General features: G+C 46.3%; 4 protein-coding genes across 10 annotated transcripts; 1 reads left to right on the forward strand and 3 right to left on the reverse strand.

Annotated features, from left to right (window-relative positions):
• Positions 1 to 8,838: 8,838 nt before the first annotated feature.
• mrgbp (MRG/MORF4L binding protein) lies at positions 8,839 to 19,388 on the reverse strand. Of its 2 annotated transcripts, XM_078554800.1 has the most exons (5): positions 19,107 to 19,388; positions 14,411 to 14,532; positions 12,401 to 12,482; positions 11,140 to 11,214; positions 8,839 to 9,551 (listed from the first exon to the last, which is right to left on the reverse strand). In XM_078554800.1, exons 1-5 carry the CDS (start codon positions 19,219 to 19,221, stop codon positions 9,379 to 9,381), a joined length of 567 nt encoding a protein of 188 aa, XP_078410926.1. In that variant the 5' UTR covers positions 19,222 to 19,388; the 3' UTR covers positions 8,839 to 9,378. The 2 variants fall into 2 exon arrangements, with proteins under 2 accessions (XP_078410926.1, XP_078410927.1); XM_078554801.1 differs by lacking the exon at positions 11,140 to 11,214 and having other exon boundaries at positions 19,107 to 19,324.
• A 27,175-nt stretch (positions 19,389 to 46,563) lies between these two features.
• LOC144688351 (elongation factor 1-alpha 2) lies at positions 46,564 to 83,950 on the forward strand. Its single transcript, XM_078554802.1, has 8 exons — positions 46,564 to 46,656; positions 47,431 to 47,617; positions 54,745 to 54,924; positions 56,483 to 56,779; positions 69,148 to 69,298; positions 73,709 to 73,965; positions 78,584 to 78,818; positions 83,607 to 83,950. The coding sequence occupies exons 2-8, from the start codon at positions 47,474 to 47,476 to the stop codon at positions 83,735 to 83,737; spliced, it is 1,395 nt and encodes a 464-aa protein (XP_078410928.1). The 5' UTR covers positions 46,564 to 46,656; positions 47,431 to 47,473; the 3' UTR covers positions 83,738 to 83,950.
• A 1,075-nt stretch (positions 83,951 to 85,025) lies between these two features.
• Positions 85,026 to 230,058, reverse strand: LOC144688352 (DENN domain-containing protein 3-like). Of its 6 annotated transcripts, none has more exons than XM_078554804.1 (25): positions 229,830 to 230,058; positions 175,591 to 175,665; positions 166,708 to 166,851; positions 162,080 to 162,329; positions 151,271 to 151,386; positions 150,398 to 150,540; positions 147,569 to 147,680; positions 144,025 to 144,144; positions 143,221 to 143,439; positions 140,702 to 140,814; positions 137,873 to 138,028; positions 133,760 to 133,856; positions 133,115 to 133,209; positions 131,207 to 131,382; positions 128,698 to 129,219; positions 112,585 to 112,844; positions 110,369 to 110,542; positions 108,108 to 108,237; positions 107,134 to 107,241; positions 104,915 to 105,051; positions 103,054 to 103,214; positions 102,222 to 102,358; positions 98,417 to 98,535; positions 93,181 to 93,318; positions 85,026 to 89,278 (listed from the first exon to the last, which is right to left on the reverse strand). In XM_078554804.1, exons 3-25 carry the CDS (start codon positions 166,825 to 166,827, stop codon positions 89,087 to 89,089), a joined length of 3,795 nt encoding a protein of 1,264 aa, XP_078410930.1. In that variant the 5' UTR covers positions 166,828 to 166,851; positions 175,591 to 175,665; positions 229,830 to 230,058; the 3' UTR covers positions 85,026 to 89,086. The 6 variants fall into 6 exon arrangements, with proteins under 6 accessions (XP_078410930.1, XP_078410929.1, XP_078410931.1 ...); XM_078554803.1 differs by having other exon boundaries at positions 229,708 to 230,058; XM_078554805.1 differs by lacking the exon at positions 229,830 to 230,058 and adding an exon at positions 198,344 to 198,468.
• Positions 230,059 to 249,393: 19,335 nt separating this feature from the next.
• On the reverse strand, positions 249,394 to 260,398 carry LOC144688367 (large ribosomal subunit protein P1-like). The gene is made up of 4 exons (XM_078554837.1): positions 260,380 to 260,398; positions 258,457 to 258,531; positions 252,458 to 252,581; positions 249,394 to 250,761 (listed from the first exon to the last, which is right to left on the reverse strand). The coding sequence occupies exons 2-4, from the start codon at positions 258,508 to 258,510 to the stop codon at positions 250,682 to 250,684; spliced, it is 258 nt and encodes an 85-aa protein (XP_078410963.1). The 5' UTR covers positions 258,511 to 258,531; positions 260,380 to 260,398; the 3' UTR covers positions 249,394 to 250,681.
• Between the last annotated feature and the right edge of the window lie 12,901 nt (positions 260,399 to 273,299).

The raw sequence follows: 273,299 nt of genomic DNA on the forward strand, positions 1-273,299 counted from the left end.
CTATGTCTTTGGACTTTATCTTCCTGATAATAAAAGCCTCTCATAGCACTAAGTTTTACCAGTAACCTTTAGGAGAAATAAACACACTCTTTCTAAATTTCACCTGGCTAGGTGACACATTTCACTCCCTCTTTGAAAACAATCTGCTCTGGTTTATTTAACATTGCAAATGCTCCCTTGACAGCTAGGTTTCTAAAACTTCGCCATGTTTACCCAGTTAACATTTCAAACCTAACTTCTCTTCTTACATCAAAGTGCCCCCGGATAATTCAATTAAGTCTCACACACACACACACACACACATATAGACACATCCCACTATTACTCTATTTTACAATAAATTCCAATAATATTATGAGATTATATCTTCCTGATATCCCCCTCCCTATTGAAAAATGAACCGTCATAATTTAGAAAGGCAGCTTCATTTTTATTAACCCATCTTATACTATCTCCCATACTTATCTATATACTGATGCTATTAAATACCAGATGCACGGATTAACATAACAATATACATATACAAATCCTTCGCGTCAACAGAAATCATTCCAGTTCAGAGTCCAGGTTTTTAAATCTCCAATTTTCCCTGTAAGCATCAAACTCTTTATCAAGCATCTGCGATCAGATTTTTCTGTCCAGCGACATGTATAATCTGTAGATTAAATGGCTGCAGTAATACACTCCATCTGAATAGCCTTGCACTTCTGTCTTGAAATTTGTCCAGAAACTTTAAAAGGATTGTGATCTGTATAAACAGTTATTTCAGACGAATTGTTTGCCACAAATTTCAAAATGCTGCGACGCTAACACCAAACCCAAAGTCTCCTTTTCCATCGTTGAATATCTTCTCTGTTGTGCATTCAACTTCCGTGAAAAATACCCTATCGGTTTTTCAATTCCAGTGTTATCATCTTCTAACAGTCCGGTCCCAATGCCTATATCGCTTGGTCAATGGCCAACTTAAATTGCTTGGCGTAATTGGGTACTGTCAAAACTAGTGTCATAGTTAATACAGTTTTCAAATTGTCAAATACCTTCTGACCCTCCTGTGTCCATTGAAACTTGTTCTTTTTTAATAGTTCAGTCAGTGGAGCAACCAGACTGCTAAAATTTGGTACAAATTTCCGATAAAACCCACTCATGCCCAGAAACCTCCTAACCTCTTGTTTTGTAGTAGGCACGGGGAAATCCATGATAGCCTCAAGTTTCACATCTCTCGGGGCTACCTTAGCATGTCCAACAGCCTGGCCTAGATACATAACTTGCGCTTTTGCATTTTCACTTTTAGCCAAGTTCATCACCAAATTAGCTTCTTGTAAACGAGTAAATAATTCTTCCAGGTATTGTAAATGCTCCTCCCATGTGAGACTGAAAACTATCAAGTCATCAATATAAACAGCCCAATTGCTCAGACCTGCAATTACTTTGTTTGTCCGTCTTTGATATGTCACTGGTGCATTTTTCATACCAAATGGCATGACTTTAAGCCGATATAGTCCATTTGGCATCACAAAAGCCGATATCTCCTTTGCTCTCTCCAATAACGGTACTTGCCAATATCCTTTTAGCAAGTCAATCTTTATGATAAATTTTGATTGTCCCGCTTTCTCAATATAATCCTCCAACCGTGGTATAGGATATGAATCACTTTTAGATAGTATACACAGTCTTTGTTTTCCATCTGGTTTCGGTACCAGTACAATAGGCGAGCTCCAGTTACTGCAACTAGACTCAATGATATTATTTTGAAGCGTGAAATCAATTTATTTTTGTACATGTGATAACTCTGCCAGATTTAATCTATAAGGACGTTGACTTACCGAAGATGCAACTTCTACAGACACATCATTTATAGCTAAATCTGTCCTCCCCAACTTATTTCCACAAATAGCTTTGTGTGACTGCAATAGCTTTTCAAAATCACTGACTCTTGTCTGGAAGGTAATTCAATATTACATTTGAATTTTCAACCCCCTCATTAACCAATTTGATTGGAGGAAAATCAATTTCAGAGTCCTGCACTTCCACCTTTCTCCTCATCTACCACCACTAATACCTCTTTGTTCATCTTCCCTGTCAAAGTACTTTTTAAGCATATTTACATGACACACCCTCTGCTTCTTTCTTCTATCTGGAGTATTTATTAAATCATTTACTTCACTCAATTTCTTTTCAATCCTGTAAGGCCCACTAAACCTTGTCTTTAACGAATTGCCCAGTATTGGTAACAGAACTAGCACTCCCTCTCCAGCAAAATTCCAAGCTGTAGCTTTCATGTTTGCCCCACTTTCATCACTTGCTGTGATATCTTTAAATGTTCCTTAGCCAACTCACATGCTCTGTCGAATTTCTCTCTGAAGTTTGATACGTAATCCAGGGGTAGTTTCTGAATTTTGACCCAGCAATTCCCCATAAATCAATTTCAGTGGTCCACTTACCTCATGACCATAGACTAGTTCGAAAGGACTAAAACCAGTCGATGCATTAGGAGCATCCCTAATAGCAAATAACAAGAATGGAATGCCCCTATCCCAATTCTGTGGATAATCCTGACTGTACGTTCTCATCATAGTTTTTAGAGTTTGATGCCATCTTCCAAAGCCCCTTGTGTCTCAGCATGATAAGCTGTTGACTTAAATTGTTTTATTCCCAAACTGCTCATTACTTCCTTAAACAGCTGTGACACAAAACTTGAATCCTGATCTGATTATATTTCCTTAGGTAAACCATATTTGGTAAAAGATTTAGTTAACTCGTCCACAATCTTCTTTGTTGTAATATTTCTCAAAGATATTGCTTCAGGAAATCTGATAGACACATCCATTATTGTCAGTAAGTACTGATTTCCACTTTTTGTCTTGGTGACACAATCAATCATGACCCTAGTAAAAGGCTCTTCAAACGCTGGAATTGGAATTAAAGGTGCCGGCTTAATCACTGCTTGTGGTTTCCCTATCACCTTACATGTGCGACATGTTCTACAAAATTTGACTATATCCCAATGCAATCCGGGCCAAAAAAATATTTTTTTTTCTTCGCCTGTGTCTTTTTAATTCCTAAATGCTCCCTTATTGGAATTTCATGAACTAGGCTCAGAATCTCATTTTTATGCCCAACCCCAATCTGATGCACCTCCCTCCAGCTTCCATTTGCTGAAACATAACAAGGCCTGAATTTTCTCTTTAAAATATTACCCTTAAGGTAATAACATTCTGGAATACATTTTGCCTCTGTTTCTGAGTAAGCTGCCTGATATAAATACTTTATTTACAAATCTTTTTTCTATAACTCCACCAACTGCCTTGATTTAAACACTTTAGCTGAATTGTCCTCTAGTCTTTTTCCTGAACAATGTTATCAAACACAGTGTCAGCTAATTGGATTTCCACATCTTCTTCTTGCCTTTGAACTGCCTGTCCTTCCTGTTTTTCTTGTTTCAACATATGAGCCTGCGATCTCATTGCCACAATCTGCAAACAATCCAGGGTGCTCTCTGCAACATTTCTGTTGAAGACGCCCCTACAGGCTGCTCAACTACCATAGGCATCACTCACATTTGTGATCCAGCTATATCAGAATAAATTGAACCTCCGCAATGGGCAATTTTTCCACTACTTCAACAATCATCTCACCCATTTTCTACTTACTCTTTAAATTTACCTTCCACAAGGGAATAGGTTTAGCATTGACATGAACCCCACTTATTATCACCTGTTCCTGCAATACTCCCTCTGAACAACAAATACCACTATCCCACAACATTAAGGATTGACTAGCCCCTGTGTCTCTTAAAATTTTAACATCTTTACCTACTCTGCCCTCTACACATGGAAAGACTTTCCCTTCACATACAAAATCTCCAAACATTTCTGCAACCTGCTCCTCAGAATTCTCTTGGGTAAATTGTGAACACATTCCCGCTTCTTTACCTATTACTGATTCTCCCTGTTTTACCTGTACACAAACCACTGGTTTTTCTTGTGTCTGAACCTCAGAACCCACAGTACTCTTACTTCCAGTACTTTTCTGCAACTCTATAATTCCAACAGATTTTCCGTGCAATTTCCAGCACACCAATTTCATACGTCCAACTTTATTACAATAAAAGCACCTCAATTTTCAAATGTCACTTTTACCCTCAGCACCTCCCTTTTTATTCTGAGAAAAAAAACTTCCTGGGGATTTCCACCTTCTCTTCCCTGACTACCCACCTTCCTTTCACCTTTCCACTTTTTATCCTTTTCCGATTTGAAAAGGTGACGAAATAAAGGTTTATCTCTATGAACTAACTCATAATCATCAGCTATCTCTGCTGCTTGCCTTACAGATTCAACTCTCGTTGTACCTCGAGTCCTGACTACCGAAGTAATTGAGCCGTTAAATTCTTCCAAAAGAATTACTTCTCTAAGAGCCACATATGTTGTCTCTATCTTTAATGTCCTTATCTGCCAGTCAAAATTACTTTGTTTTACTTTTTCAAACTCAATATAAGTTTGCCCAAGCTCTTTTCTCATATTCCTAAATTTCTGCCTCAGGAACCAACTCACATGCACTCAAAATAGCCTTTTTTTAAAACCACATCATAGCTCACCGATACCTCTTCTAACAGTAAAGCATAAACCTCGTGCTCTACCCACCAACCTGGATTATAATAACAATGTCCAGTTTTCCTGTGCCATTTCATCTGTTTAGCTATCTTCTCAAATGAAATAAAGAATGCTTCAACATCTCTTTCATCAAACTTTGGAAGAACTTGTACAAATTTTATCATCTCCCCACTGGGTTCTGATCTGGAAATAAGTCCTTCCTCACCTCCTGGCGTCTCTTCTTTAAATTGCCCGCATTTTAAGCTGGGGTTTTCTCTTTCCTCCTTTTCCAACCTCGACATTTCTAATCCCCTTTCTTGTTTTCTTTCTCTCTCCTGCCTTTCTGCCTGTTCCCTTTGAAGTGCTCTTTGTTTTTTTGATGCCTCGAGTTCCATTTTTTTCATTTGCAACTGAACTCGAGCCCATTCTAATGAACCACCCCTTGGAGAACTCGGAGTCTCAGGCATTCCTTCCAATTTCAAATGCTGTACCATACCTTCAATTGTGTCTGATTTCCCCACCCCTGCAGGTAATCCTAATCGTAACTTATCTGTCAATTCCATTAGCTTAGCTTTACTTGCCTTTTGTAAACCAAAGTTATAACTTCAACTTTCAAACAAGTCTGAGCAACTGCCAAAGCCATACCGCAGTCTCACCACTTAAAAAAACAACTCACACCAACTCCTGAATTCAATGTGCTTCTCGTACTCGTAGCCTTAAGTTTCATCAACTTCAACCCAATCAAGGAATTTCAAATATATGCCGCAAAGAGCCCCCAATTTTTGTTATGGCACAGCTGATGGTAAATGCTGAGTTGTTCAAATCCCAAAGGGCAGCTTGAAACAACTGCCATAACTTGTTTTGCAGCTTGTATAAATTTTGAGATACGTGCCCTGAGTGCTGTAGTAATAAGACCACCAAGTCTTATAGGTTTTTATAAAGCTAAATTAAACATTTATTAATAAAACAAATTATTTTTAAATACATACATAGATCTACAAATTACTATGATAACTTCTAATCCCAGTTACACTTTCGTTAAGGCAACAGTAAGACACACAAATTTTAAAAGACCCAGGCAAAGAAACATGATACCCTGAACAATGTCGAATTCAAAGTGAGTTTTCTTAACTTTTCAGTCCTTTGAAGACTGAAGCTTGAGGCATAGATGTTGAAGGCTTTTTCACATTAGAACATAAGAACCAGGAGCAGGAGTAGGCAATTCAGCCCCTCGAGCCTGCCCCACCATTCATTACGATCATGGCTGATCTCATTTCGGCCTCAACTCCAATTTCCCACCCTCTCCCCATAACCTTTCAACCTGTTACTAATTAAAAATCTGTCTATCTCCTCCCTAAATTTATTCAGCGTCCCAGCATCCACTGCACTCTGAGGTAGTGAATTCCACAGATTCACGGCCCTTTGAGAAAAGTAATTCCTCATCTCTGATTTAAATCTAAAACAATGGCCTCTCATTCTAGAATGGCCCACAAGGGGAAACATCCGCTCCACGTCTACTTTGTCTATCCCCTTTAGCATCTTATATGCCTCAATTAGATCTCCTCTCATCCTTCTAAACTCTAGCGAGTATAGGCCTAAACTGCTCAATCTCTCCTCATAAAACAAGCCCCGCATCTCTGGAATCAATCTAGTGAACCTCCTCCATTTGTAAGATCTTAAAATGCCTTCCCTTACACACAATCTTCTCTCCTTTATACATATTTCCCTCTTTGAATGCACATGCCCATTGTTTCACTATGTCTTTGGACTTTAACTTCCTGATAATAAAAGCCTCTCATAGCACAAAAATAAACACACTTTCTAAACTTCATCTGGCTAAGTGACACATTTCACTCCCTCTTTGAAAACAATCTAATCCTGTTTATTTTAAATTGCAAACGTTCCCTTGACACCTATGTTTCTAAACTTCCCTTTGCTTACCCAATTAACATTTCAAACCTAACTTCTCTTCTTACGTCAAAGCACCAGGGTTAATTCAATTAAGTCTCCCACACACACACACACACACACACACACACACCACACACATCCCACTAATACTCTATTTTATAATAAATTCCAATAATATTAGGAGAATTATATCTTACTGAGGCAACATGGACTGAGAGTCAGCCGCCATTCCAAACTCTACAGTGTGATCTGCGTGTGAGCTGGTCCCCTGTGCAAAGCATTTTACAAGGTGGAGAGATGTTATTTCCTCTGGTTTTGTGGGGAGGTGGTGGGGAGGGAATAATGTCAGGGAGCACTTTGTCACACATAGGGTATTGAAATCTGGAACTCTCTCCCCCCAAAAAAGCCGTCAAGGCTGGGGGCATGGGGGGGTGGGGTGGGGGGTTAGGCAAGGGCATTAAAAAGTTTAGGAAGGTGGTGTGTAAATGGAGTTGAAGTGTGTATCTTCCATGATCTAACTGAACGGTAGAACAGACTTGAAGAGCTGAAAGTTCTCCTCCTATTCCTCTAATGGTGTGGCTTGACGATGCTCAGTGTGAGCTGGAGGTAGATCCGGAGACTCAAAAGCTGTGCACTCTGAGGAAGGCTGCTCTACATTGGGTGGTGCCATTGGACAATGGGGCCTGTGTCTTGGCCGATGGTGACGTGATGGCGAAGTGAAAATGGGAAGTCCAAACTTCAATCTTAGTCTCTGCTGAGCTGGTGGATCCATTTCTTGTTGGGCCCTCAATTGGTCTCAGTGCCCTGGATAAGGTTGGGAAATGTTAGCTATAGTTCCTGATCACTGTTCAGTGACATTCCCAAAAACCCCACAAGTGGAAAAGGAATGTTTATGAACTATTCATGGGGCAAGATTGATCTCAACTGCCAGCTGCCTCTCCACAGCTGTACAGTCTGAGATATTCACACTCATGATGTTGCATTCATATTCAAATCTGTTCAAACTTACCTTTAAACCTTCCCCTGAACAAATGTTAGCACAAACATTGCTGCACCTGAAGGCTCTGAAATAGAAATACTTAAAAACACAGGTCCGCATTTTAATAATGTGCCTCTGTATTATCATCCCACAGTGTCCGTGCACACACGCATTCTCACTGTGGGAAGTTAGCTATATGATTTGCGAGATTGTTGACAGCTACCTCCTGTAAGTGAACATCGACCATGACTGACCTGTACCCTGCTGTTATTTCACTGTTGTCTGACAGAGTGTCAAAGGTGCTGTCCGGACACTGTAGTAAGTTTGGATACTCAAAATCATTTGTGCTGATGTTTTCAGGCTTCGCAAGATTATTTTGGATAATGAAACCTGTTTTCTCATTTGGATTTCACTCAACCTGAAGTCCCACCATTGTCAGCTGCCCACTGCAGCTCTATTGGCTGTGTTATTCAATGTCCATCAATAGTGTTTACACTCCTATCCCACACATTGCAATATGAGGTCTGGAAAAGTGATTATAACTGTGAGAAATGGGTTCATATGGATTTCTTTGAAGTTAATTTCTGATTTTTGCCTGCCGAACGAGTTTCTGTTAGAGGGTTGTATTTACCTGTTTCATTTCCAGTGAAATGTTCAGTGGGAAATTTAAAAAGTTGCTAGATGGAGACTTTAGCAGATAAACATCAACTTTCTTTGTTCAAGCACCTTGGGAGGATTAACCACATTAAAGATACTGTATAAATGCAGATTGTTGGTGTCCTAGGGATTTACTCCTCCAAGGAGACATTAGCGTAAGGCAAGTGACAACTCACCTGGAGCAGTCTTGCGCTTTCATAAACATCTTTGAATGAATGGTTTGATCGACAGTGCCTAAGACAATGAATTCTTCAATCTTGTATGCAAGTGTGACAATAAGTATATATAATTACTAAGAACAAGTTATCATTAAAATCATAAAATAGTAGAGCAGACAAGGAGGTCAATCAGCTCATCAAATTTGCTTCATTCTCATGAAAGCCAATAAAATGGTGTGGACCAGATTATCTTGTGGAATAAAAAAAATACTTGTGAACATCCATTCTCTGACACAACAGTGATATTGATATTTTAAAATTTAAACTGGACCTCACATCGAAATAAACAAGTCTGAAATATTTTCATCAAAGAGGGCATCAGCTCCAGACCTAAGTGTTTACAAACTTAAATCACCAGACACAGGATGATACCAATCAGATTAAACAGTTCTCTGATTCAATGAAACACACATTCAGCACCAACTCTGTCCAAGTTTCACACAATATCGGGCTTGTTAAACTTTAGAGAAAAAGTGCAAAAATATATTTTCAATCTGGTTTTAATGTGAAACGCTTTGAAAAAAATGGATCCACAATTATAACATAACTCGGAATAACGAATGAACAAAATAAGGCTAAAATGGAAGACTGCACCCTGTAAGAGTCTATCCCACGATTTAGAAAATTCTGGAAAAAGGGGGCGAAACAGTTCATGACAAGTTAATTTCTGGTCCGAAATTGCAGCCTTAACTTGCCAACGGGATGAAAAGATCACTTGGAGCATCCTGCTAACGTCACATGCTGTAAGTGACAAATCGAATCAATAGGATGAGGGATGAGTGTTCTTACCCAGAAGGCAGTTCAGTCTGCAGTCTTTTTGCAGTCAGTTTGGGTCAGTCTGAATAAACAACTGGCCAGCTACACACGGGCATTTCACAGCTGGTCTGCAGTTGCTATTACCTGTTGCAAAGAGCCACTCTCTCTCCCTCTCTCAGCACATCTGCTGCAGGTTCCAAACGTGCCAATTGTCCACGCCTAGCACCGGCCCCCTCTCCACAATCAGTCGAGATGCTGATCGCCACCACTAAACCCGCCTACGTTTGGCTCCGCTGGGGCTGGACGGGTTACTGTTCACGCTCAGGAGATTTGCAGTGGCTCGGTTCCTTTTCCTCTTGTCGATCACCTCTTTTGTCCCAACCTCGCCGGCAACTGGCACTTTCTCCTTCACCGTCAGCTTTTCAATCACCTTTACGTTACCTGGAGATGCAGGAATCGAAATTGGTCATTGTTAAAGTGAAATGCAATCATCACCACAAGCTGCACAGAAACCCAAACACGGGTAGCAAGATCGCGCTGATGGGTGGTTGGCAGAATTATACTGCAAACAATGGGATCCATTTTACCGAAAACAAAGCCTGGTGTCGCTGCATCAGCATTTCTCAATTTACCAATGCTGCTGCTTTATTATTTTTAACCAATTGTATTTGCACTATGGCCATTTACTGACTTTCTCAATATTTATGCACCCAGATTAATAAACATCAGTCATGGCTCAGTGAGTAGCACACTTAACTCTGAGCTGGAGCTCACTGGTTGAAGTCCTAGTCGAAAGACTTGAGCACAAATCTAGGCCAGCACTCCAGTGCAGTAATGGGGGAGCGCCGCGCTGCCGGAGGGGGCAGTGCTGAGGGAGCACCGCGCTGCCGGAGGGGGCAGTGCTGAGGGAGCGCCGCGCTGCCGGAGGGGGCAGTGCTGAGGGAGCGCCGCGCTGCCGGAGGGGGCAGTGCTGAGGGAGCGCCGCGCTGCTGGAGGGGGCAGTGCGTGGGAGCGCCGCGCTGCCGGAGGGGCAGTGCTGAGGGAGCGCCGCGCTGCTGGAGGGGGCAGTGCTGAGGGAGCGCCGCGCTGCTGGAGGGGCAGTGCCGAGGGAGCTCCGCGCTGCCGGAGGGGCAGTGCCGAGGGAGTGCCGCGCTGCTGGAGAGGGCAGCGCCGAGGGAGCGCCGCGCTGCCGGAGGGGCAGCGCCGAGAGAGTGCTGCACTGCCGGAGGGGGCAGCGCCGAGGGAGCGCCACGCTGCCAGAAGGGGCAGTGCCGAGGGAGCTCCGCGCTGCCGGAGGGGGCAGTGCCGAGGGAGCTCCGCGCTGCCGGAGGGGGCAGTGCTGAGGGAGCGCCGCGCTGCTGGAGGGGGCAGTGCTGAGGGAGTGCCGCGCTGCTGGAGGGGGCAGTGCTGAGGGAGTGCCGCGCTGTCAGAGAAGCAGTGCTGAGGGGAGGGAGAGCTGTAGGAGTGATTCATGAGAGCTCCATTCACGAACATCTGGGAGCCTGTTCCAATTTAATCCTGATTGATAGGAGGGAAGGATCAGTCCTTAGTTACCTGCAGAGGGATGATTGTAAATTGGTTGGAACTACCTTGAATCAGATCCGAATGGGCTTTAATAGAGTGGGAAGAGCATAAACTCTGGCACGGACCAGTTGGGCAGAATGGCCTGTGCCCATGCTGTAAATTCTGTGTAATTCTAGGAATATATTTCAGTAACGTACCTATAATTACCAAAGCAACCACAACATAACTAGTGAAACTGGAACCATCCCCTTAAATACAGGGTCCTCTTTTGGAGTTGTTGAGTCATTTCCCCACCCGGCCCCGCACTCCCAGGTTAAGGCCCTCCCTGGGTTGCAGTTACAATGCTTCTTTGCACCTCTTGCCACTGGGTATTACTGGTATATGAGCCTCATTCTGAGAGTCAGCAGTCCACGACTGTGAGAGCAGACGCTTGGCCTCATCAACATCTCTCCAGTCAGAGCAAACTGAGTAACAGTTCCCAGAGACTGTCCTCCTGAGTACCCACCCTCTTCAGCCGGTGGTTGCTCCAGCAACTCCTCCTTCTGCTCATCCTTCAGTTCTTCCTCTGCACCACTCTTTCCTGTGAAAATTATCAAAATATCACACACCCAACTCTCAAAGCGCATTTCAAAAGTGGAACCAGGACCCTGCACCGGGGAGTGTTTCAACACCGGGGAGTGACCGCTGCCCCCATACTGGGGAGTGACCGCTGCCCCCATACTGGGGAGTGACCGCTGCCCCTGCACTGGGGAGTGACCGCTGCCCACCACCCCCTCCAACACCAGGGAGTGACCAGTACCCCCCACACCAGAGTGACCACTTTGCTTGCAGGATGTGACCGCTAAGCATATATCAGAGGATGACTAGTATCCTTGATCCAGAGAGTGACCACTACCCATGCACCAGTGACCATCTCTGTAGAACTAGATGAGTGACCAGTCCCGCAGAGCCAAAGCCCAGCAGCAGAGTGTGACCGGTATCTGCAGAACAAGAATCCCATGCCAGAGTGTGACCACAACTGGCCCTGCTCAGATGCAGGAACAACTGAGAAAAACAAATTGGACGATGAAAAGATTTAATAATAAACTATTTAAACAAAACTACACTGTTTTAAAAAGTGACAATCTCAGGTCTGGGACTCTGGCCAATTCTCAGAAGGATACACACTGTGATCACTGCGTCCCAGACTAATGATGGGCATTACAGAATGTTCCAAAATACACCCTCTGCAGACAGTGAGATAAGCAATGAGCTAATGGGAGGAAAGGTCTTGTAACAGTCTCTATCACAAAGGGCAAAGTATTTGACAGACTAATGGGACTAAAGGCAGACAAGTCGCCAGCACCTGTTGGCCTACACCCAAGGGTTTTAAAGGAAGTAGCTACAGAGATACGGGAGGCATTGGTCAAAATATTCCAGAACTCACTGGACTCCGGGAGGGTCCCAGCAGATTGGAAAACTGCTAATGTGACCCCCCTGTTCAAGAAGGGAGGGAGACAAAAAAACAGGAAACTATAGGTAATGTATTAGCATGGATTGAGGATTGGTTAGCACACAGAAGACAGAGAGCCGGGATTAATGAGTCTTTTTCAGTTTGGAAAGATGTAACTAGTGGAGTGCCGCAAGGATCAGTCCGAGGGCCTCAATTAACTTGGAGGAGGGGGCAGAGTGTAATGTATCCAAATTTGTTGACAATACAAAAATAGGCGGGAGAGCGACTCTGCCCGCCCACGGGAGAGCGACTTCACTCGATCTCAGCTCCGTACCTTCTTTCACTTCATGAATAATGTCTTCAGGGAGAACAAAATTCCGCTCGCCATTTGGGAAAGGGAGGATTTCAGACTCGTGCTGGAAAACATCAGATAACATTTCAAAATCTGAAGTCAGAAAACAATAGTTAAAACGTCTTTAATGTAGAAAGACTTTGCAAAGTACTTTACAGAAGCGAAAGGCAAAAGATGTTCCTGTGAAGCATCCTGGGCAGTTTTGTTATGTTAACAGTGCTATACAAATGTAAATTGTTGTTGGCTACAGAAGGCAAACAGCTTGGCGTAAAATTACTCTTTGAAAACACCCAATTCCTCCCTCCAAAACTCTCATGGCTCTGACAGCAACAGCAACTTGCATTTATATGGCACCTTTAATGTTGTAAAAGTTTCCCAAGGCATGAAGGGATGTGGGAAGGAAATCCCAGACTGCGGAGTGCGGGTAGCTGAAAGCACAGTCAGTGAGGATGTGACACAGGACAGGGGGGAAGGAGATGGACAGGGGGGAAGGAGATGGACAGGGGGGAAGGAGATGGACAGGGGGGAAGGAGATGGACAGGGGGGAAGGAGATGGACAGGGGGGAAGGAGATGGACAGGGGGGAAGGAGATGGACAGGGGGGGAAGGAGATGGACAGGGGGGGAAGGAGATGGACAGGGGGGGAGGAGATGGACAGGGGGGAAGGAGATGGACAGTGGGGAAGGAGATGGACAGTGGGGAAGGAGATGGACAGGGGGGAAGGAGATGGACAGGGGGGGAAGGAGATGGACAGGGGGGGAGGAGATGGACAGGGGGGAAGGAGATGGACAGGGGGGAAGGAGATGGACAGTGGGGAAGGAGATGGACAGGGGGGAAGGAGATGGACAGGGGGGAAGGAGATGGACAGGGGGGAAGGAGATGGACAGGGGGGAAGGAGATGGACAGGGGGGAAGGAGATGGACAGGGGGGAAGGAGATGGACAGGGGGGAAGGAGATGGACAGGGGGGAAGGAGATGGACAGGGGGGAAGGAGATGGACAGGGGGGAAGGAGATGGACAGGGGGGAAGGAGATGGACAGGGGGGAAGGAGATGGACAGGGGGGAAGGAGATGGACAGGGGGGAAGGAGATGGACAGGGGGAAGGAGATGGACAGGGGGGAAGGAGATGGACAGGAGGGAAGGAGATGGACAGGAGGGAAGGAGATGGACAGGAGGGAGAGATGTTCAAGAGCCTGGACTCAGGGAAATGGAGAATTCTGGGCAGAACGTGCCTCCACCTCCCTCATCCATAGAATTCCCTCCCTAACCCTCTCCTCCTGTAAGACGCTCCTTAAATTCTATCTCTTTGACAAAGTTTTTGGTCACCTGTCCGAATAGCTCCCACTGTGACTCAGTGTCAATTTTTGTTGTGGTGACCTGTGACTGATCTCTTTATCTTGATTAAGGTAATAAACTTTCCCAAGATATAAATGCAAGTTGTTGTTTTCTTTCAATATTTATTCTTTGATGGGGTGTGGGCATCGGTGGCAAGGGCAGCATTTATTGCCCATCCCTAATTGCTCTTGAGGAGGTGGTGGTGAGCTGCCTTCTTGAACCGCTGCAGTCCATGTGGTGTAGGTAGACGAAGGGAGGAAGTGCTGTTATGGAGAGGATGGAGGACCTGGCCTGGCTTGTGGGGTTGGGGTGGATTTTAATTACAAGGGTGATTGTTTTGAATTCAAAAGGCAATTCTTTTAAGATGAAGAACTCAATTCCAGCTCCTCCCCTCTACCATCTGTCACAGAGCAGGGCACATGGCATTAGTTATACTGCTTATCCAGGATAAACACCTACACAGTCTGGATGAGCCAAATGACCTGTTTCTGTGCTCTAATTCCTGCAGAATTATCTGACCCCTCCTGTGCTACACCGCGAAAGATTGATTGTGATCTGATCTATGTTACCATGTGGGTCTAAAGGCTTCTCCATGAGGACAGTGACTCTTCCACTAATCAGGCCCCAAACCAAAAGCACATCTGTGACCAGCTGCATACCAGTGCTTGCATGTCATACATGACATTCAGGTGTTCCCAAACTATTTTAGAGGAGACTTGGCGTCCGATATTCTGACTGAATTTGTCCCGGATACAGATCATGTGGAAGTGTCGATTTACTCCTGGAGAGAGAGAGAGAGACAGAGAAATCTGCAGTTACTCAGCAGTGAACTAAATGAATTAATCTGTTTCTGGTGTTGTCGATGGAGGGAGCAATATTAGCCCAGGGAGAACCCCCCTGCTCAACTTTGAATTGTGCCATGGAATCTTTGCCAACCACCTGAACAGGTGGCAAAGTCTCGGTTTATTTAACGTTGCACTCCCTCAGTGCTGTACAGGAAGTGTCAGCTGAGATTTTGTGCTCGGGGCTCTGCATTGGAGCTCGAAGCCACCACTTTATGACTGAGAAACAAGAATGTCACTGGATGAGCCATGGCTGACAAACTCAATTCGAGATCATCATCACCATTAGTCTCAAACACATCACACTCAGTCATTACACCACCTAACGTATTGAATCAGATAACAAACAGGAGGAGGAGGCCATTCAGATCATTCACTCGATGGGATAGGGATCCAAGGTTCTTCTGTAATGTTAAGATTCATAAACTGATGAAAAGGTCATAGCCCTGGTAAATTAAGTTGCTTTTAAAGCTGCTCTCAACAGTTTGTCTTTATTTCCCCCCCCCTACCCCGCTGATAGGTTAAATTCTCAGGGAGTGTTTGTGTCAAAGAAAACATTTGACCCCATTTCATTCTGGCACACAAAAGGGATTAGCAAAGTGAAAGGGATGAGGGTCAAAGGTGGGGAGGGAGGATGCCAGACCAGGTCAGGCTGTCCAAGTGGTGCTCTGTGCCCATCTGCTAAAACCTCACACCATATGACCATAAGACATAGGAGCAGAAATTAGGCCATTCGGCCCATCGAGTCTGCTCCGCCATTCAATCATGGCTGATAAGTTTCTCAACCCCATTCTCCCGCCTTCTCCCCGTAACCTTTGATCCCCTTACCAATCAAGAACCTATCTATCTCGGTCATAAATACACTCAATGACCTGGCCTCCACAGCCTTCTGTGGCAATGAATTCCATAGATTCACCACTCTCTGGCTAAAGAAGTTTCTCCTCATCTCTGTTCTAAAAGGTCTTCCCTTTACTCTGAGGCTGTGCCCTCGGGTCCTAGTCTCTCCTACTAATGGAAACATCTTCCCCACGTCCACTCTATCCAGGCCTTTCAGTGTTCTGTAAGTTTCAATCAGATCCCCCCTCATCCTTCTAAACTCCATTGAGTATAGACCCAGAGTCCTCAAACGTTCCTCATATGTTAAGCCTTTCATTCCTGGGATCGTTCTCGTGAACCTCCTTTGGACCCTCTCCAGGGCCAGCACATCCTTCCTGAGATACGGGGCCAAAATTGCTCACAATATTCTAAATGTGGTCTGACCAGAGCCTTATAAAGCCTCAGCAGCACATCCCTGCTTTTATATTCTAGTCCTCTCGAAATAAATGCCAACATTGCATTTGCCTTCCTAACTACCGACTCAACCTGCAAGTTAACCTTAAGAGAATCCTGGACTAGGACTCCCAAGTCCCTTTGCACTCCAGATTTCTGAATTCTCTCCCCATTTAGAAAATAGTCTATGTCTCTATTCTACCTACCAAAGTGCATGACCTCACACTTCCCCACGTTGTATTCCATCTGCCACTTCTTTGCCCATTCTCCTAACCTGTCCAAATCCTTCTGCAGCCTCCCCGCCTCCTCAATACTACCTGTCCCTCCACCTATCTTTGTATCATCTGCAAACTTAGCCAGGTTGCCCTCAGTTCCTTCATCTAGATCATTAATGGATAAAGTGAAAAGTTGTAGTCCCAACACTGACCCCTGCAGAACTCCACTTGTCACCGGCCGCCATCCTGAGACCCTTATCCCCACTCTCTGCCTCCTGCCAGACAGCCAATCTTCTATCCATGCTAGTACCTTGCCTCTAACACCATGGGCTCTTATCTTACTGAGCAGCCTCCTATGCGGCACCTTGTCAAAGGCGTTCTGGAAGTCCAAGTAGATAACATCCATTGGCTCTCCTTTGTCTAACCTACTTGTTACCTCCTCAAAGAATTCTAACAGATTTGTCAGGCATGGCCTCCCCTTGATGAAACCATGCTGACTTTGCCCGATTTTACCATGCACTTCCAAGTATTCTGAAATCTCATCCTTAATAATGGACTCTGAAATCTTACCAACGACCGACGTCAGGCTAATCGGCCTGTAATTTCCCGTCTTTTGCCTCACTCCCTTCTTAAACAGGGGGGTTACATTAGCGATTTTCCAGTCCTCTGGGACCCTCCCTGACTCAAGTGATTCCTGAAAGATCACCACTAACGCCTCCACTATCTCTTCAGCTACCTCCTTCAGAATTCTGGGGTGTAATCCATCTGGTCCAGGTGATTTATCCACCTTCAGACCTTTCAGTTTTCCTAGCACCTTCTCCTTGGTAATGGCCACCATACTCACCTCTGCCCCCCGACTCTCTTGAACTTTGGCGATGTTACTCGTGTCTTCCACCGTGAAGACTGACGCAAAGTACCTATTCAGTTCTGCCGCCATTTCTCGCCTCTCAGCCATGGTTGCCTCGTCCTCCCTTTAGTATGCTTCTTCTTCATTGGGATGAATTTTTGCCGTGTCTCCCAAATTACTCCCAGAAACTCCTGCCATTGCTGTTCCACTGTCTTTCCTGCTAGGCTCATCTCCCAGTCAATTCTGGCCAGCTCCTCCCTCATGCCTCTGTAGTTGCCTTTATTCAACTGTAATACCGCTACATCTGATTCCAGCTTTTTCCTCTCAAATTGCAGGGTAAATTCTATCATATTATGGTCACTTCCTCCTAAGGGTTCCTTCACCTTAAGCACCCTTATCAAATCTGCCTCATTACACATCACTAAATCTAGAATTGCCTGTTCCCTAGTGGGCTCCACCACAAGCTGCTCCAAAAAGCCATCTCGTAGACATTCCACAAATTCCTTTTCTTGGGATCCACTACCAACCTGATTTTCCCAGTCTACCTGCATATTGAAATCCCCCATGATCACTGTAACCTTGCCTTTCTTACACGCCTTTTCTATCCCCTGGTGTATCTTGTGTCCCACATCCTGACTACTGTTCAGAGGCCTGTACATAACTCCCATTATGGTTTTTTTTACCTTTGCAGTTCCTCAACTCTACCCACACAGATTCTACATCACCTGACCCTACATCATTTCTTGCTATCGATTTAATTTCATTTCTTACTAACAAAGCAACCCCACCCCCTCTGCCAACCTGCCTATTTTTTCGATAGGATGTATATCCTTGGACATTTAGCTCCCAGTCCTGATCCCCTTGCAGCCATGTCTCCGAGATGCCCACCACATCATACCTGCCAATTTCAATCTGCGCCACAAGCTCATTTACCTTATTTCGTATACTGCGTGCATTCAGATACAACACCTTCAGTCCTGCATTTCCCGTCCCCTTTCTCATTATCGTCCCTTTATCTGATGTGCTTGAAGTTAGATTCCTAGCCCTTTCCAAACACTCTGTCCTATTTTGTGTTCTGGAGACTTTAATAGCCTCTCCTGGGCTCTCCTTTCTTTTCAGTTTTTTCATAATTTTCCATGAAGTTGAATCCACCCCCCACACGCTAACCTGCTGCTTTGTTTCCCATTAGTCATACTTCTTGGAGTTTTACCCTTCCCTCCCCCACCATTTTCTAGTTTAAAGCCCTGTTGACCACCCTATTTACCCTTTTCGCTAGAACACCCATATCTGCAAACTGAGGTCAACATACTTTGCCTCACCAAAATATTAGGGCAGGTTACTGCACCCACAAGCTCAGGCTGCAGAGCCAGGGTCAGGGGGTTAGGCAATAACCTGACTATAATGTTGTTGATACTCCCTTGTAAAGTGTCCAATTAGATGACCATTTCCATTCCAGGGTGACCATGATACATTCATCTGGTATAGATCATCAGAAGGCTGGAATAGGGCAGCAGGGGAGAGGCGGAGGAGACAGAGGGGGTGAGGGGGGGAGATGGGGGGGTCGGGGGGGGAGAGATGGGGGGGTCGGGGGGGGAGAGATGGGGGGGTCGGGGGGGGGGGAGAGATGGGGGGGTCGGGGGGGGGGGGGGAGATGGGGGGGTCGGGGGGGGGGAGATGGGGGGGTCGGGGGGGGGGGGGAGATGGGGGGGTCGGGGGGGGGGGGAGATGGGGGGGTCGGGGGGGGGGAGATGGGGGGGTCGGGGGGGGGGGAGATGGGGGGGTCGGGGGGGGGGGAGATGGGGGGGTCGGGGGGGGGGGAGATGGGGGGGTCGGGGGGGGGGGAGATGGGGGGGTCGGGGGGGGGGGGAGATGGGGGGGTCGGGGGGGGGGGAGATGGGGGGGTCGGGGGGGGGGGGGGAGATGGGGGGGTCGAGGGCGGGGAGATGGGGGGTCGAGGGGGGGGGAGATGGAGGGGCGAGGGGGGGAGATGGGGGGACGGGGACGGGGGGGGGGGGGGGGATGGGGGGGGAGGGGAGACAGGGGTCGGCGCGCGCAGCTCCTGTAGATTCGATCTCCAGACCCCCGGGTGAGGACAATGGGCCGGGGGGAGGGGATGGGCCGAACGGCCACATCCTGCTGGCCCCTGGGGGCGGGGTCTGTCCCTCTCCTCAGTCCGACTCACCCACTGGTTTGTGTCCCAACATCGCGTGGAAAAGGCAAACTTCCACCTCCGGGGTCCAGGACACCGTCTCCTCCTCCCGCTCCTTCTCCACCGGCGGCGCCTGCACCTCGGCCATAACCGCCGCTCCGGCAAGACCCGAGGCCTGAGGCCTACACCCAACAGAAAACAGGCCGTGCCAGGAATCCCAGCGGCCCCCGCGCCTTCCCCTCCTGCCAGGAATCCCAGCGGCCCCCGCGCCTTCCCCTCCTGCCAGGAATCCCAGCGGCCCCCGCGCCTTCCCCTGCCGCCAGGAATCCCAGCGGCCCCCGCGCCTTCCCCTCCTGCCAGGAATCCCAGCGGCCCCCGCGCCTTCCCCGGCCGCCAGGAATCCCATCGGCCCTCGCGCCTTCCCCTCCTGCCAGGAATCCCAGCGGCCCATGCACGGACTGACAGTTCCCCCCGCGACCACCAGGGGGGAGCAGTCACTGAGCGGTCAGTGGGGGTTAAAGGTTACTGAAGGTCACTGACCCAATGTCACAGCCTCTCCCTCCCCCAATTGTTGAATGGAAGCAAATTCAACAATAACTTTGTTCTAGATTTCCACCATCCGCAGTATTTTGCTTTTATCAATAATAACTTCATAGGGCAGCTTGAGTGACCTGCCTAATGACCCCTGCATTTCTCCACATCTCACAGCTGTGCTTTTTCTATTTTTATTCATTTACAGGATGTGGGCTTCACTGGCTGGGCCAGCATTTATTGCCCATCCCTAGTTGCCCTTGAGAAGGTGGTGGTGAGCTGCCTTCTTGAACCGCTGCAGTCCATGTGGTGTAGGTACATCCACAGTGCTGTTAGGGAGGGAGTTCCAGGATTTTGACCCAGTGACAGTGAAGGAACGGTGATATATTTCCAAGTCAGGATGGTGAGTGACTTGGAGGGGAACTTCCAGGTGGTGGTGTTCCCATGTGTCTGCTGCCCTTGTCCTTCTAGATGGTAGTGGTCGTGGGTTTGGAAGGTGCTGCCTAAGGAGCCTTGGTGAATTCCTGCAGTGCATCTTGTAGATGGTACACACACTGCTGCTACTGTGCGTCGGTGGTGGAGGGAGTGAATGTTTGTGGATGTGGTGCCAATCAAGCGGCTGCTTTGTCCTGGATGATGTCGAGCTTCTTGAGCTGCACTCATCCAGGCAAGTGGAGAGTATTCCATCACACTCCTGACTTGTGCCTTGTAGATGGTGGACAGGCTTTGGGGAGTCAGGAGGTGAGTTACTCAGAATCATAGAATTTTAACGGCACAGAAGGGGGCCATTTGGCCTATCGGGTCTGCACCAGCTGTCCAAATGACTATTATGCCCTAGTGCCATTGCCCTGCCTTTTCCCCGTACCCCTCCACATTGTTTCTGTTCAAATAATTATCAACTGTCCTCTTGAATGCCTCGATTGAACCTGCCTCCACTGCACTTCCAGGCAGTGCATCCCAGACCCAAACCACTCGCTGTGTGATTTTGCAAATCACTTTAATTCTATTCGCTCTCGTTCTTGATCTTTTTACGAATGGGAACAGCTTCTCCCTCTCTACTCTGTCTAGCTCCCTCATGATTTTGAACATCTCTTTCAAATCTCCTCTTAGCCTTCATCTCTCCAAGGACAACAACCTCTCCAAACTATCCACATAACTAAAGTTTTTCATCCATGGAACCATTCTTGTAAACCTCTTCTGCACTCTCTCCAATGTGTTCACATCCTTCCTATAATGCGGCGTCCAGAACTGTGCACAATTTTCAGCTGAGGTCCAATGAGTGTCTTATATAAATTCAGCATAACCGCTTTGCTCTTGTACTCTATGTCCTTATTAATAAAGCCCAGTATACTATATGCTTTATCACTGCTCTCTCCACCAGCCTTGCCACCTTCAATGATCTATGCACATATACACCCAGGCCTTTCTGTGCCTGCAACCCCTTCAAAATTTCACCACAGAATTCCAAGCCTCTGACCTGCTCTTGTAGCCACAGTATTTATATGGCTAGTCCAGTTCAGTTTCTGGTCAATGGTAACCCCCAGGATGTTGATAGTGGGGGATTCAGTGATGGTAATGCCATTGAATGTCAAGGGTGATGGTTAGATTCTCTCTTGTTGGATAGGGTCATTGCCTGGCACTTGTGTGGTGCAAATGTTAGAACATAACATAAGAACATAAGAACTAGGAGCAGGAGTAGGCAATTCAGCCCCTCGAGCCTGCCCCGCCATTCAATACGATCATGGCTGATCTCATTTCGGCCTCAACTCCAATTTTCCGCCCTCTTCCCATAACCTTTCAACCCGTTAATAATTAAAAATCTGTCTAACTCCTCCTTAAATTTATTCAGCGTCCCGGCATCCACTGCACTCTGAGGTAGTGAATTCCACAGATTCACCACCCTTTGAGAAAAGTAATTCCTCCTCATCTCTGATTTAAATCTACCACCCCTTAGCCTAAACTATGGCCTCTTGTTCTAGAATGCCCCACAAGGGGAAACATCTGCTCCATGTCTACTTTGTCTATCCCCTTTAGCATCTTATACACCTCAGTTAGATCTCCTCTCATCCTTCTAAACTCTAGTGAGTATAGGCCTAAACTGCTCAATCTCTCCTCATAAGACAAGCCCCGCATCCCTGGAATCAATCTAGTGAACCTCCTCTGAACTGCCTCCAGTGCAACTACATCCTTCCTCAAGTAAGGGGACCAAAACTGTGCACAGTATTCCAGGTGCGGTCTCACCAATGCCTTGTACAGTTGCAACAACACTTCCCTATTTTTATACTCTATTCCTTTAGTTATAAATGCCAAAATTCTATTTGCTTTCCTTATTACCTGCTGTACCTGCATACTAGCTTTCAGCGATTCATGCACGAGGACACCCAGATCCCTCTGCACTGAAACATTCTGAAGTTTCTCTTCAATTAAATAATAAGTCACCTTTTTATTCTTCCGACCAAAATGGATAACCTCACACTTAATTACGTTAAACTCCATCTGCCAAATTTTGGCCCATTCACCTAACCTGTCCATATCCATTTGTAAATTTCTTATTTCCTCATTGCAACTTACTTTCCCACCTATTTTGATGTCATCTGCAAATTTAGCTATAGTACCTTCTATCCCTGAATCCAAGACATTAATATAGATTGTAAATAGTTGGGGCCCAAGGACCGAACCCTGTGGCACCCCAATAGTTACAGATTGCCATCCAGAAAAAGACCCATTTATCCTGATTGTCTGCTTTCTGTTGGTTAGCCAATCCTCTATCCAAGCTAATATATTACCCCTAACTCCGTGTGATCTTATCTTGTGTATTAATCTTTTGTGTGGCACCTTATCAAAGGCCTTCTGGAAGTCCAGATATACTACATCTACAGGATCCCCATTATCTACTTTGCTTGTCACATCTTCAAAGAACTCTAGAAAATTAGTCAAACACGATTTACTCTTCATAAAACCATGCTGACTCTGATGGATTGCATTTTGACTTTCCAAATGCCCCATTACTATTGCCTTAATAATGGATTCTAACAATTTCCCAACGACTGACGTTAAACTAACTGGTCTATAGTTTCCTACTTTCTGCCTTCCCCCTTTTTGAATAAGGGTGTTATATTAGCATTTTTCCAATCCACTGGAACCTTTCCAGAATCCAGGGAATTTTGGAATGTTATAGCCAATGCATCCACTATCTCCGCTGCCACTTCCTTTAAGACCCTGGGATGTAGATCATCAGGTCCTGGGGACTTGTCACCCTTTAATCCCAATAGTTTGCTCAGTACTTTTTCTCTAGTGATGGTGATTATTCTAAGTTCCTCCTTCTCTATACCCTCTGCACGACCTGTTACTATTGGGGTGGTACTAGTGTCCTCCACCGTGAAAACTGAGGCAAAATATTGATTAAACGTCTCTGCCATTTCTGCGTTCCCCACTATTAACTCCCCAGTCTCATCCTCCAAGAGACCAACATTCACTTTAGCTACTCTCTTTCCTTTTATATACTTGTAGAAGCTTTTGCTATCAGTTTTTACATTTTGCGCTAGTTTTCTTTCATAATTTACCTTTGCTTTTTTAATTTTTTTTTAGTAACCCTTTGTTGATGTTTAAAAGTTTCCCAATCTTCCAGCCTGCCACTGACCTTTGCAATCTGGTATGCCTTAGTTGTTGCCTTTAAGTTATCTTTAACTTCCTTGCTTAGCCATGGATGCTTTTTCCCCCTCTTACCATCTTTCTTCCCCTTTGGAATATATTTTACTTGGGAGGAAATGAATATCTCCTTAAATATCTGCCACTGTTCATCAACTGTCCTACCTTGTAGTCTTCCTGCCCAGTCCACGAGGGCCAAATCTGCCCTCATGCCTATGTAGTTACCTTTGTTTAACTCCAGAACACAAGTGTGGGACTCAAGTTTCTCACTCTCAAACAGAACTTGAAATTCTAGCATGCTATGATCACTCTTCCCTAGAGGTTCCTTTACTATGAGATCATTAATTAACCCCAACTCATTACACAAAACCAAATCCAGAATAGCCTGTTCCCTGGTTGGCTCCACAACATATTGCTCCAAGAAACAATTTCTAATACACTCTATGAACTCTCCCTCGAGGCTATCCTTGCCAATTTGATTAGTCCAGTCTATACGCATATTAAAATCATCCATGATTATTGCCGTGCCTTTCTTACATGCTCCCAGTATTTCCTGGTTTATACTGTGCCCTACTGCTGAACTACTGTTTGGGGACCTATAGATTACTCCCACCAGGGACTTCTGTCCCTTGCTATTTCTTATTTCTACCCAGATTGACTCTACATCTTGCTCTCCAGTGCCTATATCATTCCTCACTATAGCACTGATCTCTTCCTTTACTAACAAAGCTACACCACCTCCTTTTCCTTCCTGTCTATCCTTCCGAAACACTGAGTACCCTTGGATATTCAACTCCCAAACCTGTTCTCCCTGTAACCACGTCTCAGTAATCGCCACCAAATCACACCTATTTATCTCTATTTGTGCTGTTAACTCATTAGTTTTATTCCGAATGCTATGCGCATTCAGATACAAAGCCTTTAAGTTTGCCCTATTGTCAATTTTCCCTACTCTTATATGATTCTTTGGTACAATATGGCGTTCACACACTCTGTCCCTTCCTTTCGCTTTTGGGTAACAATCAGCCTCGTCACTAACCTGCACTCTTACCCTCTTCTTAAACTTTGATTTTTTATATTTCCATGCAACTGAACCCTCCCCCCCACTATTTAGTTTAAAGCCCTATCTACAACCCTAGTTATGCGATTCGCCAGGACACTGGTCGCAGCATGATTCAAGTAGGGCCCGTCCGAATGGGATAGCTCCCTCTTTCCCCAGTACTGGTGCCAGTGTCCCATGAACTCGAGCCCATTTCTCCCACACCAATCTTTGAGCCACACATTTACCTCTTTAATCTTATTGACCCTGTGCCAATTAGCTCGTGGCTCAGGTAGTAACCCGGAGATTATTAACTTTTTGGTTCTGCTTTTTAATTTAGCGCCTAGCTGCTCATATTCCCTCAGCAGAATCTCTTTCCTCATTCTACCTATATCATTGGTACCTACGTGGACCACGACAACTGGATCTTTCCCCTCCCACTCCAAGTTCCTCTGCAGCCCAGATGAGATATCCTTAACCCTGGCTCCAGGTAGGCAACACTGCCTTCGGGACTCTCAATCCTGGCTACAGACAACAGGATCTATTCCCCTAACTATACTATCCCCGATTACAACTACATTTCTCTTTTCTCCCCCCACTTGAATGGCTCCCTGTTCAATGGTGCTATGGTCAGTTTGCTCATCCTCCCTGCACAGGGCCTTGTTACTTGCCACTTGTCAGCCCAAGCCTGGATATTGTCCAGGTCTTGCTGCATTTGGACATGGACTGTTCCAGTATCTGAGGAGTTGCGAATGGTGCTGAACATTGTGCAATCGTCAGTGAACATCCCCACTTCTGACCTTATGATGGAAGGAAGGTCATTGATGAAGCAGCTGAAGATGGTTAGGCCAAGGGCACTACTCTGAGGAACTCCTGCAGTGATGTCCTGGGACTGAGATGATTGACCTCCAACAACCACAACCATCTTCCTTTGTGCTAGGTATGACTCCAACCAGAGGAGAGTTTTCCCCCGATTCCCACTGACTCCAGTTTTGCTAGGGCTCCTTGATGCCACACTTGGTCAAATGCTGCCTTGATGTCAAGGGCAGTCACTCTCACCTCACCTCGGGTGTTCAGCTCTTTTGTCCATGTTTGAACCAAGGCTGTAATGAGGTCAGGAGCTGAGTGGCCCTGGCGGAACCCAAACTGGGTGTCAGTGAGCAGGTTGTTGCTAAGCAATTGCCACTTGATAGCACTGTTGATGATCCCTTGCATCGCTTTGCTGATGATTGAGAGTAGACTGATGGGGCGGTAATTGGCTGGGTTGGATTTGTCCTGCTTTTTGTGTACAGGACATACCTGGGCAATTTTCCACATAGTCGGGTAGATGCCAGTGTTGTAGCTGTACTGGAACAGCTTGGCTAGGGGCGCGGCAAGTTCTGGAGCACAAATCTTCAGTACTATTGCCAGAATATTGCCAGGACCCATAGTCTTTGCAGTATCCAGTGCCTTCAGCCGTTTCTTGATAGCAGGTGGAGTGAATCCAATTGGCTGAAGACTGGCATCTGTGATGCTGGGGACCTCCGGAGGATGCCGAGATGGATCACCACTCAGCATTTCTGGCTGAAGATTGTAGCAAATGCTTCAGCCTTATCTTTTACACTGATGTGCTGGGCTCTTCCATCATTGAGGATGGGAATATTTGTGAAGCCTCCTCCTCCAGTGAGTTGTTTAATTGTCCACCACCATTCAAGACTGGATGTGGCAGGACCGCAAAGCTTAGATCTTATCTGTTGATTGTGGGATTGCTTAGCTCTGTCTATCACTTGCTGCTTATGCTGTTTGGCACGCAAGTAGTCCTGTGTTATAGCTTCACCAGGTTGACACCCAATTTTTAGGTATGCCTGGTGGTGCTCCTGGCATGCCCTCCTGCACCCTTCATTGAACCAGGGTTGACCCCCTGGCTTGATGGTAATGGTAGAGTGGGGGATATGCTGGGCCATGAGGTTACAGATTGTGGTTGAGTACAATTCTGCTGCTGCTGATGGCCCACAGCGCCTCATGGATTGGGTTGCTAGATCTATTTAAAATCTATCCCATTTACCACGGTGAAGGGTATCCTCAATGTGAAGACGGAATTCTGTCTCCACAAGATTTTGTGGTGGTCACTCCTATCGATACTGTCATGGACAGATGCATCTGCGGCAGGCAGGTTGGTGAGGACGAGGTCAAGTACGTTTTTCCCTCTTGTTTGTTTCCCTCCAAGTGGTATTGAACATGGAGGTGCTGTGGTCGGTGTTGGGAGGTGTGGCGGGCATGGGGTTGGTATTAGGGGTCTGAGTCAATGTTGACTCCCAGATCAACTCCCTCCCGACTGTATACCACTGTGCCGCCCTCTCTGCTGGGTCTGTCCTGCCAGTGGGACAGGACATACCCAGGGGTGGTGATGGTGGAGTCTGGGACATTATCTGTAAGGTATGATTCTGTTAGGATGACTATGTCAGGCTGTTGCCTAGGTCGATGCCAGGTGGTCCGTCCAGTTTCATTCCTTTTTAGTTTTTAGTGGTTTGATACAACTGAGTAACTTGCTGGGCCATTTCAGAGGGCATTTGAGAGTCAACCACGTTGCTCTGGGTCTGGAGTCACATGTAGGCCAGACCAGGTAAGGATGGCAGATTTACTGAACCAGATGTGGTTTTACAACAATCGACAATGGTTTCATGGTCATCGTTAGACTTATAATTCTAGATTATTTTTGAATTCAAATTCCACCATCTGCAATGGTGAGATTCAAACCTGATTCCCTGGAACATTACCCTGGATCTCTGTAATACTGGTCCAGCGACAATACCACTACACCACTGCCTCCCCTCCCTTTCCTCACCAGTTGCTCCTGGAGCCTCCCATTTCAATTTCAAATTGTCTAACATCATCTTTCTCTTCCTCGCTCTTGATCTACATCCCTCTAATCTTCCTACAGGAAGTTCTCATGCCTTAGAATTTGGCCATTCCAACCTTGTTGCCTTTTCTTGATGATGTTCATGAATGACCTTTTCCCCCTCCACCATCCTGAGAACCTCTTCATTGCTCTTCTGTTCTCTCCATCTGACCCGCTCCAAAGGGAGCTGGATTAATACTGAAAGGGGACAAGTTTGCAAGATTTTGGAGAAAGGGTGGGGAGGGGCGAGATTAATTGAAAATCTTTTCAAACAGCCATCAGAGCCAGATGGGCCCAATGGGTTCCTGTGCTTTAAGATTATGTAATTTAATTAATAATTGTGACAAATCTGGTTCCTCATGGGCAGCTACCCAGAAAGCTGCCAGATTGTTGTTAAAACACAACTAATGCCCTCCAGAGAAGGAAATCTGCCTGGCCCTTACCCAGTCTGAGCCTACAGTCCCAACACAACATGGTTCACTCTTAACTCCGCCCCCTGAAGTGGCCAGGTGAGAAACACAGTGGTTATTATTTGCAGATCTTTGCTTTCTTCCCCAGGAGAATAGCATGAATTAGTGGAAAGATTTGTGAACTGATTTACAGCCTGACTGGCGGTGACGTGAACACGTGTACAGTACTGGTCTCCTTATTTAAGGAAGGATGTCATTGCATTAGAAGCAGTTCAGAGGTTTACTAAATGAATACCAGAAATGGGTGAGCTGTCTTATGAGGAAAGGTTGGACAAATTAGGCTGGAGTTTCGAAGAGTAAGAGGCAACTTGTTTGAAACAAAGAAGATCTTGAGATGTCTTGACAGGGTGGATGTGGAAAGTGTCAGGAAGATATAATCATTTTCGTAATGTTATTGGAATTTGTTGGAAAGCAGAGTAATAGTGGGGTTTGTGTCTGTGTGTGTGACTTAATTGAATTAACACCAGCTGGTCTGAAGACTTTGATTTATCAGAAATTAGGTTTGAAATATTAAATAGGTAAACATGGGGGAAGTTTTATAATGTGAGGTGTGAAGTGAACATTAGCATTTTGAAATAAACTAGACCAGCTTAAATTCAAAGGAGGGGGTGAAATGTTACACCTAGCCAGGAGAAGTTAATAAACAGTGTGTTTGTTTTTTCCCAAAGATTACTGGTAAAATTGGTACTATGATAGATTTTTATTATTAGAGAGGTAAAGTCCAAAGACATAGTGAAACAATGGGAATTTTCATTCAAAGGGGAAAATATGTATAAAGGAGTGAAGGCTGGGTGTAAGGGCAGGCATTGTATGATTTAACAAGTGTGAAAAGCCTCCAGCATCTAAGCCTCAAGGTGCTGTCTACAAGGAACTGAAGCTGAGAAAACTTACTTTGAATTCGACTGTCCAGGGTGTGCGCGTTGCCTGGGTATGCTTTAATGTATGTGTTTTACTGTTGCCTTAACGGAGGTGTAACTGGGGTTAGATTAATTAGGGGATTTAGAAGTTATCATAGTAGTAATTTGTAGATCTAGGTATGTGCTTAAAATCATTTCTTCTAATAATAAAGGTTTAATTTAGTTTTGTAAAAACCTATAAGACTTATAGGCTTGGAGACCTTCGTTTTACTGAAGTCAAAGCCCTGCATCTCGAAATGTATACCAATTGCAAAACAAGTTGTGGCAGTTGTTTCAAGTTTCCCTTTGGGATTTGAGCAGCTCAGCATTTACCATCAGCTGTGCCATAACAAAAAGATGTTTCCTCTTGTGTGAGAATTTAAGACAGAGATGAGGAGAAATTCTTTCCCTCAGAGGGTCGTGTCTTTGGAACTCTCTTCCTCAAAAGGCGGTGGAAGCAGAGCCTTTGAATGTTTTCAAGACAGAGGTAGATAGATTCTTGATAAATAAGGGGGCGACAGGTTATCGGGGGGGTAGGCGGGTGGTTACAGTCAGATCAGCCACGATCTTATTGAATGGCGGAGCAGTCTCAAAGGGCTGAGTGGCCTACTGATGCTCCTGACTCATATGTTTGTATGTTCTAGAGCCAAGACTATCTTTATCCCTGACGATAGCGAAGGTTGGGGGGGGGGGGGGGGGGGAGTTAATTTATTCAGGGAATGAAGGATTTATGGGCTCTCACCATCCACATGAAACGCGATGATGGGGGCGCTCAGACCCATCGCTTTTGAGGATCCCACTGAATGTTAACTCCGAATCCTGAGCCCGACCTCTGCTCTCCACTCACCAGGACAGAGGCTTGACTTGCGCCGAACTGAGGTGGAAATGTTACCACGGAGCCAAAAGCTGGAGCCAGACTACTCAGTTGTAAGCAGGGCAACAGTAACAACAACAACTTATATTTATATGGCGCCTATAATGTAGCAAAAGATCCTAAGGCGTTTCACAGTGCATTATGAAACAGCATTTCAGACTGAGCCACATGAAGAGGTTTCAGGACAAGAGGCCAAAAGTGGTCGGCTCTAAGTAGCGTCTTAAAAGAGGACACAGAGGTGGGAGTTCCGGAGCTTGGGGCCCAGGCCACCAATGGCGGAGCGAGAAACACTGGGGATGCTCAAGAGGCCGGAATTGGATGAGTGTAGAGATCTGGGAGGTTGTAGGACTGGAGGAGATTAAAGAGGTAAAGGGAGGCGAGGCAGTGGAGGGATCTGAAAATGGGGATGAGGTCCACTAGGAATTGGCGACACATGCAAACCTGCTCACAACGAAAAACAAGTGATTCACTCCCTCTGAGTTACAGAAGACTTCTTTGCTGGTAGAGAGAGACGATTGGCTTGACAGTGTCAAGTTTCAAATAGCTGCTTGTCCTGGATACCAGTTGCTCAGTGATCACGTGCGCACAGTAACATGAGGCCCTGACACCAGCCATTCCCCTTAATTCCTGCAACCAGATCTGAGCTGGAGACCAGCCAGCGAGGGAGCTGATGTCTCACAGCAGCACTGTGCAAACCTCTGGCCCCAATGAACCTGTCCTCAGCTTCTCAATCTTACCGCGAGGATGATTTTAAACTGACTCACGTGTGCCAGTTTAATTTGTGGAATCAGACAGCAGAGCAGGAGGCCATTCAGCCCACCCAGCCTGTGCTGGCTCTTTAAGAGAGCTATTTCATTAGTCCCACTCCCTCCCTCCCCCTCCCCCTCCAGCAGCCCTGAAAATTTACTCCCCCTTTTCAAGTACTTATCCACTTCCCTTCCTAACCTGTTCACACCACAGAAAGGTCTCGGCGTGTTTCACACTCGGGTTATCTCAGTCAGCACTGTGGCACCAGTAAATCTGAACACCGGACCTGTGACACAGCAGCATCCCACAAATATCGACGGGACGAATGGTAACCTGTTTATTGGTGTGTTGTTTTAGAGCGTTATGTGGTCCAGGTCAATGAAGAACGTTTTTGCTCTTTTCTCAATTCCATCTCAGATCAGAATCATCCAGGATCTTCCTGGAACCTCCAGTGATTAAATATTAATCCTGAGGCCACTGCTGGGAGGAACTTGGGTGAAAGAAACTGCAGAGGCGTTTAAAAAAAAAAGTGTTCTTTCCTTTGAACATTTATGTTTATTACTGTTGGAGATGGAAAAAGGCTGTTCGACTGGGTGGGGCTGTTGCAGGTCATGTGATTAAACCTTCCAATCAGAGTTGGCAACCCAATTTCCAATGGCATCTGTAACATGAAGAAGAACAGGAAAATTCAAGGGAATTTGTTGACCTCTGGAAGGCTGGTCTCTCTTCTTAAACTAGATTGGTAAGGGGCTGGTGTTATGACCGGGATGGGAGGAGTGTGGGTATTATCCAGCCCCACTACTCCGCAGGCTGTAACATTAATTTAAAAGTTTAATTTTCTCACCAAAATGGCCAATCGTCTATTCCCCCTCCTGCTGTCCAGAATAAGAACCTTCAATCAGGCTCCTTTTAATAAACTCAGAACAATTGTTTATTATAAAATACTACTTTTTAACAAGTACTGATTAACACACAATTGTAATCAGAATGTATAACTATCTATCTCTTCCTAAAGAACCCCCCCAGCACACACACAGTCACACACACAGACAAACAGATAGAGTCTCTCTGCAGCAATGGGCTTTGGAGGATGGGCGTTATAAAATAAAGGATAAAGTCCGTAGGGTCTCGGCGCTGTTGACCTGGAGTTCCCTCGTGTGAGGCCTGGCCGCTGGTCCCGATGGAAGTTCTCACCAACTGGTCTCAGCTTTGCAGGTCCAAACGCAGACCAGTTACACTCAGTTGAGGGCTCACTGGCTACAGGTTGATAGCCACACACAATTTTAGACAAGGTAGAGAGAGGGAGAGAGAGAGAGCCAGTTAGGGTTGCCTTCCATCCTCATCTTTTTCCCAACAAGGCTGCCTTCAAAACCAGCAGGTTCACAATTAATTTTTCTCTCTCTTCCATGTGATTTCCAGCAAGTTACCAACTTTTACCTTTTCAGTTTTTTTCCCCTCATCAATTAAAATGATTGCTGTTCAAAACAAAACAAGCAGATCTTCCTCAAATACCATCGCGGTTCAGGTGATTTCTTGGAAGAGGCCTGCTTGCTGACAAATCCAAGGTGAACATATGACCTTTTTAAAAAAAAAAAAATATCCCAGGCTATCATCATCCAAATGTACAGATCATGCCATGTCCTTCCATCTTGTAAAAGGAAAAAATAATCAGTCTTGAGAGACATGATTCCAACACTGGGAACCTGAGGGCAAATTCAGAGCAGGGAACGGGAGAGATGGAGAATTAGTGAGTGACTCTGAAAGACAGAAGCAGCACAGGTTAAAAAGTGCACAGCACAGGAATTTGGCGGTGTTAAAAGGTGCATACGTAAATGCAACGAGTATAGCAAATAAAGCTGATGAGCTAAAGGCACAGATAGACACATGGCAGCTTGACATCATCACTATAACGGAAATTTGGCTTAAGGATAGGCAAAAATGGGAGAATAACATCCCTGGATATCGAGTTTTCAGGCAGGATAGGGACGGGGATAAAAAGGTGGGGGTGTAGCATTATTGGTTAAAGAAACAATTACTGCTGTGAGAAGGGATGATATACTAAATGAAGCACCAAATAATGGGTAGAACTCAGAAATAAAAAGGGGCAGTCACATTGCTAGGAGTGGACTATAGACCCCCAAATAGGGAAAGGGAGTTAGAAGAGCAAATATGTAGACAGATTTCTGAGTGCAAAAACAATAGGGCAGTAATCGTCGGAGGCTTCAATGAACAGTGTGAAGGACACAGAGGGCACAATATTCCTGAACTGCATTCAAGGGAACTTTTTTAGGCAGTATGTAACAAGCCCAGTGAGAGGGAGCGCAATTCTAGATCTAATCTTAGGGAATGAAGCTGGGCAAGTGGATGAAGTGGCTGTGGGGGACCATTTTGGAGATAGTGACCATAATACCGTTAGATTTATCATCATTAAGAAAAAGGACAAAGATAGAATAAATTGGGGGAAGACAAATTTTACAAAGGTGAGCTGGTGAGAGTGGACTGGATACAGCTACTGGAAGGAAAAACAGTGTCAAATCAGTGGGCATTCAAAAGCGAGATTCTACGGGCACAGTGTAGACATGTCCCCACAAAGAGAAAGGGTGGTACAGCCAAATCTAGAGGCCTCTGGTTACCCAGCAGCACATAGGGTAAGGTACAACAGAAAAAGAGAGCTTATGACGGTCACATAAAGCTTAATGAGCTAAATACTGTAGAAAGCCTAGAGGAGTATAGAAAGTACAGGGGCGAAGCAAAAAAGGAAATTAGGAAAGCAAAGAGAGGATACGAAAAAATATTGGCAGGTAAAATCAAAAAAACCCAAAGATGTTTTCCCAGCACATTAAGAGCAAGAGAATAACTAAGGAAAGGGTAAGGCCTATCAGAGATGTACATGGTAACTCGTGTATTGATGCTGAAGATGTGGGCAGGGTTCTCAATAAGTACTTTGTCTCTGTCTTCACTAAGAGGGATGATGCAGGTATTCTAGTCAAAGAGGAGGAGTGTGAACTATTAGATACAATAAGCATAGTGAGAGAGGGGAAGTACTGGAGGGACTGGCATCCTTGAAGGTGGATAAATCACCAGGGTCGGATGGATTGTATCCCAGGCTGTCGAAGGAAGCCAGGGAGGAAATAGTGGAAGCTCTGAGGATAATTTTCCAATCCTCACTAGCTACAGGCAAGGTACCAAAGGATTGGAGGTCTGCAAATGTTACACCAATATTTAAAAAGGCTGCGAGGGACAAGCCAGAAAATTATAGGCCGGTCAGTCTGACTTCAGTGGTGGGCAAATTATTGAAAGCAATTCTGAGAGACAGGATAGACTGTCACTGGGAAAGGCACAGATCGATCAGGGATAGTTTATTAGGGGAAGATCGTGTCTTACTAACTTAATAGAATTTTTTGAGGAAGTAACAAGGAGGATTGATGAGGGTAGTGCAGTGGATGTTGTCTACATGGATTTCAGTAAGGCATTTGACAAGGTCCCACATGGCAGACTGGTCAGAAGAGTGAGATCCCGTGGGATACAGGGGAAGGTGGTGAGTTGGATCCAAAATTGACTCAGTGACAGGAAACAAAGGGTAATGGTCGATTGATGTTTTTGTGAGTGGAAAGCGGTTTCCAGTGGCGTTCCATCGGGCACAGTGTTGGGGCCCTTGCTGTTTGTTGTATATATTAATGATTTAGACTTAAATGTGGGAGGCAAGATTGGAAAACTTGCAGATGGCACAAAAAATAGCGGTACAGTTGATAATGGAGAGAATAGCTGTTGTCTCCAGAATGATATCAATGGTTTGGTTGAGTGGGTGGAAAAATGGCAGAGATGGATTTCAATCGAGAGAAGTGTGAGATAGTACATTTGGGGAGGGCAAACAAAGCAAGGGAATAGTCAATAAATGGGAGGATACTGAGAGAGGTTGAGGAGGTGAGGGGCCTTGGAGTGCATGTCCACAGGTCCCTGAGGGTGACAGGACAGGTGATAAAGAAAGCATATGGAATGCGTTCCTTTATTGGACGAGGTATTGAATACAAAAGCAGGGATGTAATGATAGAACTGTATAAAATGCTGGTTAGGCCACAGCTGGAATTTTGTGTACAGTTCTGGTCACCATGTTACAGAAAGGACATAATTGCTCTGGAGACAGTACAGAGGAGATTTACAAGAATGTTGCCAGGGCTTGAAAATTGCAGCAATGAGGAGAGATTGGATAGGCTGGGGTTGTTTTCCTTAGAACAGAGGAGGCTGAGGGGTGAGCTAATTGAGGTGTACAAGATTATGAAGGGCCTAGATAGGGTCGACAGGAAAGACTTGTTTTCCCCTAGCTGAGGGGTCAATTACCAGGGGGCACTGATTTAAGGTGATTGGTAGAAGGATTGGAGGGGACATGAGGAAAACATTTTTCACCCAGAGGGTGGTGGGTGTCTGGAATTCACTGCCTTAGTTGGTGGTTGAGGCTGAAATGCTCAACTCATTTAAAAGGTACCTGGACCTGCATCTGAAGCACTGTAAAGATCACGGACCAGGTGCTGGAAAGTGGAATTAAAATGAGCGGCTAGTTTCTTTATCCTCTTTTTACGGCCAGCACAGACATGATGGGCTGAATGGCCTCTTTCTGCACTGTAACTTTTCTATGGTTCTTCTCTGGTTCTTTTAAATTGAGCTGTTAGACCAGTGTGAACATTTGATAGGTAACAGGAGTAGATCGACTGACGGAGAACAATCAGGAGGCGGAGATTTGGAGCTTCAGGTTAGGTCAGGTGGCACAGGCTCCTGGGTAGCATATCCTCAAGGACACAGGAACAGGAGGTATTGGCTCGAGTTTCTTCTGCTTTTCAATAAGATTGTGGCTGATCTGCAACCACCTGCCTTGGCTCCACAGTTTTCTTATACCCTTATCTAGCAAAATCTATCAATCTCAAATTTAAAATTATTAATCGAACCCGTGCTAATTATAGAGAATAGCAGCCCCTGTGTATATTACAGAGAATAGCAGCCCCTGTGTATATTACAGAGAATAGCAGCCCCTGTGTATACTACAGAGAATAGCAGCCCCTGTGTATATTACAGAGAATAGCAGCCCCTGTGTATATTACAGAGAATAGCAGCCCCTGTGTATATTACAGAGAATAGCAGCCCCTGTGTATATTACAGAGAATAGCAGCCCCTGTGTATACTACAGAGAATAGCAGCCCCTGTGTATATTATAGAGAATAGCAGCCCCTGTGTATATTACAGAGAATAGCAGCCCCTGTGTATACTACAGAGAATAGCAGCCCCTGTGTATATTACAGAGAATAGCAGCCCCTGTGTATATTACAGAGAATAGCAGCCCCTGTGTATATTACAGAGAATAGCAGTCCCTGTGTATACTACAGAGAATAGCAGCCCCTGTGTATACTACAGAGAATAGCAGCCCCTGTGTATATTATAGAGAATAGCAGCCCCTGTGTATATTACAGAGAATAAGAGCCCCTGTGTATATTGTAGAGAATAGCAGCCCCTGTGTGTATTATACAGAATAGCAGCCCCTGTGTATACTACAGAGAATAGCAGCCCCTGTGTATACTACAGAGAATAGCAGCCCCTGTGTATATTATAGAGAATAGCAGCCCCTGTGTATATTACAGAGAATAAGAGCCCCTGTGTATATTGTAGAGAATAGCAGCCCCTGTGTGTATTATACAGAATAGCAGCCCCTGTGTATATTACAGAGAATAAGAGCCCCTGTGTATATTATAGAGAATAGCAGCCCCTGTGTGTATTATAGAGAATAGCAGCCCCTGTGTATATTACAGAGAATAGCAGTCCCTTTGTATATTATAGAGAATAGCAGTCCCTGTGTATATTATAGAGAATAGCATTCCCTGTGTATATTGTAGAGCAGAGCAGCACCAGTGAACATTATAGAGAATAGGTGTCCTTATGTTTGTTGTAGAGAATAAGAGCCTTTGTGTATATTATGGAGAATAGCTGCCCCCTGTCTATATTATCCAGGATAGTATAGGAACATAGGTTTTAGGAGCAGGAATAGGCCAGTGAGCCCTTCGAGCCTGCTCCGCCATTCAATAAAAATCATGGCTGATCTGGTTGTGGTCTCAACTCCGCTTCCCTGTCTGACCCCCCCATAACCCTTGACTCCCTTGTTGATCAAAAATCGGTCTAACTCAGCCTTGAACATATTCAATGACCCAACCTCCTCTGCTTTCTGGTGAAGAACAGCCCCTGTATATTATAAACAAGAAACACATCCTGTATATGCTTCATTTAGTAAAACAGATGAAGGAGATTATGTGTCAGCAACACAAAGATTCGATGTATGTTTTCCTGCCTGATTACTATATATAATCCCATAGTGAGCCTCAAGCATTGCTGATTGGTCCATTCTAATCACATGAAGTACAGGCCAATCAGATCCCAACATTGGTGTGTTCTAATCACATGACATTGTGAACCAATCAGATCCACAGAGCTGGCAACTAACATGTTTATTTTTAGGTGTCTATTTTTAAATTGTTTTTTAGTATTAAATCCTTGCAGGTTAAACCTTAATGCCTGGCGTTGGTGTGAGTGTGTTTTGACAATAGAAACATGGAGTCAGGCAGAACAGAAAGAGGCCATTCGATCCATCGCGTCTGTGCTGGCTCTTTGAAAGAATTATCTTTCCACACAGCCCTGCAATTTTATTTCCTTTCCAAGTATTTACCCAATTTCCTTTTGAAAGTTACTATTGAATCATCTTCCATTGCCCTTTCAGGCAGCACATTCCAGATCAGAAAAATCCTCCTCGTCTCTCCCTCTGGTTCTTCCGTTGGCTGTCTTCAACCCGTGTCCTCTGGTCACTGACCTGTTTACCAGTGGAAACATTTTCTCCCTATTTACTCTCTCAAAACCCCTCATCATTTGGAACATTGCTATGAAATCTCCCTTTAAATTTTGCTGCTCTAAGGGGAGATAGAGAGGAACATTTTCCTCTACTGGGGGTGTTGAGGACAAAGGGAAATAATCATAAAGTCAGAGACCGGCCATTCAGGAGAGAGGTTTGGAAACATTTCTTCTGGTAGAAGTGTGGAACCCCCTCCCACAAAAAGCAGGAGATGCTATTGGCCCCTATTTCCTGTAAAATACACAGGAGTTACTATTCTCTGTAAGATATGCGGAGACTATTATTCTCTACACTGTACACAATGGGTTGCTATTCTCTATAGTACACAGAGGGACTTACTCTCTATAATAAACACAGGGGTTGCTATTTTCTATAACATACACAGAGGCTGTTACTCTGTATAATATGGACAGGGATTGTTATGCTCTATAATATAGACATGATCTGCTATTCCTTATCATTTACACATGGGATGCTATTCTTTATAGTATATGTAACAGCTGCTATTCTGTGTAATACACACAGGCACTGCTTTTCTCTATAATAAACACAGGGACTGCTTTTCTCTATAATAAACACAGGGACTGCTTTTCTCTATTTCACTTTTCCATTAAGGCCTTGGGAGTACCTGGGAATGGATTTATTCTCAAACCTTCCTTATTGTCATTGATTACTCCTCATGGTGGATTGAGGTAAACAGATTGCACAGTATCACAGCAGAAACAGTCATCCAATCCCTCAAGAGAATTTATGCAACACGTGACATCCCGGACACCACAGTGCCCAACAATGGGCTGCAGGTTGCTAAAGAGCTGCTCTACAGTTTCACAGATGAATACAGCTTTGTCATGTAACCAGTTCACCTCTCTATCCTCAAGTGAATGGAGAAGCTGAGAGGGGGGGTACAAACCGTCAAAGATTTATTGAAGATAAACGAAGACCTTAATTTAGCTCTCCTGAGTTATCAAACCTCACCACCACAACTCTCACCTTGAGAGTTACTGATGGGTGGGAGATTGAGTACATTTCTAGAACAAAAAGTCAAAACCCAATACCACCGTGAATGACCACAAGAGGGTAAGACAGCCTGGGGAAGGACATAGAAATGACCAGGCTTGGAACTTTAATCACAGGCAGGGAGCATGTGAGTTCCCAGTGCTGAAGCCTGGGGAGAGAGTATGGGTCACAGACCAATAGAAGGAAGTTACAATCATTGAAAAAAGTCTACAACCAAGACTGTACAGGATTGAGACAGACCAGGGTATCATAAGGAGAAACTGCAGCACCCTAACGTGTTTAGAGAGGAAGCCAATCGAAACTTGGGCTAACTACTCAGATCCTGATGCAGAAGAAGAAAGACTGACCACGAGCTCTACAGCCGCCCAGGAGAAGATCACTCACACCGACAGAAGGGAGAGGACAGAATATCATCGATCTCAAAAGAAGATCAGAACGAGATCAGGGAGATTGGTCAAGGCACCTCAGAGACTAACCCTGTGAAGTCTGAGACTTTGGGGGGAGATGTAGGAGGATGTTATTATGATAGGAATAAAGACATGGGGGGTGGGGCAGAGGTGTAGAGTAAAGGGTTAACATCCGAAGCATACATGGCACTGATGTAATAATGATGTCAGATCACATGACTGAAAAGTAAGAGAGATCTGGAAGGAGGAGAAACTCCAACCTCGTGTAGAGGCCCAAATGTGCAAATACTTGCTTTAAATAAAGAGTAATGGTTTTGGGAAACTATAGATTCGAGCAACATTCGTTGGGAGAACAGGCAATCCCCAAAACACCCGCCTAGACCCCAGCCACACCACAAAGCGAGACAGCCCCTTTCTGGCCCGTCTGTCTGTGAATAACTCATCTGAGTGCTGAACACAACTCTATTCTTCATTATTACCAGTTCCAGGATGCGAAAATAAAATACACCACAAAATAAACTTTACAAACCAAATGTAGAATTCAAAGCATACCATATTACATGAAACTGTCAACTAATCGACCTTGTCCATTACCTCAGGGACTACCTTCCATTTGCCTTTTCCTGACTTGCCTGCAAGTGCAATGGTTGCTGTTGACTTTCACTGGGGCACACTGCAGAAAGCCCTCGAACAGCTTAGGGCATAGAGCTTTGTGGAGCACCAGCTTGGCAAGGGCAGCAACAGTCTGAGCTAACAGACAACAGCAAGGGCACTACTGGCACAGAATGCTGTTTTCCTGAGAAAGTACAGGAGGTTAACAATCTACAGAGCCACTGTCACTCTCCTGGGGCAGTGTGTCAATAATCCCAGTAATCTGCTGGAGCACTGGTTTTATTTTTTATTCATTCATGGGATCTGGGGTTGGGCATCGCTGGCTAGGCCAGCATTTATTACCCCTCTGCCCTTGTTCAGAGGGCATTTAAGAGCAAACCACATTGCTGTGGGTCTGGAGTCACATGTGGGCCAGGCCAGGTAAGGACAGCAGATTTCCCTTTCCTAAAGGACATTAGTGATGGGTTTTTACAACAATGGTTTCATGCTCATCATTAGAGTTTTAATTCCAGATTTTTACTGAATTCAAATTCCACTGTCTGCCGTGGTGCGATTGTACCCTGGTCCCCAGAGCATTGCTCTGGGTCTCTGGATTACTAGTCCAGTTACAATACCACTACGCCATTGCCTCCCCTCCAGATTGCTGGACTGCTGGGAGAGCCTGCAAGCACTTGTATCCACGTCTGTGATGACAGCAGCAAGTTGACCTTGCATGATGGGAGTCTGAGTTTCCATGATAGCATCTAGATACTGGGTGACTCCTGCAGGTGCTGCAATGGAAGCTGAGACATTGGCCATTTGATGCTACATTATGGTTAGGTCCACAAATGTGCGAATGGAGTTGTCTAGCATTTCCAGACTGGAAAGGATGGGCTCCAAGCACTGCACAAAGCCCTGCACAAAATTGGTTTCTGGCTCTTCCATGCTCCGTGACATTGTATGCAGGCTTTCTGGTAGACTTGCCAATGCACCAAGCAGTTTTATGTGCGTAGTCACCAGTCTTCTGCTGTAAAGTCCTCATCTGAGTCCTCTGCAGCAGAACTCCCGTGAGATCTCTCCCTCCTGTGAGCTGACACCTGTGCTAACCTCACCCCCAGCCCTGGCTACAGGCCACTCTTACCCAGTGGCTCACATTGTGCACATTCCACTCTCTAAATCACTCGCTGCTTCAGTATCTGAGCTGATGGCTGCGAGTGTGAAATCAAGTGAGTGTTTTGTCATCATCATCATATTTTTGCTCTCCCAACTGCCTGAACACGTAGTTTTTGTACATCTGAAAGGAGAGAGTTTAGAGGGTAGGGTTGTGTTGAGTGCAGTGAGGGAAAGGGGAGGTGCATGCTCACACCCTCCGTGGCTTGTAAACGAGAGGAGATTGGGGAATGGGGATGTGAAAAGGATTGGGTATGAGGGGACTATCAACATTTATCATTTCAGCCCCACCGCTGGCCTCAGCCTCAGCAATGGCCCATCCATAAGGGAAAGCACCACCTCCCATGGACCTGTGCCTGTCCCCTGTCAGTTAGCATCTGTTGCCTCTTGCGTGTCACCTTTCCCTGGCAGAGAGAGGCAGGAGTGTTAGTGAGTGTGCTGCAATATGTTTGAGTGATGTGACTGTCCTGGTTGAATACCTGGTTATGAGTGCAAGGTTTGAGAAATGAGCGTGCGACCTGCAGCAGTGCTAAGTGTGTGAGGGTGAGGTGAAGCATATGGATGTTAGGTTTGATCCTGCTTGACAGAGATTGGTGGTAGTTGAGTGAGAGGGGTGCGGTGCATTGAGCAGTGTGTGAGGCTAGTTGTGCAGTTGGTTGGAAAGTCTTGCTACAACTGTACAGGCCATTAGTGAGGCTGCACCTAGAATGCTGAGTACAGTTTTAGTCACCTTATTTAAGGAGGGATATGCTTGCATTGCAGGCAGCTCAGAGAAGGTTCACTAAGTTCACTAAGTTTATTCCTGGAATTAAGGGATTATCTTATGAGGAAAGGTTGGGCAGTTTGGGCCTATACTCATTGGAGTTTGGAAGAATGAGAGGTGATCTTATTGAAACATATAAGATTCTGAGGGGGCGTAGATGAGAAGGGGAGTGGATGTTTCCCCTCGTGGGGGAATCTAAGACTAGGGGACTCAGTTTAAAAAGAAGGGGTCTCCCATTTAAGATAGAGATGAGGAATTTCCTCTCCCAGACGGTTGCGAATCTTTTCAATCAGCCGCGATCTCACTGAATGGCGGAACAGGGTCAAAGGGCTGAATGGCCTATTCCTGCTCCTATTTCCTATGTTCTTATTCGTGGGTGCTGCTGGTTCCTACTATATATATATATATATATATATATATATATATACAGCTTTGGTTATTCACTATAATATACACAGACATTGTTATTCCCTATAATAAACGCATGGATTGTTATTCTTGATGATATACACAGGGGTTGTTATTCTCTATAATAAACATTACAAACATACGAATTAGAAGCAGGAGTAGCCACTCAGCCCTTCGAGCCTGCTCCGCCATTCAATAAGATCATGGTTGATCTGATTTTAACCTTAACTTCACATTCCTGCCTACCCCCGGTAACCTTTCACCCCCTTGCTTATCAAGAATCCATCTACCTCTGCCTCAAAGATATTCAAGGGCTCTCTCTGCCTCAACCACCACTTGAGGAAGGGAGTTCCAAAGTCTCATAACCCTCTGAGAGAAAAAGTTTTACCTCGTCTCTGTCCTAAATGGGCAACCTCTTATTTTGAAACAGTGACCCTGAGTTCTAGATTCTCCCACAAGAGGAAACATCCTTTCCACATCCACCTTGTAAAGACTCCTCAGGATCTTATATTTGTTTCAATCAAGTCACCTCTTACTCTTCTAAACTCCAGCAGATACAAGCCTAGCTTGTCCAGCCTTTCCTCAAAAGACAACCCACCCATCTGAGGCATTCAAGAGGGCATTAGATGATTATTTAAATAGACACAATGTGCAAGGTTACGGGTGAAAGGCAGGAGAATGCAATTGAGTCATAATGCTGGTTCGGAGAGCTGGTGCAGACCCGATGGGCTGAATGGCCTCCTTCTTTACCGTTACAATTCTGTGTTTCTGTGAGATATCAATCTAGTAAACATTTTCTGAACTGCTTCTCATGTGTTTACATCTTTCCTTAAATAAGGAGACCAATACTGGACACAGTACTCCAGATGTGTTCTCACCAGTGTCCTGTACAACTGAAGCATAACCTCCCTACTCTTGTATTCAATTCCCTTCACAATAAATGACAACATTCTATTCTATTGCTGTACCTGCCCACTAGCATGTTATGATTCATGCACTAGGACACCCAGATCCCTCTGAATCTCAGAGCTCTGCAACCTTTCACCGTTTAGATAATATGCCTCTTTTTTATTCATCCTGCCAAAATGGACAATTTCACATTTTCCCACATTATACACCATTTGCCAGATCTTTGCCCACTCACCTAACCTATCTATATCTTTTTGTAGCCTCCTTATGTCCTCTTCACAACTCACTTTCCCATCTATCTTTATGTCACCAGCAAACTTAGCAAGCATCCCACCGGTCCCTTCATCAAAATCATTTATATAAAATATGAAGAGCTGAGGTCCCAGCACTGACCCCTGTGATACACCACTCGTCACATCCTGCCAACCAGAAAATGAACCATTTATGCTTACCCTCTGTTTCCTGTGAGCAAGCCAATCTTCTATCCGTGCCAATATATTACCCCCTACACCATAAGCTTTCATTTTCTGCAATAACTTTTGATTAGGCATTAATCAAATGTCTTCGTAAATCTAAGTACAGTACACCCACCGATTCCCTTTTATGCACAGCACCTGTTACTCCTTCAAAAAATTCCAATAAATTGGTTAAACATAATTTCTCTTTCACAAAACCATGTTGACTCTGCCTGATTACCTTGAATTTATCTAAGTGCCCTGTTATAACGTCTTATAATTGCTTCTAACATTTTCCCTGTGACAGATTTGAAGCTAACTAGCCTATAGTTTCCTGCTTTCTGTCTCCTTCCCTTTTTGAATAAAGGAATTACATTAGTTATTTTCCAATCTAATAGAACCTTTCCTAAATGTAGTGAATTTTGGAAAATTAAAACCAACGCATCAACTATCTCACTAGCCACTTATTTTAAGATCCTAGGATGAAATCCATCAGGACCTGGGGATTTGTCAGCCCCGCAGTTCCAACAATTTGCTCAGTACCACTTCCCTGGTGATTGAAGTTTTCTTGAGTTCCTCCCTCCCAATTTCTGATTTACACCTATTTCTGGGATGTTACTTGTATCCTCTGTAGTGAAAACCAATGCAGAATATCTGTTCAATTCACTTGCCATCTCCTTATTTTCCATCATTAACTTCCCAGACTCACTTTCTGTAGAACCAATGCTCGCTTTAACTATTTTCTTTTTTAAATATCTATCGAAAATTTTACTATCTGTCTTTATATTTCTAGCTAGCTTTCTCTCATACTCTAATTTTTACCACCTTATTAATCTTTTAGCCATTCTTTGCTCTTTTTAATATTCTGTCCAATCTTCTGACTTGCCACCCATCTCTGTTTTATCTTTAAGTTTGACACTATCTTTAACTATTTTACTTAACCACGGATGGTGGTTTTTCTTTTTCATTGGAATGTATCTATTCTGTGTATTCTAAAACATCCCCTTAAATGTCTGCCACTGCATCTCTATTGACTTATCCCTTAACCTAATTTGCCAGTTCACTTTCACTGGTTCTGCTTTCATGCCCTCATAATTGCCTTTATTTAAGTTTAAAATGCTAGTCTTGGACACACTCTTCTCTCCCTCAAACTCAATCATATTATGATCGCTGTTACCCAAGGACGCCTTCACTTTGAGGTCATTAATTAACCCTATCTCATTGCACAATACCAGGTTTAGTAAAGCCTGCTCCCTGGTTGGCTCCAGAGTGTGCTGATCTAAGAAATTATCCTGAAAACATTCCATGAATTTGCCATCTATGCTACTTTTGCCCATCTGGTTGTTCCAGTTTATATGTAGATTAAAATCCCCCATGATAATCGCCATACCTTTCTGACAAGCTCTCACTATTTCTTCTTTGATACCCAGTCCTACCATGTGATGACTGTTAGGGGGCCTGTACACCGCTCCCACATGCAACTTCTTGCCTTTATCGGTCCTCATCTCTACCCAAACCGCTTCTATATCCTGGTTTCCTGAACTTAGGTCATCCCTCTCTATTGTGTTAATGCCATCTTTAATTAACAGAGCCTTTCGTAACTTCCTATCCTTCCTAAAAGTCACATTCTCTTCAATATCCTTGTCCCAATCTATGCCATCCTGCAGCCATGTCTCTGTGATGGCAATAGCAATAAGATTGTACTCATTTATCTCTTTTTGCACCATCTGTTTTGTTTCGAATACGTGCATTCAGATATAGAGTCTTAAGTTTTGTCTTCTTTTATTATTTTTGTAAACTCTAGCCTTATCTGTTGATTTACTTTTAGACTTGTACTCTCTGTCCCTTCTGTCATGGTCTGTTTATCATTTCCCAAATTAATACCTTCCTCTCTTACCTTGTCTCTCCTCTTTGATATACCACATCTTTCCACATTTGAACCCTTGCTGCCATTATTTAATTTAAAGCCCTTTCCACTTCCCTAGTTATGCAATTCACTAGGACACTCGTCCCAGCACAGTTCAGATGTAGACTGTCCCAATGGAACAGCCCCCAATTTCCCCAGTACTGGTGCCAGAGCCCCACAAACTGGAACCCACTTCTCCCACGCCAGTCTTTGAGACATGCATTCATCCATCTAATCTTATTTGCCCTACGCCAATCTGCATATGGCTCAGGTAATAATCCAGAGATTATTACATTTGAGGTTCTGTTTCTTAATTTGGTGCCAATCTCTTCATACTGACGACGTAGAGCCTTATCCCTTGTCCTGCCTATTTCCTTGGCACCTACATGGACCACGACAACTGGATCCTCCCCCTCCCACTGCAAGTTCTTCTCCAGTCCCAAGCAGATGTCCCAAAATTTGGCACTGGGTAGGCAACACAGCTGTCTGGGCTCTCGCTCGTTGCTGCAGAGAACAGTGTCAATCCCCCTCTCTATAGTGCCCCTACTACCACTACATTCCTGTTTGCTCCCTCTGCTTGAATGGCTTCCTGTACTATGGTGCCATGGCCAGTCTGCTCATCTCACCTTGCAGACCTCACCACACAGGTTGTAAGCCTGAATCCTGATTGACAATTGCAAAGCCTGAGGCTCCTCCACTACTGTCTGCTTGGTCCCTTTACCTGCCTCACTGACAGTCAAATCCTCCTGTCCCTCACTGCTGACCAAAACAGACGACCCTATTCTAAGAGGTGTGACTGTCTTCTGGAACAAAGTATCCAGATATTTCTCTCACTCCCTTATGTTGTGCAGTGTCTGCAGTTTGGCTTCCAGATCAATAATCCCGATCCGGAATTCCTCTAGGTGCTCACACTTCCTGCAGATGTGTTCGTCCTGGATCGCCTTGGCATCCAAAAGCTCCCACATTCCACAGCTGCAACATAACACCTGTCCTGCCATTGTTACTTAGGTTATTTAGTTAACTTAATTTAATTAGTAAATAATTAACTTAGAATAATTCCTATGTATACCACACCTCCTTCCCCCATGCATTGAATTCCCACATGAACCTAATTGACTACTCACTAGGTCTCCTGTCTCCTCGGAAGCCCCTTACTGAGCTTGCTATTCTCTACAACATACACAGGAGCTGATGTTCTCTACAATATGCAAATTGGCTGCTCTTCCCTGTTACATCCCTGTTACATACACAGAGGCAGCTATTCCTCCGAGTGTACACAGGGGCTGCCATCCCCGGTATTGTACACAGGGGCTGCCATCCCTGGTATTGTACACAGGGGTTGCTATCCCCTGTATTATACACATGGACTGCTGTCTCCTGTAATGTACACAGGGGCTGCCCTCCCCGGTATTGTACACAGGGGTTGCTATCCCCTGTATTATACACATGGGCTGCTGTCTCCTGTAATGTACACAGGGGCTGCCCTCCCCAGTTTTGTACATAGGGGTTGCTGGCCCCTGTAATGGACACAGGAGCTGCTATTGTCTGTAATATATACAGACACTGCTATTCTTTATAATATACACAATGGCTGTTAATCTCTATAATACAGACAGTGACAATATATACAATCTAGGAGCTGTCATTCTGTACAATATATACAGGGGTTGCTATTTGGTACAATATTTACTATGTGCCTTCTCCCTCTTTTGCCTCTGGCTTCTTTCCTCCTCCCCTATCCTATCTCTCTCCTCACCTCTTATTTTTCCTCATTCACCTTTCTCTCCCTCCTGCCTCTTTCTCTATCCATCCCCCCCCCTCTCTCTCTCCCTCTCTCTCTCTCTCTCTGCAGTGTGTCCTTTACCGCATTGCTGTAGGAGGGGAGGAGTGGGGGGAGTCTGCATTGCGCAGCGCCAACTCCATCCAGACACCGCCCTCCAGCCGCAATAAAAAGCAGCGAGAGGCAGCTCTGCTTCCCGGCAGCGGCGCAGGTAAGAGAGGGGAGAGGGAGCCGGGGTTACAGCGGCGGGGAGGGAGGGAGGGAGGGAGGGAGAAACCAAGCACAACAACTACACAGGACGCGGGTCAATAAATAGGACCCATTATTACAGAGAGAGGGATAGTGAGAGAGAAGGTGATAGATAGATAAAAGGAAGGAGAGAGAGAGAGAGAGAGGGAATGATAGAGAGAGGATAAGACAGAGGAATAGAGAGACAGAGAATGACAGGGGGAGAGGCAGAGAGAAGGATAGAGACACCGAGGCAGAGAGAGAGGGAGAAGGGCGCAGATACTATAAACCAATGATTAAATCAGCGATTAATACGGGGATGGCCAGCGGCTGGATGTGGAAATGCCGGGGATTTAATAACACTGACTAATTCCAGGCAAGGAAACAAATTTGACAGCAAGACCGAGACAGAGAGAGAGAGACAGAGAGAGAATAGAGAGAGAGAGAGAGAGAGACAGAGGGAATAGAGAGAACATTAATTGTCACTAGCGGGAGGTTCTGGAGTTATATTTAGAACTGGAATCGCCCCTGAAATAAAACCAGCTCCTTTCAAACACTCTCCAGCCCTGGATCGGGGTAGGTTTTATTTAACAGGTATTAATATTCTGTTAGAGTAAAGACTGAGGTCACTTTCTCAAACACTTCGAGGTTGCAAAATGTCACTAGATTTGGCCTGAAATGCTTTAACCTTTTAACCTTCCCCCCGGCCGGGATGATTTTTCTGTTTGATTTGTTCTCTGCTCCTGTTTTGCTGCAGTTTCCTCATCTTCATAGACACCTCCTCCCACTCACCCACCACCATGGGCAAAGAGAAGGTTCACATCAACATCGTGGTGATCGGTCACGTCGACTCCGGCAAGTCCACCACCACCGGACATCTCATCTACAAATGCGGCGGCATCGACAAGAGAACCATCGAAAAATTCGAGAAGGAGGCGGCGGAGGTAACGGAGAAATCCAGCAGCTCAATCCCATCCCAACCCCAGCTCAATCCCATCCCAACCCCAGCTCAATCCCATCCCAACCCCAGCTCAATCCCATCCCAACCCCAGCTCAATCCCATCCCAACCCCCAGCTCAATCCCATCCCAACCCCAGCTCAATCCCATCCCAACCCCAGCTCAATCCCATCCCAACCCCAGCTCAATCCCATCCCAACCCCAGCTCAATCCCATCCTAACCCCAGCTCAATCCCATCCCAACCCCAGCTCAATCCCATCCCAACCCCAGCTCAATCCCAACCCAACTCCAGCTCAATCCCAACCCAACCCCAGCTCAATCCCATCCCAACCCCAGCTCAATCCCATCCCAACCCCAGCTCAATCCCTTCACAACCCCAGCTCAATCCCATCCCAACCCCAGCTCAATCCCTTCACAACCCCAGCTCAATCCCATCCCAACCCCAGCTCAATCCCATCGCAACCCCAGCTCAATCCCATCCCAACCCCAGCTCAATCCCAACCCAACCCCAGCTCAATCCCATCCCAACCCCAGCTCAATCCCAACCCAACCCCAGCTCAATCCCATCCCAACCCCAGCTCAATCCCATCCCAACCCCAGCTCAATCCCATCCCAACCCCAGCTCAATCCCATCCCAACCCCAGCTCAATCCCAACCCAACCCCAGCTCAATCCCAACCCAACCCCAGCTCAATCCCTTCACAACCCCAGCTCAATCCCATCCCAACCCCAGCTCAATCCCATCCCAACCCCAGCTCAATCCCATCCCAACCCCAGCTCAATCCCTTCACAACCCCAGCTCAATCCCATCCCAACCCCAGCTCAATCCCATCCCAACCCCAGCTCAATCCCTTCACAACCCCAGCTCAATCCCATCCCAACCCCAGCTCAATCCCATCCCAACCCCAGCTCAATCCCATCCCAACCCCAGCTCAATCCCTTCACAACCCCAGCTCAATCCCATCCCAACCCCAGCTCAATCCCATCCCAACCCCAGCTCAATCCCATCCCAACCCCAGCTCAATCCCATCCCAACCCCAGCTCAATCCCATCCCAACCCCAGCTCAATCCCATCCCAACCCCAGCTCAATCCCATCCCAACCCCAGCTCAATCCCATCCCAACCCCAGCTCAATCCCATCCCAACCCCAGCTCAATCCCATCCCAACCCCAGCAGATCCCCTTCACAACCCCAGCTCGATCCCATCGGAAGCCCAGCTCGATCCCATCGCAACCCCAGCTCGATCCCTTCCCAACCCCAGCTCGATCCCTTCCCAACTCCAGCTCGATCCCATCCCAACCCCAGCTCGATCCCATCGGAAGCCCAGCTCGATCCCATCGGAAGCCCAGCTCGATCCCATCGGAAGCCCAGCTCGATCCCATCGGAAGCCCAGCTCGACCCCATCGGAACCCCAGCTCGACCCCATCGCAACCCCAGCTCGACCCCAACGCAACCCCAGCTCGACCCCAACGCAACCCCAGCTCGACCCCATCGCAACCCCAGCTCGACCCCAACGCAACCCCAGCTCGACCCCAACGCAACCCCAGCTCGACCCCAACGCAACCCCAGCTCGACCCCAACGCAACCCCAGCTCGACCCCAACGCAACCCCAGCTCGATCCCATCGCAACCCCAGCTCGATCCCATCGCAACCCCAGCTCGATCCCATCGCAACCCCAGCTCGATCCCATCGCAACCCCAGCTCGATCCCATCGCAACCCCAGCTCGATCCCATCGCAACCCCAGCTCGATCCCATCGCAACCCCAGCTCGATCCCATCGCAACCCCAGCTCGATCCCATCGCAACCCCAGCTCGATCCCATCGCAACCCCAGCTCGATCCCATCGCAACCCCAGCTCGATCCCATCGCAACCCCAGCTCGATCCCATCGCAACCCCAGCTCGATCCCATCGCAACCCCAGCTCGATCCCATCGCAACCCCATCGCAACCCCAGCAACTTCCGAGCAGATTCCCACCACAACCCAGCACAGATTCCCAGCATGTTCCCAGCAGGGTCCCACCAGCATCCCATACCAAACACATTCCCAGCGTAGCTTCCCAGCAGTCACATTCCCAGTATTTTTCCTGTGTATCTTCCCAACATCGCCTGAGCACAGCCCCAGTCCCAACACATTCCCAGCAGAGTTCCGGTCCCAGCAGAGTTCCGGTCCCAGCAGAGTTCCGGTCCCAGCAGAGTTCCGGTCCCAGCAGAGTTCCGGTCCCAGCATGGTCATAGTGCCAGCCCAGTGTCAGCAGAGTTTCGGCCTTGTACCCCTGAATATAGAATTTTTTGAAGTGTTGAGAAAGTAATTCCCGATTGTTCACAATATATTTATATATTTAAAGGTTTCCTGCCCTGCATTTTATTTTATGAAAAAGGATTTGCTTTCAGATGGAATGCAAACACCATTTAAAAAACATAGTTAGCCATGTGTGCCACAATTTTGTTGCCTGTTTCGCATCAATTCTCCGGGATTGCCCTGAAGTCTCCAGGGATGGAAGATTAATCTTCAGTACACAGCGGAAACTGGCGGGGGGGGAGATATCAGAGGGGGTGCTGACAAACAGCTTGTATTTTTTTTCTCATTTTCTTTATTTATTATAAAATGATTGAAGATGGGCTGTTTGATTGGGTGGGCAGTTAGAATTAGGAAGTTAAGCAATGAAACCTCCAGGAGTCTGTCCAATCAGAATTGCAAACCTGTCTTGTACTGTGTCTGGAACTCCACCCAATCAGCAAACTGGATAGCAACTGATGGCTTTTCTGACTGATCTGATTGGTCACATGGTGTGGTTTGCCATGGAGATGGGCAGACAAGCCAAGACTTGTACACCCGAGATGGAGCCCATTCTTTCAAATGGCTTCCGTGTACAGAACCTTGTTCCTACCATTGTCTCTTTCAGACTTGACCATTCAATGCTGTCCTGGCTGCTCTCCCATCTGTCACTCTCTGAAACTTGCAACAAGACCCTTTCACCCCCTGTGCTTGCTGATCTACGTTGTTTCCCAGTCTGGCCTCACCCCTCCCTATCTCCGTAATCCCTCCAACCCTACAACCGTTTGAGATCTCTACGCTTCTCCTATTCTGGCCTTCAGCATGTTCAAAATTTTAATTGCCATTGGTGGTTGTGCCGTCAGCTGCCTGGGCCTGAAACTCTGCAATTCCCTCCATAAATCTTCCCATCTCTCTACCTCCCTCTCCTCCTGAAAACCGACCTCCCCTCATATCTCCTCGTGTAGTTTGGGGTCAGTTTTTCTTTTGTTTAAGGCCTGACCAATCATAGTGAGTCAGCAAAGAAATGGATCCTGGAATGGGTCACCATGGAAAACAAGGACAACAACAATGTGTATTTATATAGCGCCTGTACCGTGGTAAAGAATCCCAAGACTCACAGAAGCATTATCAACAGCGTCGGTTTCTTTGCTGACTCACTGTGGTTGGTCAGGCCTTCCTCAACCCCTACTCTCCAGACACTTTGAAAATTTTAGTAGTCCAAGTATGATGGCCGGAAGGGTCAAATTAAGTTTAGTTATGAGTCGTATCAGACACTTGCTATTGTTTTTTTAAAGCTGATATTTTCAGGAATTAACTGTGAATGACGGACTTTAAAAGCTATGCCCATCAGATGCATTTGGGGCCTTAATTTCAGAGTGTTTCTCTCTGGCAGAGAATCAGCATTCTGTGCTTATTGCCTTTTCTCTTTCATTTGCTTATTCAATCTTGATATTATTTTAAAAATCCCATGAGCGATTCTTTAGATGCAAAGACCGTCAGGATGTGCGTTGGAAATATTTAGACATGACACAGAACACGCTAGAAGCTGAGAGACACCCACTGCTATCTCGCTGTCACTGTCCAAGGCTGAACCGCTCTGTTCGTAACCTTGGTGTCACATTTGGTCCTCACCTGAGCTTCTGACCACCTGTCTGTTTCAGCCCCGTGACTGCCTACTTCTACCTCTGTCCCGTCACTTTTTTCTGTTTCTGCCTCAGCTCATCTGCTGTTGAAACCTCACCCACGCCTTTGTTATCCCCAGGCTTGAGTATTCCAGTGCGCTGCAGCCTGGACTCCCGGCTTCCCACTATATAAACTGCAGCTTATTGAAAATTCTCCTGCCCTTGTCCCAGCTCACAATACGTTCCCTTCACACTGTCCCTGTGCCCCCTGACCTTCGCCTGCTCTAATATTCACTCTCAGCCGTGTGGTCATGCACAACGCTACGAAATAAATATTCAAGGCATGTCGATTTGGCTCTGGTGCAGAAACATTTCGATTTTAAAATTCTTTCAAATATCTCTATGGCTTCACTGCTCCCTCTCTTTGTAACTTCCCTCCCATGACCCTCTGACATTGCTACCATACCCCGTTAATGGGAAAGTAATCCAGGATCCTGGAGTCATGATCCAGAAATATGAGTTCAAATCCTGCCAGTCGGGAAATTTAAATTTTGCTAACTAAATAAAGGTGGAATAAAATGCTAGTCTTAGTAATGGTGATCATGAAGCTAATGGATTATCGTAAACGCACATTTGATTTGCCAAAATCCTTTAGAGAAGGAAATCTGCCGTCCTTATCCAGCAATGTAGTTGACTCTTAACTGCTCTCTGAAGTGGTCTAGCAAACCACTCAGTGGTATTCAAGAAGATGGCTCAGCACCATCTTTAAGGGCAAATAGGAATGGGCAGTAAATGCCAGTTTGTTTTATTACTGTTGCTATCAGGGAGTAGGGTGCCAACCCTCCAGGATTGCCCTGGAGTCTCTAGGAATTAAAGGTCCTGCTGTGAGGGATCCAGGAGAGAAAAAAAATCAGAGGGATATTAAAATAAATGAGTGCATCTTTTATCGTTTTCTTTGAATATTTACATTTATTGCTTACTGGGGATGAAGAAAAGGTTTGCATGACTAGGTGGCATGGTTAGAGGTGAGAGTTCATGTGATGAAATCTCCAGGAATGCACCCAACCAGAGTTGTCAACCCTATCAGGGAGCCATGGGAGTTTTGGAGGGAGGAATTGGAGTTTTTCCAAGAGTCATTGTCTCCTGTAGCCAACAGCAACAAATTGCATTTATAAATCACCTTTAATGTACGAAAATATCCCAGGGCGTTTCACAGGACTGGAATCACGCAAAAAAATTAACATTGAGACATAACTCAGGGCTGGTTAGGAAAGACGAATGCATTTCACCATTGGTCATTGCATATTGACTGTACTTATTGAAAAGAAAAATAAAGACTTAGATTTATCTAGCACCTTTCACAACCTCAGGATGTTCTAAAGCACACTGCAACAGTGTAGTCACAGTTGACAAAGAGAAAACACCAATTTTCACACAAGGTCCCATAAACAGCAATGATAACAACCAGATAATAATCCGTTTTAGTGATGTTGGTTGAGGGATAAATATTGCCCTCAGGACACTGAGAACTCCCCTGCTTTTCTTCAAAATATTGCCACAGGATATTTTTTAAACCCTGCAGCCAGGACCTTAGTTTAATATCTCATTAGAAAGGTAGCACCTTTGACAGTGCAGCACTCCCTCAGTACCACACCGCCAGCCTAAATATATGCCTGGAGTGGGACTCAAACCCACAAACCTTCCGATTCAGAGACCAGAGTGCTACCCAATGACCAATAGTAACAAGAGATTGGTAAGGTTGGGTCAATGTGTGATGCTGAAATACACCCTAGGTGTGTATCTTGCCAGAAATTGATCCATGGGAAGCTTGAATTTTCAATGATTCTAGATGCTGGAATTGGAGATTGTGAAAATTGCTCAAATTATTATAGACCTGGTGCCATTCACACTCTGTGTTGGACAAGGATTGCTCAAGATGGGGAATATCCCTTCAGAGAGTTGGATTCTGACATGTTCTATTGAAGGACCCATTTGTCAGAGGGAAATATTCAAAGTGATTAATGGTATAAGTGGAATCCACACTATTCTCTGGTTATGGCAGAGATGCTGAAAGGATTTCAGGTTATTAGCTAACTATATCTAACGCACTTGAACGTAGGGACAGGATGTGGCCATTTAGCCCCTCGGGTCTTGTTAAAGAGATCACTGCTAACCTGCAACCTAACTCTGCCTTTGCTCCATCTCGCTTAATATCTTTGGTTCACAAAAATCTATCAATCATCAATTTAAAATTAATAATTGATCCAGGAAATTGATAAATTTCCATTTGCAGAAACAAGTTCCAAACTTCTTCCACCCTTTGTGTGTTAAAGTGTTTCCTAACTTCACTCCTGAAAGGTCTGGGTCTAACTTTTAGACTATGGTCTCTATCCTAGACTCCCCAACCAGGAGAAACAGTTTCTCTCTATTGATCCATTTTGTCCCCTTAATGCCTTGAAAACTTTGATTAAATCACCCCTTAACCTACATTTAACACAGGGAAAGAGCATGTGACCTTTGCGTAGCATCAGGAGCTAGTTGCATTGAGTTGAGGTGTGGATGCTTGTGAGGGGAAAGGTTGGGAGTGAATGGTCCATTCTGCACTGTAGGAGTGAGAGAGTCTGTAGTAGAATCGATTTGAACTCTGGTACACTGAGGGACTGTTTTGACAAGATTGGACACAACATTGTGACTGATGACTTGGATCAGCAGAGTGGGCAGTAGGACCTACAGTCCTAGTGTCACCATCAAACCCAGAAGCAGTTGATTCGAAGGGAAACCAATTAATGGCTCCGTTCCACTTCAACAATCACTTTATTTCATCTGCAATGTGTGGCCCAAATGGGCAGCAGCAACAGATTGTGCAAAGGGAATTGGAGTAACACTTGAAACAGAAAGAAATGCATGGCTATGGGGAAAGAGTAGAGGAGTGGGACTAATTGGATAGCTCTTTGAAAGAGCTGGCACAGACACAATAGGCCAAATGGCCTCCTTCTGTGTTGTATGATTCTACATTAACAGTGTTTTGTTGAACTTTAATAATCTATTAAATACTTCTCTTCTATTCAGCAGATTGGTTATCCACACACAGTTCTAAAAGATGGCAATTTTGTTATAGATTCTTAACAGATTAATGATGCTCCTAAGAATACAATAGTCTGTAATCGTTACAGAGCATTCACATTGAAAATCGTCTCATCTCTCTCCTTGCTCAGATGGGTAAAGGTTCCTTCAAGTATGCCTGGGTCCTGGACAAACTGAAGGCTGAACGAGAGCGAGGGATCACCATCGACATCTCTCTGTGGAAGTTTGAGACACCAAAGTACTACATCACCATCATTGATGCTCCTGGACACAGGGACTTCATTAAGAACATGATCACTGGAACCTCTCAGGTCAGTGCGAAGTTTTAGGAGGACAATGTGTATATTTTCAAGCATGGAATGGAGATATTTTATTTCCCTCCTGATTTTCACCCACTCCCAGTAATATTTGTAAATTAGTAGACCATCCCAAGGACCTCCATAGGAGCATAATTGGACAAAAAAGCCAAAGGAGGAGACATTAGGAAAGGTGAATGAAAGCTTAGTCAAAGAGGTCGATTTTAAGGAGCAACTTAAAGGAAGAAGCATAGTAGATAGGAGAAGGTATGGCCAGGAATGGTTGCATGAAGGAAGTAGGGGATGGTAAGAGGTTAGAGTTGGAGGAGCGCAGTGTTTATGGAAGGTTGTGGGTGTAGTTCTAAGGTCAGTAGTAACCTTATGAGCATAACCAAAGTGACTGTTCTCTGTGTACGTGTAGCTAGTGAGTACAAACAGACTAATGGTTCATAGGGGGCTTCACAAACAAGTCTAATTCTATCTTGTGACAGACACATACCCACAGTTCCCTGCAGGCATCACTAATTGCAACTAGGAGTGAACTTTGGCTGACCTTTCTCAATTCCTAACCCAGTGATGCTGCATCCAATTATTGAGCCGTGTTTACTGTATGTGGGTGTAGCAGCATAGTGGTTATGTTACTGGACTAGTTACCTGGAGGCCTAGGCTAGCAGTCCAGTAGAGCTTGAATTCAGACCCCATCGTGGCAGCTTGAGAAGTCCAAATTAGTTTAAAAAAGATCAAAATCTAATAAAAATAGGTCTTGATGGAAGCTGTCAGATTGTTGTGAAGGGAACCCCTACTGGTTCATTAATGTCCTTTAGGGAAGGAAAACTGCCCGGCCTTACCCATTCTGGGTCTTTATGTGACTCCAATCCCACATCAACATGGTTAACTCTTGTTTCCCTTCTAGCCAGAGAATGGTGAGAATGTGGAACTCGCTACCACAGGGAGTGGTTGAGGTGAATAGTATAGAAACATTTAAGGGGAAGCTGGATAAACACATGAGGGAGAAAGGAATAGGAGGAGATGTTGATAGGGTGAGATGAAGAATGAGAGGAGACTAATGTGGAGCATTAACAGCAGCAAAGAAGGTGATATGAGGGCCAAACACCAGAGTGTTAAGCAGTGCTTTAGAGGAACAGAGTGAGATAGTGAGGCAGAAAGGTTTTGGGAGGGAAATGCAGAGCTTAGGGCTCGGGAATCTGAATGCACGGCCACCAATAGTAGGGTGAGGGGAGTGAGGGATGGATAAGAAGCCAGAATTGGAGGAGTGCAGAGACCTCGGAGGGCTGTGGGGCTGGAGGAGAGTACAGAGAGGGAGAGGCAAGGTCATGGAGTGATTTGAAAACAAGAATGAGAATTTTAAAATTTGAGGCAATGATGGGCCAGGAGCTAGTGTGGGTTAGTGAGAGTGCAAAGGTCAGTGGTTAGTGAGCACATGGATCAGGAAGCACAGGGATCAGTGGGCAGAGGGTGCAGGGGTGTGAGGGAATGGTGGTTAGTGAGCACAGGGCTCAGGTAGCATGGGGTGATAATTTTGGTTGATGACTCTGTCTCTCTCTGTGTCCAGGCTGACTGCGCTGTGCTGATTGTGGCTGCTGGTGTTGGTGAATTTGAAGCCGGTATCTCCAAGAACGGTCAGACCCGTGAACATGCGCTCTTGGCCTACACACTGGGTGTGAAGCAGCTCATCGTGGGCATCAACAAAATGGACTCCACCGAGCCCGCTTACAGCGAGAAGCGCTACGATGAAATTGTGAAAGAAGTCAGCGCCTATATTAAAAAGATCGGCTACAATCCAGGCACTGTCCCATTTGTGCCAGTGTCTGGTTGGCATGGCGACAACATGCTTGAGGCCTCACCCAACGTGAGTAAAATTCAGCTGTTACCACGCGGTGTTCACGTTTAGTTTTCTCTCTCACTGGCAGCAAGGCCTGAAACTCCTGATCTGAGTCAAGATATTTTTCCCTAACCTTTTCCTCTCCTGAAGAGGTTGACTTGTGCTGGGCTACGATTCTCTGAGCATCGACTTGTGTTGGTCTAAATTTCCATGATTGTGAACCATGTTGGGCTACAGCTCCAAAGGCACTGTCCCTTTTTGGGACACAGTTCTATGGGCACTGCCCTTTGTTGGGTTGTCCTGCTTATTTATATGTGTGTGAGGGTTCGATGGTGGGATGGGAATGTAAGGCAGACTATTATGGGTTTAGAGTGCATCTGTGTAAACACTTGGAGTGTGGTAAATAAGGTTGGTGAAATGCAGGCACAAATAGCCACATGGGATTATGATGCAATTACAATAACAGACATCTGACTCAACATAGGGGAGGAGTGAACATTTACAAAGTATTTGAGCCATAGAATGGTAACAGCACAGAAAGAGGCCATGCAGATTCTCTGCAAGGGCAATTTAGCTGGTCCCACTCCCCTGCAACCATGCAAATATTTTCTCTTCAGGTGCTTACCCAGTTCCTCACATGGCTGTTGTTTCCTTTGCCATTCACCTTAATCTATGTCCTCCTGGTTCTCATCTCTTCCGCCAATGGGAACAGCTTCTCCCTATCTACTCTGTTTAACACCCTCATGATTTTGAACACCTCTGTCAAATCACCTCTTAATCTCTTCTCTAAGGGGAGCAGTCCCAACTTCTCCAATCTTTCCATGTAACTGAAGTCCCTCATCCTGAGAAACGTTCTTGTAAAGTTGTTCTGCACCCCTTCCAAAGCCTTCACATTCTTCCTAAGGTGGAGTGCCCAGAACTGAACACAACACTCCATTTGAGGCCGAACTGGTTTATAAAAGTTATTCATAACTTTGTTGCTTTTTATACCCTCTGCCTCTATCCACAAAGCCCAGGATCCCGTTTGGCTTATTACTTTCTCAACCTGCCCTGCCACCTTCAATGGGGTTTTGAAAGATGCCATATAAATGTAAATCCTTTATTTAGGAAAGGAAAAATAGGGGGTGGGGTGGCAATATTGATCAAAGACTGGAGAGGGATGATTCATTTATGGTTCAAAGACAGAATCTGTTAGAATTAAGGAATAGGGCAACTATTTAAGCTGCTGGCTGTAAAAACCACCAAATAGTGGGAAAGTGATAGAGGAGTAAATTATAGAAAAGAGTTTTAGTGTAGTGATAATGGGGGACTTCAATTATCCTAATAAGTGTGAAATAATAACAGTGTAAAGGCCAAAGAGGGGAGGAATTTCTGAAATGTGTCCAAGAGAAATTCCCTGATCAGTGGCTTGGGTCTTGCAGCTTCCCCATGGTGGGTTTCCCCATGGTGTGGCCAGAGAAACATTGAAATCTCCGTTCACATTGGTGGGATTGGAAGATCCCGCCATCGTGAGGGGCTGGAAAAAAATTCCGGCCAATGTGTTTCCAGCCCAATAAGGAAGGAAGCAGCGCTGGAGAATGAAGGGAGGCACGTTTCAGTGCAGGAGCATTTGGGGTAACAGTGATCAGAATACTATAGACACATAGGAACAGGAGGAGGCTATTCAGCCCCTCGAGTCTGTTCCAACTTTCAGTGAGATCATGGATGATCCACAACCTAACTCCACATACCTGCCTTTGCCCAATATCCCTTAATGATTAGCAACAATCTAACAATCTCAGATTTGGAATTAACAATAAATCTTACATCAATTGCCATTTGTGGAAGAGAGTTCCAAACTTCTGCCACCTTTTGTAAGTAGAAGTGTTTCCTAATTTCACTTTTGTTTATATTTTAAATCCCCTAGTCCTAAACTCCCCAACCAGTGTCCCATATGTTCCATCAGTTCCCCTTTATATCATGAAACTTGCAATCAAATCCCCTCTTAACCTTCTAAATTCCAGGGAATGCGACCATAGTTTGGGTCATCTCTCTTTGTAATTCAACCCTTGGAATCCAGGTCTCATTCTGGTAAATGTCTGCTGAACTCCCTCCAAGGCTGGTATATCCTTCCTAAGATGTGTTGCACAGAATAGCTCACAGTAACTCCAAGTCTAACTAGGGCTTTGCATACTCATAGCATAACATCCCCCCCTTGTAGTCTAGTACTCCAGGTATATAGGGCCAGCATTTGATTCACCTGGTTCTTTTCTGTATATGTTCAAGACATTTTAATGACCTCTGTACCTGGACACCTCCGCACCTTCCCCCACCCCACCCCCCCCACACCAAGTCTCTTTGGGCCTCCACTGTTTCTAGCTTTTCACCAGTTAGAAAGTCCCCTGTTCTGCCATTTTTTGATCCGAAGTGGATGGCTTCATATTTGCCTAAATTGAAATTCATTTGCCACAGTTTTGCTCATTCATTTAACCTATCATATCTCTTTCTACTTTTATCTTCCATCAACGCTGCTTACCATGCCACCTGTGATTACATCATGCTTAGATTTGGCAACATGGGTTTTTATCCCATCATTTAAGTCATACATCAATACAGTGAATATTTGAGGTTCGAACACAGATCCTTGTGTGGCATCACTAGTTACATCCTTCTGATTAGAGTGCCTGCCCGTTATCTCTACTGTCTGAATCCTGCCTCTCAGCCAATTTCCTAAACAGGTCACTAATTTGCATTCAATTCAATGAATTTTAACTTTAAAAGGTGTTGCTGAGAAAAAGAGATTTTTTTTGTTGAAGCTTTTCGTCTTGCACTCATCAGGACAATTTGCAAGAAAATACCAATGTCAGGGGAACAACATATTTATACTGTACGAGAAGAGAGTGCTGATTGGTTGGCAAGTGGAATATGATTGGTAGAGGAGAATGCACCAGTTGATGGTGACTGGTAGTTAACGGCCAAGTATTGTTTGAAATTTAAACCAGGCAGCTTGACCCTGATTGGTCAAGGCATTGCCCTGTGGAGTGAGCTAGCGATACCTATAAATATGTTACATTAGTAAATACATTAGTATTTTCTCACGAATTGTCCTGATGAGTGCGAGACGGAAAGCTTTGACAAAAAAAGCTGCTTATTTCAGCAATACACAAGCTTTGTACTACCAAACAACTACATGTATTGGATAGGAATGGAAAAGGATGAGGCAAAATCCAATGTGGAAAATATGCATCAAGAGGAGGGTTAATTTCAATAAGTTGGAAAGGGATCTGGTGATGGTGGATTTGAATCAAAGATTGGCAGCTAGAAGAGGAAATGAGCAATGGGAGGCTTTCAAAGAGGAGAACGTTTAGGAACAGACTAAACATATTCGCACAGGGTAGAAAGGTATCCAAAGCTAGAGCTCCCTGGAATGTTAAGGATAGAGAGGTTACAATGAAACAGGAAAAGGCAGCTTACAAATGTCCTGTTCATCATTCAGTAAAGAACCAAGCTAAATACAAAAAATACGGAGAATACAAAGAAGGGAATAGAAGGGCGAAGAGGGCATTTGAGAATAGATTAGCAGACAATGTAAAAGAAAACCAAAGCCTTTTCTAAGACTGGTCAGATGAAGGGTGAGGCCAATTAGGGACCAAAATGGATCTTATGGAGACCTACGGCATTGTGAGGTACTAGAATGAAATGAGTGCTTTGAACCTGGTTCACTAAAGAAGTAGCAGTAACATTTCCTCTTCTAGCTGCCAATCTTTGATTCAGATCCGCCTTCACCAGATCCCTTTCCAATTTATTGAAATTAACCTCTTGTTGCATATTTTCACATTGGATTTTCCCTCATCCTTTCTCCATTCCTATCCAATACCTATAGTTGATTGGTCATACAGAACTTCAGTGTTGCTGAAAAAAGAGACTTTTTTTTGTCAAAGCTTTTTGTCCTGCATTCAGGACAATTCGCAAGAACACCAGTGTTAGGGGAAACAGCATATATATACTGTAGTGACATCAGATAGGACGAAAATAGATAAATTTGAGCTCCTTAAAAGGCTGGAGATGCTCAAAGACGGGATGCATTCTAATTTGCTGAGGGAAGTAAGGGTGGAAATTACAGGGGTCTCGCACAATCTTTCAATCCTTCTTGTCCTCCTTGGATGTGGGAGTGGTGTTAGAGGACTGGAAGATTTTAAATATAACAACCTGGCTTAACAAAAAAAGAGGAGAGGGTAACTAGAGACCAGTCAGGTTAACGTTGTGGTGGGAAAATGTTTAGAGACAATAATCCAGGACAAAACTCATATTTTTTCAAGTGCCAATTAATTACTAAATGAAAGCCAACATGTATTTGCTAAAGGGGAATCGTGATTGACCAATTTTATTGAATTCTTTGATGAAGTAACAGAGAGGGTTGATGTTGTTTACATGGACTTTCAAATGGGGTTTGATGAAGTGCCACATATTAGAGTCTGTTAGTAAAGATTGGAACTGTGCTGATATAAAATTGTCTAAGGGACAGGAAGCAGAGACTTGTGCTGAATGGTTACTTTTCAGGCTGGACTATGCAGTGGTGTTGCAATCACTGCTCTTTTTGTTAAATATTAATGATCTGGACTTGGGTGTACAGGACATAATCTCAAAGTTTGCAGGTGGCACAAAACTCAGGAATATAGTCAGCAATGAGGAGGATAGTAACAAACTTCAGGAGGACATAGAAAGACTGGGGAATGGGCAGACAGATGGCAGATGAAATTTAACACGGAGAAGTATAGTGGAAGCAGAGGATTGATGGTTTGAAAAGGAAATTGGTTGGGTACTAGAAGGAAATAAACTCGCAGGGCTGTGGGGATAGGGTGGGGGAAGGGGACTGACTGGATTTCTCTGCACAGAGCCGGCATGGACTCGATGGGCTGAATGGCCTTCTTTTGTGCCATAATGACTCTGACTCCATGACACTAAAAAGTGTAAAGTGATTAACTCTGATGGGGAGAACGAGTAGCGGCAATACAAACTAAATGGTAAAGTTTGAAAGGGGCCCAGGAACAGAGAGACCTGGGGATGTATGTACACAAATTGCAGGTGACAGGACCTGCTGAAACTGCTGTTAAAAAGGCATTTGGGATCCTAGGCTTTATAAATAGAGGCATGGAATAGAAAAGCAAGGGAATTATGCTAACCCTTTAGAAATACTGATTAGGTCCCAGCTGGAGTTCAATTGTGTTCAATTCTGGGCACCACACATTACAAAGGATGTCAAGGGTCTGAAGAACAAACAGAAGCGATTTACTGGAATGGCTCCAGGGATGAGGAGAGACTTGAAAGTGAGGCTGTTCTCTTTGAAGCACAGAAGGTTAAGGGGAGATTTAATAGTTGAAGAGTTTTGATAAAGTAAATAAGGAGAAACTGTTTTCAGTGGCAGGAGAGTTGGTCACTTTGGTGAGACCACACCTGGAATACTGTGCGCAGTTTTGGTTTCCATATCTAAGGAGGGATATAGTTGCATTGGCGATGGTACAGCGAAGGTTCACCAGACTGGTTCCTGGGATGAGCGGGTTGTCCAATGATGCAAGGCTGGGTAAATTGGGCTTATACTCTCTGGAGTTTAGAAGAATGAGAGGTGATCTCATTGAAACATACAGGATCCTAAAGGGATTTGACAGGATAGATACTGAGAGGTTGTTTCCCCAATTGGATGTAAAATACAGACTGTAGGGATCATGGATATGTGCTCTAATTGGCAGGATGTGACTTGGGATGCTCCCACGGGATCTGTACTGGGACCACAGCTTTTCACTATATCTATGAATGACTTAGATGAATGAAACTGGAGTTGAATATCAAAATTTGCTGACGACACAAAGTTAGGTGGCACAGTAAGTCAAGCAGCATGGGAGCAGAAAATTGCAAAGAGGCACTGACTGATTAAGTGAATAGGCAAGACTGTGGCAGATGGAGTATAATGTAGGAAAGTGAGATATCATCCACTTTGGACCCAAGAAAGAAAGATCAGAATATTTTCTAAATGATCAGAAACTAGGAATTGTGGGTGAACAGAGAGATTGAAGGGTCCAAGCTAGGGAGCAGGTACAAATATAAGGTAAAAGGCTATTGTAATGTCCTTTATCTCAAGGGGGTCTAGAATACAAAGGGGTGGAAGGGATAGGGTTATAAGTGATCTTGTCAGTTCCCATTTAGAGTAATTACATTCGGTTTTGGGCATCACACCTCGAGAAGGATATATTAGCCTTCGTGGGGGAACAGCTAAGATTTACCAGAATGGTACTGAGGCCAAAAGGGTTAAATTATTTGGACAGATTGCATAGACTGGACTTGTATTGCCTTGAGTATAGGAGATTCAGGGGTGATCTGAGCGCGGTGTTCAAAATAGTAATAGGATTTTGATAGGGTCCATGGGGAGAAATTATTTTCTCTGTTGGGGTAATCAAGAATAAAGGGGCATAACAGTAAAACTGGAGCCAGGATGTTCTCAGGAGTGATGCCACTTCTTCACACAAAGGGTAATGGAAATCTGGAACTCTCTCCCCCACCTCAGAAGGTATTGGATGCTTGGGATCAGTTGGGGCTTTCAGGACTGAGATTGCTAGATTCTTGTTGGGTATGGGTATTGAGGGGTATGGAGCAAAGGTGAATAAATGGAGCTGGGCATACAGATCCATTGTGATCTGATTGAATGGTGGAACAGGCTGAATAGCCTCCTCCTGTTCCTAACACTTCACAGCGCAGGAGATGGAAGCTGATATTTTGTGGTGTGTATTTACTCACTGACATGAGGAGTTGCCTCACCCTTGTATTTTTACACATGTAGAGGGTACATCACAAATGGCATGTATATGAAAGAGCTGAGCCAAGTGCCCATAGATGGGATGAAGCATGACCATCTTTATTTTTATCATCCCAGGAATCTCACAAATGTCGTCAGTCATCCCGTGACATCTGAAACCAGCTTTTCCTCTCAGCAGCCTGATCTTCTGACTTAAAAGTTCTCGAACACTAATGGTAGTGGATTAAACAGCAAAGCCAGGACATTACTCAGCCAGCCAGCTTTGTAGTACAACTCAACCCGGCTTGCTGTCCGAAATGGACGCACACTGTCGGGTGGTGGTTGTAAAAAGATGAGGCCTGATAGCTCAGGTGCAACCACAGGGAACGTTCCAGAATCTTGGCTCCCGGGCCAACCTGTCATTCGATCAGTTTCTTTTCTCTGAAAATGTCAGCAGATCCTCCTCTAAAGAAAGACTTGCATTGATATAGTGCCTTTCACGACCTCAACACATCTCAAAACTGCTTTACGGCCGGTAAAGTATTTTTGAAGTGCAGTCACTGTTGTAATGTAGGACACACAGCAGCCAACTTCTGCACAGCAAGCTCCCACAAACAGGGATGAAATAATGACACCGTTTTAGTGATGTAAAGTTGAGGAATAAATATTTGCCAGGACACTGGGGAAAGCTCTCCTGTTTTTCTTGGCAATAGTGCCAATAGGGATGTCCACCTGAGAGGGCCTTGGTTAATGTCTCATCTGAATGATGGCACCTTCAACAGTGCAGCACTCCCTCAGCACTGCACTGGGAGTGTCAGCCATGGTTATGTATTCAAGTGCCTGCTGTGATGCTAAACCATCACCTTCTGACTCCGATGTGAGGGCAGTGCTCACTGACGTGAAGGACTTTGATGGAGTAAATAAGGAGAAGCCAACTGACAGACCGGTAAAGACAAAAATTTAGGCTAATTGGCAAAAAAGGAGGGGAGATGAGGAAGTTTTTTATGCTGTTACGCCCTGGAATAATAGCTCCTCCTGTTCTGTATTATTACTGCCTGAAACAGACAGGTGCTTTAGAAACCTGGCCATTGGCTCCTTTCAAATGATGCTGGTATTAATGGCACGGACTCCCCACCCCATTCTGAGGCAGTTATTGTCTCTTTAAGGCTGTGCGAGTGGGAGAAAATTGTCCCCACTGCCTCGACCCACAGCTGTAGGAGGGAGAGCAAATTTTAAAACCAAAAGCTGCATCCATCTTTGAATTCTGTCACAATATTTTTTTTTTTTACAGAAGAATGAGAATTGACAGGAAAGACCCGTTAGAAACCTCAGTCGGAGGCTGGGTCCGAGCTGGAAAAAGGACTTTGTTGATTTGGAATGAAATGTTCCTGATATTAAATCACCCGGGCTTTAATTAGCTGTGGAAATCATGCTCTTTCTTTCTGCATTGGGAATGGAAGACAGAGTAATTAATTAGAATGCAGTTTCATTCTTGAGCTCAAGCTGATGGTCAGTTACTAGGGCATTGTTGACTGTTGCTGAGTGTCTGCTGTTCACTTGATGTCAGGACTGCGCGAGAGAGAGAGAGAGAGAGAGAGGGAGAGAGAGGGAGAGAGAGGGAGAGAGAGAGAGAGAGAGAGGGAGAGAGAGAGAGAGGGAGAGAGAGAGAGGGAGAGAGAGAGAGGGAGAAGCCATTTTGTGTACACGGAACTTCTCCACACGAGAAAAAGCCTGCTTAAAATGGTCGCTCACACCTGACACCTTTTAATTCCACTGAGTCACCCATCCCCCTCGCATTGCAAAACACGAGGGAAATAAGAGATCGGATTGTGGGTGTCTGATATCAGCCTGTCAGTAAGATATTTCTGTAATGAAAGGAAGGAGCTAAAAGCATCTTGTGGCCTACCCCTGTGTGAAATGGCTAAACAATTAGATCTGATTCCAGATGATTAATGTCACCACTGATCCATTTTTAAACTATCTTGGTTTTCAGTAGGGCATCCAAAATTTTTAGCCGGATACCAAAGAGTCCGGGCTAAATAGATGCTTTCTTGTCTCTAAGTGTGTCTCATGGATAAGGAGAGATCTCACTCAGTATGGGTATTCATTAATTCTTATTTTCAGAAAAATAAACATAAGAAATTGGAGTCTCATCCTGATGGGAAATATTGGCCAGGACCCTAGAGAGAACTCCCCCAGTGCGATTCTTATACTGCGGGATCTTTTTGCATCGACCTGAGAAGACAGACAGGGCCAAAACAAAGGCAAAAAATGCTGGAAAAACTCAGCAGGTCTGACAGCATCTGTGGAGAGAAAGACAGAGTTGACGTTTCAAGTCCGTATGACTCTTCTTCAGAGCTAAGGGGAAATAGAAATGTGGTGAAACATATACTGTTTGTTGGGGGGTGGAACAGGTGGAGCCCGATAGAAGGCCAGCAATAGGTGGAGGCAAAGGAGACATTGCAAAATATATCATAAACAAAAGGTCAAAGGCTTGTTAATAGTGCTGGTGCTGGCTAAGGGAGGTGCTAATGGTGACAGTAAGAGTGGAAAGCAGAATGTGATAATGGCAGGACCAGGGTAAACACCCTGGAAAGTGACAGATGAGCCTAGTGGGGGTGGGTTGGGGGGAGAGGAAGGTGGTGGGAGAAAAGATCAAAAATAGACTAAAAGGTGGGGATAAAACAATGAATAAAAATGGAAATAAATTTAAAAAATAATATTAATGAAAATAAGTGGGGAAAAAAGGGGCGAGGATGGAAGAGAGAGTTCATGGTCTGAAGTTGTTGAACTCAATATTCAGTCCGGAAGGCTGTAAAGTGCCTAATCGGAAGATGAGGTGCTGTTCCCCCAGTTTGCGTTGAGCTTCACTGGAACATCGCAGCAGGCCAAGGATGGACATGTGGGCTCATGCCCTGCTCTCTTGCCCACATGTCCGTCCTTGGCCTGCTGGATTGTTCCAGTGAAGCTCAACGCAAACTGGGGGAACAGCACCTCATCTTCCGACCAGGCACTTTACAGCCTTCCGGACTGAATATTGAGTTCAACAACTTCAGACCATGAACTCTCTCTCCATCCTCGCCCCTTTTTTTCCACTTATTTTCATTAATATTATTTTTTAAATTTATTTCCATTTTTATTCATTGTTTTATCCCCACCTTTTAGTCTATTTTTGATCTTTTCTCCCACCACCTTCCTCTCCCCCCAACCCACCCCCACTAGGCTCATCTGTCACTTTCCGGGGTGTTTACCCTGGTCCTGCCATTATCACATTCTGCTTTCCACTCTTACTGTCACCATTAGCACCTCCTTTAGCCAGCACCAGCACTATTAACATGCCTTTGACCTTTTGTTTATGATATATTTCGCAATCTCTCTTTTGCCTCCACCTATCGCTGGCCCTCTATCCAGCTCCACCTGTTCCACCCCCCAACAAACAGTATATATTTCACCACATTTCTATTTCCCTTTAGCTCTGAAGAAGAGTCATACGGACTCGAAACGTTAACTCTGTCTTTCTCTCCACAGATACTGTCAGACCTGCTGAGTTTTCCCAGCATTTTTTGTTTTTGTTTCATATTTCCAGCATCCACAGTATTTTGCCTTTATCTTAAGACAGACAGGGCCTCAGTTTAGTGGTCTTATCTGAAAGATGCTACTGTCTGACAGTGTAGCACTCCCTTATTACTGCACTGGTCAGCCTGAGCTATGCAGCCAAGGCCTCTAGAGAGGGGGTCTAAATGAACCCACAAACCAAGACAAGCATGCTACTCACTCACCCACAGCAGGTGCACTGTACAGTCCCTCCCTCTGCAAAAATGCAGGTTTCCTGCTTGGTGTCCGGTGTATGTACAGAGTTTTTTTCAATCTCTCAAGGGATGTGGGCGCGCTGGCTAGGCCGCATTTATTTCCCATCCCTAATTGCATTTGAGAAGGTGGTGGTGAGTTGCCACCTTATACCACTGCAGTCCATGTGGTGTAGGTACACCCACAGTGCTGTTAGGGAGGGAGTTCCAGGATTTTGACCCAGCGACAGTGAAGGAACGGCCGATATATTTCCAAGTCAGGATTGTGAGTGACTTTGAGGGGAACTTACAGGTGGTGGTGTTCCCATGCATCTGCTGCCCTTGTCCTTCTAGATGGTGGATGTTGTGGGTTTGGGAGGTGCTGTCAAAGGATCCTTAGTGAGTTTCTGCAGTGCATCTCGTAGATGGTACATACTGCTGCCACTGTGCATCACTGGTGGAGGGAGTGAATGTTGAAGGTGGTGGATGTGGTGCCAATCAAGCGGGCTGCTTTGACCTGGATGGTGTCAAGCTTCTTGAGTGTTGTTGGAACTGCACTCATCCAGACAAGTGGGGAGTATTCCATCACACTCCTGAATTGTGCCTTGTAGATGGTGGACAGGCTTTGGGGAGTTAGTGGGTGAGTTACTCTCTGCAGAATTCCCAGCCTCTGACCTGCTCTTGTAGCCACAGTATCTATATGGCTAGTCCAGTTCAGTTTCTGGTCAATAGTAACCCCCAGGATGTTGATAGTGAGGGATTCAGTGATGGTAATGCCATTGAATGTCAAGGGGTGATAGTTGGATTATTATTGTTGGAGAAGGCCATTGCCTGGCACTTGTGTGGTGCTAATGTTATTTGCCACTTATCAGCCTAAGCCTAAGTCTAGGCCTTGCTGCATATGGGCATGGACTGCTTCGGTATCTGAGGAGTCGTGAATGGTGCTGAACATTGTGCAATCATCAGCGAACATCCCCACTTCTGATCTTATGATGGAAGGAAGGTCATTGATGAAGCAGCTGAAGATGGTTGGGCTGAGGACACTACCCTGAGGAAGTCCTGCAGTGATGTCCTGGAGCTGAGATGATTGACCTCCAACAAACACAACCATCTTCCTTTGTGCTAGGTATGACTCCAACCAGAGAGTTTACCCCCTGATTCCCATTGACTCCAGTTTTGCTAGGGCTCCTTGATGCCACACTCGGTCAAATGCTGCCTTGATGTCAAGGGCAGTCACTCTCACCTCACCTGCTGTCAGCCAAGTTGTTTTTGGGAGGCAAAAATAAGAAAATGTGAATGGGATCATTCCCTCCAATGTAATCTCTAGGACATGGGCATTCAGCCTGGGGGAGTTTGGCGCTGCCTTATCCACTATCAGGCCTCAGATTCTTGACCAAACAGATAATTGAAACACTGAGATTTGTGTCTGGTTTATTCTGCCTCGTTACCTGGTCCCACTTGTAGCAGCAAGAGCGGACACTTAAAAATGGCTCAGTACCAGTGGAAAGTGAGGGGAGGAAATATGAATCCAGTAAATACCCCAGTAAACAGCTGCTGGGGAGATAGTGTGCAAATATTGGATAAGGAGCAGATCAGCCTTGGCTGTGATGCACTTTATGGATGAATAATCATGGACACTCATTGTCTGGGCCAACGTATGAGGGATGGCCATTTGAGCACAGTGAGAGAGCAGGACTTTAGGAGAGCAGGGGAGGGAGAGTCAGAAGATTGCAGCCAATGGTTACTTAGAAGGCCTGGTGAGGGATAGAACACATTTAGAAGAGATTGTGGTCAGAAATGAGCATCAAGTATTGCTATAATTCTTTTGTCTTGACCCCTGATAGATGCCATGGTTCAAAGGTTGGAAGGTCGAACGCAAGGAGGGCAACGCCAGTGGGGTGACACTGCTGGAAGCTCTGGATACTATTCTGCCCCCCACTCGTCCCATCAACAAAGCTCTGCGTCTGCCCCTTCAGGATGTTTACAAGATTGGAGGTAAGCAGCCAGTTTAGGAGCAGGGACAGCAACTCCGGGAGCAGGGGTTTGTGTGTTGGGCGATCTGGGGCCAGGTTTTCGCAGAGTCGGGAGTGGTGATTGGGACCAAGAAAGGAAAGGAGGGAGACAGAAACCAGGAAACGACAGGCCAGTTAGCCTAACATCTGTCATAGGGATAGTGCTAGAATCCATTATTAAGGAGTTTTTTTGCAGGATATCTAGACAATCACAATTTGAGCAGGCAAAACCAACATGTCATTGTGGAAGGGAAATTGTATTTAACTAATTTATTTGAATTTTTTGAGGAATTAAGAAGTAATGTAGATGAAGGGGAACCTGTAGATGTGGTGTACTTGGATTTCCAGAAGGTATTTGATAAGGTGCCACATCAAAGCTTACTACACAATTTAAGATTATATGGTGTAAGGGATAAGATATTAACATGAATAAAGGATTGGTTAGGTGACAGGAAGCAGAGAGTAGGGACAAATGGGTCTTTTTCAGATAGGCAAGCTGTAACAAGTGGAGTTCCACAGGGATCAGTGCTGGGGCCTCAACAATTTACGGTCTATATAAATGATTTGGATGAAGGAGGTAAATGTACGCTAGCTAAATTTGCTGATGACACCAAGACAGGTAGAAAGTAAGTTGTGAAGAGGAGGTAGAGAATCTACGAAGGGATATAGGCAGGTTAAGTGAGTGAGCAAAAATTTGGCAGATGGAATACAATGTGGGAAAATGTGAACTTGTCCAATAGAAAAGCAGTACACTATTTAAACGGAGAGAGATTGCAGAACTCAGTGGTACAGAGCGATCTGGGTGCCCTGGTACATGAATCACAAAAAGTTAGTATCCAGGTGCAGCAAGTGATTAGGAAGGCAAATGGAATATTGGAATTATTGCAAGGGAAATGGAATATAAAAGTAGGGAAGCTTTACTGCGGCTGTACAGGGCCTTGGTGAGACCACATGTGGAGTACTGTGTAGTTTTGGTTTCCTTATTTGAAAAATATATAATTTCTTTGGAAGCAGTTCAGAGAAGGTTCACTCGATTCACTCCTGGGATGAGGAGCTTATCTTATGAAGAAAGGTTCAACAGGTTGGGCCTATACCCATTGGAGTTTAGGAGAATGAGAGATGATCTTATTGAAACATATAAATCCTGAGGGGATTTGATAGGGTGGATACCAGGAGGATGTTTCCTCTTGTGGGGGAGACTAGAACCAGGGGACACAGTTTAAGAATAAGAGGTTTACTGTTTAAGACAGAAATGAGGAGAATATTTTTCTCAGTGTCGTTAGTCTGTAGAAATCCCTTCCCCAGAAAGTAGTAGAGGCTGGATCATTAAATTTATTCAAGACAGAGTTAGACAGATTTTTGCTAGGCAAGAGCGTCAAGGGTTATGGGGGCCAGACAGGAAAGTGGAGTTGAGACCACAACCAGATCTTATCGAATGGCGGAGCAGGCTGGAGGGGCTGAATGGCCTTCTCCTGCTCCTCAGTCCTATGTTCCTCTGACCAGGATTCGGATGTCACACCCCCATTTCCAGCCAAAATGATTTTTGCTAGTGGGGGAAAGGGGGGTGGGGTGTGATTTCCCAAATCTGGTGATCCATTTAAGATTAGTTGAGAGTTGAAACGGATCTCATTTTGGCTTTTGCAAGGTCCTGAACCTGCAGTGTGGGAGTTATAAATTGAAGGAGTAGATGTGAAAGCTCTTGAAAGGCAAATAAGGTTTGTATAACTGTCATGATCTGAAGTTTAAATGCCCTGCTCTTTAAACTTAAAAAAACAACAGGCAAAAAACAGGCTAAAGCTATCTGTGAGAGTTTAACAAAAACCCTCTGCTGGACTGTTTTGATTGTCAGGCCATATGGTGTATGTGAGAAAAAAACAATACCAACTGTTTCTGCAATTTCAATGGAGTTTTTTATTCACATTCCCTCAAGGGCTATTTCATGGCTTTGAGTTTCAAAAGCTACAATTATCTCAGCTGGGGGTGGGTCTGAGTTCACAGTTTGATAGCTTAAAGAGGCTAGTAAAGGATTAGCTGCCTTTGATGTGGTTAGTGAAATAGATATTTGTCTGTTTTATAAGGGATTAACCACTTGTGATTTAAAAGCTTTCAATATGTTTTGTGAATGGAAGTTTTTTTCCACTATCTAGCATGTAGGAGTGAGAGCTGTATTAGATTGTTAGACATTTATTTTTTACTCCTCCACAAATCTCCTCAGGTCTGCCCATGGTGGATACTGGGTGAGTGGCTATGGAGGGTGGGAGTGGGCATGGGGAGTGGTGAGGGCTAGAGTGACTATGGTGTGGGCATGGGAAGTGGTGAGGTATAGAGTGGCTATGGTGTGGGCATGGGGAGTGGTGAGGAATAGAGTGACTGTGGAGTGGAAATGGGAAGTGGAGAGGTATAGAGTGGCTATGGTGTGGGCATGGGGAGTGGTGAGGAATAGAGTGACTGTGGAGTGGGAATGGGAAGTGGTAAGGTATAGAGTGGCTATGGTGTGGGCATGGGGAGTGGTGAGGGTTAGAGTGGCTGTGGAGTGAGCATGGGGAGTGGTGAGGGTTAGAGTGCTTAGCAACTTCTAAAACAACTGGGACAAAGTTGCAGAGAAATGAGACACACCTTCTAAACTTCTTGCCTTAGCACTTGCCCATGGTTGCCTACCTGCCACTTCCGGTGTCAATGGGCTCGACACCATCCTGCACCCACCCCTCCCCGGACCGGAAATTGTGCGTATCGGGGACACTTTTTACTGAGGTGGGCCTGGCGAATTGGGAAATGTCCCAACTTGAGCTAGCTGCCTCGGTAGTCAAAATCCAGCCTCTGGTTCACTCTTCAAGACGCCCTAGAGGAGAGGGAGAAGGAAACTGCAGTGTCTGAAATGTCTGGAGTTCTAGAGCCCAGACCACTGACTGCACTCAGGATTAGGGAGTGGGATTCAGGGATAGCACAGTCTCACAATCGGCTTTCCAGAATGCAGTTGTGCATTAACAAGGATCTTGAAAAGGACCTTGCATTTATATAGCACCTTTCACAACCTCAGCACATCACATAGTGTTTTACAACCAATGAAGTACTTTTGGAAGTGTAGTCACTGCTGTTATGTCAGAGACCCTGTAGTCAGTGTGAACAATAAGCTCCCATAAACAGCAAGGTGATAATGATCAGATAATCTGTTCCTGTGATGTAGATTTAGGAATAAATATTGGCCATTATACCAAGGAGAGCTCCCCTGTTCTTCTTCAAAAATGGCTGTGGGATCTTTTACCTGAGAGAGTAGGTGGGGCCTTGGTTTAATATGTAATCTGAAAGAGGGCACCTCTGACAGTGTGGCACTCCCTCAGTACTGGACTGCAACTGTCAGCCCTGCCAGCAACAGCCACATCCCAAGAATGAATCAAATAAAAATATAATTTCACCTGTGTGGGTTTCTCAATAACTGGACTTGTTGGAATAATGGTATTGTGAACAGACTGACAGGCCAAGGAGCCTTTCTTTGTGTCTTCCTCATCTTCCTTCAATAGTCTAAACTATTGAGATTGGGCTGAAATGTAAATGGAAATTGAATTACATAATGGGTTTAACACCATCAGTTATACTTGGATCCACTGTGGGAGTGAGCTACACTCCCCCAGTCTCCTCTCCCAACCTGGACTCAGTGAACTGATCTCATCGTGGGGCAGAGATTAGGTCTATGGGCTCAGGTGAGGAGGACTAGCTCAGTCCCTTTGTTCTGGATCATGACTGGGTGATCCTCACTGGAAAGTGTTCCATGGCTGAACATCAGGCATGGGGTGGGCAAGCAAAAACAAGCTTTGACTGTGATGTCCCCCATGGAGGAATAGCCAGCCATTCCTGTGGCTCATGTGTTGAGAGGAATGAACAACTGTGGGTTGTGGTGCTGGAGAAATGCACATCCAGGGGCTACATTCACATGACCTGAGAGAAACTAAGCCCCCAACCCTGAGCCCCCTCCCAACCCTGAGCCCCCTCCCAACCCTGAGCCCCCTCCCAACCCTGAGCCCCCTCCCAACCCTGAGCCCCCTCCCAACCTTGAGCACCGCCTATCGAGAGCTAACTGCCTATCACAGAGACCCGCCCATCATAGAGACACCCACCCCCCTGGCAACTGTAGACACACCCCGCTCCCATCAAGGAGCCCCACCCACAAGGTGGAGCCTCCCCCAATAGGAGTCCGTGCACTGAGCCTCCAAACACTGTGCCCTAAACGCTGATCCTAACCCTAAACATAACTGTCATCCAACCCGCCACCTAACCCTATCCATAACCCTATTCCTAACCAGAACTCTAACCCTAATCTTCATCCTCATTCTTTTCTTCTGTAAAGTTGGCATTATGTGCGCAGTGACGTTATTGGGCATTTGCGGTTTGTTGGCAGGCATTGGTACAGTTCCTGTTGGCCGTGTGGAGACGGGTGTGCTGAAACCAGGCATGGTGGTGACCTTTGCCCCAGTCAACATCACAACAGAGGTGAAGTCAGTGGAGATGCACCACGAGGCCTTGTCTGAGGCCATGCCTGGTGACAACGTGGGCTTCAATGTGAAGAACGTGTCAGTTAAGGATGTTCGCCGTGGCAACGTATGTGGAGACAGCAAGAACGACCCACCGATGGAGGCATGCACCTTCACCGCCCAGGTGGGTACACTGAGAGCAGAGATCCTTCACCGCGCGCGCGGCTGGTCTGGGGAACAAGGTTAGGCAGGGTCACTGAGACAGGGGCGCATGGTGGAACCAACTCTCATTCCTCACTGGGGTCAGTGAGCAGTGGCCAGAGAGGAGAGGTCAGCAGCAGGTGTAAGGGAGCCATCTTGGCCAATTTTAGAGCATGTTGGGGAGACCGGAAGGGAAATGAACCAATAAACCCAGGAAAGAAAGGGGAATCTCTGAATCTACCCCAATTCTTTCTCAAAAAAACACAGCTTACATTTTATTCTACAGTCAACCCTACAGCAGAGAGAAGGACAAACTCATTCTAATAGTGCAGTAAGCTACACTGTCCTTTCACACTCTGGGACAGTGGGTCACTCACTGTCCTTTCACACTCTGGGACAGTGGGTCACTCACTGTCCTTTCACACTCTGGGACAGTGGGTCACTCACTGTCCTTTCACACTCTGGTGTGTTTCTGGGTGAGGGAATAATAAATCAAATTCCAATGAATGAAAAGTGTGAGTTGGTGGATTTGGTAGGAGGAGTAAGGAGGCCATATAATCCTTGGATAAACAGACAGCCGCTGGGGTTCATTTCTACAGGGGCAGAATTAAAAAGCAGAGAAATTATGTTAAACTAGTACCTAACCTCACACAGAGTACTGTGCACAATTCAGATCTCATTATAAAATGGATTACACTAAAATGGACTTGAAAATAACTTGGAAAGAAGAAAATGCTATTTTACTTTCTATAGGCCTTATTATAAGCTTATTATAAAAGCAGATAGAAGCATTGGAGAAAGTAGAAAACAAAATGATCTGAATGATACCAGAACTGGGAGACTATGGCTATAAGGAAATTTTGAAGAGCCTGGGGACTTTTCTCAAGGAAAGAGAGGGCTAAGGATTTCCAAATGGAGGCCTTTACATTTATAAAAGTGCTCAAAAAGACAGACACAAAGGCGTGCTTCCTGGTGTTGGGCGTGTCCGGTGATGTGGGCGGACAATATGGCGAGATCGGTTTCACAACGGCGTGAAACCAGTTGGTGACTGTCCACTCAGCCTGCCCAGGGCAGGGCCACGTTCTCCACCATCGGATGTCGGGAACCTCGTTGAAGATATCAGCATATTATTATAAGGCCAGCCCGCCAGACTCATCCCACCCCCACTGGATCATCCGCCCACATCGGCGGGAAAACACGCCGGTGTAGAACACGTCTCGACAGGTGTGACGTGCGGAAGTCAGGACTTAACCGCCAGGGCCTGGCTCACATCGCGGACATCCAAGAAGCAGAAGATGCTGGAATCCAACAGCAACAGCACACCGGAGGAACGTCCATGACATGCTGGGTGGATCCTCATGGACATGCCTCTGCTGAGAAGCAGCGCACGTAGGGTGGAAAGCCACCGTTCATGCTCACAACGGATGATGGTCGAGGGGGTGGGAGAGGAAGGTCTAGGATCGGCTGGAGGAGGAAAAGGTGTCGGAGGGGATGAGGTTGGGAGCAGAGGAGTTAAGGTGTCGGGGGTGGGGTTGGGGAATGAAGGTGTTGGGGGGAGGTTGGGAGTGGGGGGGGTGGGAAGAAGCATGGGGAAGGAGAGGGCAACGGGGAAGAAGAAGGCAACTGGGGAGGTGGGGTGTAAGGTGTAAGGGAAGGAGTGCAGAGAGGGGATAGAGTTTCAGGGGGTGGGGAGGAAAGAGTGCGGAAAGGGGAGGGAGTCTGGGGGAGGAAAGAGTACAGAGAGGGGAGGGAGTCTGGGGGAGGAATGAATTGGGAAGGGGGCAGGAGTAAAGTTGTTGGAAGAAATAGGGGGGCCTGAGGGGGAAGGAGTGAGGCTGGAGGAAGGAGTGAGGCTGGAGGAAGGAGTGAGGCTGGAGGAAGGAGTGAGGCTGGAGGAACTAAGTTGGTGGGAGGGAGGAGCGACTAAATGGGGGAAGGGGTGCGAAGCGGGGGGTTGGGGTTCAGAGCAGGGTAGGAGCCCGGAAGGGTGTAGGGGTCCGGAGGGGGGATGTGCAGGTGAACATGCAAGGGAGGGGTCTGATAGGTCCAGATCTACCTCCTGGGGAGTGAACTGAGGGTGGCCATGGTATGAAGGAATGGTGAGAGTGACCGAGGGCAGAGTGAGGGGGTAGGGTGGAGGGTGAGAGTTTGACGGTGTCGGTAGAAGGGGCAGTGAGGGTGGTTGGTGGGGACTCGGAGGCAGATGTGGACCCTGGGGGTGGGAAGGAGGAGGTCAGGGAGGTCAATGTGGACGGGGATGGGGATTTCGGGAAGGAAGGGAATGTGCACGTTCACCTGGACATCCCCAAAGGAAAAGGGTTATGGCTGGTAGGTCACGGAGGGCAGGTGGGAGGTGATGCCGGGGGGTTGACAGTGATGGGGGAGAGGAAATGGGTGACTGGAGGAGGAGGAAAGACGGGGGAGCTGATGAAAAAGCGAATCCAGACCGTGCTGTCCAAATGGAAAGTGAAACGAGAGTCATGGTGGGTGAGACCAGGTGCAGCATGGGAGTGCGGTCAGTGGGTGGAGATACAGGTTAGGCTCAGATGGACAACTGAAAGTGAACCCCAGCAGGCAGCATTGAAAATGCTCAGGACGTTGAGGTGAGTGTGAAACGTGAAGGACCCGTGTGCGTGGGAGAGGCTTACACGAGGCTCCGAAAGGCCCTGCCTCACACACACTCCTCCCTCCAGAATCACTCGTTGACCAGCTGCTCCCTCTGCGGTGACCGAGGACGAGGTTGAGGGGGTCACAGGTAAAGGGGACTCGGAGGGAGAGGACAGCCTCTGAGATTCCTGAGTGGATGACCCGGTGTTGTCCAGCTGCCCCTCCTCCTCCCTTCGAGTGCCCGAAGGCCCCGGCCTGACTCCTTGAGGGGAAGGAGCACCTGGAGGGACGCTGAGAAACCCCGTTTCCCTCTCACGTTGCAACTGCAGGAACTCACCCATGGCTCCCGTGATGGAGTGCGGGTCTGGACCAGGGTCTCCATGGTGTCCGCCATCCTCCCCATGGAGACCTCCATATGTGCGCATGTGGGCACCACTGCAGCAGAGAACTGGTGGATGCACTCTTTCGACTTGTGTGCCTGGGAGCTTCCAACAGCTCTGCATGATGTTCCCTGCCTTTTGCTGACTCTCCACGATGAGTTGGAAGGCTGACTCCAGAGGCTTGTCATCTGACTCGGGCCTCGCAGATGCCTCTTCCCCAGCAGCCCTCCGAGTGCCAGGGAGCTCGGCTGAACCTGCCTCCTCCTGCTGTGGACACGTGTCCGTGAGGTGACCACCAGATTGTGAACCTGAGCCTGCTCTAGATCGAGGTCCCACCGAGGTGTGTGTCTCTGCGCTGGTGGAGGGTGTGGGTAAGCGCTGTGATGGGTCTTCCAGGCTGCTTATTTCCAGCTCTTCAATGGAGGAGGTGTCCTCTTGGCTGGAGGTGAGGATGTGGATGGAGCTGAGGGACTGCCTGGCTGAGGGTGTCAGTCGCTTGGCAGAGCTCCCTGTGAACCAAAGTAGAGATAATGAGTGCATGGCAGCAGAGTCAAAAACAGGAGAGAGACACTCACATCTGCATCGAGAGAGGGATGATGTGGTGCAGGATCCTCACGAGGGTGTTCACCACCGACCTCACTGTCACCACAGGCAGGGTTCACATCCTCACCAGTCAGCGCAATGGCCGCTCCTCAAAGTGAGTAAGGGGCCTAATGTTGGCCACTCCACCCTCCCAGTCTGGGACCTCTCCCTGCTGTTGTGAGCCAGCTTCTCCTGCATGAAAACAGATGGAGAGAGTGTGAGCAGGACCCATGGCGCTGAGTGGAATGTTTGTGTGGTGAGCGGAGACATGGACGGGATGAGGACTCGAGCTCGAGAGGATATGAGCCTGATGGGGATGTGAGGGTGTGTGTGAGAGTTAGTGGTGTTGTCCTTTGAGGTGTGAGATCCCTGTGGATGTGTGATGGGTTTGCAGTAGTCGTGGCTGGATGCACTGAGATGTGCGCCCGTGGCTGGACTTTAAATATGGCGCCTGGTGTGATGAAGCGGCGAGGTGTTGGCGTGGTGGGTGAATGAGAGCCCGCCCACCATGGAAACGACCTGCTTCCCGGGAATGCATAATTAATGCAGCGGGTTTGGGACAATATGGCGTGAAAACCCACTATTGCGGCCGGCAGGTAAAACATCATTTTACCCGCCCGCTACCACACTTAGTGCAAATCTGGAACGATTCTGCCCAAAGAAAACGTTTCTACAATGCAGCACTCAAACAGAATTAGGGATAAATATAAAGCAGCCGATCAAAAATCCAACAGGGAATTCGGAAGAAACTTCTTTACCCAGAGAGTGGTGAGAATATGGAACTCGCAACCACAGGCGAATAATACAGGTAGATTTAAGGGAAAGCTGGATAAGCACATGGGAGAGAAAGGAATAGAAGGATTTGTTGAGAGGGTGAGATGAAGTAGACTGGGAGGAGGCTTGTGTGAAGCAGAAACACCAGCATAGAAATGTTGGGCTGAATGGCCTGTTTCTGTTCTGTACGTTTTGTATAAATTAATTGTGAGTGGAGAGTTCAGCCTCAGCGTTAACAATACCTGTACCTGTCCCCAGGTGATTATCCTGAACCACCCTGGTCAGATCAGTGCTGGTTACTCACCTGTCATTGACTGCCACACTGCCCACATCGCCTGCAAATTTGCAGAGCTGAAGGAAAAGATCGACCGCCGTTCGGGTAAGAAGCTGGAGGACAATCCCAAAACCTTGAAGTCTGGTGATGCCGCCATTGTGGAGATGTCCCCAGGGAAACCAATGTGTGTGGAGAGCTTTTCCAAGTATCCCCCTCTTGGTGAGTATCCATGTGCAGCTATTGAACATCCCAAAGTGCTTTACAGCCATTGAAGTGCTTCTGAAACCCAGTCAATGTCGAAATGTAGGAAACGTGCCTATCAATTTGAGCACAGAAAGCTCCCATAGACAGCAATATGATCATAACCAGATGAACTGTTTGTGATAATGGGACATTGGGAGACACCTTGTGGCTGTAGGATCTTTTACACTGACCTGAAAGGGCAGAAGGGGCGTCAGTTTAATATCTCAACAAAAAGCTGGCACCTCTGACAACACAGCACCCCCACAGTACTGACCTTTCAACAGTGCAGCACTCCCTCAGTACTGACCTTTTAATAGTGCAACACTCCCTCAGTACTGACCCTCCGACAGTGCGGCACTCCCTCAGTACTGACCCTCCGACAGTGCGGCACTCCCTCAGTACTGACCCTCCGACAGTGCGGCACTCCCTCAGTACTGACCCTCCGACAGTGCGGCACTCCCTCAGTACTGACCCTCCGACAGTGCGGCACTCCCTCAGTACTGACCCTCCGACAGTGCGGCACTCCCTCAGTACTGACCCTCCGACAGTGCGGCACTCCCTCAGTACTGACCCTCCGACAGTGCGGCACTCCCTCAGTACTGACCTTTTAACAGTGCAACATTCCCTCAGTACTGACCCTCCGACAGTGCGGGCACTCCCTCAGTACTGACCCTCCGACAGTGCGGCTCTCTCTCAGTACTGACCCTCCGACAGTGCGGCTCTCTCTCAGTACTAACTCTCCGCCAGTTTAGGGCTCTCTCAGTACTGACTGTCTGACAGTGCAGCACCACCTCAGTACTGACCCTCCAACAGTACAGCACTCCCACAGCTCTGATCCTCCAACAGTACAGCACTCCCACAGTACTGACTGTCTGACAGTGCAACACTCCCTCAGTACTGACCCTCCGACAGTGCAGCACTCCCTCAGTACTGATCCTCCGACAGTGCGGGCGCTCCCTCAGTACTGACCCTCCGACAGTGCGGCTCTCTCTCAGTACTGACCCTCCGACAGTGCAGCTCTCTCTCAGTACTAACTCTCCGCCAGTTTAGGGCTCTCTCAGTACTGACTGTCTGACAGTGCAGCACCACCTCAGTACTGACCCTCCGACAGTGCGGCACTCCCTCAGTACTGACCCCTCCGACAGTGCAGCACTCCCTCAGTACTGATCCTCCGACAGTGCGGGCGCTCCCTCAGTACTGACCCTCCGACAGTGCGGCTCTCTCTCAGTACTGACCCTCCGACAGTGCAGCTCTCTCTCAGTACTAACTCTCCGCCAGTTTAGGGCTCTCTCAGTACTGACTGTCTGACAGTGCAGCACCACCTCAGTACTGACCCTCCGACAGTGCGGCACTCCCTCAGTACTGACCCCTCCGACAGTGCGGCACTCCCTCAGTACTGACCCCTCCGACAATGCGGCACTCCCTCAGTATTGACCCTCCGACAGTGCGGCACTCTCTCAGTATTGACCCCTCTGACAGTGCGGCGCTCCCTCAGCTCTGACCCTCCGACAGTGCGGCACTCCCTCAGTACTGACCCTCCGACAGTGCAGCTCTCTCTCAGTACTAACTCTCCGCCAGTTTAGGGCTCTCTCAGTACTGACTGTCTGACAGTGCAGCACCACCTCAGTACTGACCCTCCGACAGTGCGGCACTCCCTCAGTACTGACCCCTCCGACAGTGCGGCACTCCCTCAGTACTGACCCCTCCGACAGTGCGGCACTCCCTCAGTATTGACCCTCCGACAGTGCGGCACTCTCTCAGTATTGACCCCTCTGACAGTGCGGCGCTCCCTCAGCTCTGACCCTCCGACAGTGCGGCACTCCCTCAGTACTGACCCTCCGACAGTGCGGCACTCCCTCAGCTCTGACCCTCCGACAGTGCGGCACTCCCTCAGTACTGACCCTCCGACAGTGCGGCACTCCCTCAGTACTGACCCTCCGACAGTGTGGCACTCCCTCAGTATTGACCCTCCGACAGTGCGGCACTCTCTCAGTATTGACCCCTCCGACAGTGCGGCGCTCCCTCAGCTCTGACCCTCCGACAGTGCGGCGCTCCCTCAGTACTGACCCTCCGACAGTGCGGCACTCCCTCAGCTCTGACCCTCCGACAGTGCGGCACTCCCTCAGTACTGACCCTCCGACAGTGCGGCACTCCCTCAGTACTGACCCTCCGACAGTGCGGCACTCCCTCAGTATTGACCCTCCGACAGTGCGGCACTCCCTCAGTATTGACCCTCCGACAGTGCGGCACTCCCTCAGTACTGACCCCTCCGACAGTGCGGCACTCCCTCAGTACTGACCCCTCCGACAGTGCGGCACTCCCTCAGTATTGACCCTCCGACAGTGCGGCACTCTCTCAGTATTGACCCCTCCGACAGTGCGGCGCTCCCTCAGCTCTGACCCTCCGACAGTGCGGCACTCCCTCAGCTCTGACCCTCCGACAGTGCAGTGCTCCCTCAGCTCTGACCCTCCGACAGTGCGGCGCTCCCTCAGTACTGACCCTCCGACAGTGCGGCACTCCCTCAGTACTGACCCTCCGACAGTGCGGCACTCCCTCAGCTCTGACCCTCCGACAGTGCGGCACTCCCTCAGTACTGACCCTCCGACAGTGCGGCACTCCCTCAGTACTGACCCTCCGACAGTGCGGCACTCCCTCAGTACTGACCTTTTAACAGTGCAACATTCCCTCAGTACTGACCCTCCGACAGTGCGGGCACTCCCTCAGTACTGACCCTCCGACAGTGCGGCTCTCTCTCAGTACTGACCCTCCGACAGTGCGGCTCTCTCTCAGTACTAACTCTCCGCCAGTTTAGGGCTCTCTCAGTACTGACTGTCTGACAGTGCAGCACCACCTCAGTACTGACCCTCCAACAGTACAGCACTCCCACAGCTCTGATCCTCCAACAGTACAGCACTCCCACAGTACTGACTGTCTGACAGTGCAACACTCCCTCAGTACTGACCCTCCGACAGTGCAGCACTCCCTCAGTACTGATCCTCCGACAGTGCGGGCGCTCCCTCAGTACTGACCCTCCGACAGTGCGGCTCTCTCTCAGTACTGACCCTCCGACAGTGCAGCTCTCTCTCAGTACTAACTCTCCGCCAGTTTAGGGCTCTCTCAGTACTGACTGTCTGACAGTGCAGCACCACCTCAGTACTGACCCTCCGACAGTGCGGCACTCCCTCAGTACTGACCCCTCCGACAGTGCAGCACTCCCTCAGTACTGATCCTCCGACAGTGCGGGCGCTCCCTCAGTACTGACCCTCCGACAGTGCGGCTCTCTCTCAGTACTGACCCTCCGACAGTGCAGCTCTCTCTCAGTACTAACTCTCCGCCAGTTTAGGGCTCTCTCAGTACTGACTGTCTGACAGTGCAGCACCACCTCAGTACTGACCCTCCGACAGTGCGGCACTCCCTCAGTACTGACCCCTCCGACAGTGCGGCACTCCCTCAGTACTGACCCCTCCGACAATGCGGCACTCCCTCAGTATTGACCCTCCGACAGTGCGGCACTCTCTCAGTATTGACCCCTCTGACAGTGCGGCGCTCCCTCAGCTCTGACCCTCCGACAGTGCGGCACTCCCTCAGTACTGACCCTCCGACAGTGCAGCTCTCTCTCAGTACTAACTCTCCGCCAGTTTAGGGCTCTCTCAGTACTGACTGTCTGACAGTGCAGCACCACCTCAGTACTGACCCTCCGACAGTGCGGCACTCCCTCAGTACTGACCCCTCCGACAGTGCGGCACTCCCTCAGTACTGACCCCTCCGACAGTGCGGCACTCCCTCAGTATTGACCCTCCGACAGTGCGGCACTCTCTCAGTATTGACCCCTCTGACAGTGCGGCGCTCCCTCAGCTCTGACCCTCCGACAGTGCGGCACTCCCTCAGTACTGACCCTCCGACAGTGCGGCACTCCCTCAGCTCTGACCCTCCGACAGTGCGGCACTCCCTCAGTACTGACCCTCCGACAGTGCGGCACTCCCTCAGTACTGACCCTCCGACAGTGTGGCACTCCCTCAGTATTGACCCTCCGACAGTGCGGCACTCTCTCAGTATTGACCCCTCCGACAGTGCGGCGCTCCCTCAGCTCTGACCCTCCGACAGTGCGGCGCTCCCTCAGTACTGACCCTCCGACAGTGCGGCACTCCCTCAGCTCTGACCCTCCGACAGTGCGGCACTCCCTCAGTACTGACCCTCCGACAGTGCGGCACTCCCTCAGTACTGACCCTCCGACAGTGCGGCACTCCCTCAGTATTGACCCTCCGACAGTGCGGCACTCCCTCAGTATTGACCCTCCGACAGTGCGGCACTCCCTCAGTACTGACCCCTCCGACAGTGCGGCACTCCCTCAGTACTGACCCCTCCGACAGTGCGGCACTCCCTCAGTATTGACCCTCCGACAGTGCGGCACTCTCTCAGTATTGACCCCTCCGACAGTGCGGCGCTCCCTCAGCTCTGACCCTCCGACAGTGCGGCACTCCCTCAGCTCTGACCCTCCGACAGTGCAGTGCTCCCTCAGCTCTGACCCTCCGACAGTGCGGCGCTCCCTCAGCTCTGCTTTAGGACTGTCAGCCTGGAAGTTTGTCCTTTGGTCTCCTGGGGCAGGTTGTTGAAGTCTAGACCTTTCGGTGTAAGGGCTGAGAATGCTGTTCACTGAGCTACAGCTGACGTTACTGGAATCGCTGCCCCCACCCCACCAACCCCCTCCCCACCCCCCCCACCAACCCCCTCCTCACTCTGTTTGTCTCAATCTGGTGATTTCAGGACGTTTCGCGGTTCGTGACATGAGGCAGACGGTTGCTGTGGGAGTCATCAAGAACGTGGAGAAGAAAGCTGTTACCGCTGGGAAGGTCACCAAGTCTGCACAGAAAGCTCAGAAAGCTCAGGGCAAATGAATCGGACGCCCCAAAACCACAAAATCAACACCATTCAAAATCCACCTTGCCCCCAAAGGGCATTTCTGTACATCAGCTTGTCAAAGTTCATTGGTGAACGACTGGATGTTAACGATTAAAGTCCAATGGAAATTTTTTAAGAGGAAAAGCATGCGTCAGCATTTGTGAGGTACCCAATTAGTTTTATCAATAAACAGATGCAACCACACAAAATCCGCTGCCTCAGTTGTGTTTTTTTTTGAGAATAGCAACACCTATGGCCACAACAAACCAGGATCGAGGGTTCGATTCATGTTGCTGAACTCATCATCTAGAAAACTTGGGGGTTCAAATCCCACCCTTGCAGTTTGAGAAGTTTGAAATCAGTTTTTAAAAAAAAAAAAATATTCTAGAAATAAAAATCTGGCCTCAGTAAAAGTGACCACGAAACTGGAGGATTGTTGTACGTTCCCAGAGACAAGTGAGAATATGGAACTCGCTACCACAGGGAGTGGTTGAGGTGTTTAAGGGGAAGCTGGATAAACTCATGAGGAGGAAAGGAATAGGAGGATATGTTGATTGTGTGAGATGAATGGCGGGGCGGGGGTGGGGGTTGGGTAGGAGGCGGCTTGATGCCAGCATCAACCATTTGGGCTGAATGGCCTATTTCTGTGCGGTTAATTCAATGTTAAGCTCATGTCGACCCAGACCGGGCAAAGACAGCAGATATCCACTAGGGTTTCTCGAACGGTCCAACAGCTTCAATGATTACTTTTATTGAGACCCTTGTACTAATCCAACTGTTCCGATCCACCAATGGTCACCCAATATGGCAATTGGTCAATTATGGTGGTCACAATACCCCAAATCCCCTGCACCCAGAAACCACTCTATCCATCGCACGGGTTTACAGGAGTGCGTGAGCCAGGACACCCAGTGCACTCTGCGTCGGTCTTGATATCTTTGTGAGTCCAGCTGGAGTGAGACACATGCAGTAAATGTCCTGGTGATTATTCAGGAACTTTTAGAATATTAATTCTGAGAGAGATTCTGGGATAATTGTGGAGGGTTGGCAAGTGAACAGTTTTTCTCTTTGCTCTTTATTGTCGTTGATAAGGTCAGCATTTGTTGCCCATCCCTAATTGCAGAGGGCAGTTAAAAGTCAACCACATTACTGTGTGTCTGGAGTCACATGTAGGCCAGACCGTTTCCACCCCTAAAGGGACATTTGTGAACCAGACAAATTTGTGAACCAGACAGGTTTTTACAACAATTGATGATAGTTTCACGGTCACCACTACAAACTAGCTTTATATTTCAGATCTTTATTATAGTCAGTGTTGGGATTGAGATTATTAATGAGCTATTAAGTATAGATGCTAAATTGGAAGCGGAGAGCATTGACTTGAAGATAGCAAGGTGCCCCATAAGCACACATTCTCAGGCAAGTATAGCTCAGGGTTAGATACAGAGTAAAACTCCCTCTGTACTGTCCCCATCAAACACTCCCAGGACAGGTACAGCTCGGGGTTAGATACAGAGTAAAGCTCCCTCTACACTGTCCCCATCAAACACTCCCAGGACTGGTATAGCTCGGGGTTAGATACAGAGTAAAGCTCCCTCTACACTGTCACCATCAAACACTCCCAGGACAGGTACAGCTCGGGGTTAGATACAGAGTAAAGCTCCCTTTACACTGTCCCCATCAAACACTCCCAGGACAGGTACAGCACGGGGTTAGATACAGAGTAAAGCTCCCTCTACACTGTCACCATCAAACACTCCCAGGACAGGTACAGCACGGGGTTAGATACAGAGTAAATCTCCCTCTACACTGTCCCCATCAAACACTCCCAGGACAGGTACAGCTCGGGGTTAGATACAGAGTAAAGCTCCCTCTACACTGTCCCCATCAAACACTCCCAGGACTGGTATAGCTCGGGGTTAGATACAGAGTAAAGCTCCCTCTACACTGTCACCATCAAACACTCCCAGGACAGGTACAGCTCGGGGTTAGATACAGAGTAAAGCTCCCTTTACACTGTCCCCATCAAACACTCCCAGGACAGGTACAGCTCGGGGTTAGATACAGAGTAAAGCTCCCTCTACACTGTCCCCATCAAACACTCCCAGGACTGGTATAGCTCGGGGTTAGATACAGAGTAAAGCTCCCTCTACACTGTCACCATCAAACACTCCCAGGACAAGTACAGCTCGGGGTTAGATACAGAGTAAAGCTCCCTTTACACTGTCCCCATCAAACACTCCCAGGACAGGTACAGCACGGGGTTAGATACAGAGTAAAGCTCCCCCTACACTGTCACCATCAAACACTCCCAGGACAGGTACAGCACGGGGTTAGATACAGAGTAAATCTCCCTCTACACTGTCCCCATCAAACACTCCCAGGACAGGTACAGCACGGGGTTAGATACAGAGTAAAGCTCCCTCTATGCTGTCCCCATCAAACACTCCCAGGGCAGGTACAGCAGTGTTGTTGTAATATGCCTTTAAGGGACAGCAGCATAACTTCAATGGAAGGGAAGTGTGTCATGCAATCCAGACTTAGTTTCCCTTTTGCTTTTGAGCAGAGCACACCAACCCACAGCTCTGCTGCTGATGTTTTCAAGCTTTCTACCCATGTATAATTGTTCTCATGTGCTTATTCTAAATAAATGAACCCACAACCTGTTTACACAATCCCTTATGAGTGATTGGTATTTACATCAGTATAACAACACAGCAGGGGTTAGATACAGAGTAAATCTCCCTCTACACTGGCCCCATCAAACACTCCCAGGACAGGTACAGCATAGGATTAGATACAGAGTAAAGCTCCCTCTACACTCCCCATCAAACACTCCCAGGGCAGGTACAGCACGGGGTTAGATCCAGTGTAAAGCTCCCTCTACACTGTCCCCATCAAACACTCCCAGGGCAGGTACAGCACGGGGTTAGATACAGAGTAAAGCTCCCTCTACACTGTCCTCATCAAACACTCCCAGGGCAGGTACAGCACGGGGTTAGATCCAGAGTAAAGCTCTCTCTACACTGTCCCCATCAAACACTCCCAGGACAGGTACAGCACGGGGTTAGATACAGAGTAAAGCTCCCTCTACACCGTCCCCATCAAACACTCCCAGGGCAGGTACAGCATGGGGTTAGATACAGAGTAAAGTTCCCTCTACGCTGTCCCCATCAAGCACTCCCAGGGCAGGTACAGCACGAGGTTAGGTACAGAGTAAAGCTCCCTCTACACTGTCCCCATCAAACACTCCCAGGACAGGTACAGCACGGGGTTAGATACAGAGTAAAGCTCCCTCTACACTGTCCCCATCAAACACTCCCAGGACAGGTACAGCACAGGGTTAGATACAGAGTAAAGCTCCCTCTACACTGTCCCCATCAAACACTCCCAGGACAGGTACAGCACGGGGTTAAATACAGAGTAAAGCTCCCTCTACACTGTCTCCATCAAACACTCCCAGGGCAGGTACAGCATGGGGTTAGATACAGAGTAAAGTTCCCTCTACACTGTCCCCATCAAACACTCCCAGGGCAGGTACAGCACGGGGTTAGGTACAGAGTAAAGCTCCCTCTACACTGTCCCCATCAAACACTCCCAGGACAGGTACAGCATGGGGTTAGATACAGAGTAAAGCTCCCTCTACACTGTCCCCATCAAACACTCCCAGGACAGGTACAGCACGGGGTTAGATACAGAGTAAAGCTCCCTCTACACCGTCCCCATCAAACACTCCCCAAGGATGGGTACAGCCCGGTTATACTAGGGTTGACAGCTCTTCAGGACTGACCAGTAACACGCCATATATCGACGGCAGACACAGGTAACTGAAGGGAACGGAGAAGAAAATATTTAACATGAGTATATGTGGTTATTGAAATGTTTTGTCCAGAATATGTAAGGTATTGTTGCACAACGACCCAGAGAGTTATCGGAATACAGGTAGAATGCATTAAAGGAGCAGTTTCCCCTGTACCACAGGGAGAGACGTTTCTCTGGGCCATCGTTTAACCTCTAGTTAAACCACTTTGCACCTCAAATTAGAATATTTTGCAGCACAAAGGCCATTTGGCCCATCCCATCTGTGCTGCCTCCAAAAGAGTTATCCAGTTAAATAGAAGTTGCAACACAGAAAGAGGCCACTTGGCCCAACTCTTCCACAGTCAGTCTTTGCCCCCGCGCAGGCAAACAGCTCCTATCACATTTACCCACCTGTTCCAAAATATTGTCAATCCCTTTCTCCTTCAAAACATACCCCGTCCAATCTAACCTTGGACAATGAGTTCCTCCCCCAGCCAGGCAACCGGAAATAAATCCCATGGTCTCTCAGCTCTCTTTGTGAAGAAGTCATTTTAATCGTCTATCTATGGTCCCTTGTTCTTAACCCCTCAACAGGGAGGAAGGTTCACAAAGAGATAAAGAGTTTGTTTCCCTGTCCTTTACACATGTCCATTACACGCTTCTTTTCGAAATACTTATCCACTTCATTTCGTATGCATAAAGCTCCCAGCTCTCCGTCTGTTATTCCTCAACATCTGTTGCCCTGTATGTAAAATCTCTCATCCTTAATCATATTGAGTGCCTGAAATAAGGAATGCCGTTACATGTTGCCTCCGGGTTTGAGAATGGATCCTTTTTCCTGACGGGCTGTAATTTGAAGATTTCATTCCGATTGTCCTTCAAGCTCCCACTCAGACGCCCGGTCCCATCAAGAGTGTTCAGCAAGGTGAGGATAGAGGAGAAAGCTGGTCAGGGGAGGCAGCAGTGACAGGGAGATGGGACCAGGTAATTCTGGTACTGTTGATCTGTAGAACCATCCACACAGAACCCAGGTTTCGTTGTGCCGTTAAGCCATTGCTTAAATAAGATTAAATACAATGGAATGTTAGATGACTGTTTTTATTCCCAATTGCTTCCCCCTTTGTAATGATCATCCTGATGCTTGGTTCTGGCCACAGGAGAGGTATGGCCACGTATCTCTCCAGGGCTATGAGTCAGTTGACAACCAGGTCCTTTGATCCCATGAGGTATGGTCCAAATTTTCTGAGGGGGTTGGGGTGGGGGGGCGGGGTTGGGGGGTAGTAGGAGGGGCAAAATTGTATGACTGAATAAATCTCCTGTGGGTGGAGGGTGGGGGAGAGCAGGGTGGGTGTGGAAGGATGGTTGCTCACTTACTGTTGCTCCGCCAACCACCCTTCCACACCCGTCAAAAGGAGGGGACAGAGGGAGAAAACAATGAAGCCCATCCAACACTGGCCCAAACCAGTGTGACATAAAAAAAACCATCAAACGCAGCGAGACAGGTGGCTCTGTACCCCTCAGTCAGTCAGACAGTCTGTAAGCCCTCAGTCCACCTTCCAGATAACAACCTTGCTGTCCTGTGTCCCGCTCAGCACGTAGCGATCCTCAGCTGAGCACAAAGCTCCAATAGCACCACAAGGAGCCTCCAATTCTTTCTCCAGCGAATACCTCTCCGAGTTGACAATGTAAATCCGTCCCTTGGTCTGGTCAGTTGTCACTCCCCCTCCGAGCCAGATCTGGGGGTGGGTGGTGGGAAAGACAGAGGTCATGGTTAGTTAGAGTTCCAGCTAGTGGGCAGTGTAGAGAGGCAGCAATGCTCCTTACTGTGGAACAGAGACAGCAGGAAACCACAATAAACACACTGACCACCTTTTATAACATCATGGGCTTGTTTTTGGAGTGTGTGTGTGTGTGTGTAACAGATAGGGTGTTTAATTACAGTAAAATAGTGCAAAAGGAGTGAACCAATGTGCTGCAATATTGCACAGAATAAGAAAAATGCACAAGCTACCTCCTGTTACCTAGAAGGACAAGGACAACAAGCATATGAGATTGCCAACAGCTGCAGATTCCCCTCCAAGTTGCACACCATCCTGACCTGGAGAGGAACCTGCAGGGGGTGGTGGGAATATGAAGTAATGAGTTAGGAGCAGGAGTAGGCCATTTGATTCTTCGAGCATGCTCCATTCCCCATGCTGTCCTTGTAGATTTAGTTCCATGCCAGGATGGTGTGTGACTTGGAGGGGAACTTCCAGGTGGCGGTGTAGGTTTGTAGAGGTTGCAAGTTTGGAAGGTTCTGTCTCAGGACCCCAGATGAGTTCATGCAGTGCATCTTGTGGATGGTACACACTGCTGCTACTCTGCGTTGGTGGTGGAGGGAGCGAATGTTTGTGGAAGGGGTGCCCATCAAGTGGGCTGCTTTGTCCTGGATGGTCTTGAGCTTCTTGAGTGTTGTTGGAGCTGCACTCATCCAGGCAAGTGGAGAGTATTCCATCACACTCCTGGCTTGTGCCTTGTAGATGGTGGACAGTCAGGAGGTGAGTTACTCGCCACAGCATTCCTAGACTCTGACCTGCTCTTGTAGCCACAGTAGTTATATAGCTAGTCCAGTTCAGTTTCTGGTCAATGGTAATTGACCAGAATGTTAATATTGGGGGATTCAGTGATGGTAATGCCATTGAATGTCAAGGGGCAATGGTTGGATTCTCTCTTGTTGGAGATGGTCATTGGCTGACACTTATACAGCATGAATGTTACTTACCACTTGTCAGCCCAAGCCTGGATATTGTCCATGTCTGTTGCTTTTGGAAATGGACTGCTTCTGTGTCTGAGGAGTCATGAATGGTGCTGAACATTGTGCAATCATCATCAAACATCCCCACTTCTGATCTTATGATGGAACGAAGGTCATTGAGGAAGCAGCTGAAGATGGTTGGGCCAAGGACACTACCCTGAGGAACTCCTGCAGTGATGTCCTTGAACTGAGATGATTGACCGCCAACAACCACAACAACCATTCTCTTTGTGCTAGGTATGACCCCAACCAGCGGAGAGTTTTCTCCCGATTCCCATTGACTCCAGTTTTGCTAGGGCTCCTTGTTGCCACACTCGGTCAAATGCTGCCTTGATGTCAAGGGCAGTCACTCTCACCTCACCTCGGGAGTTCAGCTCTTTTGCCCATGTTTGAACCAAGGCTGTAATGAGGTCAGGAGCTGAGTGGCCCTGGTGGAACCCAAAATGGGTGTTGGTGAGCAGGCTATTGCTAAGCAACGGCCGCTTGATAGCACTGTCAATTGACCCCTTCCATTACTTTAATGATGATTGAGGGTAGACTGATGGGGCGGTAATTGGCCGGATTGGATTTGTCCTGATTTGTGTGTATAAGACATACCTGGGCAATTTTCTACATTGCCATGTAGATGCCAGTGTTGCCATTGTACTGGAGCAGCTTGGCTAGGGGCGCGGCAAGTTCTGGAGCACAAGTCTTCAGTACTATTGCTGGGATATTGCCTGGGCCCATAGCCTTTGCAGTATCCAGTGCCTTCAGCCGTTTCTTGATATCATGTGGAATGAATCGAATTGGCTGAAGACTGGCACGCTGATGATGGGGTCACGAGGAGGCCGAGATGGATCATCCGCTTGGCACTTTTGGCTGATGATTGCAGCAAATGATTTAGCCTTAATTTTTGCACTGATGTGCTGGGATCCCCCATCATTGAGGATGGGGATATTTGTGGCGCCTCCTCCTCTAGTGAGTTGTTTAATTGTCCACCACCATTCACGACTGGATGTGGCAGGACAGCTTAGATTTGATTCATTGGTTATGGGATTGCTTAGCTCTGTCTATCACTTGCTGTTTACGTAGTCCTGTGTTATAGCTTCACCAGGTTGATACCTCATTTTTAGGTATGCCTGGTGCTGCTCCTGGCCTGCCCTCCTGCACTCTTCATTGAACCAGTGTTGATCCCCTGGCTTGATGGTAATGGTAGAGTGGGGGATATGCTGGGCCATGAGGTTACAGATTGTGTTCGAGTACAATTCTGCTGCTGCTGATGGCCCACAGCACCTCATGGATGCCCAGTCTTGAGTTGCTAGATCTGTTTGAAATCTATCCCATTTAGCACGGTGGTAGTGCCACACATGATGGAGGGTATCCTCAATGTGAAGGCACAATGGCTGTGCGGTGGTCACTCAGACTGAACTGTCATGGACAGATGCATCTGGAACAGGTAAATTGGTGAGGACACGGTTAAGTATGTCTTTCCCTCTTGTTGGTTCCCTCACCACCTGCTGCAGACCCAGTCTAGCAGCTATGTCCTTTAGGACTTGGCCAGCTCGGTCTGTGGTGGTGCTACCGAGCCAATCAGTGATGGACAGAGAAGTCCCCACCCAGAGTACACTCTGCGCCCTTGCCACCCTCAGTGCTTCTACCAAATGGTGTTCAACACGGAGGAGCACTGATTCATCAGCTGAGGGGGTGTGGTATGTGGTAATCAGCCGGAGATTTTCCTTGCCCATGTTTGACTTCATGGGTCTGGAGTCTATGTTGAGGACTCCCAGGGTAACTCCCTCCCGACTGTATACCAGTATGCCGTCACCTTTGCTGGGTCTGTCCTGCCGGTGGGACAGGACATACCCAGGGATGGTAATTGTGGTATCTGGGATATTATCTGTAAGGTATGATTCTGTGAGAATGACTATGTCAGGCTGTTACTTGACTAGTTTGTGGGACAGCTCTCCCAATTTTAGCACAAGCCCTCAGATGTTAATAAGGAGGACTTTGCAGGGTCGACAGGGCTGGTTTTTGCCATTGTTGTTTCTGGTGCCTAGGTCGATGCTGGGTGGTCTGTCCGGTTTCGTTCCTTCTTGACTTTTCTGTAATGGTTTGATATAACTGAGTGGCTTTCTGGGCCATTTCAGAGGGCAGTTAAGAGACAACCACAAGGGTCTGAAATTAAATTTGATAGTGGTTAGGGTTACAGGTTAGGATGAGGATTAGGTGTTCATTTGGGGTTGATTTTCAGTTTAGGATTAGAATAGGGCTAGAGGAGAATTTACGGTTACAGTTATGATTTGCACCCGAGTTAGTGGTTAGTTTGGTGTTAGAATTAGGGGTTCGTTTTAGGATTAGGGATTAGGTTGTGGGGGTTAGAATTAGTGCTAGAATTTGGGTTAGCAATTAGTTCGGGCTTAGGAGGGTTAGGAGTTCTGGACAGAGTAGATAAGGAGAAATTATTCCCCCTTGTGAAGGGATTGAGAACGAGGTGGCACAGTTTTAAAGTAATTTGCAAAAGAAGCAAAAGCAATGTGAGAAAAACATTTCTCATGCAGCAAGTGGTGAAGGTCTGGAATGCACTGCCTGAGAAGTAGTCGAGGCTGGTTCAATTAAAGCATACAAAAGGGAATGAGGCTGTTATCTGAAAAGGAAGAATGGGCAGAGTTACGGGGAGAAGGTGAGAAAATGGCACTAAGTGAATTGCTCATTCGGAGAGCTGGTGCAGACGTGATGGGCTGAATGGCCTCCTTCTGTGCTGCAAGAATTCTGAGACTCTGGGTTATTCGGGGTTAGTATTTGATTTCGGGTTTAGGGGTTAGTGTTAGATATCTTATCTTGATCTTTACAACGTTATTTGCCTACCTGCTTTTTGACATGAATCATGCATACTATTTCAGTGCAGCCTGGTAGTGGGATTATTTTGATTGGATCGGTGAGATTGTCAGTTTTCCAGATGTATATGTTCGCTTGCTGACTGCAGACCATCCACAGCTCATCTCTCTGCAACACCAAATCAAACCAGTGTTAAACACGAGCCATTCCCCGATGGTTAGGTCATGAATGTGGAAGGGGAAACCAATAAAACCATTCGCTGCCTCGACAATGTCATTGAAATAGGGAGCTGTGAGCAGGGAGCGGGTCAGCTGCAAGGTCCTGTATTTCTGAACCAACTTTCACAACATAGGGCATCCCAAAATACTTTACAAAGAGGGAGTCTCGCATTTTAAGTGCTTTATAGCCAATTACATATTTTTGGAGTGTAATCACTGTTGTAATGTGGTAAACATGACAACTAATTTGAGCACAGCAAGATCCAAAAACAGCAATGTGATAATGATCAGTTAATCTGTTTTGGTGATGCTAAGTTGAGGGATAAATAACGGCCAGGAAGCTGGAACGTAAGCCCCTGCTCTTCTTCAAAATGCGCCATTGGACCTTTTATGTCCACTTGAGAGGGCAGACTGGTCCTCGATTTCTTGTCTCATCCAAAAGATGGCACCTCTGACAGTGTGACACTCCCTCACTACTGACCCCCAACAGTGCAGCACTCCCTCACTACTAACCCCCAACAGTGCAGCACTCCCTCACTACTGACACCCAACAGTGCAGCACTCCCTCACTACTGACCCCCAACAGTGCAGCACTCCTTTGCTACTGACCCCCAACAGTGCAGTGCTCCCTCAGTACTGACCCTCCGACAGTGCAGCGTTCCCTCAGTATTGACCCTCTGACAGTGCAGCGCTCCCTCAGTACTGACCCTCCGACAGTGCAGCGCTCCCTCAGCACTGACCCTCCGACAGTGCAGTCCTCCCTCAGTATTGACCCTCTGACAGTGCAGTGCTCCCTCAGTACTGACCCTTCGACAGTGCAGTGCTCCCTCAGTACTGACCCTCTAACAGTGCAGCGCTCCCTCAGTACTGACCCTCCGACAGTGCAGTGCTCCCTCAGTATTGACCCTTTGACAGTGCAGCGCTCCCAGAAGAACATGAAGTAGAATCAGTCTGGGTGTAAATTAGGAATAGCAAGAGTCAGGAAACACTGGTGGGGGTAGTTTATAGGCCCACTAACAGTAGTTATACCGTTAGGCAGGGCCTCAAACAAGAAATTATTGGAGCTTGTAACAAAGGAAAAGTAATAATTGTGGGGGACTTTAATCTTCATATAGAGTAGGACAATCAACTTGGCAAGACTGGTCTAGAAGATTAATTTGTGGAATGTTTTTGTGACAGTTTCTTAGGCCAATACGTTTGAGAGCTGAATAGGGCTAAAGCTATCTTAGATCTAGTATTGTGGGGTAATGAAGCAGGGTCAATTAGTAATGTCATTGTAAAAGATCCTCTGGGAAATGGTGATTATAATACCATTGAATTCCATGTTAAATTTGAAAGTGACATTCTCCAATTGTAAGGAACCTATCCTTTTATTTCTGTTGGACTGTTGTAAAGAACATATCTTTTTATTTTCTATTGGACTGTGGATTGGAATTACAATGGCTGCAATTGGAAAGACAAGTCCACTGGGGCAGGATGAGAAACATATACAATGTTGCATTCCTGGAACAGTGTGTGCCATGAAAGACAGGATGGTGCCGGAAAGGAGTCCTGGACCAGGGGAGCTGCCTGGCAACAGTGTTATGATTGGCACCTGACCAGGTGACCAGGTTTGTGTGAAAAGCAACGTAGCAGGAATAGATCCTAGCCTGAAAGGAACAAGACCTAAAACCTCTTTCTCCTGCGTGTGAAAAATTCCAGTAATTCCACAGCCGCAGAAAACTCCTGGCCTGCAAAGAGAAAACATCTAAAATCTCTTTTTCTCATATCTCTACAACCTGCTCTCTCTCTCTCTCTCGCTCTCTCTGAGGAAACCCCTGTAAAGAGGAAAAGGGAAAACCACTGTTAGAGACGTTGAAAAGCAAATTCTCAACTAGTGAACTAACAACTGAAAGTGTTTGAAGAACACCTCATGTCATCAACAAAAACTGAAAGGAACTTGGAAGAATCGATCAAAATCAACCCATCGAACCCTGTACTCCGGATTGGTGCTGTTACACTGTTTTATCCCACCCTTAAAATCCATGTTTTGTGTGTTGTGTGTGTATGTAGGGATTTAAGAAAAGGGTAGAGTTTAAGTTATAGTGTTAGAAGTTAGCAGCTCATATTTTTCTTTCTTTCATAGGTATGAGGGGAGAACTGGCTGAGGTTAATTGGGTAAATAACCTGAAAGGTAGGGAAATAAATGAACAACGGGAAACAGTTAAAGAAACAATTCAAAATGTTCGACAAAAATACATTCCATTGAAAAACAAAAATTCAGGCCCATCTGTGGCTCATTCAGGAAGCTAAGGCTAGTATTAGGTTAACAGAAGAGGCTTACAATGTTGTAAAATAACAGTAGCAAGCCTGAGGATTGGGAATGTTAGAAACCAGCAGAGGGCCACCAAGAAGTTGATGAAATAGAAAATGAGAGTAAACTAGCCAGTAATATAAAAACAGATTGTAAGATCTTTTATAAGTATATAAAGAGGAAGAGAGTATCTAAAATAAACACTGGTTCCTTAGAATCAGAGACAGGAGAAATTATCATGGGGCACAAGAAAATGTACAAATATTTTATGAAATATTTTCACGGTAGAAAACACAAGTTTCATACCAGAAATAGACAGCAACCTAGGGGTTAAAAAGAGTGAGGAAATTAATATCGGCAGAGAAAAAGTATTAGAGAAACTTAAGGGACTGAAATCCAACAAATCCCCGGACCTGATGACCTACACCCTCGGGTTCTAAAGGAGAGGGATGGCGGATGTGCTGGCTGTGATTTTCCAAAATCCCTTCAATTTCAGAACAGTCCCATCAGATTGGAAATTGGCAAATGTTACACTGCTGCTCAAGAGTGGGAGAGAGAAAACAGGGAATGACAGGCCAGTTAGCCAAACATCAGTTGTTGGGAAAATACTGGAACCTATTATTAAGGAAATCTTACAATGTACTTAGAAAAAACATAGTATGGTTAGAGCAAGTCAGCATGGTTTTACTAAAGGGAAATCCTGTTTGACAAATTTATTAGAGCTTTTGGATGTAACTAGTAGGGGTAGATAAAGAGGAATCAGTAGATGTAGTATACCTGGATTTCCAAAAGGCTTTCGATAAGGTGCCACACAAAAGGTTAATAGGTAAGATAAGGGCTCATGGAGTTGGGTGTAAAATATTTGACATGGACATAGGACAAAGGAGCAGAAATTAGGCTATTCGGCCCATCGAGTCTGCTCTGCCATTCAATCATGGCTGATAAGTTTCTCAACCCCATTCTTCCGCCTTCTCCCCATAACCTTTGATCCCCTTACCAATCAAGAACCTATCTATCTCAGTCTTAAACACACTCAATGACCTGGCCTCCACAGCCTTCTGTGGCAATGAATTCCATAGATTCACCACTCTCTGGCTAAAGAAGTTTCTCCTCATCTCTGTTCTAAAAGGTCTTCCCTTTACTCTTGAGGCTGTGCCCTCGGGTCCTAGTCTCTCCTACTAATGGAAACATCTTCCCCACGTCCACTCTATCCTCTATTTGCATTGATAAGAGGATTGGTTAACAGACAGGGAGCAGAGAGTGGGCATAAACAAGGCTTTTTCAAGTTGGCAGGCAGTGAATAGTGGAGTGTCGCAAGGATCAGTGCTGAGGCCTTAGCTGTTTACAATCTATATTAATGACATAGATGAAGAGACAGAGAGTAATGTATCTAAGTTTGCTGATGGTGCCAAGCTTGGTGGGAAGGTAAGCTGTAGGGAGGACACAGAGAGGCTGTAAAGAGATATAGACAGGTTAGGTGTGTGGGGAACAAGATGGCAGATGGAGTATAATGCAGGGAAGTGCGAGGTTATTCACTTTGGTCATAAGAATAAAAAGCAGAATATTTTTTTAAAAGGTGAGAAACTTGTAAGTGTGGATGTTCAAAGAATATTGGGTGTACTTGTACAAGGAACACAAAGTTAACATGTAGGTGCAGCAAGCAATTAGGAATGAAAATGGTATGTTGGGCTTTATTGCAAGGGGATTGGAGCACAGGAGTAAAGAAATCTTGCTACAGTTGTACAGGGTTTTGGTGAGACCACATCTGGAAAACCGTGTGCAGTTTTGGTCTCCACATTTAAGAAAGGATATACTTGCACTGGAGGTGGCACAGCGAAGGTTCACTAAATTGGTCCCTGGGATGAGGGGGTTGTTCTATGATTAGAGGCTGGGTAAACTGGGTCTATATTCTCTGGAGTTTAGAATGAGAGGTGATCTCATTGAAACCTACAAAATTCTGAAGGGGCTTGACAGAGAGATTGTTTACCCTGGTCAGGGGATCTAAAACACGGGGCACAGTCTCAGGATAAGGGGCCGATCATGTAGGACAGAGCTGAGGAGAAATAACTTCACCCAAAGGGTTGTGAATCTTTGGAATTCTCTACCCCAGAGGGTTTGTGGATGCTCCATTGTTGAATACATTTAAGGCTGGGATAGACAAATTTTTGATCCCTCAGGAACTCAAGGGATATGGGGAGTGGGTGAGAGTTGGAGCCCAAAATCATTCATGATCATATTGAATGGCGGAGCAGGCTTGACGAGCCATGTGGTTTATTCTTGCTCCTATTGTATGTGTTCTTGTGTTATTTTCCCCTTCAGTATTGAACCCCTGACAGTGCAGCGCTCCCTCAGTACTGACCCTGCAACAGTGCAGCACTTCTTCAGTACTGACCCCATGACAGTGCAGCACTCCCTCAGTACTGACCTCCTGACAGTGCAGTGCTCACATGTTTTGTGTGTGTTTGTGTGTGTGCATGCGTTTGTGTGCATGTGTGAAAGAGTGTACCCCTGACCTCAACTTCTAACCTCCACAACCATCAACCCTTAACCCTCAATTTCAACCCCAGCACTCAACCCTTGACCTCAATACCCGAACACTCAACTCCTAATCCCAACTTCAACCACTTAACCACTGACTCCTAACTCACCATGACCTCAGCCCTCCAATCCCTGACCAAATTGCCCAAACTCAACCCCTAGCCCCTGACAGGTAACCATTCTTTGACCTCAACCTGTGAATTTCGCATTAAGATACCTGAGGGATGATGAGAAAGTAGGTCATGAGGATGGATCCACTGTCGGGACTGGGTGTGATGGTTATCTCATGCATCTGTGTCCCATCCCGGGCCAGGACCAACAGGCTGTACTCAACACCTGTGAATGGACAGCAAGAAGAAAGGAAGGGGAGAGAGAGGGGGAGAAAGAAGATAGAAAGAAAGAAGCGGAGAGGGGGGAGTGAAAGAGGGAATGAGTAGCCAAAAGGAAGAAGAACAGAAAGGGCAAGAGAAAGAAGGAGAGAGAAATGTGAATTGAAGAAGAGAAAAATATAAGAGAGGAAATAATGGAAGAAGTGTGAGAGAAAAGTGAAAATGGGAGAGGAAGATTAAGAAGAGATGGAGAAAGGAAGCTCAAGAGAATAGAAGGAGAAAGAGAAATGTAAGTGGGCAAAACAATGAGGGAGAGTGAGAAGGAGACGGTGAGGAAGAAGAAATGAAAAGCGAAGAGTGAGAGGAGATATCGAAAGAGAAGAGAAAGAAGTAGAGAAGGAATTAAATTGAACATGGTTAATATTATATATTATTATAAACTTTCCCAATGGCTGTGTGAGGAGTTGCATCTCCTCAGATGATATAGACACTGCACCCAGGAGGGACCCAGAGGCATACCAGGTCTACATCTGGGTCTGCATTGATCAAAACCTGTGTGATGGGGAAGAAAAAAAATAACTCTTCAATAGATTCGGTATGTGGGAGGAGAAGATTGAATGGATTGAGGGGTCCTCTTTAAAATCAGTGAAATTTACAGCCGGGTAGGAAGCCTTGGACGATTGTGTCCATAACATAAGAACATAAGAATTAGGAACAGGAGTAGACCATTCAGCCCCTCGGGCCTGCTCTGCCATTCAATAAGATCATGCCTGATCTTTTTGTGTTTCAATTTCCACATTCCCATCAACCCCCGATAACCTTTGATTCCCTTGACTAACAAGAATCTATCTACCTCTGCCTTAAAAATATTCAATGATCCCACCTCCACCACCTTCTGAGCCAGAGAGTTCCAGAGTTGCACGACCCTCAGAGAAACAAATTCTCCTCATCTCTGTCATAAAAGGGCGACCCCTAATTTTAAAACAGAGATGGTTTCCCCCTTGTCCTCACTTATCACCCCACCAGCCTCCGCACTCAAAGGATCATCCTCCGCCATTTCCACCAACTCCAGCATGATGCCACCACCAAACACATCTTCCCTTCACCCCACCCTGGCAGCATTCCGCAGGGATCGTTCCCTCCGGGACACCCTGGTCCACTCCTCCATCACCCCCTACACCTCAACCCCCTCCCATGGCACCTTCCCATACAACCGCAGAAGGTGCAACACCTGCCCCTTTACTTCCCCTCTCCTCACCGTCCAAGGGCCCAAACATTCCTTTCAAGTGAAGCAGCATTTCACTTGCACTTCCCTCAATTTAGTTACTGCATTCGTTGCTCCCAATGTGGTTTCCTCTACATTGGAGAGACCAAACGCAGACTGGGTGACCGCTTTGCAGAACACCTTTGGTCTGTCCACAAGCATGACTCAGACCTCCCAGTCGCTTGCCATTTCAACACTCCACCCTGCTCTCATGCCCACATGTCTGTCCTTGGCCTGCTGCATTGTTCCAGTGAAGCTCAGCACAAACTGGAGGAACAGTACCTCATCTTCCGACGAGGCACTTTACACCCTTCCGGACTGAATATTGAGTTCAACAATTTTAGATCATGAACTCTCTCCTCCACCTCCACCCACTTTCCAACCAACCCCCCCCCTCTTTTTTCCAATAATTTATATAGATTTTTCTTTTCCAACTATTTCCATTATTTTTAAACGTATTTCCATTCATTGTTTTATCTCTACCTTTTAGCCTATTTCGATCCCCTCCCTTCACTCCACCCCACCCCAACTAGGGCTAACTGTACCTTGCTTGTCCCGCTTTCTACCCTTAATTATCACATTCCTTAGATAATATCACCACCTTCAACACCTCTTTGTCCTTTTGTCTATGACATCTTTTGGTTATCTCCACCTATCACTGGCCCTCTATCCAGCTCTACCTGTCCCACCCCCCCCTTAAACCAGCTTATATTTCACCTCTTTTCTATTTTTACTTAGTTCTGTTGAAGAGTCACATGGACTCGAAACGTTAACTGTGTTCCTCTCCGCAGATGCTGCCAGACCTGCTGAGTTTTCCCGGGTATTTTTATTTTTGTTTTGGTTTCATTCCCTGGCTGGAAAGAGATTACGTTTTGTAGGCTGTCAAATAAAAAAGAAACATCTACATTTCTATATCACCTTTCATGACCTCAGGATGCCTCAAACACTATACGACCAATGAACTTTTTTTGAAGTGCAGTCACTGTTGCAATATAGGAAACATGGTACCATACTTGTGCATGGCAAGATCCCACAACCACAGTGGGGTAATGATTAGACAGCCTGTTTTTACGCTGTTGATTAAGGGAGAAATACTGTCCTGGACACCAGGGTGAACTCCCCTGTTCTTCAAAAAATGGCCATGAAATTGTTTACATCTACCTGAGGAGGCAGACCAGGCTTTAGTATAACATCTCACCCAAAAGATAGCACATCTGACAGTGCAGCGCTCCCTCAGTACTCACCCTCTGACATTGCTGCACTCCCTCAGCACTGACCCTCCGACAGTGCGGCGCTCCCTCAGTACTGACCCTCTGATATTGCTGCACTCCCTCAGCACTGACCCTCCGACAGTGCGGCGCTCCCTCAGTACTGACCCTCTGATATTGCTGCACTCCCTCAGCACTGACCCTCCAACAGTGCGGCACTCCCTCAGTACTGACCCTCCAACAGTGCTGCACTTCCTCAGTACTGACCCTCTGACAGTGCTGCACTCCCTCAGTAGTGACCCTCCGACAGTGCAGCACTCCCTCAGTACTGACCCTCCAACAGTGCGGCACTCCCTCAGTACTGACCCTCCGACAGTGCTGCACTCCCTCAGTACTGACCCTCCAACAGTGCAGCACTCCCTCAGTACTGACCCTCTGACAGTGCAGCACACCCTCAGTACTGACCCTCCGACAGTGCAGCACTCCCTCAGTACTGACCCTCTGACAGTGCTGCACTCCCTCAGTACTGACCCTCCGACAGTGCTGCACTCCCTCAGTAGTGACCCTCTGACAGTGCAGCACTCCCTCAGTACTGACCCTCCGACAGTGCTGCACTCCCTCAGTACTGACCCTCCGACAGTGCTGCACTCCCTCAGTACTGCACTGCGAGTGCCACCCTGGATTTTCTGCTGAAGTTTCTTGAATGGGATTTGAATCCAGAACTTTCTAAGATGTGCACGTGTCACCCACGAGCTCTCTGTCAGAGATGCTAGCAAGCAACATGATTCTGAGCTTGTGATCACTGTCCTGTGATGCTGTTGACAGGCATGGATGGAACAAACAGCAGCTATGATGCAAACTAGCTGAATCAGCCTGCGCCCATTCCCTGGCGAAGCTTGCACATGAGGAATACCCACTAGAGGGCACCTATCACCTGTGGAACTGTACCCCAGTAACAGACAGCCTCTTCCAGGGGGAATAGCGATGGGGGGTGCAGGGGGTCTGCAATTGGAGAACCAAACACTTTGTGAAACGCCTAGTTCAGGGCTGTCTCTGTGTTCCTGACATAGTTACAAAACACACTGGATGGAGATGAAACGGCATCGCACACACATTGAGCTTACAGTGGACCTGCTGATAGACCCCTTTCGCCACAGAACCTCTACGTGCCAACTTGGCACAGCCCCCAACATCCCAGAACAAAGGTCGAAACATACTCACAGCACCAGATCAGGTCATGATGGAGGGAAATAGATGTGAGCCTCCAACACTGAGGTAACTGGAACTGACTCTTCATCTCCATCATTTCCGGATCCCAGAGAAGAATGGATCCATCCAGGCTACAGGAGTAGATCTGACTGGGGTTAAAAAGAAAACTGCTCAAGTTCTCCATATATTGCCTGCGTTGAACTGTCTGTTCTTTTCCATTATTAGGGATTCGGTGCTCACCGGAAAGGCCAGCATTCGTTGCCCACCCCTGTTTGCCCTTGGAACTGAGTGACTTACTAGGCCATTTCAGGGGGCAGTTAAGAGTCAGCCACATTGCTGTGGGTCTGGAGTCACATGTAGGCCAGACCAGGTAAGGACGGCAGATTTCCTTCCCTAAAGGACATTAGCGAACCAGGTGGGTTTTTTTACAACAATCTGATAGTTTCATGGTCACCATTACGGAGACTAGATTTATATTCCAGATTTATTTCATTCATTGAATGTAAATTTCCCTCTTGTTGTAGTGGGATTTGAACTCGCTTTCTACTGGACTTTCAGCCCAGGCCCTACTGGATTACTGGCCCTGTGACATCACCACTACACCGCAGCCCTACGCCTCTAGAGATTGTGGATCAGTGAGTGTGTATTGGTAAACGTAGATCAGTGCTTTTCCAGCTCGAGTATTGAATTTTGAGAATGGTGATGGGGTGTTGCTGGACACTTGGACTCTGTGTTGGTGTAACCTTCACGAGAGTGAATGAGGATTCTGAGCTGGACCTTGCAGGTGACCGGCGGTGGGGTGGCAGGGGGGGGTCTGGGAGAGAGTAGGTAGTGTTTGGATCACCTGGTTCTGCCCTCTATCTCCTCCTGTATCATATCCGACACCTGATTACGATGTCCCACCAGCCTCTTGTTGCAGGTCATGTTAAGCGCGTCGATGATGTAAATGGAGGAATCCTCCGATCCCAGCCACACCTGCTCATGCCCGATGCCAATCACACAGTTCTACACCAGGAGAGAAAGAAAGAGGTCACATTAGATTCAGGCACGAAGAATGGGGCTGCTGGTGCTAGGCACTGGACATCGCCTATTTTGGCTTCTATCGAGGCCCAATGATAGGCTCACTGGGTCTTCTGCCCTTCATTCCCTTCACTCAGGTACTGGGTCTGGGCATCTCTAAGGGGTTCTGATGGATTACTGCCAGGCGCAGGGGACAAGAGGGGTAAATTTATGCCTTTGAAAATTTCTAGCATTATTGATAAGTAAGTATTTCGTTTTTCTACCTAATAGAAGTATTTAAATTATGAACGGGTTTTATAGAGTAGGCATAGAGAAAATCTTTCTACTTTGCGGGACACCAAAACCAGAGCCATGAAAATACAATAGTCACTAATAAATCCAATCGAGAATTCAGGAGAAACTTCATTACCCAGAGAGTGGTGAGAGTGTGGAACTTGCTCCCATAGGGAGCGTGAACCTCTGAAGTGAATAGCAGAGATGGATTTAAGGAGTAGCTAGATAAACACATGAGGGAGAAAGGAATAGAAGGATATGGTGAGATGGAGCAGGATGGGAGGAGGCTCATATGGAGTGTACATGTTGGCACAGGCCAGATGGGCCAAATGGCCTGTTTCAGTGCTGTATGGTCAGTGTGATACCTACAATCCTGCGGGAGCTGAAAAAGGCAGGAGTGAGGGAGATTGATGGTTAAACATCAGTCTCCCTCATCAGCGCCTTCCAAAGCCACGACCTCTACCATCTAGAAGGACAAGGGCAGCAGATAGATGGGAACACCACCACCTGGAAGTTCCCCTCCAAGTCACTCGCCATCCTGACTTGGAAATATATCACCGTTCCTTCACTGTCGCTGGGTCAAAATCCTGGAACTCCCTTCCTAACAGCACTGTGGTTGTATCTACACCACATGGACTGCAGCGGTTCTAGAAGGCAGCTCACCACCACCTTCTCAAGGGCAACTAGGGATGGGCAATAAATGCTGGCCCAGCCAGCGAAGCTCACATCACATGAATGAATAAAAAAAAATCCCAGCTTTCTCCTCCCGCCCCACACTCCAGGACTTACGTTTCCGGCCTCTGGACGCTCGGCTATCGGAAAAGCTGGAATTGTTGCCCTTTGAGCAGAGAAAGTTTCAAAGCCATGAAAGGTTTAGATTGAGTGAGTAGAGAGAGTTGGGGGGAGAGCCTGTACCTAATGGGAACAGAATTAGAGTGACTGACGAAAGAACCAGTGGAGACATGAGGAACAGCTTTCTTACATGAAGGGTGAATACAGGTTCAAAGGTGGTCTTCAGAATGGAATTGGATAAATATCTGAAAGGGGGATATAGCAAAAGAATGGGTGGGACTAACTGGATTGTTCTTTGAAAGAGCTATCGCTGACTTGCATGTTTTCCCTCTCTGTTTGATTCTGTGATTCTATCGGAACGAGCACCGATTGTATTCGAGAGTCGGACCTCCAGGATTTTGTGCATTCCTCCTTTGGTTCAAGAGCCCAGGTTTCTCCCTGAGGATGTGTAGCTGTGATGTGCTGCACTGGTGGCTCGACTTCACCCCTCTGACATTGTGAACATGCGTGGCACATAAGAGCGGTTTGAGATTGGGGGTGGGGGGTGGCGGGGGGAGGGGGAGTGGTGGGGGTGCATGGCCTGTGCATTCCCGGGCAGCCGTTGCCACCCACTCACTCACCAGTTTTGAGCGCCCTGCCTGGATGGGTGGCTGCTCCATGATCCAAGTGGCTGCGTTGTACATCATCACCCTCCCATCACTCAACGTACACCAGAGCTTCGGGTGTGTGTCTGCACTCTCACATGGGTCCAGATTACCTGGCAACAGAGAGGTCATATCCTCATCTCTACACCATCAACAAAACAACAAAATCTGCATTTACATAGCACTTTTTAACATGGTAAAACATCCCAAGGCACTTCACAGGAGCATTAGTGAACAAAATTTGACACCAAAGCGCATAAGATGATATTAGGCCAGGTAACCAAACCTTGGTAAAAGAGGTAGGTTTTAAGAGAGGTAGAGAGTTTAGGGAGGGAATTCCAGAGTTTAGGGCCCAGGCAGCTGAAGGAATAGCCACCACTGGCAGAGCGATTAAAATTTAGGGATGCTCAAGAGACCAGGATTAGAGGAGCTCAGGTACCTCGGAGGTTGTGTGACTGGAGGAGGTTACAGAGAGAGGGATGTGTGAGGCCATGGAGGAGTTTGAAAACAAAGGATGAGAATTTTAAAATCAAGATGTTGCTTGACTGGGGAGCCCATGTCAGTCAGGATACGATGCAGAGTTTTGGATGAACTTAGGTTTTTTGGCGAGGATGTTGTGGAATTGAAATCATATCTGAAAGTTGATACAAGCTCAACTCCACTTGAATAAAGTATAACTAAACAGGTAGTGAGGACTGGGATTCTACCCAATGCAGTTGTGTTGGGGAGACTGAGAAAGAGAGAGAGTGTTGGTAAGGTCAGCCCAATGGACCATTTTGGAAGTGCTAACATTGGCCATATCTCTGACTGATTTGTCCTCTTTTACCTTTGTTTAGTTCCACGTCACCCTCTAACTGCAGAGTGTGACAGTGGCGTGTGACAGTGCAACATTATCTTAACCTGGGGAAATACAGTAGTGTGTAGGGATGTCACAGGCAGCCACAAATGTGCCAGTCAGATATCCACAGGACCTGTTCACAGAGAGGAGAATGTGACAGATGGGTCATAGCCCAACTCACTCCACTGTCCAGCTTCCTGATGTTAATTGTTTTAGTGGAGTTTGTGCGGAATCACAGTGAAGAAAAAGATATATGTTACCTCGGAATGGCCCAAGCACTTTACAGCCAATGAAATAACTTCTGAAGTATAATCACTGTTGTAATGTAGGGAAACATATTAATTGATTTCAACTGATTTCTGGTGTGAGGGATAAACATTGGCCAGGAAACAGGTAAGAACCTCCCCTGCCCCTCTCTGTCGTGGGATGTTTCACGTCCTTGGTTTAACATCTCAACTAAAACCTCCGACACCTCCAACAATCCGGCGCTCACCAAGTGCCACCCTTGATAATGCACTCAGTCTGTATAGAGTAGAGCTCGCAGAGCGGGGAAGTGAGGTACAGACCCTTGCCAAGACCCCATCTGGCATAACTGGGGTTCAGTCCTGGGCACCGCACTACAGGAAGGAGAGATTAGCCTGGGGGGGGGGGGGTGGAATGCAGCACAAATTCGCCAGAGTGATACTGGAGCTAAAAGGGTTAAATTGTGAAGCAAAGTTGCATAAATTTGACCTGTTTACCCTTGAGTTTAGAAGGTGGAGCCTTCAAAATGTTTGAACTAATAAAGGAATCTGATAGGGTTGATACAGAGAAACTACTTCCTCTGGTGGGGGAGGGTCCAGCACAAGGGGGCAGAATCTTAAAATGAGAGCCAGGTCATTCAGGGGTGATGTTAGGAAGCACTTCTTCACACAAAGGGGAGTGGAAATCTGGAACCGTCTCCCCCAAAAAGTTGCAGAAGCTGGGGGAAAATTGGAGCTTTCAGGATCAATAGAGTTTTGTTGGGTAAAGGTATTAGGGGATATGGTGCGTAAAATGGAATTAAGGTACAGATAGCCATAGTCAAATTGAATAATGGAACAGGTTCAAGGGGCCGAATGGCTTCCTTCTGTGTCTTTTGTTTCTTTTTAGGGCAGAAGAAGCTGACTGAGCCGAGGACATTCAATGAACTCTACTCCCAAACCTGTCACCTGAGAGAAAACATCTGCACTTACATTTTTGCAAAGGGGATTCTGGCGAGTGAGAGGAATGAGTTTATTAGGGAAGATTAAGCAGGGTCACCTTAGAATGAAAGTGGGAGCAAAGTGGAGGGTTCTGTTCCGGAATGCACCATGAGAAACATGAGTCAGTAACTTACCAGGAACATACAATAGGACATCAACTGCATAGGAAGTAGAATTGGAATCAGAGAGATGAAGGGTGTGCTTCAGGGCATCGGATGTCATCTTTGGTACAGTGGGCGGCTCTGAGGTGGAGAATGAATGGAACTGTTAATAAAGCAGAATATATTGCCTCGTGAACCACTCATCCCCTTCACCCAAACTGTGTCCCTCAACCCTCGGTGTGAAGGAATACTGGAGTGTGGACTTACATTGAGAACCACAGGTGATGTCTAGGTCAGTGATGCTCTCTGTCTCTTTGGACACTGCTTGATGTTGCTGGTCAATAACCTCAAAGTCAACAATTTGGAAACTATCCAGACAGCTCAGACATGTCCTAAATGGTGTCAGCTGGGTTTCAGTGAGAGCCCCTCTTCCCTCTGAGTCAGAGGGTTCATGCCCCAATTCAAATATTTGAGCCCACAAATCAGGCTGAGTACTGAGGGAGTGCTGCACTGCTAGGGGCGCTGTCTTTCACTTGAGACATTAACTGGGCACCCACCTGCATAAAAGATTCCACGACACTGTTCCAAGGAAGATCTGGGGGTTCTCCCCGCTGTGTCCCGAACAATATTTATTTCACAACCAACATCACTAAAACAGATTATCTGGTCATTATCATAATGCTGTTTATGGGATTGTGCTGTGTGCAAACTGGCTGCCACATTTCCTACAAGTACAACAGTGGCCACTCTTCAGAAAGTACCCCATTGGCTGTAAAGTGCTTTGGGAGGGTCACTGGTCATGAAAGGTGCTGACAAACTAACCACTTCAGGCCAATGGTGGGGAAGGAGATGTCGAAATGGTTATGAAAGACGCTACATAAATGGAAGTCATCTGCAGGATTTTCTGGTCTTGCCAGTGGTGGGCATCAACACCTGATAATCCCGGCCATCTTCTTTGTCCTCCCCACCCTTGATTCCCAATTGCAAACAGGCAAGGAGGAGCTTACCTTCTCCGGCAGTTTGATCCAGATATGCGAGCTTGGAGGCGATGCTCATAGGCCGCTGGTGAAGGCTGCACTTTGCCACTGCATTGATGAGTTGGATATTGTTGATCGCCTGTTGAATGTACTGAGGGTCCTGCACAGAGAGTGGGGAGAGTGTGTTGGTGGTGAAGATTCTGGTCAGGCCACAGACCCAGCACTTTCCCCATAAAACCAGTCTCAGTGCCTCCTCATCATTCCCATTTCTACCACTGTTGGGCTCCACCAAGGCTGGGCAGGGAAAGCCACCACCAGGTGTGGTGATGGGGTTACAAAGGCAGGGGAGGGAGTCCCGATCTGTGCTGATTGGTGGCTAATTGACAAGCTCCAGATTGCCTCAATTCCCTTGGGTTAGGGAGACACCCCGATGACAATTACTGGAAGGTGCATGCGTGTGGCTCCTGGGGCTAGTATAGGACCAGGCCTGCGGAGTCACATTCCATTGCCAAATAATGAGTGATATTCCTCTGTTGGGAGTGGAGAGCTTTGGAGAGTGGCTCCCAGCACAGACCAACACAGTCAGAAGGGGAGGAGAGGGAACTGGGGATCAGGTCCAAGTGTGAATCAGAAACTCAAAGCTTTTATTCTGTTCTTCCAAGAGGTTCAGGGGAAACAGACTGGCACTGTCAGCTGGGTTAATATTTTACCATAACATGGGAAGGGGGCAGTTCCTGGGCACAATCACTACCTTAACCAGTAGTTAGTCCCTCTCTCCACGTTGGGAACATTCCCCTCCCCCTTAGAAAATGGAGGCGGTGCAGGGCTGGGGAAAATGGGTCACCCCTTTCCTTTAGGCTCTTGCAGGAATTCTGACTCTGCAGGAAAAGGGTGCTGATGTAATTCCCAAATCAATGCTTGAACAAATTTGGTCGTGAATTTGTGGGGTTTCACCCCCCACAAGTCCAGTGAACACTCAGATCCTAAATCCACCCCCAAGCCTGGTCCGGATGTTGGTTACACTCAGAGTGTATGTGGGTACACGCGTGGGAGTGTGTCTAGTAGATTTGGGGGCAGGTGGGAGGGGCAGGGAGAGGCTGGATGAGGTTTGGGTGAAGTCTTATTATTCCTACAACAATTGGTCTGGAAGTGGTTGAGCTTTTCCATGTGGTGTGTGTCCAAACCCGCTGGTAGTTTGAGAGTGGGGTGGGTGGGCGATGACTGCTGTCGATGGTGGTGTTGTCAAGCCCCTGGGATGGTTCACCTTAGGACACTGGGTTGGCGAAATGGGCTGGAGCAGACACCTCTATCTTCATCGTGGGTCACCTGGTGGAAACTGGGCAGCACAGGGGAGTGCTCACACTCCTAGGGATGGCTATATTCTAGGAGGTTTTATCATGTGATTGGCTACTGTTCTACATCCCCCACATCCACCCCAGGCTCGATAATCGATACAACAATCAATCAATCAATCATGGCGGTCACAATATCCACAACCCTCTGAATGCCAGAAATCACTCTTTGCATTTCATGGATTCTCCAGAGGGCTCCAAAGCAGATAGTGGCAGACACGCTGTTTGTTGTGAGGGTGGGTTTGGAGAGAATAAGGAGAAGAAAAAATGTCCTTTAGATATTCTCCTGGGATTGCTGGCCTGAACTTCCGGAAGATTCATCTTTAATTCCAGGAAATTCTGGGAATATTGGCCACACCCACCATCACCCACCATCCCCCCCAGCTCCTAGCTTTGACAGTGCATCACCAACCAGAAATGGGAATGTGCCTAAAACAAGGCAGAGGCCAGAAATAACAGACCATGCGACCTCAGCCAACACATGAAAACAGAGGGGCAGGAATGGACTATTCGGCCCCTCAAGTCTGCTCCACCATTCAATAAGATCATCGCTGATCTTCTACCTCAACTCCACATTCCCGCACTATCCCCACATCCCTTATAGTCCAAAGATTCGTCGAGATCAGTCTAGAATATACTCAGTGACTAAGTTCTGTGGGGTAGGGAATTCCAAAGAATAACAACCCTCTGAGTGAAGAATTTTCTCGTTATCTCTGTCCTAAACGGCCGATCCCTTATCCTGGGACTGTGCCCCCGTGTTCAGTGGGGTAAACAGCCTCTCAGCATTTGTCCCATCAAGATATCTGAAGAGTTTTATAGGTTTCAATGAGATCACCTCGCATTCTGCTAAAATGCAGAGTATATAACAAGAAATTCACGGATAGAATCTATCCCATCAATTGGGCAGAGATTACAATTCTTACCTCCCTCTAGTCTCACCTTGTGCCTCTCTGCCAGGAACTTCCCCGCACACATCTCTCGGATAATCACCTTCCACAGGTCCCGTTCTGACTTGAGGTTGGCAACAAAGGGCTCCTTCTTGTCCCTGACCTTGATCCTCAGGGCCAGGATCTTCAGTGGAAAGATGGACACCGGTAAACAGGATTCTACCTCCTGGAGGGCCACAAAAGCAGAGTGTCAGACACGTCCAATGAGGAACGTGCGCAGGTGGTGGGAGCGAGTAGTGGAGATTCTTCTTGTGCCACTGGTCTGTGAGCTACCTCTAGACTTGACAGTTCTAGAGCTCTCCTGGCTGGTCTCCCATCTTCTAACATCCATAAATTTGAGCTAATTTAAAATTTGCTGCCCGTGTCCAAATACGCACCAAATCCTATTTACCCATCATCCCCTGTGCTCGTTTTTCCTTACCTTGTTGTTACTAATGCTCCTTCAGACTTGACCATATGCTCTCCTGACTGGTTTTCCATCTTCCACTTTAGAAGCCCACATCAAGTCCCTTTGACCAATTGCCCTCTGAGCTCACTCATCTATATTGGCTCCTGGTCAAGCAACGTCTCAATGTTAAAATCCTCATCCTAGTTTTCGAATCTCGCCATGGCCTCCCCTATTCCTACACCTTGACCTCTCCCAACTCCGCACCCTCCGAGATATCTGCACTACTTCAGTCCTGGCCTCCCTCATTTTAATTTCTCCATTTTTGGTGGCTATGCTTTCAGCTGCTGGACCTCATCCACTGGGATTCCCTCCCTAACCCTCTTTTTCTCTCTACCTCACTTTCATCTCTTAAGATGTTCCTTAAAATCCCCCTATGTCTAAGCTTTTGGCCTTCTGCTGTAAGATCACCTTAAGTGGCTCGGTGTCAAATTTGGTTTTACAATCAACCCCATGAAGCATCTTGGGATGCTTTGTGACATTAAAAGGTACTATATAAATGATTTGTTGCTGTTGAAAGGTGAATTGTGTGTGTGAAGGGGTGCAATATAAACCGTCCTAGCATGGGTTACTCGTGTTTGCAGAAACCCAGTTCAGGCAACAAAGTCTAGTGCTTTTGACAAACCAGTTCGAAAAGGAACAAAACAATAGTCCCTCTGCCTTTTCCAGATGCTACACTCTGCACCTGCACACAGGGAAAGACTGATACGGAGTGTGTCGACAGACTCTGATGGTGACAATTAGGACAGTGGTTTTCACTAGACCAGTCCCCTGGACCCAATGTCCACTCCATCCACCACTGAGGCACAGTGGCAGAGGGGTGTACCATCTACAGGATGCACTTCGGAAACTCACCAAGGATTTTTTGACACCACCTTCCAAACCCGTGACCATTACCACCAAGAAGGACAAGATCAGCAGACATGTGGGAACACCACCACCTGGAAGTTCCCCTCCAAGCCACTCACCATCCTGATTTGGAAATATATCGCCGTTCCTTCACTGACACTGGATCCAATTCCCAACAGCACTGTGGGTGTACCTACACCACGTGGACTGCAATGGTTCAAGAAGGCAGCTCACCACCACCTTCTTGAGGTACAGACGCACATCACTAAAACGTGGGTTAATTAACCTATAAAATGGAATAAGTCAAGCACTGGGGTTCATTTCCAGAAGGATAGAATTGAAAAGCAGAGATGTTATGTATTAATTTTTATCAAACCTTGGCATGACCACAGTTGGAGCACTATGGACAGTTCTGGTCTCCAAATCGTAAAAAGGATATAGATGCAATGGAGAAGGAAGAAAGATTTACAAGGTTAATACCAGAAATGTGAGGTTATATCTATTAGGAAAGGCTGAACATGGTGGAACTCTTGTCCCTGGAATAGAAATTAGGGGTGACTGGGTTGATCTCTATAAGAATATGATAGGATCAATGAAGAGAATATGTTTCCACTTGTGGGGTGAGATCAGAACCAGGTGGGTATAAATATATCATCACTAGTAAATTCAACAGAGATTTCAGGAGAAACTTGTTTACTCAGAGTGGTGAGAATGTGGAACTGACTACCACAGTGGGTAGAAAGATATATTTCCGGGGAAGGTAGAGAAGAACATGAGGGAGAAAGGAATAGAAGAATATATTGATAGGGTGAAAGGAAGCTTTGTAAAATATGGAGCTGAGGTGATGGGGGCAGCAGGTGCTCCAGTGGATATTGGACGTAGGCATTAATTCTTTGATTGTCCTCAAACCCTACCTCGATATCTCGGAAGCGAGCAATCTCCTTGCAGTATGGGTGAGCCTCCATCAGGAGGAACAGGCGCTTCTGACTCATCACCACACGGCCCAGTCCATAGCTGGTCTTCACTGGGTTCGACACCTTTGAGATGCGCTCATTTTCCAGCAGGTTCTTCATTACCTCAGGTGCCAGTGTGATGCTGTCCACCTCCGATTTAATCTCGTTCCAGTGGGAGTAGAGCTCATTGAACATCTTTGGCTCAATCAACTTCTGCTGCCCTGAAAGGAAACAAGTGACAAAGAAAATGTGTTTCAAAGCAGTGTAAGGGACAGGAGGGGGGGGTCATTCAGCCCCTTGAACCAGTTTCACCATCTAGATGGATCCTGGTTGATCTGTATCTTAATCCTAGCTACCTGCCTTTACACCATAGCCTTCAATAACAACAACAGCAACAACTTGCATGTATCTACCACCTTCAACATAGTGAAACTTTTCAAGGTGCTTCACAGGAGCAATTATCAATCAAACTTTGACGCTGAGCCACATAAGGAGAGATTGGGACAAGTGATCAAAAGCTTGGTCAAAGAGGTAGGTTTATGGAGGGAACTCCAGAGTTCAGGATCCAGATAGCTAGAGGCACAGTCACCAATGATGGGGAAATTAAAATGGGAGGTGAGCAAGATGCCAGGATTAGAGGAGCGCAGATATCTTGGAGGCTTGTGAGGTCTTGAGGTTGGAGGAGATGACAGAGATAGGGAGGAGTGAGGCCATGGAGGGATTTGAAAACAAGAATGAGAATTTTAAAATCAAGACGTTGCTTGACTGGCGAGCACAAGGCGTGATAGGGATACAAGTTAAGGCATTGGACAACAGAGTTTTGGAAGCAACGGAAATCTATCACTCTCAATTTTGAAATTTTCAATTGACTCTGAGTATCCAAGATGTTCTCTGAGGAGAGAGTTCCAGATTTTCACTGCCCTTTGTGTGAAGCACTGCTTCTCGATTTCAATCCTGAACGACATGGCTGTAATTGGAAGATTTTACCCCCTTGTTCTGACTCCTCTATCAGAGGGAATACTTATTCTCCGTCTATCCAATCAAATCTTTTATTTTAAACCCCTCAATTCAATCACCCCTTAATTTTCTGACCTCAAAGTATTACAAGTCTATGCAATCTCCTAATTTAACCCTTTTGGCCTGGTATCATTCTGGTGAATCTACACTGAGCCCCCCACCCCCACAAAACCGATATATTCTTTTTGAGGTTCAGTGCCCAGAACTGAACACTTACTGCCGATGGGGTTTGACCAAGGCTCTGACTAACTGAAGCATCACTTCATCCCCTTTGTATTCCAGCCCTCTTCAGATGGAGGCCAACATTTCATTGGCTAGTTTGATTTTATTTTGTACCTGTCCATGGGCTTTTAGTGATTTCTGTAACATTGTTCTTCCAGAGTCTCTCAACATTATTTATGTTTCATTCTGAATGCACTGGGGATAATAATACCACCCTCATCCCAATGGACACAAATTCACAACCAAAGCTTGACAAATTGCACCGAACTCATTTCATCTTGGCCCCATGCCCTGAGCTGCTAACTCTGGACAAGTCAGTGGATGCTAGACTTTCAATCATGGGGTTTCTAATAGTTTCCAGTAGAAGGTTGTGCCCACTGCTGGTTTACACGGGATGGTTGAACAATAGTACAGCCTCTTTCTTACCTACAGCACTTCAACTCTTTTGCCCCTGCCTTTCCGTCATATGTCTTTGTCCCTTAGTTCAGCTGATTGTGGGGTTGGTGTGTGGGTGAGTGTAAAAGCTATATCAACAATAGCACAATTAACAGTAGTGTAAGCTTTGTGTTAGATCTAAATTATGATGAACACTCTCTCATACCTTGAGAGGGAGCTTTACAAGTCCTGTTTATATTATAATCTCTCCATTGCTCCAACAAGATGTGCTCTCCCCAGTCTTGGAACAGAACCTCCAAGACACTAATCTGTGTCCTATTTGCTACGTTGGCCATTTCTGGCCTTTGATTGAATTTGCCAACTTTCTGCCAGGTTAGGTTCTGTTGAACCTGCATCAAACTCATGTTACATTGGCCCCTTGCTCAGAGTTACTGACCCTGAACAAGCCAATGGGTGATAGACTTTCAGTCATGGGGTTGTGTACATAAGGCATTCGATGGTTCCAGATAGCAAATTGTGCTCAAAGCTGATGGATCAACATACCCAGTGGGAAGACTGGGATATTCCCAGCTCTGCTACTGTTGTTTCCCTCCCTCTCTGATCAAAGGAGAGCTGGAATTACCAACATATTCCATAGGATGCAGGAATTGCAATCCTTAGACAGGGGTGAGTTTCCCATTGGAGGATGTTGGTGGGCAGAGACAAACAGAATGAGAGGTGGGGAAGTAACAAAGAATTTTAGGAGTGATGGTACATCAGAGCAGGAGTCGAGTGGATGAAAAGGCTTGGAATAAAACTCAGCAGTCATGATATAGAACTGTAAGCCCAAAAGGTCACAAGCTCAAATCTCAGATTGGCAAGAATCATAAAATGAGAGGCCACTGTTGCCTGTGCCAACTCTCTGCAAGAGCAACTCAGCTTGTCCCACTCTCCCACCTTTTCCCCATAGCCCTGCAAATGTTTTATCCTCAGATAATTATCTAATTTCCCTTTTGAAAACCATGATTGAATCTGCCTCCAGCACACTCTCAGGCACTGCATTCCAGATCCTAACCACACGCTGCACAAAATAATTTTTCCTCATGTTGTCATTGCTTTTTTTGCCAATCACCTTAAATCAGTGTTCCTTGGTTCTTGACCCTTCCACCAATGGAAACAGTTTTTCTCTACATACACTGTCCAGACCCCTCATGATTTTGAGCACCTCTATCAAATCTCCTCTCAACCTTCTCACCTCTAAGGAAAGCAGCCCCAGCCTCTCCAATCTATCCACATAACTAATGCTCCTCATCCCAGGAACCATTCTCATGAATCTTCTCTGCACCTTCTCCAAGGCCTTCACATCCTTTCCTAAAGTGTGGTGGCCGGAACTGGACACAATATTCCAGGGTAATTCTGCGAATCCAGTGATTGTGGAGGCAATGACCACCAAGATGATGGACTGTTGAAAAAATACCCAACTGCTTCAGTGATGCCCTTCAGGGAATGGTCCCAGCCACCCTTATCCAGTCTATGCTGAGGCCTGTCTCCAGTTTCACTATGCTGCTAACCCTCAATGCCCTTAGGACAATTGAGGAATGAGCATTGGATGCAACCTTGCCAGTGCTGCCCTTGTCCAAAGCAAAAGTGAGAGAGAAAAATAAATGGCATTGCTTCTTAATCATGCCTCAAAGCGCAGCAACTTACTTTGCGGTACAGTGACTGTTATGTAGGTGAGTACAGCAGCTATTTTTGTGCACAGAAAGATCCCACAAACAGCACTAATCTGCTATTGGTGGTGTGAATTGAGAGAGCAAATTGTTGACTGGGGACATAGGGAGAAATCCTGTTCTCCTTTCAATAGCCCCAAAGAACCTTTGACACCCACCTGAAGCCTCAAACAGGCAGTGGGAACCTTGGACCATTCAGCATTCCCTTTGGGACTGGATGGTGTGTCGGTATCTGACTGTGTTTCTACAATGACGGTTCCAACCCCAGGATTTTGTGGGTCTTCATGCATGTCAGTGGGTGGGGGGGCTGGTGGGGAGGGAGAGTTGGAAGGCATAGATCAACCTCTTTTCCTGACCGCTCACACTCAAGGTGAATATATGGGCAATATTTCCCTTGATGGTACCAGGCCTGATTTTCTAAGTAACCTTGAAGCAACCCAACCTTGCATTTGGGGCCACAAATAGGCGTCAGGCCCTTTATTAATGGGTGTACGGAGAAGGTTGAATGCCTGGTTCAGGCCTGGATACTGCATGACTGTTGTTATCCAATTTGCCAAACAGTTCACTGACGGCCACCACAGGGCGACTGGTCGAACTGGTTAACAACCGGGAAACAAGAGTTTGTGTGGCTCTGAGCCTGTATGTTTAAACCGAGAACTAAAAGGTGCCTTAAAGAAACTAAGCATCATTGCGAATAATAAAATCACAAGAGGTTCAGCAGGTCTGTGTTTTAAGGAGCTTGCTGAGATTTTATTTTCTTTTAGTCTTTCTCTTCTTGGAATTTTCCTTTTTTGGCGGCCCTGCACAAATTAGAAAAAGAATAGGTTTCGGGTCAGTGTCAGGAAATGAGAATCTGTAACATCTGAAGATCTGACTGGGTTCTGTCCCCAGGGCAGCTCCAAGCTTCTATACGAGCTGTTTACTAATGACGTTTCCCTTCTCTTATGATGTGGGAGGAGGGGGAATCAACACCCAGCGATTCCCACTCTACCCACTCCCCATCACCTGCTGAACCCAATATTCCGAGCTGCTGTTCCAGTCTCCAGGACTGGCTGCTTTGAACCCCACCCTCCCCCCCTGACTCAGTTGGGGGGGGACGTTACTCCTCATCCAGCGGTCACTCCTTCTTGATGCCAGCCCCTTGCTAAGAGACAACGGTGGGGGTTATCCAGGTGTGTGTGGCAGTCTTGAAAAAACAGATCGACACAAATTTAAAAACAGAAAATGCTGGTCTGGCAGCATCTGTGGAGAGAGAAACAGAGTTAACGTTTCAAGTCCAATATGACTTTTTTGAAAGACAAATCTGACTCAAAACATTAACTCTGTTTCACTCTGCGTAGATACTGCCAGGCCTGCTCAGTTGCCCCATCACTTTCTGCTTATATTTCAGATTTCACTTTCATTTTAGTGTTTGACACGAATTAGACTGACACTGCATCCAGTTTCCTCTTCCCTGGTACACCATGTGTCACTGACACACAGGAGTCCATTCCGCTCAACTGTCCCAGGCCAATTTCAACTCCATATTCTGGACTCTGCTTTCTAGGAACAGCATGGAACAGGGCTTGAACCCTCTACCTCCCCTCTACTCAGAGACAGAATGCTACCACTGAGACAGAGGTGTATTGCTTCTACACTGAAAATCAATGGGCCAAATCTTGCTGAATAAATAAGGGTGTGTTGACAAGACTCACCATTACTAATGTACAAATCCTCAAATTCAGGAAATGACGAGATGCACCAAATCCCCAGAACCCGCTGGTCAATTTACACAGCATGGCTGTTTGCTTTGAACAAATAACATCCCTCAGTCTTCCTATTAATTCTAAGAAATTACACATTAATTGTTCATTAAACCTGCCATAGCTTGGTTTGATCAAAGCAAAATCGTGTCTGACTGACCTGTTTTGTGTTCTTTGAGGATGTAATAGGAAGGAGGTAGTGAAGTAGAAATTGTACACGTGCACTTTCAAAAGTTCTTCCTCATAGAATTAGAAGCACATGGAGCTAAAGGAATGGTGGTAACTATGGTAGAACATTGGCACAGGGTTGGAGGACAAGAATACAAGAATAGTAGTGAATAGGTGTTCTGACTGGAGGGAGGTGGTAACCAGTTGGGTCCCTCCCATGTGTCTATAATATCAGGTCTGTGACTTTTCCTGTTTTATAGATTCAGTTTAATGTGGATAAGTGTGAAGTAATGCACTTTGGGAAAAACAACATTAAGAGGCATTATAATCTAAATGGTGCTATATTGAGCGGGGTTTGGGGGTGGGGTGGTGGTCGCAGGGTTGGAGACAGGTGCAATAGAAGGGGAATCTAGAGCTGGAGATTTACAAATCCTTGAAAGTAGCATGGCAGGTTAATAAAGTGGAATATGAAATACCTGATTTTGCAAATAAAGCAGAGTACAAAAACAGGGATGTAATGGTAAACCTTTACAAATGTGCAGGGTGAATGAGTGTGGGACTAGATTGGGTAGCTCTTCCAAAGAACTGGTGCATAATGATGGGCCAAATGGCCTCCTTCTATGCTCTAAGATTCTATGACCCTTTAAGAAAGCTAGCATTGGTGATTGAATGTCAAGTATCCTTTTAAGTAGTAATTGTTGATGCATTGCCAATCAATCTCTGGCCCAGAAAAAGAACAATTTAAACTGTTCAATCTCATGCCTGCACATAATGAATTGTTAGAAAGTAGTAAAATGTCATAAAGTCATGGAGTCAGAGTTTTACAGCACGGGAAGAGGCCCTTCAGCCCGTCATGTCCACACCGGTTATCAAGCCCCGATCTACTCTAATCCCATTTTCCAGCACTTGGCCCATAGCCTTGTATGCTATGGCATTTCAAGTATTCATCTAAATACTTCTTAAATGTTATGAGTGTTCCTGCCTGTACCACCCTTTCAGGGAGTAAGTTCCAGATATTCAGCTCTCTGGCTGAAAATTTTTTTCCTCAAATCCTTTCTAAACTTCCTGCCCCTTACCTTAAATCTATGCCCCCTGGTTATTGACCCCTCCACTAAGGGGAAAAATTTCTTCCTGTCTACCCTATCTATGCCCCTCATAATTTTGTATACCCCTGTCAGGTCCCCCCTCAGCCTGCTCTGCTCTAAGGAAAACAACCCCAGCCTATCTAGTCTCACTTCATAACTGAAACGTTCCAGACCAGGCAACATCCTGGTGAATCTCCTCTGCACCCTCTACAGTGCAATCATATCCTTCCTAAAGTGTGGCAACCAGAACTGCACACAGCACTCCAGATGTGGTCTAACCAATGCTTTATACAGCCCAATCATAGCTTCCCTGCTCTTGTATTCAATACCTTGACAATTATAAAGGCAAGCATCCCATATGCCTTCTTAACCACCTTATCTACCTGTCCTGCTGCCTTCAAGGATCTATGGACATGCACACCAAGGTCCCTCTGATCCTCTGTACTTCCCAGGGTCCTACCATTCACCATATAATCCCTTGCCTTGTTAGACCTCCCAAAATGCATCACTTCACACTTTTCAGGATTAAATTCCATTTGCCACTGTTCTGCTCATCTGACCTGCCCATCTATATTGTCCTGTAATCTAAGGCTATCCTCCTCACTATTTACCACACCACCAATTTTCGTGTCATCTGCGAACTTACTGATCATACCTTCTACATTCATGTCTAGATCATTAATGTACACTACAGACAGCAAGGGACTCCAGCACCAAGCCTTGGGGTACGACACTGGACACAGGCTTCCAAGTCACAAAAACAACCCTTGATCATTACTCTCTGGCCTCCTGCCACTAGGCCAATTTTGGATCCAATTTGCACTGGGTCCCATGGGCTCTTACCTTCTTGACCAGTCTCCCATGCGAGACCTTGTCAAAAGCCTTACTGAAGTCCATGTAGACTACATCAACTGCACTACCCTCATCTACATAGACTCAGGCTTAGACATTTACAACACAGAAGGAGGCCATTCGGCCCATTGTGTCTGCACTGGTCAAAAAAGATCTGACTACACTAATCCCATTTTCCAGCACTTGGCCCATAGCCCTGGAAACTATGGCAACACAAGTGAATATCTAAATACTTCTTAAATGTTACGAGAGTTTCTGGGTCAACCACCCTTTCAGGCAGTGAGTTCCAGATTCCCACAACCATCTGGATGAAAAAAATTCTCCTCAACTCCCCTCTTAGCCTTCTACCTCTTACCTTAAATCTGTACCCCTGGCTATTGAACCCTCTACTAATGGGAAAAAAGCCTTCTCATCCACCCATCTATGCTTCTCATAATCTTATACACCTCTATCAGGTCCTCTTTTAACCTTTGTTGCTCCAAGGAAAACAACCCCAGCCTATCCAATCTTTCCTCATAGCTCAGACCCTCCAGCTCAGGAAGTATCCTGGCAAATCTCCTCTGCACCTTCTCCAGTGCAATCACATCCTTCCTATAATGTGGTTACCAGAACTGCACACAGTATTCCAGTTGTGGCCTAACCAGCATTTTAAACAGTACCAGCATAACCTTCCTGCTATTGTATTCTATGCCTCGGCTAATAAAGGCAAGTATCCCATATGCTTCTTAACCACCTTATCTACCTGTCCTGCTACCTTCAGGGATCTGTGGATATGCACACCAAGGTCCCTCTGATCTTCAGTACTTTCCAGGGTCCTACCATTCACAGTGTAATCCCTTGCCTTGGTAGTCCTCCCCAAGTGCATTACCTCACGCTTTTCCGGGTTGAATTCCATTTGCCACTGCTCTGCCCACCTGACCAGTCCATTGGTATCTTCCTGCAGTTTACGGTTATCCTCCTAACAATTTTCATGTCATCCACAAACATCTTGATCATATCCACTATATTTAAGTCCAAATCAATTATGTACACCACAAATAGCAAGGGGCCCAGCATCAAGCCCCATGGAACCCCTTTGCAAATAGACTTCCAGTCAGAGAAACATCCCTCTACCATCACCCTCTGCTTCCTGTCTCTCAGCCAATTTTGGATCCAATGTGCCACTTTGCCTTGGATCCCTTGGGCTCTCACTTTCTTGACTAGTTTGCCATGAGGGACCATATCCAAAGCCTTGCTAAAGTCCATGTAACTACATCAAATGCATTACACTCATCAACATTCCTGGTTACCTCCACAAAAAATTCAATCAGGTTTGTTAAACGTGACCTTCCCTTAACAAATCCATGCTGACTATCCCTGATTAATCTGTGCCTCTCCAAGTGCCGATATATTGTATCCCTCAGAATTCTTTCTAGTAACTTCTCCACCACTGAGGCTAGACTGACTGGCCTATAATTTCCTGGTCTATCCCTTCCTCCCTTTTTTAATAATTGGGCAATGTTAGCAGTCCTCCAGCACCTCACCTGTGGCCAGAGTGGATTTAAAAATTACTGCCAGGGCCCCTGATATTTCTTCCCTTACCTCCCTCAACAGCCTGGGATACATCTCATCTGGGCCTGTGGATTTATCCACTTTTAAGGCCGCTAAACCCGCTAGTACCTTAATTTCCTCTAATATTTCACCCTGATGTCTATACCTGTGTCATCCTTTTCCATTGTGAAGACCGACGCAAAGTATTCATTGAGGACTGTAACCCCATCTTCCGGGTCCCCACACACAGATTACCTCTATGGTCCCTAATTGGACCGACTCTTTCCCTAGTTATTTTCTTGCTCTTTATATATTTATAAAACCCCTTTGGGTTTTCCTTTATTCTACCCACCAATGCTTTCTCATGCACTCCCTTAGCTTTCCTAATTTCCTTTTTAAGGTCCCCCTGCACTTTACACTCCTCTAGTGACTCTGCTGTATTGAGCCCTCGGTATCTGCCATAAGCTTCTCTTTTTTTCTTAATCCTAACCTTTATGTCCCTTGACATCCAGGGTCTCGGGACTTGGTCCGCCCCCTTTGTCTTTACGGGAATATATTTGCCCTGTACTCTCGCTATTTCCTCCTTGAATACCTCCCACTGCTCAGACACAGTTTTATCTGCAAGTAGCTGCTCCCAGTCCACTTGGGCCAAATCGTATCTCATCTTAAAAAAATTAGCCTTTCCCCAGTTTAGAACTTTTATTCCCTCCCCAACCTTATCCTTTTCCATAACTATCCTAAATCTAACTGAGTTATGGTCACTATCTCCAAAATGCTCCCCTGCTGATACACCTTCCAGCTGCCCTGGCTCATTTCTGAATATTAGGCTCAGAACTGTCCCCTCCCTTGTTGGGCTTTCTACGCACTGGCTAAAAAAGTTCTCCTGGATGCAACTTAAGAATTTTGCTCCTTCCCTACCTTGCACACTAAAACTATCCCAGTCAATATTTCGGTAGTCAAAATCTCTGACTATCGCCACCTTATTAATTTTACGCTTCCCTGAAATTTGATTACATATTTGATCCTCTATCTCTCCCTGACTGTTTGGGGGCCTATAGTTTGCCACACACCTAGGGCAGAATTTTCCATTCAGCATGCGGGTGCATACCTGACACCCTGGAACGTTAAGTGATGCGCGATGATGTTGGGCCTATGTCCTGACGTCATCGCAAAGTCGTGCGATATTTCGTTCAGTGGGCGCGCGCTGGAGTCAGCTGCCCGCCCACTGATAGTTCATAGGTCTATTAAGGCTATTAACCAAGTAATTAACACAAATTTTACGCTGCCCATCCAACCTGATGGTTGGCGGGCAGGCGAAAAGGTCAAGCGGCCTTTTAGTTTTTTTTAGGAAACCTCATCCACCAGCGGGATGAGGTTTCCTAAAGCTTTTACAAATTAAATGAAAACTTTCTTTGAAAAATAAAAACATGTCCCATCTCATGTGATACAGTCACATGAGGGGACATGTTTCATTAAATTTTTAATGTTTTTATTTATTTTTTTAAAAAAGCACTTCAATCTCCCTGAGGCAGCTCCGTGCACATGCATGAAAGAGCGCTGGACTCGACTCTCCCTCTCCTACCGCTCGCACAGGTAGCGTTCAGTGCTACCGCTTGCGATCCATGCAGGGCGGGCTTAAATTGGCTCTGCGCCCACTCCCGCCAAGCCCACCCAACAAATGGAAAATCCTGGCCCTAATCACCTCCTCAAAAAATTCAATCAAATTTGTTCGACATGATCTCCCCCTGACAAACCCATGCTGACTATCCTCGATTAATCTTTGTCTCTCCAAGTGGAGATTAACTCTGTCCCTCAGAATTTTTTCCATAAGCTTCTCTACCACTGATGTTACGCCCACTGGCCTATAGTTCCCTGGTTTATCCCCACCACCCTTCTTGAATAATGGTAGCACATTCACTGTCCTCCGATCCTCTGGCACCTCTCCTGTAGCCAGAGAGGATTTGAAAATTAATGTCAGGGCCCCTGCTATCTCCTCCCTTGTCCCCCACAACAGCCTGGAATACATCTCATCTGGGCCTGGGGATTTTTCCACTTTTAAGCCCGCTAAAACTGCTAATACCTTCTCCCTCTCAATGCTAATTTGTTCAAGTGTATCATAGTCCCCCTCCCTGATTTCTACACCTACATTGTCCTTCTCCATAATGAACACACAGATATAAAGTACTCATTTCAAAACCTCACCTCTGACCTCCGGCTCCTCACATAGATTGTCTCTTTGGTCCCTAAGGGCCCTACTCTTTCCCTGGTTATCCTCTTGCCCCTAATAAACTTATAAAACGCCTTTGGATTTTACCTGCCAGTGTTTTTTCATGCCCCCTCTTCACTCTCCTAATTTCTTTTTTTAAGTAACCTCCTGCACTTTCTATATTCCTCTAGGGATTCTGCTGTTTGGAGCCCTCAGTATCTACCATAAGCTCCCCTTTATTTCCTTATTCAACCCTGTACATTCCTTGATATCCAGAGTTCTCTGGGCTTGTGGGACCCACCCTTCACATTTGTGGGAGCATGTTGGCCCTGCACTCTCTCTATTTTCTTTTTGAATGCCTCCTGTTGCTCTGATGTAGATTTTCCTACAAGTAGCTGTTCCCAGTCCACTCTGGCCAGATCCTGTCTTGTCAAATTAAAATCGGCCTTTCTCCAATTCAGAGCCTTTATTTCCGGTCCATCTTTGTCCTTTTCCATAACTACCTTAAATCTTACTGATTTATCACTATCACCGAAACGCTCCCCCTGCAAAACGCTCCCCCACTGACACTTCTACCATTTGCCCGGCTTCGTTCCCTAAAACTAGGTCCAGCACTGCCCCCTCTTTTGTAGGACTTTATACTTGCTGGCATAAAAAGCTCTTCTGGATAGGTTTTCAGAATTCCGCCCCCTCTAAGCCTTTCACACTTTACCTATTCCAGTTAATATTGGGGAAATTGAAATCCCCTACTATTATTACCCTATTATTTTTACACTTCTCTGAAATTTGTTTACATACCTGCCCTTCTATCTCTCCATCACTGTTTGGGGGGGTCCATAGTGCACTCCCAATGATGCGATTGCCCCCTTTTTGTTTTTAAGTTCTACCCATATGGCCTCATTTGAGGAACCTTCTAAAGGTATCATCCCTCCTTATTGCAGTAATTGACTCCTTCATCAATATTGCGACACCACCTCCTCTTTTACACAACCCTGAAACCCCGCCTTACACCCCACCCCCCCGTCTTGCTTGAAGCATACCCCGGAATATTGAGCTGCCAGTCCTGCCCCTCCCTCAACCATGTCTCCATGATAGCAATGATACCATATCCCCAGGTGTCAGTCAACACCCTCAACTCATCGTCCTTACTCTCAAGACTCCTTGCATTAAAATAAATGCCATCCGGTCTTGCCATGTTCCCTAGTGCCTTGACTTGATTATATGCGCTCGGCCTTATGGACTGACTTGGTTTTTCTTTTATACTTGTCTGTACATCAACCCCTACTATACCCCCACTCCATATACCATCCCCCTGCCAAATTACTTTAAACCCCCAGCAACAGCACTAGCAACCGTTCCCCCCTCCCCACCGCAAGGATGTTGGTCTCATTCTAGTTCAGATGCAACTCATCCGCCTTGTACAGCAATTTCAGCATTTTTCTGCCTCTTCCTTTCTGTCCCTTTCTCTCCTAATCCAGTCTTTCACTCTCTGTATTTCTCTTTCTAGACCTGATTTGACTTGAATTCACCTGACTTCCTTCACCCCTGTTTCTTAATACATTAAATCTCAATGGTTAAGGAGACTAACTGATGTTGCCATTGTTCCTGAGACCCCACATAATTGTAGGCGAGGGCAATGGGGTATCAGCTCACATTTCCAGCAAGTTTCAGCACTGATCACATTCCAACAAAAAAATCCAGCTAACAGTGTGGGTGAGATACTCAAAGATCTGGACCAATAACGAGGGTCTCTGATAGCACCGTGGATAACTCCAGAGGGTTATTGTGTAATCAGACAGCTTCCTCCCAATTCTTTCTCCTCTAGACACTATAATCTTCATTGGGGCTCAGTTCCATGGATGCTGGTCACCCTCCAGTAGTTGACCCCAGTGACCATTCTTCAGCTATGAACGCAGACAACGAATTAGATTTAATGCCACCCGTCACAGTGGGAACACAGTCAGCCAGGCCCAGGCCCACTTAATCGTGGGAGAGGCCTCACGTCGGCCTCCCAGCAGCGAGGGAACCTCCCCCCCAGTTAGTTGGGAGAGCTGAAGGGGCTAACGCGGGATTCCGAGCCAGCGACGGGATGTTAATTAGGATCATTAATGAGCCGATTGACACCCTTCATCCCCGGGCTCACCACAATTTAGTGGTGGCTCAGGGATTAAACGGAAGCCGCACGGGTCTCCCGGACCCTCGGAGAGCCACCCAACATAACCAGCCGGGTTTGCTAGCGGTTTCCCGGGGGGCAGAGGGTGGGCCCCTTGTTATCAGCCACTCTGTGCCCAATCGAGGGACCTGGCATCGGGCAGGTGAGTGGTCGCTGAAAGCCCTCACCTCCAACGCCCCTGCCCCCTTCTCCCGGAAACCTTGTCCCACGACCCCCATCCTGCCCTCACTCACCTGTGGCCAGCGGTCTCGCGATGGTCCTGGGCCCTGTGTGGGTGCAGTGCCGCTGGCAGCCACCACCCCCGCTGGCGCTAATGGCATGAGGAAGCTTCTGGCCTCTGATTGGCCAGCATCTCTTGGTGGGCGGAACCTCTGCAGGGAATCGCAGGGAAGGCCTGGTGGAGGGCAGTTAAGTGACTGAAGGGCAGCTGATTCCGTCGCACCCCGCCCCCTCCAACTCCCACCCACGGAACTGACAGGAGGGGGGTCCCTGCTGGTTCTCCAGCTGATCGGAGAGATGCCCGTCAGCCCAACAAAATCCTGGCCAGTGTGCAGAATTGGACTAAGCTGATAGAAATTTGCAGAACAGAAAGAGGCCATTGATAGCTGTGCTGGTTCTTTGAAGGAACAGTCCATTTTAGTCCCATACACCAGCATGTTCCCCGTAACCTTGCAAAATGTCCTCTTCAAATACGCGTCTTTTGAAAGTCCCTATGCCGTAAGATTCCCTCCCTTCAGGCTAATGCATTCCAGGTCTTATCAACTCTTGGTTCGGATAAATCTCTCCTCATGTCCCCTTTGCGTAGGAAGGATGGACTAGATTCCCTCCTGTTATACTGCACGGCTCTGTGGCTCGATGTGACAGCCCAGCTGGTTAGCACCTTTAGAACACGGCACAGAATTTAGCGACGGTGACGTGGGTTCAGCCCACTGGTGGGAGAGCTGATGGGAAAACCCGTGTCACCCCTCAAAGGGCTGCCCAACACCATTTAAGGCGGAATCAAGTCGGGTGGAAACCCTGCCCCCCGGTGGGGGGGTGGTGCTGGCCAATGGGAAGTTTTCTGGGTGGCCTACAGGAGGCACAGGAGAGCCAGGCCAGGCTGGGAAAATCCCTGAGTCTCCACCAAATCCCAGTGGGCTAAGGGATAATGGCCTTTAATTGGCTCAATATATAGAGCCTAATTAGCCCGCGATTGAGATCCCCCATGTCGGCTCATTTCTGCTGCTGTCTAAATTCCCACCGCTGGGAATGGGCCACAGGCCCTCCCCCATGATTATGTGGGCCCGCCTGCCAATGAGGCAGCTTCGCTGGGCTAATCCCAGCCACTGGGCCTGGTTTGGTGATTATGTAGGTGCTTCAGGAGCTATGGATGGAAGAGAGTCACACCATTGATTCCCAGCTTAAATAAATCCAGAGTTACTCTGAGAGGTTAAATAGCTGCATCCATTCACTTTAGAGCCAGGCTTAGGGCTGGTTTAATAGACACAAATGAAAACGAGACACCAGAATATGTTTCTATCGATTAAAGGTTATATAGAGAGGAGAGAAGGCTAAGAGGAGATTTGATAGAGATGTTCAAAATCATGAGGGGGCTGGACTGGTAGATAGGGAGAAGCTGTTCCCACTCGTAAAAGGATCAAGAACAAGAAGGCACAGATTTGAAGTGATTTACAAAAGAAGCAAATATGACGTGAGAAAAAAAACTTCTTCACACAGCGAGTGGTTCGGGTCTGGGATGCACGGCCTGGAAGTGTGGTGGAGGCAGGTTCAATCGAGGCATTCAAGAGGGCATTAGATGGTTATTTGAATAGAAACAATGTGCAGGGGTACAGAGAAAAGGCAGGGCAATGGCACTAGGTCATAATGCTAATTCGGAGAGCTGGTGCAGACATGATGGGCCAAATGGCCTCCTCCTGCACTGTAACAATTCAGTGAATCTGAGAGACAGGGAGGAGTAAAGGCCATGGAGAGATTTGAAAACAAGGATGAGAATTTTAAAACTAAGGCACTGCCGGACCAGAAGCCAATGTTGCTCAGTGAGCACAGGGAGTGATTGGTAAACAGGATTTATTGCAAGTCAGGCCACAGTCAGCAGAGTTTTGGATGGGCTTGAATTTACAGAGGGTGCAGGAGAGGGTTAGAGTGCTCAATTCGGGAGGTGACAAAGGCATGGGCTAGATTGTTCCATGTCATTATTACTGGATCTCTAGCTCTACACAGACAAATGGGGTTTTCTCTTTATCTCCTCTTCACAATGTCAGTAGAAGTATGGGAGAGATAATGCCAATCTCTGTGGCCATGGGAAGCAATGGTGCTAAACTGAGAGGCCATGAGGTTGGTGGTCTCTTGCAGCTGGCAGAGGCTGGATTAAAACACAGGTTCTGGGGCTCACTAACCCAACCAGGAACAGGAGGAGGCCATTCAGCCCCTTGGCCTGTTACACAGGAACAGGAAGAGGCCATTCAGCCCCTCGGCCTGTTACACAGGAATAGGAAGAGGCCATTTAGCCCCTCGGCCTGTTACACAGGAACAGGAAGAGGCCATTCAGCCCCTCGGCCTGTTACACAGGAACAGGAAGAGGCCATTTAGCCCCTCGGCCTGTTACACAGGAATAGGAAGAGGCCATGCAGCCCCTCAAGCCCATTGAGCTGGCTCTGTCAATGAATTAGATTTTCGTTGACCTGTATCTCAACCACAACTCACAGCCCCATATCCTTCGATGCTCTTACCCAAGTAAGGCCTATTGATTTCAAGGACAATTGCCCCCTAGCATTCACAGATTTTCATAGAGAGAGAGAGAAAGATAGAGAGAGAAAAAGAGAAAGAGAGAAAGAAAGAGAGAGAGAGAGAAAGAGAGAAAAAGAGAGAGAGAAAACAAAGAAAGAGAGAGAGATTAGTACTACCCAGTCGAGCTTATGCCTTGGGTCAGACTGGACTTTCACCAACAGAGCACAAACACACAGCCAGTGCTCACCTCCTGTGAGGATGTCAAACAGCCGGTCAGTGCTGTTGGGATTACTGACTATCCCTGCAGCCTGGATGTGGATTCCAAAATCCTGCTTGTTGAGAGGCATCTTGGGCAGCTCATAGTTCTTTACACTTTCCTCCTGCCTGACTGTGTCCCAGTGTTTCTCCATGATGCCGTAGAAGAGACCCTTTAGCTCCTCAGTCTCCTGTACATTCTGGAGCTGTTCAGGAGACATCGATTCCAGCGTGTGCTTGACCAGATCCCAGGGGAAGAAATTCATGTTAATCTTCTCCAGGTTTTGGAAATCCAGCAGAGCCTGCAGTGACTGTCCCTGGGCAAGACGGACAATCCCACGCAGGTAGAAGCAGACAGCCAGGATCTCGGAGTCATCTGTTCCCGTCTGGTCAATGGCTCTGCTAATCTGGACAATCAGTTTGGTGTAATACAGGGAGACACTGAGAGAATCCAAAGGATCACAGGGGAATGAAGGGAGGTGTAGTGTTCTAAGTGGTGCCTTGACAATTCTTCCTGTCAATGAAGGATAGAGAATTTATAGGAAGACGACAACATTTAATATGCAGTTTGGGGTCCTATAAACTACATTGCGGACCCTGATTGCAATTTGCACAGTCTTTACAGCACAGAAACAGGGCATTTGGCCCAACACACCAATGCTGGTGTTTATGCTCCACATAAGCCTCCCACCCAGCCCTTATTTCATCTCGCCCCATTAACATCCCCTTCTATTCCTTTCTCCCTCATATTTTTATCCAGCTTCTCCTTAAATGTATCTATACGATTCACCTCAGCCTTTCCCTCTGGGAGTGAGTTCCACATTCTCAGGGGAAAGATGTTTCTCCTGAATTCCTGATTGGAATTATCAGTGACAATCTTATATTGATGTTTCTAGTCTTCCACAAGTGGGAACATTTTCTCCATGTCTATCCTATCAGACCCTTCCATAGCCTTCTCTATTCTAGAGAAAGTGCTTCGACCTATACAATCTTTCTTGACAGGTATAAATGATCTTATAGCTTATAAATAGGATAAGGGATGTTTTAAGGTTGATTGAACTCTTAAATAATCACATAGAAATAAAGTGAGTGTAAGTCTAAACAACACTTTTGGTTGCTGTATTTAATTAAGCTTCTCAGCATTTAATTATAATTAACTCAGCCATGATTCACTCCTCCTATTTGTTGGATTTTCATTCAGATAATTATCTACTAGTTTGGCTCAGTAGGCAGCATGCTCACTCCTGAGCCACAAGGTCCTGGGTTCAAATCCCACTCCAGAGACTTGAACCCATAATCTAGGTTGATGTGCCCAGTACTTATACGAAGGGAATGCTGCACTGTCAGAGATGCTGTCTTTTGGATAGGATGTTAATGATCCTTTCTGCCCTCACAGTTGGATGTAAAATATCCGGGAGCGCTACTTCAAAGCTATGCCCAGTGTCCTGGACAATATTCAACCTTTAATCAATACAGTTTTTTATTTACCTCATTTGTGGGAACCTGCTATGTTCTAGGTTCTTGTGTTCTTTTCACACAGGGGACTCTCTCAGAGTCAGGACTGCATTGTGAGGTGGATTACCCCCTTATGTCCCCATACAGGATCATAGGGTCAGGCTGGGGTTGACCTCCAACAACCCCCAGCACTCCCCTCCATCATGACTACTGCCATGATCCTCACTCAGTCTGATAGTTAGTGGGCAAAATTGAAAAATATCACATGGGGGCAGCAGAGACAGCACATTGTACTGTAGATGGAGCTTTACTCGATATTTAACCCCATGCTGTATCTGCCCTGGGAGTGTTTGATGTGGACAGTTTAGAGGGAGCTTTACTCTGTATCTAACCCTGCGCTGTACCTGTCCTGGGAGTGTTTGATGGGGACAGTGTAGAGGAAGCTTTACTCTGTATCTAACCCTGTGCTGTACCTGTCCTGGGAGTGTTTGATGGGGACAGTGTAGAGGGAGCTTTACTCTGTATCTAACCCCGTGCTGTACCTGTCCTGGGAGTGTTTGATGGGGACAGTGTAGAGGAAGCTTTACTCTGTATCTAACCCTGTGCTGTACCTGTCCTGGGAGTGTTTGATGGGGACAGTGTAGAGGGAGCTTTACTCTGTATCTAACCCCGTGCTGTACCTGTCCTGGGAGTGTTTGATGGGGACAGTGTAGAGGAAGCTTTACTCTGTATCTAACCCCATGCTGTACCTGTCCTGGGAGTGTTTGATGGGGACAGTGTAGAGGGAGCTTTACTCTGTATCTAACCCCGTGCTGTACCTGTCCTGGGAGTGTTTGATGGGGACAGTGTAGAGGGAGCTTTACTCTGTATCTAACCCCGTGCTGTACCTGTCCTGGGAGTGTTTGATGGGGACAGTGTAGAGGAAGCTTTACTCTGTATCTAACCCTGTGCTGTACCTGTCCTGGGAGTAATATGCCACTGGCATCGATATTTTAAGAGCATAAGATTGGACTCAAAAATTGAAAGCAGGTGACCTTGTGTATTACCTGGAGTTCTGTTGAATTTGAATGAGTTGCGTGATGATATTGAGTTGGGGGATCCTGTCTCATCGTTTGTGCTCGACATCTGGCGAGACTGAAGTGTTTGATCCTTTCTCTTCCTCAGTGTGTCTGAAGAGAGAGTGGCCGATGAATGAGAGCTCATGGTGTGGTCCCAGCTCAACCTGAAACAATTCAGGCAGGGTATGGTTAGTGGAAGTGATTAAGTTACTGGGCTAATAATCCAGAGAATGTGAATTCATATCCTACTGTGACTATTTTAAAATCTGAAATAAGTTTAAAAAAAACCCTTGAAATAAAAATCTGGTCTCAGTAAAAGTGACCATGAAGCTGTTGTTAAAAACCCACCTGGTTCACTGATGTCCTTTAGGGAAGGAAATCTGCCGTCCTTACCTGGCCTGGGCCTGTATGTGACTCCAGACTTAAAGCAACACGGGTGACTCTGAAGTGGCCAAATGGGACTCTGTTGGATTAAGCCACTCTTGTTGAGGTAGAAAGCCCATCTCTACTTCCTCAAGACAACAATAAAGGGGCAATAAATGCTGGCCTAGTCAGTGATGCCCATCCTGGCAATGAATGAATTCAAACACTAACTTTTTCCAAAAAAAAAGCTCCTTTCCTTCACTGCTTCCCTCCATCTTTCAGTGTTTGTAATTCACTCCCGTGGTGACTGGGTGTCCAGTTCTCAACCTAGGCAGTGGCCATTGTGGGAGCTATCACAGTCACCCAGCCTCACTCACTGCCCAGACACCCACACTTTTCAGCAAAGGAGGCACTGGATCATATCAGAAGTCACAACGTCAACCAATTGTTGCCTTCTCCAGCCAGTGGGCAAAGTGACCAAGCCAGTCATAAAGATGGAGGCCATCTGGTTAAAGCGGAGATTAAATGGGCGGGTAGATTCCTTGATTTGGGCTGAGTGTACATGGACTGTGGGAGGACTGGGTGTCCTTATAAGGTAGACTTCATACTGTTAGCCACAGGCGATTAAATGGGTGGGAAAGTCCATTTTAGCTGGACACAAGTTGCGGAATGAAATTAAATGGGTGGATAAAGTCCCTGTAAGTTCTGCAATGGTCTGTGGAAAGTGAGGGATGGGACTGATGGAGCGAATTAGTTTTAAACACACTGACTAAGCCCAACTTGATGTTAAATCTTGACTCAAAACTGAGAAACAAGACAGTTCTGTACAATGATCACTTCCTCCTTCACTATGGTTCGAACTGATTAATTATTGGAACATCAATGGTGCACAATTCTGAGCTCTGGGTCAGGGTAGCTGTATCTCACTGGGTCATGCTCTCATCTGAGTCAGAAGGTTGTGGGTTTGAGTTTTGCTCCAGAGACTTGGGCCCATAATCCAGACGCACATCCCAGGGCATTATTGAGGGAATGCAGCATTGTTGGAGGTGCTATCTTTCAGATGAGACATTAAATTGATGCCCCATCTGTCTTCTCAAATGGATGTAAATGATCCCATGGGCAATATTTTGAAGAAGAGCAGCGTTCTGGTCAATATTTATCTCTTAACCAACATCACTGAAACAGGTGATCTGGTCATCCTCACATTGCTGGTTGTGGGATCTTGCTGTGCACAAACTGCTGTGTTTCCTACATTACAATAGTTATTACATTTCAAAAATATTTCATTGGCTGTAAGGTTTTTGGGACATCCTGAGGTCAAGAAGGGCGCTATAGAAATGAAGTCATGATACTCATAATGATGCTATGGGATGAGGTCTTGCACACCAGCCTCTTGGAGCTTCTCTGTGCTGTGGCTGGACACACTCCAGCTGATGGAGACAGAGCTCGTTCAATGAATTGGATAATTGTTGAGAGCGGCTGAAATTCCAGTCCTGTTCCCACCACTCCCAATACATTCTCAATGGGTGTTACCTGGTTGAATCAGTCCTCTCCCAGCGGGTGAATGCATCCACTTTCTTATTGAGTCGAGACTTGAGGAAGCAGTGGAAGAGGTCGGTCTTCAGGAACTGTGGAGGACATGAGAAAGAACTTCAACTTCTCTCCAGTCAGCGCAAGCTCTCACAATGTATCAGTGACAATTAACAAAACACATTCCCTCACACACTCACACAGACACATATACACACACACACACACACACCGACACTCAATGACACATACGAACATAGGAAATAGGAACAGGAGTAGACCATTCGGCCCCTTGAGACTGCTCTGTCATACATTAAGATCATGGCTGATCTGTTTGTGTTTTGATTTCCACATTCCCACCTACCCTGATAATCTTTGATTCCCTTGCCTAACAAGAATCTATCTACCTCCGCCTTAAAAATATGCAACGTGCTCCAGGCCTGTGCTCTAGGCCTGTGCTTCTGGCCTGTGCTCTGGCCTGTGCTCTAGGCCTGTGCTCTAGGCCTGTGCTCTAGGCCTGTGCTCTGGCTTGCTTTCCTTGGGGAGTAACAACAACAAACATGGGATTTCAGAGGCTGATGTGCAACGTTACATCGCCATTGTCCTGAGCTGTGCTTCGCTTGGGATAACAGAGATACGGTTACTCACGCTGTTGTAAAAGGGCTGAGAGGCTGGCTGGCGTGAGTCCAGAAACTCCTTCTTGATGAACACACGATGCTTAAGGTTCAAATGTTTGGAGACATCCCTGGGTAGAGAGAACACACATCAGGAAAGTAACCCATGTTCATGGGAAACAGAGGCTGAATAAGGACAAAGTGGGTTTCAGCACCTTGGAGAGTGTTGAAAGTGTAAAACAAAGAAGGACTTGCATTTACATAGCACCTATTCATGACCGTGTGAAGCCTTAAAGTGCTTTACTGTTAGTGAAGTACTTTTGAAGTGTAGCCACTGGTTTAATGCAGGAAACACAGTAGCTAATCCACGCACAAGAAGCTCCCACAAACAACGTGTTAACGACCAAGTAATTTGTTCTGTTGATGTTGACTGAAGGATAAATATTGGGCAGGACACCAGGGATAACTCCCCTGCTCTTCTGAGAGGGTAACTGGCCTTTGTTTACATTCTCATCCTCTGACCATGCAGCACTCCCTCAGCGCTACATTGGGAGCATCAATCTAGGTTGTGGTGCTCAAGTACCTCGAGTGGGATTTGAACCCACAACCTTCCTAGTCAGAGGCAAGACTATAGCCCACTGGCCAATGGCTGACACTGAACCTGCATTAATACCATGGGCGGAATTTTACAGCAGCGGAATTATCCGATCCTGTCGAACTCCATGGATTTAGGATGGCTCAACACATTTTATGGCCCCGTCCCACCCCAAGGGGTCATAAAATACTGGCCCATGTGTCCAACTTTCCAACACTCTCAGGTAAAGTAGAATGGCATCTGTCTAAAATAGGATAATGGGGTTGATTCGTTAAATGGTCTGCATAATTTCCCTTTAATCAAACCCATTGCTGAAACCACCTCTCTCCCTTTCTGTCTCTACCTTTTCCAGCCTTACTAAACCATCTGTTTATTTTCTAGTATTTACTCTGATGAAGGGATCACAAAAGGAATCCCACCGATACTGACTGACTGGACAGGTGTTTCTCACAGTTTGAGCTTTTGATTCAGATTTTCATCATTTACAGTTTCTCATTCTCCCATGGACTCACATTTAGGGTTGTAACAGTCAGAGGCAGTGGGCTCAGTGTACAGGTGAGGCAGTGGGCTCAGTGTACAGGTGAGGCAGCCCAGTCAGTGTACAGGTGAGGCAGTGGGCTCAGTGTACAGGTGAGGCAGTCCAGTCAGTGTACAGGTGAGGCAGCCCAGTCAGTGTACAGGTGAGGCAGTCCAGTCAGTGTACAGGTGAGGCAGTCCAGTCAGTGTACAGGTGAGGCAGTCCAGTCAGTGTACAGGTGAGACAGTCCAGTCAGTGTACAGGTGAGACAGTCCGGTCAGTGTACAGGGGAGGCAGTCCAGTCAGTGTACAGGTGAGGCAGTCCAGTCAGTGTTCAGGTGAGGCAGTCCAGCCAGTGTACAGGTGAGGCAGTCCAGTCAGTGTACAGGTGAGGCAGTCCAGTCAGTGTACAGGTGAGGCAGTGGGCTCAGTGTACAGGTGAGGCAGCCCAGTCAGTGTACAGGTGAGGCAGTCCAGTCAGTGTACAGGTGAGGCAGTCCAGTCAGTGTACAGGTGAGGCAGTCCAGTCAATGTACAGGTGAGGCAGTCCAGTCAATGTACAGGTGAGGCAGTCCAGTCAGTGTACAGGTGAGGCAGTGGGCTCAGTGTACAGGTGAGGCAGTCCAGTCAGTGTACAGGTGAGGCAGTGGGCTCAGTGTACAGGTGAGGCAGTGGGCTCAGTGTACAGGTGAGGCAGTCCAGTCAGTGTACAGGTGAGGCAGTCCAGTCAGTGTACAGGTGAGGCAGTGGGCTCAGTGTACAGGTGAGTCAGTCCAGTCAGTGTACCGGTGAGGCAGTCCAGTCAGTGTACAGGTGAGGCAGTCCAGTCAGTGTACAGGTGAGGCAGTCCAGTCAGTGTACAGGTGAGGCAGTCCAGTCAGTGTACAGGTGAGGCAGTGGGCTCAGTGTACAGGTGAGTCAGTCCAGTCAGTGTACAGGTGAGGCAGTCCAGTCAGTGTACAGGTGAGGCAGTCCAGTCAGTGTACAGGTGAGGCAGTCCAGTCAGTGTACAGGTGAGGCAGTCCGTCAGTGTACAGGTGAGGCAGTCCAGTCAGTGTACAGGTGAGGCAGTCCAGTCAGTGTACAGGTGAGGCAGTGGGCTCAGTGTACAGGTGAGGCAGTCCAGCCAGTGTACAGGTGAGGCAGTCCAGTCAGTGTACAGGTGAGGCAGTCCAGTCAGTGTACAGGTGAGGCAGTCCAGTCAGTGTACAGGTGAGGCAGTCCAGCCAGTGTACAGGTGAGGCAGTCCAGCCAGTGTACAGGTGAGGCAGTGGGCTCAGTGTACAGGTGAGGCAGTCCAGTCAGTGTACAGGTGAGGCAGTGGGCTCAGTGTACAGGTGAGGCAGTCCAGTCAGTGTACAGGTGAGGCATTCCAGTCAGTGTACAGGTGAGGCAGTCCAGTCAGTGTACAGGTGAGGCAGTGGGCTCAGCGTAGAGGTGAGGCAGTGGGCTCAGTGTACAGGTGAGGCAGTCCAGTCAGTGTACAGGTGAGGCAGTCCAGTCAGTGTACAGGTGAGGCAGTCCAGTCAGTGTACAGGTGAGGCAGTCCAGTCAATGTACAGGTGAGGCAGTCCAGTCAGTGTACAGGTGAGGCAGTCCAGTCAGTGTACAGGTGAAGCTGAAGGTTAAGAACACAATTTAATACACAAGAGACCATCTGTGCAACTACCATCATTGTATCATTGGCACTTGCAAGAGTTGACTTTCCAGTTTGCTAGCCAATGTTATTTGGTAGAATGAGCTCACTGGGGCTATGATGTACAGGGGAAGTTGGTCAAGACCAGGACTGAGAGGAAATGATGCTCATAAAGTCATAGAGATCTACAGCACAGAGAAAGGCCCTTTGGCCCATCAAGTCTGCGCCGGTCAAACAAGTACCTAACTATTCTAATCCCATTTTCCAGCACTAGGCCCATAGCCTTGTATGCCATGGCATCGCAAGTGCACATCCAAATACTTCTTCAATGTTATGAGGGTTTCTGCCTCTACCACCCTTTCAGGCAGCGAGTTCCAGATTCCCACCACCCTCTGGATGAAAAAATTCTTCCTCACATCCCCTCTAAACCTCCTGCCCCTTACCTTAAATCTATGCCCCCTGGTTATTGATCCCTCCACCAAGAGGAAAAGTTCCTTCCTGACTACCCTATCTATGCCCCTCATAATTTTATACACCTCAATCATGTCCCCCCTCAATCTCCTCTGCTCCAGGGAAAATAACCCCAGTCTATCCAATCTCTCCTCATAACTAAAACTCTCCAGCCCAGGCAACATCCTGGTAAATCTCCTCTGCACTCTCTCTAGTGCAATCACATCCTTCCTATAATGCGGATTCCAGAACTGCACGCAATACTCTAGCTGTGGCTTAACCAGTGTTTTATACAGTTCCAGCGTAACCTCCCTGCCCTTGTTTTCTATGCCTCGGCTAATAAAGGCAAGTATCCCATATGCTTTCTTAACCACCTTATCTACCTGTCCTGCTACCTTAAGGGACCAGTGGACATGCACACCAAGGTCCCTCTGATCCTTGGTACTTCCCAGGGTCCTACCATTCATCGTGTATTCCCGTGCCTTGTTTGTCCTGCCCAAGTGCATCACCTCACACTTATTTGGATTAAATTCCATTTGCCACTGATCAGCCCATCTGACCAGCCTGTCTATATCCTCCTGTAATCTAAGGCTATCCTCCTCACTATTTACCACCCCACCAATTTTTGTGTCATCCGCAAACCTACTGATCAACCCTCCTACATTCAAATCGAAATTGTTTTCTATCTAGCACAAACAGCAAGGGACCCAACACTGATCCCTGTGGAACCCCACTGGACACAGGCATCCAGTCACAAAAACACCCCTCAACCATCACCCTCTGCTTCCTGCCACTCAGCCAATTCTGGATCCAATTTGCCAAAATTGCCTTGGATCCCATGGGCTCTTACCTTGGTTATCAGTCTCCCATGCTGCCCTCCCTCTTTCCACATCCACCCCCCCCCTGTCGAACATTTGCCCTGGGAGCCTTGAGGAGGCTCTCTGCTGACCTGAGGAGGTTCCCGATGAGCTGCAGGAATATCTGTCGGACCCGTCGGTTCATTTGCTGCCTCTGACAGCGCTTCTTCTCTCGAGCAGCGGCCAGGTTTGTGTGTGAAGCTAGATGGGCTGAAGCCAGTTCGGTGTTTGCCCTAAGCTGCTGAGTGCTGGAACAGAACAGAAGGCAATGAGTGACTGCGGGGCAGAGGTCATGGGGGCTGCTGGCATCACATGCAAATGGACAATAAGCAAGGTACAGGTGTGGGATGTCAGAGTGCAAAGGTCAAGAAAACAATCAGAGGGTAATTGTACACAATTATGTTCAATAAGCCATTAAAGCTCTTTGAAAAGTCTCGTTCTGAATGCAGGAAATGATGTTAAGACAATGGTGGAACACAACATAGGAACAGGAGGAGGCCATTCAGCCCCTCAAGCATGCTGCATCATTCCATTAGATCACACATTTCAAATGGCTCAACTCTATTTACACACTGAAGCAACATTGATCACCTTGTGCATGTCACCTGATTATGATGGAGATGATTTGGCCCTTCCTGTTTCTCTACAAAATAAAAGTCTCCAAACACTTTCTTGAAGGTGATAAACCTTATTTTGCCCCACAATGGCTTGGAATTCCATGAAGTGAGTTAGATTGTGTAGCATAGAAACATGCCATTCTGTCCATGCTGCTGTTTATGCTCCATATGAGCCTCCTCCCACCCAATTCCATCTCACCCATATCCTTCTATTCCTTTCTCTCCCATGTGTTCATCTAACTTCCCCTTAAATGCATCTGTGTGATCCACTTTAGTGACTCTCTATACTAGTAAGTTCCTCATTCTAACCGTAAACCATGAGAAATAGGAGCAGGAGTAGGCCATTCGGCCCATCAAGCCTGCTCTGCCATTCAAACATATCATGGCTGATCATCTACTTCTACTCCATTTTTCACCACTAATCCTATATTCTTTGATGTCATTAGTATCCAGAAATCTATTGATTTCTGTCTTGAACATACTCAATGACTGAGCTTCCACAGTCCTCTGGGGTAGAGAATTCCAAAGATTTACCACCCTCTGAGCGAAGAAATTCATCCTTATCCCAGTCTTAAATGACCTGCCCCTTATTCTGAGACTGTCCCCTGATTCTAGACTCACCAACCAGGGGAAACATCCTATCCACATCTACCCTGTCACACCCAGCAAGAATTATGTAAGTTTAAATGAGATCACTGCTCATTCTTCAAAACTCTAGAGAATACAGGCCCAATTTCCTCAATCGCTCCTCATAAGACAATCCCACTACCCCAGGGATCAGTCTGGTGAACCTCAGTTGCACTCCCTCCATGGCAAGTATACGCTTCATTAGATAAGGTAACCAAAACCGTACACAATACTCCAGGTGCGGTCTCACCAAGGCTCTATACAACTACAAAAGGGCATCTTTACTCCTGTACTCAAATCCCCTTGCAATGAAGCCCAACATACCATTTACCTTTCCTAATTGCTTGCTATACCTGTATGCTAGCTTTTATAGTGACTCATGAACAAGGACACCCAGGTCCCTTTGGACATCAACACTTCCCAATCTCTCACCATTTAAGAAATACTCTGCCTTTCTGTTTTTTCTACCAAAATGAATAATTTCATACTTATTCACATTATATTCCATCCCCATATTCTTGCCCATTCACTTAGCCTGTCTAAATCTGCTTGAAGCCTCCTTGCATCCTCCTCATGACTCAATTTCCAACCTAGTTTTGTGTCATCAGCAAATTTGGAAATATTACATTTGGTCCTCACATTCAAATCATTCATATAGATTGTGAACAGCTGGGGGCCAAGTGCTGATCCTTGTGGTACTCTACTAGTCACAGCCTGACAATCTGAGAATGACCCATTTATTCCTACTACTCTGTTTTCTGTCTGTTAACCAATTCTCAATCCAGACCAGTATATAAACCCCAATCCCATGTCTTCTAATTTTGTTTACTAACTTCCTGTGTGGGACCTCTTGCACCACATCCATTGGTTCTCCACATCTGCTGGTTCTCCTTTATCTATGCTACAAGTAACATCCTCAAAAAAACTCCAGCAGGTTTGTCAAACATGATTTCCCTTTCATAAATCCATGTTGACTCTGCCCAGTCATATCATTATTTTTAAGTGTCCAGTTATCACGTTCTATACAATGGATTCTAACATTTTCCCTACTACTGACCTAACAGGTCTGTAGTTCTCCATTCTCCCTCCCCTCGGAAATAATGGGGTTACATTTGCTTCTTTCCAGTCTGCAGGAACCTTTCCAGAATCTATAGAATTTTGGAAGATTACCACCAATGCATCCACCATCTCCATAGCCACCTCCTTCAACTCTCTGGGATATAGCTCATCAGGTCCAAGGGATTTATTGACCTTCAATCCAATTAATTTTTTGAGCACTACCTCTTTGTTAATACCAATTTCTTTCAGTTTCTCATTTTCACAAGCCCCTTGGTCCCTGAGTATTTCTTGAAGGTTTTCTCTATCTTCCTCCATGAAGACAGGCACAAAAACATTGTTTAGTTTCTCTGCCATTTCCCTATTCTCCTTCATAAATTCCCTTGTTTCCAACTGTAATGGACTCACATTTGTCCTAGCTAGTTCTTTCTTTTTCCCATACCCAAAGAAGCATTTTACAATCTCCCCTGCCCAATTTTATGAAGATCCTTTGGGGTTTTAATGGGGTGACCAAGGCCAACCCTTTGGAAAGAACACACCAATGTACTCCCAGGAGGGGAAGACTCTCTACCAATGGCGCCTCAGGAAGCCACTCTGTTGCAGCTCAGGTGAGCCCCTTACCTGGTTAAGAATTCTTCTACTGCAGCTGTGGGCAGGTGGGGGGTCTCAAGCCCCTTATGTTGTGTGGTCAGGACTGTGCCGTTATCAACGTCCACTAGAACTAACTCTTCCACCTGTAAAAGTGAACATCCAGGGTAAGTGTTTTTGTATTGACACGAAAAACAAGTTCACACTGCACTGATTTCCTCATTCAGGAATCAAGACCTAAAGGCCAGAGGGCTCTGCAGAATGCAAATGGAAAAAATAGGCCAGAAAACGAGGCAGGTTGGGAAAATATGGCCTGGAAATGTCAAGCTCAGGTTTTGAATGGTCAGATTGTCAGAGGAAGAGACACAAAAGGAGCTTCACAGATTCGAGGCTGTGGGGAAGCAACAATGATTCATTGTTGACCCTTCATCGCCCTGAATTGTTAACTCTGTTTCTCTCTAGACATGTTGCCAGATCTGATATGTATTTCCAGCATTTTCTGTTTTTCGTTCAAGTTTCCAGTATTTTGCTTTTGAATGCTCGGTAAGCTTTGATTTCAATTCAATAGAAACAGGACAAGGAGGTCATTCAGCCCTTCAAGTCTGAACGTGATCTGTACCTCAACCCCATTTAGCCATCTTTGCTTGATATCTCCTGATACACTCACCGAAAGGGAAGAAAGAGAAGTGGAGGCAGTGAGAAAGAGAGGAAGGAAGACTGACAGAGAAGGTTTAGAAAGAGATAGAGAAAAATGAGAGTGAGAAAGAAAAGCTAGGAGGGAAAGTAAGAGCCAGAGAGAGAGAGAAAGGGAGAGAGAGAGATTGATAGTCTGAGAGAGATTGATAGTCTGAGAGAAGACTTTATTGGCTGATAAGGTTGATCTTGTCCATCAGCTTGGCTCCCAAGAACTTTGCATAATGCTGGGTAAATGCAGCGACCATCCCTTGGTAACACACCCAGGACTACAACAGGTCCTTGTAGGGATGAGTTTGTCTCACATGCTATAGCGAGGAGGAAATGGATTTCTGGAGTCTCCAACATGGATTTAGAGGTAGGAACAGGACAAGTGTTGATTCTCTCTTTCATTTCTCCAGCTTTTCTGACCATCTCATGCGGCCTGATATTAACCTGGTGTATCTGCTGCTATTGGCACAGGTGGGTGGTTAAAATGACAGTTGGGAAGGGGATGGGGTCCATCACTGGGGAAATCAGGCAGCATTGAGATTAACTATGGGACATGGCGTGGATACCAGCTCTCATATTAAATTACAAGATACCTGCATACACAAAAACTGCAGGCTGGCACGAGGCAGCAGCATTGGCCAGATGGTAACTGGAGTACTGGAGGGACCCTCAAGGAACACTCTGTGGGGCCTCTGACACTGCCATCTTGCCTCTCCCTTCCCCAACCAGCCCCTGCCCTCCCCACCCCGAGCACTCGCCTCTCACAGCTACTCCAGCTCCTGTTCAACAGCTCTGGCATTAATCTCACTGATTTTGGGTGAGAGATGGATGTTAAATATCAAAATTACGCATGGGGGTTAAAATGGCTTCATGCTGATGAGCCCATGGGGATTCTTCCCCCAAAATTTTAAGAATCAAGTAGTAACCGATCACCATGACCAACCACAAGCTATCGCTTCAGGACATGTTGTTAAATGAATAAACAGCACTCCCTGCTGGCAAAGTGACTAAACACACCGCGTGTGGGACTGATTCAACCAACAACAACTTTCACTTATCTCGTGTCTTTAACGTAGTGAAATAACCCGAGGAGCTTCACAGAAATGACTTCAAACAAAATTTGACACAAAGCCACATAAGGAGCTGTAAGGGCAGAAGATCAAAGGTTTGGTCTGGCAAAGAATCGATTTTTTTAAAACACTCACCCCTATTTCCAAATCCTTCCATGGTCTTGTCCCTCCCTATGTCTGCAATCCCCTCCAGCCCCTCAACTCTCTAAGATATCTCCGCCCCTCCTCTCATTCTGACACTTGAGCATCCCCAATTTTAATTGCTCCATCATTGGCAGCCATGTCGGAGGGTCAGTGCTGAGGGAGTGCTGCACTGTCGGAGGGTCAGTGCTGAGGGAGTGCTGCACTGTCGGAGGGTCAGTGCTGAGGGAGTGCTGCACTGTCGGAGGGTCAGTGCTGAGGGAGTGCTGCACTGTCGGAGGGTCAGTGCTGAGGGAGTGCTGCAGTGTTGGAAACATTGCTTTTCAGAGGAGGTATTGAACTGAGATTGGTCTGTTTCGGTGATTTAGATGAAATATACTATGGCATTAATTGAAGTAAAGGAAGGAAGTGGACCCTCCTCTGGTTGACAACTCTTCAATAACTGCTTATTCTTCTGATTGGCTCCAGAATTTACCTGAAAATAATAAAAGGGAGGTCTCCAAGAAGTAATTTGAGTTCCGAGCACCTAGGAACATGTTTCAAATCAGCAAATTACTTTACTGCACTCTGATGTATATCCCCAAACTCCAGGGCTATATAATATTGAGCTTGTTGAGGTTTAGGTTGCTTGAAATGGACAACATTGACAACACTGACCTCATTGATGGTTTCAAAGTGTCTCGAGTGACAGCCCATGAGGAAGACAGTGGGTGCCATCACCAGGTCCAGCATCTGATTGGCCAGCACCGGGATGTAGGGATGTCGCCATTGGAGAGGGTGCAGGTAATGTACAAAGCATTCGGTCACCAGTGTCAGCAGCGGCCAGTTAGTGGAGAAAAAGACCAGTCTTCGCTCTGTCAGGATGTAGGTCAGAATCTGCAGTAGAAGTTATAAAGGTCGTTAACAGGATCGGGGTACTGGTAACTCCAACCCCAACATTCTGTACGCATCATGAAAACCCATTAAAACATCTCACAGCCAATCACAATCTTCGTCTGATAACTCTATAAAGTGCGAAAAAGATTTACCAGGTTGACACCAGAGCTGAGTGGTCAAAATTCTTCGGAAAGACTAAACATCCAGGGAAAACAGAACATGTGGCTGGATAGAGGTCTTTGAATTTATGAAAGGATTTGATAAGGCAGACATAGAGAAGATGTTTCCACTTGTGAGGGTAACTAGAACTAGCTGCTATCAATATAAATCGTCACCAATAAATCCAATTGGGAATTCAGGAGAAACTTCTTGAATGTGGAACTTGCTACTACAGGGAGTCATTGAGGTGAATAGAGTAGATACAGTTAAGGGGGAGATGGATAAACAGGAGGGAGAAAGGGATAGGATGATACACTGATAGGGTGAGATGAAAATGAATGGGAGGAGGCTGATGTGGAGCAGAAACACCAGTGGATCTGTCTGTTTCTGTGCACACGCGCGCACGCATACACATTCTGTAATTACCTGCAGGACGGTTTCTGGTTTGAAGCAAAGGAATGGGACATGTAGGCCAATGTCAATAACTGGACTGTCGATGTCTTCAGGAGGTGAAAGCACAATGCTGAGAGGCCCCAGCTCAAAACACTGATCATCAGTAAGTGGGACAGAACATGAGGAAAGAGTCAGATATCAGTAAGCTACTTCAAAAAGCAATGAAACACAAAGATTAAACATTTTGTTTAATATCCCCGAGTGGCAGGTAGACCAGTAAAATCACAGGGCCTCATGTTGGGATGGTTCTCTGCTGCAGTCCTGCTGTCAGGGCATTCTCCCAGTGGCAAGACCATAGGAGCATAGGAAATAGGAGCAGTAGTAGGCCATTTGGCCCATCGAGCCTGCTCCACCATTCAACTAGGTCATATCTGATCATCTACCTCAACACCACTTGCCTGCACCATCACTAGATGCCTTCATGTCATTAGTCTCCAGGAATCTATCGATTTCTATCTCGAGTATGATCAATTGAGCTTCCACAGCCCTCTGGGGTGGAGAATTCCAAAGATTCACCACCCTCTAAATGAAGAAATTCTTCCTTCTCTCAAGTCTTAAATGGTGTCCCCTGCTTCTAGGCACTTCCAAGCCAGGGCAAACATCCTTCCTGCATCTACCTGTCAAGCTCTATAAGAATTTTGGAGGCTTCAATGACATCACCTCCCATTCTTGTAAGCTCTAGAGAACAAAGGTCCAGTCTCCTCAACCTCTCTCATAGGACAATCCCATCATCGTAGGAATCAGTCTGGTGAATCCCTGTTGCAGCCTGGACATGGACTGATTCAGTACCTGAGGAACTGAAAATAGTGCTGAACATCGTACAATCAGCAGCAAACATCCCCACTTCTGATCTTATGATAGAAAGAAGCAGCTGAGGGTGGTTGGTCCGAGGACACTACCCTGAGGAACTCCTGCAGTGATGTCCTGGAACTGAGATGATTGACCTCCAACAACCACAACCATCTTCCTTTGTGCTAGGTATGTCTCCAACCAGTGGAGAGATTTCCCCCTGATTCCCATTGACTACAGTTTTGCTAGGGCTCCTTGATGCTACACTTGGTCAAATGCTGCCTTGATGTCAAGGGCAGTCACTCTCACCTCACCTTTGAGTTCAGTTCTTTTGTCTATGTTTGAACCAAGGCTGTAAGGAGGTCAGGAGCTGAGTGGCCCTGGGAGAACCCAAACTGGGCGTCAGTGAGCAGGTTATTGCTAAGTGTTGGTTGATAGCACTGTTTATGACCTCTTCCATTACTTTACTGATGATGGAGATTAGGCTGATGGGGCGGCAATTGGCTGGGTTGGATATGTCCTGCTTTTTGTGTACAGGGCATACTTGGGCAATTTTCTACATAGCTGGGTAGATGCCAGTGTTGTAGCTGTACTGGAACAGCTTGGCTAGGGGGAGGCGGCAAGTTCTGGAGCACAAGTTTTCAGTACTATTGCTGGGATATTGTCAGGGCCCATAGCCTTTGCAGTAGCCAGTGCCTTCAGCCATTTCTTGATATCATGTGGAGTGAATCAAATCAGCTGGAGACTGGCATCTGTGATGCTGGGGACCTCCGGAGGATCATCCACTCGGCACTTTTGGCTGTAGATTGTTGCAAAGGCTTCAGCCTTATCTTTTGCACTGATGTGCTGGGCTCCTCCATCATTGAGGATGGGAATATTTGTGGAGCTTCCTCCTCCAGTGAGTTGTTTAATTGTCCAACACCATTCACGGTTGGATGTGGCAGAACTGCAGAGGACTGCAGAGATGGAGTGTATCCGTAATCTGATCCGTTGGTTGTGGTATTGCTTAGCTCTGTCTATCACTTGCTGCTTATGCTGTTTGGCATGCAAGTAGTCCTGTGTTATAGCTTCATCAGGTTGACACCTCATTTTTAGGTGTGCCTGGTGCTGCTCCTGGCATGCCCTCCTGCACTCTTCAATGAACCAGGGTTGATCCCCTGGCTTGATGGTAATGGTAGAGTGGGGGATATGCCAGGCCATGAGGTTACAGATTGTGTTTGAGTACAATTCTGCTGCTGCTGATGGCCCACAGTACCTCATGGATGCCCAGTCTTGAGTTGCTAGATCTGTTCGAAATCTATCCCATTTAGCATGGTGGTAGTGCCACACAACAGGATGGAGGATATCCTCAATGTGAAGGCGGGACTTCGTCTCCACAATGACTGTGTGGTGATCACTCCTACAGATACTCTCATGGACAGATGCATCTGCGACAGGCAAGTTGGTGAGGATGAGGTCAAGTATGTTTTTCCCTCTTGTTGGTTCCCTCACCACCTGCTGCAGACCCAGTCTAGCAGCTATGTCCTTTAGGACTCGGCCAGCTCGGTCAGTAGTGGTGCTACCGAGCCACTCTTGGTGATGGACATTGAAGTCCCCCACCCAGAGTACATTCTGTGCCCTTGCTACTCTCGGTGCTTCCTCTAGGTGGCGTTCAACCTGGAGGAGCACTGATTCATCAGCTGAGGGGGGCAGTACATGATAATCAGCAGGAGGTTTCCTTGCCCATGGCCAGACTTGATGGTGAGGACTCTTAGGGCAACTCCCTCCCGACTGTATACCACTGTGCTGCCACCTCTCCTGGGACTGTCCTGCTGGTGGGACAGGACGTACCCAGGGATGGTGATGGTGGAGTCTGGGACATCAACTGTCAGGTATGATTCTGTAAGAATGACGATGTCAAGCTGTTGCTTGACTAGTCTGTGAGTCAGCTCTCCCAATTTTGGCACAAGCAACCAGATGTTAGTAAGGAGCACTTTGCAGGGTCGACAGGGTTTGTCATTGTTGTTTCCAGTGCCGGGTAGTCCGTTCTGATTCATTTCTTTGTCTTGACCTTTTGGCGGTTTGGTACAACTGAGTGGCTTGCTCGACTATTCCAGTGGGCATGTAGAGTCAACCACATTACTGCGGGTCTGGGGTCACATAGAGGCCAGACCAGGCGAGGACATTGGTGAACCTGATGGATTTTTATGACAATCATTTCATGATCATCTTTAGATTTTTATTGAATTCAAATTCCACCATCAGACTCAGACACACACACACGCGCGCACGCACAGCTATGGAATCACAGTGGTTATATTACTGGACTAATAACCCAGAGACACAGGCTGATGACCTGGGAACATGAGTTGAAATCCCACCATGGTAGCTGGGGAAATTTCAATTCAATTAAATAAATCAGCAATTAAAAATCTCGTCTCAGCAATGGTGACCATGAAGCTGTCACTGATTGTTGTAAAACCTCATCTGGTTCACTAATGTCCTTTCAGGAAGGAAATCTGTCCTTACCTGGTCTGGCCGACATGTGACTCCACACATACTGGTTGACTCTATCTGAAGTAGAGTAGCAAGCCACTCAGTTGTATTCATGAAGGTGGTTCCACACCACCTTCTAAATGGAAAAGGCCTTGCCAGTAACGCCCACACCTCCAGACTGAATAAAACCCATAGCTCCACACAAACACACTCAAACCCTGATGCTGCTGCATTTCTGGAACTGACTTCTTACCAGCTGGAGGGAACCAGGTGGTGGACACGGCACTAGAGCCAACTGGGCAGCAAATTCTTTCACCTTCATCTCAAACTCTCTCTCTCCGCAGGCCTTTAAGTCGAGCAGCAGGCTGAGGGGAAGAAGGTGGAGGGGTTACTGGGAGCCAGGAGCTGCAAAGGCAGTGCAAGCGTCAGGAATGCTAAAGGCCTAGAGCAATTTATGTGACAGATAAACCTACAGCACCTTTACACAGCAAAATATCCCAAAGCATTTTGCAGGTGCGATATTAGACAAAATCGCACATGGAGCAACATAGGGAGATATTATGACAGATGACCAAAAGTTGGGTCAAAGAGATAGGTTTAGGAGTGTCTTAAAAGAGGAGAGAGAGGTAGAGAGGCAGAGAGATTTAGAATGATAGATCATACTCAAGAGACAGAAAGACCTGCTCGCGTTCCGATATTCCATATGAATTGTGCTATGTCTTAAGCTCAAAATAATTTTCTCACATGCACGCACGCAGTGTAAAAACACAGATGCAGAAGATATTTACTGAGCATCTATTGGAAGAGGAAGACATTTTTTTGAAGAAGAACAAGGGAGTTCTCCCTGTTGTCCTGGTCAATGTTTGTCAATGGCTGCAATGTGCCTTGGGATGTCCTCCATTGGTGAATATTTGCCTTCTTTTTCTCTGAGAACTGCCTCAAGTCACATGTCATGAATTATCTCTATTCTCTTAAGATTTGGGCATGGAGGGTTGATCTTATCAAGCTATTTAAAACAATTAAGGGATTTAATAGTGGACAGATAGGGAGAAACTAGCTTCCTTGGTGCAACAAATCTCGAGCAAGGGGACAGGATATTAAAGTTAGAGCTGGAATGTTCAGGAGTGAAATCAGAAAGCATGTCTTCCCACAAAGGATACTGGAATATGAAACTTTCTTTCTGAGATCTTGCTGATTCTGGTTTGAATCCAAAACAGCTGAGTCAAGGTTCCCCTTGGAACATTTTTATACATCTTTGGAGTGTAATTTTGCAGCTTTTTCTCCCATATTGCCCTGCGTTTTTCTGATTTTTCACACTTTTCAGCAGATTTCTGGGCTTGGGGAGTGTGCCTACTCTAATGCATGAGGGGCTGCATTTATGCAGGGCAGCTGGATGAGTCAGTTGGTCTTTTCCTCTCCAACATTTTTCACACGCTCATATAAATAACTCAGGGTTAACATTAGGCATTCTGAAATGAAAGGAGTTTCATTCAGCAAGCTGTTCGTGCTTTTTGAATATGCTGCTGACTTGGCTTGTCACGTGCTTTACAGTTTCCTGTCTGTCCCGGGGGAGAGGATTAACATTCAGAAAGACTTCCAAACAGAGACAATTTAGAAGTTCTCCTGACTTCTGGGGGTTGTGCTGTGAGCCCCTGGCTATCAATGTGATATTGCAATCTATCATGACATTTCCATGTCTTTCTTTATAGCTTTCAATTTGCAACTAATATCTTTGCGATAGTTGTTCATGGGATATCAGGTGAAGTTGTAGTTTGACATACATCTCCAACCTCCCTTTCCTTTCCAAAGTCCTTGACCTTGTGTTCCAGGTTCCTGTCTAACTTTTCTGGAAAAGGTTTCTGCCCCATCGCAGCGCTGTAAAGGCCTTTATCAAATATAAATGATGTCTTCTGTCATAGTAAATCTTCCCTCCTCATCCTTCTCAACCTGTCTCCAGCCTTTGACATTGTTGACCACACCATCCTCCTCCAAAGCCTTTCCACTGTTGTCCATTTGGGTGGGACTGCACTCTGCTGGGTCATCCTTATCTATCCAGTCATAGCCAGAGACCCACCTATAATACCTCCCTTCCCACCTCCACACCATTCTCTCTGGAGGCCCCAACAATCTGTCCTTGACCCCCCTTCCTCTCCACTTGGTGACATCATCAGAAACATGGGGTCAGCTTCCATGTGCACACTGACAACACTCAGCTCTGCCTCGCCACTATTTCTCCCGACCCCTCCACTGCTAATTAGATCCCAAGCCAATGGTGGAGTATGAAACTAGACACTAATACTTCTCTTGATAATACGTTTATTTAAAGCATTACGTATATCTGCCTCTTACCTATTACCCCAGTATCCCAGCAGTCTCTCTTCATTAGTGCTCTAGGTACTTCATTAAATAACACCCTTCAGCTGTGCATCTTAACAATATAACTAACATACCATTAGCATCCACTGCCTTTGCGTTGCCACACTGCATATCCAATATCCAGTCCTGGGTGAGCCACAATTTCCTCCAGTTAAGCATTGGGAAGACCTCCAAAGCTATTTCCTTTAGCCCCAATTCCACTTTTGGATTTTAGTCCAAAGGGAGGACTTACTGATCTACCCCCTGTGCCCCCTGCAGCCTCGTGTTCCTGAAACTCAACAGCAGCTTGAGGGACAGTGCCATCTTTCAATGGGGCACTTTACAGCCTTCCAGACTCAACACTGATTCAACAATTTCGGACCATAACCTCTGCCCCCATTCGTTCTGATGGCAGGTGCTGGTAATGTTTCTGCTGTTGTCATTTACACCTCCAACAAACCCAGCTTTTGTTTTTTTGTCCCATTACCATCTCCTTTTGCCTTGTACCATCAACTCTTCTGCCATTTAACCACCCCTGCCTTCCATCCTATCACAGACCTTCTCTTTTGTTCCTTCCTCCGCTCCCCACTTTCCCTGCCTCTGTTCCATCTCTAACTTTTCCCAGTTCTGATGAAGGGCCATCGACCTGAAACGTTAACTCTGTTTTTCTCTCTCCACATATGCTATGGGCCCTGTTGACAGGGGAATCACACTGTGAGGCTCTTACCAGGAAAGGCAATCTTTCAACACAGTGTAATACGGAAATTTGGTGATGACACAGATTCCATAGGGGACAAAGACCCGGAGAGATTCTACAGGGTGTTTCGCCATCTCCGAGCCTTCTGGAGGAGCCTGATAGAGATCGCTCTCCTGTAAAGGCAAAACCATTACGTCAGGCAGTTGAAGCTAAGCGATGATTTCAGTTCCCCAAAACACTTCCCTCCCCTCCCCACCCCCCCAAACACCGCCACTTTCTGTCTCCTGCTGCTTTACCATGCGACAGAATCCAGTTCACCTCACCCCTTGCACACAGTCTTCATGCACAGTCCTAAACACTGATAATAGGCAATTGCCCCATGGACAGGGGGGAAATTGTCTGTCAAACCCAATCCTGCCCTTAGTGCATCTTAGAAGCAGGGACCACTTCTAGTAGTCTGGAGCAGGAAGCCTGGTTCCTTTCCTCTACCCTAAACCAGGGAAGATAACATCAGCTCCAGGCCGGTTACTAATTTAGAAACACTGGAACGGGGTGGGGGCATTCAGCCCATGAGCATGTTCCACCATTCTATTAGCTTACGGTGGGTCTGGATCTTAACTCCACCCACCCACATTGGATACATATTCCTTAATAGCAGGAAGTGCTATTGAGTTACTTTCTCATAGTTTAAAATACAAATTGAATTGAATAGTGGAACCTGTGACTGGATGACTAACATGGATTTTTTCTGACCATTTTCCAGCATTTGAACTTGTTCCAGAAACTTGCTTTTTGGAACCCCTGCCCCTAATCCCACAGGATAAAACTCAGCTCCAACTCCAGCTCGGCACAGGAAGCATATTGCACAATCAGGAGCAGAGGCCTGTCTTTTAAAATTCTCACCTTTATCTCTCTGTGAATGTGAAGCACCACGCCCTGCTGTCTGTTCCCCAGGAGATCTGTCAGAACCAGGAAATGGAAAGACTCGTCCTGCTCTTCCATTTGAATTTTAAATCCATCTGAGAAGATGCGATGCAAAGAAAGAGAGAGGCAGAGGCACACACACACAGGCAAAGAGATAAAGTGGAGGAGGGCCAGGGGAGGGTGAGACACAGGCAGGGAAAGGGAGGGAGGGGATGAGAAACATATTGACAAGGGAGTGAGGCATAAAGGGAGAGAAATACAGAGATAGAGGGACAGACACATTGATGGTGCGAAAGGGCATCAAGAGAGACAAATGGATACAGAGAGAGAGAGAGAAAGAGACAGAGAGATAGAAAAGGAGATGGAAAGAGAAAGGGCAAGAGGCAGATTGGAAGAAGAGATAGTGAGAATGATAACATAAATATACAAACAGAAGCATAGGGAGTGAGGGAGAGAGAGAGACAGAGAGAGAGAGAGAGATCAAAAGACATTTAGACCAGGGAGTAAAAACAAAAAAAAACAGAAATAGAAAGATCAGGATGGAGAGAGGGACAAAGAGACAGAGAGAGGGAGAGAGAGACACACACACCAAGAGTGACAGATACAGAGAGAAATAGAGATAGAGAGAGAATAAGAGCCAGGTGGGGAGAGAGAGTGAGAGAGAGAGTGAGAGTGAGCGAAAGCGAGAGTGAGCGAGAGAGAGACAGAGAGTGAGAGAGAGAGAGTGAGGAACATCAGGACAGACAGAGAGAGAAACAACAAAAATAAGTCAAAAAATTAAAATCAAATTATGCTGGATCTGATTCTTTGAGAATTTAATCAAAAGAAATGAACAGGCAGCAATAAACACCCAGAACAAAACTGAAAGTCTTGGGAGTAGAAAGGCTGTTAACAACATGTAAAATTCGATGATTGGTCAAAATATCATTAGACAAAGACTCCCTCCCCTGGGGGGAGGTTTGCAGGATGGAGTTGGTGGGGGTGGGGGTGGGGTGGGGGTGGGGTGGGAATGGGGGTGGTGTTGGGTGGGGGGGATGTGGGTGAGGCATGGGGGATCTTTTTCTGTTCTTGTTATTCATGAAATCTATGGGTAATGCCTGTATCTACATTGTTAATTGCACAAGCAATATTGTTTGTATTGAACTCTATTATACAGAAAGGGAATGGTCAACTGCTTAGTGTCTGCATGAAAGATGGAACAAGGGAAACAGTGTCTAAAGGAATAGTAACAGGAGGAGGCCAACCACCCCTTCAAACCTGTCCTTTCATTCTATTAGAACATGACTAATCTGTATCTTAACTCTGTTTACCTGCCTTGGGTTGCATCTCCCCTGATACACTTACCTAACAAATGTCCATTAATCCCAATCTTGAAATTATAAATTGATCCCCCAGTCTCAACCGCTTTGCGGGGAAAAGGGTTTTAGGTTTTCATTTTTAAAGGGCTCCCGAGTCAATTCGACTCAGTGGAAATCCAGGCCCTTTGCTTGAATTTTAAGGTTCTGGCTCTTGTTCTGGGGTCTCCCACCTGAGGAAATTGTTTCTCTCTATCTACCCTGTCGAATGCTTTCACCCAGGAGGTGCTGACATAGTGCTAATGTCACTGGACTAGTAATGCAGAGGGCCAGGCTAGTGGTCTGGGGGACACGGTAATTTCAAATAATAAAATTTAGAATTGAAAGCTAGTCTCAGTAATGATGACCATGAAACTACCAGATTGTCATAAAAACCCATCTGGTTCACTAATGCCTCTTTAGGGGAGGAAATCTGCTGTCCTTAATGGTCTGGCCTACATGTGACTCCAGACCCACAGCAATGTGATTGACTCTTAACTGCCCTCTGACATGGTCTCGCAAGCCACTCAGTTGTACCAAATCTAATAAAAGGAACGACACCGCAAAGACCACTCGGCATTGACCTAGGCACCAGAAACGATAATAGCATGCTCAGCCCTGGGGATCCTGAAAGTCCCCCTTGCTAACATCTGGGGGCTTGTGTCAAAATTGGGAGAGTTATCTCACAGACTCACAGAATCACAGAATCATACATTACAGATCAAGTCCCAGGCACGAACATCACCATCCCTTGATATGTGCTGTCCCACTTACAGGACAGACCCAGCAGAGGTGGTGGCACAGTAATAGTCAGGGATTTTAACCACCCAAATATTAACTGGGATAGTTTAAGTGTGCAAGGTAGGGAGGGAGCAAAATTCTTAAGTTGCATCCAGGAGATCTTTTTCAGCCAGTATGTAGAAAGTCCAACAAGGGAGGGGGCAGTGCTGGACCTAATATTCGGAAATAAGCCTGGGCAGGTGGAAGGCATATCAGTAGGGGAGCATTTTGGAGATAGCGACCATAACTCGGTTAGATTTAGGATAGTTATGGAAAAGGATAAGGTTGGGCTGGGAATAAAAGTTCTAAACTAGGGAAAGGCTAATTTTACCAAGATGAGATACGATTTGGCCCAAGTGGACTGGGAGCAGTTACTTGCAGATAAAACTGTGTCAGAGCAGTGGGAGGCATTCAAGGAGGAAATAGTGAGAGTACAGGGCAAATATGTTCCTGTAAAGACAAAAGGTGGGACCAAGTCTGGAGAATCCTAGATGTCAAGGGACATAAAGGTTAGGATTAAGAAAAAAGAGAAGCTTATGGCAGATACCGAGGGCTCAATACAGCAGAGTCCCTAGAGGAGTATAAAAAGTGCAGGGGGGATTTTTAAAATGAAATTAGGAAAGCTAAGAGAGAATAAAAGAAAACCCAAAGGAGTTTTTTAAACATACAAAGACCAAGAGAATAACTAGGGAAAGAGTAGGGCCAATTAGGGACAATAGAGGTAATGTGCGTGTGGACCCGAAAGACGGGGTTACAGTCCTCAATGAATACTTTGCGTCGGTCTCCACAATGGAAAAGGATGACACAGGTATAGACATCAGGATGGAGGACTGTGAAATATCAGAGGAAATTAACATAGAGAGAGGGGAGGTACTAGCGGGTTTAGCTGCCTTAAAAGTGGATAAATCTCCAGGCCCGGATGAGATGTATCCCGGGCTGTTGAGGGAGGCAAGGGAAGAGATATCAGGGGCCCTGGCAGTAATTTTCAAATCCTCCCTGGCCACAGGTGAGGTGCTGGAGGACTGCTAACATTGTCCCATTATTATAAAAGGGAGGAAGAGATAGACCAGGAAGCTACAGGCCAGTCAGTCTAACCTTGATAGTGGGGAAGTTACTAGAAAGAATTCTGAGGGACAGAACATACCTGCACATGGAGAGACACAGATTAATCAGGAATAGTCAGCATGGATTTGTTAAGGGAAGGTGATGTTTGACAAATTTGATTGAATTTTTTGAGGAGGTAACCAGGAATGTTGATAAGGGTAATGGTCTACATGGACTTTAGCAAGGTCTTTGTTAAGGTCCCTCATTGCAGACTGGTCAAGAAAGTAAGAGCCCATGTGGTCCAAGGCAAAGTGGCACATTGGATCCAAAATTGGCTGAGAGCAGGAAGCAGAGGGTGATGGTAGAGGGATGTTTCTGTGACTGGAAGTCTGTTTCCAGTGGGGTTCCACAGGGCTCGGTGCTGGGGCCCTTGCTGTTTGTGGTGTACATAAGTGATTTGGACTTAAATGTAGGGGGTATGATCAAAATGTTCGTGGATGACACGAAAATTGCTAGGATGGTAAACAGTGAGGGGGATAGATGTAAACTGCAGGAGGATATCAATGGACTGGTCAGGTGGGCAGAACAGTGGCAAATGGAATTCAGCCCGGAAAAGTGTGAGGTAATGCACTTGGGGAGGGCTAACAAGGCAAGGGATTAGACTATGAATGGTAGGACCCTGGAAAGTACTGAAGATCAGACCTTGGTGTGCATATCCACAGATCCCTGAAGATAGCAGGGCAGGTAGATAAGGTGGTTAAGAAGCATATGGGATACTTGTATTCTTTGCCTCGGCTAATTGAGGCATAGAATACAATAGCAGGGAGGTTATGCTGGTACTGTATAAAACCTTGGTGAGGCCACAACTGGAGTACTGCGTGCAGCTCTGGGCACCACATTATAGGAAGGATGTGACTGCACTAGAGAGGGTGCAGGGGCGATTTACCAGGATGCTGCCTGGGCTGGAGGGTCTGAGCTATGAGGAAAGATTGGATAGGCTGGGGTTGTTTTCCTTGGAGCAACAAAGGTTCAGAGGGGATCTGATAGAGGTGTATAAGATTATGAGGGACATAGATAGGGTGGGTAGGAAGACAATTTTTCCATTAGTAGAGGGTTCAATAACCAGGGGCATAGATTTAAGGTAAGAGGTAGAAGACTAAGACGGGAGTTGAGGAGAAAGTTTTTCACCCAGAGGGTGGTAGAGTCTGGACCCCACTGCCTGAAAGGGTGGTTGAGTCAGAAACTCTCGTAACATTTAAGAAGTATTTAGATATTCTCTTGCGTTGCCATAGCCTCCAGGGCTATGGGCCAAGTGCTGGAAAATGGGATTAGTGTCGTCAGATCTTTGTTGACTGGTGTGGATACGATGGACCGAATGGCCTCCTTTGTGCTGCAAACATCTATGAGTCTACAATGGTATACAGTTGGGGGGCAATTGCCCTAGGAATCCTCAACATTAACTCTGGACTCCATGAAGTCTCATGGGATCAGGTCAAACATGGGCAAGGAAACCTACTGCTGATTACCACCTAGTGTCCCCCGCCCGCACCCCTACTCCCCATCCCCCTCAGCTGATGACTCAGTGCTCCTCCATGTTGAACACCACTTGGAAGAAGCACTGAGGGTAGCAAGGGCACAGAATGTGCTCTGGGTGGAGGACTTTAATGTCTATCACCTAGTGTCTCGGTAGCACCACTACAGACCGAGCTGGCCGAGTCCTAAAGGACATAACTGCTAGGCTGAGACTATGGCAGGTGGTGAGGGAACCAACAAGAGGAAAAACATACTGGACCACATCCTCACCAATCTATCTGTTGCAGATGCACCTGTCCATGACAGCATTGGTAAGAGTGACCACCGCACAGTCCTTATGGAGACGAAATCCCATCTTCACATTGTGTTGTGCGGCATGACTATTGTGCTAAAAGGAATAGATTTGAAACAGATCTAGAAACTCAAGACTGGGCATCCACGAGGCACTTTGGGCCATCAGCAGCAGCAGAACACAATTTGTAACCTCATGGCCCGGCATATCCCTCACTCTGCCATACCATCAAGCCATGGATCAACACTGGTTCAATGAAGACTGCAGGAGAGTATGCCAGGAGCAGCACCAGGCAACCTAAAAATGAGGTGTCAACCTGGTGAAGCTACAGTACAGGATTACTTGCGTGCCAAACAATAGAAATAGCATGCGATGGATAGAGCTAAGTGATCCCACAAACAATGGATCAGATCTAAACTCTGCGTCTGGCCACATCCAGATTGAAAGTAGACTGATGAGGCGGTGATTAGCTGGGTTAAATTTGTCCTGCTTTTTGTGTATAGGACATACCCGGGCAATTTCCCATAGCTGGGTAGATGCCAGTGTTGTAGCTGTACTGCAACAGCTTGGCTAGGGGTGCGGCAAGTTCTGAAATGGTGGCAGACAATTAAACAACTCACTGGGAAGAGGAACCTCCACAAATATCCCAATCCTCAATGATGGAGGAGTCCAGCACATCAGTGCAAAAGATAAGGCTAAAGCATTTGCAACAATCTACAGCCAGATGTGCCGAGTGGATGATCCAGCTCGGACTCCTCCGGAGGTCCCCAGCATCACAGATGCTAGTCTTCAGCCAATTCAATTCTCTCCACGTGATATCAAGAAACGGCTGAAGGCACTGGATACTGCAAAGGATATGGGCCCTGACAATATTCCAGCAATAGTACTGAAGAGTTGTGCTCCAAAACTTGCCGTGCCTCTAGCCAAGCTGCTCCAGTACAGCTACAACACTGGCATCTACCAGGCAATGGGGAAAATTGCCCAGGTATGTCCTGTCCACAAAAAGCAGGACAAATCCAACCCGGCCAATTACCGCCCCATCAGTCTACTCTCGGTCATCAGTAAATTGATGGAAGGGGTCATCAACAGTGCAATCAAGCAGCACTTACTCAGCAATAACCTACTCACTGACACCCAGTTTGGGTTCTGCCAGGGCCACTCAGCTCCTGACCTCATTACAGCCTTGGTCCAAACATCCACAAAAGAGCTAAACTCAAGGGTTGAGGTGGGAATGACTGCCCAAGGCACCATTTGACTAAGTGTGACATCAAGAAGCCTTAGCAAAACTGGAGTCAATGGGAATCAGGAGGAAAACTCTGTACTGGTTGGAGTCATACCTAGCACAAGGAAGATGGGTGTTGGAGGTCAATCATCTCAGTCCCAGGACATCACTACTACAGGAGTTCCTCAGGGTAGTGTCCTAGGCCCAAACATCTTCAGCTGCTTCATCAATGACCTTCCTTCCATTATAAGGTCAGAAAAGGGGGTGTTCACTGATGATTGCACAATGTTCAGCACCATTCACGACTCCTCAGATACTGAAGCAGTCCATGTCCAAATGCAGCAAAACCTGGACAATATCCAGGCTTGGGCTAACAAGTGGCAAGTAACATTCGTGCCACACAAATACCAGGCAATGACCATCTCCAACAAGAGAGAATCTAACTATCTCGCCTGGACATTCAATGGCATTACCATCGCCGAATCCCCCACCATCAGTTACCTGGGGGTTACCATTAACCAGAAACTGAACTGGACTAACCATATAAATACTGTGGCTACAAGAGCAAGTCAGAGGCTATGAATCCTGTGACGGGTAACTCACCTCCTGACTCCCCAAAACCTGTCCACCATCTACAAGGCACAAGTCAGGAGTGTGATGGAATACTCTCCACTTGCCTGGATGAGTGCAGCTCCCACAACACTCAAGAAGATGGACACCATCCAGGACAAAGCAGCCGCTTGATTGGCACCCCATCCACAAACATTCACTCCCTCACCACCCACGCACGGTAGCAGCAGTGTGTACCATCTACAAGATGCACTGCAGGAACTCATCAAAGCTCCTTAGACAGCACCTTCCAAACCCACGACCACTACCATCTAGAAGGACAAGGGCAGCAGATAGATGGGAACACCACCACCTGAATGTTCCCCTCCAAGCCACACAGCATCATGACTTGGAAATATATTGCTGCTGCTTCACTGTCACTGGGTGAGCCAAAATCCTGGAACTCCCTCCCTAACGTCTCTGTGAGTGTAACTAAACCACATGGAATGCAGCGGTTCAAGAAGGCAGCTCACCACCACCTCCTCAAGAGCAATTAGGGAAGGGCAATAAATGAGAAGAAAAGAGTTGACGTTTCGAGTCCTCATGACTCATGAGGACTCGAAATGTCAACTCTTTTCTTCTCCGCCGATGCTGCCAGACCTGCTGAGTTTTTCCAGGTAATTCTGTTTTTGTTTTGGATTTCCAGCATCCGCAGTAGTTTTTTGTTTTTAAGCGCAATAAATGCTGGCCCAGTCATCCCATGACCAAATTTTAAAAAAATCATTTTAATCCCCTCGATTAGAGAACCCAGTATTCTCCCATACGCAAGGGAATACTAGCCTAATCTCTCTCTTATTAATTTACTCCTTTAACTCCTGTACCAGTCTGGTGAATCAGTGTTCCTCCCTTTCCAAGGTCAATACATCCCTCCTGAGGTGTGGGGCCCAGAATTGATCAGTTACTCCAGATGGAATTCTGTGAGTATTAAGATCAAAAATTGTCTCGACAGTGGGAGGGAGGGAGGCAGACGGAGAGGGAGGCAGACAGACAGACAGAGAGGGAGGCAGGCAGACGGAGAGGGAGGCAGGCAGACAGAGAGGGAGGCAGGCAGACAGAGAGGGAGGCAGGCAGACAGAGAGGGAGGGAGGCAGGCAGACGGCGAGGGAGGCCGGCAGACGGTGAGGGAGGCAGGCAGACGGTGAGGGAGGCAGGCAGACGGAGAGGGGGGCAGGCAGACAGAGAGGGAGGCAGGCAGACAGAGAGGGAGGGAGGCAGACAGAGAGGGAGGCAGGCAGACAGAGAGGGAGGCAGGCAGACAGAGAGGGAGGCAGGCAGACAGAGAGGGAGGCAGGCAGACAGAGAGGGAGGGAGGCAGACAGAGGGGGGCAGGCAGACAGAGAGGGAGGGAGGCAGACAGAGAGGGAGGCAGGCAGACAGAGAGGGAGGCAGGCAGACAGAGAGAGAGGGAGGCAGACAGAGAGGGAGGCAGGCAGACAGACAGAGGGAGGCAGGCAGACAGAGAGGGAGGCAGGCAGACGGAGAGGGGGCAGGCAGACAGAGAGGGAGGCAGGCAGACAGAGAGGGAGGCAGGCAGACGGCGAGGGAGGCCGGCAGACGGTGAGGGAGGCAGGCAGACGGAGAGGGGGGCAGGCAGACAGAGAGGGAGGCAGGCAGACAGAGAGGGAGGGAGGCAGACAGAGAGGGAGGCAGGCAGACAGAGAGGGAGGCAGGCAGACAGAGAGGGAGGGAGGCAGACAGAGAGGGAGGCAGGCAGACAGACAGAGAGGGAGGCAGGCAGACAGACAGAGAGGGGGCAGGCAGACGGAGAGGGAGGCAGGCAGACAGAGAGGGAGGCAGGCAGACGGAGAGGGAGGGAGGCAGACGGAGAGGGAGGCAGGCAGACGGAGAGGGGGGCAGGCAGACGGAGAGGGAGGCAGGCAGACGGAGAGGGGGGCAGGCAGACAGAGAGGGAGGGAGGCAGACAGAGAGGGAGGCAGGCAGACAGAGAGGGAGGCAGGCAGACAGAGAGAGAGGGAGGCAGACAGAGAGGGAGGCAGGCAGACAGACAGAGGGAGGCAGGCAGACAGAGAGGGAGGCAGGCAGACGGAGAGGGGGCAGGCAGACAGAGAGGGAGGCAGGCAGACAGAGAGGGGGCAGGCAGACAGAGAGGGAGGCAGGCAGACAGAGAGGGGGCAGGCAGACAGAGAGGGAGGCAGGCAGACAGAGAGGGGGCAGGCAGACAGAGAGGGGGCAGGCAGACAGAGAGGGAGGCAGGCAGACAGAGAGAGAGGGAGGCAGAGAGGGAGGCAGGCAGACAGAGAGAGAGGGAGGCAGGCAGACAGAGAGGGAGGCAGACAGAGAGGGGGGCAGGCAGACAGAGAGGGGGCAGGCAGACAGAGAGGGAGGCAGGCAGACAGAGAGGGAGGCAGACAGAGAGGGAGGCAGGCAGACAGAGAGGGAGGCAGACAGAGAGGGAGGCAGACAGAGAGGGAGGCAGACAGAGAGGGAGGCAGGCAGACAGAGAGAGAGGGAGGCAGGCAGACAGAGAGAGAGGGAGGCAGGCAGACAGAGAGCAGGAAGGGAGATTTGTTGTTGTCACCTTGATTGCTGGGTTTCTGAAGCTGCAGGATGGGCTGCAGGGGAAATTTTAACTCTCCTAGTTCAGTGATAACAAGACAGGTGTACCATGGTCCTGATTGAAACAGATCTGAATAAAATCAGGACACGAAGAGCACCCTGGCCACTAGATCTGGTGGGGGAGTTCATCCATGCCCCACAAAGGAAGGTCTGAGTAGATTCAGGTTAGATTTTTGGGCACTGAGGAAATCTAGGGGTTTAGAGATAGGAGGGAAAAATGGAACGAGATAGAAGGTCAGCCCTGATCTTATTGAATAAAGGGGTGGGCTGGTGAGGCTGCAGAGCTCAGTCATGCTCCTATTTCTCATATGCTTGTCTCTGCAGTAGCGAGTGACACATCTCAGCACTCAACACCTACCTGGAGCTAAAATCAGGGCCATGAATGATGAGGACTCAATCATGAGAATCAACAGCAGCCAGACACAGATACACAAGCACTGGCAGACAGCAGGTGCAACTCATGGGGCAACAATGAAATATGATTGCGATGCTCAGCATCCACTCTAAACCAGTACTGACTGTAAAGAGAGCTCTCACTTGAGGCCTACTCCCCGATGGGAGGAGCTGAGTAGAGGTCAGTTATATCTCTCTCTGTTCACTGGCTTTCCATAGCTCCCACGGCCTATTGTGGCTGCGTTTGTGTAGCTCAAATCACCCTTGGTTTGTGCGTCACTTTGGCCTATTCCAGGTGTGTAATAAATTCCCTAACATTGCCACAGGCCACCAGGCAGGATAATCACTAATATTTCTGATCAGACAATCATATTATTCATTGACAATACTTTTCTGCTGTGACTTGAGATCTTCTGGTGATCTCACCACAGTGTTACCAAGACGCACTGCAACATTTCATCAGGGTGAACTTTACTGACACAATAGAAGCCAAAGTGAAGCCAAGGGCTTTGAATATTATTCAGTAGAATCATGGAATGGTACAGCACCCTTCAGCCCATCATGTCCCATCCTGAGTTATCCAATTAGTCCCACTCTTGCTGCTCTTTCCCCATAGCCCTGAAAATTTTTCTGCTTCAACTATTCATTCAATTCCCTTTCGAAAGTTACTGCTGAATGTGATGGGTGCCTTTCCCCTGCTGTGCGGGTCCATTCAAGGCTTCATCCAGGCCTCATAGCAGGGATTGGGATTCCAGTGGTGAGATGTCCACCTCTGTCCTTCCCCACTGCCAGTGGGAAAACTTCCGGCACTGAACAGGATTTCCCAATTGTTCATCAGTCCTGTGAACTGGGGCATGGTTTAATGGTCAAACCTTTCACCCTACCCGCCAACTGGAAACAACGTTAACCCTGAGAAACTGCAGCAACATTCACTGGTCAACAGATGGGCTGACGGTTAAGCCATATCACTTTCATTCAGAGTGGAGATCTCAAAATTATCTCACCTGGGAAACACAGCTCTGGCAGTCCACACAGCTCAATTCCCCTTGGAACGGTGAGGTGCTCCTTAAAAAGTTCCATGTTTCCAAAGAGCTGCCCCGAAGGGAATGTTGGTCCAGTGATCTCCTCGGGCTTTCTTGATGGGCTCTGGCAATGGGTGTGCAGATTTGTTTGAGGCCCAATGAATGGTGGCGCGTGAATGGACAGAACCTCTGGGATGACATCTATTGCGTCAGAGACACCTTTGTGTAGATCCTGTACAAGGCATATCATTAAGGAGCAGAAAACAAATGATGTGGCAATACATGACTCAAGAATTACTCCTCCTTCAGCTGGGTGTTTTGATTCCATTAAGAAAACTACTTCAAGAGACAGTTCAGGACACAGAGCAGAAGAGAAGATGAGGAAAGTCAACAGTCACAATGAGCTGGTTACGAGCTTAATTTTGAAAACTTGTAGGTGCTTGTCAGGAGCTTTGGATCAGGAAGAGAAAGATGAGATTTGAAATCCTGAGAAAGTTCAAAGGCTGAATGTCAGAGAGGATCAAAAGGATGACCAGTTTTCAAAGAGTGTGAGACAGGCACTAGGAGAGGTTCCCCCAGATCTAGGAGAAGCATTTCACTCTCTGATGAAGAGAAGTGTTTGGCAGCGAACAGGAAACCTTTAGTACTGGAGGAAATGTGGAAGTTCCACTTGAGATCAGGGAGAAGTACAGATTGAGGTGGTTATGAGGTCAAGGTTGTCAATAGATGAAGAAAGCTTAAAAGGCTGGAGCTCTAGGATGGACTTTAAGCAGAGGAAGCAGATTTCCATCGGCCCATTGTACAGCATAGAAGAGGCTGAGAGAAAGTGATTTAATCATTGCTCTGCGAGAGGATCAGAGATTGTGAGCACTGACAAGGTGGGTGTGGAGCAAGTTGATGAAACTAGAGTAGAGTTCATCTGAATAAGATAATTTAATACAAAACAATCATGTATAAACTCCACATAAGCCTCCTTCCCCTTCAGCTCACCATATCAGCATTTTCTTCTATTCCTTTCTTCCTCACGTGTTTATCTAGTTTCCCTTTCAATGTATCGATGCTGTTCACCTCAACCATTCCGTGTGATAGTGAGTTCCAATTTCTGCTTAAAGAGGTTTCTCCTGAATTCCCTACTGGATTTATTGGTGGCTATCGCATATTTATGGTCCCTTAGTTCTGGTCATCCCCACAAGTGGAAATATTGTTTCTATGTCTATCCAATCAAAGCCTTTCATAATATTAAAGCCCTCTATCAGGTTACCTCCTTGTGAGCCTTTTCTGTTAAACCTTTCTTTCAGCCAGTTCTGTCCATGCAAAGGAGAAGCAGCCAAGTTTGGCAGTCACCGGCCAGTTGTTCCCACTCAAAGTAACTCTCCTAGCCTGAGGGTTGACTACTTATAATGGAACAAGAGTGGGCCATTCAGCTCCTTGAGGCTGTTCTGCTGTTCAGTTAGATCATAGTTGATCTGTTTCTCAGCTCAGTTCCCAGTCTTTGCTCACTATCCTTTCATTGTCCTATCCAACAAAAATCTACTGACCTCAGTCTTGAAAATTTCAAACAGCCCCCAGTACCCAAAGCTAGTACAACCCACCCTGTTGGCCCAGTATGATCAGCACATCAATAAACACTTATTAAATGCTTGTTTAACATACATCACAATTGTGAAGAGAATGTATACAGAGCTAATTGGGAACATAGAAATACAGGAACAGGAGGAGGCCGTTCAGAGCCTTGGGTCTGTTTTGTCATTCAGTTAGGTCATGGCTGATCTGTACCTCAACTCTTCATACTCATCATTACTCTATATACCTCGATACTTTTAAATCCATCACAAGCCTATCACTCTCAGACTAGGAATACCCCAGATTCACACCTCAGTCAGTAGCTGGTCCTTGCTCAGTTGCTACAATTGGCCTCAGCATTTCTGAGCTAGGCAGGTTGTGGGGGAAAGCAGCTGGGGCTCCTCCACTTGACCACCCACTGGTGCAGCAACCCCTGTCGGTCAGCATGCTCTGTGTGGGCATCAGGAGAGGACAACGTTCTGCAACCTCACCAGATGGCCGACTGTTGACTGACATTAATGGACCATGCTCACAGATATGAAGATGGTCCCATGGGTGAGGGGAGTGAGGACATCAATTCTGCACTACAGTCATTAGGCCAGCAGGGAATGAAGAATTGTTACAGCACAGAAGGCCATTCAGCCCATTGTGTCTGCGCCAACTCTCCAAATAAGCAATTCACTTATTGCCATTCTCCAACCTTCTCCCCGTAACCCTGCACATTCTTCCTTTTCAGATAACAGTCCAATTTGCCTTTGAAAGCCTCAATTGAACCTGCCTCTACCAGACTGTCAGGCAGTGCATTCCAGATCTTAACCATTTGCTGTGTGAAAAAGATATTCCTCATGTCACTTTTAAACTACTTTAAACCCGTGCCATCTCATTCTCAATCCTTTCATGAGTGGGAACAGTTTTTCCCGATCTACTCTGTCCAGACACCTCATGATTTCGAGCATCTCTATCAAATCTCCCCTCAGCCTTCCCTCTAATGGAAAACAATCCCAACTTCTCCAATTTATCTTCATAACTGAAGTCCTTCATCCCTGGAACCATTCTCGTGAATCTTTCCTGCACTCTCTCCAATTTCTTCACATCCTCTGTAAAAGTGGCTGGAATTTTTTGGTTGTCGGGTGTGTGCGATCGATGGGCTGGGACTGGCCGGGAAATGGACCCCTGACCGCGATTTCACACTGGCTGGCCAGTTACCAGCCAGCCAGCGTGAAACACACGCTGAAAAGCTCAGCGCTGCCGGGGTGGGGGTAGGAAGAGGGCGGGTGACGATGTCACTGTGAGCACTGAGAAAAAGCTCGCTGAAGGCAGACAGCTGCCCCAGGGAGCTGCAGAGCTGCAAATAATGAAATAAAGCTGTAAAAAGCTGCAAAAAATGTCCATGCGGCACAATCAAGCACCTAAAAACATACCTCATAAAAATGCTGTCCCCAGATATTTCTTTTTATTTTATTTCCTAATGGAGATTTCATCCCGCCCTTGGATGAGGTTTGATGAAAAATGTAAAGGCTGCCTGGCCGATTCGCCCATCCACCAACCACGGGCCACGAAAAGTCACAGATAATTGCGCCATTAGAGTGGTGCCAAGAGCTGGACACAACTCTCCAGCTGAAGCTGAACTAGTGTCTTGTACAAGTTCAACATGGCCTCCTTGCTCTTGTACTCTATACCCTTATTAATAAAGCTCAGGATACTGTATGCCTTATTAACTGCTCTCTCAACCTTTCCTGCCACCTTCAATGATTTATGCACGTTTTCACCCAGGTCCCTCTGCTTCTGTGCCTGCTTTAGAATTGTGCCCTTTATTTTATATTGTCTCTCTATGTTCTTCCTACCAAAATGAATCAGTTCGCATTTCTCTACATTGAACCTCATCTACCGCTTGTCTACCCGTTCCACCAACTGGTCTATGTCCTTTCGAAGTTCTACACTACCCTCCTCACAGTTCACAACTCTTCTAAGTTTTGTATTATCCGCAAGCTTTGAAATTGTGCCCTGTACACCAGAATCTAGGTCATTAATATATATCAGGAAGAGCAAGGGGCCCAATACCGACCCCTGGGGAACTCCACTACAAATCTTCCTCCAGCCCACAGAACATTCATTAACCGTTACTCCCTGATTCCTGTCACTCAGCCAATCTTGTATCCATGTTGCAACCGTCCCTTTTATTCCATGAGCTATAACTTTGTTCACAAGTCTGTTGTGTGGCACTGTGTCAAATACCTTTTGAAAGCTCATGTACACCACATCAATAGCATTGCCTTCATCAACCCTCTTTGTTACCTCTTCGAAAAACTCCAGGAAGTTACTTAAACATTCCCATGGCAATGACTGTTTCCATTCAATCATTTAAGGCTGGAATTGAGCCTCCATTTGAAACAAAACACTTTTCCCCCTCAAGCATTGATTCATGACCAAGAATTCGACTTGCGGGGTAAGAGTCAGAGTCATTACGAAACAGGAGGCCATTCGGCCCATCAAATCCATGCCAGCTCTCTACAAAGCAAACTAATCAGCCCCATTCCACTGCTCTATTCCTGTAGCCTTGCAAGTTTATTTTCCTCAGGTGCCCATCCAATATCCTTTTGAACCCATTCACCGTCTCTGCTTCCACTACCCTTGTGGGCAGCGAGTTCCAGGTCATCACCACCAACTGTAAAAAAAAGTCCTTCCCCATATTCCCCCTGCTTCTCTTGCTCAAAACCTTAAACCTGTGTCCCCTAGTCCTTGTACTATCAGCCAATGGGAACAGACGAAAGAGATAAGGCTAAAAGCAAAATGCTGCGCATTCTGGAAATCTGAAATAAAAACAGAAAGTACTGGAAAAACTCAGCAGCTCCAGCAGCATCTGTGGAGAGAGAAACAGAGTTAATGTTTTGAGTCTGTATGACTCTTCTTTGGGACTGGAAGAAGAAGGTGTTTGAGTGCAGCCAGGCGGCAGAATGTGTGGCAAGCAGTGTGTCCCAGCAAGGGTTACAGAGGAGGAGAGGAACCTTTCAATAAGCTGGATTGAATGAATAATTATGTACACATACCTGCACCATATCCCGCAGGGTTTTGGGAGAAGCGCCAATAATGAGGCACATCTCCAGCAGCCTGTGACTCCGCAGCCCGACCTCTGCATCTCCTGCTACCAGTTCGCTTGCTTCAGTCATTGTCCTGAATGGTAAGGCCAGTGGCTGGAGAGGGAAAATAAATAAATACTAGTGACACTTCCTCAACAATTCCAGCAACTTCTTCAATTTGGGTACTTTTTCCTCAGGACCAAACGCAACACTTGCATTTAATGTAGGAAAAAGCATTCCAGGTGCTTCCCAGGAGCGTTATGGTTCCAAAAGAAATTGGGCAGAATTTTACTGCCCTGTTGTAGCAGGGGTGGGGCTGGAAAATGTGGCGGGCCATTCAAAACTCCAGTGACTTCTGCAGGATTGGAAGATCCCGCCTGAAGGCACAGCCACCAATGGTGTAGCGAAGGGGAAGGGAGATGTACAAGAGACCAGGATTGGAGCAATGCTGAGATCTCGGAGGGCTGTGGGGCTGGAAGAGATTCTAGAGATAGGAAGGGGTGAGTTAATGGAGGAATTTGATCACAAGGATGAGAATCTTAAAGACCTCGCTGGCCTCGGAGCTAATGTATGTTGGTGAGTGTGGGACTTGGTGCGAGTTAGGATGCGGACAGCAGAGTCTTGGATGAATTCAGTTTTAGGGATGGTGCAAGGTGGAGGGCAGCCAGGACAGCTTTGGGATAATCAAGTCTACAAGTCATCGACATCTTCAGCAGTCCTCGATTCGAGGATGACATCTACTCAGAGCCATGAATTCCTTCCATGTGTCTTCATGTGACTGAACAAGCCCATTCTTGGCCCATAGATCTTTGGGAACATGGGGCAAGATGTCCTAAGAGGTAGTGGGGTCCGGAGTGAAGGATTTGACTCCTTTCCTTTCTTCCTCTGCCTCCACGCTCCTCATCATTAAGGTGTTATGACTCAAAGCGTGATGCAGTTTGATGGACAAGTGGTTGTCATTCAGAACGGTTGGTAGCAAGCTCCTCCTAGTGATTAATGTCAATGCTGCCGTGCTTCAGGGAGAGCTTTGGAGTGTCTTTGAAGAAAAAAGCCTATGGGTAACAAAGGCATGGATGAAGGTTTCAGTAGCAGATGGGCTGAGGTAGAGTGGAAGTAGGTGATGTTATGGAGTTGGAAGTAGTGGGTTTTAGCAATGGAGAGGATATGGGGATAGAAGCTTAGTTTGGGGTCAGATAGGAAGCTGAGATTGTGAAGAGTTTGGTTCAGCCTGGACAGGTACAGCACGGGGTTAGATACAGAGTAAATCTCCCTCTACACTGTCCCCATCAAACTCTCCAAGGGCAGGTACAGCACAGGGTTGGATACAGAGTAAAGATCCCTTTACACTGTCCCCATCAAACTCTCCCAGGGCAGGTACAGCACGGGGTTAGATACAGAGTAAAGCTCGCTCTACACTGTCCCCCATCAAGCACTCCCAGGGCAGGTACAGCACGGGGTTAGATACAGAGTAAAGCTCGCTCTACACTGTCCCCATCAAGCACTCCCAGGGCAGGTACAGCACGGGGTTAGATACAGAGTAAAGCTCCCTCTACACTGTCCCCATCAAGCACTCCCAGGGCAGGTACAGCACGGGGTTAGATACAGAGTAAAGCTCGCTCTACACTGTCTCCATCAAACACTCCCAGGACAGGTACAGCACAGAGTTAGATATGGAGTAAAGCTCCCTCTAGACTGTCCCCATCAAACACTCCCAGGGCAGGTACAGCACAGGGTTAGATGCAGAGTAAAGCTCCCTCTACACTGTCACCATCAAACACTCCCAGGGCAGGTACAGCACGGGGTTAGATACAGAGTAAAGCTCCCTCTGCACGGTCCCCATCAAACACTCCCAGGACAAGTACAGCATGGGGTTAGATACAGAGTAAAGCTCCCTCTACACTGTCCCCATCAAACACTCCCAGGACAGGTACAGCACGGGGTTAGATACAGAGTAAAGCTCCCTCTACACTGTCCCCATCAAACACTCCCAGGACAGGTACAGTACGGGGTTAGATACAGAGTAAAGCTCCCTCTACACTGTCCCCATCAAATACTCCCAGGACAGGTACAGCACGGGGTTAGATACAGAGTAAAGCTCCGTGTAAAGTGCTGCAGAAACCTTTTTTGCTCTATTGGAGTTTTGTCTGGTTTTCTCTGAAGAGTTTGGAGATTAACCCTGAAGGACTATGGCCAGGAACCTACACTTCCTCAGCTCATGGCACAGTATGATCCCATTATCACAAACTACCCCAGTGAACATATCTGCAGACTAATCTGATAGAGTAGAGCATGCAGAGAATATCTTTGCTTTCAGAGGGTGGGGTGCCCTCTAGTACTCTCAACCTACGTCATTTCTGATTGGTTCCCAAATGCCACAACAAACTTAAAGATGTCTCTTGGCCATTCAAATTCCTTGGCCTTTCACACCTCACTACTTGCTCTCACACAGGGACATCCTGACTGACCTCCAGCACAAGCCTCAAACTGTCTCCTTGCCACTGCCTCCTGCTTAATACCCACTGCCTCCTGCTCAATACCAACTGTCTCCTGCTTAATACCCACTGCCTCCTGCTCAATACCCACTGCCTCCTGCTCAATACCCACTGTCTCCTGCTCAATACCCACTGTCTCCTGCTCAATACCCACTGTCTCCTGCTCAATACCCACTGTCTCCTGCTCAATACCTACTGCCTCCTGCTCAATACCCACTGTCTCCTGCTCAATACCCACTGTCTCCTGCTCAATACCTACTGCCTCCTGCTCAATACCAACTGTCTCCTGCTCAATACCCACTGTCTCCTGCTCAATACCCACTGTCTCCTGCTCAATACCCACTGTCTCCTGCTCAATACCCACTGTCTCCTGCTCAATGCCCACTGTCTCCTGCTCAATACCCACTGTCTCCTGCTCAATACCCACTGCCTCCTGCTCAATACTCACTGTCTCCTGCTCAATACCCACTGTCTCCTGCTCAATACCCACTGTCTCCTGCTCAATACCCACTGCCTCCTGCTCAATACCCACTGCCTCCTGCTCAATACCCACTGCCTCCTGCTCAATACCCACTGCCTCCTGCTCAATACCCACTGTCTCCTGCTCAATACCCACTGTCTCCTGCTCAATACCAACTGTCTCCTGCTCAATACCCACTGTCTCCTGCTCAATACCCACTGTCTCCTGCTCAATACCCACTGTCTCCTGCTCAATACCCACTGTCTCCTGCTCAATACCAACTGTCTCCTGCTCAATGCCCACTGTCTCCTGCTTAATACTCACTGTCTCCTGCTCAATACCCACTGCCTCCTGCTCAATACCCACTGCCTCCTGCTCAATACCCACTGTCTCCTGCTCAATACCCACTGCATCCTGCTCAATACCCACTGTCTCCTGCTCAATAACCACTGTCTCCTGCTCAATACTCACTGCCTCCTGCTCAATACCCACTGTCTCCTGCTCAATACCCACTGCCTCCTGCTTAATACCCACTGTCTCCTGCTCAATACCCACTGTCTCCTGCTCAATACCCACTGTCTCTTGCTCAATACCCACTGTCTCCTGCTCAATACCCACTGTCTCCTGCTCAATACCCACTGCCTCCTGCTTAATACCCACTGTCTCCTGCTCAATACCCACTGTGCCTCAATCCTTCTCTCCCCTCATGGCCTGCCCACTATTCACAGCTAGCAACACACCTGTTTCTGTGCCTCTGTGAATACAACATGGCCTTCCTTATGCATGGCTCTTCCAGATGTGTGTACACCATTGGAGGTTCCAATAGAAAGTTTTTGAAAGATTTACTATACCCCAGATTTAATATACTGCGTTTAGCATACCACAGATTTAATATGCTCCAGCAAATGTATTGAAACAAAGTACCAGGAAAATTGGGAACTGACATGAAGAACTGGGCAGCATCAGGGTATTGGAGGTGAAGGCAGTTTGTACGCAATAAAACTGTTGAACTCTTCAAATTCATGATCTTTAAGGGGCAATGAAATCAGAAAATGTAAGAAATGCACCATGGACCCAACAACATCTAGTCAGAGAATACTAGTGGTTAATGTTTGAGTCCTGGTCTGCAGCCAACCTGACCTGCCAGTGATTTATTTCCAATGTTTCCTGTTTTTTTTTCAAAGCTGCCCAGCTGTGTCCGTTTCTTTTATCACCAGTTCTGCCTGGGGCCTAAACTCTGGAATTTCCTCCCTAACGCTCCCTGCCTGTCCCTCTCCTTCTTTAAGCCGTTCCTTTCAACCAGCCTCTCTAACCAAGCTTTTGGTCACCTGTCCTGATATCTACTTGTGTTGCTCGGTGTCAAATTCTGTTTTGTTACACTCCTGTGAAGTCCCGCTGGAAGTTTTACTGTTACAGGCACTCTATAAATGAAAGTAGAATTTGTTGTTCATGCGATTTAAGGGGGTGTGATTGTCGGCATATCCTCAGATTCTCCAGGCTTCTCCTGTGTTCATTGTGGACATTTCCAATTTTCAAGTTCTCAGGGTGTTAGCCTGGAGCACTATATTTAGCAGGCGGCTGAGTTTTCCATGGAGTTCCAAAGTGAAACAAAGCCCCAAACAATTAATATTTCAGAACTGAATGCTGATGAGATCTAGATGATTAAAAAAGTTTCCCAATCTATCTGGGTGGATCCTGGCTCTGTTGTGTCATGTCCTGACTCCTTGTGTTCCTGACTGTACCTGTTCTATCATCCAGCTGGAGATAGGAGTTGGGATATTTGCCGACATAATTGGGAAGACAAGTGTGTTGGCACATGAACCTACCAATTCCTTTAAATATGGAGTCCACAGTCAGGCGGAGTGCTGGGAAATTAAAGGCCCACGACAGTTTACATGAAGAAAATAATCCTTACCCTCTTTAGAAGGCAAGCCTTCAAGGTCAGGGAACTTAAGATAGATCTTGGCAGTGGTATGTTACAGTTCACTCAGGGAGTCCAATTTTCTGTAGCAACAGGCACTTTTTACATACATGTTATAGTTTGGAGCTACTGAAAGTAGAGTCTTCAACATTCTTTCCATCACATGCCTGACCAGGAATCTCTCCCACTCTTACCACCTGCCATTGGCGGGAGTTGGAAGGATTTGAAGGTTGATACACAACTTGTTTGGCCACATTATGAATCACAGAATCGTTACAGTTCTGAAGGAGGCCCTTCAGCCCATCGAACAGATCTTCCTTGGCCACCAAGTCCTGGAGAGGGACTTGACCCTGGAGCTCCTGACTCAGAGGCCAGGATGCTACCTACTGCGCCACAAGACCTCGGAGATAGATCTTGGAGGAATATAGATATATAAATATGACATGCCTTGGCTGGATCTGTATGGACGCCTTTGTTAGGAACGTAGAAACTTGAGTGGGCTAATAAGCTTCTTGAGTTTGTTCCACATGCAGTTAGTTCATGGTCAATCTGCTCCTCTATCTTTGCTCCATATCCCTCATTACCCTTACTCAAAAATCTATCAATCCCAGGCTTTAAATTTTCACTTGAGCCTCAGCTCTTTGGGGAGAAGGGTTCTAGATATTTTTAATTCCTTCATGGGATGCGGGTGATACTGGAAAAGCCAGCATTTGTTGCCTCTACCTAATTGCCCTTGAACTGAGTGTCTTGACACACCATTCCAGAGGATGGTTGAGAGTCAACCACATTACTCTGGGCCTGGAGTCACATGTAGGCCAGACCAGGTAAGGACAGCAGATATAGTGAACCAGATGTGGTTTGACAACAATCGACAATGGTTTCATGGTCATCATTAGACTTATAATTCTAGATTATTTTTGAATTCAAATTCCACCATCTGCAGTGGTGAGATTCAATTCTGGTTTCCCCAGAGCATTACCCTGGATCTCTGCAATACTAGTCCAGCGACATTACCACTACACCACTGCCTCCCCTCCCTTTCCTCATCAGTTGCTCCTGGAGCCTCCCATTTCAATTTCAAATTGTCTAACATCATCTTGCTCTTCCTCGCTCTTGATCTACATCCCTCTAATCTTCATTGGTGAACCAGATGGATTTTTACAACAATCAATGATGGCTTCTTTTGATTTTCTTTTGTGATACTGCTTCTGTGAAGAATTGTTTCTTGTAACTTCCCTTGAATGGTCCAGCTTTTAATTTGAAGGTTATGCCTATTCGGTTTTGGACTCCCTTCCCACTAGAGAGGTCATTTCTCTCTCCCCATGCTATCAACTCCTGTAATTAGTTTAAACACCTCAGAGATTGAGGGAGTGATGGATGCCTCCATAACTGAGAGGTTCAGGGGTAATGACGTGTCTTTATGAGGTGAACTCTTCTGACACGCGTCGCTCAGCTTGGTCAATTAAATGAAAGGAGGGGTTTTCTTGGATAAATCAAGGGTGTATGAGAGGGTGCTTTCACACACCTTCCAGAGGCTTTCTTCACTGTTCCACTTTGTTCTCAGTCTTTATTTGGTGGTCTGGTGTATTGAAAAGTGTGTCTCTGTAAAAGGTGATTGTGCATCCCCGACACAGAGATGTCTGGTTATACGCCTATACAGGCGGGTTACAGGCAACCGCAAATGTAATGTTTAAATTGGCAAGTCTCCTGAGATTTAGGGAGCTGAATTTTGAATCTGGATACATCATAAGGTGGGTTAATCCTGGTACAGAGGGAAATGGATAACAGTTATACAAATGGAGGGTCATCACTCTCACGCCCCACTAACCAAAACTGTTGTCCCTGGAGTAGCGATCAACATCCTGGAGGTTGGTTACCATTGACCAGAAACTGAACTGGACTAGCCATATAAATACTGTGGCCACAAGAGCAGGTCAGGCTGGGAATCCTGTGGCAAGTAACTCACCTCCTGACACCCTAAAGCCTGTCCACCATCTACAAGGCATGAGTCAGGAGTGTGCTGCAATACTCTCCACTTGCCTGGATGAGTGCAGCTCCAACAACACTTAAGAGGCTTGACACCGTCCAGGACTAAGCAGCCCACTTGATTGATACCCCATCCACCACCTTAAACATTCACTCCCTCCACCACCGACACACAGTGGCAGCAGTGTGTACCATTTACAAGATGCACTGCAGCAACTCACCAAGGCACCAGTGCACCTTCCAAACCCACAATTTCTACTATCTAGAAAGACAAGGACAGGAGATTTATGGGAACACCACCACCTGGAAGTTCCCCTTCAAGTCGCTCACCATCCTGACTTGAAAATAGATCGCCATTCCTTCACTGTCACTAGGTCAAAATCTTGGAATTTCCCCCCCTAACAGTGCTGTGGGTGTACCTACACCACATGGACTGCAGTGGTTCAAAATGCAGCTCATCACCATCAAGGGCAATTAGGGATGGGCAACAACATGGGAACATAGGAACAGGAGTAGACCATTTAGCCAATTGAGCCTGCTCCACCATTCAAACAGATCATGGCTGATCATCTACCTCAACATCACTTTATCATACCATCCCCATTACCCTTTGATGTCATTAATATCCAAAAATCTATTAATTTCTGTTTTGAACATGCTCAATGATTGAGTATCCACAGCCCTCTGGGGTAGAGATTTCCAAAGACTCATCATCCTCTGAGTGAAGGAATTCCACCTCATTTCAGTCTTAAATGGCCTGCTCCTTATTCTGAAACTGTCCCCCTGGTTCTAGACTCACCAGCCAGGGGAAACATCCTATCCACATCCTATCTACACACGCTGCAAGAATTTTGTAAGTTTTAATGAGATCACCTCTCAGTCTTCGAAACTCTAGCGAATACTGGCCCAATCTCCTCAATCTCCCCTCATAAACCAATCCTGCTATCCCAGGGATTAGTCTGTTGAACCTTCATTACATTCTGTTTATGGCAAGTATATCCTTTCTTAGATAAGGAGATCAAAACTGTACACAATACTCCAAGTGCAATCTCACCAAGGCTCTGTACACTTGCAGAAAGACATCTTCACTCCTGTACTCAAATCCCCTGTGATGAAGGCCATTTACCTTTCTAATTGCTTGCTGCACCTGTATGCTAGCTTTTAGTGACTCATGAACAAGGACACCCAGGTCCCTTTGGACACCAACACTTCCCAATCTCTCACCATGTAAGCAATACTCTGCCTTTCTGTTTTTTCTAACAAAGTGGATAACTTCATACTTATTCACATTATATTCCATCTGCCATGTTCTTGCCCATTCACTAAGCCTGTCCAAGTCCCCTTGAAGCCTCCTTGCATTTTCCTCACAACTCACATTCCTGCCTAGTTTTGTGTCATCAGCGAATTTGGAAATATTACATTTGGTCCCCAAATCCAAATCATTCATATAGATTGTGAACAGCTGGGGCCCAAGCGCTGATCCTTGTGGTACTCTGTTAGTCACAGCCTGACAATCTGAGAATGACCCATTTATTCCTACTACTCTGTTTTCTGCCTGTTAACCAATTCTCAGTATAAACCAATCCCATGTGCTCTAATTTTGTTTACTAACCTCCTGTGTGGGACCTTATCAAAAGCCTTCTGAAAATCCAAATACACCACATCCACTTGTTCTCCTTTATCTATGCTACAGGTAACATCCTCAAAAAAACTCCAACGGGTTTATCAAACATGATTTCCCTTTCATAAATCCATGTTGACTCTGCCCAATCACCAATCATATTATTTTCAAGTGTATAGTTATCACATCCTTTATAATAGACTCTAACATGGGGAGGTGGTGGTGCAGTGGTACTGTCACAGGACTGGAAATCTAGAGACCCCGGTTAATGCTCTGGGGACCTGGGTTTGAATCCCCCCCAAGGCAGATGGTGGAATTAAAAACCCATCTGGTTCACTAATGCCCTTTAAGGAAGGAAATCTGCCGTCCTTACCTGGCCTATGACCCACAGCAATGTGGTTGACTCTTAAATGCCCTCTGAAAATAAATAGCCAGCGATGCTCACATCCTGTGAACGAATAAAACAAGTTAATAATTCTGTTTTTCTCTCTCCCATAGTGGGGTTACATGTGATGCTTTCCAGTCTGCAGGAGCCTTTCCGGAATCTATAGAATTTTGAAAGATAACAACCAATGCATCCATTATCTCTATAACTACATCTCTGAGACGTAGCTCGTCAGGCCCAGGGGATTTATCAACATTCAATCCAATTAATTTTTTTGAACACTACCTTTTTATTAATACTAATTTCTTTCTGTTTCTCATTTTCACAAGTCCCTTAGTTCCTGAGTATTTCTGGAAGATTTTCCCTATCTTCCTCTGTGAAGACAGACACAAAGCCATTGTTTAGTTTCTCTGCCATTTCCCTATTCTCCAGTGTAAGTTCTCCAGTCTCTGTTGGAGAACAAATGCCGGCCCAGCCAGCAACGCCTACATCCCATGAACAAATATAAAAAAGAATGCAAATGGAGCCAACAACACAGCTCATGACGACAAGGTCCTATCAGTTCTGCTAACTACAGGCAGATATATTCTAATCTCTCCCAATAGACTGGTTACCTGATGCTGTTAACTTGTTCACTATCTAAGGAATCTAAATTAATCTCATTAATTTATACTAAACTCAGACACTGATTTCAATTAAAATTGATACGTAGCAAACAGTAGATGGTGAATTACAACTGAAATGGCAACAGATAGATGGGAACACCACTTGTAATTCCTCTCCAAGTCACTCACCATCCTGACTTGGAAATATATCGCCGTTCCTTCACTGTCACTGGGTCAAAATCCTGGAACTCCCTCCTTAACAGCACTGTGGGTGTACCTACACCACAGGGACTGCAGCGGTTCAAGAAGGCGGCTCACCACCACCTTCTCAAGGGCAACTAGGGATGGGCAATAAATGCTGGCCCAGCCAGCGAAACCCACATCTCATGAATGAATTAAAGAAAATTAATTGTGTTGGTAAGCCCTATTTTCTAATTATAATAGGACTCAATGTTTAAGTTTAGGCAACATTAATCATGATGCTGAAACTCATATTTACACTAATTTTTTTTCCCATGGTTTGGCAAGTATTATTTCATTCAGCCAACAGCTGACTTCGTTGTTGGTTAAAGGGAACACAACTGCAAACCCAAACTGGTTGGTGTAAAGCAGTTTAACAAGGCATACTAGTGTAACATTCACTTCTGGGCATAGATGGGGAGATTTACTCCAGAATGTGCCTTGAGGACGATTTAGGGCATTGGGTCAAGGAGTTGCCTGGTGCTCTACCTGCTATTCACTAGACGGGAAGTCTCCACTGGGTCCGTGGCAGTCATTGGAATGTCAGATGCCATATGGATGCCTGCAGCTCCAGGTGGTTTAGCACCAGTGACCGCCACAGTCAATTCTCCTTAATCTGGACTCTGCCATCACACTGCTCCTGGGGAATAACACTTTCACCTTGGGTTTCCTACCCCTCCATTTCCGGCACTCACTTCTTGCCCCTCCAATACCTGGTTGCTGGTGGATCGAGGTGCTCACTGAGCCTGTTCAAGGGCTTTATGAAATGCCATGCTCAAAATCTGACACTCCCTTTTAATTGCCCCCTTCCCTTTAAGTTTCATTCACAAACAATTCCCCGCCTACCACTCCCAATGCTGCCTTGCACCAGTCCCTAATCTGCATCTGGAACTAGGCAGCTGGACTAATCTTGGAACACTGGGCACAAACAGCCCAGTTCCATCTCAATTTACCTAAGCGCCACAAATAGTCATTCAAGGAGAAGTGGCATCAATAGCCAGAGATCTACACTCAAGTGGCAGCAAGTCAAACAACAACAACAACTTATATTTACATAGCACCTTAAATGTAATGAAATATCCCAAAGAGATTCACAGGAGCATTATAAAACAAAGTAAAGGTTTTAAAAAGTGTCCTAAAGGAGGAGAGTGATATAGGGAGGCACAGAAGTTTAGGGAGGGAATTCCAGAGCTTGTGTCCTAGGCAGCTAAAGGCACGGCTGCCAATGGTGGAGTGATTAAAATCGGGGGTGCTCAAGAGGCCAGAATTAGAGGAGTGCAGGGATCTCGGAGGGTTGTGTGGTTGGAGGAAATTACAGAGACAGGGAAGGGCAAAGCATGGAGGGATTTGAAAACAAGTTTGAGAATTTTCAAATCAAGATGTTGCTTGACTGAGGAGCCAATGTAGGTCAGCAAACACAGGGATGATAGGGATTGGGACTTGCTGTGAGTTAAGACATGGACAACCGGGTTTTTTCAAGTTTACGGAGGGTAGAATGTTGGAGACCAGCCAGGAGTGCATTGGAATATTCAAGCCTGGAGTTAACAAGGAGGGTTTCAGCAGCAGATGAGTTGAGATGAGGCGAATTAAATGATGTCATGGAGGTGGAAATAGGTGGTCTTAGTGATGGCATAAACATGAAGCTCAAAGTTCACCTCAGAGTCAAATGTGATACCCAGTTTGAGAACAGACTGGCTTAACCTCAGACTGTTGCCAGGGGATGGTCAGTTGCTAGGGAACAGAGTTTAGAGCGGGGACCAAAACAATGACTTCAGTCTTTCCAATATTTAATTGCAGAAAATTTCTGCTCATCCAGGACTGGATGTTGGATAAGCAGTCTGATAATTTTATCAGGTGATATGGAGAAGCAAGGGGGGAGGTTGGAGGGGAAGGGAAAGGAAGGAGAGGGTTATCACAGACAATCTGTATCCCTGTTCTCACCCAACGTCCATTACACATACTTTCCACTGGCCAGTAATCAGAGGCAGGAACCCTGACTGATTCTGTTCTTCCTGGTCCTGTACCACATTTGTTGAGGTAACTCACTCAGCACATCCCTGGAATGAACATGGGTATATCTAACCCTGCTTTCATTTGGAGTCCTGTCAGTGAACAGCTTTTGGCTGCTTAATATCTTAATTAATTTGATCACAGAAAGTGGTGTGATTAGCTGCCCTCTGATTGGCTAATTTTATCCTGTGACAACTGGGCTATTGTGTAAGAGGGGAATTTATAAAAGTCAGTTTGCTGGTTAAGAGACCAGTTTGAGTGGAGAGGGAGAGTGCGTGAATTAGCTTCTTTGACAATTTACCCTGGGAGGGGATTAACCTTGAGGTGTACCTGGCCTCTTGTGAAATATGAAGGATTGAGGCACTAAATTGATTGTGTCTGGTCTTATCAAATTTGGAAAAGAAAACAGTTTCTGCTTTGAGGGTTGTGTCGGCATCATAGGCTAATGTCCACATTCTGCCAGAATTTATGAACGTGGTTCACATTGTGATAATGACCAGGTAGACTGTTTTTGTGATGTAGGTTGAGGGATAACAATTGGCCAGAACACCAGGGATAACTCACCTGCTCTCCTTTGAAAATAGTTTAAGTGAATTAAGTGTTGAGGGAGCTAGAATCTGTGATTGTGGAGTGATTCTCTCTTCCCTTACTTACTTTGTGGGGGTCATGATGAGGTCAAGTGCACCTGTGCGCTGGCCCCACGAAGAAATTTTTGGGTGACCCCAGACCAGCTCTCACTGCGGCACAACCTCGTCTCCCAGCAACTAACCCCACCATGCGGGATCATGAGGATCTCACAGGAATGAGCTGGCTCCCGATGCCGGAATGCGATTCCTCGTCACTTCCAAATACTCCCGGGCCGGAACGTGTGGGTAGTCAGCAGGAGCAGTGAATCAGCTTCGAATTCACATCCCAGGTCAAACACCCAAACCAGGAACCAGGCTTAAAATCAGGCCTACAGTGGTCTGGTGTTGAGAAGAGTCAGCTGAAATTCCTCGGAGTTTGAAAGAATGAGAGGTGGGAGGTATTTTATTTATTTATTCTTTCATGGCATTTGGGCATCGCTGGCTGGGCCAGCATTTATTGCCCATCCTTAATTGCCCTCGAGGTGGTGGTGGTGAGCTGCCTTCTTGAACCGCTGCAGTCCCTGTGGTGTAGGTACACCCACAGTGCTGTTAGGGAGGGAGTTCCAGGATTTTGACCTAGCGACAGTGAAGGAACGGCCGATATATTTCCAAGTCAGGATGGTGAGTGACTTGGAGGGGAACTTCCAGGTGGTGGTGTTCCCATCTATCTGCTGCCCTTGTCCAGATGGTAGAGATTTTGGGTTTGGGAGGTGCTTTTGAAGAATCCATGATTAGTTGCTGCAGTGCCCTTGTATATGGTACACACTGCAGCCGCTGTGTGTCGGAGGTGGAGGGAGTAGAGGTTTAAGATGGTGGAAGGGTTAACAGGTGGGATATGCTAATGTATGACATAGATGATGATCAGTCAGTCATGTGGTAGACTCTTGAGAGAGGTTGGAATCATGTCTAGGAGCAATGTGCCTGCTCTCTAACCTGTTTAGATGTAATACTAATAAACAAGTGTTAAGCAGATACCAGAGTTTATCTACAGTCTGCCTAAGAACCAAGTACCACACCTAGAGTCCAAGATAGAAGGACCCAATCCCAGAACATGGTGCCATTCGTGGAAACATTGATGCAAAATAACACATCGGTGTTATCGAAGGAAGCACAGAGTGTAGAAACCTTTGAAAGAAACTAGAGATTGAGGAATTTCAGTGGTGAAGGAGACACACTGGAGAGAGGTAACAATGCCCGTACCTGGTGAGCAGTCCCTGCCCTTGCCCTGCCTGTTTGACTCCCTCGAGGTCCTGAGAGAGGGCAGGAGTGGGAGTTATGGGAATGTCATTTCCTCCAGTACCGAGCAGCAAGAGGCCTTCATGAGAAGGAGCAAAAGCTTCAAATTAGTTCCTTTCTTTATGCAGTAGGTCCAGTGGCAGATGATCTTCTCCTAAGGCAGGGTGTGCAGGAGTCCACCATGGGCTTTGAGTCCATTCTTAAAGCCTTTGGCACTTATTTTAGCCCTAAGTAAAACTTAGTAATTGTGCAAGTATGTTTTAACTAGTGCTTGCAATGACCTGGGGAATCGATTGAATTATTCCTAACTGACCTTTATCACCGAGCTAGTTCTTGTGGATATGGGGCACTGAAGGATGAGCTAATCCATGATCACATAGTCCAGGGGGTGTCCAGGATGACAAACTCTCCAACTTTCTGCAGACCAAAGATGACCTTACTTTAAATCAAGCGATCCAGGATGCGGGGCAGACCGGACTTAGAACGTTTAATCGGGCTGTAATTTGGGGCGACTCCGAAGCTACACACGACTCCATAGATTGAGTGAGTCCATGGGCAGTGGCCCCACCCATAAGAAAGCTGCCAAACCAGGCAGAAGGGCAGGAAACTCCATACCAGCAGCCACTTTGAGATGCTTGTATTGTAGCACAAAAAGCAACAGCATAGAGGCCAAGACTGTCCAGTAGGAGGTGCTGAATGCTCCCAGTGTGGCAAAACTGGACATTTCAAGCATTTCTGCAAATTCAGCAATTTTAATCAAAATCGAAAACCAGAAAGTATTTATGAAACACATTCTATCCAAGAGTCAAGAAAAAGGTCCAGGTGGCATTGACCTTCCAATCAAAGGCTGGATTATTGATCTTAACTGCAGAGAGTGACAGATCGTTGATTCTATGTTCTTCACGATCAGAGTACATCCTTACAGAGTGGTGATGTTGGAATAATTCTGGGAATCCTAGAAAAACCAGATGATGCTCATCACTTGAACAACTCACTGAGCAGAATCATCCTGGATTTGCACTAACTATGGTAGCGGTTGGGAAAAAGAACGTTTTACCCACTGGCTGCAATGGCAGCTTTACATGCCATTGTCCCAATCCCGCCTCATTAATCATGCATTCCTGAGAAATATGCTGTTTCAGTGGCAGCTGGGCTCTCATTCGCCTCACTGCCTCACACTGGCTGCCATATGTAAAGTGCACACACCTCCCAGTGCTTCCAGTCTAGGTCTGCTGCACAGGAGACATGGCCCCCGAAAGGCATGAAGACTGCAGCCCCCTAATCAGTGACACATCCCTGGGATGACTTCTGGACACCATTGGAGCCCACTGCGATACCCTGTATCCCCGCAGGAGGGCCATCAGCATCACCACTCCAGCTTGGAAGGCAGTGGCAGTGGTGGTCAGTGCCAATGCTGCACAGAAGAGGTCGGCCATCCAGTGCAGAAAGAGGATGAACGATCTCATCCGTGTCGCCAGGGTAAGGCAACCATCTCATCACTCTAAACTCACACACTCACAAACCCATCACACAATCTCTGGCATCTCACTCACTGCCAGCTCAAGGTACATCACCACCCACCCTCTCACACACACCCTCACATCTCCATCTGGCCTCATCTGCTCTGGAGACTGCCTCCTCAGCCCACACCCTCTTGAGCCGACTTGCACAGATCAACATGTGCCCCCACACACACACCCTGGGACACCCTCCTTCCCCAGTCTAGCCCTCGCCCTGCAGCCTCTTCCCTTGCCTGAGGCCACTTCTCCCCCTTCCCCAAGCAAACCCTAGCCCTAAAGCCATTGAAAAGCCACCCCTACCTCACAGCTGGTCTGGTAGGTAGAGACCTGCCCATGAGCCCCTAAAAGTGATGTGGTGCTGCCTGTGAAGCCTGGCACTGATGACTGCGAGTGCTGCCCGAAGCAAGGTGAGTAAACAAACCTCAAAGTCCTGAGTGAAGTGCAGCCTATGTTCAGTTGTGAAACATGCTTGAATGCTGCAGTGTGGAGGGTTGATTCCGGCAAGCTGGGCTTATTATGATATGCAGATGTATCGCAATGAAGTTCCCGGTGTATGGTGGCAGGAAATGCGGCCCGCCATTGACGGGCTGAGCAGACGATCACAAACTGGTTTCACTACGTCATGAAACTGATTTTTGGCCTTCCCTCCATATGTCTGCTCATCCCCACCATGATGCCCAATGCCAGTGGGCATGGAAAATTCCACCCACTGTCTTTCATGCAACAATCTCCAACCTTTTATTTAGAAGCAGTGGAAATTCAGCCTTCAGAAGCTGAGGAAGTTTATACACTCAGCAGTAAGTTCCTTTCTTTCACAGAGACACCATCCACTGGACCCCGGGCAGAGATTGAAGTTATGAATCTTAGTTCTTCACTAGGTAAGGCCAGAGGTGAGGGATACAGGGGGCACTGCAGCAGATGGTGAGCACCCCTGTGAAGAGCTGCTGGACCTGAATTGGCTCTTCCTAGAGAGTGATGAGGAAGAATCCCTTGCAATACCTAGTGACCTCTTAGAGATAGAGGTCCTAGAGAACGATTTATCTTTCCAGTTGATGGATGCACCGTATGAAGTCTCTATTGTCTTTTTAGAAGAATCAGCTGTGTTTCTAGTGACTGAGCAGTATTCAGGTTTTAGTTCAACTCCATCTACCAATGTATTGCCTGCTTTATCTTCTATTGTTCACAAAGAGGATGTGTTGCCTGAGTCCAGGTCAGAGTCCATAGAGGATCACACTGCTGAAGAGCTGGTACCTTCCAGGGTGAGTCAATTGCCTCCCATGTTTCAGTCCCAGCTGAAAGGCTTCCCTCCAGGGCAAGAGGTCAGCACAGGAACTGCGGCAGAATCCTTAACACTTCTGAAGCTGCAGAATCCTGTACATCTTGTCCTAGAGTTGATTTGTCTACAGGAAATTCCTCCCATTACAGAAGATGAGGTTCTCTTGTCTCCATATCCTCAGCAATTCTTTCCATTGCCCAGAGTGGAGCAGCCTCACACAGAGAGAAGTGTGGCTGTCTTACCACTGCCTCCAGAAAGCCCCTCCCGAAATGTCATTGAGAAAATCATCTCCTGTTCTCTTCCTGACAGTCTGACAGGAAGTTGGTTGTTTTTTTCCTTCTTTGTCTAAGATTATTGAAATCTCTGATCTTCAATTACTTTTCAGTCTTCAATAAAGCAGTTGCTGATTTGGCTGTGATAATCTTTTCTGGAGTTGAAGATCATTCCTCTTCTGAAGCTGCTTCCCAGAGGCCTTCGATGGAGCAACAAGTTTCTCAGAGTGTCCCGAGTTCTTCTCTTCCAATCCCAGAGTGTCCAAAGGTTTATTCTCTTCAGTCTTCTCTCTAGGGCCAAAAGATTTTTTGTTTAGCCAGCTGCGCTGACAGCAAAGCTGGTTAGGTGCTATCCTATTCTGCAGATGATGATGTCCTCGCAGATGCAGAAGAAACCCTTGTGTCTCCAAGACATCTTCCCTAAGGGCTGAGAATACTGAGAGAGATTGAATCCCCCAGGACTGTGACTTGGGGAGGGGAAGAGTTGTAATTGGAGTTGGCTAAAATCCATAGTTTTAAAGAAGGGAGTTACAGAAACGCAATGTAAATAGTTGAAGCCAAAATTTCATGTTGTTGTTAAGAAGTGGGGTAGTATACTTGGGGGGGAGGAGTGGGATAAAGGGTTACCAAATAACATATGCTAATGTATGACATAAATGATGATGTGCCACTGACATCAGTCAGTCATGTGTCAGACTCTCTCTCTCTCGAGAGGCTGGAATCATGTCTCAGAGCAATACGTCTGTTTAGATATAGTTCTAATAAACAAGTGTTAAGCAGACACCAGAGTATGTCTACAGTCTGCCTAAGAATCAAGTCCTGGGCCTAGAGTCCAAGGTAGAAGGATCCATCTCAGAACAATGGATGGGGTGCCTATCAAGTGGGCTGTTTTGTGCTGGATGGTGTCAAGTTCTTGAGTGTTGTGGGAGCTGCACTCATCCAGGCAAGTGGAAAGTATTCCATCACACTTCTGATGGTGAGTTGTCTTTGGGAAGTCAGGAGGTGAGTTACTCGCTACAGACTTCCCAGCTTCTCATCTGCTCTCGTAACCACAGAGTGTCCTGCAGTCAGCATCACGGTGAAGCAGTCTGGGAAGAGTGTCCTGCAGTCAGCATCATGGTGAAGCAGTCTGGGAAGAGTGTCCTGCAGTCAGCATAGCGGTGAAGCAGTCTGGGAAGAGTGTCCTGCAGTCAGCATAGTGGTGAAGCAGTCTGGGAACAGTTCTTGTTGAAATAACGAGTGACATCACAAGACAGTGAGAGAGAGTGGTGGAGAGATCAGAACCAACGCGAGTGCAGGGAAGCTTCAAAAAATAACATCAGCACAAAAGTGAGAGTTGATTGGTGAGTAGTGGGTAAGTGTTTTTCTCCAGTTTAAAATAGATTAAGCTAAGGAAAGGTAAGAGTTCTAGTTTTTATTTAAAATACATCATTTAACTTTTTTTATTGTATTTAACTTAAAGTAAGGGTTTTGTTTTCAACTAGAAGCATGGCAGCGCAGCTCAGTCCCATGGTATGTACTGCTTGCAACATGTGGGAAGTCCTAGACACTCCTTGAGCTCTGACTGACCATGTGTGCAGGAAGTGCCACCAGCTGCAGCTACTTGAGCTCCGAGTTTCGGAGTTTGAGCAGCAGCTGGAGGCACTGAGGTGCATCCGCGAGGCTGAGAGTTTCGTGGATAGCACATTTTTAGATGTGGTCACCCCACAGCTTACGGAAGTGCAGACAGAGAGGGTGACCATCAGTCAGAAGAAAGGTGTCAGACAGGTAGTCAGGAAATCCCCAGGGTGCATCTTGCTCGAGAACCATTTTTCTGTGTTGGAAAATGGCAAGAGTGACGTTCCTCTGGGGAGCACAGCCACACTCATGACACTGTGAGTGGCTCAGCTGCATGGCCCGGGGTGGGGGGGAGAGGAAAAAGAGGGGAAGAGCAATAGTGGTAGGAGACTCAATAGTAAGGGGAACAGACAGGCGTTTCTGTGGCTGTAGACGTGACTCCAGGATGGTATGTTGTCTCCCTGGTGCCAGGGTTAAGGATATCACTGAATGGCTGCAGGGCATTCTAAAGGAGGAGGGCAAACAGACAGAGATCATGGTACATATTGGTACCAACGACATAGGTAGAAAGAGGGATGAGGTCCTGCAAGCAGAATTTAGGGAGCTAGGAAACATTAAAAAACAGGACCTCAAAGGTAGTAATTTCTGGATTACTTCCTGTGCCATAGTGAGTATAGAAATAGGAGGTTAGTCCAGATGAATGTGTGGCTGGAGAGATGGTTCAGGAGGGAGGGCTTTAGATTTCTGGGACATTGGGACCATTTCTGGGGGCAGTGGGACCTGTATAAGGCACCTGAACTGGAGTGGGACCAACATCCTTGCGGGGAGGTTTGCTAGTGCTGTCGGGGAGGGTTTAAACTAACTTGGCAGGGGGATGGGATCCTGAGAGGAGGTTCAGCAGGGGGAGATGCACAGCCTAAATTAGAAGAGAGAGCAAGTGAGTCTGGAAGGCAAAGAAATTATAGGCCAGTTAAGACACAAGGGAGTTTGGCAAGGTTGGATGGTATTTATTTTAATGCAAGGAGTCTGACAAATAAGGGAGATGAGTTGAGGGCACAGATTAACACATGGAAATATGATGTCATTGCTGTCACAGAGACATGGTTGAGAGAGGGGCAGGATTGGCAGCTCAATATTCCAGGATATGGAGTCTTCAGGCGAGACAGGGAAGAAGGTAAAAGAGGAGGGGGTATCGCAATATTGATCAAGGAATCAATTACAGCAGTAAGGAGGGATGACATCTTAGAAGGCTCCTCCAATGAAGCCATATGGGTAGAACTTGAGTACAAAAAAAGGAGCAATCACATTGCTGGGAGTGTACTATAGGCCCCCAAACAGTCAGAGAAATAGAAGAGCAGATATGTAGGCAAATTTCAGAGAAGTGTTAAAAATAATAGGGTAGTAATAGTGGGGGATTTCAACTTCCCCAACATTAACTGGATTAGTCATAGTGTGATAGGTTTAGAGGAAGCGGAATTCTTAAAATGCATCCAGGAGAGCTTTTTAAGCCAGTACTTAGAGGGTCCTACAAGACAGGGGGTGGTCCTGGACTTAATTTTAGGAAATGAAGCCAGGCAAATGGTTGAGGTATCAGCGGGGGAGCATTTTGCAGATTCAGGTTTGTTATGGAAAAGGACAAGGATGGACCAGAAATCTGAGTTCTAAATTGGGGGAAGGCTGATTTTAATAAGATCAGATATGATTTGGCCAGAGTGGACTGGGAGCAGCTACTTTTAGGTAAATCTGCATCAGAGCAGTGGGACTCAATCAAGAAGGAAATAGGGAGAGTACAGGGCCAACATATTCCAGTAAAGATAAAGGGTGGGACCAACAAACCCAGGGAACCCTGGATGTCGAGGGATGTACAGGATTGGATAAAGAGAAAAGGGGAGGCTTATGGCAGATACTGAGGGCTCAAAACATCGGAAGCTCTTGAAGAGTATAGAATATGTAGGGGGGAACTTAAAAAGGAAATTAGGAGAGCAAAAAGGGGGCATGAAAAAACATTGGCAGGTAAAATAAAGGAAAATCCAAAGTTATTTTACAAGTACATTAAGAGTAAGAGGATAACTAGGGAAAGAGTAGGGCCCATTAAGGGCCATAGTGGTAATTTGTGTGTGGAGCCGGAAGACGTGGGTAGAGTTCTAAATGAATACTTTGTGTCCGTGTTCACAAGTGAGAGGGACGACGTGGGTATGGAAATCAGGCAGAAGGACTGTGATATAAGTAAAGAAATTAGCATAGAAAGGGAGGAGGTTCTAAGTGGTCTGGCAGGCTTAAAAGTAGATAAATCTCCAGGCCTGGATGAAATGTATCCCAGGCTGTTGAGTGAGGCAAGGGAGGAGATAGCAGGGGCGCTGGCAATAATTTCAATACCTCTCTGGCCACAGAAGAGGTGCCAGAGGACTGGAGGACAGCCAATGTGGTACCGTTATTCAAGAAGTGGGGAAGGGATAAACCAGGGAACTACAGGCCAGTCAGTCTGACCGCAGTGGTGGGGAAACTATTGGAAGCAATTCTGAGGGTCAGAATTAATCTACATTTGGAGAGGCAGGGATTAATCAAGGACAGTCAGCATGGTTTTGTTAAGGAGAGGTCATGTCTGACCAATTTGATTGAATTTTTTGAAGAGGTGACCAGGTGTGTAGATGAGGGCAATGCATTTGACATAGTCTACTTGGACTTCAGCGAGGCTTTTGATAAGGTCCCGCATGGGAGACTGATAACGAAGGTAAGAGCCCATGGGATCCAAGGCAATTTGGCAAATTGGATCCAGAATTGGCTGAGTGGCAGGAAGCAGAGGGTGATGGTCGAAGGGTGTTTTTGTGACTGGATGCCTATGTCCAGTGGGGTTCCACAGGGATCGGTGTTGGGTCCCTTGCTGTTTGTGTATAGATAAACGATTTAGACTTGAATGTAGGAGGGTTGATCAGTAAGTTCACGGATGACACGAAAATTAGTGGGGTGGTAAATAGTGAGGAGGAGAGCCTTAGATTGCAGGAGGATATAGACGGGCTGATCAAATGGGCTGATCGGTGGCAAATGGAATTTAATCCGGATAAGTGTGAGGTGATGCACTGGGGCAGGACAAACAAAGCACGGGAATACGCGGACCCTCGGAAGTACCAAGGATCAGAGCGACCTTGGTGTGCATGTCCACCGGTCCCTTAAGGTAGTAGGACAGGTAGATAAGGTGGTTAAGAAGGCATATGGGATACTTGCCTTAATTACCCGAGGCATAGAATATAAGAGCAGGAAGGTTATGCTGGCACTGTATAAAACGCTGGTTAGACCACAGCTAGAGTATTGCGTGCTGTTCTGGAATCCGCATTATAGGAAGGATGTGATTGCACTAGAGAGAGTGCAGAGGAGATTTACCAGGATGTTGCCTGGGCTGGAGCGTTTTAGTTATGAGGAGAGATTGGATAGATTGGGGTTATTTACCCTGGAGCAGAGGAGATTGAGGGGGGACATGATTGAGGTGTATAAAATTATGAGGGGCATAGGTAGGGTAGATAGGAAGGAACTTTTCCCCTTGGTGGAGGGATCAATAACCAGGGGGCATAGATTTAAGGTAAGGGGCAGGAGGTTTAGAAAGAATGTGAGGAATTTTTTCACCCAGAGGGTGGTGGGAATCTGGAACTCGCTGCCTGAAAGGATGGTAGAGGCAGAAACCCTGCTAACATTGAAGAAGTATTTGGATGTGCACTTGCGATGCCATGGCATACAAGGCTATGGGCCTAGTGCTGGACAATGGGATTAGAATAGTTAGGTACTTGTTTGACTGGCGCAGGCTTGATGGGCCGAAGGGCCTTTTCCTGTGCTGTAGACCTCTATGACTCTATATGGCTGGTCCAGTTGTGTTTTTGAGTAATGATAACCCCTTTCCTGCCCAAGGATGTTGATAGCAATGTTTCAGCACTGATAATGCCTTTGAATGTCAAGGGGAGATGGTTAGATTATTTAATAGTTGGAGATGGTCATAGTCTGGCACTTGTGTTATTTGCCACTTATCAGCCCAAGCCTGAATGTGCAGGTCTCGCTGCATATGGGCATAGACTGCTTCAGTATCTGAGGAACTGCGATTGATACTGAGCATTGTGTAGTTATTAGCGAGTGTCCCCACTTCTGACCTTATGATGGAGGGAAGCAGCTGAAGATGGTTGGGCCTAGGACACTATCCTGAGGAACTCCTGCTTTGATGTCCTGGGACTGAGATGATTGACCTCCAAAAACCACAACCATCTTCCTTTGTGCTGGGTATGACTCCAACCAGCGGAGAGTTTTCCCCCTGATCCCCATTGACTCCAGTTTTATTCGGGCTCCTTGATGTCACACTCGTCCAGAAGTGCCGAGTGGATGAATCATCTGGACCTCCCCCGGAGGTCCCCAGCATCACAAATGCCAGTCTTCAGCCAATTCAATACACTCCACATGGTATCAAGAAACGGCTGAAGGCACTGGATAGTGCAAAGGCTATGGGTCCTGACAATTTTCCTGCAATGGTACTGAAGATCAGTTCTCCAGAACTTGCCGCGTCCCTAGCCAAGCTGTTCCAGTACAGCTACAACACTGGCATCTACATGGCAATGTGGAAAATTGCCCAGGTATGTCCTGTACACAAAATGCAGGACAAATCGAACACAGCCAACTACTGCCCATTCAGACTACTTTTGGTCATCAGTAAAGTGATGGAAGGGGTCATCAACAGTGCTATCAAGCAGCATTTGCTTAGCAATAACCTGCTCACTGACGCTCAGTTTTGGTTCCGCCAGGGTCAGTCAGCTTCTGACCTCATTACAGCCTTGGTTCAAACATGGACAAAAGAGCTGAACTCCCGAGGTGAGGTGAGAGTGACTGCCCTTGACATAAAGGCCGCTTTTGACCAAGTGTGGCATCAAGGAGCCCTAGCAAAACTGTAGTCAATGGGAATCAATGGGAAAACTCTCCACTGGTTGGAGTCATACCTAGCACAAAGGAACATGGTTGTGGTTGTTGGAGGTCAGTCATCTCAGTTCCAGGACATCACTGCAGGAGTTCCTCAGGGTAGTGTCCTTGGCCCAACCATCTTCAGCTGCTTCATCAATGACCTTCCTTCCATCATTAAGTCAGAAGTGGGGATGTTCACTGTTGATTACACAATGTTCAGCAACATTCATGACTCTTCAAACACTGAAGCAGTCCATGTCCAAATGCAGCAGGACCTGGACAATATCCAGGCTTGGGCTGACAAGTGGCAAGTAACATTCGCGCCACACAAGTCTCAGGCAATGACCATCTCCAACAAGAGAGGATCTAACCATTGCCCCTGGACATTCAATGGCATTACCATCACTGAAACCCCCACTGTCAACATCCTGGGGGTTACCATTGACCAGAAACTGAACTGGACGAGACAAATAAATACTGTGACTACAAGAACAGGTCAGAGGCTAGGAATCCTGTGGTGAGTAACTCACCTCCTGACTCCCCAAAGCCTGTCCACTATCTACAAGGCACAAGTCAGGACTGTGATGCAATACTTTCCACTTGCCTGGATAAGTGCAGCTCCAACAACTCACAAGAAGCTTGACACTGTCCAGGACAAAGCAGCCCACTTGATTGGCACCCCAACCACAAACATTCACTCCCTCCACCACCGATGCACAGTAGCAGCAGTGTGTACCATCTACAAGATTCCCTGCAGAAAATCACCAAGGCTCTTTAGACAGCACCTTCCAAACCCACAACCACTACCATCTAGAAGGACAAGGGCAGCAGACACATGGGAACACCACCACCTGGAAGTTCCCCTCCAAGACACACACCCTTTGACTTGGAAATATATCTCCATTCCTTCACTGTCGCTGGGTCAAAATCCTGGAACTCCCTCCCTAACAGCACTGTGGGTGTACCTACACCACATGGACTGCAGAGGTTTAAGAAGGCAGCTCATCACCATTTTCTCAAGGGACAATTAGAGATGGGCAACAAATGCCGCCCTCGCCCGCGATGCCCACATCCTATGAATGAATATAAGAAAATAGCAGACTTCCTGTATCATGCAGGTGGCTTGGGTTAGGGCTCGGGATTAGGTTCAAGATTTGGAATTATGTTCAGGATTTTGGGTTACGCTCAGAGTTCAAAGGTACCATCGGGGTTTGGGGCTATGCTGAGGGTTTGGGGTTATGCTGAGGGTTTGGGGTTTCGCTCATGTGATTATGCATAGGGTTGGTCCTTATGATTAGAGGTTCGGGGTTAGATTAAAGGTTAGCAGCAGGTTTGAGGGAAATAGACATTGTTAGCACTGGCTGCTGTGTGATATCAGAGTTGGTATCTGCACAGTTACTGCTGCTCTGCCTGCAGAAACAAGTATTAACCATTCCTGTTCTTAGTAAACATGTGATAAAAGAACCAGGCATTCAGTCAATGAATGCCCAACACCCACTGTTGGGAAATTTATGTATGTGAATGGTATCCTAAAAGCCAGAGTTCAATAAGCGAGGAATCTTCCAAATTGAGTTATCAGAGATCATTGGCTGCACAGTCACTGTGCTGAGGGCAGTGAGAAGGGTTTCCTGCTGTACAACACATTTCCCTTATAGAGCACTGAAGGATTACAATTAGCCCCTCGTGCCAACCTGCTGAAAGAATGATCCATTTAGTCTCACTCCCCTGCTCTTTCCCTGCAATGTTTCTCCTTATCCAATTCTGTTTTGAAAATTATTATGGAATCTGATGCCCTCGCTGAATGCAGGAGGTTCCACATCACATCGACTCACTGTGCAAATTCTCTTCATCTCCTCCCAAGTTCCTTTGCCAATTATCTTAAATCTGTGTATTCTAGTTACTGCCACTGGGGGCAGTTTCTCCTTATTTACTCTACCAAACGTCGTCATCGTTTTTAGCGCCTCGACTAAATCTCCTCTTAACCCTTCTCTGCTCTAAGGAGAACAATCCCAGCTTCTCTAGTCTCTCCACATTAACTGAAGTCCCTCACCCCTGGGGCCATTCTAGTAAATCTCCTCCGCACCCTTTCCAAAACCTTGGCATCTTTCCAAAAGTGTGCTGCCCAGAATCAAACACAATATTTCAGCTAAGGCCTAACCTAGTTTTTATAAAGGTTTAGCATAACTTCCTTGTTTTTGTGCTCAATGCCTCCTCTATTTCTAAAGTCCAAACATCCCGTATGCCCTTTACCAACAGCCTTCTCAACTTGTCTTCCCCCTTCAAAAATTTGGAAAAAAATTTGGATCTCTTGTAGGCCTGTGCTCAGTGTATTTGGGTCAGTCACGTTTGCCTATGCTGCACACTCCATAGGAATGGGAGTGGGCCATTCAGCCCCTCAATCCTGTCCTGCCATTCAATGAGATCATGGCTGATCTGTGGTCCAGCTCCTTATCAGACAAAGGGAAACTCAATCTGTTATTGGCTAATGTGCCCTCAGAATATGATAACCTACACTTGCCCCTTCTCTGGGAGATCTCATCAAATCAAAACAAAACACGCTGAAAATCCATTTGATGGTGTGATTACCTGTAGCATTGTTGGGGGGTTTAACCTGGGCCCCTTCTCATAGCGCAGGCATTTGCTGGGCTCTGGGACAGATAGTTCTGAGTTCTTCACATCACAAATCTCTTTTCATAAACCTCCTGAGGCCACAGAGGGACACCCCCTCCCCTCTCCCTCCTCAGTCAGTCAGCTCAGTAACTGGAAAGGAGTGTTGTCTCCATTTGAATGTAAGTGGATCTGATTTGTGATGTTCCGTTGCTATGGTCACGGTGAGAGATCCAATCAACTGTGTCACCGTGAGGGCTTAGAACGACCCCTCCCCTCCCTTACCTCCCTTCAACTCTTCACGCCTCGACTTCCCCCTTCCATTCCCTTTTCCCCCTCTCCGGCTCACCATGCCCACACCAGCCACCCTTTCCTTTTCAACCAGTCTCCTCCCATCCCCGCCTCCTTTCCCTGGTCCAAACCTGGACTCAATTTCACCACCGCCCCCCTCCCCACCCTGTTTCTCCTCCCCCCACCCCACCAGGTCTTCTCTCTCCAGCTTCCCTGGCTTCACCAACACTGATCTAATCCCTGCCCTCCCCAGAATGGGACTCTCACCTGGAACCCTATCTTCTCTCTGGAGCACAGAAGGTTTAGGGGATAATTAATTGAGGCATTCAAATTGATGAGGGGTTTTGATAAATTAGATTGGGAGACAGTCTTTCTACTGGCGGGAGGATCGATAATCAGAGGGCACAGATATAAGGTGATTGACAAATTAACCAGGTGAGAAATTTTTTTACATAGTTAGTTGTGATCTGGAACGCGCTGCCTGAAAGGGCAGATTCAATCGGAATTTTCAAATGGGAATTGGATAAATACTTGAAAAGTTTAAACATAGAAATATAGAAAATAAGGGCAGGAGTAGGCCATTCGGCCCTTTGAGCCTGTTCCGCTATTCAATATGATGATGGCTAATCCTCTATCTCAATGCTATACTCCTGTCATACCCTCGACGCCTGTAGTGTCCAGAAATCTACCCAGTTCCTTCTTAAATATATTCAGTGACTTGGCCTCCACAGCCTCTGTGGTAGAGAATTCCACAGGTTCACCACCCTCTGAGTGAAGGTGTTTCTCCTCACCTCAGTCCTAAATGGTCTACCCCATATCCTGAGACTGAGACCCCTTGTTCTAGACCCCCCCCAGCCAGAGGAAACATCATCCCTGCATCCAGTCTGTCCAGCCCTGTCAGAGTTTTATATATTTCAATGAGATCCCCTCTCATTCTTCTAAACTCCAGTGAATACAGGGCCTAGTCAGACCAATCTCTCCTCATACAACAATCCTGCCATCCCAGGAATCAGTCTGGTGAACCTTCGCTGCACTTCCTCTATGGCAAGTATATCATTTCTTAGGTAGGGAGACCAAAACTACACACAATACTCCAGGTGTGGTCTCACTAAGGCCCTGTACAACTGCAGTAAGACATCCTTGCTCCTGTACTCAAATCTTCTTGCAATGAAGGCCAACATACCATTTGCCTCCTTAACTGCTTGCTGCACCTGCAAGGCTGTGGGTAGTGGGTACGGTGCAGTGGGGGGTGGGCCGGGGTGGGTTCGATGGGGGTGGGGGTGGCAGCAGGGGTGTTGTGAATGTGACTAACGAGAGAAGCCTGCCAAAGAGCCAGCACAGGCCTGGTGGACTCAATGATTCTATGGCATGTTTACTAGTGATGGCAATGGCAGGAGGCCACTTGAATTGAGGTTAGATTCACATGGCCTCATTCCCCTCTGAGAGTTTGAGCTTAAACAGAAACTGGTGTGTTTCTACCAGGGTCCGATGCTGCTTTCCCCTATTGCTGCCACTGGAACCAACACCCACCATCACCCCCAGCCCTACCAGCCCCACCACCCCAACCAGCCCCTGCCACATGCCACTTCCTGAAGTGCCTCAGTTTGTGTCCTACTGTATTCACCATGGACTCTGGGCCTTCAGCAGGGTTTCTCAATTCAATGGTAAGCAATAACCCTGATCCCATACCTTCTCCTGTGTCTTTGGCCTTTTGGAATTTTGGAATTCTCGCTTGTGCAGAGATTACAGCATGAAAACAGACTGTTTAACACAGCTATCTATATTTCTTTCTGCCCTTGGCCCTTCCTAGTTCTCATCTGCGTGCTGTTCTTTAGTGACATCATCTAAAGACATATCATTTACTTTCCTTGAGGTACTGGTTGAGAAATCTGCCAGGAAGTTCTCTACCACAGTCTACCACAAGCCTACCTTCACTGGTCAATATATGTGTTGGGATTCCCACAGTTCCACGCACTATAAGATTGGTCTCATTGGCAACCACGTAATTAGGGCCCGAGCCATTTGCTCACAGCGCAAGTTTGATGCTGAAATAGGCACATCAAAGGCATCCTGCAGGGTAATGGCTACCCTGAGCAGATCATTTCACGCTGTCTATCACACAAACTCATGAATGGGCTTAAGGCCATCACTTTCAGCCCTGAAAAATGCCCAGTCTACCTCAGATTTCCCTGGAAGGGTAGAGTACCTCAAAAGTTTGAGTAACAGGAGAAACTAGCTGTTTCACGCTGCTACAATGCAGTAGCAACATGAGCGGTATTCACCACTAACAGGATGCTGCCATCAAGCCAAAAAGACGTTCTGCCTGCCACACAAATGAGTAATGTGGTCTATGAATTTCAGTGCCTGTGTGATGCCACGTATGTAGGCCGTATGCCCCAATCACTGGTGAATCGTATCAAACAGCATACCCCTTTAGCATTGTACCGGTAGTAATTATGGTTTTGTTAAATGTTGGACTGTACTTTTAAGAATAGTCCTGTGGTGTAAGATCACATGATCTGTGTAAACAAATGTGGTAGCAGCGGGGGCTACCTCCACAATCAGTGTAGAGATGGAGGTGGAGTTGAAAGCACATGTGTAGTTGCTGATGGCTGCATTGTTAATAAACCTAATGTTTCCACTTAGAAAGTTGTCTGCAGATCAACTCTATTACAAATAGGCGACTTGGCCAAACCACAACAGTGCCCAACCAGTGTCGACCTGCCTGGTTTGAAGTTAAACAAAAGCTTGGCAGTTAACTGTTCCCTGGTGCATTCTTCATGGCAACACCTCTACCAATCAGAGCCCACTTGCCAATCAATCAGCATTCTCTTCTCATACAGTATAAATTGCTGTTCCCTTTACAATTGGTATTCTTGTGCATCTGTCCTAACGAGTCATGAAAAACGTTGACAAAAATTGTCTCTTTTTTCAGCAATATTCAAGTTCTGTACTACCAAATGACTCTTCAAATCATTGTTTGTCACAATATGACATGTACCTCCAATGGTGTGCTTCAACCCAATTCATGTGGAATGGTGAAAAAAATCTTTGCGTGAAGAATATCATGGTCGATGAGTAAATAGGAACAGGAGGAGGCCATTCGGTCCTTCAAGCCTGTTCCGCCATTCAGTTAGATCATGGCTGATCTGAATCTTAACTCCTTCCATCCACCTTTGTTCCAACCCTTTAATAACTTTACCTAACACAATTCTATCATTGTTAACATTTCAAGTCCAATTTGACTCTTCTGCTGCCAGACCTGCAGAGTTTTTCTAGCTCCTTCTGTTTTTATTTCAGATTTCCAGCTGCCGCGGTATTTTGCTTTTATTAAAAAGCTATCGTTCTCCGTTTTGAAATTTTTAGTGGCTCCGCAGCTTTTTGGGGCTGAGAGTTTCCAGATTTCACCTCTTTCTGTGCGAAGAATTGCTTCCTGACATCACCCTGAATGGCCTGGCTCTCAGTTTAAGGTTCTGCCCCCTTGTCCTGGACTCTGCCCCCACTGGAGGAGATTGTTTCTCTAGACACCCTGTAATCACCCTAAACACCTCGAGTAGATCACCTCTTAACCTTCCAAATTGAAGGGAACACAAATAAAATACCTGCAAACTGTGATCATAATTTAGCCCTTTAAGCCCAGGCATCATTCTGCTAAATACCACTCAGTCGGGATCCTGCCCATCGCATGGAGCTAAGTCATAGGGAAAAGCAGGATTCTGGTTCAATTCATAGCCTGTGTTGAGCCAGCTAACTTCAGCTGGAGCAGCAGTGATGGTGCCAAAGTTAGCCTCAGTACCCATGGCTTAGGGAGCAGAATTAATCGACAACACAACAGCACCTTGCATTTATATACCACCTCTGACATAGTAAAACACCCCAAGGTGCTTCACAGGTGAGTTATCAAATGAAATTTGACACCGAGCAACATCATGAGATACTAGAACAGGTGACCAAAAGCTTGGTTAAATAGGTGGTTTTAAGGAGCGTCTTAATAGCGGAAAGAGAGAGAGAGGCATAGAGGTTTAGGGAGCAAATTCCAAGAGCTGAGGATCCAGGCAGCTGATGGCATGGCCGTCAATGGTGGAGTGATTAAAATCGGGGATGTGCAAGAGGCCAAAACTGGAGATGCAAAGATATTTCAGAGGCTCTGTAGACTGGTGGAGGTTACAGAGATAGGATGTCAGCTTAGGTTTCTGACTCCTATTGCTGTGTGAATATGTGGTCTTTGGGTGTGGGGGTCAGAATGTGGCATCAATCTGGTACTAACTTCCATATTATAAAAAGACATTGAGACACAGGAAAGGTGTAGAAAAGACTAATTAGGCTGAAAGAGTATAAATAGGAGGAGAGGTCAAAAAGCCTAGCACTCCGTTCTTCAGAATAAAGAAGAGTGACCTTATGGAGGTCTTTAAAATTATGAAGGGGTTTGATAGGGTAGATGTAGAGGAGATGTTTCCCACGTGTGGGGAAGCCCAAAACTAAGGCCATAAAATTAAGACAGTCACTAATAAATCCAATAAGGAATTCAGGAGATACAGAGAGCAGTCAGAATGTGAAACTTACTTCTACAGGGAGTGGGTAGGGTGAATACTATCGATGGAATAGAGGATATGTTGATGGGCTGAGGTGAAGAGTGGGGGTGGGAGGATGCTCAGGCAGAGCATAAACATTGGCTTAGGCCAGTTAGGTTGAATGGCCTGTTTCTAAGCTGTAAATTCTTTGTCATTCGATGTAGATGTGACACACTTCATGGTGAAGTGAACCACGAAGACCTAGGGCTGGATTATATGTGGAGGTGCTGACCCTGACCTATGGCTGGGAAGTCAGGGCAAGCCTGTCTCTGCCACTCCTGGAAAGCCATGACTGCATTTTGTGGTTGTCATGCAATTAGTTGCCTGAGATCATGGACTGCCCCCTGCTGAGGAAGGATGTCCCACCTCCAAGAGCTACCAACCAGTCAGAACCGGCAGCTCTCCGGTCCCAGTAGCGCCACCGAGAGCTTTGGCCACTGCTGGGACTGCAGCCAGTCCCTGATGAGGAGCCATGGGGGAGGTTTGACTGGAATGTGAGTGGGCCTTCCTTGCTGGGACCAATTAGACAGGGAGGGGTCCGCGATCGGGTAGCCAGGTGAGAGTTCGAGTGGAGGTGGCCTGTTCTGCTGGGCAGCTCTGTATTGGGCACAGGTAAAATACCAGCTGCAGTGGGAGGAGGTCCTTAAATAGCCATTAATAGGCCACAATTAACTCAAAATATCAGTGGAGGCAGGTGGTGGGCACAGCAGCCCATCCCCTGCATCCCACCTGATTTAATGCCCCCCTCCCTGACTGCCACCACACTTTTGATGGGAGGTGTGGGGAGGGCATTAAAATCCAGTCCTGGTGTCGAGGATCATGCAGAGTCCCCACAGAGGGGAGGCCTGGAAGCAGGGGACGAGGAAAGTCCATCTTGAGGGGGAGAGAGGAAATTGAAAGGAAGCAGAAGACAAAACAGAATTGAACAATAATCTTTCAAAACATCTCAAATTCACACAAACTCAGTCCAAATACTAACTGCTCACAGCTTTGATACTTACTCAACATTTAGCCTGCTGACCTGTGTGCAGGCAACATGACACATGCAATGATCGAGAGCTTGACCCTATCAGACTGTAACTCGGCACAGTGAGGGCATCAGATGGCGGCAATACAGTTTTGAGGAATGAAAGCTGCAATTTGACAGATGTGAAACAACGTATTTCCTGCCCACCCCCAACCCCAGCCCCACCCCCTAGTCCTCTCCACAAACAGCCAGAGAAGCTGTTGTTTCTTCTGTTGCTCCCTTCACTTCCTGGTGAACTAGATTCCAAAACCAAATCTGCATAAAACATTCATCTGCAGCTCAGACCCATCGAGACAAGTTTCCATTCACAGAGGCTCAGTAACATGACTCCTACTCGACAGCTTGTGTCCTGTCCTCGGGAACGGTCTCTGAGTATCACTTACAGCTACGCAGCCCTGTTAGCAACTTTCTGCCCACAACTGAAGAATCCTCCTTCCTTTCTGCGCCTCTCTCCACCCCACCGACTCTGTTCCAACACTTCTCCTCACCCCCCCCACCCCCCACACTGAAAGCGGTGGTTCTCACCGGGGGCACACGGCGACCTGAATTTTCAGGGAAACAAACTGCCGGCCACGTCCGGCCCCCGACTGTGATTTAACGCTGGCCAGTTAGCGGTCAGCCAGTGTGAAACACGCGCTGAAAAGCTCAGCGCTCCGGGGTGGGAGTTGGGGGTGGGAGTTGGGGGTGGGGGGCGATGATGATGTTTCCTCGGGCGTGGGTGAGTTTTGAAAATCAGAAATAAAACGTTCGAGCATCACAATCGGGCACCTGAACTTTTAGCTGATGAAAATGCTGTCCACAGATTTTTAATTTTATTTCATTTAATAACGGAAACCTCATCCCGCCCTTGGAGACAATATTGGAGACAATTGCGCAGTTTTATGGGGCTTCATTGCCCTCTTGAATTGTTGGTGGACGCGCTTCTGGCTTTTGCATGTGCCCGCCGAGTGAAATATTGCGCGAGTGCGCGATATCGGGACGCTTGCCCAATGTCTTCTTGCATGGTTTTACGCCCAATCGGGTTGGGTGCCTGTAAAATTCTGCCCAAAATGTTGTTTAAAATTAAACTCTTCACATGTGAGCTTAGACAAGTGAGTGTTAGCAGACTAACTCAATCAGGAGGCATCAGGACCCTGTCCACCTGAAGCCTGCACCTTCGAACGGGGGTGGGGGGGTGGGGTTAACAGTTAGTGATCAGGGGTTGGGAGCCTATTCTTGGTTCTAGGTACTGCAGCTCAGAAAGGATATGTTGGTCTTCACCAGAGTGATACCGGGGCTGAAAGGGTTAAATCATTTAAAAAAAAATTATTGGGGAAGGCTGCATAGGAAGGGTTACTGTTCCCTTGAGTGTCAAAGATTAAGGAGTAATCTAATTGAGGTGTTTAAGATGATGAAAAGTAGTACAGAGATTGTTGAAAAAAGACATTTTTTTGTTGAAGCTTTTTGTCTTGCACTCATCAGGGCAATTTGCAGGAAAATACCAATGCCAGGGGAAACAACAGGGTGCTGATTGGTTGGCAAGCGGACTTTGATTGGTAGAGGTGTTGCCATGGAAAATGCACCAGTTGATTGTGACTGACAGTTTACTGCCAAGCATTGTTTGAAATTTAAACCAGGCAGCCTGACTCTGATTGGTCAAGATATTGCCCTGGGGAATGAACCAGTGAATAGCTGAAACAGGTGCAATGTGTATACACGTTCCTCCTGTCTGCAAAGAACAGGGCCCTGTGTATTAATATATGTAGCTTCCAGTGATGAAAGGATTCGATAAGGTTGATATAGAAAAAAATACTTCCTCTGAGGTGAGGGAGTCCAGGACAAGATGGGGTAGAACCTTAAAATGAGAGCCAGGCTGTTCAGGGGTGATGGCAGGAAGCAGTTCTTCACACAAAGGGGAGTGGAAATCTGGAAATCTCTCCCATAAGACAACTGAGACTGTCAATTGAAAATGTGAAAACTGTGATTGATAGATTTTGGTTGGATAAGAGTAATAAGGGTTATGGGACCAAAATGGGTAAATGGAGAACTTCAGCCACGATCCAAATGAATGACAGAGCAGACTCGAGAGGCTGAATGGCCTCCTCCTGTCCCTATGGAGCCTGCCCAGATTCCATTTCAGATTTTCCCCAGGGATTTCACTCCACTGACCTGTGACCGAGGGAGGCGGGGCCTAATGGAAAGCAACTGCACCAACCCCATCCCCTGTCCAGTGGGTAAAAGTGCAAATTGAGAACGTTGCATTCACTTTCTGTGTGGTTAACGCACTGTTGTTCTTTGAGTAATGAAAAGAGGATGTGTTTGAAGCTGATGTATCCATTTTATGTAAGAATTAGAATTACCCTGTGCAGCAATCTTTAAAACTTTGTGTCATTGGAAAAGGAGGAGACCATTCAGCCCTCCCCCCGCCAAGCCGGTTCCACTGTTCAATTAGATCCAGGCTGATCTGCATCTTAGCTCCATCTACTCACTTTGAGCCTGTGAACCCACCCTTGCCCAGCAGAAAAATGTGTGTGTGTATATAAGTGTGTTTGTGTAAGTGTGTGTGAGTGAGTGTGTGTGTGTAAGTGTGTGAATGTGTATGAGTGAGAGTGATTAAAATTGGGTGTAAGCGTGAGTATGTGTGTGTGTGAGGCTGTGTGTATGTGTGTGTCCTTGAGTGTGTTTGTGTGAGTGTGTCTGCCTGGGTGTGTGTGAGTGTGTGTGAGAGTGTGAATGTAAGTAAGTGTAGGTGTGTGTGTGCATCTGTGTGTGTGTGCCTGTTAGTGTGTGGGTGTGAGTGTGAAAGAGAGTGTGTGTGTATATGTATGTGTGTGAGTATGTATGAGTGTGTCTGTGTGAGTGTGTGTGTGTGTAAGTATGTGTGACAGTGTGTGTGAGTGTATATGAGCAAGTGTGAGCGAATGTGTGTGTGAACGTGTGAACGTGTATGTGTGTATGTGAGTAACTGTGTGTGTGTGTTTCTGTGAGTGTGTGCCTGTATGTGAGTGTGCAAATCTCAGGGCTTAAGGCACAACAGGTTTGTTGATCAGGTACAAACGTTACTTGCTGGGTACATTTCTTTTGAGAGTTAAAGACAATATTTTGCAGTAAGGAAGCAGAATTGGCTTCAATGTTATCTCCTCACAGAGAGCACTTGCTTTCACACGGTAACATATTGTGTTTCCTTGACCTGTCCTGAACTTGGTCTATTTGATGTTGTGGACTTTGATCAGATGTTTCAACCTGATTCTGTATCATTGGTGGAATGCTCTTGTCATGTTGACCAACAGTGTGTTCAAGGGAAGAGTTGCTGTTTGTCATTGGGTCTAAACAAATGGGTTTCACATCAACCATTCAGGTCAAGCGCCCAAAATCAATCAAGCTGCAGCTTCACTTAGCAGAATAACACCCAGCGCAGCTAAGTCAGGGACTGGAAATCCCTGTAAGTGGAAAGTAAATCACAATAAAACATCCCAAGGCAAAAGGTCAGATGTTCTCAGGGAAATGTTTTTAAAAATTTTTATTTAGCTATTTATTTTTTATTCAGTCACGGGATGTGGGCATCGCCGGCTGGGCCAGCATTTATTGCTCATTCCTAATTGCCCTTGAGAAGGTGGTGGTGAGCTGCCTTCTTGAACCACTGCAGTCCATGTGGTGTAGGTACACTCACAGTGCTGTTAGGGAGGGAGTTCCAGGGTTTTGACCCAGCGACAGTGAAGGAACGGTGATATATTTCCAAGTCAGGATGGTGAGTGACTTGGAGGGGAACTTCTAGGTGGTGGTGTTCCCATGTGTCTGCTGCCCTTGTCCTTCTAGATGGTAGTGGTCATGGGTTTGGAATGTCCTCTCTAAAGAGCCTTGGTGAGTTCCTGCAGTGTATCTTGTACATGGTACACACTGCTGTTACTGTGCGTCGGTGGTGGAGGGAGTGAATATTTGTGGATGGGGTGCCAATCAAGCGGGCTGCTTTGTCCTGGATGGTATCAAGCTTCTTCAGTGTTGTTGGAGCTGCACTCATCCAGGCAAGTGGAGAGTATTCCATCGCACTCCTGACTTGTGCCTTGTAGATGGTGGACAGGCTTTGGGGAGTCAGGAAGTGAGTTACTCATCGCAGGATTCCGAGCTTCTGATCTGCTCTTGTAGCCATAGTAATTATATTGTTAAAAGCAAAGTACTGCGGATGCTGGAAGTCTGAAACAAAAACAAAAATTGCTGGAAAAACTCAGTAGGTCTGACTGCAACTGTGGAGAGGAAGACAGAGTTAACATTTCGAGTCCGTATGACTCTTCATCAGAACGGTTCTGATGAAGAGTCATACGGACTCGAAATGTTAACCCTATCTTCCTCTCCACAGATGCTGTCAGACCTGCTGAGTTTTTCCAGCAATTTTTGTTGTAATTATATTGTTTCTGGTCAATGTTAACTCCCAGGATGTTGATAGTGGAAGGTTCAGTGATGGTAATGCCATTAAATGTTAAGGGAAAATGATTGGATTCTGTTTTGTTGGAGATGGTCATTGCCTGGCACTTATGTGGCACGAATGTTACTTGCCACTTTATCAACCCAAGGCTGAATATTGTCCAGGTCTTGCTATATTTGGACATGGACTGCTTCAGTGTCTGAGGAGTTGTGAATGGTGCTGAACATTGTGCAATCATCAGCGAGCATCCCCACTTCTGACCTTATGATGGAAGAAAGGCCATTGATGACGCAGCTGAAGATGGTTGGGCCAAGGACACGACCCTGAGGAACTCCTGCAGCGATGTCCTGAGGCTGATTCCAAAATTGGTTCAGTAGCAGGGAGCAAAGGAGTTATGCTCGATGGTTGTTTTGTGACTGGACGACTGTTTCCAGTGAGGTTCCAGGACTGGGTCCCTTGCAGCTTGTGGTATACATCAATGATTTATACTTCAGTGTTAGAGGCCTGGTTAAGAAGTTTGCAGATGGTCCAGGGTGTGCGCACAGGGCACACCCTGACTGATATACCAGCCCCTTCCTTCTCACATTTTAATCAATTGGATTTTTAAAAAAGCCGCCCCGCTTCTACCCACTTGCCTATGCCAACCACATTATGGCGTGGGCAGTGTAATATTCAGGTCAATTGGCTTGTTAACAAGTTCAATTGCCTGTTAACTACATTTTTAAAATGGCGGGCATGCTGCTGGTTTCCTGCCTACTGTTTATGGGAGCGGGTCAGAATTGGGTGGGGAGGTGGTGGGCCAGCCATCCGTCATATTTGATGTGCCCCCACCCTGTAAAATCCAGCCAGAATGCATTCTGTTAAGTGAAAAAGATTTTCTTTGGTGCATTTCTAACGTGTTTGCAACCAGTGGAAGTTACAAACGCCTAGGCTTTCTTATAACACAAGAGTGTGTCGGTAAAAGTAAATGTTATTGATGCTGGATCAGGAAGTGGTTTGAGTGTTAGATTTCCATTGACTGCGAGGTCTCCTGACAATCTATCATTTGTAGGTTGCATGTTTATATCAAAATATTCTCCAATTGCTTTTAGAGTTATTACTGTTTTGTTACAGTTCTGGAGGTTTTTTAGTTGTGTGGTGAATGTTTAGCAATTGAGAAATTTTTCTAAAAATGTTTCGTCTCTTACAAAGGTAAAGGCTCCCATTCTGTTTAGCTACTGATTTGCTCAACCCCACCCTCACCTCCACCTTCAATGTCCTATTCCCCAATAAAACTCTCACCATGGCTGTTCCCTTTGGTGTGGCCCTCATCTCCACTCACTTAATCCAAGGGACACAGACTTGGAAGGATATTATGGACAACTGGTTTAGCCACCCACCACCAGATCTGGCTGAACCACATCAAACACCATTGGGTCCTGTCCTGCCAAAACCGCTCATTATTCCAGGATCACCCTGGAATGCAAAGATAACTCCGACTTCCTTTCTCTACAGCAAATCATTTTCATAAACCATCTCCTCCAAGTTCCCCTCATTCTCACCTCCAAAAACAAACTTGAGGAGCTCATGGGCTTCTTCTCACTAAGATCGAGACCATCTGATCAGTTATCTCTGCTGTGTCCCTCCCTTCCACTAGCCCACCGGTCCAAACTAACCCCCACCCCAACCCGTGCCCTGAACGTGTATCTTTCTCTAGTTTCCCTCCTCATGCCCTCTCTGAATTCAGCGTGTCCATGAGACCCACCTCCTGTTCCCTTGATTTTATTCCTGCTTGATCACCCAACTTCCTCTCCTGGTCTCCATGTTAGCCAATATTCTTTTGTACGCTGATGATACCCAGCTCTGCCTTATCACCACCTCTCGATTCCTCCACTGTTGCTAAATTATCAGACTGATTATCCAACCTCCACTGGATGAGCATAAATCTCCTCCAATTAAATACAGGGAAGATTAAAGCCATTGTTTTCAGTCTCCGTTCCAAACTCCATTTCCTAGCGACTGACTCTATCACTCTCCCTGGCGACAGCCTGAGGTTAAGCCAGTAAGTTGTCAACCTTGATCATGAGGTGAGCTTCTAACCTTAGAACCATGCCATCACTAAGATCCCTATTTCCACCTCTGTAACATCACCCCTGTCTTAGCTCATCTGTAGCTGAAACCCTCATTCATGCCTTCACTTCCTCTAGACTTGACTATTCCATTGCTCTCCTACATTTTTTTTTCAATCCTGTCTGCAGCACTAGCAAAGCCTGCATTTGTTGCCCATCTCTAATTGCCCTTGAGTTGAGCAAATGACTTGCTAGGCCAGTGTAGAGGGCAGGCAGGAATCAACCACATTTCTGTGGGTCTGGAGCCACACATATGCTAGACCAGATAAGGATGTTAGTGATGGGTTTTTATGAAATCAATGATGGTTGGCATGGGCACCATTACTGAGACAAGATTCATATTCCAAATCTATGAATTGAATGTAAATTCTACCAGCTGTTGTGGTAGGATTTGAACCCATGTCCCCAGAGCATTGATCTAAGGCTTTGGATTACTAACCCAGTGACATTACCACTATTCCACCATCCTTACTGCAATACATGCTTCCTCCGTAAGCTTGACATCATACAAAAATCTGCTGCCCAGGTCTTAATTCGCGCTATGCTCCCCTGTCACCCCTGTTCTCGCTGCCCTACATTGACTCCCAGATAGGCAACGTCTTGATTTTAAATGTCTCATCCTTGTTTCCAACTCCCTTCATGGTCTCACCCCTGGCTATCTCTGAAACCTCCTCCAGCCCCTCTGAGATGCCTGTCCTCCTCTAATTCTGACCTCTTGTTCATCCCTCATTTTAATTGCCCCTCCTTTTATGGCTGTACCTTCAGTTACCTAGGCCCCAAGGTCTGGAATTCCCTCCTCAAATCTCTGCTCTCTACCTCACTCTCCTCCTTAAAGACACTCCGTTAAATCTACCTCGTTGACCTAGTTTTTGGTTACCTGACTTAATATCTCCTTTTGTGACTTGGTATCATTCTCTATTTTATAAAGCTATTATCAAATGGTTTGGGACATTTCAAGCATGAGCATTCTCCAACTGAGCTTGGGTGAAGATGTCTCAAAAAGACTGCCAGGTTTTCAGCTGCAGTACAAAACAAAATCATTATTCCCGTCCTTTTCTTGCAATATTTTGGGCACTTTAATTTTAATTGCAGTTCTCTGAGAGGTATTTTGTGTTACCTGTGTTATCTGTTTTCCTGAATGTATTTTTATGGGATCAATATAAATCTTATTTAAAATTAAAGAGCTCCCCTGGTAGCAGGATCTGAAATGGTCCAAAGAAGAGTCACATTGAACTCTGTTAACTCCACTGATGCTGACAGGGCTGCTGAGTTTTTCCAGCACTTTTTGTTTTTATTTCAGATCTGCAGTATTTTGCTTTTATCTTTAGTGAGCCATTGCCTGATGGACCTGAATGGTGATGGAATGAGTTGAAACTTGAGACTCAATGTGGAAATATCCCTGGTGTGATTCAACATTTCATCAGCCTCTGACTGACATCAACTCACGAATAAAGTCAGAGAATGTGGAGCCAGGGGACAAGTAGCAGAATGGATTGCTAGCTGGCTTCAAAAACAGAAAGCGGAGTGGGAGGTAAAGTAGGGGGTTACAGTGAGTCATTCAGAGTGGCAGAAGGTGGGATGTGGTATCCCATGAGGATCAGTGTGGGACATTGCTGTTCGCAATTTACATCAATGATTTGCACTTTAGAATCAAAAACCCAATTTCTAAACTTACAGGTGACACCAGCTTTTGGGGGTTAATTAACACTGAGGAGGACGGCAACCAATTACAGGAAAACATTAACAAACTTCCAGGTATAATGGGCTTATAATTAGCAAATTAATTTCAACATGGGGTAAGTGTGAGGAATTACATTTTGGGTAGAAAATAAGAATCTAAATGAGGCAGAGGAGCAAAGGGGTCTCAGAGGAAAAATCAGTAAAAGTTGCAACTCAGCTTAAAAGGCCATTAAGAAAAAAAAGCAAACCAAACTCTAGGGTTTATTGCTAGAGGAATAGAATTGAAAAGTAGTGAATTATTCTCAACTTACATCAAACATTAGTTTGATTGCACCTGGAGTACTGTGGACTGTTTTGGTCTCCATGCTGTTAAAAGGAGGCACAGGTACTGGTGCAAGAAAGATTTCCAAGGATGATTCCAGAACTGTGAGGTTATAACTATCAGGACAGAATGAAAAGGCTGGGGCCCTTTTCTCTAGAAAAGAGAAGGCTGAGGGATGATCTAACAGAGGACTTTAAAATAATTAAAAGTTTTGATAGAGTGGACATAGAGGGAAGGTTTCCTCTTGTGGGGAAGAGCATATCTAGAGGCTGACAATATAAGATAGTCACCCAGAAATCCAATAGGCAATTCAGAAGAAACTTCTCTACTTCAAAGAGTGGTGAGAATGTGGGATTCACTACCACAAGGAGTGGCTGAGGTGAATGGATTTAAGGGGAACCTGGATATACATATAACAGAGAAAGGAATAGAGGGTTTTGTTGATTTAGTGAGATGAAGAAGGATGGGAAGAGGCTCGAGTGGAGAATAAAGGCTAGAAGGGCCTGTTTCAATGATGTAGATTCAATGTAGTTCTTTGTTTACAGTGAGTTCTGCCAGTTTACCCCCATTTGAAGTTTAAGATTTTCAAATGAGATTGTGTGTAACTTGGCATTAGTGAAATATGCACAGCTTCAGATGTAATTTCTGGGTTTCATCCAAGCACAAATCTCCAGGCCATAATACTTAATTCCTTCCCTACACCATCATTCAGCCATTGACCACTAGCCATAGCCAATTAAAACAAATATATTGACAAGAACTGGAATCTCTTTAGAATCAATGGGGTTAAGGTTTTCAATGCCACATAAATAACAATGACAGATTTCATTTACATAGTGCCTTTAGCATAATAAAACTTCCCAAAGTGCTTTAAGGAAAATTAGCAAAAAAAAAATTGACACTGAACAACATAAGAAGATATTTTGGTCAAATGGTCAAAAGTTTGTTCAAAGAGGCAGGTTCTAAGGAATGTCTTAAAGGAAGAGAGAAAGGAAGGGAGGTTGGGGAGGTTTAGATAGGGAATCCCAGAACTTAGGGTCCAGTCAACGGACAGCCGCTGCCGATGGTGGAGTGATTATAATTGGGGATACTCAAGAGGCCAAAATTGAAGGAGTGCAGAGATCTGAGTGAGTTCTGGGGCTGAAGGAGATTAGTGAGATAGGAGGGGCAAGTCCATGGAGGCGTTTGAAAACAAGGATGAGAATTTTAAAATCGAGGCATTACTGGACCTGGAACCCATGTGGGTCAGCAAACACAGGGATGACAGGTGCAAGTTAGGATACGCGCAGTGGAGATTTGGGTCTGGTTGTCTCTTAATTGCCCTCTGAAATGGCCTAGTCAGCCACTTAGTTGTGTCAAACTACTATAGAATAAAGAACTGTGGGTGTATTTACACCACACAGACTGCAGCGATTCAAGAAGGTGGCACACCACCACCTTCACAAGAACAAATCCAACACTCACACCCAAGAGTGAATACGAGAAAAATTCCTAAAATTTGGGTATGACCCTATATCTGCAAAGTTGCCCACCCCTAAATCAGAACATTCTCTGCATTCCCTCTCCTCCCTAAGGGAGTGACAATCTGCGAGGTTTCCGACGTACAGTCTTCCAGCATCATGTGGGTGTGAACAAGATGACAAGTCGTGGGGGCCTGTGTGATGGTGAGAGAACTGGTCACAGCGATCCTGGTGCCACCTTGACCCTCTGTCCAGCCTCGCCCTTCCTGCCCCTCTTCTTGGTTTACTGTCTCGGGCAGTAATGTCCACTAACTCTCTCCGTTTCTAGGTTGGAGGAGTGGAGGCTAATTGGAGGGGTTGGGGGAGCTCTCCACTGTTCCCTAGGTGGGACAATGGGGTCCTCCAGGCCTGTGTGCCTCAGTTCCATAGAGTGGTGAATGAACCCACAAGGAAATGATGCCTGAAATCTTTATTTGCTTTATATGACGTCCCTGTTGGATACCTACACTGTCTCATTACTGAGAGTAGTTTAGGTTTTCAGCCTCCTCAGCTTTTTGCAGTTAATGTGAAGGAGTCTCAGAGTAGAAGTCTACAGCTTTGTGCTGATAGTTGTAAACATTATACGGGTCCTTCCCACCCATTTGTACTTTTCAGCCAACTTTGAAATTTCTTTCCTTTACTGATATTCTCCAAGGAAGTTTTGAATTGACAGCGGCTGTCAAGATCATAGGAGGCTATTCAGCCCCCCGAGCCTATCCCACCATTCAATTAGATCACGGCTGATCTGTGATCCAACTCCATTGACCTACCTTGGTTCCATATCCCCTGGCTAACAAAGATCTCTCGATTTCAGTTGTGAAATTTTCAATTGGGAGAGAGTTCCAGAATTTTCCACTATACTTTATGTGAAGATGCGCTTCCTGAGATCACCCCTGAATGGTTTAATTCTAATTTTAAGGTTATGCCCCCTATTTCTGTGCTCTCTCCTCCAGGGGAAATAATTTCTCTTCATTGACCCTGTCGAACCCTTTAACAGCCCAATGAAATCGCCTATTAAACTTGAAGGAATAAACCCAGGAATGATGCAGCATACAGATCCCACTCACTTTCTTGGCTTTCTTTTAGGCTTTCTTTTCCCACCTACTTCCATTATTTTTAAGTGTATTTCCATCCATTGTTTTATCTCTACCTTTTAGCCTATTTCAATCCCTTCCCCCCACCCCACCCCCACTAGGGCTATCTGTACCTTGCTCGTCCTGCTTTCTACCCTTAATTAGCACGTTCCTTTAGATAATATTACCACCTTCAACACCTCTTTGTCCTTTTGTCTATGACATCTTTTGGTTATCTCCACCTATCACTGGCCCTCTATCCAGCTCTACCTGTCCCGCCCCCTCCCTTAAACCAGCTTATATTTCACCTATTTTTACTTAGTTCTGTTGAAGGGTCATTCGGACTCGAAACGTTAACTGTGTTCCTCTCCACAGATGCTGCCAGACCTGCTGAGTTTTTCCAGGTATTTTTGTTTTTGTTTTTTCATTCTGTTTTATGTTATCCTGGTTTTAAACTCTTTGAACTGAGCTCCATGTTGGCTGAATGGGTAAATCTACCATGGGGTGCAGTGCGGAGAAGGAGATCCTTGGCTTCATCCAGGCTCTGTAATGATCGCAGCTTGGGACAGTCATTATCAACTATGTTCATCCATCGCCCCTGTACTCACTGGCCTACATTGGCTCCTGGTCTGGCAATGCCTCAATTTTAAAATTCACAACCTTGTTTTCAAATCCCTGCGGTCTTGTTCCTCCCTATCCTTGTTTATTTTAATTTGTTCATGGGATGGGGGCGTCGCTGGCTAGGCCAACATTTATTGCCCATCCCTAATTGCCCTTGAGAACTGAGTGACTTGCTAGGTCATTTCAGAGGGCAGTTAAGAGTCAACCACATTGCTGTGGATCTGGAGTCACATGTAGGGCAGACCAGGTAATGACGGCAGATATCTTTCCCTAAAGGACGTTGGGATTGGTCTTTATGTCAATTGACAATGGTTTCATGGTCATCATTAAACTTTTAGTTCCAGATTCGAACCCGAATCCTGGAGCATTACCTTGGGTCTCTGGATTACTCGTCCAGTGACAATGCCACCACCTCCCTGTAATCTCTTCCAACCTTCCAAGATATCTGTGCCCCTCCAATTCTAGTTTCCTGAGCATTCCTGATTTTAATCATTCCACCATCGCGGCTGTGTCTTTAGTTAAGTACTGGAATTCCCTTCCTAAGACTCTCTACCTCTCTCTCCTCCTTTAAGGTGCTCCTTAAAACCTACCTCTGTGGCCAAGCTTTTGGCCAGCTGTGCTGATTAGTTTCTGTGAAGTGCTTTGGGGCATTTATTATGTTAAAGGTGCTACATAAATGCAAGTTGTTGCTGTTGTCTGCTACACACTGATGCATTTGTATTCTCGTGAGAAGCATTGTACAATATTAAGGCCAGAACACTTCTGAAACTTGCAGAGGCAAATTTTATCAACTACCAGCAGTGGTTAGCTGTCTTCCTCCTGAGTCAGAAGCTTGGAGGTACAAGTTCCCCTCCAGGATTTTAATGCATAATCTTCACTGAGGTTCTCAGTGCCGTCTTGTTGGAGAAGCTGTCTTTCAGATGAGCCATCCAACTGAGTCCCCGTCTGCCCTCTCAGGTCCCATGGTTATTATGTGAAGAGGAGTAGAGAAGCTTTCCCCAGTGTCCTAAGACCAATATTGATCCCTCAGCCAACACCATTAAAACCGGTCACTCAGTTATTTATCTCATTGATCTTTATGGGATCTTGCTGTACACAATTTAGCTGCCATGTTTCCTTCATTATAACGGTGACTACATTTCAATGATACTTCATCGGCTGTGAAGAGCCTGGAATGTCCTAAAGTCGTGAGAAGCGCTATATAAATGCAAGTTTTCCTATTATTGAATAAGAAAATGATTGAATTATTTCTTACCACTGAATCAGAATCGCCAATCAAAGCTCCATGCCCTTAACGCAGTGTAACCCGCACAGTAAGAGCTCATCCGGCTGTGCTAGTCAGATAAACTCAGACAGAATTGGAAATTCCTCCCAGACAAAGAAAGATTTGAAAAAATTCCCAACATCAGCTTTATCTTTAAAAACATAAGAAACAGGGTTTTTTATTTTTGTCCTAATGTAACCGAGTTTTGCTCTATAAACAATCTGTCTCTGCTTCATTACAGTACAGTGAGGCCTCAGAGAGGAAGGTTCCACCGCTCAGTATTACATTCCCAAAAGTTGTGGGAATGATTAGTGTTGAACTTTCATTGCAAAACTGGTTCCAGATTTGGTCATAATTTCCTCCCAGTCGGTGCTGAACTTGCTGCCCTCAGATTGTGCAAAAACATCTGAAAACTCAGCGAAAGTTAAAAACGAAAACGAAGCTGAATGGCATTGTTTGAACATCGCAGAAACAGGCCATTCGGCCCAGCCTGACCCTGCTGGTGTTCATATTCTACATGAGCCTCTTCCCATCTCACCCTGTTGACCTGTCAACGTTTGGTGGCCAGAATTTTTTCTGGCCCCTCCAGCCGGCGGGATCTTCCTGTCCCGCCGAAGCGGGTGGACGTTTGAATGGCCGCACCCGGTGCGGGACAGCCTGGCCGAGATGGGGCTGGGAAATCCCAGCCTAGGTATTTATATAGTCCCTTAATGACCCGTTGAGCTTCATGGGGGCATTATGAAACAAAATCTGAGACACATAAGGAGACACTAGGGCAGATGACCAAAAGCTTGGTCAAAGAGCTAGGTTTTAAGGAGTATTTCACTGGAGGGCTGAGAGATAGAGAGGTGGAGAGGGAATTCCCAGAGATTCCAGATCTCCACACACACCAACTGACCTGCTGAGTATTTCCAGCAGTTTCTGTTTTTATTCCAGAGTTTAAATCCTTGGCAGCTGAAGGCACAGCCACCCAGTGGTGGAACGAATAAGATCAGGGATCCTCCGGACATCAGAATTAAATGGGCACAGAGATCCTGAAAGGTTGTAGGGCTGGGTGGGATTACAGAGATGAGTGGGGGGATGGAGGGGACGGGTGGTGGCAGGAGGGTGAAGCCATGGGCGCATTTGAAAACAGAATTTTAAAATCAAGGTGTTGCTTAACCAGGAACCAATGTAGGTCAGTGAGGACAAGGTGAACATGTTCATGATGAAAGCTCATCTCAACTTGAAACAATGGACGGAACCTTCCGGTCCCACAGCAGCGAGGAGCTTGGCGGGTGGGGGGAGATTAATTTGGCAAGAGGCCAAAAATCAGTTTCCCGACAGTGGGATGAACTGTAGGAATTCTGTTCTTGGGACTTTAGTGGTGAGCCCAGTTTCCCAATGAGCAATGTCAGGAAGCCTTTACACGTGTAGTAACATGTCCCATACGTCTATTAAAAGGCCAGCTCGCTGGAATTAATTTCTCCCCTTAAATTAAGCTCCCCGCCAGTCAGAAATTTGAACATTCACACTTGCGACTGTATATAAGTGCCGTGCACCTGGTGAGCTTGACTTCTTCCATGACTGCGAGGTGAGTTGACGCTGCTTTGGAGACTGCTCACAACTCTCAGCCGGGAGGACAGCCTGAAGGCTGGACATGGGAGGCATGCAAAGGGTGGAAGGGAGGTAGGCTGTCTGTGGAGGGAAGAGACTGTCCGGGGCAGGGAGGGAGGCAGTGAGAGAATGTGAGGGTGTAGCAACGTGGGATGGAGGGAAGGGTTTTCCTTGTTGGGTCTGGGGGTCCTGTGGCTGGATGGGGGAGGGGTGTTTCTGGGCAAAGATGGTGGGAGAGAGATAGTCCTAGTGGGCAGAATTGGTTCTGTCAACAGTGGGGTCCTGGGGGCTGAACTGAGGGTACTGACAGTGGAGGGAACAGTCACAGTGAGAGAGGGTGCTGGGATGCGGAGGGGCGGCGGGTCCAGGGTAGCTGTAGGTTTCATGGGGAGGGGGTATCACGGAAACGGATGAAACAGGTGACCCAGATAATGGGAGGGGTCAAGGTCAGGGTAGGCATGGGGGCGGTAAATGGTGTAGGCTCAAAGGGGAGGGAAGGCATGAGGAGGTGGATGGTAATAGGGTAATGGGCGCATGTTCAAGGGTGACATGGGAGAGAGGAATAGTTATATTGGGTGGGTTGAGGGTGATGGAGAGGAAGTTGATGGGTGACAGGGAGAGGGTAGAAGGTTGTGGAGCAAGTCTTGTATGTTACATGCACCATTTTCATTTCTCAACTATGTAACACATAGGAGCACTACAGACCGAGCTGGTTGAGTCCTAAAGGACATAGCTGCTAGACTGTGTCTGGAGCAGGTGGTGAGGGAACCAACAAGAGAGAAAAACATACTTCACCTCATCCTCACCAACCTGCCTGCCGCAGATGCATCTGTCCATGACAGTATCGGAAGGAGTGACCACAGTACAGTTCTTGTGGAGACGAAGTCCCACCTTCACATTGAGGATACCCTCCATCGTGCTGTGTGGCACTACCATCGTGGTAAATGGGATAGATTTTGAACTTATCTAGCAACTCAAGACTGGGCATCCATGAGGCGCTGTGGGCCATCAGCAGCAGCAGAATTGTACTTGAACACAATCTGTAACCTCATGGCCCAGCATATCCTCCACTCTACCATTACCATCAAGCTAGGGGATCAACCCTGGTTCAATGAAGAGTGCAGGAGGACATGCCAGGAGCAGCACCAGGCATACCTAAAAAAGTGAGGTGTCAACCTGGTGAAGCTATAACACAGGACTACTTGTGTGCCAAACATCATAAGCAGCAAGTAATAGACAGAGCTAAATGATCCCACAACCAACGGATCAGATCTAAGCATTGAGGTCCTGCAACATCCAGTCGTGAATGGTGGTAGACAATTAAACAACTCACTGGAGGAGGAGGCTCTACATATATCCCCATTCTCAGTGATGGAGGAGCCCAGCACATCAGTGCAAAAGACAAGGCTGAAGCATTTTCTATAATCTTCAGCCGGAAGTGCCAAGTGGATGATCCATCTTGGCCTCCTCCGGAGGTCCCCAGCATCACAGATGCCAGTCTTCAGCCAATTCCATTCACTCCATGTGACATCAAGAAACAGCTGAAGGCACTGGATACTGCAAAGGCTATGGGCCTTGACAATATTCCAGCAATAGCACTGAAGAATTGTGCTCCAGAACTTGCCGTGCCCCTAGCCAAGCTGTTCCAGTACAGCTACAACACTGGCATCTACCCAGCTATGGGGAAAATTGCCCAGGTATGTCCTGTACACAAAAAGCAGGACAAATCCAACCTGGCCAATTACCGCCCCATCAGTCTACTCTTGATCATCAGTAAAGTAATGGAAGGGGTCATCAACAGTGCTATCAAGCGGCATTTGCTTAGCAATAACCTACTCGCTGATGCCCAGTTTGGGTTCTGCCAGGGCCACTCAGCTCCTGACCTCATTACAGCCTTGGTTCAAACATGGACAAAAGAGCTGAACTCCAGAGGTGAGGTGAGAGTGACGGCCCTTGACATCAAGGCAGCATTTGACCGAGTGTGGCATCAAGGAGCCTTAGCTAAATTTGAGTCAGTGGGAATTCGGAATAAAGCTCTCTACTGGTTGGAGTCATACCTAGCACAAAGGAAGATGGTTGTGGTTGTTGGAGGTCAATCATCTCAGCTCCAGGACATCACTGCAGGAGTTCCTCAGGGTAGTGTCCTAGGCCCAACCTTCTTCAGCTGCTTCATCAATGACCTTCCTTCCACCATAAGGTCAGAAGTGGGGATGTCGACTGTTGATTACACAATGTTCAGCACCATTCACGACTCCTCAGATGCTTAGAAACAGTCCATGTCCAAATGCAGCAAGAACTGGACAATATCCAGGCTTGGGCTGACAAGTGGCAAGTAACATTCATGTCACACAAGTGCCAGGCAATGACCATCTCCAACAAAAGAGAATCCAACCATCGCCCCTTGATGTTCAATGGCATTACCATCACTGAATCCCCCACTATCAATATCCTGGGGGTTACCATTGACCAGAAACTGAACTGGACTAGCCATATAATACTGTGGCTACAAGAGCAGGTCAGAGGTTGGGAATTATGCGATGAGTAACTCACCTCCTGACTCCCCAAAGCCTGTCGACCATCTACAAGGCACAAGTCAGGAGTGTGATGGAATACTTCCCATTTGCCTGGATGGGTGCAGCTCCAACAACACTCAAGAAGCTTGACACCGCCCAGGACAAAGCAGCCTGCTTGATTGGCACTACATCCACAAACATTCACTCTCTCCACCACTGATGTACAGTAGCAGCAGTGTGTATAATCTACAAGATGCACTGCAGGAATTCAACAAGTCTCCTTAGACAGCACCTTCCAAACCCATGACCGCTACCATCTAGAAGAACAAGGGCAGCTGATACATGGGAACACCAACACCTGGAAGTTCCCCTCCAAGCCACACATCATCTTGACTTAGAAATATATTGCCGTTCCTTCACTGTCGCTGGGTCAAAATCCTGGAACTCCCTCCCTAACAGCACTGTGGGTGTACCTACACCACATGGACCGCAGCGGTTCAAGAAGGCAGCTCACCACCACCTTCTCAAGGACAACTAAAGATGGGCAATAAATGCTGGCCCAGCCAGCGAAGCCCACATCCCGTGAATGAATGAAAAAATATGTAAAATTGCGATACCTCACAGTGGGAGGAAGGTCTTTTTGGGTGGTTGGAGTTCAAGGTCAGCACAATTGACCAGCCAAAGGGACACCCTAATAATCAGGAGGCCGCTGCTGTCAGAGGCAGGGATTGAAGGGAGGGAGGGAGGTGGATGCTTCCAATGGGCACGGCTTGTGGAAGGCTGCCAACTCCTGACTCCAAACCTCCATCCTCCCAGCTGAATGGTCATGGCTGACAAGGTCTCATGTGGTTAGTCTTTCTATGCTGCCAAGGCAATGGTCTCTCGATAAAGACTCCAGGTTAGTGGAGGCAACCTGAATAGTGTCAGAGGGGGTGGTTCTCGCACATGGCTCTCACCATCTTGGTCAAAGAGCATTGTGTCCATGCATGGTCATGTATGATTGGGAGGAATCCCCAACTCTGGTCCTCCAGGATGTTCTTCACCTGGAAGGGGTGGGGTGGGGATACCATGTCTAGACGGAAGCCAGGCACAGGGCTTAGCAATGGCTTGGTGGCTCTAGGATTTATTACTTTGATTTATCCACTGAGGCCTGGATGATGCAGTCTCTGGGCAACTCTGCCTTTCTAGTGGTTGTGGTCCAGATGAGGAAGGGGAAGGCCCATAGCAGATAGGCACAGGGCCAGGAGGAGCAACAGCCTGAGCAGCAAGAGGCAGCAGGGCCTCAAGGGGGTCAGGATGCTGGTGAACAGGGCCCACTGCAGGGGTGATCAACGGCCCGGCCACGGGTATATCACAGGCAGTGCAGCTATCTACAGATGAGTGAAAGGAAATCCCTGAGGTGCCTTACAATGCCCCGGATTGTGGTTGCTCACATCTGGCAGCTTCTGTGCCATAAGGACTTGGAAGCATTCCCATGCTGGTGAGTGCTGTCTTCCAGGACTCCACAGGGGACCTGTGCAGCATCTCCCAGTCAGCAACGTACAAGCGCACCCAGGAGGTGTACAGGAGAGCACACCAATTTGCCCAATTCCGCATGGGATCCCAAAAGCCAGGCTGCAAGACCATTGTGCTTTGCAGCAATCGCAGGTTTCCTGCTATTGGATGCCCCGGATCATCGTTGTCTGCTGCTCCCTGCACAGCCTCGTGCTACAAAGGGGGATGTCTTGGCTGAGGGACTGGCGGATTGGGATATGTCCTCCGACGATGAGGACGGGGAAGAGGATGGAGTTGACAGGGACCAGGATGTCGCTGGGCCACATGCAGAGGTCATTGCAGGGATATGATGCGGCAGACATCATAAGTGATATCTGAGTGTGAGGCTGTGACCCGTCATTGTGGACACCCCGGCCAAGGTAAACATCTTCCCTGCATGGACCCTGCAGAGGCTGTTCGAACTGCTGATGTTTCACATGGATAACACTCAGCAGGGCCCAGCACACAGGCCCCTTCTATTCTCTCTCTCCTCATGGATTAAGACCCCTGTCCTTCAATGATGTCTGATGCAATCTGGTTGCAAACCCTCTATGCGAGGTCGACTGCCACCCTTGATAAGGAGACAAAGAGGCCAAAGTTGGTACCTACATGGACCACGACAATTGGATCCTTCCCCTCTCACTGTAAGTTCCTCTCCAGCCCTGAGCAGATGTCCCGAACCCTGGCATCAGGCGGGCAACAGAGCCTTCTGGACTCTCGCTCTTTGCTGCAGAGAACAGTGTCAATCTCTCTCATTAATCTTTCCCCTACTACTGCTACATGCCTATTTGCTCTCCCTGCTTGAATGGCTTCCTGTACCATGGCGCTATGGCCAGTCTGCTTACCCACCTTGCAGACCTCACTTTCAACCACGCATGTTTTGAGCATCTCAAACTTGTTTGACAATTGCAAAGTCTGAGGCTCCTTCACTCCTGTCTGCTTGGCCCCATTACCTTTCTCACTGACAGTCACAGTTTTACATCCAGTTTGAAAGAGAGAAAAGTGGGTCACTTGCACAGATCAACATGTGCCCCCACACACACACCCTGGGTTACCCCCCTTCCCCAATACAGCCCTCATCCTGCAGCCTCTTCCCTTGCCTGAGGCCACTTCTCCCCCTTCACCAAGCAAGCCCCAGCGCTGGAGCCATTGAAAAGTCACCCACATATGACTGATCTGGTAGGTAGAGACCTGCCATGAGCCCTCCTACAAGCGATGTGGCGCTGCCTGTGAAGCCTGGTGCTGATGACTGCGAGCGCTGCCCGAAGCAAGGTCGGCAAATAGACCTTGAAATCGTCAGTGAAGTGCAGCTTGCTTATGTGCTGTTGTGAAGCACAATTCTGGCAGGCAGGCCTAACAATGATATGCTGATGTATTACAATGAGGTTCCTGACGTCCAATGGCAGAGAATGTGGCCCTCCATCGCAGGCTGAGTGGACGATCGAGAGCTGGTTTCATGCCGCTGTGAAACTGATTGCGCCATATTGTGCGCCTACGCCACCAAACATGTCAGATGCCAGCGGGCATGGAAAATCCCGGCCTAACTATATTCCTACTATAAAGAAATATTCTGAGGGGAGGACCCATCATCCTTGGTTAACTAAAACTTAAGGAAAGCATCAAACTTAAGGAAAAAGTATATAACTGTGCGAAGATGAGTGGCAGGTCAGATGACTGGTCAGAATATAAAGAACAGCAGAGAATGAGCAAAGGTTAATCAGGAGAAAGAAATTAGAGTATGAGGGGAAGCCAGCTAGAAATGTAAAAATAGATAACAAGAGTATTTAAAAAGGGAAAGAGTAAGTAAAGTGAGTGTTGGTCCTCTAGAGAGTGACAATGGGGAGTTAATATTAGATAATAAGGAAATGACGAATGAAATGGACAAATGTTTTGCTTCTGTGTTCACTACAGAGGATACAAAAATCATTCCAGTCATAGCTATAAATCAGGAAGTGGAAGGGAGAGAGGAACTTGGTGAAATTATAATCACTGGGGAAACAGTACTGAGCAAACTGATGGAGCGGTGGGCTGACAAGTCTCCAGTGCTGATGGATGACATCCTAATGTCTTAAAAGAGGTGGCTAATGAGGTAGTAGATGCGTTGGTGTTAATTTTCCAAAATTCACTAGACTCTGGAAAAGTTCCATCAGACTGGACAAGTAGTCAATATAACCCCCGATTCAAGAAGGAAGGGAGGCACGAAACAGGAAACTATAGGCCAGTTAGCCTGACGTCTGTTGTGCGGAAGGTGCTAGAATCAATCATTAAGGAGGTTAGTGCTGGGTACTTAGAAAAATTCAAAGTAATTGGGAAGAGTTAGCATAGTTTTGTGAAAGGAAAATCATGTTTAACCAATTTTTGGAGTTCTTTGAAGGAGTAACATGTGCAGTGGATAAAGGGGAGCCCTGTAGACATACTGTACTTGGATTTCCAGAGGGCATTTGATAAAGTGCCACATCAAAGATTATTATGGAAAATAAAAGCCCATAGTGTATGGCAGAAAACAGAGTGGATGCATAAACAGGCCATTTCCTGATTGGCAGGATGTAGCAAGTGAAGTCCCGCAGAGGTCTGGTCTGGGGCCTCAACGCTTTATAATTTCTATCAATGGGCAGGATTTTACGCATCGGCGAGCGGGGGCGGGGCCTGCTCGCCAACATGTAAAATGACGCACGGTGACGTTGGACGGAACTCCCAATGTCACTGAGCCCCATTTAAATTTTCAGGAAGGCGGTTGTGCAGTAAAATCAGCTGCACGCCCACCGAACTGTCGATGGCCAATTGACATTAAATTAAAAATTTTTTTAATTTTAATAACGTTTTTGTGAAAATTATGGACATGTCCCAACTCATTGTCACATGAGCGGACACGTTAGGGAAATTTTATTTTTCTAGTTTTAGCTTTTTGACATTTACAGCCGATCTCCCTGAGGCTGCACTTAGCCTCAGGGAGATGAGTGCGCTCTTTCCTGCGCATGCATGAAAGAGCGCACTCTCGATTTTGGGATTCCCCACCTGCACAGGGAGCGCATACAGCTGGGACTGAATTGGCCTGCCCACGTAAAATGGCGTCGTGCCCCCAATTGGGGGCGCCGATCGGAAGCACACCTGAGCATGCCCGTCATTCAACTTCCCCCCCCGACAGGGGGAAAGTTCAGCTCAACTACTTAGATGAGCAGAGCAAAGGCTTGGTAGCTAAATTTGCAGATGACATAAAGATAGGTAGGAAAATATGTTGTGAAGAGGACATAAGGAGGTTGCAGATGGATATAGGTAGGTTGTGTGGTCAGGCAAAAATCTGGCAGATGGAGTATAATGTGGGAAAATGTTCTTCACTTTAGTGGGAAGAACAAAAAGCAGAGTATTACATAAATGGAGAACTGAAAAATTCCGAGGTGCAGAGGGATCTAGGTGTTCTTGTGCATGAGTCACAAAATGTTTGTATGCAGGTACAACAAGTGATTAAGAAGGCTAGTGGAATGCTATCCTTTATTAGGAGAGGAATTGAACATAAAAGTAAGGATGTAATGCTTCAGTTATACAGGACATTGGTGAGACCACATCATGAATACTATGTGCAGTTCTGGTCTCCTTATTTAATGAAGTATGTAAATGCACAAGAGGCAGTTCAGAGGAGGTTTACTAGATCGATATCTGGAATGAGTGGGTTGTCTTATGAGGAAAGGTTGGACAGACTGGGCTTGTTTCCACTGGAGTTTAGAAGAGTGAGGAATGACTTGATTGAAGTATACAAGATCCTGAATGGTCTTGACAAGGTGGACATGGAGAAGTTATTTCCTCTTGTGGGTGAGTCCAGAACTAGTGGTCACTGTTTTAAAATTAGGGGTCGCCCTTTTAGGGCAGAGATGAGGAGAATTTTTTTCTCTCAGAGGGTTGTGCGACTTTGGAATTCTCTGCCTCAGAAGGTGGTGGAGGCGGGGTCATTGAATATTTTTAAGGTAGAGGTAGATAGATTCTTGTTAGATAAGGGAATAAATGCTAACCGGGGGTGGATGGGAATGTGGAAATTGAAACAGAAACAGATCAGCCATGATCTTACTGAATGGTGGAGCAGGCCCAAGGGGCTAACTGGCCTACTTCTCTTTTTTCATATGTTCGTATAAACAACAAAGAGATAAATATAAATGACATAGATGACTATGTAGGGGGTAGGATTAGTACGTTTGCGGATGACACATAGATTGGCCAGGTGGTTAACAGTAAGGTTGAGTGTCTTGGGCTACAGGAAGATATAGACGAGATGGTCAAATGGGCAGATAAGTGGCAGATGGAATTTAACCCTGAAAAGTGTGAGGTGATACACTTTGGAAGGAGTAACTTAACAAGGAAGTATTCAATAAACGGCATGGCACTAGGAAGTTCTGAGGAACAAAGGGACCTTGGCGTGTGTGTCCATAGATCTCTGAAGGCAGAGGGGCATGTTAGTGGGGTGGTGAAAAAGGCATATGGGACACTTGCCTTTATCAATTGAGGCATAGATTACAAAAGTAGGGAGGTCACTGGAGGGGGTGCAGAGGAGATTCACCAGGATGTTGCCTGGGATGAAACATTTAAGTTATGAAGAGAGGCTGGATAGACTTGGGTTGTTTTCGTTGGTGCAGAGAAGACTGAGGGGCGACCTGATCGAGGTGTACAAGATTATGGGGGACATGGACAGGGTGGATAGGGAGCAGCTGTTCCCCTTAATTGAAGGGTCAGTCACAAGGGGACACAAGTTCAAGGTGAGGGGCAGGAGGTTTAGGGGGGATGTGAGGAAAAGCTTTTTTACCCAGAGGGTGGTGATGGTCTGGAATGCGCTGCCTGGGAGGGTGGTGGAGGCGGGTTGCCTCACATCCTTTAAAAAGTACCTGGATGAGCACTTGGCACGTCATAACATTCAAGGCTATGGGCCAAGTGCTGGTAAATGGGGTTAGGTAGGTAGGTTAGGTGTTTCTCACGTGTTGGTGCAGACTCGATGCGATGAAGGGCCTCTTCTGCACTGTGATTCTGTGATTCTGATTCTGTGAAATGACCAGGTATTTCTATTTCAGTGATGTTGGCTGAAAGATAAAAATTGGTCAAGACGCTGGGGAAAACTGCCTTGCTCCTCTTCAAATAGGCATGTGGGGTCTTTTCCATCCACTAGAGAGGGCACCACCAAGAAACGTCACAGTGAAAATACCAGTGTGTCACACATATCAATGTGAATTTGGAAATGGAAATACCATTGTGTCACATGGATGTGTTTGAACCCTAAAATGTCATGACCTGGGCACATGATCACTGGGCTATGCAATTTTTTCCTGGCAATTGAGACAATCCTTCCTGGGTAGTTTACGGACACAGAAAACATTGTCCTTATTGTAAAGCCGTGCATTTGAATGTACAAGTTGCTGCAAAAATTATTCAAGTGCACAATTTTGTCAAGCGTGTTCATTAATTAATAGGAAAAAAAGCTTTCATGGAATGTCCAATTATCTTTTATTTTCTGTCCAGTTTTCTATGTATTAATTTCTTCCTTTGTAATACATTTTTTGATCCAAGTAATTTCTTGAAAGTCCTTTATCTTGGTACTTGAGTGGGTATGATATGACTTGCTCTAAGAACACAATGGCCCCAGTATTGTAGGTTTGAAACCCTCTTCTCAATGGAACTGCTCGTTGCAATGTTTGTTAACATGGCCTTAGGATGGCTCTTCCTCAGCTTTCATATCCCTTCAGATCTGCCTTCTCCATTGCCTGGCAGCTGTGCTTCATCGGGGAGCATTCTAACCTCATTCTATGCACTTGAGCACATGATCTATACTGACATTCCCAGTGTAGTACAGAGGGAGTTCTGTCCTTCAGATGAGATATTAAACTGAGGCCTTCATCGGCCCTCTCAGATGGATATAAATGATTGCACCAAACTATTGAGTTCTCTCCAGTGTCCTGGCCAATATTTATCCCTCAATCACTAAAAGAGATTATCTGGTCATGATCATATTGCTGTTTGTGGGAGTTTGCTGAGCATAAATTAGCAACTGTGTCTCCTACAAAACTACAGTGGCTATACTTTAAAAATATTTCATTGTCTGCAAAGCACATTAGGACGTCCTGAGGTTGCAAAAGGCGCTATAGAAATGCAATTCCCTCTTTTCAAGCTTTCAACATTACTTTTGAATCTGCTTTATAACAAAACATTTTTCTAATCTCCCCTGTGGCTCTTTAGCTAATTACCTTAAATCCATATCGACTGGTTAGCAATACTCCTGCCACTAGAAACTGTTTACTCACACTCATGATTTTGAACACCTCAATGAATCTCCCTAACCTTCTCTGTTGTAAGAAGAATATCCCCAACTTCTCCAGTCACTCCACATAACTGATGTCCCTCATCTCTGGAACCATTCTAGTAAATCTCCTTTCTACCAACCTCAAGATGCATTGCAGAAACCCACCAAGACTCCTTCGACAGCACCTTCCAAACCCATGACCACTGTCATCTAGAAGGACAAGGACAGCAGGCACATGGGAACACCACCACCTGGAAGTTCCCCTCCAAGCCACTCACCATCCTGTCTTGGAAATATATCGCCGTTCCTTCACTCTCGCAGGGTCAAAATCATGGAACTCCCTCCCTAACAGCACTGTGGGTGTACCTACACCACATGGACTGCAACCCTGTAAATTTCTCATTGTCAAGTACCTGTCCAACTCCAATTTAAAATTATTTATGGTATCAGCTTCCACCATGATTTTGGGCAGAACATTCCGACAACTCAGAGTGAAGAATTTTATCTCAAATTCCCTCTAGATCTTTTTCCAGTGACTTTGGGTCTAGGACCTTTGGCCATTGGCCCATTTAATTAGAGGGAATCATTTTTCTCTTTCAACTCAATCAAAACCTTTCATCATCTTGAAAATGTGTTGGTCAAGCTATTGTTTTTATTCTCTCGTGGGATGTGGGCGTCGCTGGCTGGGCCCAGCTAATTGCCCTTGAGAAGGTGGCGGTGAGCTGCCTTCTTGAACCGCTGCAGTCCATGTGGTGTAGGTACACCCACAGTGCTGTTAGGAAGGGAGTTCCAGGATTTTGACCCGATGACAATGAAGGAACGAGGATATATTTCCAAGTCCGGATGGTGTGTGGCTTGGAGAGGAGCTTGCAGGTGGTAGCGTTCCCATGTGTCTGCTGCCTTGCCCTTCTCGTTGGTAGCTGTCTAAGGAGGTGAATTCCTGTGGTGCATCTTGTAGATAGTACACACTGCTGCTGCTGTGCATCGGCGGTGGAGGGAGTGAATGTTTGTGGATGTGGTGCCAATCAAGTGGCTGCTTTGTCCTGGATGGTGTCAAGCTTCTCGAGTGTTGTGGGAGCTGCGCTCATCCAGGCAAGTGGGGAGTATTCCATCACACTCCTGACTTGTGCCTTGTAGATGGTGGCCAGACTTTGGGGAGTCAGGAGGTGGGTTACCCACTGCAGAATCCCCAGCCTCTGACCTGCTTTTGTAGCCACAGTATTTATGTAGCTAGTCTGGTTCAGTTTCTGGTCAATGGTAACCCCCAGGATGTTGATATCCCAGCAAGTAAGCATTTAAATTTTTTATATGCTTCAGCATTCCTTTATCTTCACTTCAGATCCCTTATCAAAAACTTAACACATCCTCATTGAGCTGATAATAAAATCCACAGACTGAAGACAGTTACAGAAATTCATGAATTTTCAAAGGTCTGTGAACACTCTCCTGTGTGGGCTTTCACACCACACTGGCCATATTCCTTTTGACAGAGGTTGCCTTCCAAGAGTAGCTTTTGTTCACATAGGATGGTCAAATTTTCATAAATCAAAACTAGGACACGTTGAAAAGCTTTGGGATGATGGGGCTCTGTGATGTTTGACATGTTGGGTGACCAATGGCAGGAGTCTTGGGGAAGGGCAGCTGAAGATAAGAGGTCATTTGATGACATCTCCCGGAATATGTCCAGCTAGAGTTGGCAACCCTGAAGACACTCAGTTATTGAAGTCAACAGTTACAAAACACAGACTAATGTTTCAGCGTCTTTTCTGTTTCATTTTCTGAAACTAACTGAACCAAGACTTTGTTTGTCACAAGTTCCCAGAATGCTGGCTTCCACTCTAACTGCACAATGCAATGCACAATGGGAAGATAAAATCTCCATTCAAAAACCTCATTTATTTTCATTTGCACACTGGGTTCTGACAACAGATGTTTTCAGCCAGAAGCTGGATTTTAAATTAACAAATGTTCCTCAAGTGTGGGAGATTTTGTTTGCAATCAGAGCCACAGGCAGTAAAGCAAGCAATCTTTGCCACTGAGAAGTTTGGTTGAACGTGCCATGGCTCAACCGAACTTGCCTGTCACCTTCCTCAGCGCCGATTGGTGGTTTTCCAACAGGTGCCAGGCTGCCACCTGACTACCCACGAGGGCATTACAGCATTAGGCTTGCTTTAGGGGCCCCACCCTTCCACATCCCTCCCCACCCCACCGCCCCCAATATCCCTCGCGTAAGCCAAATAATCTCGTCAGCACCCACTATCACACATTCAAGTGTAAAGTGGGGAGGAACAGGCTGAGCCAGTGGATCGGTGCACCAGAAATAGTCATGCCAACATGAGTCATGCCGTACAAGGGCAGACTGGCACAGGCCAGGGAATACTGGAAGATTACTGTGAACATTGAGTGAGTTGCTATTCTGGGAGGGAGTTGGGAGTGAGATGGGAATGTGCCATGTTTTTTGGGGGGGGGGGGGGGGTGGGGGGCGGTTGGGGGGATAATTTTCCCAGTACTGGGGAGTGTTTCTATTGAAACTGAACAGAGCAAATCTAGTCCGGCCAGTTACCCATGTGCGTGTATGGGACGCCATACACGCCAAAGCCAAAAATAAACCCTGCTGATTTCCTGGCATAATTCACAATTCCTTTACACTGCACTTTAACCAGGAAATGACAACTAGCGCTCCACCAAGACTTGTCACTGAGAACAACCAATATCGAGTGGGAGGGTGTTTCACACCACTCTTTAAATGTCCCTAAATTATTCCAGCTGTCCTTTTCATTCCTGATACCACTTCCTGTTCGCCCAGAGCTCGGGCACCCGGCGGAAATGGATTGTGTTTTGCGTTGGGAAGTCAAGCAGGGCTTTATATTTTGGCTTGGTGCCAGTTCAGCTCGAGGACCACAGCCCAGCGACCTCTTCAAGTGTGGCTTGAGATTGGCGGACGCCACTCTCGACCTTGCCCAGTGGCTGATTCCCTCCCAGCTCCGGGTGCTGGTGAGAAGGATTTCTGTGCACGCGGGAACACCCGGCACAGCCACTTAACGGCCGGCAAGCGGGCGGCATTCCGATTCCAGAGCGGGAGGTTCTTTTGGGTTTCCCGACAGTAAATGGAATGTGAGGGGCAGCCTGAAGGGGAAGGGTATCCATGACAGGAAGTGAAGAGACCCTGATTTCCCAAGTGAAAGGAAAGATGAAAAGCTAATGGAAATCCCTGAAATGGTTCATTTAAAGGAAAATCCTAAAACCAGGATGTTTGAACAATTTGGAGAAGCCGGTCAGGACACCAGGGCCTTTTAACGAGAAACCGGGACTTTTAACAACAAAGTGGGATATTTAACGAGAAACCAGGACTGTCCCGGCAAAACCGGGGCATCTGGTCACTCAATGCATACGGCTCTTTATCAACCCTGAACTCTTACAGACACTGAACCACAATGACGATTATGCCACACATTTCCTGTTTCTTCATGAAGATAAAAGACAAATAATTTACAGGGTGGTACTCTGCTCACACAAACATTCACACTATGTTCCAGTGTGTTATGACTTTGTCAATACTTAACATTTTTAAAAACTGAACAAAAGACTTCAAAAGATGGCTCTCCGAGGGACACCTGACTTCTTATGTGGATTGAAGCCACTCCCCTGTCTCAAGAGGGAACAAAAGGAACCTTCCAGACTGATGTTGAGTCAATACCTTTTCCTGAAACTAATTCAGAAGCGTATTATCAGCTGAATGGATCACTCAAACACAAAGACAATGACTGTCTCAAACTCTCAAGGTGTCAAAACAACAACACAGGATGTGTGACAAACACTCCACCCTTTGTTTAGAAAAAAAACCTCAAACCTGTGCAAGTCACATTTTGGTTGCCTGCTTAAATCAGCAAGAAGGTGCGAGCCGACAGAGTTCCACCAAAAGCCATTGAATTATCTGTGAGCCAAGGTAATTAACAGCAAATACCTTGAAAGTGGGAGATTCAAACAGAAAAAGACTCCCCCAAACTGTTCCAGTTAAAGTTCACCTGAGAATCAACCTCCTTGAAATTCGACTACAAGAGACCTCACAACCTGCTGATAATCCTTTACAAGACCTTCACTTCAACTACAAAGCATCAACTGCATCTAAGAAATTATAGGATTGCCACAAAAGAGACTGAGATAACTATAAGCTGTAGCAGTATTCACCTTCATTTGTATCTAATCTTTGTATGTGAGAGAGAATGTGTTGGATAAGTGAGTGAAACATTTTGTCATTTTGGGGTAATTCTGTGATAATAAATAACAGTTCTTTTTAAACTCACAAAAGCTTGCTGCTTAATTATTTAATTGGGACACTCTCCGACTAACTTTAAATTAGCACAAAGATAAACCAATGGCAGTCCCATTTGATTAACCCTTTATTGTGGCTATTTTATTTCTACCTGCCTAACTCTAGATTCAATAGCCATCGCTGATCCAGTTTCATGCCTCATGTCCACACCCACCCCCACAGTAACCACGGTCTGAATTTTGCGCTCATCGGGCGTGTGATTGGCGGGTCCGGGAGCGGACAGGAAATGGGCCCCTGACCGCGATCGGCCCCCAAATGCAATTTCATGCCGACTGGCTAATTAATGGGCAGCCAGCATGAAAAGTTCCCTGAGAAAGGCTCAGCACTGCCAGTGGGGGTGGGGAGAGGGCGAGTGCCGACATCACTGCGGCTGCTGGTGAGCACTTTCAGTGAGCTCCCTGAAGGCAGACAGATGCCCCAGGGAGCTGCAGACCTCCCAACCATAAAAGAAAGCACAGAAAGCAAAAAAAATGTCCATGCAGTACAATCAAGAGGCTGAAAACATACCTCATTAAAATAAACAATCCCCAGATATTTATTTTTATTTGAAATCCTAACGGAGATTTCATCCCGCCCTTGGATGAGGTTTGATCAACAATGTAAAGGCCGCCTGGCCAATCGGCCCGTCCGCCAACTGTAAGGTTGGACAAGCCACAAAAAATCGCTTACAATTCGGCCGTTAATGAGCTTAATTGCCCACTTAGTTGTCGGCGGGAGCTCTTCTGACTTATGTGTGCACCCACCAAGCGAAATTCCGTGCAAGTGCGCGATGACATTGGGATGCTTGCCCGGTGTCGTCTCGCAAGATTTTATGCCTGTTTGAGTGAGGAGTGTGGCCGCCCGTGGGATGTAGAATTCTGGACCATGAGATAATGATGAGGAGATTTTTTTAAAAATTCATCCACGGAATGTGGATTTCGCTGGCTGGGCCAGCATTTATTGCCCATCCCTAGTTGCCCTTGAGAAGGTGGTGGTGAGCTGCCTTCTTGAACCGCTACAGTCCATGTGGTGTAGGTACACCCACAGTGCTGTTAGGGAGAGAGTTCCAGGATTTTGACCCAGTGACAGTGAAGGAACGGCCGATATATTTCCAAGTCAGGATGGTGAGTGACTTGGAGGGGAACTTCCAGGTGGTGGTGTTCCCATGTATCTGCTGTCCTTGTCCTTCTAGATGGTAGTGGTCATGGGTTTGGAAGGTGCTGCCTGAAGAGGCCTGGTGAATTCCTGCAGTGCAGGAGATGAACCTCACCCTGACCCAGGGGAACTGAGGCCAGTTGTAATATCTGTGCTGTTGCTCAGGCCAAGAGTAATGGATGTTATGGAGCAGGCATTGAGAATGGGACTACTCCTCAAGTTTATCTCTCATCACCAGCATGCCAGCGCCCCCACCCACAACTGCTACGCCCACCAATGAGCTTGTATTATGAATTATGGAAATATTGCTCTTGGTGTAAACATTTCTTTACCTCGGTTTCATCAATGCAAGAGAAGTGAAATAAATACTCGATTTTGGACCTGGATCTCCCACTCACAATCTCTCACAAATACAGACACATTCACTCACAGATACACACTCACTCAATGACATGCAATCTCATACTCACACTCACAAACATTCACTCACACAGATTCAAACACACTCACCTGTACGCACACTCAAACAAACACACACACATACTCCAACACACACAGACACACTCACTCACAAACACACTTACCACTCTCACAAATACACACTCACATAGGCACACTCGCTCACTCACATACACACACACGCATACACTCCAACACACGCACACACACACACACATATACTCACTCACACACAGACACACTCACCACACTCACACACACACAGATACATTCACATCGGCACACTTACTCACACACACGCACACACACAGACACACACTGACACATACACTGACACACTCACTCACTCACAGACACACATACTGACACACACACTGACACACTCACTCACTCACACACACACAGACACACACGCACTGACACACTCACTCACAGGCACACATACTCACTCAGATTCACACACACAGATGCACACATGTGTACACGCTGCTATAATTGACCCAATGATATATACATAGATGCGTACTCACTGAAATCTTCAGAAAACAGAATTCAGAGTTGAGATGGGAGAGCTGGCTGTGAGTAGGCTGTCTGCCAAGTTTGAATTCTTTCACTTTTCCATAACAACTTTTTCTTTTAAATCTTCCATTACCTGAAGAGTAGAGACAACCCAGCGATTACAGATCTCCAGTAATCGTCATTACAAGCAGCTCTGAGATACTCCAGTCACACATTCAGCTGTCTGGCAGGTTTGGAAAGTGCATCGATTTCTACTCTGGGCCCAAAATTAATCCAAGGGGTGTTCACAGCCCCAGCGCTGGGACAGAACAAGGATGTGAACTTTATAACATTAATCTGCAGACTAACTGATCCAGTACAGACACTTCCGGGAAGACAGTAAACCAGTGTATGGGTGGGTAATTCAGTTCCTGTCTAACGTCCACCAGTTCTGTCCAATTAATCGCACTTCCCTTTTTCAGCAGAGAGTAAAGAAATGATATAACTTTTTGGTGCCGTCTCTTGAAAAATCAGGCAGCTGCAGATGGGCAGATAGCTCAGCAAACTCCTTTTCTGGTCAATGTTTAGTAGTTTGATAACTTCCTGTTCAAATCCCTGGATGATTTTAGCCTCTTGGATTTAACCAGGTGCCCAGATCTGACTGTAAACAAACACTTGCAGCAGTTTTATCCATTTTGCAAAGCAACTTTCCACCAAATTAGCCAATCAAATGTTCAGAGTCAATCAAAATCTAAAAGGAAAGAATTTGCATTTATGTAGTGCCTTTCATGACCGCAGGTTGTCCCAAAGTGCTTTACAGCCAATGAAGTACTTTAGAAGTGTGGTTTACTGTTTTAATGTAGACTTTAATTTTCAAATCCTTCACTCCACTCACACACATATCTGACTCAAAGGCATTTACTAACTGGGTAACTCTCCGGGATCAATGAGTGAGTAACATTTTCCAGTGAAATTCATTTTCATCACATACAAACCTATAGACATATCCACAAAAGGTTGACAGTTAACCTGAAACACAGAAACATAGGAACAAGAGGAGGCCATTCTGCCCCTCGAGCCTGTTCTGCCATTCAGTGAAATCACGGCTGATCTGTGACCTAACTCCATATACTCACCTTTGCCCCATATCCCTGAAAACCTTTGGCCAACACAAATTTATTAATCTCAGATTTAAAATTAACAGTTGATCCAACACCAATTGTCATTTGTGGAAAAGAGTTCCAAACTCCTATCACCCTTTGTAGAAATGTTTCCTAATTTCACTCATGAAAGCTCGGCCGTTAACTTTTAGATTATGTCCCCTAGTCCTGGACTCCCCAACCAGGAGAAATAGTTTCTCTTTGTCTCCCCTATCTGTCCCTGCTCAGGTCTTGAAAACTTTGATCGAATCATCCCTTAACCTTATAAATTCCAAAGAATACAATCCTGGTTTGTGTCATCTCTTTTCATAATTTAACTCTTCCAGCTCAGGTATTATTCTGGTAAATCTAAGTTTCACTCCCTCCAAGGCCAACATATCCTTCCTAAGGTGTAATGCCTTGAACTGCTCACAGTACTGCAGCTGTGGTCTGACTAAGGTTTTATATAGCTGAAACATGACTTCTACCTCCTTGTATTCTAGTCCTCAGGATGAAAAGGCCAGCATTTCATTAGCCTTTCTGATTATTTTCTGCTCTTTCGGGGAAGTTTCCGGCAAGTGCAAGAAACACAGCAAGAACAAGCTTGCATGTGTTTAGCAGCTTTTCACATTCTGAGGACACCCAAATAGACAAATGATCCACTACTTTTGAAGTTTAGCCACTGAAATGTCCCACAAATGACAAATAAACAAAAGGTCAGATGAGTGCAATGGTTAAGGGTTGAGTATTGACTGAGACCCATCTCTGCTCTTTGAAATAGTGACTGTTGTGACAGGTGGCCGAATTGGTACTATTGATAGCGTTGACCAGCAGACACTTCTCAGGTGGAAACTTTAAATTTATTTACCAAGGTACTCAGCAGCAACTATACGCGTGCTTTCACATCAAACTCTATCTCTATAAACTAACTACTAACTACAGAGATAGCCTGCGCTACTCTCCTATTGGGTATTAAAGATCATGTGATCTTCCTTAATAAACATTATTCTTAAAGGTATATTACACACTAAATAAAACCATAATTACCACATCCCTCCCCTTTTACTCTGAAATACATTTTATATTTACAACTACAATTTTCTCAAGACAGCAAAATATTTACACGGGTAAGTAATTTACAAATTCAGTCTTTCTGGGGATTTCCTTATGCGTGTAGAGTGTCTCACCTCTACAATTTCAGATGCCTTATCAGGAACTTCCTTTTCTGGAGTTGCCTGAACATCAGCTGCTTCGGTGGGCACCTGCAGTTCTATATTCTCAACTCTCACAGGAACATCATGTCTGTACTGGATTATGTTCTCTCAACAAGAAATGCTGATCCGGTTGGAAACACTGGTGAAATCAGTTCTTGGTGATTTGTTTCCCTCTTCCTTAGATGATCCACATGTCTCTGTATGACTTGGCCTCCCACCTCCATGTGGTAAGATAGAGGTCCAGTCACCGCACTTATTTCACCCAGTAACCACTTTGGTCCTTCTCCAAAGTTCTTCACACATACCGTCTCTCCCACGGTAAATTTCCTCTCACGGCTATGCCAGTCGTGTCTAGTTTTCTGACTTCCCTGACTCCTTTCCACCTTCCCCTCTAAATTCGGCATTATTAAACTCAATCTCGTCCTGAGACAGTGTTTCATCAGTAACTCCATAGGTGTTGTTGTGTGAGGGGTGGTCCTATAATGGAAAAGAAAGCGTGCTAGCTTGGTTGCTAAGGAATCTCCACTTAACTTCTTCATGCCTGACTTGAACGTTTGAAGCACCCTTTCAGCCAGTCTGTTTGAGGAAGGGTGGGTACGGTGAAGCTTTTACATGAGGGATACCGTTGAGGCTGATAAACCGCTGAAACTCAGCACTCATAAATGCCCGAGCTGTTATCAGAAATGACCACTTCTGGTAATCCATTAATGGCAAAACTTTGACGCAGCTTCCCAACTGTACCAGAAGACATTAGTGACTACACCTCATATATGTCCATCCATTTTGAGTGAGCATCAATAATGAGCAGAAACATTGTTCCCACGAAAAGTCCCACATAGTCAATGTGTAACCGCACCCATGGTCTTCCTGGCCACTCCCAAGGGTGTAACTGAGCTGTTGAAGGTAACTTTTGCAGTTGCTGACATTGCACACAATTCTTCACTAAACTCTCTATTTCGCCATCCATCCCAGGCCACAAAAATAGCTGTGAGCTATGGTCTTCATTCGGGATATTCCTGGATGTGCACTGTGTAGCTCAACTAAAAGTGGCTCCCTTCCCTTTGGAGGAACTATCACTCATGCTCCCCACAATATGATGCCAGCCAGGCCGGTAATATCATGTCTTCTGTTAAAGTACGGTTTCATTACATCAGGTATGGGCGCCTGTGACCAACCTTGAAGCATTTGTTCTCATATTTGAGATAGGGCTGGGTCCTGGCTTGTCCAGTCTCTGATTTGTTGAGCATATACCGTTGAGGAATCTAAGGAATTTAATAATAAAACAAGTTCCTGTGGAACTGGGACGTGCTCATAATTTCTTGTAAAGGCAAATGACTAAGTGCATCGGCGTTTGCGATTTGATTGCCAGACCTATGTACAAAAGTGTATTCGTATGCTGCCAGGATTAAAGCCAAGGCTATGAGTGGTATAGCCTTGTCCTTACTGAACAATCCTAGCAATGGTTTGTGGTCTGAAACAATTGTACAATGGCGGCCGTGTACGTACTGGTGAAGTTTATTGACACCAAAGATGATGGACAGGTCTTCTTTCTCTATCTGCGAGTCTCCCTTTTCCGCTGTGGTGAGTGTTCTTGATACGTAACCTATAGGCCGTTCCGTGCCATCATCCATCCGATGGGAGAGCACTGCTCCCACTCCGTAGGGGAATGTGTCATATATCAACACCAATTCTTTCGTCTGGTCATAATGTACTAATAGATTGGACGAGTGCAACAATTGTTTCACCTTTATGAAAGCTTCTTTCTGGGGCGCCTCCCAAGACCAACGTTAGTTCTTTTTGAGTAGAGAATGCGGGGGGGTCAGCACTGTAGACAGATTGGCTAAGAACCACCCAGAATAGTTGATCATTTCTAGGAATGATTTGAGCTCTGAGGCGTTCTTTGGTGCAAGTGCCTGTGAATCTACCTGGTGACCCAAACAGATTAGTTCCCTCGCGCTTGGAACGCGCACTTTTCTCTTTTTAAATGGACTCCAGCTTGCAAGAAACGTTTTAAGACTTCTAAGTTTTTTTTATTCGTTCATGGGATGTGGGCATCGCTGGCTAGGCCAGCATTTATTGCCCATCCCTAATTACCCTTGTTCAGAGGGCATTTTTAAGAGTCAACCACATTGCTGTGGGTCTGGAGTGACATGTAGGCCAGACCAGGTAAGGACGGCAGATTTCCTTCCCTAAAGGACATTAGTGAACCAGATGGGTTTTTATGGCAAATGACAATGGTTTCAATGGTCATCAGTAGACTTCCAGATATTTATTGAATTCAAATTCCACCACCTCCCAGGTCCCCAGAGCATTTCCCTGGGTCTCTGGATTATCAGTCCAGTGACAATACTACAATTCCACCGTCTCCCCCAAAGTTTGCCAAATGCTCTTTTTCAGTGAATCCTGTCACCAATACAGTGTTTAAATAGACTACAACCTGGGGCAGTCCCTGCAGTAAGCTTTCCATTGTCCTCTGAAAGATGGCACAGGCGGAGGAGACACTGATAAGTGATCGTGTACATTGGTACAATCCTATATGGGTATTAAGTGTGACAAATTCCCTGGAGGCATATTTGAACTCCAGTTGTTGATAAACATGACTCATGTCAAGCTTTGTGTACGTTGTCCCTCCTGCCAGCTAGGCATACAGGTCTTCGAGTTTTGGAGTGGGGTGCCTGTTTAGCTTAGCTACTTTATTAACCATCAGTTTGGAGTCTCCACAAATCCAGACACTTTGGTCAGGTTTAAGGACAGGGACTATGGGTGCCTCCCATTCTGAGAACTGAACAGCTCGTATAACACCCAGTTTCTCTGGTCTGTTCAGTTCAATGTTGACTTTCTCTCGCAGGACTTATGGCACCTTTATGAAGAAAGGGGTTACTTCCTGATCCACATGAATCTTGGCCTGCAGGCTCTGGGTTTTCTCCAGCTCATCCTTAAAGACAGTGGCGAACTTTCTAAGTAGCTCTGGTAGCCCACTTACTCCCAACTGGAAAATTTCAGATCATTCTAACTTAATCTCCTTTAGCCAGTTTCACCCCAGGGGGTTTCGCCCCTTGCCTGCTACCACCATCAAGGGTAGCTTTGCCAGTTGGCTTCCATAAATGGACAGTTACTCTACTTATGACTCTGAATTGAAAGTCTTCACCTGTGTATGTTTTTAAGTGGGTAGCTGTTTCTCCTAAATTTAATTGATGGTCCCCATTATTTAGATATCTGAAGGTATGTTCCCCAATTACTGTAGTGGAAGCTCCTGTGTCCACTTCCATTGAACAGGTCTGCCATTTACATTCACTGTTACAAATATTGGTTCTGTCTTTCCAACCTTCAGACTAAACAATGAGTAAATATCAGAATTTGTTGTTTCAGGCTCTTCTACATTGTAGATCTCACAGGTTTTTTCTTCTGTGTAAAAGCCTGCTTGAATCTTTCCTTGCACTGTCTCATTACATGTCCATTTCTGTGACAATAATAACATTTGATTTTTTTAAACTGCCAAACATCATAAAACTGCTTGTTTCCACCTCTATTGGAATTACTCTGTTTTCACTGCTAAGTCATTTTTTCTCATTTTCCAGCCAGCGGGGGTTGTTTCCCGCTTTTCAGCAGAGACTTGCATTTTCGCGCCCTTTTTGGCTGGGGTTTCCCACCCGATGTGGAGGACGACACCATTTTGCCTGCCCTGTCTGGCTTTTGAATCTCTTACTGTGCTTTCCAAGGCCAGCGCTATCTCTAGCGCCTTCTCGAAATCCAAACTCGCTTCGGACAATAATCTCTCCTGAATCGTGTTCTCATTCACACCGCACACTAAATGGTCTCTGAGCATGTTGTGTACAGATGTACCAAACTCACAATGTTCCGTTAACTGCTTCAAACTTGCCACATAGCAGCAACTGTCTCCCCCGGGGCTCTATTTCTTGAGTTAAACTTGAACCATTACATCGTTACTGAGGGCTTTGGTTGATAATGACCCTTCACGGGGTCCACCAATTCATCAACATTTTTCGAATCTGGGGCACAGGGTGCCGTCAAACTGCGAATCAAACCATAGTCTTTATTCCGACATGTACTTGAGAGGATCGTTCGCCTCTTCCCCTGTAATCTTGTTCGCTTGGAAAAAGAACGCGAGGCATTCATTGTAATAAGACCAATTGTCCATGGCTGGATTGAAAGGGTCAATTCTTCTGAATTGCGGCATTCTGACAGGGAATTACTTCTTCGATTCTAATGGAGCTTCTACTTACAATTATTGTGTGAGGTGCAGTGCCGATTTTGTTTCACTTGATTTCTTCTGTTAAACTTGTTTTATCCTTGTTGCCAGTTTGTTGTGAGTGGTGGCCGAGTTGGTACTATTGATAGAGTTGACCAGCAGACACCTCTTGGGTGGAAACTTTGAGTTTATTTACCAAGGTACTCAGCAGCAACTACACGTGTGCTTTAACTTCAAACTCTATCTCTACACTACTGACTACGAACTACTGAGGTAGCCCCCACTACTCTCCTATTGGGTACTAAAGATCATGTGATCTTCTTTAACAAGCATTATTCTTAAAGGTATATTACACGCTTAATAAAACTATAATTACCACAGTGACCACGCGATCTTTTACATCCACCTGAGTGGGCGGGGGGAGAGGAGCCTCAGTTTAATGTCACTCCTCGAAAAGTGCAGAGTGTTGTCCATCCTGGGGAGTTAAGTATTAATATTAATAATCAAACTTCTCTTTATCCTGGAGCTACAGAGTCCCCAAAATAAACAGGATAACAGTGGAGTGCCATGAGAAGGCGCAGCTTGTTTTCAGCTTTTAGTGTCTGTGCGTTTTCTACAAGAAATGCTTGTGCAAGGAAATAAAGAGCTGAAAGAACATCAACCACGAGTGATTAAAGTATAGAAACACAGGAGTAATATTTTAGCACTGCTGCTGTCAGTCAGGCAGCTACAGCTGGGAAAATAATCATGTGAAATTCTCTTTCCTGCCCTGCTTTCTGGCCCATGTTTAATAGTTTAATACTGTAATCACTTGTATAACTTTAGTGGGTAGGAAAATAAACTTAGGCAGTATTTCTTGGGCTCACTGGAAAACTTCCCCTAAAGATCAGAAAATAATCAAAAAGGCTAATGAAATGCTGGCCTTTTCATCCTGAGGACTAGAATACAAAGGGGTATGTGGCGGGGGGGAGGGTTCAGTTGCATGGAAATATAAAAAATCAAAGTTTAAGGAGAGGGTAAGAGTGCAGGTTAGTGACAAGGCTGATTGTTACCAAAAAGCGAAAGGAAGGGACAGAGTGTGTGAACGCCATATTGTACCAAAGAATCATATAAGAGTAGGGAAAATTGACAATAGGGCAAACTTAAAGGCTTTGTATCTGAATGCGCATAGCATTCGGAATAAAACTAATGAGTCGACAGCGCAAATAGAGATGAATAGGTGTGGTTTGGTGGCGATTACTGAGACGTGGTTACAGGGAGAACAGATTTGGGAGTTGAATATCCAAGGGTACTCAGTGTTTCGGAAGGATAGACAGGAAGGGAAAGAAGGTGGTGTAGCTTTGTTAGTGAAGGAAGAGATCAGTGCTATAGTGAGGAATGATATAGACACTGGAGAGCAAGACATAGAGTCAGTCTGGGTAGAAATAAGAAATAGCAAGGGAAAGAAGTACCTGGTGGGAGTAATCTATAGGCCCCCAAACAGTAGTTCAGCAGTAGGGCACAGTATAAACCAGGAAATACTGGGAGCATGTAAGAAAGGCAATAATCATGGATGATTTTAATATGCATATAGACTGGACTAATCAAATTGGTAAGGGTAGCCTCGAGGGAGAGTTCATAGATTGTATTAGAGATTGTTTCTTGGAACAATATGTTGTGGAACCAACCAGGGAGCAGGCTATTCTGGATTTGGTTTTGTGTAATGAGATGGGGTTAATTATTGATCTCATAGAAAAGGAACCTCTAGGGAAGAGTGATCATGGCATGCTAGAATTTCAAGTTCAGTTTGAGAGTGAGAAACTTGAGTCCCACACTAGTGTTCTGGAGTTAAGCAAAGGTAACTCCATAGGTGTGAGGGCAGATTTGGCCCTAGTGGACTAGGCAGGAAGACTACAAGGTAGGACAGTTGATGAACAGTGGCAGATATTTAAGGAGATATTCATTTCCTCCCAAGTAAAATATATCCCAAAGAGGAAGAAAGATGGTAAGAGCGGGAAAAAGCATCCATGGCTAAGCAAGGAAGTTAAAGATAACTTAAAGGCAAAATCTAAGGCACACCAAATTGCAAAGGTCAGTGGTAGGCTGAAAGATTGGGAAACTTTTAAACATCAACAAAGGGTTACTAAAAAATAATAAAAAGAGCAAAGGTAAATTATGAAGGAAAACTAGCGCAAAATGTAAAAACTGATGGCAAAAGCTTCTACAAGTATATAAAAGGAAAGAGAGTAGCTGAAGTGAATGTTGGTCCCTTGGAGGACGAGACTGGGGAGTTAATAGTGGGGAACGCAGAAATGGCAGAGATGCTTAATCAATATTTTGCCTCAGTTTTCACGGTGGAGGACACTAGTACCACCCCAATAGTAACAGGTAGTGCAGAGGGTATAGAGAAGGAGGAACTTAGAATAATCACCATCACTAGAGAAAAAGTACTGAGCAAACTATTGGGATTAAAGGGTGACAAGTCCCCAGGACCTGATGATCTACATCCCAGGGTCTTAAAGGAAGTGGCAGCGGAGATAGTGGATGCATTGGCTATAACATTCCAAAATTCCCTGGATTCTGGAAAGGTTCCAGTGGATTGGAAAAATGCTAATATAACACCCTTATTCAAAAAGGGGGGAGGCAGAAAGTAGGAAACTACAGACCAGTTAGTTTAACGTCAGTCATTGGGAAATTGTTGGAATCCATTATTAAGGAAGTAGTAATGGGGCATTTGGAAAGTCAAAATACAATCCATCATAGTCAGCATGGTTTTATGAAGAGTAAATCATGTTTGACTAATTTGCTAGAGTTCTTTGAAGATGTGACAAGCAAAGTGGATAATGGGGATCCTGTAGATGTAGATATATCTGGACTTCCAGAAGGCCTTTGATAAGGTGCCGCACAAAAGATTAATACAAAGAACAAAGAACAAAGAAAAGTACAGCACAGGAACAGGCCCTTCGGCCCTCCAAGCCTGCGCCGATCATATTGCCCGTCAACTAAAACATTTTGCACTTCCGGGGTCTGTATCCCTCTATTCCCATCCTATTCATGTATTTGTCAAGCTGCCTCTTAAACACCACTATCGTACCTGCTTCCATCACCTCCTCTGGCAGCGAATTCCAGACACTCTCTACCCTCTGCGTAAAAAACTTGCCCTGCACATCTCCTCTATAGTTTTCTCCTCTCACCTTAAATCTATGCCTCCTAGTAATTGACTCTTCCACCCTGGGAAAAAGCTTCTGACTATCTACTCTGTCCATGCAACTCATAATTTTGTAAACTTCTATCAAGTTGCCCCCTCAATCTCCGTGGCTCTAGTGAGAACAATCCGAGTTTCTCCAACCTCTCCTCATAGCTAATAACCTCCAGACCAGACAGCATCCTCGTAAACCTCCTCTGCACCCTCTCCAATGCCTCCATATCCTTCTGGTAATGTGGCGACCAGAATTGCATGCAATATTCCAAGTGTGGCATAACCAAGGTTCTATACAGCTGCAGCATGACTTCCCAGCTTTTATACTCAATACCCCTGCCGATGAAGGCAAGCATGCCATATGCCTTCCTGACTACCTTATCCACCTGCGTTGCCACTTTCAGTGACCTGTGGACCTGTACACCCAGATCCCTCTGCCCGTCGATGCACTTAAGGGTTCTGCCATTTACTGTATAATTCCTACCTGTATTAGACCTTCCAAAATGCATTACCTCGCATTTGTCCGGATTAAACTCCATCTGCCATTTCTCTGCCCAAGTTTCCAACCGATCTATATCCCGTTGTATCCTTTGACAATCCTCTTCACTATCTGCAACTCCTCCGACCTTAGTGTTGTCTGCAAACTTACTAATTAGCCCAGTTACATTTTCCTCCAAATCATTTATGTATACTACAAACAGTAAAGGTCCCAGCACCGATCCCTGCGGAACACCACTAGTCACAGCTCTCCATTCAGAAAAGCACCCTTCCACTGCTACCCTCTGTCTTCTATGACCAAGCCAATTCTGTATCCATCTTGCCAGCTCACCTCTGACCCCCTGCGACTTTACCTTCTGTACCAGTCTGCCATGAGGGACCTTGTCAAAGGCCTTACTGAAATCCATGTAGATAATATCCATTGCCCTTCCATCGTCGATCATCTTTGTCACTTCCTTAAAAAACTCGATCAAGTTAGTGAGACACGACCTCCCATTCACAAAACCATGCTGCCTCTCACTAATACGCCCATTTGCTTCCAAATGGTAGTAAATCCTGTCATGAAGAATCTTCTCCAATAATTTCTCTACCACTGACATAAGGCTCACCGGCCTGTAATTTCCTGGATTATCCCTGCTACCTTTCTTAAACAATGGAACAACATTGGCCATTCTCCAGTCCTCTAGGACCTCACCCTTAGTCAGTGAGGATACAAAGATTTCTGTCAAGGCCCCAGCAATCTCCTCCCTTGCCTCCCTCAGTACTCTGGGGTAGATCCCATCTGGCCCTGGGGACTTATCCACCTTAAAATTCTTCAAGAAGCCTAACACCTCCTCTTTTTTGATCTCAACATGATCCAGGCTATCTACACACTCTTCCCCAGACAAATCGACCGCTAAGTCCTTCTCTTTGGTGAAAACTGATGAGAAGAACTCATTTAGTATCTCTCCCAACACAAGGTAAGATCACGCAGAGTTAGGGGTAATATATTAGCTTGGATAGAGGATTGATTAACCAACAGAAAGCAGAGAGTCAGGATAAATGGGTCTTTTTCTGGATGGCAAGCTGACACTAGTGGGGTGACACAGGGTTCGGTCCTTGGGCCCCAACTATTTACAATTTATATTAATGACTTGGATTCAGGGAAAGAGGGCACTATAGCTAAATTTTCAGTTGACACCAAAATAGGTGGGAAAGTAAGTTGCAACGGAGAAATAAGAAATTTACAAATGGATATGGACAGGTTAGATGAATGGGCCAAAATTTGGCAGATGGAGTTTAACATGGATAAGTTTGAGGTTATCCATTTTGGTCGGAAGAATAAAAAGACGATTCATTATTTAAATGGAGAGAAACCTCAGAATGCTTCAGTGCAGAGGGATCTACCCAGGGGTAAAGCACCCCCAGCACCAATGTTACAGATCAGGCTGCCAATGTTCACGTTGCTCAGGGCCTGTGGGTAAGATGGAAGCACAAAATTCAATTAAATCAATTCTGACCAGATGGGATTTCATCTTGAATCAAGGAGACTGCACAAGCTCGCTCACTCAGAATCCTCTGCAGCACTGCTCCATCTGACCTACAGGGAATCTGTCATTTGTTATGACCTCCAGGAACCTTTGAAGTCTTACATAAAATCTACAGCACAAGTACAAGCCATTCAGCCCAAAGGGTCCACGTTAGTGATTATGCCCCACAGGAACCTCCTCTCATCCGTCTTCATCTCACCCTTTCACTAATCTTTCAATTCCTTTCTTACTTGTACATTTATCTAGCTTCCCCTTAAATGTATCTGTTATTCACCTTAACCACTCCTTGCAGTAGTGAATTCCACATTCTCACCATTCTCTGAGCAAAGTGGCTCCTTAATTTCCTATTGGTTTTCTTAGTTACTACCTTATACTAGTTCTCTTCTCCCTCACAAGTGGAAATATCTTCTCTATGTCTTCAAAACCTCTTCCAAAGTTGAAAAATGTCTATCAGGCTAACACCCAGGCTTCTCATTCCACAGAAAAGAACCCCAGGACTTGCTGAGTCTTGCCTGATAGTCATAAGCTCTCAGCTCTGGTATCTTGCACCTTTTTCAAAGACTTTATATCCTTTTGGAATATGGAGGCAGCAACTGTTACCCCCTCTGAACTATAAACAATTCATGAGGGAACCTCCTGAAAGATATTGGTCCAAGGAACTATCTTAGGTTTTTTAACGTGTATCCTTGGCCTCTGGGCAACATAAGTATTTGAGATGATTGACCACGCCACCTTCCTCCAATGCTTCTGCTGATGTCCAGCTCAGGTGGGCTGGCTGTGCTTGGCTCCACTCTTACCTGTCCAATTGCAGCCACAGCGTCTCCTTCAATAGCTCCTCTTTCTGCACCCTACACATCTGGGGCCCCCTCCAGGATCTGTCCTTGGCCTGCTCTTCTACCTCATCCACATGCTGCCCTTTGGTGATATCAACTGCTGTTGCAATGAAGAAATAAGAAATTTACAAATGGATATAGACAAGTTAGGTGAATGGGCCAATATTTGGCAGATGGAGTTCAAAGTGGATAAAGTGTGAGGTTATCCATTTTGGTCGGAAGAATAAAAAGGTGACTTATTATATAAATGGAGAGAAACTTCAGAATGCTTCAGTGCAGATGGATCTGGGTGTCCTCGTGTATGAATCGCTGAAAGCTAGTATACAGGTAACAGCAGGTAATAAGGAAGGCAAATGGAATTTTGGCATTTATTGCTAAAGGAATAGAGTATAAAAATTGGGAAGTGTTGTTGCAACTGTACAAGGCATTGGTGAAGCTGCACCTGGAGTACTGTGCACAGTTTTGGTTCCCTTACTTGAGGAAGGATGTAGTTACATTGGAGGCAGTTCAGAGGAGGTTCACTAGATTGATTCCAGAGATGCGGGGCTTGTCTTATGAGGAGAGATTGAGCAGTTTAGGCCTATACTCGCTAGAGTTTAGAAGGATGAGAGGAGAACTAATTGAGGTGTGTAAGATGCTAAAGGGGGTAGATAAAGTAGACGTGGAGCGCATGTTTCCCCTTGTGGGAAATTCTAGAATGAGGCCATAGTTTTAGGCTAAGGGGTGGTAGATTTAAATCAGAGATGAGGAGGAATTACTTTTCTCAAAGGGTCGTGAATCTGTGGAATTCACTACCTCAGAGTGCAGTGTATGCCAGGACGCTGAATAAATTTAAGGAAGAGATAGACAGATTTTTAATTAGTAATGGGTTGAAAGGTTATGGGGAGAGGGCGGGAAATTGGAGTTGAGGCCAAAATGAGATCAGCCATGATCGTATTGAATGGCGGGGCAGGCTCGAGGGGCTGAATTGCCTACTCCTGCTCCTAGTTCTTATGTTCTTATGTTTCATTATGAATCAGTGAAAGACAATGTTTATCAGGAACATTGGAAGAGGAGGAGACCACCAGCCTGCCAAGCCTTCAGTGAGATCATGGCTGACCTGCAACTGAACTCCATATACCAACATTTATCCCATATGCCTTAATACCCTCGGTTAACAAAAAACTATCAACCTCAGGTTTAAAATTAACAATTAATCCAGTTTCAACTGCTGTTTGTGGAAGAGAGTTCCAAACTTCTACCACCCTTTGTGTAGAAGTAATTCCTAATTTCACTCCTCAAAGATCTGGCTTGAATTTTTACACTACATTTCCTATTCCTACACTCCACAGCTAGTGGAATTAGTTTATCTCTATCTACATTTTAAGTTCCCCCTAAATAGTTGAAAATAGTTGCTCCTCACACAGCGCGCCCTCAGTACTGCACTGGGAAGTGTCACTGAAGATGTTGTGCTCAAGCCTCTGGAGTTGGGCTTGAACCTGCAATCCTCTCACAAAGCCATTGAGGGATATGATAAGAAGGTGTGAACAATAGGGTGTTAACAAAGTAAGCAAGCTCCAATCTAGAGACTTGAGTATCAAATCCAAGCTGACACACCCAGCATAGCACTGAGGGAGTGCTGCACTGTTGGAGAAGCCATCTTTCGAACAAGACATTCAATCACGGCTTTGACTGCTCTCTGAAGTGGACATAAAAAATCCCATGGCTGAGAAAGATAGATTTTTGAACTATTAGGGAGACAAGGGCAGAAAAGTAGAGCAACTCACCTCCTGACACCCCAAAGCCTGTCTACCACCTACAAGGCACAAGTCAGGAGTGTGATGGGATACTCCCCACTTGCCTGGATGAGTGTAGCTCCCACAACATCAAGAATCTTGACACCGTCCAGGACAAAGCAGCCCAGCTTGACAGGCCCCCATCCACAAACATTCACTTCCTCCACCACTGATGCACACTGGCAGCAGTGTGTGTACCATCTACAAGATGCACTGCAGCAACTTGTCAAGGCTACTTTACTTCGACAACACCTTCCAAACCCGTGACCAAGAAGGACAAGGGCAGCAGATAGATGGGAACACCACCACCTGCAAGTTCCCCTCCAAGCCACACACCTGACCCACCATCCTGACTTGGAAATATATCGCTGTTCCTGATGCTGGGTCAAAATCCTGGAACTCCCTCCCTAACAGCACTGTGGCTGTACCTACACCACATGGACTGCCGGCTTGAGGGGCTGCTCAAGCTCCTGCTCCTATTTCATATGTCTCACATTTTTATTTCCTATCAGCAAATCTCATCTATTTTTAAAATCCTGATATTAGTCAGCACTTGAGAAAGAGCCCCATGAGGCAGAAGACATCCCAAGATTAATCACATCTTAGTAACAATGTCCAACAGCGGCTGGGCCATTGTGAATACCCCATAAAGAACAGCTTGGCTTTATCTTGGCAGCATTCATTCATTTCCGTTCTTTACTTAAACGCAACCGACTTCCTTTCTCTCTCTTATAAATAATTTCTTTCATTTCTCTTTTTGACAAATACTTCCTTTAGTTTCACTTCCTCTGGTTTCCTCTCTCCAATTGGTCCAAAATCACTTTAAGACTCATGGAATAGGAGGATCAGAATCAGCTTGGATGAAAAAAATTGGCTTAAGGATAAAAATAGTGAGTTGTGGTAAATGATTATTTTCCAGATTGGGGGATGGTAAATAGTGGTGTTCCCCTAGGGTCAGTACATTGTTTTTAAAAAAAAATATAGGTTTCGTGGATATCGGAGTACTGAGTAAAATTTCAAAAGGTGCCGATGATTCCAAACTTTCAGGTGTGTCTGACAGTGAGGATGACCAATCAACTGCAACAGGAAATGGACAGGCTAGTAGAATGGGTAGACAAGTGGCAGACAGAATTTAATACAGAGGAGTGAGAGGTGATGCACTTTGGCATTAGTGATAGGGAGATGCAATATAGACTTAGTGCAAATCTGGGAAATTCCACCATAAGTGCGGTAGCGGTCAAGAGAAAGAACATTCTCTCGCCGGCCGCAATGATGGCTCTTCTCTCCTTATAGTCTCAACCCCTCTTCATTAATCATGCATTCCCGGGAAACACGCTGTTTCGATGGTGGATTTAGCCATCACACCATCACCTCGCCACTTCCTCACACTGGGCGCCATATTTAAAGTGCATCTGTGTGCACACCTCTCAGTGCTTCCAGCCCAGGACTGCTGCATTGAAGACATGGCCCCAAAAGGCAAGAAAACTGTAGCCCCCAATTCAGTGACATGTCCCTGGAATGCCTTTTGGATGCCATGGAGGCCCACCATGATGCCCTCTACGCCCGCACTGGCCGCAGGAGGGGCAGCATCACCAATCCGGCTTGGGAGGCGGTGGCAGCACTGTCAATGCCAATATCCTGCAAAAGAGGGCAGCCACCCAGTGCTGAAAGAGGATGAATGATCTCCTTTGATGCACAAGGTTAAATCACTCTTCTCATCACTCTCAAACTCACAAATCTATCGCACTCCTCACTCACTGCCAGTACAAGCGACATTGTCATTCGCTATCTCTCACACACACCTTCATCTGCCCTGTGGATCATGTCCTCATCCCATCCATGGCACCACTCACCACCCACACATGCCAGGCATACTTATTATCTGGCCTGGCAACCATCCTGCTTACACTCTCAACATCTCTATTCATGCAGGACAAGCTGGCACACAAGAGGGAGAGGGCGCAGATTGGTGGAGGAATGCCCAACATCATGGTCCTCACAGACTTTGAAAATAGAGTCAAGACAGCTGGCCAGCGAAGATCTGGACCAATCCTGTGCTGACAGTGAGGTCGGTGTGCTCTACCAAGTGAGGATCCAGCAGCATAACATCCATCAGACCATGCTGTGAGTGATGTGGCCACTGCCATGCACTAATTATCTCTCCTTGCTTTCGCAGGCACACCTGAGAAACTGAGGGGGTCTACGGCCCAGATCCTCGACTCATGCCCTGAAGACACCTTAAAAGAGGAATCTGTTGAAACCCTCGTTGAAGACCCGTCACAGCGCTCACCCACACCCGCCACCAGTGCAGAGACACACACCTCGGTGGGACCTAGTCCTACATTAGTCTCTGGGATCACAATCTGGTGGACACATCGCACTGTCTGATCCACAGCAGGCAGCAGCAGGGACCTCCCAGGTTCCTGGCACTCGGAGGACTGCTGGAGGCCAGAACATTGCTGAGTCGGGGCAAAGGCAAGCTCGGCAACATCAGGAAGGGATGTCCACTGCACTCCTCAGATTGCAAGGTACAACAGAGGAGTCCGTCTGCCTTCAGTCTGAGGTGATAGCGCTGCCATGCCAACGCACCAAGGTCAACACTGATAGGGTGTCGGCCGTCATGGACAACGTAGTCTAGGATATTGGCCCTGCACTGCTGCAAGGGCTGAACTCCATCGCTGGTGCCCTAGTGGGCCTCCAGCAGTGTCAACGGAGGAGGGATGCGGGATAGCTCGATCTCACTGCAGCTTCCTCTCCTCCTCAAGGACTCAGCCAAGGTCCCTTGGGCAACCATAGGGAGGATGATCAGCAGGTGCACATCCAGGGGCTTTCCACCCAGGTGACTCTGGGAGTGTCCGGCCCATCCAAATTCCCTCTTCCTCTGACCCAAGCAGCTCCAGATCCACAGGCTGAGAAGGGTGCCACTGTCACACAGCACCATTTGTAACTCCTGACTCCCCAAAATGTGTCAACAATCTACAAGGCAAAAGTCAGGAGTGTGATGGGATACTCTCCACTTGCCTGGATGAGTGTAGCTTTAACAACACTCAAGAAGCTTGACACCATCCAGGACAAAGCAGTCTGCTTGATTGGCGCCACATCCACAAACATTCACTCCCTCCACCACCAAGAAACAGTAGCAGCAGTGTGTACCATCTGCAAGATGCACTGCAGGGATTCACCAAGGCTCCTTTGACAGTACCTCCCAAACCCACGACCACCACCATCTAGAAGGACAAGGGCAGCAGATACATGGGAACACCACCGCCTGGAAATTCCCCTCCAAGTCACTCACCACCCTGACTTGGAAATATATCGCCGTTCCTTCACTGTCACTGGTTCAAAATCCTGGAGCTCCCTCCCTAACAGCACTGTGGGTGTACCTACACCACATGGACTGCAGCGGTTCAAGAAGGCAGCTCACCACCACCTTCTCAAGGGCAATTTGTGATGGGAAATAAATGCTGGCCGAGCCAGTGAAGCCCATATCCCATAAATGAATTTTAAAAAAGAGCCCCTAACGCAGGCTTGTGTCACCCATCCCCTCCCATCAAGATCATCACAGACAGGGCGTAGCAGTCAGCAGGCTGCCTCCACCTCTGCTGTGGATGTCGGGAGAGTCCTGGGCTTGTGGCACAGAGTTCCGTCATTCTCCCTCTGTGTACTCCCAGCACCTTTGAGGTGAGGCTGGACCCCCATCTCATCAGCATCTGTGTCCGGTGACAGGGTGGTCCTGAAGGGTTCAGCTCACAAAGGATGCCATAGGGGCAGGAGAAGTTAAAGTTTCCCCACTGCATCTCCATTGACCTTGTTCACAGAGCTCAAGTGAGGTGCCATCAGCCAGACAGGAGTCAGGCATTCATATAAGGTAAAAGCAAAATACTGCAAATGCTGGAAATCTGAAACAAAAACAAAAATAGCTGGAAAAACTGAGCAGGTCTGACAGCATCTGCGGAGAGGAAGACAGAGTTAACGTTTCGAGTCCGAGGAAAGAGAAATAGAAATGTGCTGAAATATAAGCTGTTTAAGGGGGGTGGGACAGTTGGAGCTGGATAGAGGGCCAGTGATAGGTGGAGGCAAAGGAGAGATTTGTTTATGACATCTTTGGCAATCTCGCCTTTGCCTCCACCTATCACTGGCCCTCTACCCAGCTCCACCTGTCCCACCCCCCCTTAAACAGCTTATATTTCACCACATTACTCTTTCTCTTTAGCTCTGAAGAAGGGTCATACAGACTCGAAACGTTAACTCTGTCTTCCTCTCCACAGATACTGTCAGACCTGCTGAGTTTTTCCAGCGATTTTTCTTTTTGATTCATATAAGGTATGTGAGGATCTATGGACTGACCCTACTGCATGTTGTCATCATCCTCTTGGAAGGTGGGGAATATGGGCATCCATTGCATCTCCATGACAGGAGCCTTATCACAGAGGGTATCTGTGCTGCCATCAGCCAGATTGGAGTCAAATGTTCATAGATGCCATGTGAAGATCTATGGTATCTCCTCATTGCATGTCGTCATCATCCTCCACAAATCCAGCAGCTATAAGAACCCCTCAAGCATACCTGCCTCGTCTGGCCAGTGTGATGGCCTCATTGCCGTCAGCCTCACCTTCAACAGCCTCCTCACCCTCATCCCTGTCGACATTCTCCTCATTGGAGGAGGCCTGCAGCTCCTGCATCTCCTCTTTTTGCAGTGCCAGGTTGTGAAGGGCACAGCAGGCGACGACGATGCGTGACAACATCTGTGGACTATATTGCAGGGCTCTACCAGATCGGTCCAGGCATGAGTGGCCTCCTGTGCACAATGACTCTACAACTTAATCTTCCCTCTCAGTTTGAGCCCTCATCACCCCTTTGCCTTGTGTCCATTGCTTTCCAATTTTCATTCCCTCCTCTCCGTGTTGTATTGGTGAAAGGTCACTAACCTGAAATGTAATCTCTATTTCCCCTTGACATAGTGCCAGATTTAAACTGTGTCTAGATTTAAATTAAATCCATGCCACACAGATTATTGGATATTTGTGGGCAGCTTTCTACAAGGTCAGCACTGAATACCATTTCTTTGTCCCTGACTGAAAAATCTGGGCCATTATTTGCTTCAGTGACTCAATTTCAAATGCTGTCTGATAATCGCTCTTGTGAGGTGCTATGGGATGCTTTACCACATAGAGGAGATATGCAAATGCAAGTTGTTGTTGAAAGGCCTGCTGAAACTAGCTGATTGACAGTCCCTCCAAACCCAGTAAACAATATTAACAACATGAAACTACTTCCCCTACCGATAAAAAATGTTACACAGGACCACTGATTTCATCTTTCACTGAGACCAAAAGCAAGACTTGTCTGAAGACATTGCGGCCTTTATTACCACACTCAGCTGTGTTACAGGATAACAAACATTTTCAACCACATCATTTGAACAACTGTTTGGACATAATTGCTACATACAGGAGGATACAAACACAATCCAAAATATTACAGTTGTTTCTTTAACCAGTGTATTGAAACTTTAGTCCATTATGTATGGAAAAAATAATTTTCACCCTTTAAAGGGGGATACTCACTATTTCATGGAATTATTTTTCAAAGGGCTCAACTCCTTGAATAGTTAACTGGGGGTGGAGGGGTGGGGATAAAGTGCAGCAAAGTTCAGCGCATGTGTTGCAAAGAGATGGTCTGTACTGGAGCTTAGTAAAATCTGGCAGCGTCTCCTGCAAAATACTTAAACTGGCAACAATGCCCTGTTAAGAAGCAAAGACAAACCACAGTGAATTTAAGTTTGTGAGTGCAACATTCAACAAAAGAACACAAAGCTCTAACATGTCATGTCTAGACTCCCTCGCTCTCTTATTGTAGGTGCAAGTCTACAGTTCAATATGATGCATAAAATAGGCATTCACAGTGCAACATTTCTAAATGGACAGACATGGACTATTTTGCAACAGCCATCTTAAATCACTATTTTAAATTAATTTAATATATTAAAAAATAAAACTATATTTAAGTTCAAGCTTAAGTTATTTATAATAAAATGGTGCAAGTTTATGCTGCAGTAATTTCTCCTACTTCCGAATAGTGCATTTCAGGGGTGAGTGTGGAGGGCTGGGGTTGCAGTGTGCTGTCTCTGCTTCCACCACCCACCTCAAAACCTGCCCCACTATCAATCTAAAATCTCCAGTGTCCCAGCCTCCAGCATCATTTCACAAGGGAGGAAGCTATTTCACTGGTTCTGAGGAAGCTGATACTAGAGAATGCAGGTCAAAAGTGCAAAGGACGCATGCAGGAACAGGAAGATACGACCCCCAAATCTCAGCGAAAAGCAACTTGGGCCAGTGTTGGTATGTAGCATGATTGCTACAGGGAGCATGCTCATTGTCCCCAGTACAGGGTCTAATCAAATGTAGGATGGGTCACAATTGGGAACCCAGACTGCCTGCTAACAAAGGGATTTGGTTAAAAGAAGCATTAAATCCAACCAAACATTGAGTTATCCAGGAAGTGATTGAATGTGTCTCCTGCCATCTTCTCCATCCATTTTGTGAGCTTTGGGTTGGCGCGGGTTCTGGGGGTCATTCTTGCTGTTGATAGGAAGCTCTTCAATAAACCTTCTTGCTCGGACTGCACAGACTAATCATCGAACAGCCCAAAGCCCATGTCTTCATCGGACTCGTCCGATTCTTCCTTAACCTCAGCTTTCTTCTCTTCAGCTGTTAGGATGAAACAGACAGTTAACTTTGGGATGAGACAGAGGGTTAACTTTAGAAGCAGTAACCAGGTTGCTGAGCCATGTTTCATACGAGCATGCAAACACCGATAGGCAAGGAGATAGGCAAGAGCAGCTGGTCCATGGTATTTGCTCCACCCTTCACGTTGGCTGCAGCTTTGTGACTAGACTCTCCCATTAACCACTTCCCATCAGACATCTGATCCCCTTGGCAAGGGCAAGAAAAACTCAGGGCCAATAAGGGACAAAATTCCTCACTGACCCCCTCAAGCCATTGAAACTAGTCCAGGAGGTCAAACGTGTAAGCCATAAAGATGCTTTGAGACTGAGATAAGGGGAAAATTCTTCAGTCAGAGGGCTGTGAATCTTTGGGATTCTATACCCCAGAGGGTTGCGGATGCTCAGTTGTTGAGTATATTTAAGACAGAGATGGATAGATTGGGAACACTAAAGAATTACAGGATATGGGGATGGTGCAGAAAAATGGAGTTGATACAGATCCACCATGATCTTATTGAACGGCACAGGCTCAAGGGGCTGAATGGCCTTTTCCAGCTCCAATTTCATATGTTCTTAAGTATGTTTTTATCTTTTGCCTGCTCTGGTCAGGAACTAGTCCAGCTTCCTCTTGAAAGCAGAGGTACAGTACCCACCAGTGCCTCCATTGCTAACTATTCTCTTTGGTCACTGGCAATGATGTTTGAACTGAGTGTCTCTGGAGTGAGCACACCAAGGGAGAGATTTTGATCTTGACTATAGTACAGTGTGTTGAAAACACAGACAGGGCCGGGACCTCATCACCATATGCTGCAGAGGGAGAAACGGTCATCCTGAGGCAGCTAGGCCGACCATAAAACAGTAGGTCTGGGGGTGACAGGGGTTTGTTTATTGAGGAGGTGGGGGAAGTAAGGGGAACCCAGTGTGGCATCAGTACCTAGTGAGACACTTCAATTCCTCCTGGTCCCTTGGAAACTGATGTCTGGGTTCCTCCTCGCCTGGGTTTCCAGCTGTAACTGGGTGGGCCCTGCCTATTGTACACCCTGCCCACTTCTGAATTAACATGGCTGGATTCTCATTTGCATTTTAAGACCGGCTTAGTGCCTGATGCTGGTGGGTGTTCCGGCTTGTGGTACTTCACAGGGAGGATTCAATGATTGGCTATTGTAAAGAAAGAACTTGCCTTTATATCGTGCCTTTTACAACTTCAGTAGGCCCTAAAGCACTTTAAAGCCAATGAAGAACTTTTCAAGTATCATCACTGTTAAAATGTCGGGAAATGCAGTAGCTAATTTGCACACACCAAGTTCCCACAAACATCATGTGGTAATGACCAAATAATCTTTTTCAGTGATGTTGGTTTGGTGATAAATATTAGACAGAGGAGAACTTTCCCACTCTCTCCAAAATAGTGCTATTGACTCTCTGACATTACAAGGCTCCTTCTGCAGTTCATTGTATTTTCTGGTCATGTCTCTGGAGTGGGACTTGAACTCGTGACTTCCTCATGTGAGAGAGGGCTACCCATTGAGCCACTGCTGTTCTCAAAGTTAACATTTCTATGCAGTAAATTAATCTAAATGTTTTCACAAATTATATTTTTTTTCAAATTATTTCATGGCATGTAGGCATTGCTGCTAAGGCCAGCATTTGTTGCCCATCCTTAATTGCCCATGACTTACCATCAGCACCTGCAGGAGCTCCCCCAGCTGCAGCTGTTCCACTAGGAGTGGAAGCACTCAGGGGTAAAGCACCCCCAGCACCAATGTTACAGATCAGGCTGCCAATGTTCACGTTGCTCAGGGCCTGTGGGTAAGATGGAAGCATAAGATTCAATTAAATCAATTCTGACCAGATGGGATTTCATCTTGAATCAAGGAGACTGCACAAGCTCGCTCACTCAGAATCCTCTGCAGCACTGCTCCATCTGACCTACAGGGAATCTGTCATTTGTTATGACCTCCAGGTACCTTTGAAGTCTTACATAAAATCTACAGCACAAGTACAAGCCATTCAGCCCAAAGGGTCCATGTTAGTGATTATGCCCCACAGGAACCTCCTCTCATCCGTCTTCATCTCACCCTTTCACTAATCCTTCAATTCCTTTCTTACTTGTACATTTATCTAGCTTCCCCCTAAATGTATCTGTTATTCACCTTAACCACTCCTTGCAGTAGTGAGTTCCACATTCTCACCATTCTCTGAGCAAAGTGGGTCCTTAATTTCCTATTGGTTTTCTTAGTTACTACCTTATACTAGTTCTCTTCTCCCTCACAAGTGGAAACATCTTCCCCATGTCTTCAAAACCTCTTCCAAAGTTGAAAAATGTCTATCAGGCTAACACCCAGCCTTCTCATTTCACAGAAAAGAACCCCAGGACTTGCTGAGTCTTGCCTGATAGTCATAAGCTCTCAGCTCTGGTATCTTGCACCTTCTTCAAAGACTTTATATCTTTTTGGAATATGGAGGCAGCAACTGTTACCCCCTCTGAACTATAAACAATTCATAAGGGAACCTCCTGAAAGATATTGGCCCAAGGAACCATCTTAGGTTTTTTAACGTGTATCCTTGGCCTCTGGGCAACATAAGTATTTGAGATGATTGACCACGCCACTTTCCTCCAATGCTTCTTCTGATGTCCAGCTCAGGTGGGCTGGCTGTGCTTGGCTCCACTCTTACCTGTCCAATTGCAGCCACAGCGTCTCCTTCAATAGCTCCTCTTTCCTGCACCCTACACATCTGGGGCCCCCTCCAGGATTTGTCCTTGGCCTGCTCTTCTACCTCATCCACATGCTGCCCTTTGGTGATATCAACTGCTGTTGCAATGAAGAAATAAGAAATTTACAAATGGGTATGGACAGGTTAGGTGAATGGGCCAATATTTGGCAGATGGAGTTTAACATGGATAAGTGTGAGGTTATCCATTTTGGTCGGAAGAATAAAAAGGCGACTTATTATTTAAATGGAGAGAAACTTCAAATGCTTCAGTGCAGATGGATCTGGGTGTCCTCGTGTATGAATCGCTGAAAGCTAGTATACAGGTACAGCAGGTAATAAGGAAGGCAAATGGAATTTTGGCATTTATTGCTAAAGGAATAGAGTATAAAAATAGGGAAGTGTTGTTGCAACTGTACAAGGCATTGGTGAAGCTGCACCTGGAGTACTGTGCACAGTTTTGGCCCCCTTACTTGAGGAAGGATGTAGTTACACTGGAGGCGGTTCAGAGGAGGTTCACTAGATTGATTCCAGAGATGTGGGGCTTGTCTTATGAGGAGAGATTGAGCAGTTTAGGCCTATACTCGCTAGAGTTTAGAAGGATGAGAGGAGATTTCATTGAGGTATAGAAGATGCTAAAGGGGATAGACCAAGTAGACATGAAGCAGGTGTTTCCCCTTGTGGGGCATTCTAGAACGAGAGGCCATAGTTTTAGGCTAAGGGGTGGTAGATTTAAATCAGAGATGAGGAGGAATCACTTTTCTCAAAGGGTTGTGAATCTGTGGAATTCACTACCTCAGAGTGCAGTGGATGCCGGGATGCTGAATAAATTTAAGGAGGAGATAGACAGGTTTTTAATTAGTAATGGGTTGAAAGGTTATGGGGAGAGGGCGGGAAATTGGAGTTGAGGCCAAAATGAGATCAGCCATGATCGTAATGAATGGCGGGGCAGGCTTGAGGGGTTGAATTGCCTACTCCCGCTCCTAGTTCTTATGTTCTTATATAGGGTCAGCTTTGATGTGAAGTAAGCAAGCATGAAGATGATCAGTAGTCGGGAAAATGCTAGAATCTACTATAAAGGATATGATAACTGAATACTTAGAAATCATGATATGATTGGGCAGGTCAACATGAATTAATGAAAGGGAAACCACCTTTGACAAACCTGTTGGGAGTTTTTTGAGAATGTAACAATCAGCATAGGAACATAGGAATATAGAAAATAGGAAGAGTAGGCCATTCAGCCTGTTGGGCCTGCTCTACCATTCAACAAATCACCGCTGATCTTCTACCTCATAAACCATTTTTCCTTACTATCCCCATTTCCATTGATATCATTAGTATCCAGAAATCTACTGGTTTCTGTCTTGAACATGCTCAATGACTGAGCTTCCATAGTCCTCTGGGATAGAGAATTCCAAAGATTCATCACCCTGAGTGAAGAAATTCCACCTCATTTCAATCTTAAATGACCTGCCCCTTATTCTGAGTCTGAGTCCCCTGGTTTTAGACTCACCAGCCAGGGGAAACATCCTATCCACATCTACCCTGTCACGCCTATAAAAACTTTGTAAGTTTCAATGAGATCACCTCTCATTCTTCAAAACTCTAGAGAATACAGGCCCAGACTCCTCAATCTCATATGACAATCCTGCTACCCCAGGGTTTAGTCTGGTGAACCTCCTTTGCACTCCCTCTATGGAAAGCAAATCCTCCCTTAGATAAGGAGGCCAAAACTGTACACAATACTCCAGGTGCGGTCTCACCAAGGCTCTATACAATTGCAGAAAGACATCTTCACTCCTGTACTCAAATCCCCTTGCGATGAAGGTCAACATATCATTTGCCTTCCTAATTGCTTGCTGCACCTGTATGCTAACTTTTAGTGCCCCATGAACAAGGACACCCAGGTCCCTTTGGACATCAACACTTCCCAACATCTCCCCATTTAAGAAATGCTCTGCCTTTCTGTTTTTTTCTACCAAAGTGGATAACTTCGCACTTATTCACATTATATTCCATCTACCATGTTCTTTCCCACTCACATAGCGTGTCCAAGACCCCTGAAAGACTCCTTGCATCCTCCTCACAAGGGGGAACTAGTGGATGTGGTGTACTTGAATTTTCAGAAGGCTTTTGAAAAGTCCCACGCAAAAGGTTAGTAAACAAAACTAGAGCACCTGGGACTGGGGTAATGTACTGGCATGGATTGAGAATTGGTTCATGGGCAAAGAACAGAGGGTAGGAATAAACAGGTCATTCTCATGTTGGTAGACTGTGACTAGTGGGGTAGAGCAGGGATCAGTGCTTGGGCCCCGGATACTCACAATCTATATCAATGATCTAGATGTGGGGACCAAATGTAATATTTCCAAGTTTGTTGATGACACAAACCTAGGTGGGGATGTGAGTTGTGAGATGGATCCAAAGAGGCTTCAAGGTGATTTAGGCAGGCTAAGTGAGTGGGAAAAACATGGCAGATGGAATATAACTTTACCCATTTTGGTTAAGAAAACGTAAATGTAGAGTATTTTTTAAATTGCGAGAGATTGGGAAGTGTTAATGTCCAAAGAGACCCTGGGTGTTCTTGATTATTAGTCATTGAAAGCTAACATGCAGGTACAACAAGCAATTAAGAAGGCAAATTGTATACTGGCTTTTAATGCAAGAGGATTTGAGTACAGGAGTAAAGCTGCAATTGTGAAGAGTGTTGGTGAGACCACACCTGGCGTATTGTGTACAGTTTTAGTCCCCTTACTTCAGGAAGGATAGACTTGCCAAAGAGACAGTGCAACAAAGGTTCACCAGACTGATTCCTGGGATGGTGGGATTGTCCTATGAGGAAAGATTGAGGAGACTGGGCCCATATTCTGTAGTTTTTGGAAGAATGAGAGGTTATATCACTGAAAAATACAAAATTCTTACAGGGCTTGACAGAGTAGATGCAGGAAAGATGTTGCCCCTGTCTGGTGGGGTCTAAAACCAGGGACACAACCTCAGAATAAGAGGTAGGCTATTTAGTACTGAGATGTGGAGGAATTTCTTCATTCAGAGGATGGTAAATCTTTGGAATTCTCTACCCCAGCGGGCTTTGGAGGCTCAATCATTGAGTATATGGAAGACAGAGATCGATCGATTTCTAGGTAGTAAAGACATCAAAGAACACGGGGATAGTGCGGAAAAATGGCATTGAGATAGAAGATCAGCCATAATCTAATTGAATGGTTGTTCAGGCTTGAGGGGCCGAATGACCTACTCCTGCTCTTATTTCCCACATACCCCATCACCTGCTCTTTTAACATCTCCACTGCCTCTGTGTGTCTTACTGCATGTTCAACAACTAGTCTGAGTTAAGCTGCAAGTTCATCCAGCTAAACATTGGGAAGATTGGAGCCATTACAAACTTTGCCACCATTTCTATGCCTCTCGCTGGCCTCTATTGCAGGTTGAAGCAGACAACCAGTGTTCTATTTGACACCAAGCTCATTACTCATTATCACCCCTCCAACAGTCAGTGTTCTCAGTAAAGACACAAACTCTCACACATGATCTCAGTACAGACTCAAATCCTCACACATGCTCTCAGTACAGACTCAAATCCTCACTTGCGCTCTTAGCAGAGACTCAAACCCTCACACACGCTCTCAGTACAGACTCAAATCCTCACACGCGCTCTTAGCAGAGACTCAAACCCTCACACACGCTCTCAGTACAAACTCAAACTCTCTCTCTCACACACTCAGTACAGACTCAAACCCTCACACACACACTCAGTACAGACTCAAATCCTCACACACACTCTCAGTACAGACTCAAATCCTCACACACACTCTCAGTACAGACTCAAATCCTCACACACACTCTCAGTACAGACTCAAATCCTCACACACACTCTCAGTACAGACTCAAATCCTCACACACACTCTCAGTACAGACTCAAACTCTCACACACACTCTCAGTACAGACTCAAACCCTCACACATGCTCTCAGTAGAAACTCAAACTCTCTCTCTCACACACTCAGTCCAGACTCAAATCATCACACATGATGTCAGTACAGACTCAAACCCTCACACATGATCTCAGTAGAGTCAAACCCTCATACACTTTCAGTACGGTCAAACCCTCGCACGCACCCTTAGTACAGACTCAAACCATCACACACACAGTAGACTCAAACCCTCACACATGATCTCAGCACAACTCAAACCCTCACACTCAGCACAGACTCAAACCCTCATATACACACACTCAGCAGATGCAAACCTGCACTCAAACCCTTACACACACAGTACAGATTCAAGCCCTCACATATGATCTCAGTACAGACTCAAAACCTCACACACGCTCTCAGTAGACTCAAACTCTCACATGTGCCCTCAGTACAGACTCAAAACCTCAGTACCAACTCAAACCCTCACACACGCTTTCAGTACAGACTTAAACCCTCACACATGCTCTCAAAACAGACTCAAACCCCTTCACACACACACTCAGTACAGACTCAAAACCTCACACACACACTCAGTAGATCCAAACCGTCACACGTGCCCTCAGTACAGACTCAAATCTTCACACACGCTTTCAGTACAGACTCAAACCCTCACACGTGTCCTCAGTACAGACTCAAGCCTTCACACATGGCCTGTCAGGTCTCAAACTTGATTCTGCTCTCAGTGTCCAGCACTAAGGTCCTCCAAAATCACCACCATGGTTTTTTTTTAAAAATGGTAATGGATTAAAAAGGGGCAGAACATTTCTTACAGATAAATTCTGTGGCAAATGATGAACTCCTCAAAATACTTTACTGACACAGTTCTTGACTTTTATCTGCAGTGAATTTAGTTGATTTGAATGGGGCTCCCTTCCCCCATGGGGGAAGTGGAGAACCCCAGCTGAGTTAGGTTTAAATGGGGCAAATCTCTACAGATTGATAAGTAAGTTAGTTAACTATTGAGTGCAATACCTTTGCAAACAAGCCTGGCCAGAAGGGCTCCACTGTAACTCCTGCCGCTTTCATCAACGCATTGAGTTTATCCTCCTGTGAAAGGAACAAGGCAAACAGATGAAGAGAAAATTGCCATCATGTTCGTAGCAGAAAACCCGAGCTTCCCAGTGCCTTGGAACCAAAGGGCACTGCATTCTACTATATCCATCTCTGTAACATTGCCCCATCTCCATCCCCAACTCAGCTGCTGTAAACCTCATCCATGTCTTTGTTACCTCCAGACTCGACTATTCCAACACATGCTGGCTGGTCTCCCGTCTTGCACCTGCCATAAACTTAAGCTCATCCAAAACTCTGCTGCTCATATCCTAACTGGCATCAAGTCCCATTCACCCATCGCCCTGGTGCTCCCAGACATATGTTGGCTCCTGGTCAGCATTCACATCTATTGCTCATCTGTTTTGAGTCTGCAGATGAGAATACAGTCCGATTCGAGTAAGGGATTGTCAGATGCAGTGGGGGATTCACAGGTCATCGTTCAATAACAGGGGCTCCTGCTGCATGTTCTTTCCTGTAATAGTGCTTTTCCATGGCAATCTGAAGATGTAGTTCTTCAAATTTCCATGCTCTGGTGTGGAGACTTTGCACCAAGTGCTTTGGTTACATTCAAGACTGTTCCCAATTGTTGAAGTCAATCTGACAGGAAATCATTGAATGGTTACAGCACAGAAGGAGGTTATTCAGCCCTCTGTCTCTGAAGGAACTATTCACCTAGTGCCACTCGCCTGTCTTTTCTTCCCAGCTCTGCAATTTTTTTCTTTTCAGATAATGATGTAATTCCCTTATGAAAATCATGATTGACTCTGCCTCTGCCCTCAGTTTCAGCCTCAGTCAATTCAATGAGTTGATTTTGGCTAGGCTGGGGGAAGGAAGGCATTGGGAGGGGGCACCAGGGAGGGGAGGGGAGTGGGGAGCAGCGGGGGAAGAGAATGAGTCAGAATGAAAGGGAGAAAGAAAGGGAGAGGGAGGGCAAGAGACAGGGAAAGGGATAGCAAGAAGCAGCGAGAGAGAGAGAGAGAGAGAGGGAGAGAAAACAATCAGCATTTCTATTCCGGAATCAGAACTTTCAACAGAGAAGGAAACAGATCCCAGCAAACTCTCTCTTCTAGGAAATCTAATTTCAGCAGATAAAGTTTAAAAATTGCAATCCTGCTTAACCAATTTCTTCAAAGTATATCAGATGTTGGGAAAACCAGGCAGCAAAATAATTGTCAGAGATTGGGGAACAGGATTGACAGAAACAACAAGTCCTATGGTATTTTAAAGTTTTGTTTTGCTAGCACGTTCATGTTTTGATAAGTAGTTTCTAGACTAACTCCCTATGTAACATGTTTTTTGATAATTGTTAATTCAAAATGGATCACAGTCTATTAGTCCCAGCTTCTGTTTCTGAGCAATTCGAACCTGGAATGGCTTTTAATGCAGACTTGGCACTTCTCCTGCAAGAGGAAGATCAGGGCCAGGGGAGAGTAAGAAAGAGTCACTCTCCAGCAGCTCATCTGCGCCTTCCAGTGGTCGATCCAAAGCAGAACGAGGAGCAGGTTAACTCTTAACTGCCCTCCGAAGCACTCTGGCAGATCATTACAAATAAGGACAAAACACACCATCATCTTCTCTGGTACAGGGAATATACGGAGCAGCAGTGAGGACATACGAACATACGAATTAGGAGCAGGAGTAGGCCACTCGGCCCCTTGAGCCTGCTCTGCCATTCAATAAGATCACGGCTGGTCTGACTGTAACCTCAGCCCCACATTTCTGCCTAGCCCCCGATAACCTCTCACCCCCTTGATTACCAGGAACCTATCTACCTCTGCCTTAAAAATATTCAAAGATTCTGCTTCCGCCGCCTTTTTGAGCAAGAGAGTTCCAAAGACTTACCACCCTCACAGAAAAAATTTCTCCTCATCTCTGTCTTAAATAGGCAACACCTTATTTTTAAACAGTTAACTCTGGTTCTAGATTCTCCCACAAGAGGAAACATCCTTTGCACATCCACCCTGTCAACAATCAATATTATTAATCAGCATACTAGAAGAACATATAAACTGGCCGGGGTTTCCACTCCTGGGACTGCATTTTACATGCTCCCGACGGGCATGTTTTCGGCAGTGGGGTGGGTGGATGGGTGGGGCATGTAAAATAGGGCAGGTGCCCACCCCACCACCTTCCTACCCATCCCCGAATTCACCCCCCCCCCCCATCATACAGGGGGTGGCGTCAAATTTGGCAGCACAACTGCAATATTTAAATAAGCAACTAAAGGTAAATTAGGCTTGTTACCAAGCCAAGTGACCCTGATAATATACTGCCCACGCCATAAAATATTAGCGTGGGCAGTCGGGTGGAGGTGGGCAGCTGACTTTTAAAACAAATTCTTCAAAGGGCAGGAAGGAAAGGGGGGGGGGTTCTATATTTGGGGGCTGCCCTTTGCAGATCGGGGCGAGGGGGGGTGGGTGGGTGGGGAGGAAGGGGGGAGGCCTCCCTAAAACAGAATCCCCACTTTCGTCCTACCCACCTGCTGCCTTAAATCTACCACCTCCACACGCACCCCACCACCCCATCCTCCCAACCCCCTCAAACCCTCCCTGCCCGAGACCCTGAATTTACCTGTCTCCGTGCATCCGTGCGCCTCCATTTGCTTTCCCGTTGGCATCCTGACTGCGCCCACTAACGTGCTCTTGGCATTGTTGGGACCGATGGAGCAGCCGGCCAATTCGATTGGCTGGCAGCTCCTGAGGGTGGGACTTCCTCCCCAATGAGGGGTGGGAAAATGTGAGGTTATGCACTTTGGCAGGAAGAATAGAGGAGCTGAACATTATTTAAATGTTGAAAGACTGCAGAAAGCTACAGCACAGAGGGTTTTGGGAGTCCTTGTACAGAATCGCAAAAAGCTAACATACAAGTTCAGCAGGTAATAGGGAAGGCAAGTGGAATGTTGGCCTTAATTTCAAAGGGAATGGAGTATAAAAATAAGGAAGTCTTGCTAAAACTACACAAGACACTAGTTAGACCACACCTAGAATAATGTGAATAGTTTTGGTCCCCTTATCTAAGGAAAGATATACTGGCATTGGAGGCAGTCCAGAGAAGGTCACTAGGTTGATCCTGGGCATGGAGAGATTTTCTTATGAGGAGAGGTTGAGTAGGTTGGGCCTGCACTCATTGGAGTTTAGAAGAATGAGAGGCGACCTTATGGAAACATATAAGGTTCTTAGGGGGCTTGACAGGGTAGATGCTGAGAGGTTGTTTCCCTTTGTGGGGGAGTCTAGGACCAGAGGACATAATCTCAGAGTAAGGGGCTGCCCATTTAATACAGAGATGAGGAGGAATTTCTTCTCTCTGAGGGTAGTGAATCTGTGGAATTCTTTACCGCAGAGGGCTGTCGAGGCTGGGTCGTTAAGTATATTCAAGGCTGAGATAGACAGATTTTTAATCAGTAAGGGAATCAAGGGTAATGGGGAAAAGGCAGGAAAGTGGAGTTGAGGATTATCAGATCAGCCATGATCTCATTGAATGGCGGAGCAAGCTTGGTGGGCTGAATGGCCTACTTCTGCTCCTATGTCTTATGTTCTGAGTCCCACGGGCTGCCCAGTTAGATGTCCCAGAGTGCTTTACGGCTGCGGGGCATTGAGCGGGTCAGCTCCATGCCGACCGCTTCCGGGGGGATGAGCTGTTGTTTCCACACACAACCCCCCCACTGCACCGCCGGCCGCTCCTGTACTATCCTGTCCCCAATCTCTGTGCAGTAACTCGTGATAGAAAACCGACAAATGTGGAAAATAGGTAACGACAGAATTGGAGCTGGCTGTGAGGTTTTCCAAAGTCAAACAGTTCACCAGTTTCCTCTTATACCTAATTTTGTTACAGAGCATCATACACTTAGAAACAGTAATCTAAACACATATTAAGCAAATTCTTCAAACCTGCATTGATAATCCAATGGCATAGACTGCCATCCAGTGGGGTGAATCATGGGAGAGAGATGAATAACAGAAAGTTAAGTGGAATACAAACAGAAAATGCTCAGCTGGTCTGGCAGCATCTGTGGAAAGAGGAAAACAGAGTCCATGTTTCAGGTCGATGACCTTTCATGAGAACAGGTTATAGATCTGAAGTGTTAACTCTTGAGTCTCTCTCCATAGATGCTATCAGACCAGAATATTTCCAACATTTTCGGTTTTTATTTCACAGAGCGGCTGCAAGACTGGGAAATCTGGGAAGAGTGTCCTGCAGTCAGTATCGCGGTGAAGCAGTCTGGGAAGAGTGTCCTGCAGTCAGCATCGCGGTGAAGCAGTCTGGGAAGAGTGTCCTGCAGTCAGTTCTTGTTGAAAATAAGAAGAGTGACATCATAAGACAGCACGAGAGAGCAGCGGAGAGATCAGAACCAGCGTGGGTGTGGGGCAGCTTCAAAAAGTGATGTCAGCACAAAGGTGAGAGCTGATTGGTGAGTAGAGGTGTTTTTCTCCAGTTTAAAATAGATTAAGCTAAGGAAAGGTAAGCGCTCTAGTTTTTATTTAAAATACATAAATAATTTAACTTTTTTTTTACTGTTCTTAACTTAAAGGGTTTTTTTTCAACTAGAGGCATAGCAGGGCAGCTCAGTCCTGTGTTATGTACCGCCTGCAACATGTGGGAAGTCCTAGACGCTCCTTGCGCTCTGACCGACCACGTGTGCAGCAAGTGCCACCAACTGCAGCTACTTGAGCCCCGAGTTTCGGAGTTTGAGCGGCAGCTGGAGGCTCTGAGGTGCATCCGCGAGGCTGAGTGTTTCATGGATAGCACGTTTTTAGACGTGGTCACCCACAGCTTACGGAAGTGCAGACTGAGAGGGAATGGGTGACCATCAGTCAGAAGAAAGGTGTCAGGCAGGTAGTCAGGAAATCCCCAGGGTGCATCTCGCTCAAGAACTGTTTTTCTGTGTTGGAAAATGGTGAGACAGTTCCTCTGGGGAGTGCAGCCACGCTCATGGCACTGTGAGTGGCTCAGCTGCACAGGGAGGGGGAGGAAAAATAAAGGAACAGCAATTGTGGTAGGAGACTCAATAGTGAGGGGAACAGACAGGTTTGCCCAGTCTATGTGTAAATTAAAGTCACCCATGATCACTGTAGCACCCTTGTTACATGCATCTCTAATTTCCCTTTTAATGCCATCCCCTACCTTATCATTACTGTTTGGAGGCTACAGACAACTCCCACTAATGTTTTCTGCCCCTTGATGCTTCTTAGCTCCACCCAGACTGACTCTACATCTAGATTTTCTGAGCCAATACCCTCTCTCGTTATCGCACTGATTTCATCCTTAACTAACAACACTACCCCACCTCCTTTTCCTTTCTGCCTGTCTGCCCTAGATATCGAGTACCCTTGGATATTCAGTTCCCAGCCTTGGTCACTTTGCAGCCATGTCTCTGTAATCGCAATCATATCGTAGCCGTTTACATCTGTTTGCGCTGTTAATTCATCTACCTTATTGCGAATGCTCCGTGCATTCAGATACAGTGCCTTTAGACTTGTCTTTTTAACATTGTTACACATCTTTTTTTGTACTATGGCCCTATTTGCTGCAAGCCCTTGTTTCCTCTGCCTTCCACTTTTACTTTTCTGTCTTTCATTCCTATCTTTGTTTCCCTCTCTTTTGTCTCACCACACAGGTTCCCATCCCTCTGCCACTCTAGTTTAAACCCTCCCCCACAGTACCTGTGAATACCCCTGCAAGGATATTGGTCCCAGGCCCGCTGGGGTGCAGCCCATCCAGCTGGTACAGATCCCATCTTCCCCAGAATCAGTCCCAATGCTTCAGGAATCTAAATCCCTCCCTCCCCATACCATCTCTCCAGTCATGCATTCATCTGGTCTATTCTCCTATTCCTGATCTCATTAGCACGTGGCATTGGGAGTAATCCTGAGATTACTAACTTTGAGGTCCTGCTTTTTAATTTATTTCCTAGCTCCCTATATTCTGCTTGCAGGACCTCATCCCTCTTACCTTTGTCGTTGGCACCAATATGGACCACAATCTCTGGCTGTTCACCCTTCCCCTTCAGAATGTATTAGAGTCATAGAGGTCTACAGCACAGAAAAAGGCCCTGCGGCCCATCGAGCCTGCACCAGTCAAACAAGTACCTAACTATTCTAATCCCATTGTCCAGCACTAGGCCCATAGCCTTGTATGCCATGGCATCGCAAGTGCATATCCAAATACTTCTTAAATGTTATGAAGGTTTTCTGCCTCTACCACCCTTTCAGGTAGTGAGTTCCAGATTCCCACCACCCTCTGGGTGAAAAAATCTTCCTCACATCCCCTCTAAACCTCCTGCCTCTTACCTTAAATCTATGCCCCCTGGTTATTGATCCCTCCACCAAGGGGAAATGTTCCTTCCTGTCTACCCTATCTATGCTCCCCATAATTTTATACACCTCAAACATGTCCCCTCTCAATCTCCTCTGCTCCAGGGAAAATAACCCCAGTCTATCCAACCTCTCCTCATAACTAAAACTCTCCAGGCAGCATCCTGGCAAAAACAGGCAACATCCTGGCAAATCTCATCTGCACTCTCTCTAGTGCAATTACATCCTTCCTATAATGCTGCCTATATGTTCCAGCATAACCTCCCTGCTCTTATATTCTATGCCTCGGCTAATAAAGGCAAGTATCCCATATGCCTTCTTAACCACCTTATCTACCTGTCCCGCTACCTTAAGGGACCGGTGGACATGCACACCAAGGTCCCACTGATCCTCGGTACTTCCTAGGGTCCTACCATTCATCGTGTATTTCCTTGCCTTGTTTGTCCTGCGCAAGTGCATCACCTCACACTTATCCGGATTAAATTCCATTTGCCACTGATCAGCCCATTTGACCAGCCCGTCTATACCGTCCTGTAATCTAAGGCTACCCTCCTCACTATTTACCACCCCATCAATTTTCGTGTCATCCGCAAACTTGCTGATCAACCCTCCTACATTCAAGTCTAAATCATTTATATATACCACAAACAGCAAGGGACCCAGCACCGATCCCTGTGGAACCCCACTGGACAAAAACACCTCTCAACTATCACCCTCTGCTTCCTGCCATTCAACCAATTCTGGATCCAATTAGCATTTCTATAAAAACAGTGCTGAAGAAATTAATGGGACTGAAAGCCAATAAATCCCCAGGGCCCGATAATCTACAACCCAGGGTACTAAAGGAGATGGCCATGGAAATAGTGGATACATTGGTTGTCATCTTCCTAAATTCTGTAGGTTCTGGAACAGTCCCAGCAGATTGAAGGATGGCAAATGTAAGCTCACTATTTAAAAAAGATGGGGGGGAGGAAACAGCGAATTACAGACTGGTTAGCCTAATATCAGTAGTAGGAAAATGCTAGAGTACACTATAAAGGATGTGATAACAGGGCACTTAGAAAATATCAATGGGATTAGACAAAGTCAACATGGATTTATGAAAGGGAAATCATGTTTGACAATCCTACAGGAGTTTTTTGAGGACTTAACTAGCAGAATAGATAAGGGAGAACCAGTGGATGTGGTGTATTTGGATTTTCAGAAAACTTTTGATAAAGTCCCACACAAGAGGTTAGTGTGTAAAATTAAAGCACATATGATTGAGTGTAATATATTGGAATGGATTGAGAATTGGTTAGCAGACAGGAAACAGAGGGTAGGAATAAATGGGTCTTTTTTGGGATGGCAGGGGGTGACTAGTGGAGTACCACAGGAATTATTCCTTGGACCCCAGCTAATCACAATATATATCAATGATTTGGATGAGGTAACCAAATGTAATATTTCCAAGTTTGCTGATGACACAAAACTAGTTGGGAATGTGAGTGGTGAGGAGGATGTTAAGAGGCTTCAAGGCGATTTAGATGAGTTGAGTGAGTGGGCAAATACATGGCAGATGCAGTATAATGTGGATAAGTGTGAAGTTATCCACTTTGGTAGGAAAAACAGAATGGCAGAGTATTACTTAAATGGTGATAGATTGGGAAATGTTGATGTACAAAGGGACCTGGGTGTCCTTGTACACCAATCATTGAAAGCAAGCATGCAGGTACAGCAAGCAGTTAAGAAGGCAAATGGTATGTTGGCCTTCATTGCGAGAGGACTTGAGTACAGGAGCAAGGATGTCTTACTGCAGCTGTACAGGGTCTTGGTGAGACCACGCCTGGAGTATTGTGTGCAGTTTTGGTCTCCTTGCATAAGAAATGATATACTTGCCATAGAGGGAGTGCGGCGAAGGTTCACCAGACAGATTCCTGGGATGGCAGGATTGTTGTATGAGGAGAGATTGGGCCGACTAGGCCCTGTATTCACTGGAGTTTAGAAGAATGAGAGGGGATCTCATTGAAACGTATAAAATTCTAACAGGGCTGGACAGACTGGATGCAGGGATGATGTTTCCTCTGGCAGGGGGGGGTCTAGAACAAGGGGTCACAGCCTCAGGACGGGGTAGACCAATTAGGACTGAGATGAGGAGAAATTTTTTCACTCAGAGGGTGGCGAACCAATGGAATTCTCTACCACAGAAGGCTGTGGGGGCCAAGTCAGTGAATATATTTAAGGAAATAATTTCCTAGACTCTAAAGACGTCGAGGTGTGGGGAGAGAGGAAGAGTATGGCGTTGAGATAGAGGATCAGGCATGATCATATTGAATGGCGGAGCAGGCTCGAAGGGCTGAATGATCTACTCCTGCTCCTATTTTTCTATGTTTCTATTTCAGATTAACAGCATCTGCAGTATTAGAGGTTTAGGTGGATTCAGTGTCTGGAACCAGGAACAGGAACAAGCCATTCTGTCCTTCAAGCCTGTTCTGCCATTCAATGAGATCATGGCTGACCTGTATCACCACCCTTACTAAAAACAAACTCTATGTATCTCAGATTTAAAATGGTCAATTTAATTAGAATCTACTGCTCTTGGTGAGAGTTCCACACTTCTATCACACTTTCCCATCTTTACACCTGACTGAACTTGCTCTAATTTAACTGTGACATCTCCTTGTCCAAGACACCCCACTAGCAGGAAAAGGTTTTCTCATTCATCCTGGGTCTGCAATCTCACCCCCGCCCACTAGCTCAGTGTCCTTTAGGTGTGAGTTTACCATCTGGGCTAGGAAGGTAGGTTCGAATGCCCACCTGTATGAAATTTGCTGATGTCAGTCGGGTTTTGAAATTTTAATGGGTGATAAGATAGGAACACTAGTTAATTGTAATAGACTATCAGTCCATGGAAAAGTCTGCTCAAGATTGTCCTCCACATGATTTAAAGCTGATCTACTGAGTAGAATTATTACTGAATCCGATCAGTTAAGACTCTGGTTATGACCTATTACGATTGTTCCGTTAGTAAACCCTTACTAGTTTATTCCTCATCTAATGACCTGGATTGTGATATCTGAGAGGCACAAGGCTACCAGAGATAAAAAAAAAGAGAATATGAAGCTTTAGACATCAGGCAAGTTATGAATATTTTAAATGATCCAGGCAGGGACAAGCTGAGGTCATTGCAAGAATTGCTGAAAAATACATTTCAAATGCAAAGCCTTGCTGCTGAGTCTCAGCTAAAAGCTCTGAGCTGTTCCTTGACACCCCAATCTGTCAGTATTAATTGGAATCCACACATCTACTTCTGAAGGCGAGGGAGCCTCATTGCTTTCATTGGATAGTGTAATGTGTTTCGAGGGCATTATGTGATTGCTTTAACTAAGTGCTTTGTTCCTTGAAGCATTACAATAAGAGTCAGCTGTAGTTTAATGGGTGGCACTCTCATCTCTCAAGTCAGGAGGTTACAGATTCAAATCCCACTCCAGACACCCAAGGACAAAAATTCAAGCTGATACTTCCAGTTCAGTACCGAGGGAGTGTTGCATTATTGAAGGCATCATCTTTCAGCTGAGATGTTAAACCGAGGCCCCGTATGCCCTCTCAGGTGGACATAAAAGATCCCGTAGCAACTGTTCAAAGAAGAGCAGGGGAGTTCGCCCTGGTCAAAGTTTATTCCCCAACCAATGACACCAGTACAGATTATCTAGGCATTATCATATTGCTGTTTGTGGGAGCTTGCTATGCACAACTTGGCTGCTGCATTACAGCAGTGACTACATTTCAAAAGCACTTCATTGGCTGTGAAGTGTTTTGGGAGATCCTGTCATGAAAGGCATTATATAAATGCAAGCTTTTCTTTCTTCCATCCCTATCCTTACATACTGTCACTGCACTCTTCAAAATAATCACTGACAGTCTCCCAACCCGACTCCTGCTCCCAACAAAACTTCACCTGTACAGTACTCCTATTCTCCTGCGTATACAGGATGAAGATTTGAGCTGTTTGGCAAGCACAACAGTCAAGGATTGGCAGAGTTGGCTGGTAGTGCCTTCACTGTATCTGTGGCACTCAGTGATTGACCTTGCCACCATTTATCATGAGGTAACATGGGTGAGCAGGGACAGAAAATCCGGAGGCACTGAGCTCACTGGCTACCTTTCTAGCCCAGTGCACGCCTAGCAGTCAAATTCAACATAGCTACGCTAGTAATGAGGCAACTCTAACCCAGCCCATTCCAGATGAATGTTCAAGGCCAGGGAAATTGTCACACATGGGGACGGAATTGCTCAAAGGTGTCACAGGTCCATCAGGATTGCCGGACTCACTTACAAGCGGGTCCCATGTCCCTTATGCTCAAGAGTGCACCTTTACTGATCAACATCTAGTTCGTACAATGGGGGGTTGTGATTAGGAAAACCTCTTCCTGTGCAGATTGGGGAGTGTAACCTCACACACCTATTTCTATCATCTTCTGAAAGGTGAACACCCAGTGAGACAAGTTTAATGACTAAGCAACAAGCAGGTTTATTTTAAAAATATCTAAATGACCAGCATAATCATTGCTGTAAAACTGATCTTATTCTGGAACACTTGTGTATCTTGGATAATAATAAAATTCTTCCAATTATTGCTATCCCTGAATCTAGTCAGCAATACAATTTCGGAGGGAGGCCTTTGTTCCTGTTTCTCTCCTCAGGATTCACTGGCTGTAACTCTCTCTCTCTTCACTTGCGTGACAGGAAACCAGACGCTTAACGTCTGACCTGCCCACCCGTCATCTCTCCCTATCTGGGGATTGGTTAGCTGAGCTACCATTTGAACCAGCTACTGCCCTACAGGTGAGCACCTTCCTGGCAGCCCTCCCAAATCTGCCTTTGGGCCAAGTCAATAATTGTTATGACTGAGCAGTTGGTAAAGCTGAGTTATTTAAAAATCCCAGAGGGAAACTTTAAACAACTGTCATAACCTATATTTTTAAGTGGTATGTTTAAAGTGCAACTCTAAATTCAGGAATCAGACCACCAGTTCATGAGAGGTTTTATATTAAACTAAATGAAACATGTTAATTTACACAGGTTAAATATATACACATGGCTACAAATTACTACTATCATAGCTTTTAACAAGTTCCCAAACTAATCTCCATTAAGGCAACAGCAACCCATATACTTAACCAAACACCAGGCAAAGCATTTTCACCTTATGAATTCAAAATGAGATTCCTCTCACTTTGATTCCTATGGAGACAGTTGGAGGCTTACAGCTACTTTGATCTGACATTGTCTCCGCCCTGCACACACGAAAACTGCTATTGGTTATATCCAGCACATCTCATTGAATGTAAATTCTCATTGTATCACCAGCCTCTTTGAACTCCACTTCTTCTAACAATAAAACCCCGTTCATAGTACCGCTTTTATTACTAATATAAACATTGTTTGGTCTCTGCTAGCTAGGTGCCAGAATTCACTTCACTTCTTGAATGCTCTATTCAAAAAAATGCAAATGCACTCTACCTCTCTTACATCTCAAAACTAGTACACATGAAAGAACCCAGAATAGCTGGCTTTAATCCAATTAAGACACACCCACAGACTAAACCTCTATTTTAAAAGAAAAATATTTTCCAATAATATTATATACATTAATAGCTTCATGACAATAATACTATTCTAGCAGATCCCCCAGTTCTCTCGCCGGCTTGTGTTAACTTAGTTCTGTTGAAGGGTCATGAGGACTCGAAACGTCAACTTTGTTCTTCTCCGCCGATGCTGCCTGACCTGCTGAGTTTTTTCAGGTATTTCTGTTTTTGTTTTGGATTTCCAGCATCCGCAGTTTTTTGTTTTTATCTACTTCAATATCTGTTGACTTCAATCTTTGTTCTCAAAGGTTGTATTCTGGGAATATAACCTTAATTCAGTTACATTGAACTGAAATGACAATATCAATGAATATAAATTACACTAAAATCTTTCCTAAGTCGTTTCAGCAAAAAATACCCAAAATCTGACAGATAAACAGTTCTTTCCTTTCCACTTGTTGATCAATAGTCACTCAAATTGCTTCCGAAGCTTGACCACCAACTGGGCTCCAACCAAATGCACGAAGAACCAAAGAGCTTAAATTAGATAGGATCAGGACCAGAGAGTCCACATCTCCCAACTCTATTGCAAGGGCCATTCACAGTCACCTGACAATGATGGCGCAGAACAGCCTCTTCAGGCAGTAGCAACCACTCAGCTTAACCTTCTGCTCATCCAAACCTCTGCTACCCGTGTCCTAACTCACACCAAGTCCTGTTCACTCATCAATCCTGTGTTCGCTGACCTATGTTGGTCCCTGATCTGACAATACCTCGATTTTTAAAAAATTCTCCTCTTCGTTTTGAAATCCTTCCATGGCCTCACCCCTCCCTATCTCTGTAATTTCCACCAGCCCCATACCCCTCCGAGATATCTGCGCTCCTCTAATCCCAGCCTCTTGTGCATTCCCGATTTTAATCACTTCACCACTGGCAGCCATGCCTTGAGTTGCCTAGGTCCTAAGCTCTGGAATTCCCTCCCTAAACCTCTTTACCTCTTTCTCCTCATTTAAGATGCTCTTTAAATCCTACCTGTTTATTCAAACACTTGGTCACCTGTCCTAATAACACCTTACATGGTTTAGTGTCAAAGCTTTGTTTGATTACGTCCCTGTGACATGTCTTGGGACGGTAAAGGAACTATATAAATACAATTCATTGCGATTAGTGCAAAAAGGTTTTCAGACAAATAGCACCAGTAGCAATTAAATTCACCATAGAAAAAGGAGGCCAATCAGCGCTCAAGTATATTACAGTGTTCAATTCGATCATGCCTGTTCTGCATCCTAACCCCATTTGCCTGCCTTGGTTCTGTATCCCTTAATATTCAACAAAAGTCTATCAATCTCAGTTTTGAAATTTTCAATAATTCCCCCCAAACTCAAAAGTTTTTCCAAGGGGAGTAGGGAAGAATTCCAGATTGCTACCACCTTTTGCATAAAGTACTTCACCCCCGAATGTTCTCGTTCTAATTTTAAGGTTATGCCTCCCTGTTCTGATCTCCCCCATCATGACCCTCACAATGTGCACCTCCAGTTACTTCAATGCAATTGCAAGGAGATGTCTGGCTTGCCAACTGACTGATTGCTCACAGAAGCATTGCTCAAGGGCTGACAGGTTGGACTCTTAGCACAAAGCAGTAACAAAAGAAGGAACTTCAAATGTTCACCCAATTTTTCCTTGAAAAGATGAATACCTCAACTATTCCCAGTGGAAAAGCATTCCATAGTCTAATAACCCACCCAGCAAAGATTTGTCTCCCCAACTCTCTCTTTTGCACTCAAATCCCTGGAGTGGGATTATGAACCCACTGAAGTTGGATAGGTGCTCACTCACTAGGTAAACACTCCTTTCAAGTGGATCAGCATTTCACTTGCACTTCCCTCAATTTAGTCTACTGCATTCGCTGCTCCCAATGCAGTCTCCTCTACATTGGAGACACCAAACGCAGACTGGGTGACCGCTTCGCGGAACACCTTCGGTCTGTCCGCAAGTATGACCCAGACCTCCCTGTCGCTTGCAACACTCCACCCTGCTCTCATGCCCACATGTCCGTCCTTGGCCTGCTGCAATGTTCCAGTGAAGCTCAATGCAAACTGGAGGAACAGCACCTCATCTTCCGACTAGGCACTTTACAGACTTCCGGACTGAATATTGAGTTCGACAACTTCAGATCGTGAACTCTCGCCTCCATCCTCACCCCCTTTTTGATCCCCTTTTTTCTAATAATTATTATATATTTTTTATATATATTTTTTTCTTTTACCACTTATTTCTATTATTTTTAAATTTATTTCCATCCATTGTTTTATCTCCACCTTTTAGCCTATTTCAATCCCTACCCCCCATGACCCCACCCCCACTAGGGCTATCTGTACCTTGCTTATCCTGCTTTCTACCCTTAATGTCACCATCAGCACCTCCTTTAGATAATATCACCACCGTCAACACCCCTTTGTCCTTTTATCTATGACATCTTTGGCAATCTCTTCTTTGCCTCCACCTATCACTGGCCCCCTATCCAGCTCTACCTGTCCCACTCCCCCCTCCCCCACCTTAAACATCTTATATTTCACCTTTCTATTTCTCTCTAGCTCTGAAGGAGAGTCATACGGACTCGAAACATTAACTCTTAGTCTTCCTCTCTGCAGATGCTGCCAGACCGGCTGACTCATAGGCTCATACTCAAAGCCCTGACTCATAGGCAAGAGTGCTACCACTCAGCCTTGGCTGGCACCTGCAGAGAATTCCTCTTATTGCAGAGCTGGTGAAAAGCAGGTCATCAGTTTAAGGTGACCACAGAGAGCAGGGAGAGAGAGAGAGCAGGGAGGGTTATGAGGCTGTGGAATGGTTGAGGTATTCACCCTTTCAGGGGGAAAACTGG

This window comes from Cetorhinus maximus, chromosome 13, assembly GCF_964194155.1.
Source record: "Cetorhinus maximus chromosome 13, sCetMax3.hap1.1, whole genome shotgun sequence".
Lineage (NCBI taxonomy): Eukaryota > Metazoa > Chordata > Chondrichthyes > Lamniformes > Cetorhinidae > Cetorhinus > Cetorhinus maximus.

What these genes read in the sequence shown, in the direction of transcription:
- mrgbp (XM_078554800.1), bottom strand. Translation starts at nt 19,221, where the DNA reads ATGGCCGAGGTGCAGGCGCCGCCGGTGGAGAAGGAGCGGGAGGAGGAG. An exon ending in GTTGGGACACAAACCAGTGG is followed by an intron (nt 14,533 to 19,106) that starts GTGAGTCGGACT and finishes CTCTCTCTCCAG; the next exon opens with GAGTAAATCGACACTTCCAC. An exon ending in GCAACCACCGGCTGAAGAGG is followed by an intron (nt 9,552 to 11,139) that starts GTGGGTACTCAG and finishes CTGCATCTCCAG; the next exon opens with GTAACGTAAAGGTGATTGAA.
- LOC144688367 (XM_078554837.1), bottom strand. Translation starts at nt 258,510, where the DNA reads ATGAAAGCGGCAGGAGTTACAGTGGAGCCCTTCTGGCCAGGCTTGTTT. An exon ending in GGCCAGGCTTGTTTGCAAAG is followed by an intron (nt 252,582 to 258,456) that starts GTATTGCACTCA and finishes TCTTACCCACAG; the next exon opens with GCCCTGAGCAACGTGAACAT. An exon ending in AGCTCCTGCAGGTGCTGATG is followed by an intron (nt 250,762 to 252,457) that starts GTAAGTCATGGG and finishes TCATCCTAACAG; the next exon opens with CTGAAGAGAAGAAAGCTGAG.
- LOC144688351 (XM_078554802.1), top strand. Translation starts at nt 47,474, where the DNA reads ATGGGCAAAGAGAAGGTTCACATCAACATCGTGGTGATCGGTCACGTC. An exon ending in TCGAGAAGGAGGCGGCGGAG is followed by an intron (nt 47,618 to 54,744) that starts GTAACGGAGAAA and finishes CTCCTTGCTCAG; the next exon opens with ATGGGTAAAGGTTCCTTCAA. An exon ending in CATGCACCTTCACCGCCCAG is followed by an intron (nt 73,966 to 78,583) that starts GTGGGTACACTG and finishes ACCTGTCCCCAG; the next exon opens with GTGATTATCCTGAACCACCC.
- LOC144688352 (XM_078554808.1), bottom strand. Translation starts at nt 166,827, where the DNA reads ATGACTGAAGCAAGCGAACTGGTAGCAGGAGATGCAGAGGTCGGGCTG. An exon ending in CTCGCTTCCGAGATATCGAG is followed by an intron (nt 110,543 to 112,584) that starts GTAGGGTTTGAG and finishes GTGGCCCTCCAG; the next exon opens with GAGGTAGAATCCTGTTTACC. An exon ending in TGATTCATGTCAAAAAGCAG is followed by an intron (nt 89,279 to 93,180) that starts GTAGGCAAATAA and finishes ACCCACCCCCAG; the next exon opens with ATCTGGCTCGGAGGGGGAGT.